The sequence below is a fragment of the Geotrypetes seraphini genome, chromosome 1, assembly GCF_902459505.1.
Source record: "Geotrypetes seraphini chromosome 1, aGeoSer1.1, whole genome shotgun sequence".
NCBI classification, from domain to species: Eukaryota; Metazoa; Chordata; class Amphibia; order Gymnophiona; family Dermophiidae; genus Geotrypetes; species Geotrypetes seraphini.
Genome location: NC_047084.1, coordinates 509,333,141 through 509,621,498, shown reverse-complemented (window position 1 = coordinate 509,621,498; position 288,358 = coordinate 509,333,141). Strand labels below are relative to the sequence as shown.

Here is a 288,358-nt window from a genome sequence, read left to right as displayed (position 1 = left end):
CTACCCACGCCCGATTGTTTTCCGACTCTTGCGCTTCAGTCAAATACCAGAAATCATGGCGCAGGCAAAAGCAAAATCTCCACTAAAGCTCGATGGTTATAATATCCTCTTTGTGCCTGATTTAAGCAAAAAACGACTCAAATACGCAAGCAGCTATTGGCTTACCGCCCAAAGCTGAAGGAGCTTAACGCCAAATTTGGCTTGATGTACCCTGCATGGATGAGGGTGACCCTTCACAATGCGACCAAAGACTTTACAGATCCTGCGGCACTAGCAGACTTCATTGAAGAAAAGAGCCCTTCTAACATAGATGTGGTGTGAAGTCTCCCAGTACAGATCTCTACTGATATACAAGTGCACTACAGTTTCCTGACAGTGTTCCTATTATCTGATCTACTGAGCTATAATGCTCTATTTCTATTTCATTCTCCTGATGTGTTGATCACTTGCTGGATCGATCCGCTGGCTTCTGTCTGCATTGAAGTTATCATACCTTCTAAGATGTGAATTTATAATTTCATTATGTGACTTATTCTACATCTTGATTAAACTCAGAGACTTCATACCTGCTAGACAATATGGCGCTTCTTTGTCTGTGTGAGGCCCCGCCACATGGCAGCTGGCGCGAACATCGTCCTGCTACTTGGAAACCGACTGCGCACTTCTGTGGATCCTCGGCGGCTTTCGGAAGCCCCTGAATTGTTCAAATATCCGGTCTTATACTTTGCGTTCCCCAACTCCTACACCTAGACTTGATTTTCTGGACTGCTGTTATAACTACGGACTGATCTAAATACTCCATTTTCTATATAGTTGTATGTTTGGCTTGTCCCGAAATCTCCCATTTTTCACTTTTACTTTTTTTATGTGATCCCTTATTTCTGTGTATCTTATGTGTTAAGTAATCTGTCTATATATATTGATAGATGTCATAGGTTTATTCTATCAATCATGTTGCCCTCCCGATGCTTTATTTGTTTAAGATGGTTGATTCCCGCTTCAGATAGACAGATGTCATAAATATATTCTGTTTATCTTAGAGTCGCTGATACCACATCCATCAAATAGTCCTATATGTTAATTCCTGTTTCTTCGGTGACGTCTATTCGACCGCACTATATTATTGTTCTGTCTTACTATTTTAGTATCTTTGTTGTTCTTATTATTAGACACACTGGGCATGCTGGTGTTATATATACCTGTAATAGATAGATGTCATTTGCTTATTCTGTCTATTTACTCTTTCGCTTTATGTCTAGATGTCCATGTTCTCCCTGCCACTATAGGTCTTCTTGTTTGTCCGTATGCTTTATGTTGGAAATCGTGTATATTTATAACTGACGGATGTCAAAGGTTTCATTTAACATTCATGTTTTATTTCCCTACAGCTTCTGTACTTCCACTAACTAATGCATATAGAAGTAGACATTTACTTAAACAGTTAGATGTTATATGTTTATTCTGGCTGTTTTAAGGCTATTGTATATTACTTACATATTTTTTACATTATGTACCATTTTTCATCCAACATTATTATTTCTAAGATGTTTCACTTACTATCTATATCTTTTCTTTACTGTTGACCTGTATTAGTATATTTCGGTCTGCAATACTAGCCTATTGTTGTCTCTTTCTCTAACATACACTGCTTATGGGGTGCATTGACTGTTCACAATAGATAGATGTTATATGTTTATTCTATCTATTTTATAATCTACATGTGTACGGCGTGCTATGCAATACTTCACCCTCACCTCATTTCCTTCTGATTGAATCAACTGCTTAATATGATTTGTTGGTGTATGTTTCTTCTATATGTCTCACTCATTCATATATATCACCCCATGTATGTCACTATGCTTTCAAAATGTTATATGTTATATGTATTACTAATCCTCTGATGCTTCCTTACTTGTTGATCTCCTCCAGTATATTGTATCCCACCGCTCCCCATTGCTTACTTGAATAGGCACTCATTTAGATAGATGGATGTCATATGTTTATTCCGGATATTTAATATTATAGCGCTGAGATGCCTCTTTATAACTTTCAACATACATGTAACCTGCTATAATGTTGCACGCTTTTTATAATTTATTTATTATTATTATACACCATCATCATATGTTTATTATATTCTTCTAAATATATTACCTTAACCCTTGAAACTAATATACTCATTACTCTGCTTAACACTAATCTCCTGACCTATAAGTGCTGACCTTAAAGATGCAATTTTTATATACCTTAATTGATATCTTGGGGTTACATTATCATATACCGCTCATGGTAATATCATAATCCCTTCTTATACGTATGACTTATAGGTAGGTGTCATATCTGTTTCTAATTGAGAGATGTCATTGATTTATTCTATTGCCATATATTCTTTTTCTATATTCCATAGTATATTGGATGCACATACTATATCAATTAGATAGATGTTATATGCTTATTTTATCTATTTGACAATCAACACTATATTCTGTATTTTATTGCGGCCATATATTACCACTCCCTCTCAGCTTTATATTACTTTGAATACCTGTTTGTAGTCCTCTACTTTTATGCACACAATATATCTTAGTAATATATAGACTTATATGCAATTGTTTTCCTTTTCATACCTATCCTTACGTCTGCACTTTCCTTTCTGTTGTTCTAGTGGATAACTTATATATATGCAAAAATGGAGACATTAGATCTACTCTATAGGTATTATTGCACAGTCATATTTCACTTGATGAATATATGCTCACTAAATTTGCTCTATATTAACGCCATGTAGGAGTTGATTCACTAACTTGTCACACTAGTGGAATGGTAGATTACATCTAATCCAGCAAGTGTTCTATATATCTGCTGTTTTCCTTATCAGTTTAGTATCATTTCTATGCTGATTAACTATCGTCAGATATAGGATACCTGTCATTCTTGTTCTGGTCATTTGGTGATTTTAATCTAACTATACAAGTTCACACAGCTGTGAGGTAGCTATGCTGCTTCTTACTTGCTCGTTTCCCATTGAGAAATTAATACCACATTTCCGTCCATTTAGTTCCAGAGGACGAGATGTGGTATATTGGTACAGATGTGTTTTCTTATCATATATTATTTTTAATGAGCAGAGTTACTGGTTGGATCGCAGAGGCAGCAGCAGATTAACTAACATATTCTTCTAAATCCATGGCATTGAAATTACTATCTTTAAATGTGAAAGGTTTCAATAACCCTATTAAAAGAAAAAAAATTCTTACATATATATCCCGCAAATCTCCAGATATTGCTTTATTTCAGGAGACACATCTCTCGGCTGCAGAAAGCCTTAAGCTTAAGACTAATTGGTCTGGTACAGTACTTTACTCACCGGCTAACAAAAGGAAAAATGGTACAGCCATCCTGATCAGAAATAATCCAGATATGAAACTTCTTGATCATAAAAATGATGCGGAAGGAAGGTGGAATATGATAACAATCCAATTGCAGGATAATACTATTTTCATATTCAATGTCTATGCACCTAATATAGATGATCCATCATTCTTTGATAATCTCATGTCATCAGCACTTGCTGAAAAATCTCAATACTATATAATAGCAGGAGATTTCAATTTGGTGCTTGAACCTTCTCTTGATAGGAAATCCTCTGTATCATATAGGATAACGAAGACATGGCACAGTTTACATAACATGCTCTCCCAATTAGATTTGTTGGATTCATGGAGATTTATGCATCGCACTGACTCTCAATTCTCCTTTTACTCACCTCCCCATAATTCATACTCTCGCCTAGATTATTTTCTTATTAGTAAAAAATTATCAAATAATATAATCTCTACCATAATCAATGAAATTTTGATCTCTGATCATGCTGCCATAGAACTACATCTAGATAATATTAGATTATCCTCCCCACAGCATTCTTGGAGATTTAACAATACACTATTAGAGGACTCCCAATTTGTCCTTCACATAGAAGCTGCGTTGCGTGAATACTTTTCCTTAAACTCCCCCGAATGTACAAATAAGGCTATTTTATGGGATGCGTCTAAGGCCTATATAAGAGGCTGTATAATAGCCTATCAGGCTAAATGTAATAAGAAAAATAAAAAAATTCTTACAGATTTGGAGGACAATATCAAGCAATTGGAGATTATGCATCAATTAAAACCTGACAACATGTGTACTTTAACCGAACTACATGAAAGCAGATTGCAGTATAACCTCCACTTAAGTACCCAAGCAGGTAATACGTTATTTATGCAATCTGCGTCCTACCATAGTACTAACAATAGGAGTGGCCATTTACTAGCTAACTATTTAAAAATGAAAGAGGAAAAATCATACATTCATGCTATTCTAGATGATAATGGAATTCAACATACCGAGTCATCAGAAATCATACATCATTTTAAAATGTTTTACGAATCACTATATACTACAGATTCTCTCTGTCATGATACTGAGAACTTCCTAGACCGTACAAGTAAAAGACCTCAATTATCCTTAGAAGATAATCTCTCTTTGGAAAAAGATATTACTCTGGACGATATTGTTTCCTCGATACATGGTATGGCAAAGAGAAAATCCCCAGGACCTGATGGGTTCACAGTTGAATTTTATGATACTTTTAAAGATATCTTAGCGCCCCATTTACTACAATTATACAATGTATTTAACACAACAGGAGAAGTCATGGGAACATTCACAAAAGCGTCCATTATTGTTCTACCTAAGCCGGGTAAAGACCAACTTAAAATCCAAAATTATAGACCCTTATCGCTTATCAATGTCGACGCAAAAATTTATGCAAAAATATTGGCAAATAGAATACAAACAGTCCTCCCAATGCTGATTGGAGAAGAACAAAACGGTTTCATGACAGGGAGACTTGCCAGTGATAACACCAGATTGTTTACATCTCTTATTCAAATCGCTCAACACTCATCCCATCCATATTTGGCTTTGGCCCTAGACGCAGAAAAGGCATTTGACAGAGTTGAATGGCACTTTCTATTTAATGTAATGTCGTGGTTTGGTTTTACACAACGCTTCATTTCAATGGTTAAGATATTATATATTAAACCCTTCACCTCAATTAAATTAAATGGGTTAATGTCTGCTACTTTCCACCCCTCCAGGGGAACAAGGCAGGGATGTCCACTATCCCCATTATTATTTAATTTGGCCTTAGAACCTCTCCTCCTTTTCATTAGGCAATCTCCAGATATTACAGGCATTAAGTATGGAAATGAAATTATCCGCATATGCAGATGATGTATTAATATATACTGACCCTTTTTCTTTACCACCTTTGTTGGAACTCATTAATACTTACTCATTATACTCTGGTTACAAACTCAACATGTCTAAAACAGAATTGATGCCTCTTAATCAACATGTTCTTCAACAATCCTTTTTAGATTATGAATTTAAATGGTCTAGAGAGAAATTAAAATACTTAGGTATTCATTTCGGACCAACGATAGAAGACACGATTAAATTTGTAGTTGACGACAAATGATCACTACACTTACAACCAGATGGAATCCATTGAAATTATCTTGGCGGGGGAGAATGGAATCTATCAAAATGGTAATAGCACCAAAGATCTTATATCCCTTGAGCATGATCCCTGTTTTGCTGTCTCCTTCATTTTATAAAAGGGTTGATCAACTCCTGACTAAATTTCTCTGGAATAACAAAGTACCCAGAATAGCATTACACAGATTGAAGTTACCTAGAAACGAGGGTGGAACTAACTTTCCAAATTTTTTGGACTATCATTATGCTTTCATGTTACGACAATCCTCTAGGTGGATACTACATAATACACATAATACTTCTACTTGTAGTTGGATTAAATTAGATGCAGAAATCTATAAATGGATGACACTTGACTTATTACCTTTTGTATCCTCTTCTGGCTTTCTCCTTCATAAGGATTATATTTTAGAGGCTTCTGTTACCACTATACAAGAAACCGATAAGACCTTTGCTAATCTCTGGTGTAATTCTCTTCATATTCCCATTTGGTGTAACCCAAACGTACAAATTCAACGTAATACAATTAATTGGAAAAAATGGAAAACCGCAGGTGTTTGGAAATTGATCCACTTATATGATGGCAATACTTGGATACCTTATGATATACTTAGCTCACGATACCGTCTACCGCCCTCGGCTTTCTTTCAGTGGCTCCAACTCAAACATGCATTCCGTGATCTTCTTAAACGCAATACAAGAGTATGGTCTGAACCTGATCTTTTACGTTACTGCCAAGTGTTTACTTATAAGAAGAAAGAAGCCTCAAACTGGTATAAATTACTTCAATCAACTAAGCAATCTAATATCAGTCCTACTCTGAGTAAATGGCAGGTTGATTTCGACATCAAAGTTGATGAAACTGCTTGGAGTCAAATGTGGGCTATGTTATATAAGATAACCAGTTCAGCTGCGCTTTACCAGACCTTTTTCTTTTTGGTTTATAGGGCTTATTGGACTCCTTGTAAACTATCCAAGATACAAAAAGATCGATCTAATGGCCACTGCTGGTCCTGTAAACTTTCCATAGGAACATTAAAACACATGATATATGAATGTCCTATTCTACATAATTACTGGAATAAGGTATAGGCACAAATTTGTTTCCTGTTAGATATTAATATTCCAATGTCTTATCCCCTACTCTTCACTAGTTTGACTAATCTCCACTGGTCTATCTCATTGGATAAGATTCCAATATTACAATTATTATTATTGATAGCAATCCGCGTTATACTTGCTAATTGGAAAGATTTTACCAATGTTTCACATAATGAATGGTGGAATACGGTATGTCTCTATGCCAAGTATGAAAGGATTGCAGCCGAGAGACGTGGATTCCTTACTAGATTTAAAGAAATGTGGGCGCCGATTCTCCCTCGATTGAATCCTTCCTAATGGGATGTGTTCTGCTGCTGCCTCATGGGATTTCGATCATGTTTTACCTCTAATACTATTTAGTTTTTAGTTTTATCACCTATGCTCTGCTACTGCTGATATGTTTCTGATGCGTATTATCTGCTCTATTTGTTCTCTCGAACTATTGACAAATTATTATGCTATATTATACACGTCTGACCTGTTCTATTTTATCTTTCCTTGGTTCTTGTTCGAGTAGGATGTTTCCTACTGTATTTCCATATGCGGTAATGATGACAGCTTGTACCAATGTTGATATTGTTGTTTTTGACTATTGGTCATTGTTACCTGCTCATTGTATATTTTAAAATACTAATAAAGATGATTGAACATAAATGGTCTGTTGAGTAAGGGTAGTAGTGCATTGGTTCTTCAGTTTGATCTGAGTAGTGCCTTTGACCTGGTGGATCACACCAGTTACTGGCCTGCAAGGTAATGTTCTCTTGTGGTTCAAAGGGTTCCTTGGATCGAGACTCTATCAGGTTAAGTCTAACAATCAGCTTTCCGTAGCTTGGAAAAACCCTTGCGGGGTCCCTCAGGATTCCCTACTCTCCCCATTATTTAATGTGTATCTGTCTTCTCTGGGATTTCATTTGAATAAACTGGGCTCTAGACTGTTTAGTTATGCCGATGACATTATGATCATCATTCCTTGTAATACAGCTATATCTCATATTACCCAAATAATTGAGTCTATATTGAAACTGATGGAATCATGGATGCAAGAATTTAAATTCAAATTAAATCATGATAAGACCAAATTCTTTGTTGCGTCTCCACCTAGAATTTTACATGAACCATCAATTACTATAGACTCAACACTCTATAAGATCAATCCAACGATTAAAATATTGGGAGTTGTTATAGATCAACACGACCATGAAAAAGCAAGGAGATGCTGTGGTGCAAAAGGGTTATTACACATTGTGGAAGCTTCGCACCATAAAATCATATTTTGAGTTTTCGGCCTTTAAACTGTTAGTTCAGTCTTCTCGACTATTGTAACAGTGTCTATTTGACATGTACCAAGAAAGAGATGGCTAGGCTTAGACTGATTAAAAATATGGAGGTCAAATTAATTTATGGTCTAAAGAAATATGATCATGTGACTCCTTTCTACCGTGAGTTGCATTGGCTTCCAGTGGAGGCATGTGTTTGTTTAAGCTGGGTTGTCTTTGTTACAAAGTTGCGTATGGTATTGCTCCAAACTATATGACCGATAGAGTTCTCATAGCATTCCATAAACATAGGAGAGAATCACATGCATTGTTAAATTTTCTGTCTGCTCAAGGTTGTAAGAACAAGAAATCCTTTGAACATACACTAGCATTTCAGGCTGCTTTCTATGACAGGGAATTTAGGCCACTGTTGCATAGTGCTTGCTCTTAGAAGCACTTTAGAACTCAATTGAAAACTCATCTTTTTTCAAAATATTTAGCGAACTAATTTAAATCATCCTTAGGTTATGTTATTTTTAATTTTTTGTTCACTGAATTGAACTTACGGTTATGCGGTTTATAAGTACAATGTTATGTTATGTTTGGAACTTTAATTCTGACCAAAGCAAGGGTGGGTCCAAGATGCACTAGATTTTTTGCGGGGGGGGGGGGGAATTCTTTTACTAAGCTTCACTAAAAAAGGGCATTAGTGCACCCTTACGTAGGTTTTTCCACATGCCAAGGCCATTTTTATCACAACAGTAAAAGAGACAATTTTCTTGAATTAATGGCCATGTGCTGTTACCACCAGTGCAAGGGCTATTTAAAAAATGACTGTTAGCTCTTATTTACACCTATTTTGTAGGTGATAAAGGCTCATGATAATCCTCCATGCAGCAATTTAAAAAAATAATAATAATACTTTTTTAGTTCAAATTTGATAAACTTGCCATTTAAGTTGGTACTAGCACTTACCATAGCCTAGTTAAAAGATCCTTTAGTACCTTCACTCCGGTTGTTATCTCAAATTCACTCATGTTATGATCACTTTTGTCATGTGTCCCTAACAGCATAATCTTTTGTATCAAATACTGCATTTCACTAAGGACTAAGGGCTAGATTCACTAAGCTCACCAATCATGTCCCGACCACTTAGTGACCCCTTTGCATCCCCAACCCGATTTACTAACTTTCCTCCAGAGCATATCTGCACCCGATCTGATCCGCGCGTCCAAATGAGGGGAAACGGCATGCAAAGTGGGAAGGGCCTCAATTCACTAAACAACTGACTGGGCTGACCGATCAAAAATAGAAGTGACTGCTCAGGACCAGTTGCTCACGTCCTTTCCTGCTCTCTGCTGCCCTTCCTGTCTCTCTCTTCAAGCATCACACAGCTCCAAACATATGGCAGGACAGTTTATGCAGGTGCTCTCGAAGCAAAAACAGAGGGAAGTGAGCACAACACCACTTGTAACAATACCTGGGACTCCTGCAGTAGAGGGCAGCGTTAACCTTTGTGCGAGCCTGTGGTTTTAACCTGCGGGTTTAAAGCTGGGCTGCACTACAGTCTGTTCCAGAATACGCTGCAGTGCAGCCCTGCCTTAAACCCTTGGGTTAAAACCACGGGCTCGCGAGTAATCAGAGGGTTTTTGAATGCCAGAATAACTAGAGACAGGGGAGAGGCGCTGGTCTGCTGCGCTGGGCTCGAGGAGGGAGAGCGCAGACGTCCTGCAGCCATGTTTGTTTTTTCCAGCTCGTCCTTGCATGGAGAGCATGCGCAGACCATCTATAGGCAAAGAAGATGGTCTGTGCATGAGTCAGGATTGCTCTGCAGCGATCCATGTCATTGGTGAGAGGCGTGCCTCTGATTGCTCCCATTTGCATGATGACGTGTCATGGATCACTCGGCCAGGAAGACTCGACCACAATCGGCCACACAAAAAGAGGTTAGTAAATCTAACCTTAAATCGTGGGAATATTAGGCATTTTTTTTACACCAGAAGGAGCAATGCTGGATTTTTCATCTACAGTCTTTAGGTTTAGTGCCTTTAGGTTTAAACCACGCCATCGAGTGACATGGTTTAAACCTGGATCTTGATGATGTCAGTTTTTGGCAGTTTTAAAAGGAGGACACCAATGCTATGTTTTCCAGCCACTGCAGCAATACAGAAGTGAGGAATCTTGGAATGCAACTCCTGACGACGTAAAGGCGAAACGGAGTACTCCCATTGGGATGTTTGCACAGGATGAAATTTAAATAGCATCAGTTATCGAATGGAGTGGGGTGGTCTTAAGATAAGTAGTGCATTGTTATTCCTGTGCCATTATCTGATTTAATCACAGCAATGAGTGTTATATATGTGCTGCTCATTTATGCAATTTATTTCCTATTGTAGGGTGGCGATGGTATATATGCCCTGCAAGAAAACAGAGAATGTTTTTGGTAGACCAATGATGAAGTACGAGCTTATTTACTTTCACCGTTGCTTTTATGTTAAGCTTGAAAATTATTATTGAGTTCTTTTTTTTTCTCTACCTAAAATATTGATGTTCAAAATCATCTAGGATGGGATTCCTTGGTATTTATCGCAAACTATGGCAATCTATCGACCACTTAGAACTCTGCGGTCTGAAGGTGCGATACGAATGTCATTGATGGACTTCTCAAAAGTGCATTAAGAACATAAGAACATAAGCAGTGCCTCTGCCGGGTCAGACCACAGGTCCATCCTGCCCAGCAGTCCGCTCCCGCGGTGGCCAAAAACAGGTCAAGGCCTGTCTGAATCATCAGAAGGGCTCCCCTGTCACCTTGGTTTCCCATTTAAGTTCTGCCCTCCTATCGAAGTCCTAGCCCTCCGGTCTTGCACATGCACGACCAGGTTGGTTTACTCAGTACCCCACGATCCCTCTATCCCTCAGGAATCCATCCAATCCCTGCTTGAATCCCTGTACCGTACTCTGCCTGATCACTTCCTCCGGAAGCACATTCCAAGTGTCCACTACCCTTTGGGTGAAAAAGAACTTCCTTGCATTTGTTTTGAACCTGTCTCCCTTCAGTTTCTCAGAATGCCCCCTCGTATTTGCTGTCCCCTTCAGTCTGAAGAATCTGTCCCTATCCACCCTCTCTATGCCCCTCATGATCTTGAAGGTCTCTATCATATCTCCCCTGAGTCTCCTTTTCTCCAGAGAGAAGAGCCCCAGCCTATCCAGCCTCTCGGCGTACGAGCAGTGTTCCAGCCCTTTTACCATTTTTGTTGCTCTCCTTTGGACTCTCTCAAGTACCGCCATGTCCTTCTTGAGGTGCGGTGACCAATACTGGACGCAGTATTCCAGATGCGGACGTACCATCGCTCGATACAATGGCATGATGAGAAAATGAAAGCTTCTGCTATTTCCATCATAGGAGTAATGCTGTAGAACAATTTAACTGGATTGCAAAGAGCTTTGTCTGATATTCAGAAGTTTAAGAAAATGCTCAAAACTACACTTTTTATAGAAGCATTCCAATGAAAGATGTTTTCTTCCTAATCGGGAAAGATTCTGGAATACTGGAAGGTGGTGAATGTTATGCCGATCTTCAAAAAAGGTTTGAGGGGAGATCCAGGAAACTACAGACTGGCGAGTCTGATCTCGGTACTGGGAAAGATGGTAGAGGCGCTGATAAAAGACCACATCATTGATCACCTTGACGGACACAGTCTGATGAGGGCCAGTCAGCACTGCTTCAGCAAAGGACGATCTTGCTTGACAAACTTGCTGCACTTCTTCGAGGGAGTCAACAGGCAGATAGACAAGGGTGACCTGGTCGACATTATATATCTGGATTTTCAGAAAGCGTTCGACAAGGATCCACATGAACGACTTCTTCGGAAAATTGAGAGCCATGGAATAGCGGATGAAATACTCACGTGGATTAAAAACTGGCTAGCGGATAGGAAACAGAGTGGGGGTAAATGGACAATACTCAGACTGGAAGAACGTCACCAGTGGGGTGCCACAGGGCTCGGTGCTTGGACCCGTGCTCTTCAACATATTCATAAATGATCTGGAAATGGGTACGATAAGTGAGGTGATTAAATTTGCGGATGATACGAACTTATTCAGAGTAGTGAAGACGCAGGGGGATTGTGAAGATCTGCAACGCGACATAACCATGCTCCTGTATTCGTGTATAAGATTTTTGTTACCGACATGAATCACCTTACACGTATCCACATTAAACCTCATTTGCCACGTCGCACCTCATTTCTCGAGCATGTGTATGTCCCGTTGAAGGTCTTCGCAATCCTCCTGTGTCTTCACTACTCTGAATAACTTCATATTATCTGCAAATTTAATCACCTCACTTTGTCGTACCAATTTCCATGTCATTTATATATATGTTGAAGAACACGGCCCAAGCACCAAACCCTGCGGCACTCTACTAGATGCTTTTCTAGTCTGAGTATTGTCCATTTACCCCCCCCCACCCACACACACACACACACTTTCTGTTTCCTATCCGTCAACCAGTTTTTAATCCATGTAAGTATTTCACCCTCGATTCCATGGCTCACAATTTTTCAAAGTAGTTGTTCATGTGAAACCTTGTCAAACGCCTTCTATAAATACAGATATATGATGTCAACTGGGTCAGCCTTGTCTATCTGCTTGTTTACTCCTTCGAAGAAGTGCAAAAACTTTGTCAAGCAAGTTCTTCCTTTGCTGAAGCCGTGCTGGCTGGTCCTCATCAGATTGTGTCCGTCAAGGTGATCAATGATGCGGTCCTGTATCAATGCCTCTACTATCTTTCCTGGTACCGAGGTCAGACTCACCAGTCTGTAGTTTCCTGGATCTCCCCTCGAACCTTTCTTGAAGATCGGCGTAACAGTCGCCACTTTCCAGTCTTCTGGAATCCTTCCCAATTTGATCGACAGATTGGCTATTAGTTGAAGCAGTTCAGCTATATCCCCTTTCAGTTCCTTGATTACACTCGGATTTATCTTTTTAAGCCTATAAATTTGCCTGCATACCTCTTGTAGACTGACTGTCAATCCTGTCAGTTTCCCATCTTCATTTCCTGCGTATAGCCTGTCTGCTTCCAGTATGTTGTGTATATCCTCTTCGGTAAATACAGACGCAAAAAATGTGTTCAGTTTGTCAGCGATGGCTTTGTCCTCCTTTTCATATAATTTGAGTATAGAATCTCTCTTCATACAAATTTAAGCATCAGTATAAACATCCATATAGTGGGAAACTGAGAAAGTATTCTTACCAATACAACAAGAGAATTGTAGCAACGGGAGTTCAGATTTTGACCTCAGAGTTTAAAGTACTCATCCGGTCTGTCATTCATCATTAATCCCTGCTGATATTCTCATATTTTCAACATTTTATATATTTTTTATCATTTCAATAGTGTAATGTTTAGACCACTTAGCTTCTTTTACGAATATGCATTCTGTGATCTACTGGTTCACCAGTGCTGTCCCAGCATTAGAGTAAATGTTCCCCCATGCCAACGCGTTTCGCTTAACTTTATCAAGGCTGAGGAGTCATAGTTTTAACTTTCATACTAACATAATATCGAAAGAACAGCTTGAAGTTTTTTGCCTCCTTGGCTATTTTTTCTTTGTAGTCTCTTTTGGCCCCTCTTACCGCCTTATGGCACCTACTTTGATGTTGTTTGTGCTTTTTTACATTATTCTAGACTATAGATTCAATTTTGTTCCTATTCCTTTTGGTTTTTTCCCTCTTCCCCTCTCTTTCTTTTTATATATATTGTATTTCTGCCCATTTCCATCCTGTATTGGTCTGTTAGTTGCTGTGCAAGGAGAGCAGATGTGCTCTCTCACCATGTTTGAACCTTTATATACCAATAACGGCTTAATGTATTTGAATCTTTGTAAACTGAAATCAACAGGCAAATGTCTTATATTTGGATATGTGCACAGATGTTCTGTCTGATCATATTTGAACCTTTGTATACTGATAACAATAGGCAAATGACTTGTGTTTGGACAGGTGCTAAACTGTGTGTTTGAAAGATAAACATTGCAGGTGAATGTCACTATAAAAGAAGCCATTCAATGTTGTTAAGCTCTTAGCTCCTCTGAGGAGTGAACACAAGCATTGCCCAGAAGCCCAACCCATGGAAATGGCTCCTAGTCTGACCGTTAAGGGGCTACCCGGTTTGTGAGAGACTAAAGGATGCAGTTTCTATCCACAGTAATGTATCTTTTCTTTACTAATAAATATTATATGTAGTTTTAATAGAACCTGGTATGCGATCTATTCTCTTTATAGAAATCTGTGGGTTGTCAAAAGTTTTGCACTGGCCTGTTGTAGGGTTCGGCTAGGCAGAACAGCATCTTGAAAAAAAAGGAGCAATGGCAGGTAGGTATATGAGGAAATAAATGGGAGCACCTTTGGAAATTCTTTGAATAAAGGAGAGGCATAGGAATGTGTGGAAGTGGGGGCCCTTAAGATTGTTTGCCCTGACTCTATCTCTTGGTGACCCTGAATTACACAAAGGAAAAGGGAAACTTGACTATAGTGCTGAATTTCATTGAAGTATCCTAGCCACATTCTCTGTGGTTCAGGAAACTCTTAAGGCTTAAGGATAACATAATTTGAAACCTCTAAAGTATTTTGAGGATCCAAACTGCCACTAAAAGGATCCTAATCAGTGACACAACAGCAGAGCTTCGACACCCTGGGGCTCACCACTATTTATGCAGAGCTGTAAATTAATCTAATCAGAAACATAATCCTCCTGTCTGCTCCTGCAGCAAAAGTGAAAATAAGGAAAATTGTGTTTAACCCCTGACACTCCCCCTGGAAACAGAGCACTACTGCTTAAGAGAAGTGTGATGCTTGAGAGATATTGTTAATACTTTGATATAGTGGTTATCATTTTTTTTGTTGCCTCTGTCATATTGGGCATTGTTTCATGCTTTTATTTTCATTAATGAATTAATTTTGTTAGATAGTTGTGGTATTTGATATATCAGTAATCTCATAAAAGTTTCAAGATGGCATACAATTTGATTTTCAAACAGAACTGTAACAACACAAGGCAAGACAATCAAAAATACAAAATGACATGATTGGGAGAAGAGTTTAATATCCAGAGATACAGACCTTATAAGGTCAACTGAAACAGTAGAACAGGTGCCGAAGCACAGAGAAAACAGGGGTGAGCCGGGGGAATGTTGCTAGGGATTTCATTACTAAAAAAAAAAAAAAAGGCCCAGTGTTGAAAAGACTTATGCTCCTAACTTTCAGATTTATGCTCATAAATTGACCTCTTGGAAAATTTACTAAGGGCCTGTTTTACAAAGCCGCACAGCAACAGCCCTGAAGCCCTTTAAATATCTATGGGCTTCGGGGCTGTTGCTGCGCGGCTTTGTAAAACAAGCCCTAAGACTGAGTACAAATGTTTTACTAAAAAATTTCACTAAACTTTTAAATATAGGAGGATAAAAAGTGGGTGGTAACAGGGGTAAATTTATGGGGAGGGATTAGGAGTTTAGCATTGATTTTTCAGCACCAGAATCACAAATTAGACTCATAAATATAGGCTGAGGTGAACAGAAATTTGATTGAAAACATTCACAATATAACTCTGAAAGGGGAAGCATTACTAATTTTAATATGCCAGACATTGGTTGAAGCACCCTATTGTGAGGTCATTTAAAATTAGGGATATCTTGTGTTCTGTACAGGAAGAATTATTCCAACAGTTGATAATGGAACCTGTTTTAGACTAGTTCATATCAGACCTAGTGCTCATGAATGGGGAGAGTGTTTCTGATATTTTAGTGGGTGATAAAATGACATCCAGTGATCACTGGATGGTGTGGTTCAAAACACATATGGAGAATAAAGATGGTTCATTCAAAATTGAAGGTTCTAGAATAAAAAAAATGAACTTTGCCAAGATGTGGGGAATACCTCAAGGAGGAGTTCGCTGGATAGAAATGTCTAGAGGAAGTTGAAAGGCAGTGATCAAAACTGAAAGAAGTTATTTTAGGGACAACAAACATTTTGTAAAGAAAGTAAGTAAAATTAAGAAAAAAGAAGGTCACTTTGGTTATCAAAATTAATAGCAGAAAACATAAGTCAAAAGAGGTTACTTAACAAATATTTCTGTTCTTTGTTCACAGATGAAGGGTTGGAAATAGGATTCCAGAAGGCAAACACAAATAGGAATGAAAGCATGATTGACTTTTAACAATTTTGAGAAGACTGTGAGGAGTTAGCTAAACTAATGAAACACAAAGTGATGGAGCTAGATGACATACAATCCAGAGCACTGAAGAAATTTAGGTGAGTTCTAGTTGTTCAGTGTTATTCTAGGTGGTTCTGAAAGACAGGAAAAGGGTGCAGAGGTAAGAAAAGGGTAGGGAACTACAGGATGCTTAGTCTGACCTCTGTGGTGAATAAATTAATAGAAATTCTTTTAAAATAGATGATGATAAGGTTTCTGGAATCAAATGGATCATAGGACCCAGTAGGTCTTGTCAGACAAATCTGATTTATCTCTTTGACTAGGTGACCTGGGGACTGGATTGTAAGATCGCACTTCTACATACAGTTCTACATACATTAGTTAAAAAGAAACTGAGTGCCTTTGGTATGGACCCTAAAGTCACTAAGAAAAAATGTCTAAAAAGTGCCATTAAGTGGTAGATGGACATTCTTCTTTCCACACTCTTCCAATTTTCTATTTTTAAAACCTGTATATTCTAAATGGATCTCTCTACTGTTGATCAGTTGTTCATCTAAATCTTAAGGAGGTATGTTAAGAGGCATGGTATGGACAAGACTAGGGTGGGCTTATGTTTCTCTAAAACAAAAAAAAATAGAAGAACCGAGGTTCTCCATGAATAAAATTCCAACAACAAACAAAAGAGAAGATGGCAACAGTAGGTATTGATGTGGAACAAACCACACTTTATTAGTGAAGGGGCATATATTCTTTCTAAGTTTTTCTATTCCTGCTTCTGTAACAGGAATTGCTGGATTTATCATTTTGCCAAGAAAAAAAACCACAAGGCCTTTTCTTTTTGTTTTCTGAGCTCTGTGTCCCCATTGTGTTCTGTAGTTAACTGTTTTAATAAGAAACATTTGTTGCTAAAGAAACATTGCTAGACCTTAGACAAGACAGTATTATATGCTATAATGGAAACTTCCCACTATTCCTTCCCCCCCCCGCTTATGTTTGTTACCTTTTTCTAGTTGCTTTTATGTATCCTGTTACCATATATGGTCTTTCCTACAGTCATATGCTAAAAAAACTGACTCATGTGAAATGCTATAAAAGGTGTATGCAGTACTCTGAATAAAGAAGAGGAAGAGAGAGAGATATCTTTTTGCCTATTTGCATGTGTGTTTGTGTGTGTGTGTTTTTCTTTCTAAAGAGGTGTCCCCGGATGCATCTGTAGCCGGGACAGCAGAACAAGTCTAATACAATTTGGGACCTGGTCATTTCAATTGGAACCACAGTGTCACAACAACTAGGTGACAAGAGTCATTTTTCAGCCAACTGGCCTACATCAGGAGTCAAAACTAGATAAAGCAAATAAATAATTTAAAGTAAAAAAGATGTAACAAAAGATATTAATTAAAAATACCTCATATAAATCAAAATCTTTTTTTAAAGTCTTTATTCATTTTTTCAATCCAATATATAGTGCAACAGACTAACAATCAAGTAATATAATATACTGTACATAGTCCAACAAATAATGTACAAATATTTTAATACTCCCCCCGCCCTAACCCTCCCCTCCCTCTGCCCCTCCTGGATGTGTACGACAATCTTTCATGAATCAAAGGACAATAATGTTTACAATTAGCATTTAAATCTTACAATATTTTGTTAACAGGCACCAAACTTCCTTGAATTTGCTATGATGTCTCAGCTGTAAATAATTAATATTTTCAAACTTATAAATCTGGCATTAGGATTCCCACCAAAACTATAATTTAAATTATCCCAACTTTTCCAATTTTTCATTATAAGCTGCATGGCCACTCCTGTCATGATGAGAAACAATTTATTCTGATTTGCATTGATTGGTCTCTTGGGGAATAATATCATTCCAAACAATATTATGTCATATGACAATGATAATCATTTACAATAAAAAGATGTAACAAAATATATTAATTAAAAATACCTCATATAATTCAGAATCTTAATAAAAGAATGAATGTTAAAAATACAATATAAATAACATATACCGTATAAAACCCATTATATATTTTTTTTAAATGTATAAAAATAAATACAATTATAAAGAAAAGAGAGCAACTACTATATATTGTGTTAAAGGACCCATAGTAATATAAAACAGAAATGAACATTAAAAATGCAATTATATTGTTTAATGTAGGAATGATAATGGAAGTAGAAAAGAAGAACAGGGGTGTTTATTTTGTTGTCAGCATTTGTAGTAGAGGTAAAAAAAGAACTGAATTCTTACTTTGCTGATAGCATATATATAGGGCCAAAAGTGAATATAACAGGGACTCTAAATTAAAGAAAACAAAAAAATAAATAAACTATACATCAGACCAGAAAAAACAATATGTACTGCTGCAGGGGAAAAGGTCAATGGGACAGGTGACAACAGACCACACATTAAAAAGTAATCCCTTTGAAACAAGGCTAGCTATCTATAGGTTCTTGCAGAAATTACAATTAAAGATATATATGTACTATATATTCAGTGTGTGTGTACATATATCCTATATAATAAAATGCTAAGCGTGCATGTGCACTCTTACTCCGTGTTCCTTGATCTGTCGGGCTATGGCAGGTAAGAGTATGCATGTGCGTGTCTATGGACCGGCAGCAGGTAACATGCCGCAAATCCTTCCCCCCCTCCCCGCCACCCTACCCGGTACAACACTAATACGCCGCGACTCCCCCCGATCTGACCCGGCACACCAGAAACCCCCGTTGACCCTCCCACCGTTAGACGGCCGACAAACCTCACAGCTCCAGCAGCGTCCCAGGCACAGTAAACACGCTGCTTCATGGTCTTCTACTGGCCTAATTTCCTCTGCCACGTCTCTGATGATGTCATTGAGAGAACGAGAGCCAGAAGGCCTTGAGCATGCGCAGATGCTCAAGGCTTGGCCCAGGCAAGAGGCGCGAGCTTGCTTTCACTCTCACAACCAGCAGAAGGGGTAAGGAGCGTGATTGAGAGGAAGGGCGGGCGGCTGCCGCTTTCAGCACGGGGGTGCAATGCAGTTCTCGCGGGGGGGCGTTCACGGGGGGGGGTGTTGCGATGCCGGTTCGGGGGGTGCGATGCCATTTAGAACGGGGGGGAGGTGCTTGCTTATCGGAACATGCTTGGTTTGCGAGGCAAAAGTTTGCTGAGTGTTTTGCTCGTCTTGCAAAACATTCGCAAACCGGGTTACTCGCAAACTGAGGTTCCACTGTATATATATATATATATATATATATATCTGAACACCAGAATACTTTGGATGCTTCCATTATTTCAAATAAATCTCAATGGATCCCTCTGGGACCTCTATACCCAAATTTAATCATCTATTGTCTTTAAACATGTGAGCAAAGAACACCACAGACAAGCAGAAGTAGCTTGTCTGCGGTGTTCTTTGCTCACATGTTTAAAGACAATAGACTGTTTTCAGCCCAATTCTTTATATGTGAGTTTGCAAACCATTGGACTCCTGAGGAAGGCGTGTTCACCGAAACATGGACCATATAGGGTCCAGTTGGATTTTTATCACTGTATTTTTATCACTGTACTTTTTAAATTGAATTTTCATGTTTTTATATGTCAATGTCTAATAAATTATCTCCAGAACATCTGTATCCACAGATTTTTGTTTTCGTCGGTGGATTGTTTTCACTGTGGATCATTGGGTCTCCCCATTTTTCTTTGTTGTGGAGTTAAATGAAGAACTTGAATGGATGATGATAGTATGATTTCATTGGTGCAGGACTACTGGTAGTTGATTGGATATTGGTAAGGAAGCGATCAGCTGATGAGTTTAAAGAGTCAGCGGTTTAAGAGTAGTAGCTAAAAGAGATGCTAGCAGCGACACCAAAGCCATATGGTTAGTACAGAATCCTTAGTAAGGAGTCTTGTGTATATATATGTGTGTATATATATGTATGTATATATATGTATGTATATATATATATATATATATATATTTTTTTATTTTTTTATTTTTTTTTAACTGCTTGTGCAAATTTATTTGAAATCTATTAGAAGCTTTGATGAATTTTAGGGAACTTTTTGAGTAAGGAATCAAGTTTTGAAACTGGCCTCTTATAAAAATTATTGTTATAGATAAATACATCAACCTTAAAAAAGTGTTGAAACATGAATTCATGTTGGGAGGGGTGAAGCATCAACTAAAGATAAGTCGTGAATCCCTATACAAAATAAAATAGAATTCATTCATATATGAAAGAAAATACAGAAGAACTCATATTTTTAGCATAGAATAAGAACGATGGATCGTTGAAGATAAGGGCTGAAATAGCAGGAGTTATATACCTTGATAGCAATCTGAAGATCCAATAAATTTCAATAGAAATATATGAATTTTTGATATTTGACTTAACTGACTGGTTTGGAAGTGTTAATGTATTAACTATAGCTGCACAAGTCTAAAAGCTAACCTTGTGATTTTTGTGGTCAACATTAAGGGAGTAGATAACCTTCCCGAAGACCCACATAGATATAATAGATCAATGAAGAAAGAAGTAGCACCTTAGGGGCCTCTACACTGCATATTTCTATAGGTTACATAATTAAAACAAACCCCCATGGCTGTCTATATTTCATCCTTCTTAAATTAAATGAGATACCTTTTCTTACAAGCATGTAGAAAAATACCTTACCAAGGGATGAGACTCATGGTGGGGAAGAAGATTAAGAAGAGGACAAGCACTGTAAAAACGCTAGAGCAAGCATTGTCCCTTTTCAAGGACATGATCACCGAGGAACAAAATCTATATATACCACGTATCACCAAGGGATTCAAGAAGAAAAAGAACAAGGAACCGGCATGGCTCACTGTAGTGGTGAAGGAAGCAATCAGAGACAAGAAGACTTCATTTAAGGAATGGAAAAGGTCAAAAATGGATGAAAACTGGAAAAACCACAAACATCAAAGCAGGTGCCACAAGGTGGTAAGAAGGTGTTCCGCCACTTATTTCTATCAAATGGGATGATCAGTGACACTCAGAAAAGCACACAGACAATATAAAAGCATAAACAATAACCCTTTATTATATATATATATAAATATGAATATAAGAATAAAAAAGCACCACCGTAATCCCAGGCAACGACCAGCCTTCACAATTGGGAATCCCTGCAATTGATAGGTAGGTGGAGACTATCCCTTTAGACGTCTTGGATTCTAATGTTAGGGGCAGAATTCCGTTCTTATATAAGATGAAAACTGCTGAGTTAAAACAGCTGGTCCTGCTATTACGATTCAGGCACACCCGGTCCTGGCTTTACTGTCCTTTTGATGTTATCAAGGAGGTGTTGCGGAAACCTTTGATGTTGTTTGGTTTTACTGTCCTTTTGATGCTGTTTGGGCAACCCCCAGGTCAAAAAGGTCAAGATAGCAGATACTTGTGGAAACCTTTGATGTTGTTTGGACAACATTCAGGTCAAGGAGGTGTGAAATCAGCTTCCCATCTGGTTTTTACTGTCCTTTTGATGTTGTCTTGGCAACACCCTGATCAGATAAGCAGACTTGAGGAGACATATTACGTAGTATGTTGAGTTTCAGTTACCCCCTGGCCATAGGCATAACAGTCCACCCCTGGATCCTCAAGTCTGCACCTCCCAATAAGAAATCATCCGAATAAAGGGAGAGAGTGTCCGTTTGTATACACAATAGGTAAACCCACAATTAAGAAATGTTAACATAAGGATAGTTAAACAAAAATATAGAGTAAGGAATGAAGACACACCTTTTGTGCCGTAGCCCTCCCTCTAGTAAAAGCATCCCACCAAGGGTGTGCAGTGGTAGCTTCAATGTGATCTGCCACAGAATGCAAGTTAGTATTGCAAAATTCAGTATCTATAGGATTGCTATATTTTGCATGGCTTTCTTTATAGATGGCAATCGGCAAAAGAAAAATTAATATTCACATTTGATACTGAAAAGGGAACTTGAATAGCATGAATCACAAGTTTAACAGTAGTGCTAGCAACACAAACATTTTTATGTGATATTTCTTGTATAAAGGTATAACCTAGCGGTGGAATGGTCCATTGGCACAAATTGTAGATATGTTGTAAATAACATGGTTCATAGATGACACGTTTGTTTTATTTTGTTCATCTATTAGTTGCCCATGATAAGTGGGAAACCCTAATTGGGGTCCCAATGTTAAAAGCATCACCGTAAAAGGACACATTGTTTCATTTCAAAATTCCACCATTTTCTATCTAAGGGTACAGAATGTGATGTGGTTTTAAATCAATGAGATAAAGTTAATTCTTTGTGGTAAAAAAACAAAACACAGTTATCATTGACGACATGTAACATTAACTGATCATATCGTAGAGTTAGTACATGATTATGTACAGTATTTGGCACCCATTCGCCTTCCCATCTAAATACATCTGCTACTCTGGAGCCAAAATATGCTTGTTTGCCAGCCAGTATTTCAGAAACAATAGTATTTACTATACCTCAGGTTCTACATTTAGGTAAAATGAAAAAATTAATTTTCCATTCATAAATTATTTCCTTATATTCTAAACCTGGTATTCTTGCATTCCCTAATATTTCTTGCTAATTAGGCATTTTACTTGAAAGTATCACGTATAGGGAATCATGGAAATTAATAATCTTATTAATATTATATTTGTGCTCTTACTCATGGCTTACATACATTTAGGGTAGCTTCATATTCACCATCGATCACTGCAGTTATCTGGTATCCAGTTTTTCTTAGCAGCTTTGGTTAGGGTCTGGCTATGCTCCAGTTTCAATAGGCTTGCTATGCCACTCACATGCCTTCACTCACATAAGAGTCAAGTGCACCACCCCCAGAGACCAGCCCTAATGTGAAGTGGCAGGATATAGGCTCACTTCTATTCCCAAGTCGGTGCCACATAATAGCGTCATAGCCCGGCACTGTATGGCTGGTTGCGTGTCATCATCTTCTCAATCTGGTGAAATTTTCTCTTAACCCAGCATGTTAGCCAAATCATAAGAATAAGAGAGCAGAGCTGACCAATTCTATCACAAAGGGATGAAAGTCTATATGGAATAACATTTCCCAGTACGTGATTTTCCAAGGAAAATATTTCATCATGACTGTTTAGCTTCAATGCTTTAGTTACAATAAACACCCCTAGTGGTAAAAGAGAAGATAAAAAAAAAGAAAAAGAAGAAAAACCACTTTATGTACAGAATGTGATAACATGTGACACAATACTGGTGTGTAAGGTAGTATTTGTTTGAGATAAGAGAAACAACACTAATGCACTTAAAGGTATTCTGTAGGACATTCAGAAAATACACCTTTTTATGTTCTGGACATAATTATTATGTCACTTAAGAGAGCCCATAAACACGTACTGATGGTAATATCAAAATAACTTATGTCAGAGATGTGCACTGCACTGTTTATACCTGATAAGTTAAATAAAGAGAGACCATTTTTTTTTTTATTTAGCAAATATCAAATACCAATGAGCACCATTTTACCAGGTATAAAGTTTTCTAATTTTTTTCTCTTCAGATATCCTCTTATAATATAACCCCTAACTAAATTATAATTGGGCTGTATGAACCATAGCATAAAATCATTGATGGTTTTCATAAGAAACTTTCTTGTATGTGGGGGAATCTTTTTTGAAAAGGGATATGGTACCATTTGGACTAATAGAAGGGGTGGAAAATCTCTGGAAATGGCCAATGTGCAATGTTTATTGGGGTACCCCATAAGCTAAAACAGACAACACATAACAGAAACAGACAAACACAGAGCTCTGGCATGCTTTCTTCCATCGGCAATGATTCAGGGTTGAATTTAATCTGTAAATAAGCACACTATTAATCCAAAGAGTCATAAACAAATTTGGTATCCATTGGATTCCCACTATCAGGTCACAGTGCTGGAAGTATTTTAAATATGGCACAGTGAAATTGGTTCTAATGACCATGTCTGGATGCTAAGCTTCTAAAAGAAAGAGAGATAGAAACTTAAGTTAATTGCTCTATAGTTTTGCTGGTCTCCTTTCTATCTTCTTCCATTTCCAAGCTCTGTCATACAATCATAAGAGAATGCAAGCAGGGACGTTTTAATCTATAAAACATACAAGAGAGGTTTACGTGCAGGTACAGTGGTTCACAATGTTAGTGTTTGAGGTAAAAGACACATTTGCAAAATCACTTGGAGTGCAACTTCCTTATACTATCTAACAAAACTTTATACATTATAAAGGTCACTTAGCAATATTTCTACTTTTTTATTGTCCCACCTACCCCATATGTCACCCCAGATGTGAAATATGTTATCTCCAGAATCCAAAAAGGCCCAAAAAGGCCTGAGTTTGTTTTTTACTTAGGGGAGAAGGGAAGTTTACAATCTTCTGTTTAACTTTCTCTATCACCTTTCGGCATCCTTTTGCCCACTTAGTCAATATAGTGTGATAGTTCTACTCCTGCATGTAAGGTCTAAATGTTTTGTTATAATCTTGTGATAGAAAGTGGGACTATAAGTATTCTTGTGGTAGTCTGATAAATATATATTGCCTCCCTTGCCAAGTGAATGCAAATTATTCCTGACATTGCTCCACTATAGGAATAGTAAAGAATGCCTTGGCTAAATCAGTACCTGCCTACCAAGTACCAATTTGTGATTAAATTTGTTCTACCAGTGTTATCACATCTGGAACGGCTACACTTAAAGGTGTCATGTGTTTTATTCAACTCTCAGTAATCTACTGTCATTCTCCAGCTTTTCTCTGTCTTGTGGACTGGCCATACTGGATTATTGAAGGCGGAGGTACCAAAACTATATATTTCATCAGAAAGCTGTAATGTTAACCCTTTTAGGATATCTAACCCTATTATATTTTAAGGAATCTCATTGATCAATATAGTATATTCCCAAATTGGTAATTGTCCAATTTTAAAATTGGTAATTTTTTTTTCTTCCCGCTTGTATAATTTTCCCCCAATCCTGATATTTATATTCCTCCACCCCAGTGTCCACTACAGCTTGTACCTTTTGCTCCCCAGATTTCCACTAAATATTTATCTCTACATGCGGACGCTGTTCTAATTTGGTCCAGGCAAACACTAAGGCTTGGCATTCACATCATTGATCCTCCCAACACTTTCCCCCTTTTTAAATCAGGATAAAGAATGGAAGCAGTTTCCTCAGGAGGAGCCGTTGGCACCAAAATATCCTCCCTCTCTCCTTTGTTCACTTGTGCTTGAGACATAGATTTCTTTCCCAGTCCTCTACTTTTGTACATTTCCCATAATGACCCTGTATCTTTCCCATCTATTTCTTCCCTCTTTACACCATCTTTTATTAATGCCAAAAACATATTCCTCCGAGACACCCGATTAGCCTTGTTTGAATTGGATTGTCCTTTTCCCTTTTTATTAAACGTATTTTGAGGTCCCCAGTCCCCCCGATCTCCTAATTGTCGGACCGCTTCTAAGGCTTCCAAAATAGTCCTGTCTATTTGATTGATCAACAAAGTTATCATTACTTGTTTGTATGCCGGTGCAGCATACTTGATAATTTTATTTCTCATGGACACTGTAAAAGGTAATGACATATATGTGTCAGCGTGACCTATTACTAAGGCTACCTTCATAGCCTCCTCCTTAATTCTCATTTGAGCATCTTTTAATGTATACCAAATTTTATCAAATGCCAATCAGATTCAAGTGGATATCGCCTCGTGACACCCCTACTAATTATCTCTAATAAAGACCATTGGGCATTTTTTTTTGCAGGATAAGGATCCTCCCATAACGCATTTTGTACTGCTACTTCTTGACTAATTTGAACAAATTTAGGGGCATCTGTGGCATCCAACATAATCCCTGCTGCGCCCAGCTCCTGCACCCGAATTACCCATTGTATTAGTGGTTCCCCAGGCTGCTGTGTAAAGCGTGCCATCGTATCCATGACTTCCTGTGGAGTAATATCCTCCATAACATTATTTCTAGTCAGATTTTCTCCTGTCTGCAGTTTTCCCTGTAATCTTTGTCTCCTCACAGGCTTGGCTTCTAAACTTTCTGCCTGTTCTCCTTCAACACATATATCCTCCTTACTGTTATTAGAATTTGAATCCCAAATATTCCCATCCCGTTTGTTTGGATTCCAATCATCCAGCAGATGATAAATTAAGATTTTAACTTTTCTGTAACTCGCTTTCCGCCTCCGTTTCTTGTATTTATATCGTGCACACCGCGCAGCTGCCTTTTCTGTTACATTTTGATAGGTGTCTACCTTATCCATTAACAACTTATTCTGACATTGTAGCATTTTAATGGCATGCTGTTGATTACACCTTTTCTTTTCCAGCTCTCCTAATTTCAATTGTAATTCATGTTTAGCTTCATGCAAATTTCTCCAGTCTGACAAAATCATCCTTCCTTGTCTAGAAATTCCTTCTTGCTCTTCTCCTTTTGAAATTTTCACCTTTTGTAAGGAGGCACATAATTCATGTGGATCCCCACTTCCAGAAGTACAGGATTCACATAATCCTGCTTCCACAGACCACTCAGTGGCCATTAATTTACCTATACTGTCATTCCAATTCGGAATGGAGGGATTGGGAGCCTGCTCCTCAACCCCTTGTTTTCTGGGTAGCTTTTCTGACCACATCGATCACCCCACTTCTGGTACCAATATGTTCCGCCACTTATTTCTGTCAAATGGGATGATCAGTGACACTCAGAAAAGAACACAGACAATATAAAAGCATAAACAATAACCCTTTATTATACATATATAAATATGAATATAAGAATAAAAAAGCATCACTGTAATCCCAGGCAACGACCAGCCTCGACCAGCCTTCACAATTGGGAATCCCTGCAGTTGATAGGTAGGTGGACACGGGAGACTATCCCTTTAGACGTCTTGGATTCTAATGTTAGGGGCAGAATTCTGTTCTTATATAAGATGAAAACTGCTGAGTTAAAACAGCTGGTCCTGCTATTACAATTCAGGCACACCCGGTCCTGGCTTTACTGTCCTTTTGATGTTATCAAGGAGGTGTTGCAGAGCCCGTTTTCCCATCTGGCTTTATTGTCCTTTTGATGTTATCAAGGAGGTGTTGCGGAAACCTTTGATGTTGTTTGGTTTTACTGTCCTTTTGATGCTGTTTGGGCAACCCCCAGGTCAAAAAGGTCAAGATAGCAGATACTTGTTGTGGAAACCTTTGATGTTGTTTGGACAACATTCAGGTCAAGGAGGTGTGAAATCAGCTTCCCATCTGGTTTTTACTGTCCTTTTGATGTTGTCTTGGCAACACCTTGATCAGATAAGCAGACTTGAGGAGACATATTACGTAGTATGTTGAGTTTCAGTTACCCCCTGGCCATAGGCATAACAGAAGGGCCAAAAAAGACTATGAGGAAAAAATAGCCAAGAGGCAAAAAACTTTAAGCCATTCTTTTGATATATTAAGGGGAAACGACCAGCGAAGGAAACAGTGGGGCCGTTGGATGACCATGGAATAAAGGGAGTGCTAAAGGAGGACAAAGCCATCGCCGACAAACTGAACACATTTTTTTGCGTCTGTATTTACCGAAGAGGATATACACAACATACCGGAAGCCGACAGGCTATACACAAGAAACAAGGATGGGAAACTGACAGGGTTGATGGTCAGCCTAGAAGAAGTATGCAGGCAGATTGATAGGCTTAAAAATGATAAATCCTCAGGACCGGATGGCATCCATCCGAGTGTAATCAAGTAACTGAAAGGGGCTATAGCTGAACTTCTTCAACTAATGGCCAATCTGTCGATCAAATCGAGAAGGATTCCGGAAGACTGGAAAATGGCAAATGTCATGCCGATCTTCAAGAAAGGTTCAAGGTGAGATCCTGGAAACTATAAACTGGTGAGTCTGACCTCGGTACCAGGAAAGATGGTAGAGGCGCTGATAAAGGACCGCATCATTGATCACCTTGATGGACATGATCTGATGAGGACAAGCCAGCACGGCTTCATCAAGGGAAGATCTTGCTTGACGAACTTGCTGCACTTCTTTAAGGGAGTAAACAGGCAGATAGACAAGGGCAAGCCGGTCAACATTGTATACCTGGATTTTCAGAAGGTGTTCAACAAGGTCCCGCAAGAACAACTACTTTGAAAAATTTTGAGCCATGGAATCGAGGGTGAAATACTCATGTGGATTAAAAACTTGTTGGCGGAGAGGAAACAGAGAGTGGGGGTAAATGGACAAAACTCAGACTGGAAAAGCATCACGAGTGGAGTGCTGCAGGGTTCGGTGCTTGGACCTGTGCTCTTCAACATATTTATAAATGACCTGGAAATTGGAACGATCAGCGAAGTGATTAAATTTGCTGACAATACAAAGTTATTCAGAGTGGTAAAAACGCAGAAGGATTGCGAAGACCTGCAACACAACATAAACACGCTTGAGAAATGGGCCGCAACATGGCAAATGAGGTTTAATGTGGATAAATGTAAGGTGATGCATGGTAACCAAAATCTTATTCATGAATACAGGATGTCAGGTGCGGTACTCGGAGAGAGCCCCCAGGAAAGAGACTTGGGAGTACTGGTCGACAAGTCGATGAAGCCATCCATGCAATACACGGCGGCTGCGAAAAGGGCAAACAGAATGTTAGGAATGATTAAGAAGGGGATCACGAGCAGATCGGAGAAGGTTATCATGCTGCTGTAAGCCCCCACCTGGAATCTGCATCCAACACTGGTCGCCATACATGAAGAAGGACACATTGCTATTCAAAAGGGTCCAGAGAAGAGCGACTAAAATGGTTAAAGAGCTGGAGGAGTTGCCGTACAGTGAGAGATTAGAGAAACTGAGCCTCTTCTCCCTTGATTTTATTTTATTTTTATGCATTTTAATACAAAAACACAAGAATCCTCTTGTTACAGAAATTCAGAGAAATATAAAATGAAAGATGAAAAAATTACATGTTGTACTGAAAAAATTAATAGGTAATAGAGTGCATATACACCCCTACTCGATGAGAAAATTTTTCAATATGTAATATACAAATTTTTTAATATCTTTAAACTCTTCCTTAGACCACTATTAATTACTCATGGTAAACAAGATATTAAAGAAATAAGGAAATCTCAAACAATATTAAATAAATACTGAAAGTAAAAGGCATAACGTGAGTTAATCTGGTCTAAATTTTTCATGCAGATCTATTCATGGCTGAGTTAACTTTTTTGTGTCCAGAAAACTATGGAGCTGATCCGGAACAAAAAAAATGTACTTCATTCCTGTATATTTAATTAAATATTTACACGGATAGCTTAGTAAAAAGATAGCTCCCAATTTTTTTGACTCCTCCCTCATACTCAGGAATAATTTCCTCCGTTCCTGAGTGAATTTTGTTACATCAGGAAACATCCATAATTTTTCTTCTAGGAACAAAGTTTGAGAGAAACGAAAATAAGTTTTCAATATAACATTGAAGTTTTGTTCAAAGATTAATGAAACAATCAATGCACTACGGTATTGGATCTCTTCCTGGGAGTTTTCAAGTAATCCAGTTAAATTGTTTAAATCCAACTCTTGAAAAAAGGAGGCTGAGAGGGGACATGATCGAAACATTCAAGATAATGAAGGGAATAGACTTAGTAGATAGAGACAGGTTGTTCACCCTCTCCAAAGTAGAGAGAACGAGAGGGCACTCTCAAGTTAAAAGGGGATAGATTCCGTACAAACGTAAGGAAGTTCTTCTTCACCCAGAGAGTGGTGGAAAACTGGAAAGCTCTTCCGGAGGCAGTTACAGGGGAAAACACCCTCCAGGGATTCAAGATAAAGTTAGACAAGTTCCTGCTGAACTGGAACGTACGCAATTAAAGCTAGTCTCAGTTAGGGCACTGGTCTTTGACCTAAGGCACAATGGACCATTGGTCTGACCTAGCAGCGGCAATTCTTATGTATGTTCTTATGATACTGCTTGATCTACAAGGTCAAGAGAACTGGAGAGATCCAGGAGTATAATTAAGGCAGATTTCCCTCAGTCATAATGAATCACCCAGCAAGGTCTCTGACAGTTAAAGAATTGACAACGGAAAATGACTAGTTTAAGTTGTTTTCAACTTTATCAATCCTCCTGTCAAAAAGTCCTTTCTTGGCCTTCAGCACTGCATTGTTATATTGATTATTTGCTTTATGCCAAGTTAACTAATCTATGGGGTTATGTTAGTCTAAGTACTCTAAGATTTTTGTACTCTTATAGCTCCTTAAGAAATTGCAGGACAGAATGCATCATTTTTATTTGTATGCAGATAGAATAATGGTCCATTGTTTCCAATATTTCTGTCTGCCATTGACCTAACAATTGATCAGCTGGGGGCATTAAAGGTCTCAGAATACATTCTCTAATAGATAAAGACAATAAATCCACATTTTTATTCCTCTTGCATAGCTGCAGCTTTTCAAAAGTACAGGGAAAATAGCAGCAGCTAGAAAATCAAAAGAAAAGGATAATACCAAATGGTATGATTAAGAGTCTGTGAGTTATTTAACTCACAGAGCTTCCAGAGAGACAATAATATCTAAGGTATGTGTGGGAGCACCTACTATCTGAGACAATGTTTCAATAACATAGGTTTTAAAAAGTATAGTATTTCAACATATTTAAAAAGCCTATTTACATATAAATTAAAACCCATTATTAATAATAATAATTTTAACACAAAAAAAGAAAATAAATTTCAAAAGATTGCACCATTGATGTGTGCTACTTTTTTGATGGCTTTCCCCATGTCAATCAGGGGGCAGGGATATGTTGATTTTACAATAGCTGCAGCTATTTTGGCAAAAAAAAAGTCTATATATTTCCAACTTTCATGTCCTTTCTAAAATGGCACCATACTGGAGCCTCAATGCATGAATGAGGCAATAGTGCAGGGAGGAGGGTTTTAGATTTGTTGGAAACTAGACAACATTCTGGGGAAGGGGGAGCCTATTCTGCAATTATAAGCTGCACCTTAAACAGGGTTGAACCAGGCTACTGGCATCAACATTTGAAAAGGAGCTAGAGCAGCTTTTAAACTAGAAACTGGGGGAAGGCTGACAGTCATTCAAAAGAGCATGGTTCAGAACAAGGTATCTTTAAAAGATATCGCCACGGGCATCCCTTTAGTGAGGCTGCATAAGAGATAATAAGTAGGCCAGATGTCCTTAAATACAGAGCAAACAGATTTTAAAGATTATAAATTATCAATGTCAGCTGCTGAGCAAGTTGTAAATAATAAGATTGAAGAACATTGTTTGAAATGTCTGTATGCAAATGCCAGAAGCCTAAGAAACAAGATGGAAGAGTAAGGATACAGTATATTGTACTAAATGACAAGATAAATATAATAGGCGTCTCTGAGACCTGGTGGTAGGAAGATATGAGGAAAGGCTAAAATGATTAGGGCTCTTTAGCTTGGAAAAGAGATGGCTGAGGGGAGATATGATTGAAGTCTACAAAATCCTGAGTGGAGTAGAATGGGTACAGGTGGATCGATTTTTCGCTCCGTCAAAAATTACAAAGACTAGGAGACACTCAATGAAGTTACACAGAAATACTTTTAAAACCAATAGGAGGATTTTTTTTTTTTCACTCAGAGAATAGTTAAGCTCTGGAATGGTAAGAGTGCATAACTTATCTGGTTTTAAGAAAGGTTTGGACAGTTCCTGGAGGAAAAGTCCATAGTCTGTTATTGAGAAAGACATGGGGGAAGCCACTGCTCGCCCTGTATTGGTAGCATGGAATATTGATACACCTTGGGTTTTGGCCAGGTACTAGTGACCTGGATTGGCCACTGTGAGAACGGGCTACTGGGCTTGATGGACCATTGGTCTAACCCAGTAAGGCTATTCTTATGTTCTTATGGTATACTACCTGTACTTGTAACTATACGATTGAAATTATTTTGTTTGCACATCCACATTCTATCTCTTTCTTGTATTATGATATTTCATTCCTGTTTTTATATGCCATCTTTAAAACAATAAAACTTATTGAACTTAAAAAATATATATATGGCAATATGGCTCTCATTTACTAAGTCACGGTATAGGTTTCTACCGTGGCCCAGGGCGCTAAATGCTCTGACGCTGCTCCAATGCTTAGGAATTCTATAAGCATTGGAGCATTTAGCACTCTGGGCCACGGTAGAAACATTTATATGGCTTAGCAAAAGGGAGGGTATATCACAGTAATCAAATTGGGTAAGGAGTAACATTATATGATAAGAAGGGCCTATAGCCTAAAAATTGTACAGGAACAGAAGCATACCTTGGATTCCCTATGGGTAGAAATTCCAGGTAAAAAGAGGAACAGGATAGTGATAGGAGAGTACTACTGTCTGCCTGGCCAGATGCAGAAATATTATCAGAAATTAGGGAGGCTGACAAATAATAATAATGGGTGATTTCAATTACCCCGAAATTGACTGGGTAAATGTAACTACACAAACAAACAAAATAGAGGACTAATAATAACAAGAATTCTTGCTATTCTATACCGCTCTCAGAAACCTGTAATGTTCAAAACACATAAGTGTCTAGACACCACTCGTACAGGTCAATGGTATCTTTCATTGAGCCGGTATTATACCGGCTCAATGAAAGATACCATTGACCTGTACGAGTGGTGTCTAGACACTTATGTGTTTTGAACATTACAGGTTTCTGAGAGCGGTATAGAATAGCAAGAATTCTTGTTATTATTAGTCCTCTATTTTGTTTGTTTGTGTATTTGGATTTCACTAAGAGGACTTAGTCCATTTTCGTGGGTAAATGTAACATCAGGGCATGCTAGGGAAGTAAAATTCTTTGATAAAATCAAGGATCACTTTATGGATCAGCAGGTTCAGGAACCCACAAGAGGCATGGTAATTCTAGACCTTGTCCTTAGTGGAATGCATGATTTGCTAGAGGAGGTAAGGGTGTTGGGGCTACTTGATAACAGTGCTCATAACATGATCAGATTTGATATTATCTCTGGAGTACGTACACACAGAAAATAGCATTTAACTTTAAAAAATAGCATTTAACCATAAAAAAAGGAGACTATGATAATATGAGGAGAATGTTAAAAAAGAAATTTAAAGGAACAGCTGCAAAAGTAAAAAAAATTACATTATATGTGGAAGTTATTCAGAAATATCATCCTGAAAGACCAGACCAGATATATTCCATTCATTAAAAAAGAGGAAGGAAGACCAAGCAGCAGCCGATGTGGTTAACAAGTAAGGTGAAGGAAGCTAGTTCAGCAAAAAGAAAATCTTTCAGAGAGTAGAAGAAGGCAGTGGCGTGCCTAGCATATGTGACACCCGGGGCCCATCATTTTTTGACACCCCCCCCCCCCCATCTGTATGAAAAACATGATTTTTAGTAACAATTCACACATCACACATGAATACCTAGGAAAAGGCAGCATCTTACATACTGCAGTGAGCAGTACATCAATAAACCTAAACAAGCCAGACTAGTATAGATCAATCCTACACAGTCAATCCTAACAGAAAACCATGTCTTTTTGAACACACAGAACACAGAAAACACCTTTGCCTAGTATGTAATCACAAACTAACCCCTCCCCCTTTTACAAAACTTTAGTGTGGTTTTTAGCCACGGTGGTAACAGCTCAGATGCCAACGCTAAAAAATGCCCTGCAGTTTTGTAAATGGGGAAATAGAATAAAAATACATAAGAACATAAGAAGTTGCCTCCGCCCTGCCCAGCAGTCTGCTCCCGCGGCGGCCCATCAGGCCCACTGCCTGAACAGTGGTCTCAGACTAATTTGTAATTTACCTCTAATCCTGTCCCTATAACCTTACCTCTACTCCTATCTGTACCCCTCAATCTCTTTGTCCTCCAGGTACCTGTCCAGACCTTCTTTGAAGCCCTGTAGCATACTTCTGCCTATCACATCTTCCGGCAGCGCGTTCCATGTATCCACCACCCTCTGGGTGAAAAAGAACTTCCTGGCGTTTGTTCTAAACCTTTCCCCTTTCAATTTCTCCGAGTGCCCCCTTGTACCTGTGGTTCCCCTTAGTTTGAAAAATCTGTCCCTATCCACTTTTTCTATGCCCTTCATGATCTTGAAGGTTTCTATCATGTCTCCCCTGAGTCGTCGCTTTTCCAGGGAGAAAAGCCCCAGCTTTTTCAGTATAGCTTAGTTGCTCTTCTCTGGACTCTCTCAAGTACCGCCATGTCTTTCTTGAGGTACGGGACCAATACTGGACACAGTACTCCAGGTGCGGGCGCACCATTGCACGATACAGTGGCAGGATGACTTCCTTCATCCTGGTTGTGATACTTTTCTTAATGATACCCAACATTTTGTTCGCTTTCCTTGAGGCTGTGGCCCACTGCGCCGATGCCTTCAATGTTGTGTCCACCATCACTCCCAGGTCTCTTTCAAGGTTGCTCACCCCTAGCGGTGATCCCCCCATCTTGTAAGTGAACATCGGGTTCTTTTTCCCAATATGCATGACCTTGCATTTCCCTATGTTGAAGCTCATTTGCCACTTTTTGGCCCACTCTTCCAGCGTTGTCAGATCTTTTTGGAGGTCTTCGCAGTCCTCCATAGTTATGACCCTGCTGTATAATTTAGTGTCATCCGCAAGTTTAATAACCTCACATTTTGTTCCCGCCTCCAGGTCGTTAATAAATATATTGAACAGGAGCGGTCCCAGCACCAACCCCTGTGGAACTCCGCTTGTGACCCTTTGCCAATCTGAGTAATGGCCCTTTACTCCAACCCTCTGTTTCCTGTCCGCCAGCCAGTTTTTGATCCATCGGTGGATCTCCCCTTGCACACTGTGGTTCCATAGCTTCCTTAGCAGTCTTTCGTGTGGTACCTTGTCGAAGGCTTTTTGGAAGTCAAGGTAAATGATGTCTATGGATTCCCTTCTATCCACCTGGCTGTTCACCCCCTCAAAGAAGTATAATAAGTTCGTGAGGCATGACCTGCCCTTGCAGAAGCCATGTTGGCTCGACTTTAGTTGCCCATTGTTTTCGATGTGTTCCCAAATGCTGTCTTTAATCAGCGCTTCCATCATCTTTCCAGGGACCGATGTGAAGCTCACCGGCCTGTAGTTTCCTGGGTCTCCCCTTGAGCCTTTCTTGAAGATGGGCGTGACATTTGCTATTTTCCAGTCCTCTGGGATCTCTCCAGTTTTTAGGGATAGGTTGCATATTTGTCGAAGTGGCTCAGCTATTTCGTTTCTTAGTTCCTTGAGTACCCTTGGGTGAATGCCGTCCGAACCTGGCGATTTGTCGCACTTTAGCCTGTCTATCTGCCTGAGGACATCCATCTTGCTCACCTCTAGTTGGACCAGATTTTTCATCCTGATCTCCTTTTCCGATCTCCTCGGGTTCTAGAATGTTGGTTGTGTCCTCCATTGTGAAAACTGACATGAAGAACTCATTTAACCTGTCCGCTATCTCCTTTTCCTCTTTTACCACTCCCTTTCTGTCTCCATCATCCACGGGTCCTACTTCCTCCCTAGCTGGTTGCTTCCCCTTGACATACCTGAAGAATGATTTGAAGTTTGTTGCTTCCCCTGCCAGTCTTTCTTCATATTCTCTTTTTGCTTTCCTAACCACTCGGTGACACTCCTTTTGGTTAAACTGAAGCACCAAGAAAATGGACTCTGCATACAATGCAACATTACAGAAACAGCGATGCATCTCACCTAAAGCAGAAAATAAATAAATATAATTTTTTTTCTACCTTGTCTTCTCTGGTTTCTGCTTTCCTCATCTTTTTGTCACTCTCTTCCTTTCATCAACTGTCTACCCTCTCTCTGCCCCTTCTATATGGCATCTTCTCTCTTTCTATTCCCCTTCCAGAAACTTTATGCCTTCCCCTTCCATCTCTCCCATCACCCCCTTTGGTCTGGCATCCATCTTCTTCCCTTCCCTCCTTCAGTGGTCTGGCATTTCACTCTCTCCTCTCCCATTTCTCCACTTCCATCAGCATCTGCCCCCTTTCTCTCCCTCCAACCCAATTCCATGCAGTATCCTTCCCCCATATGTCTCTTTCCCCACAATTCCATCAGCATCAGCCCCTTTCTCTCCTTCCACACCACCCTGACTCCCTTTCTCACCCTCTACACCCTTCCAAACCACCCTGACCCACTTTCTCACCCTTCACCATGATTCCAGACCACCCTGACTCCCCTTTCTCACCCTCCACCATGTTTCCATACCACCCTGACCCCCTTTCTCACCCTCCACCATGTTTCCATACCACCCTGACCCCCTTTCTCACCCTTCACCATGATTCCATATCACCCTGATCACCCTTTCCCACACTCCACACCCTTCCATAACACTCTAACCCCCTTTCTCACCCTTCACCATGATTCCAGACCACCCTGACCCCCCTTTCTCTCACTTCACCACCCTACTATGCTCCTTTTTTTCTCCATCACAAATCAGCAAGGTCCAACGATGACTGCTTCTACTCCAGATGGAAGAGGTAAATGACGTCGAAGGGGGCTGGGCCGGCAGACGCATGGAGTTGTGGCAAGATTCCATGATGACTGCGGTTGCCGGCTTCCCCCCCGACGTCACTTACCTCTACCAGAACAGAGGCGGTAGATGGCGCAGTCATCGCAGGACCTTCGTTCACTTCAGCGCGGCTGCCAACTCTGCTCTGTTATAAGTATGACAGCCGTGCTGAGGTGCCGTTTGGAGCAGCACGGGAGGTTCCGGATAGAGAATGACACTGGGAAAAAAATCTGTCCCCGTCACTGCACTGTCCCCGGTCCACTGGCCCCTTCACTGCCCCATCACTGTCACCGCCATCCCATTCACCACCCCATCACTGCCATCCCATTCACCGCCCTGTCACCGTTCCCGCAGCATCCATACAAACCTCAGTACTGCAATATTTAGCTTATTCCTTCCTTATAAATCAAAGTTTTGGTTGCTGAACTGGAGAAAGAGATATTCAGCTGGCAGGGCTTTGTTTATAAATTTTTATCAACCAACTAATATATTACTTTATCCTGAAGCAAAAGAAAAAGAAATAGAATTTTTTTTCTACCTTTGTTGTCTAGTTTCTGCTTTCCTCATCTTCTCATTCAATTCCTTTCATCCACTGTCTCTCTTCTCTCTGCATCTTCCATTTCTGTTACTGTGCCTCTCCTTTCTCCCCTCTTTCAAATTGGTCTGGCACCCATCTTCCCTCCGCTCCCCCCATAGTCTGGCATCTCTGTCTTCTTCCCTGCCAGCATCTTCTACCCACTCTCTCTTCCCCATTTCCAATCAGTGTCTTCTCCCACTATGTCTTCCCCATGTCCTTTCAGCGTCCTTCTTCCCACTCTGTCTTCCCCATGTCCTTTCAGTGTCCTTCTCCCTGCAGCATCTTCTCCCTACTCTCTGTTCCTCATTTCCCTGCAGCATCTTCTCCCCACTCTCTGTTCCCCATTTCCATTCAGCATCTTCTCCCCACTCTGTCTTCCCCATCTGCTTTCAGCGTCCTTCTCCCCCCTCTGTCTTCCCCATGTCCTTTCAGCGTCTTACTCCCCCCTATCATCCTCATGTGCTTACAACGTCCTTCTCCCCCTTTGTCTTCCCCATGTGCTTTCAGCGTCCTTCTCCCCACTCTGTTTTACCCATTTCTCTTCAGCGTCTTTTCCTTTCCACCCCACATTTCCTCCTCCCTGCCCCTTACTTTCGTGGTGCTTTCACCGCCACCCCCAACCTGGGACAACAGGCCCGGTGCAACAAAATTCCTTGCCCCTGATCTGTGGCCGGGATATCTAAACTGGCTTCTTACAGCAGCCGGAGCATTGTAGTTGCATATGGCTGCTGTAAAGGTCGTCTCTGATGCAACTTCCAGTTTAGAAGGCAGTTTAGAAATCGCGGCCATGAAGGTAAGAGGCAGGGAGGAAGTAGGGAGCTGTTTAAACTCGGTGGTGGCAGTAAGGAGAGAGGGAGTGCGATAGGTGACCACGCGCGTTCCCCCCCTTAACTGCGTGGTCAAGGCCATTCACCGCTCCACGGGGTGGTGAATGGCCTTGTCCCCGTAGCCATGTAGCCACGATGGACACATTCTTTAGTTCCGGATCCAGCCGGCTGTGCACCCCCTTGGAGCGTGCACCCGGGGCGGACCACCTCCAACGCCCCCCCTTGATACGCCATTGGAAGAAGGATCTAACTGAAAAATAGAAGGAAACAGTATAAGGAATGGCAAGTCAAATGCAAGGCGCTGATAAGGAAGGCAAAGAGAGACCTTGAAAATAAGATTACATCAGAGGCAAAAAAACATAGTAAAATCTTTTTAGGTATATTAAAAGCAAGAAGTTGAGAAAATAATAAGTTGGATCACTAGATGAATGAGGGGTAAAAGGGATGTTCAGGGAAGTCAAAGCCATAGTGGAGAGATTAAATGAATTCTTTGCTTCGGTGTTCACTGAGGAAGATGTGAGAGAGATACTGGTGCCAAAAATGGTATTCAATGCAGATGAGTCAGAGAAACTGAAACAAATATCTATAACACTGGAAGATGTAATGGTGCAATTTGACAAATTGAAGAGTAGCAAATCACTTGGACCAGATGGTATGCATCCCAGAGTACTGATAGAACTGAAAAATGAACTTGTAGAGCTATTGTTAGTTATTTCTCATTTTTCTTTAAAATTCAGCATGGTACCGGAAGTCTGGAGGGTGGCCAATGCAACACTAATTTTTAAAAAGGGTTCCAGAGGTGATCTTGGAAATTATAGACCAGCAAGTTTTTATCTCAGTGCTGGGCAAAATGATAAGAGACTATAATAACAAAAGCATACACCTAAGTATGGATTGATTAAACAAAGTAGCATGGATTTAGTCAAGGGAAATCTAGCCTCACCAATCTACTGTATTTTCACGCAGATAACGCGCACCCGTGTATAACGCGCAGAAACCACGATATTATGTATAAAAACTTTTGTATACCGCGTTCACGGGTATAACGCGCATGCTGCCCGACTGTCCTTTCACTCGCCCCGACTCTCCTCTGGCCACCCCGACTCTCCTTTCGCCCGCCCCGACTCTCCTCTGGCCACCCCGACTCTCCTTTCGCCCTCCCCGACTCTCCGTGCGCTGTCCCGACTCTCCGTTTACCCACCCTGCCCTGCCCCCCCCCCGGCAGGACCACTCGCACCCCCACCCCGAAGGACCGCTGACTCCCCGACAATATCGGGCCAGAAGGGAGCCCAAACCCTCCTGGCCACGGCGACCCCCTACCCCCACCCCGCACTACATTACGGGCAGGAGGGATCCCAGGCCCTCCTGCCCTCGACGCAAACCCCCCTCCCTCCAACGACCGCCCCCCCCAAGAACCTCCGACCGCCCCCTCATAAATGCTTTTATTAGAAGCTTATGGCTTGCCCACTAAATATCCTCCCTTCTGGAAGATACAGCATAGAGTCTAATAAGAGCCCACGAGATACAAAAGTTTTTCTACATAGTTCCCACCCCGCCCGACGCCCGATTCACCCCCCCCCCCCAGCAGGACCGCTCGCACCCCCACCCCGAACGACCGCTCGCACGCGCTCCCACCCGCACCCGCGATCGGAGCAAGAGGGAGCCCAAGCCCTCTTGCCCGGCCGACTCCCCGACAATATCGGGCCAGGAGGGAGCCCAAACCCTCCTGGCCACGGCGACCCCCTACTCCCACCCCGCACTACATTACGGGCAGGAGGGATCCCAGGCCCTCCTGCCCTCGACGCAAACCCCCCTCCCTCCAACGACCGCCCCCCCCAAGAACCTCCAACCGCCCCCCCAGCCGACCCACGACCCCCCTGGCCAACCCCCACGACACCCCCACCCCCCTTCCCCGTACCTTTGGTAGTTGGCCGGACAGACGGGAGCCAAACCCGCCTGTCCGGCAGGCAGCCAACGATGGAATGAGGCCGGATTGGCCCATCCGTCCCAAAGCTCCGCCTACTGGTGGGGCCTAAGGTGCGTGGGCCAATCAAAATAGGCCCTGGAGCCTTAGGTCCCACCTGGGGGCGTGGCCTGAGGCACATGGTCGGGTTGGGCCCATGTGCCTCAGGCCGCGCCCCCAGGTGGGACCTAAGGCTCCAGGGCCTATTTTTGAGAATTTTAGCTCTAACTCCAAAGTACAGGATACAGAAAAATTTTCTCTTCAAAACAAATTTCTTTTACTAAGAATTTTTCAACCTTACTTGCATTTACTCCCAGAATAAACTGTTTGATCTTATACCTGATTATCCCCCCTCCCCCCCACCTTTTACTAAACCACAATAGCAGTTATTAGCATGGAGAGCCACACTGAATGCTCCATGCTGCTCCCGACGCTCATAGGATTTGTAGCCAGGAGGATGCTATGCTGTATAGAAAGAGGCATAACCAGCAGAAGAAAGGAGGTGTTGATGCCCCACTTACAGTATTATGTTCAGTTTTGGAGGCCATATCTGGTCAAGGATATAAAAAGACTTGAAGTGGACCAGAGGAAAGTGACAAAAATGGTAGGGGGTTTGCGCCAAAAGAAGTACAAAAGAGACTAGAAGATCTTAACATGTATACTCTCGAGGAGAGAAGGGACAGGAGTGATTTCATACAGACATTTAAATATTTGAAAGGTATTAATATAGGATCAAATCTTTTCTAGAGAAGGGAAATTTGTAAAACTAGAGGACATAAATTGAGGCTGAAGGATGGAAGACTTAGGAGTAATGTTAGGAAATTATTTTTCATGGAGAGTGTGGTGAATGCCTGGAATGCCCTCCCAAGGGAGGTGGTGGAAAGGAAAACTGTGATGAAATTCAAAAAAACATGGGATGAACACAGAGGATCGCTAATTAGAATATGAATGGGCTAACTTTCATGGTCTAAATCCTACAAATCAGATGGTTTGGATAGCCTGGAGTGAGCTTCAACAGCAACTCCAGTAGTTGGAAACTAAAGTCAATACCGGGTAGACTTCTAAGGTCTAGGGCCCAGATGTAACAAAGAAAAAAGGCATTTTAATTTAATCATGAAATTGCGATTACAAGGCAGACTGGATGGACAATTCAGGTCTTTATCTGCTGTCATTTACTATGTTACTATGTGAAGAAGTGCACCTGGAAGGAAGAGCCTGGAGTAGGCCTACACAGACCAGAGGTACACACATGTGGATGGGCCCTCCCCCCCACTCCCCCTCCCCACTCCCCCCACACATGTGGATGATGCCTCTGATGTTGCTCTGATAATTGGTAGATGTAGGACAATTGGGTATGTATCTGTGGAAGGGGGCCCCCTTCCCATTCCAATGCCTTTGACACCATAATGACAACTGGTAGATGACCAACAACTCTACAACCTATTGAACACGACCACAGACTACAAAACCTTCATGAAAGAAATAAAAACCCTTCTATTCAAAAAAAACACATAAAACCGAACTAACACAATCAAGAATGTCCCAAGCATCACCTGCAACTACTACATATGTACCTTCAATATCATGAAAACTCAGATGTAATCCTTAGCAACTCAAAGAAATGTACAAACTACTCCCTAAATACTTCTAATCTCTGGACTATCCATTTGTAATCCGCCTTGAACCGCAAGGTAATGGTGGAATAGAAATCCCTAATGTAATGTAATGTACAACAATTGGTAGGAAGATTCTCCCAATTGTTATATCCTACCAATTGTCACCCTACCTATTGTTGTTCTATCAATTATCTTCCTACCAGTTGTCAGGATCCCCATTTTTTTGGTTTAATTGAAGTCTATTCAAAACCATTCATTCCTTTATTATGATCAAACAATTCTATAATTTCTCAAGGTGTCTTTTTGTGGATTCCGGAATCTTGAGGGCTCTGCAATGGATGTGTGATATGTAGGCTCCCCCATCTCAGGCCTATTTTTTTAAATTAATCTATGATAGTTATTTGATCATTTTCCTTTAAAACAATTATTTCATCTAAAGAAAGCAATATGGATTTGCTGGGATGTAAACCAAAAAGACAAAAGCAAGAACAGACAACTCCAACAAAGTGTCCTCTGCCTAAGGAAATCCAGACAACGCTGAGCTAATGGAAGAACTGAAAAGAATTGGATTATTATTAAAAAGGAATTCGGAGAAATTAGCAGAACTAAGAGAGGAAGTTTACAATTTGACAAGGCAAAATGAAATTGTAAATGCCAGAATGGAAAACGTAGGTGTAATATAGAAGTTGCTCAGGTTCAAATTCAAACAGATCAAAAGAAAATATCTGTTTAGGAAAAGCATTTGGAGGATCTGGAGAATCGTTCTCATAGGAATAATGTGAGACTTTTAGGGTTAGAGGAAGGGGCAGAAGAGAAAGATGCTATAGCTTTTCTGGAATCTTTTCTTCCAAAAATGTTGAAGATAAAATCAAAATTTCCGTTGGAAATAGAACGTGCTCACAGAATACCGACTAAAAGGGCTACTAATCAAATGTATCCTAGACCTTTTATTTTTCGTATGTTGCGTTATCAGCATACTATAGAAATACTAAAATTAGCTAAAGAAAGTAAGAATTTGGAATACAAAGGGAAGAAAATTTTCTTTGTTCCAGACTTTGCCAGTTCAACGGCTAATTTAACGAAGCAGCTATTAGCTCTCAGACCGCAATTAAAGCAGCTTGGAGCAAGATTTGGCCTTTTCTATCCGGCTGTTATGAAAATTACATATAAAAATAAAACATCTCAATTCGATAATCCAGAGAAGCTAAAATAATTTATTTCCCAACAGGAGGAACCTATGAACCAGTGATTTAAAGTCTACAAAATGAGTGATCGCATTGGCATAAAAGAGGAAAAGGAGGAAAAGGAGAACAGTTTTGATGGGATATGTGGATCACTATCATTTATTTAGCTTGGATAATTTGAACTTGGAAAAGGAAAATTCATTTCATTTTAAAAGTGAGTTAACTTTGGGGGGGTGCCCAATGGCGGTGGGGGGGTTGCTGGATCGCAGGGGGGAGGGTGCCGGTTCACGGGGGGGCCTTCGGGGGAGCAATGCCGGTTCTCGGGGGGGGGGGGGGAAGCAGCGCTGCTGGCCTCGGGGGATGGAGGGTGGGAACCTATCAAAGCGAGTTTCCATTATTTCCTATGGGGAAACTCGCTTTGATAAACGAGCATTCTGGATTACAAGCATGCTCCTGGAACGGATTATGCTCGTAATCCAAGGTACCACTGTATATAAATGCTTTTAAATATTTTCTCATTAAATGTCAATGGATTAAACCATCCTATTAAGAGAAAAAGAACAATAAATTTTCTAAAACAGCAAGCAGCAGATATATATTGTATACAAGAGATGCATCTATCGAATATAGAATCAAAAAAGCTAGAAACAGGATGGATAAAACATTGCTTTTATGCTCCTGCGGTAGGGAAAAAAGCAGGTGTGGCTATTCTGATTCATAAAAAATGTGCTGTGACGTTTACTTTAAAAAAAAATAGTGATCCTTCAGGAAGATGGGTGCATATAGAAATGAAGTTAGGGGGAAATTCTTTGGTGCTTTTAAATATTTATGCCCTGATTTCTAATCAATCTGAATTTTTTATTTCTCTTCAAAAATTGCTGTTACCACTAGCTACTTCTAAATTTGTTGTGGCTTGGGACTTTAATTCTGTTATGGATCCTTTGATTGACAAAAATCCTAGTAGGATAATTAAATCAATGGGACTCTCTGAAACATGGTGGAATGAGGAAAGCAAATGGGATACAGCACTACCGGGAAACAAGCTCTATCGCCAGGACAGAACAGGACAAAAAGGAGGTGGAATAGCCCTATACATAAAAGAAGGCATACAATCCACACAAATGGACACAGCAGAGACGGCCAGCAAGCCGGAATCTCTATGGGTTAAAATACCAGGAAGGAAAGGGCCTGAAATAAAGATGGGCCTATTTTATTGCCCACCGGGGCAAACCAGAGATATCGATGAGGAAATGGAAGCCGAGATGAAGCGTGAATGCAAAAGCGGCAACACGGTTATTATGGGAGACTTCAACTACCCTGGGATAGACTGGAGGCTTGGAAGCTCGAAATGCGCTAGGGAGACAAAATTCCTGGAAGCTACACAGGATTGTTTCATGGAACAGCTTGTTAGAGAACCGACGAGAGGAAATGCCACTCTGGATCTAATCCTAAATGGGTTAAGGGGACCTGCAAAGGAAGTAGAAGTAGTGGGACCGTTGGGAAACAGCGATCATAATATGATCAAGTTCAAGGTTGAGGTAGGAGTGTCAAAAGGCAAGAGATCCATTGCGACAACTTTTAACTTCAGGAAAGGAAACTACGAAGCAATGAGGGAATTGGTAAGGAAGAAACTTAGGAACACTTCCAAAACATGGCTAACGGTAAATCATGCCTGGTCCTTCTTCAGGGACATGGTGAGCGAGGCGCAAAATCTGTATATCCCCAGATTCAGGAAGGGGTGTAAAAAGAATCGAACAAAAGACCCGGTGTGGATAACCAAAACAGTGAAGGAAGCGATAGGCAATAAGAAAAAATCATTCAAGAAATGGAAAAAGGACAAAACTGAGGGGAACTGGAAAGAGCACAAGAAGCATCAAAAAGAATGTCACCGTGAGGTTCGGAAAGCCAAAAGAGAGTATGAAGAGAGGCTAGCCAGGGAAGCAAGAAATTTCAAACCATTCTTCAGATATGTTAAAGGGAAGCAGCCGGCTAGAGAGGAAGTGGGACCGCTGGACGACGGAGACAGGAAGGGAGTGGTGAAGGAGGAGAAGGTAGTGGCAGAAAGGCTTAACATGTTCTTCTCGTCTGTATTTACAAACGAAAACACGTCCAACATACCGGAACCTGAACAATTCTTCAACGGAAGTCAGGCAGAAAAATTAACATCCATAGAAGTGAGCCTTGAGGACGTTCGTAGGCAGATAGATAAACTAAAAACTGACAAATCCCCGGGTCCGGATGGCATACATCCAAGGGTTCTGAAGGAATTAAAGGAGGAGATAGCGGAACTACTGCAGCAAATTTGCAACTTATCCCTGAAAACAGGCGAGATCCCGGAAGATTGGAAGATAGCCAACGTTACGCCCATCTTTAAAAAGGGATCAAGAGGTGACCCGGGAAACTACAGGCCGGTGAGCCTGACTTCGGTTCCGGGGAAAATGGCAGAAGCACTGATAAAAGAAAACATCGATCAACATTTTGAAAAAAATGAACTTCTGATAACCAGCCAGCATGGTTTCTGCAAGGGAAGATCGTGCCTAACGAACTTATTGCACTTCTTCGAAGGGATCAACAAACGGATGGACAAAGGAGACCCCATAGACATCATATATCTAGATTTCCAAAAAGCCTTTGACAAGGTGCCCCATGAACGTCTACTCCGGAAACTGAAGAACCATGGGGTGGAAGGAGACATACATAGATGGATCAGAAACTGGTTGGAGGGTAGAAAACAAAGGGTAGGAGTGAAGGGTCACTACTCCGACTGGAGGAGGGTCACGAGTGGTGTCCCGCAGGGCTCGGTGCTTGGGCCGCTGCTATTTAATATCTTCATAAATGATCTAGAAACAGGAACGAAGTGCGAGATAATAAAATTTGCGGACGACACCAAACTATTTAATGGAGCTCGGACTACAGAGGACTGCGAAAAGTTGCAAAGGGACTTGAACAAATTAGAAGAATGGGCGGCGAAATGGCAGATGAAGTTCAACATTGAAAAATGTAAAGTATTACATGTGGGGAGCAGAAACTCGAGGTACAACTATACAATGGGAGGGATGTTATTGAATAAGAGTACCCAGGAAAGGGACTTGGGGGTAATGGTGGACATGACAATGAAGCCGTCGGCACAGTGTGCAGCGGCCGCTAAGAGAGCGAATAGAATGCTTGGTATAATCAAAAAGGGTATTACAGCCAGAACGAAAGAAGTTATCCTGCCGTTGTATCGGGCGATGGTGCGCCCGCATTTGGAGTACTGCGTCCAATATTGGTCGCCGTATCTTAAGAAGGATATGGCGTTAGTTGAGAGGGTTCAAAGGAGAGCAACACGTCTGATAATAGGTATGGAAAACCTGTCATATTCTGAGAGACTGGAGAAGCTGGGTCTCTTTTCCCTGGAGAAGAGGAGACTTAGAGGGGATATGATAGAGACTTACAAGATCATGAAGGGCATAGAGAGAGTAGAGAGGGACAGATTCTTCGAACTTTCGAAAAATAAGAGAACAAGAGGGCATTCGGAAAAGTTGAAAGGGGACAGATTCAAAACAAATGCTAGGAAGTTCTTCTTTACCCAACGTGTGGTGGACACCTGGAATGCGCTTCCAGAGGACGTTATAAGGCAGAGTACGGTACTGGGGTTCAAGAAAGGATTGGACAAATTCCTACTGGAAATGGGGATAGAGGGGTATAGATAGAAGATTACTGCACAGGTCCTGGACCTGTTGGGCCGCCGCGTGAGCGGACTGCTGGGCACGATGGACCCCGGGTCTGACCCAGCAGAGGCATTTCTTATGTTCTTATGTTCTTATGTACTTGATAATATGATACATTCTTGTAATCTAAAAGATATTTGGAGGATTTTACAATTTAATGCTCAGGAATTTTCGTTTTGGTCTCATGTTCACAATTTGTTTTCAAAGATAGACGGTTCACGGAAGTTTCGCCCCCCACATTTCGCCCCCAGCAATTCGCCCCTCACATTTCGCCCCCGCACATTTCGCCCCCCGGATGTTTCGCCCCCACACATTTCGCCCCCACACATTTCGCCCCCCGGATGTTTCACCCCCACACATTTCGCCCCCACACATTTCGCCCCCACATTTCGCCCCCCCACATTTTGCCCCCACATTTCGCCCCCACACATTTCGCCCCCGTCTCGGAGCGCAAATCCTTACCTCGGAGCGCAAATCAGTCCAGCTACTGTTGTGAGCGCGAGAGAAGCCAAGGGGGATCGAGGCTTCTGGAGAGATGCAATCAACTGCAGCATTAGACAGCTGTATTAGAGAAGGGTGGGATGTGTGTGCTGAACACGGCTACTTTCCCCTCCCCCCATACACGCCAGTGATTATCCAAGCAGGAGCACCTGGCCAAAGCGAGACAGCGTCCCGCGAGAGCTGTGCGCGAGCGAAGCCTAGGGGGTTAGGTCAGTCCAGCTACTGTTGTGAGCGCGAGAGAAGCCAAGGGGGGGGGGGGTAGGGAGACGAAGTCTGGGGATGAAGGGGGATCGGGGCTTGGGCCGAATGGGAACATGAGCTGTGCGCGAGCGAAGCCAAGGGGGGGTAGGTCAGTCCAGCTACTGTTGTGAGCGCGAGAGAAGCCAAGGGGGGGTAGGGAGTCGAAGTTTGGGGATGAAGGGGGATCGGGGCTTGGGCCAGAGCTCCGTGCTATGTGTGTCATGCACACATGGAACGTTAAACATTGTGTGGCAAGCATGGCATGAGGGATTGTAGCAAGGCAGGAAACTAACTGCAACAACTCCAAATCTAGCCTCAAAACCTTTCTCTTTAAAGATCTATACCTAGGTTTAATTGCTCATGAGACTCAGGCAATGGCCACATATCAGACATTCCATTTCTCCCTCTTCTTTTCCCCATGCCCCTTTCTTTTTATGCAATGTGTCCCAACCATTTTCCCCTTTTAGCGTGTTTTGTCTTTAATACCATGCAGTCTGTCTTTTTACTACCCCATTTTTACTTATATTTTAAATTTTGTACAATGTAAACCTCTTTGGTAATTAACGCAGTATATCAAAGCTAAATAAACTTGAAATTTGTATACATTTTGGCTTCTTTTATGCACCATGAAGAATATGCGCTCCCTGTGAAGAGTGCACACCATTTGCAGAGAGCATATATTGGGCATGACCTGGATTGGCCACTGTTGGAAACAAGAGGCTGGGCTAAAACAGGATTTATTTTTTTAATTTTTTACTGTGCTAAACAAAACAGTCAAATAACATTCAAATAACAAGTAAAATGAAATACAGTGATAAAGTGAACAAAAACTAACCTGTCAAATGAAATAACAGTCCAAACACAACACAGTCAAATAACAAGTAAAATGAAATACAGTGAACGTCAATCAAAATTCAAAATTGTATGCTATTCCTCTGAGATAGTCGATCAAATTTCGATTGTCCAAGTCCTCCACAATACGCCGAATTCTTGCAGAAATAGCCGCGTATTTCTTGTTTCGCGCATTGACAGGATTGCCTGCTATAATCTGCGTGATTTCAAAATTGTGAAGGCCTTGCTGTCTTTTCAAGCAGTTGATGAAGCGGTATATATTGGGGAAAAGTGAGCCGCAGGTTTCTTGAAAGCTGCGATGCCAGCCCTCGACGTCATTGTTCGTCCGATGTTGGCCTTTCAACGTTCGTTGATGAACATTCCAAAACACAACTGGAAACAATGGATTCTGGCGTCCTCTTCGGTTCATTCGACCAATGTAGGTGTCCTCGAAATAGTTGGCAATGGGTAGTGCTTCTTCTGGAAATTTGGGATCTTCCAGCAGCTCTTCAAATGATTGCACAACAATGGCCGGAGGCAGAAAAGCAAGAGCTGGTATCATGCGGATCCACTGTGCAAATTCGTGGTCATTTTGGTAGCGCACTTTCAATCCTTCATTCTGAACTCTTCGCCATATTGACTGCGACAAGTGGAAGAAGCAGCCTGTTTTCTCCATGTTAGGAAACTCGATTTCAAACGCTTGAATTGCAGCTTGTTCAAAATCGGTCATCAACTGCTTCGGTTGGAGACCTGGCTGCATATTCTTAAGCTGCTGCAGCATCTGTCGATAGGTTGTTCGGGTCTTGTTCGGCAACAGCGCGTACAATGCTGGAATGATGACACCACCGTGAACTGCATGAATCGTATAAAGCTGCTCGAACAAAGCTGGTGCAGTAGAAAACGTGCCATCAGCGAACCATTCACTGCTCTGTGCCAACGAGTGGAGATTATCCCTCGTTCCAAATATCAATATTCGGCTGGTTCCAGTCCCTGAATAAAAATAAAAATAATTTAGGCATAAATTTAGGCGGTGGATGGAGGAAACCCCTCAGTTGGGACGGGACATACATGGGCTTTTCAAAGTCCAAAAAAGGGTCAGAAATAGTCAGGGGTGCAGAAAAAACACCATTTTTCGACGAGCTCTATTCGCTGGCATCAAAAAATTCCGAAAGACAAAAAAAATATTTTTTCTTCATTTTTTTGAGCTATTACGTTAATGGAATGTTTCACAAATTCTACTAAAATTGTACCAAGTAATTTAGTAAAATTAAATGTGGAAGATTATATAGCAACAATAATTCAAGATAACGCTTAAAACGGCTTAGAAAACTAAGACATACTTGTTTGACCAATTCTAATAAATTAAGAAATTTTGGGCCATTTTATGTGCCACAAAGTGATATAAAATGCGAGCAAATAACGCCTACATGTACGAGTACATAATGCTAATAGCTTGAAAAGAAAAGTTTACCCGAGTCCCACAAAAGAAATTGCTGTTGGACGCCATTGATAATGATCTCCTGAAATTCTGGCGGGATGACGAGTTGATCAATGGTTTGAGGCAGCCGCGGCATACCCTCGACTTGTCTTGACGATCGAATTGATCTCTTTAGCGAATCTTTTCTAGGCAGAAGCGCTCCAACGTTTGCATGGCTGCCTGAAATGACCTCACTAAGAATCTGCTGTGGCGTCTCCTGTGTCGACCTTGCCCTGGAAGTAACTTCATTGATTAATCGAACTACTTCAGGCCTTGCTGCCTGTGCTGCATGATTATGTATATTTACGATTTTCACAACTTCGCCATCAATTCCTTCAGTCCAAACGCGTCCTTTACACCTTGACCGCTTTTCGCATACCCAAATAGCATGTCTGTCATCTGCTGTTCGTTTAGAGAATACATAAATATGATTTTCGTAAACTAGCTTCTTCTTGCCACGCTTTGAAAGAACTGATTCCATAACTAAATAAATCACTACACAGATCAGTTAATCAGGAAATCGAAAGGACTAAATGACCAAGAGGCAAGAACATGTCATATTTATAGAAGCTCTGGTGAATTTTGCAAAGTCATTGGCGCCAGATTGGCCGAATTTAGCACTGGCGACTATACATACATTTCGCCCACGCACCTTTCGCCCCTGAGCGTTTTCCCCTACTTCAGGCCTTGCTGCACTTATCAGCGCGCTCCAGCGGGATAAGCTCATGTTCCCTTTCGGCGGACCTGCGGCTCGTCGGAGGCGCGCGGCGTACGCTCGCGGGACGCTGTCTCGCTCTGGCCTTGGGCCCGATCCCCCTTCATCCCCAGGCTTCGACTCCCTACCCCCCCTTGGCTTCGCTCGCGCACAGCTCATGTTCCCTTTCGGCCCAAGCCCCGATCCCCCTTCATCCCTTTCCGCTGTCTCGCTCTGGCCTTGGGCCCGATCCCCCTTCATCCCCAGACTTCGACTCCCTACCCCCCCTTGGCTTCGCTCGCGCACAGCTCATGTTCCCTTTCGGCCCAAGCCCCGATCCCCCTTCATCCCTTTCCGCTGTCTCGCTCTGGCCTTGGGCCCGATCCCCCTTCATCCCCAGACTTCGACTCCCTACCCCCCCTTGGCTTCGCTCGCGTACAGCTCATGTTCCCTTTCGGCCCAAGCCCCGATCCCCCTTCATCCCTTTCCGCTGTCTCGCTCTGGCCTTGGGCCCGATCCCCCTTCATCCCCAGGCTTCGACTCCCTACCCCCCCTTGGCTTCGCTCGCGCACAGCTCATGTTCCCTTTCGGCCCAAGCCCCGATCCCCCTTCATCCCTTTCCGCTGTCTCGCCCAAGCCCCGATCCCCCTTCATCCCTTTCCCCTGTCTCGCTCTGGCCTTGGGCCCGATCCCCCTTCATACCCAGGCTTCGACTCCCTACCCCCCCTTGGCTTCGCTCAGCTCATGTTCCCTTTCGGCCCAAGCCCCGATCCCCCTTCATCCCTTTCCGCTGTCTCGCTCTGGCCTTGGGCCCGATCCCCCTTCATCCCCAGGCTTCGACTCCCTACCCCCCCTTGGCTTCGCTCGCGCACAGCTCATGTTCCCTTTCGGCCCAAGCCCCGATCCCCCTTCATCCCTTTCCGCTGTCTCGCTCTGGCCTTGGGCCCGATCCCCCTTCATCCCCAGACTTCGACTCCCTACCCCCCCTTGGCTTCGCTCGCGCACAGCTCATGTTCCCTTTCGGCCCAAGCCCCGATCCCCCTTCATCCCTTTCCGCTGTCTCGCTCTGGCCTTGGGCCCGATCCCCCTTCATCCCCAGACTTCGACTCCCTACCCCCCCTTGGCTTCGCTCGCGCACAGCTCATGTTCCCTTTCGGCCCAAGCCCCGATCCCCCTTCATCCCTTTCCGCTGTCTCGCCCAAGCCCCGATCCCCCTTCATCCCTTTCCGCTGTCTCGCTCTGGCCTTGGGCCCGATCCCCCTTCATCCCCAGGCTTCGACTCCCTACCCCCCCTTGGCTTCGCTCAGCTCATGTTCCCTTTCGGCCCAAGCCCCGATCCCCCTTCATCCCTTTCTGCTGTCTCGCTCTGGCCTTGGGCCCGATCCCCCTTCATCCCCAGGCTTCGACTCCCTACCCCCCCTTGGCTTCGCTCGCGCACAGCTCATGTTCCCTTTCGGCCCAAGCCCCGCTCCCCCTTCATCCCTTTCCGCTGTCTCGCCCAAGCCCCGATCCCCCTTCATCCCTTTCCGCTGTCTCGCTCTGGCCTTGGGCCCGATCCCCCTTCATCCCCAGGCTTCGACTCCCTACCCCCCCTTGGCTTCGCTCAGCTCATGTTCCCTTTCGGCCCAAGCCCCGATCCCCCTTCATCCCTTTCCGCTGTCTCGCTCTGGCCTTGGGCCCGATCCCCCTTCATCCCCAGGCTTCGACTCCCTACCCCCCCTTGGCTTCGCTCGCGCACAGCTCATGTTCCCTTTCGGCCCAAGCCCCGATCCCCCTTCATCCCTTTCCGCTGTCTCGCCCAAGCCCCGATCCCCCTTCATCCCTTTCCGCTGTCTCGCTCTGGCCTTGGGCCCGATCCCCCTTCATCCCCAGGCTTCGACTCCCTACCCCCCCTTGGCTTCGCTCGCGCACAGCTCATGTTCCCTTTCGGCCCAAGCCCCGATCCCCCTTCATCCCTTTCCGCTGTCTCGCTCTAGCCTTGGGCCCGATCCCCCTTCATCCCCAGGCTTCGATCCCCCTTGGCTTCTCTCGCGCTCACAACTCCCTCCCCCCCTTGGCTTCGCTCGCGCACAGCTCTCGCGGGACGCGGGACGCTGTCTCGCTTTGGCCAAGCCTCGATCTTGGCCAAGCCTCGATCCCCCTTGGCTTCTCTCGCGCTCACAACAGTAGCTGGACTGATTTGCGCTCCGAGGTAAGGATTTGCGCTCCGAGACGGGGGCGAAATGTGTGGGGGCGAAATGTGGGGGCGAAATGTGTGGGGGCGAAATGTGTGGGGGCGAAACATCCGGGGGGCGAAATGTGTGGGGGCGAAATGTGTGGGGGCGAAATGTGTCTGGGGGCGAAATGTGGGGGGCGAATTGCTGGGGGCGAAATGTGGGGGGCGAACCTTCCGGATCCCAAGATAGACTACATATTTGTTTCAGACTCATTAGTGCACAATGTGACAAAGGCAACCATAGATCCAATCATCTTGTCAGATCATGGAAATGTTTGGATTGAAATAAAGATGGAGGATGAAAACTCAGGTAGACCTGTTTGGAAATTTAATAATGCATGGCTTGCAGATTCAAAGTTTCTTGAAGAAATCTAGCTAAAGATTGAGGAATATTTTCAAACTAATATTTCAGAAGAAATTTTGGAAGAAATATTATGGGATGCGTTTAAAGAAACCATTAGGGGAAGAATCATTTCTTTTGCACAATATATCAAGAAAAAACGTCATCTAGAATTTACTAAATTGGAAAAAGAGATTAAAGATTTAGAAATAAAGTTAGCAGCAAATTGGGAAAAAGATACTTTGCAAGCCTTATTAAAGATTAAATATAAATACAATGAAATTTCCTCACAACTAGTAAGGAAAGATTTGTTTTCACAACAAGCCTTGCATTATGGAAACTTGAATAAAACAAGAAGGTTACTAGCTAATTATCTCAAAGCAAAAAAAGGAAAGTAAAAATTGTTGCGATTAAAGATGAAAAAGGTGATACCCATTTGCAAATTACAAATATTCTAAAACAGTTTTTGAATTTTTACAAGTCTTTGTATTCTGGGAACTTATCAGTGTTTTTTAGAATGGGAACAAAAATGGAAGAGAATTAATGTGTGTGGAATGGGGGGGGGGGTTTACTAATTTCTTCAGCTAAATAATTCAATCCACCTCAACCAGACATAGGAGAACTCACGCACCATTCACACACCCTCCAACCAAAATCATCAAAAGAAAAAAACTGTTCGACAACCTCCTAACACTCGACCCCCAACTCTACAACCTATTGGCCTCGACCACAAACTACAAAACCTTCAAAAAAGAAATAAAAACCTTTCTATTCAAAAAACACATAAAACCGAACTAACACAATCAGAACTGTCCCAAGCATCACCTGCAACTACTCCATATGTACTTCTGATGTCATGACAATTCAGACATAATTTATGTTATGTTGGATTAATGGTTACATATGAGGTTCAATAAAAGAAAATTTTCAGTGCTTGTTTCTATTATGACCATTTATTTTTCATGGTTATTACAAAAATATTTTTTACATGGAGGGGTGTGTCAAAAAATGATGGGCCCCAGATGCCGCATTAGGTACGCCACTGCGGTGGAATTTTATAAATCATTTCAAAATACCCTGTTACCGTATTTACTAAATTTATATCAGCCTCAACTAACTAAAGGTTGCATATTAGGTACTATGGCAGAATCTTTGACTATTGTTTTGCCTAAGCCAAATAAAGATCCTACTTTGGTCTCAAACTACTGGCCTATTTCCTTGATAAATGTAGATGGTAAATTTTGGCTAAGTTATTGGCGTTATGCTTGGCTAAGGCTCTCCCATATGTCATCAGAATACATCAAACGGGCTTCGTAGCTAAAAGGCATTCTTCTAGTAACACTAAACTAGCATTACATATATTACATTTATCAAAAAACATTAATGATCCAGCTTTCTCTGTTTCTTTGGATGCAGAGAAGGCCTTTGATCGTGTAGAATGGATCTTTATGTATCAAGCAATGGATTGGTTTGGAATTGGGTCTGAATTTATTCAAATGATTCAAACCTTGTATAGCTTCCCTTCTGCCAGATTATATATTAATAATACTTTCTCAGAAAAATTTTGTCTGGGGAGGGGAGTTAGGCAAGGATGTCCATTATCTCCTTTGCTGTTTGATATTGTTTTGGAACCCTTGTTATTGGCTATTCAGCAGGCAGAGGAGATTCTCATGCAGGTCGGGAATATAAAGTCTCTGCTTATGCAAATGACATTTTGCTTCACTTGAGGAATCCAGAAACAACAATTCCACATTTACTTGAATTGACTGATAGATTTGGGAAATTTTCAGGATATAAGACTAATTGGAGTAAATCAGAGGTCCTTCCGTTAAATGTTCCAAGGGATTATTTGAAAAGTTCTCTTTTTTGTGGAAGGAAGGAGGTATTAAATATTTGGGTATTTGGATACATAAAACTCTAGAAGAAACAATACAGGTAAATGAAAAATCCATATTGCTAAAGGTCTCAGAGTTGTGAGCAATGGAACCTGCTTCATTTGTCTTGTTGGGGGAGAGTTCAGACTGTAAAAATGATGATTTTGCCTGTAATTTGTTACCAATTAGCAGGGCCGGATTTTCCTATAGGCTAACTAGGCTTCAGCCTAGGGCCTCAAGATCCGTGTCACATTTTTTATAAAGGTTAGTACCAATAACAACAGTATAGGTGGCCTGCCTGTGGAGCATTTTTTAAAAAAACGTGCATCCCGATTGGCTGATTAGACAGCTGTAGGACGCCTACAGATGCCTAAAATCGGGACGCACTTTGTAGAATCAGGGCCTAAGTGTAGATACACCTTTTTGTCTAGTTTGTTTGTCATAATTAGATTGTAAGCTCTTTCAAGCAGGGACTAGCTGTTACATGTTTGAGTGTTCAGCACTGTGCATAGAAATGAAAAGTAGTAGAGTGGAGGCGTGGCCCAATGGTTAGGGCTATAGCCTAGGCCAGGGGTGCCCACACTTTTTGGGCTTGCGAGCTACTTTTAAAATGACCAAGTCAAAATGATCTACCAACAATAAAATTTTAAAAAAACACAACGCACACTGTACGCATAGAAAATGTTAATTATCATTCCTATTCCAGGGTTTTTCAAAGAGGTCAAAGCAGATGACTCTATGCACTATCACCTCAGTAACAACCATACAAAAATAGACAAATATACCCCCCTCCCTTTTTACTAAACCACGATAGCAGTTTTTAGAGCGCAGGGAGCTGCGCTGAATGCCCAGCGCTGCTCTTGACGCTCATAGGCTCCCTGCGCTAAAAAACTCTATTGCGGTTTAGTAAAAGGGGACCTTAGTGTAAAATATAGACAGCAGATATAAATTCAGACACATTTTGATCACTAAATTTAAAATAAAATCATTTTTCCTACCTTGTCTGGTGATTTCATGAGTCTCTGGTTGCACTTTATTCTTCTGACTGTGCATCCAATCTTTCTTCCCTTCTTTTAGCCTGTATGCTTCCTCTCCTCCAGACCTCGTTCCCTCCCCCAACTTTTCCTTCCTCTCTCCCTGCCCTTTCTTTCTCTCTGCCTCCCTTTCTTTTTTTTCTGTTTCTCTTCTTTCCTTCTGTCTCCCTGCATGCCCTTTTTCTTTCTTTCTCCCTGCCCTCCCCCAAGCCACTGCCATCGTGGACCAGGACCCAAACCGCCACCAATAACAGGCCCCAAACCGCCACCAATAACAGGCCCGAAAGCCGACGCCGCCCCAAGCTCTCCCTGCTTCGGCCGACCAGCATTCCTCTCCCCGACGTCAATTCTGCCGTCGGGGAGAGGAAGGCTGATTGGCCCAAGATCGCGATCGACCTATTGGGGGAAATGCTGCCGGGTCCTGCCTTCGCGGAAACAGAAAGTAGGCAGGACCCGGCAGCAAGAAGAGCAAATGCTTCACTAACCTGTCTCCTGCCTTAGCCCATAGTGAACGCTTGCTTCAGTGCCAGCTTCCCTTCTTCCCCCCCCCCCCAGACATAACTTCCGGTTTCGGAGGGAAGAGAAGGGAAGCCGGCACGCACACGTTAGAGCCACGGAGCATAAGTTCGCTTCTGGCTGAAATCTTCAAGCCGTTTTTTTTTGGTTTTATTTTATGTTCAGCAGTGGCGGCGGCAGCAGATGATAGCTGGGCGGACCGCCCAGCTAAAAGGCCATAGAGAGAACACTGGAGAGGAAGGCTGATCGGCCCGGTAAATAAGGACGGCAACACGAGTCTATCACGCGATCGACTCGCGTTGTCTTTCTGAGCTACTGGTCGATCGCGATCGATGTGTTGGGCACCCCTGGCCTAGGCACTCTAAGGTTGCAGGTTCAAACTCAGCGCTGCTTCTTATGAACCTGGGCAAGTCACTCAACAATCCATTGCCCCAAGTGACTTAGTCAGATTGTGGTCCCACTGGGACAGGGAGAAATACTTGAGTACCTGAATGCAAACCACTTAGGCTATAAGTGGTGTATAAATAATAAAATAAATAAAATAGTAGGAGATTGGATAAACTTTGGTCAGTTATTCAAGCATCAGTCTGAACATTGGCCAGCATCCAGATAACTTTCAGTGGCCAGGCAAGAAACATAGAAACATAGAAAGATGACGGCAGAAAAGGGCCAAGGCCCATCAAGTCTGCCCACTCTATAGACCCTCCCCTTAAGATTAGCCAATGTTTTACCCTGACCCACGTAGGGATCCCACATGGGCGTCCCATTTATTCTTAAAATCTGGCATGCTGCTGGCCTCGATTACCTGTACTGGAAGCTTGTTCCATTGATCAATCACTCGCTCCGTGAAGAAATACTTCCTGGTGTCGCCGTGAAATTTTCCGCCCTTGAGTTTGAGCAGGTGCCCCCTTGTGGTTGAGGGGCCTCTGAGAAGGAAAATGTTATCTTACACTTCTATATGTCCGGTGACGTATTTAAACATCTCAATCATGTCTCCCCTCTCTCTGCGTTCCTCGAGAGTGTAGAGCTGCAAATTGTTTAGTCTTGCTTCGTATGAGAGACCTGGTCCTGGATGAGGCTCGGCATAGAATATTCAAATCAAATTCTGCCTGAGGCAGTCAGTCCCTTTAAAATCATTGTAAACTATAGGCTGAAAAACAGGCTGATTATCCTTAAATGAATGGATCCCATGGTCCAAACTCGTACATTCAAAATTTAATTAAGGAGAGTTAAATGAGAGCTGTAGTATATCTTGTTCACATCCTTGGTTTGAATCCCACTATCTTCTAGAGCAGTGTTCTGCAACCTTTTTACATCCGTGGACCGGCAGAAATAAAATAATTATTTTGTGGACCGGCAAACTACTAAGACCGAAATTTAAAAAACACATTTTCGCCCCATCTCCGCAAGCTCGGTCCCCACAAACCATCTGATCCCATCTGCACAAGCCTCAGTTATGATTTTATATTGAACGTATTTTATTAAAGTATAAAAAGAAACAATATTCTGTACAATTGTCATTTTATAAATATTCAGATCAAGGACCAACAAAACCCCTGTCTCCCCTCCCCTTCACATATATCCCCTCTACTATCAAGAAAACGGAACAAGACAAATTATTACAGAATGCTACACAGAAATATCATGCTAACAGAATACTGCAGTCACACATGATAGGAATAGTGTTAGGCTTTGCAGTCCCCAGTTATGTCTCTAGCAGGATATATATTTCAAATCTGATATATTGTAATGACAGAATAGAAATAAAATGTTTTTTTCTACATTTTGTGGTCTCTGCTTTCATCTTCTTTCCACTCTTCCTTCCAGCGTCTGCCCGTTCCATCCACTGTCTGGCCTCTCCCCCTTCCATATGTATCTGACTTCTTTCTATGCCCCTCTCTCCTTTCCATCCAGCCTGTGCCTCCTCTCTCCTTTTTACATCATTCATTCCAGCTTCACTGCTTTCTTCATTTTTATCTCTCCTACACCAGATCTAGCATCTTTATCCCTCTCTCATTTCTCTGCTGACCCCCTTTCCAGCATCAATCTCTCTCTACTTTCTCATTCCTCTGTCTCTCCCCTTTCCCTCATCTGATCTCCATTCCACCCTGACCCCCTTCCCCTCCTGTAATCTCCCTGCCAGCTGTTTCTTTCCTTTTTCCCTTCTCCCTTCCCTCCTTCCCCCTATCCAACATTAACTCTCTTCCTATCCCTTTCCCTCCTCCCCTCCCAGTAGCATCTCTCCTTCTACCTCCCTCCAGGTCCAGTAGTAGCTCTCCCTTTATCCAGCAGCTTCCTAGCTTCCAACAGTGGCTTCCTCTCCTTCCAGCAGCTCTCAGTACTTGCCTGCAGCAGTGATTTACTTAGGCAGCCTTGGGTCCGTTGCCGCCTCTGAGGAAACAGGAAGTTGCCAAAGTGAATCACTGCCCTGGTAAGTACAGAGCTGCTAGGAGAGGAGACAGCCACTGTTGAAGGCTCCCTGCACATTCGCGACCCCCCCAAGCCGGCAAAAACAGCTTTGCACTGCAGGCCCTGCTGCCCAAGACGAGCCGGAGGCCCCTACCTGCCGCATCCTGCACGTGGACAGACTCTCAGCACAAACGCTGCTGATGGCCCCAATCGAAACGCTGACCTCCCCGCGCACGCTGACCATCTCCTCTCTGCCTGCACTTTCCCCGTGGCCCTCTTCGGCGACTCGGCAGGGGCAGCGATCAAGACTGGCTGCCGATATCGGGATTTTTCCTTTCTGAGTCCCGCCTATTTTGTTTCAACTTCCTGTTTCCGCATAGGCGAGACTCACAGAGGGAATGCCCGACGTCGGCAGCCTGTCTTGATCGCCCGAGGCTGGGAGGAACAGAAGATTTCCGCGAACACCACCAGGGCAGGAAATTTAACAGTGTCCATCTCGCCGGTCCTGCGTGGACTGGCAGGAATTTTCTGCGGACCGGCACCGGTCCGCGGACCGGCGGTTGAAGAACTGTGTTCTAGAGAATGAATAGCATACACGATCTATTCTTATGATTTTTAGTTAGTATACTGCAGAGCATTCAGTCTGTCTCATTCCTTTCTTCTTGTTCCACAGGCAATGTCTGAAACTGACTACATTAGATTTTTCCTTTGGCATTAATTCTGATCCTGCATTGGCCTAGAGGTTTATTCCTTCCATCTCACGAAAAATGCCTGTACAATCATTTTACCATCTGTTCACTCAAACACCTCTATGTGCTTCCCCCATCAGGAACTTCTACCTGTTCAAAAGCACCTACCATACCATTGGGGTGGAAATGGGAATATCATTCTTATAATGACTACCACATATAACTGACAGAGATATATTCTTTTATAATTTCTTCATTAGCAGTCTGTACAAATTATTTTCTTGACATTTATTCTACAATATTTGTTATTTTTATTTCATTCACTGTTTCTTTTCTTATGACATTTGTGTCTTTGAGACATTGAAGTTTAGGGCTCATTTTACTAAGGTGTGTTAGGGCATTAACGCGTGGATCCATTTTGTGAATGGTGGTGTATTCTTTTACAGCGTTTTCAACTACTAGAGCAAGATTGCATGGATTATCTCATGTGAACTCTTTTATTCCAATACAAGACTTGTGAGGCTCCTGAGGCAGGCCCTTTTGGGCCGAAACATGTATATGTCGAGTCGTTGAATGTTTTATTGAAGAAATAAAGTGAGTTCACCAGTCTTCTTTGGACCTGTCCACTCCTTTGCCTTTGCTTTTTGTGATCGTGGATTTGACTATCCTGTGCTATACTAACTACTTGTGTCTTTGAGACATTGAAGTTTAGGGCTCATTTTACTAAGGTGCGTTAGGGCATTAACACGCGGTAATATCCTGTGTGCGCTAAAAATGCTAGCGCACCTTAGTAAAAGGAGCCCTTAATTAAATTTACAGGAAGGCAACAGCATTAGTCAACAGCTTGGCAAGGCAGAAAACACTGGGTAAAGCATAAATATCCTGTGGCATGGCACTGAACTGGAGGCACAATGACTTAAGATGGACCCGATCACCTCAAAGTCTATCAGAAAGACAAAGCACAAAAGTGTCATTGACAGACCAAGGCACAAAGAATGATGTAAACACTCCAAGACATCGGGAGGACAAAGGAGCACTAATTCCAAGATGTCATAAGAGCAAAAGAATGACATTAACAACAGTGGCCCTTAATATCCCAACACATCACAAGAGTGGCAAAGCAGTACAAACAGTGATATGAACTTATTCAAAGTACGAGAAGGCCAAAGTGACACAAACAATGGCATGAACACTGCAGGCTATAAAGTGAAGTATTTCCACAGGTTATTTCTAGGGATGTCATTTAGAGGATGGCACCCAGAGTGATCAAGAGTAATCAGGTATCACTCCTGTTTGAAAAGCATCCCAGGAGGGGGTGACCCAGACTGCAGGCTGGGAGCATCAGGCCATAGCTTTGTGACCTGATGCCGAGGTTATTTTATTGTACTTTGAAGGCCAAAGATTACTAGGCCATATGAATAATTCCGCTTGTGAGGTGGCTCACAAACAGCATTATTCTTCTAAGACAGGATTCAGCAACCTGCAGTACAAGGATCCTGCAGGTTGCTGAATCCCAAGAAGAATCAAGGTGCGATAAAAGGTAGTCTTTTACCGCAACTTGATGAATCCCTCCCTTAGTGATTTAACCCATCTAATTTTATCCAGATAACTATGGGCTAAATTCACTAACTTCCTTTCCGTGTCCAATCCGTTCCCGATTGCATGCAGGCCGACAAATTCACAAAAGGCCTGCATGCAAATGGGGACGATCGTTGGCATGCCCCCCACCCAGATCACTAGAGAGCGATCCTTGAGCATGCATAGAACATCTTCCTTGCCTGTAGATGGTCTGCGTAAACTCTCAGTAGGAAACTTTTTTTTTGCAAGTCTGTGGTTTTAACCCGCTTTAAGCCTGCAGGTTAAACCACGGGCTTGCACTGCGGGGAAGCGCTGTACATCAAAACACAGAAGAGACAATCCCTGCTCAGAAGAGCTTACAATTTAGTCAAGACAAACTAGCCAAGAAGGTGCATCAGTACACTGTGCTCAGGTGGAGAAATTACAGTGGGAATGATAAAACAGATATTGATGCTTAGCAGGTGCGCTGGAGTTTGGAACTGAAAGCATCTTCAAAGAAGTGGGCTTTGAATCTGGATTTGAATACTGCCAAAGACGAGGCTTGGCATATCGAGTCAGGTAGATGGAACAATATGTGAACAACAATGTTGTACTATTGATAGAGGGGGAAAAAAAAATGAAGGGCCTGATATTTGAGTATTTAATTGGATCCTTTTGGCGCTCTTTAGGCCCGAAACTCCCTTAAATTGTTGCACCCCATCTGGTTCATTCTTCTCAAGACATGCAAGATTTTGGACCCCTGAGGAAGAAGTGTTTTTCGAAATACGGACCGTGTCGAATCCAGGTTTTCAACGTGTACCACTTTATGGGCAACAACGGTTTATTGACCTCAATAAAGTTTCAACATCTTGTACATCATTTCTGCAGTCTCTTTTGGTTTCTCGCTGTTCGACAAATACTGCAGACCAATGTTCCTTCTAAGAATTGATGAGGTGTGTGCAAAAAAAAATATGCATGAGCGACAAGTTACATACTCCACAAATTTATGAGCAGGCGCGGAGGACAAGTGCCCGTGAGATTGTGGGAGGGTTAAATACTCAAAACTTAGAAGAATAACAATTTACTTAAAGTTTTTGCTTCGCCAGCTTTCTGGTAAATTTAGATACAGTGGCGTACCTAGCATATGTGATACCTGGGGCCCATCATTTTTTGGCAACCCGCCCCCCCCCCCATCTATACGAAAAACATGATTTTTAGTAACAAGCCACACATCACACATGAGTACCTAAGAAAAGGCAGCATCTTACATATTGCAGTGAGCAGTACATCAATACACCCATTGTAAAACTAAACAAGCCAGACCAGCACAGATCAATCCTACACCGTCAATCCTAACAGAAAACCATGTCTTTCGAACACAGAAAACACCTTTGCCTAGTATGGAATATGTCATCACAAACTAACCCCTCCCCCTTTTACAAAACTGTAGTGTGGATTTTAGCCACGGTGGTAACAGCTCTGACGCTCATAGAATTCTGAGCATCAGAGCTGCTACCACCACGGCTGGTGCTAAAAAACGCTTCACAGTTTTGTAAAAGGGGGGATAAAATAGAAATACACAGCTTCAATGCTCTAGCTCAGGGGTGCCCAAACTTTTTGGGCTTGCGAGCTACTTTAAAATGACCAAGTCAAAATGATCTACCAACAATAAAATTTAAAAACACAAAGCATACTATACGCTGAGAAAATGTTAATTATCATTCCTATTCTGGGTGTTTTTCAAAGAGGTCAAGGCAGATGACTCTATGCATTGTCACCTCAGTAACAACCATACAAAAATAGACAAATAAACCCCCTTCCTTTTTATTAAACCACAATAGCAGTTTTTAGCGCAGGGAACTGCGCTAAATGCCCAGCACTGCTCTCGACGCTCATAGATTCCGTGCGCTAAAAAACACTATTGCGGTTTAGTAAAAGGGGGCCATAGTGCAAAATATAGACAGCATATATAAATTCAGACACATTTTGATCACTAAATTTAAAATAAAATCATTTTTCCTACCTTGTCTGGTGATTTCATGAGTCTCTGGTTGCACTTCCATCTTCTGACTGTGCATCCAATCTTTCTTCCCTTCTTTCAGCATGTATGCTTCCTCTCCTCCAGACCTCATTACCTCCCCTAACTTTTTCTTCCTCTCTCCCTGCCCTTTCTTTCTTTTTTCTCTCTTGATGCCCCCTTTCTTTTTTTCTTTTTCCCTTCTGTCTCCCTGCCTGCCCCCTTTCTTTCTTTCTTTCTTTCTCCCTACCCTCCACAAAGCCACTGCTGCTACCATAGGGGGAAACAGGCCCCAAAGCCACCGCCACGGCTGCCCCAAGCTCTGCTTCCCACCGTCGGGCCGACCAGCATTCCCCCGACGTCAATTCTGCCGTCGGAAAGGAAGTTCCGCCCAGCCAGGCAGCGATTGGCTGGCCCAAACTTCCTCTCTGATGGCTGCCTTAGGGGGGTGCACAGCTGGCCAGATCCGGACCTGGCTGGCTGCGCACCCCCCCCCCCCCAAGGCTAAATTCACTAACTTCCTTTCCGTGTCCAATCCGTTCCCGATTGCATGCAGGCCGACAAATTCACAAAAGGCTTGCATGCAAATGGGGACGATCGTTGGCATGCCCCCCCACCCAGATCACTAAGGTGGATCTCCCCCCCTGCCCCCTCTTGGTACACCACTGAAGACATGGCAGCGGCTCCTCTCACGATCCCCACCTGCATCGGAAGTGAAGACCCATTGGACTTTTCTTTGTGTTGCCTTGTGGGCCTGATATTCAGCCAGTAGTGATCATTGTTTTGCTGACTGCCGCTGGTATTATCCCCACAAATGTAATGGTGAGCTATCTCTGTGCTTCAGCATTGAATTTCCAGGTGTATGGGTGTGACAACAATATAGCTAGTTAATTTAATATTCAGCACTTAACAGGTTATGGTACACTGTGGTGAAAGATAGGACTGACTTTTATGCAGTCTTATTCTTAGCTGGTTTATTACTGAAAATATCTGATTAGTGGTTCCTTTCATTATAGGTAGTTACTCCCAGAGGTGTTTATATACTCCTGAGTAACAGACAGTCTCTCTCGTACCCGACAGTGCAGTAACACAAATAAAAAGTAAAGGCAGTAGAGTGAGATCAAGTACTAAGATGCTTTTCTACTTTTTTCTATAGAATGAAATATTACATTGACTGTACAGTAAATTCACTGCTTGAGTATATTGTAAAAATATGAGTCATGGGCACATTTGTTCCGACATACATAAGGATAAAAAGATATCTTTATTTAATAGTCTTTTTTGCCGAGTTGATTTATTTGAAATATTAATCGTGAATATTTCATAAACTTTAATTTCTAAACCATTGCTCATGACTGAAACACCAAGCTTTTTGCAGCTTTTCTAATAGAAGTAAATTGCTGTCTCTAAAAAGAAATAATGTGACTCACGTGGGCAGAAGCATGGCTTAGTAGATTGGCTCATGAATGCAGAGATCTTTATCTGTGAAACCCATTTTTTATTGGTCATATACAGTAGAAAAGGGCTTGAAGCTTTTTCTAGAATAGGTATAAAGTTGTTGGTACTACCATTTTATGAACAAAGTGGGGGTGGGGGGGGGGGAAGTAAAGAGAGAGCAGTTTCGCTCAGGGATCTGTATGAGTAAATTCTAGCACTTAGGCCTGTAGGGGGTAGATTTTGCAACCTGCATCTGTAAGGGTATGCATTTACATGTGTAAATTGTAGATGTTACAAAACCACTTCTCCAGTTAAAGAGCCAAGTTCTGAAATTCACGTTAATGGATAGTTGAGGTACAGTAAAACCTTGGTTTACGAGCATAATTTGTTCCTAAAACATACTTGTAATCCAAAATACTCGTATATCAAAGCAAATTTCCCCATAACAAATAATGGAAACTCAGATGATTCGTTCCCACATCCAAAAACTTTAATACAAAATACTATACGTACTCATATTTTAAGACCTCGCTTGTTTAGAACAGTCACTACACTCTTGCAGCGTCAGAGAGAGAAGAACCATCAGCTCAGTTGTGATGTGTGCATAAAGTATTGACTTGTATTGCAAGACATTGCTTGTATATCAAGTTATAATTTAATCAAATGTTTTGCTTGTCTTGCAAAACACTTGCAAACCAAGTTACTTGCAATCCAAGGTTTTACTGTATTTTTTAAATGTCAGAGAAATAAGCACATATGTATCCACTACCACTCCAAACGTCAGGTTCAAGTAACCAGTTAGCTAACATGTAAGAATGTTAAGGTTAATGGGAACATTTTGTGGTATATGTACCGTATTTTCACGCATATAACGCGCGCGTTATACGCTTTTTTACCTACCGCGCATACCCCTCGCGCGTTATATGCGTGAGCGCGGTATACAAAAGTTTTAAAACATAGTTCCCACCCCGCCCGACTCACCCCCCCCAGCAGGACCACTCGCACCCCCACCCCGAACGACCGCTCGCACGCGCTCCCACCCGCACCCGCATCCACGATCGGAGCAAGAGGGAGCCCAAGCCCTCTTGCCCGGCCGACTCCCCGACGTCCGATACATCCCCCCCCCCGGCAGGACCACTCGCACCCCCACCCTGAAGGACCGCCGACTTCCCGACAATATCGGGCCAGAAGGGAGCCCACACCCTCCTGGCCACGGCGACCCCCTAACCCCACCCCGCACTACATTACGGGCAGGAGGGATCCCAGGCCCTCCTGCCCTCGACGCAAACCCCCCTCCCCCCCCAACGACCGTCCCCCCCAAGAACCTCCGACCGCCCCCCAGCCGACCCGCGATCCCCCTGGCGACCCCCACGACCCCCCCACCCCCCTTCCCCGTACCTTTGGTAGTTGGCCGGACAGACGGGAGCCAAACCCGCCTGTCCGGCAGGCAGCCAACGAAGGAATGAGGCCGGATTGGCCCATCCATCCTAAAGCTCCGCCTACTGGTGGGGCCTAAGGCGCGTGGGCCAATCAGAATAGGCCCTGGAGCCTTAGGTCCCACCTGGGGGCGCGGCCTGAGGCACATGGGCCCAACCCGACCATGTGCCTCAGGCTGCGCCTCCAGGTGGGACCTAAGGCTCCAGGGCCTATTCTGATTGGCCCACGCGCCTTAGGCCCCACCAGTAGGCGGAGCTTTAGGATGGATGGGCCAATCCGGCCTCATTCCTTCGTTGGCTGCCTGCCGGACAGGCGGGTTTGGCTCCCATCTGTCCGGCCAACTACCAAAGGTACGGGGAAGGGGGGTGGGGGGGTCGTGGGGGTCGCCAGGGGGATCGCGGGTCGGCTGGGGGGCGGTCGGAGGTTCTTGGGGGGGGTGGTCGTTGGGGGGGGAGGGGGGTTTGCGTCGAGGGCAGGAGGGCCTGGGATCCCTCCTGCCCGTAATGTAGTGCGGGGTGGGGTTAGGGGGTCGCCGTGGCCAGGAGGGTTTGGGCTCCCTTCTGGCCCAACTACCAAAGGTACGGGGAAGGGGGGTGGGGCGGTCGTGGGGGTCGCCAGGGGGGTCGCGGGTCGGCTGGGGGGGCGGTCGGAGGTTCTTGGGGGGGGGGGCGTTGGGGGGAGGGGGGGTTTGCGTCAAGGGCAGGAGGGCCTGGGATCCCTCCTGCCCGTAATGTAGTGCGGGGTGGGGTTAGGGGGTCGCCGTGGCCAGGAGGATTTGGGCTCCCTCCTGGCCCGATATTGTTGGGGAGTCGGCGGTCCTTCGGGGGGAGGGATGTATCGGACGTCGGGGGGGGGCATCAGGCTTTCAGGATGGGGACAGACCTTCAAGGGGGGACAGTGCACGGAAGTCAGGGGGGGTGAACGGAGAGTCGGGACAGCGCACGGAAAGTCAGGGCGGGCGAAAGGAGCGTCGGGCAGCATGCGCGGTATACCCGTGAGCGCGGTATACCAAAGTTTTTGTACATATCATCGTGATTTCTGCGCGCTATACCCGTGTGCGCGTTTTATACGGGTGCGCGTTATTTGCGTGAAAATACGGTATATTTCTACTGCAAATGCAAAACAGAAAGTAAACATATACGTACTATTCCAAACCATGCCCAAAACACATCCTAGGGATTTACACTTGTAGCGGCTTTTCTAAACCTGCTACTGTGGGGAGCAGTTTTATAACAGCTACCTAGGTTGAAAGTGCAAGTAGCCATCTAAGCATGTAGAATCATTCTAAGAACTCCTCTATTCATCAAACGCTGAATCGAGCAAATCTGATGCAATAAAAAAAACCAAAACCCACTTCTGAACAACTGTGGTGATATGGACTCAAAAAGTCAATCTAGAATCCAACTGGATCCCCAGGATCCAAAGCTCAGAACTAAAGTGAAGTTGCATTCCACATAAAGTCAATGACATTGGGGTAACAAATTTTTGGTTTCTACAGAAGAACAGTAGCTTTGCTTTGAACATATTAATGTGTATTCCATTTGTCTGCAACCACCAGTCAATTTTCAAGAAATCAGAATTCAAACGCGACCATACCTCATTATCAAAGATGGCTAACATCTGATAATTGTCCACATACATGTAATGGAATTAGTCCTAATGATTGAATCAAATTTGCCAATGGCGCCATAAATATATTAAATAGTGAGGTACTCCACTTGGAAAAATAAAGTCAGAGGACTTGGTATCCCCTACCAGACAAGCATAAAGCAAACCACTGGAATACTTATATTACCAGTGATCACAATCAATCAAGAAGCAAACAATGGTGCAGTGCTTAAAGCTACAGCCTCAGCACCCAGAGGTTGTGGGTTCAAACCCATGCTGTTCTATGTGACCCCAGGCAAGTTACATAATGCCCCATTGTCCCATGTACATTAGATAGATTGCGAGTCCAACAGGATAGACAGGGGAAAATGCTTGAGTACCTAAATAAATCAACGTAAACTGTTCTGAGTTCCCTTGGGCAAACAGTATAGAAAATTGAATCAATCAATCAATAAAAGGCCACCAAAAGATCCAATGAAAGAAGCAGCACAACTTTATCTGTACACAGTGTTGCTTAAATATCAGTTACTAGCCCTAGTGGTGTAGTTTCAGTTTTGTGGGGCGACCAAAATCTTGCCTTATTAGGATGCAAACAGCAGTTTGTTCAATAAATTAATTGAGATGATCTGCTACCAATCTCATTGCTATTTTAGAGTTATATGGCAGATGTTCTATAGGTCTATAATTTTAAGTAACATATTTCTCCACCCTCAAGTCTTTCAAGTGTGGTCAAATGATCATTGTTTTCCAGCCCAAGGGAACATAGCCTTGTTGCAAACTGAACTGAATCACTGACAAAATAAATGGAAGAATCAATGTTTTGTACTTCTTAATTACAGTAGCCAGAGAAGGATCATGAAGTACTGTTGTTGCCTGAACTATTGCTAAGGTTTGGGAGATGTCTGCAGATAAAGGATGTGAAAATTCAGATAGTGTTGTATATCCCTAGGATTTCTAATACCTCCCTGTGGTCCAGTGTGTGACCATGGGATCTCAAGGTAGTGGACAATGGAACAACTATTGGTTGCTGATCTAATGCATATTTAAGAGATGTTATTTTCTCAGAAAAATAGTCTCTTAGCCCCTGTTCGCTTATGTTGAGACATCTTTGTCCGGCTGTGCAGGTGAAGTGAAGTTAAGCCCTTAATAAATGTATACAGTTTTTTGTTTTTTTTTTAGTACTGGGTGCTTTAGTAATAAGATCTGAGTAACAACTTTTTCTGGCAGGATAAATCTTTTATTTATAATACATAGTAAATCTCTAGAGCTGTTTTCCTCCACTTCCTTTCCCAATGATGCAGTTGTCATCTGAACAACAGGAGATGGGAAGAAAACCATGGTTCCTGGCTGAAGAACCCCCAGACCCCAGAGGACCCACCCAGACTCCCAGACTATTGACTCCTACCCATTGACTCCATGGACTTCCCAGACCACTAATGTTGATAACCCCCCCTAGTGACTCTCTGACTGTCAGTACATTGGGGGGAGGTTAGGTCAAAGGAGGACCCAACAACACAGGCCAATGCTCCCAGATGGTAAACTGACACCAGCAAAAAGCATTAAAGTGACTTGTGGTATATCACTGCAAGTTGTGTTAGGCTATTTGAAAAGTAATTAGTTAAAAAACATGCATTTGCATATTTTGTATCTCATTACTCCCTAACATGCAAAAACTTGAATATTGATGTGCTGTTTTTAGAAAATCAGTGTTAGGGCTGTTTAAGTCACATTAAGGGTCAATTTGACTTAAAGCTTTAAGACCACTTCATGAATTCTCCCCTAGATGAATTATTTGCTTTGGTTGTCACTGAAGAAAGTTGGAGAAGATACTCATTCCAGAAATTGATTTAATGTTGATGAACTAGAACAGGGGTGCCCAATATGTCGATCGCGATCAACCGGTAGATCTCAAAGGAAACGCGAGGCGATCGCGGAGCCCATCCCAGTCTCCGTGATAGACTCGCATTGCCTTTGCAATCTACCAGGCCAATCAGCCTTCCTCTCCCTGATGTTCCCCTCCTCCCCCGCCGTCCCAAGCTCTCCATGCAGAAGCGGTCTCCCCAACGTCAATTCTGAAGTCAGAGAGGAAGTTCCAGGCCAGCCAATCGCTGCCTGGCTGGCTCGGAACTTCCTCTACAATATCAGAATTGACGTTAGGGAGAAGGCTGCTGGCCTGTTGCAGCATCTGAAAATGAAGAACTCGGCAACGGTGGCGTCTGTGGTGGCTTGAGGCCCAGAAGTCGGCAGTGTTCCCAGAAGTCAGCGGTGGCTTGGGGGCCTGTTCCCAGATGACAGCCTCGGCAGTGGCTTGGGGAGAAAGAAAGGGGAGACAGAAAGACAGGGATACAGAATAGGGAGACAGACAGACAGACGGACGGAGACAGAAAGACAGGGAGGCAGAACAGGGAGACAGATAGGGAGACAGAAAAGACAAGGAGGCAGAAAGACAGGGAGGCAGAACAGGGAGACAGAAAAGACAGGAAGGCAGAAATAAAGAAAGGGGGCAGGGAGACAGAAAGAAAGACAGAGAGAGAAAGAAAGTAAGAAAAAGGCAAGGAGACAGAAAGAGGGAAAAAGAAAGAAAGGGGCAGGGAGACAGAAAGAAAAAAAGGGGAGGGGCAGGGAGAGAGGAAGAAAAAGTTGGACTCATGGAAGGAAAGAGATGTTGGTTGGGGAATGGAATGAGATCTGGAGGAGACAAAGCATGCAGGAAGCAGAAAGAAGGGAAGAAATATTGGATGCACAGTCAGAAGAAGAAAATGCAACCAGAGACATGAAATCACCGGACAGCAAAGGTAGGAAAAATGATTTTATTTTCAATTTAGTGATTAAAATGTGTCCTTTTTGAGAATTTTTATCTTCTGTCTATATTTTGCACTATTGCCCCCTTTTACTAAACTGCAGTAACAGATTTTAGCACAAGGAGCCTATGAGTGTCAAGACCAGTGCGGGGCATTCAGCGCAGCTCCCTGCACTAAAAACCGCCATTGCGATTTAGTAAAAAGGGAGGGGGTATATTTGTCTATTTTTGTACAGTTGTTACTGAAGTGACATTGCATATTTTAAAGTTATCTGCCTTGACCTATTTGAAAAAAACCCTTGAATATAAATGATAATTAACATTTTCTCTGCGTACAGTGTGCTTTTTTTTTATTATTTTATTATTGGTAGATCATTTTGACTTGGTCATTTTAAAAATAACTCGCAAGCCAAAAAAGTGTGGGCACCACTGAGCTAGAAGATGTAATAGAGCAATTTAACAAAGAATAGGAAATCACCTGGATTAGATGGTATACAACCCAGAGAAATGATAGAACTAAAATTTGAAATTGCGCTTATATTATTAGTCATTTGTAATTTATCTGTAAAATCAAAAGTTTGACATCTGCACGAATGGTATTAGCTGCATACTGGAAAAAATGAGATATATCATCAATTAATATATTACAATGCAAGCTAAAATTTGTCCATGTCTAGATTAACTGCAATGAGAAGAAATCAGATATCTTCTTTTCAAAAAGTATGGTCAAAATATAAAGCCTGGGAAGATTCTGCTATATTAGAATAAACCATGAGGGTTTGAAGCTATAATAGCTATGCTGTCTTCTGGCTTTTTGGGTGGGTGGTGGTCTGGGGGTTTGGGTGGAAGGGGGGGTGAGAGGGCAGGGAGGCTTGGATAATTATGCCAGGAATGAATGTGAATTTGATTAATTATATTCTTTGTGGGTTTTTCCATTTTGTTATCTTTATTGCTTGATTATTATAATAGTGTATTGGCTGAAAGGCTCGGAAAAAAGGAAATTGTTAATTATTGTTATTATAATAATGTATATGATGGTTTTGAAATAGGATTTTAAAGTTTTTGTATTTTAAAATACTTCAATAAAGAAATTAAAAAAAAAAAATCAAATCAAAAGTAGTGCAGGAAAATTGAAGGGCAGCCAATATAATACCAATTCTGTTAAAAAGTTCCAGATGTGACATGGGCAAAATGGTAGAAACTATTATAAAAAATAAAATTACTGAACATATACAGTACATAGGCATGGTTAATGGGGAAAAAAACAACATGGATTTAGCTAAGGGACATCTTGCCTCATCAATCTGCTACATATGGGTAAAGGTGAGTCAGTTGTTATTGTGTATCTGGATTTTCAGAAGCTATTTGATAATTTATCTCATGAAGAACTCCCAAGGAAATTAAAAAGTCATGGGATTAAAAACTGGTTAAAAGAAAACAGAGTCATGTGAAATGATCAATATTCTCACTAGAGAATATTCTCACTAGAGAGTTGATTCCTCAGGGATCTGTGTTGGGATTGCTGCTTTTCAACATATTTATAAATGACTTAGAAACAAGAATAATGAGCAAAGTGATTACATTTGCTGAAGACAAAGTTATTCCAAGTTGCTAAATAAGAACATGATTGTGAAAAATTGCAAGAGGACCTTATGATACTGGGTTTCCAAATGAGAGACTACATTTCTGGTCAACTTCATTTGAAAAATCTCATGTTTGCTACTTGGGATCTACCTAGGTACTTGGGACCTGGGTTGACAACTGCTAGAAACAGGACACTGGGCTTGATGGACTGTCCCAGTATGGCAATTCTTATGTTCTTATGTTAAAAAGGTATAGCAGAATTAGAAAATGTATACACTTAGAGAAGGGTGATGAAAATCTGATCTAATCTAATCTTCATTTTATATACCGAATCTACTCCCTAAAACATAGTAACATAGTAGATGACGGCAGATAAAGACCCGAATGGTCCATCCAGTCTGCCCAACCTGATTCAATTTAAATTTTTTTAATTTTTTTTTCTTAGCTATTTCTGGGCAAGAATCCAAAGCTCTACCCGGTATTGTGCTTGTCCTACTACCGAAACCTACTCCAGCCCATCTACACCCTTCCAGCCATTGAAGCCCTTCCCAGCCCATTCTCCACTAAATGGCCATATACAGACACAGACCATGCAAGTCTGCCCAGTACTGGCCTTAGTTCAATTTTTAATATTATTTTCTGATTCTAGATCCTCTGTGTTCATCCCACACTTCTTTGAACTCAGACACAGTTTTATTTTCCACCATTTCTCTCGGGAGCGCATTCCATACATCCACCACCCTCTCCGTAAAGTAGAATTTCCTAACATTGCCCCTGAATCTACCACCCCTCAACCTCAAATTATGTCCTCTGGTTTTACCATTTTCCTTTCTCTGGAAAAGATGTTGTTCTACGTTAATACCCTTCAAGTATTTGAACGTCTGAATCATATCTCCCCTGACTCTCCTTTCCTCTAGGGTATACATATTCAGGGCTTCCAGTCTCTCCTCATATGTCTAAGGAGCTCGACTCAGTTTACAGTTCTTAAAAAATGAAACATAACAAGTAAAAACTGTGGGATAAAAACAGAAATTGATTAGATTATATGGATGGAAAAAAGTATGTTGAATTAATTAAAATTACTATACGACAGCTAAAATCAAATTAAGTATTGTGAAAACAACCAGGTTTTTAAACTTTTTCGAAATTTAAATAATTGAACTACCAGTCTTAGAGAATCTGGAAGTCCATTCCAAATTCTCAACAATTTAAAAGTAAAAGATTTACTAAGTTTCCCAGTGCATTTAATACCTTTCAGAGAAGGAAATGCTAATTTGTGAACTGTTGTAATTCTTGAATGAGATGACTTCCCTAAGAAGAAAGGTTAAAGAGATTAAGAGTACTTCAGCTTGAAGAAAGATGACTGAGGGATTATATAACAGAGGTATATAGAATTCTGAGCGGAGTGGAATGGTAAATGTGAATCACTTGTTTACTCTTTCCAAAAGTGCAAGGACTAGAAAGCATGCAATGAAGCTACTAAGTAGAACTTAAAACACAACAGAGAAAATATTTCTTTAATTAGGGCTCTTTTACAAAGCCACAGTAAATGCACCAAAGCCCATAGGAATTGAATGCACTTTGGATCATTTTTCATGGCAGCATCACTACTGAAGCTTTGTAAAAGGTGTCCTTAGAGCCTGATTCTAAAAACGGCATCCTACTGCCATCTAACACACCAATCGGGATGCATGGGTTTTTTTTTGTAATTGATGCGGCAAATGGTGTCTACAATGTAGGTGTCATTTGTGCATGTGCAAAGGCCTATAGGCATGCCTATGGATGCCAAAGACCGCCGTAGACTTGGCTTACACCTAACGTGACCATTGATTTTTTTCATCAAAATGGGACATCTATTAATATTCATTCCTGCCCCCAATCCTGCCCTAGCCCCACCCCAATCCCGCCCTAGCCCCGCCCCCAATTTCTTCCATTTATCTTTCATGTACATGCAATATCTTATTATTTCATAATGGTAACCATAAAATTTTAAAAAACACAAAGCACCCTATACACAGAGAAAATATCATTTATATTTAGGGGGTTTTCAAAGATGTCACTTCAGTAACTATAGAAAAATAGACAAATATAGTGAAAAATATAGACAGCAGATATAAATTCTCAAAACTAACATTTTGATCACTAAATTGAAAATAAAATCTTTTTTCCTACCTTTGCTTTCTGGTTATTTCATGAGTCTCTGGTTTCATTTCCTTCTGAATGTGTATCATTTCTTTCTGCACTCAGGCCCAACATTTGTCCCTTTCTATTCCCTCCATCCTTCCTTCCTATGTCCTTAGTGTCCCAACCTATGTCCTTAGTGCCCTCAGTGCCTCCTTCCTATGTCCTTAGTGCCCCCAGTGCCTCCTTCCTATGTCCCCCTCACTGCCTTCCAGCCTTTGTCCCACCCCCTCCCCGAAGCCAGCCTGCCTGCCTACCGCCCTCCCTCCCTGCCGCGCCAAAACCAGCCTCTTTCCTTCCCTTCTTCCAGCACCAATTCAAACCTCCCCCCCAGTCCACCACCGCTGCCTGCCAGTCTCTCTCCCCACCTCCCTCCAGCACCAATTCAACACCCCCCTCCGGTCCGCCGCCACTGCTTGCCACCCAGAAACTTTCAGTGGAGCCCTCACCCCCCCTCTCATTCTCCCTCCTCTTCTAACTAGGATTATCAGACGTCCAGATTTAGCCAGACAAGTCCTCTTTTTAAAGGAGTGTCCAGATGTCTTTCTAAAATGTGAGAGTTTGTCCGGGTTTTCCTCTCCCCTGTTCCCCGCCTACCTCGGTTTCTTGGCTGCTACTCGTATTTTTGGGAGGCATTAACTATTCAACCAGTGCAGCTCTGGATCTCGCGTTGTAAAAATCAAGCCTCGTTCTGGATCTGCAATTTCTGCACTCATAGCAATCCAATCCTCATTTTGGGGCTCCAATGATTTCGTTCATTACTATCCAAGCCTCATTTTGAGGCTCCAATAGCTCCTCTCAGGATCCACCAAGCCTCACACTGGCCCTCACTGAAGGGAGGTAAGGAGAGAGGCTGGCAAGCAGCAGCGGCTGCAGACCCAGGGAGGAGGTTGAATCAGGTGCAGGACAAAGGGAAAGAGGGAGGATGGCTTTGGCGTGGCAGGGAGTGGAAGTGATCGCCTGTCCCGTTGTCCCCGCGCACAGCTTCGGGATGCTGTCCCTGAAAACAGGACATTTTGGCATCCCAAAGCTGTGTGTGGGGACAACAGGATGGGGGATTTAAAAAGGGGACTGTCCTGTTCAAAACTGGATGTATGGTCACCTTACTTACACCGGAATTGGCCTTAGGCATCCGTAGGCATACCTAGGTGCTTTCATTGGAGGGAGTCATATACCTTAAATGTAGGTCTGTAAAATGGCCTACATTTAAGGCGTCTGTACTAAAACTAGGCATGATTCTGGACGCAGCACCTACCAATGATTGACATGTGGTAGGCGCCTACTACAGCATGCACCATTTCCAGAATCAGGCCTTTATTGTGTAATTATGCTCTAAAATTTGTTACCAGAGAATATGTTAAAATCAATTTGGACAAGTTCCTAAAATAAAAATCCATAAACCATTATTGAGGTGGATTTGGGAAAATCCACTGCTTATTTCTAAAATAAGCAGCATAAAATATGTTTTATTCTTTTGGGATCTTGCCAGGTACTTATGACCTGGATTGGCTACTTTTGGAAATACAGTACTAGGCTTGATGGACCTTTGGTCTATCCCAAACAAAACAAAATTTTAGATTCTAGAGGCCCATATGTCATATGTTAAAAAAAATTACAGATAAAACAGGAAATAAAGGACAATGAGAGAAAGAAATGCATTGAGCTGAACAAAGTAGATCAATTCAGTTAGTGAGCAAAAAGGTATAGTGTAATCCAGAGGATGATAGTTAATACACTGTAATGCTGAGGAAAGCAGTTAGGTGTCAAGCTAGATAATAGATAAGGAAAAGAAAATATGATTCTAAGTGGTCTGATAAGCTGTAATATAGAGGGTAAGATGCAAATATAACAAGAAGCTGTCATCAGATTCCTACAATGTCTATGGGGAAATTCAGAAGGAGCACATGAATCAAGCATTTATCATAGTTTGGTTGAAAGAAGACCACTTAATTAAGTTCAATATTCTATATATTGCTCACATTAGGTGTTTCTAATACAGTGGCACATTCACATATTAGACTACATTAAAAGGAAATTCCATTGTGATCTAACAGGAAAAAAGTATTAAAAGTGCAAGAAATTGATTAGAGCAAATCCTTGGATTAGTATTTAAGACATAAAATATCAATTAATCTACTGATCAGTTATATTATGAACCCATTTACATGAAGCTTTGAATAAAGTAATCTACAGTTCTTAGGTACATCGAAATAAACGCCATCTAACAAGATGCAAGTGATACCATTTTGTAGATGTGGAGGGGTATTTTAAATAGGACGTCTAAGCGCAACTCAAGCCATCTAAATTAGATGTCCAAAAAATGGTCCATTATAGAAAAGAGTCCATGAAGACAGGACGTTTCAAAAATGAAGTAAATTTTTAGAAAATCGCCATATAAAACCTGTTCTGCTGGACATCCAAAACAGTTTCCATTATTCGAACCCCTACAACAGGGTTGTCCAACATTGGTACTCAAGGGCCACAATCCAGTTGGATTTTCAGAATTTCCCCAATGAATTTGCATGAGATCTATTTGCATTTATTGCTTCCATTGTATACAAATAGATCTCATGCATATTCATTGGGGGAAATCCTGAAAACCTGACCTGTTGAGGGTCAAGGTTGGACACTCCTGCTGTACAAATGTCTAACTTGAATGTCCTTTAAAAATCACAGGGATAATACTAGTTGAAAACTAGAGGAAGTCAGAAATTGCTTGAATCAAAAAATATGAACTGACCTCACATTCAAAATAGTAACCTAACTATGGACCGTGACCAGAAATTTTTAAGTTACTCAGAGACGTGAAACTCTACAAGGAAGGTATACATATACACCCTCCTAGAGATGATACAGAGTTTACCTTCCAGTCATTGCAACTGTTTCAATGCTGGTCACACTCCATAGCAGTTTACAAAAATAAATAAATAAAGGTTGTCACAGTCTTTCAAATGCTTAAAAATGTGTAGGAGTTCTTTCTTCATGTATTATATCAAACGAACATCACTTAAGATGGATAAGTTGTAATATGATGACTTAGCTTTATGAAGGGTTAGGGGTCCCAACGTGGCCCTGTTTCGTTTACTTCTTCAGGAGACCCAATCATAAATGTAGTAGAAGTCCTTTTAAAGCTTTCAATAATTGTTTTAAACTTCGTGATGTATGAGCATCGCTGAAGAACGCTGTCGCTCTGGCAGTTGAAATTTTTTGTACTTATTGTTGGGAGATCTAATGATTTCTTTTTTCAGATAAGCACAACCATTATGGTTTAGAAATATATTCTTCTGTTGTAAATGTTAGAACACATATGTTAAATAATGAAGGGGGGGAGGGGTTTGAGCCTATGATGGATGTCATGAAGCAGAGCAGTTGTATACAGATCACTTCATTTTATGCTCTTGGATACGTTCCTTATATCTGAGGCTTGGATATATCTGAGCCTTTTGTTTTCTTTATTTTTAAAATCTTTTTCTTATTTGAAAACAGGCAGAGCAAGAGTGTTATCACAGTGGAAAGGAAGGTTTGGGGGGGGGGCTATTTACAGGGGGTGTGGACCTCCAGTCTTTACATTATTGTAAAGTTTTGGTTTGCACAGTTTTTATACAGTTAACCCCAAATTCTGTATATGGCGCCTAAAATGTCAGTGCCAACCACAACAGCACTTAGCGTAATTCTATAAAATGCATTTGCCTATATATAGAATCATGCTTACCGTCTGCCTACATGGTATTAGTTTGTAGATATGATTTCTGTGGATTGTTTGTGTGTCTGTTTTATTATGTTTTTATAATATTATGTATGTAAATCATGTAAACCGTTTAGTTTTAAACGGTATAGAAAATTTTAAAATAAATAAATAACATTGGCCAATGGAAAACAGGTGCTTAGAAAGTTGTGCATACAACATCTAATTAGTGCCAATTATTATCAATTATTATGTTAATTGCCAATTATAGGGCTGATTAGCTTATTACACATTTGAGTTGCACACACAACTTGGGTCTTCTTATGTAGAATCTAGGCCTACCCATTTTTTCTACAGCTGCTATGGTAATTGCTTCCTTAAAGATAACTACCCACTTCATCTTTTTTTGTTCTGCTTCCAGCTACTTTCTACTAATATACCATTAACATTACGCACCCCTTTACAAAGCTGCAGTACTGAGTACTGGCATGGCAAATGTGTCATAGCCCATAGGAATTGAATGGGCTGCAATGGATTTGCTGCATGGGAATCACTACCACAGCTTTGTAAAAGAGGCCCTATATAACAGAAAACTGTACATACACAGTAGATTATAAACTCATTTATAAAACTTATCAAATAAATAAGTCTTCAACATCTTTCTAAAACCATGATAAGTTTCCAAGTTTCCAAGTTTATTATACAGTTTGATTAATCGCCTAATCTATATTCTAGGCGATATACAAAATCGTACGAATATTTAAAAACATAGGTAAATTATTACATAGACAAACAATATTTCAAAAACAAACAACTATGAAAAAAAAGAATTGTAACCTATCAGCTAACTGGAACGCTGCACCCAGGAAGCCACTTGATAAGCTAAGATTCTCTGGAAAAATTGCTTGTAAATATAATCTTTTCCTGTGAGAAATGTAAATATAGTAAGTTTTATGCAATGTTGGCTTTCTATCTGAAAATCTGAAATGAGCAACGAGATAAATTGGTACAAGACCATACAATGTCTTAAAGTAGAAACAACCCATTTTAAAAAGTATCCTTGCTTTGACTGGAAGCCAGTGTAGCATCAGATAATATTTTGTCACATGATCAGAATTTTTTCAAATTAAAGATCAAACTATTGTATTCTGAATGAGCTGTAGTATGTTAATATTCTTTTATAGGAAGCCAAGTAAATAATATTACAATAATCTAGGAGCCTTAGAATCAATGATTGTAAAAGAAAGCTGAACAATGAAAAATTAAAATAGGATTTAATTGTCCGAAGTTTCCATAGCATGAAAAAATATTATATATATACATACACAAAACTATGGCTCTTTAACAGATGTTTTAAACTTTTTATTATTATTATCACTTATCTAGAATTAGATCTTTCTCTATATTGACATTTGTACATTAACCCATAATGACTGTCAGAAGCAGAAGAATCTTGTAATCTTTACAACTCTTACCACTTCTATTACTGCAGGTGAAATGAATGAAGTCCTCTGTCCCCTAAAGGCCTTCTTTACACAATAGCTTTAGAGAGACAATTCCTCCAACAATCAACAAGATCAGATATACCAATGGCCTCTAGAGCATTTGGAAAGGACCTCTTTCATTAATGCTGAAGGATATGGATTTCCAAATACCGTTTAAAAAATAGCAGTCATGCTATATGTGACATATTTTCAGCTAATAAAACTTCAACGTGAGGTGGAAAGAAGAAACCAGCTCACTAGCACTAAATTAACTTATGTTTGTAGAAAATCAAGGCAGACAGCAGCCTAAATCAATTTATTAGTTAGCATACCAAATTAACTTGCAGGTTAAAAGTTAGGCTCAGAACAAATACCAAACTAATATATAATTCACTCAACAGAAAACCACAGACTTTAGATACTCAAAAGTACAGCTGGAGTGCTATAAAAAAAAAAAAAACAAGAGAGAGGCAAGTTACTTGGATGATTTCAGCTGTTTTTGCTAGTGCCAAGGTCATCCATTGTCATTTGTAATACACTACTGAAAAGCCTTTTTACCATCAAAGTTGTAAAGGCTTTGTGACAATAATACTTCCAGAATAATTGCTAGATGAAGGTTCCTGACTTTCAGTTCTCTAACCTTGCTCGCTGCCTGTCTTCCTACACTCCCAACACAAGTTACTTCCAAAAATGGGAAATTACAGAAGGTCAAATATCTGTGTCCTGCTGCAACACTACCTAAAACAGGATTTTCAATGGCATTTTTTTTGTCTTACCACAAACTTTCTACCAAGTTCATCATATTACCTGCACATTTTATAACCAATACATCATGCTCATATTCTGTTCAATGAACAAATGATGCAAACATGTTTTAACTTTCTAGATATTTATTATGCACCAGAAAAAAAAATATGGTACAGCTTTCAAGAAGATTTCAATATGATTTCAATTCTGCCCCTCACCTGGAAATATTAGGAGGAATAAGTATATAGCAGCTTGCTACTCTTGTCTTCTGAGTAGAGAATGACACAGGGACAAATTTGTCTCTGTCCCTGCAGTAACTCATGTTTAGTTGCTGTCCCCGTCTCATTCCTGTAAGCTCTGCCTTAACCGCACAAGCCTCAAACACATGATTTTAAAGTGTTTGAGGCTTGCACACATGAGGACCTCCCACCCCACTTCCTGTATGATTTCAGATGTTATGGTCAGTCCTAATGAAAGGTCACTTGGACACACAAAGTCAGAGGCGTGAAGATAGTACAAGAGATTTATTACGGTATACCGGACTCTAGTGCAGTTAATAGCCTGCCTACTAGAGTGTCAGAAACAGGAAATACATGGACTTTTATGCCCTTTTCGCAAACTAATATATGCAAAAACTACAATTTCCATTTGTTACTTCTATAACTTTTCTACAATTATTATTGGTCCTAAGCTCACACTAGCAGGTCACTTATCTAACTTACATTTCTAAATGTTAAATGTACAGAAGGGCAGGGTACATCATGTCTCAAACTCTTATCTATTTAGCTTACAATGTGGTAAGGTAGGGACATACATTTTAGGCAGATGAGGTCAATAGATTGTACACTGTTTTCAGCTATGTAGGCCAGAGCAATATTTTAAACAACGGTTAACCATTTTATGACCCTACACTAGTAGAGCAGCAAGCAGGTTCCTAGTGTAGCTAGTGTAGCCTACTAGCCTAAGGTTGACTACATTGTTAAATGGTACTCTTCTGTGCTCACAGTTCTATGGGCCTGAGACTCCATCCCTGTGGTTGACTACACCAGTGGTTCCCAACCCTGTCCTGGAGGACCATCAGGCCAATCGGGTTTTCAGGCTAGCCCTAATGAATATGCATGAGAGAGATTTGCATATAATGGAAGTGAGAGGCATGCAAATCTGCTCCATGCATATTCATTAGGGCTAGCCTGAAAACCCGATTGGCCTGATGGTCCTTCAGGACAGGGTTGGGAACCACTGGTGTAGTCAACCACAGGGATGGAGTCTCAGGCCCATAGAACTGTGAGCACAGAAGAGTACCATTTAACAATGTGGTCCTTTTACCCTAAAGCAGCAAATTAACAAAATGCTGGCCACCATCGATGGAAGCAGGGGGTTTTTGAGCTCTGCTGGTGCAAGATAAGTCTTCAGTTTAGTTTCTTAATATGAATATAAGATAAAGCAGAATTTCTGACAAATTTAACAATGTTCACAATAAAGATTATGCTTGAAAGGAGTTTTGTGGGTTTTTTTTGCCTATGAAGTAATTACCCTTTCTAGTCAAAGGACAAAGGTTTTACTCCTGATGGGATTCTGATACTTTTCCTCCTTTTTTTAATATTCTGAAAGAAAATTTTTCTTCCTATATTGAATGAGAAGTTTTCATAGGGAGTTTGACTCAGGCCATATCTCAATCTAGCTACTATACTTATGTGAGCCTTCTAAAACCCACTCTAATCTCTCTGTACCTACATATAGGTGACACTTGCAGGCATAAGGGCTATTGGAGTGGTGTACAGTTGGTTTCAGTATGTTTTAGGTGGGGTTTGGAGGATTCACCATACACTGTATGGTGAGATGTGTACCTGGACCTTTTTATGTAATGTTCACTGCAGTGCCTCCTAAGGTGTCCCCCCACCTTGCTGGGATGTGTGTGTTGTCAGTCTACTAAAAATGCTGGCCTCTCCTACATCCCAATGGCTTATTTTGTGAGTTTTTCTTTTGGATGTGTTTGGGGGGGGTGTTTCCCCCCCAAAATGGTTCAAAAATGTAGATGCACATCTAAGGAATGGCCATTTTCAAAACATGGGCAGACTAGATGGGCAATTTGGCCTTTATCTGCCGCCAAGTTTCAATGTTTCTAAAAAGGTAGGCATGTTTCTGTTTTTAAAATGACCATGTTCGCTATTGAATTTGTGTGTCTTTCGAAAATGCTCCTCCACATCATTTCTTACCCCTTTGCTGCTACTGATGCTTCCTAAGCAAGTCAATTCACTCTCTGTTGTCTCAGGTATAAAACTAGTCAATATACAAAGCTTCCACAATATTTTAATATATACAAAAGAAAGAAGAAGCTGACCCACTATAAATAATCACTTTATTCTTTCCTTTCCTTATTTCACAATAAGTGTGCTTTACCTAAACTAAATACACATAAAACAATCCATAGTATGATTTATTCCATGCGAGGGGGAGGAGAGGTTTTGTGCCTTTGCTGCGGTTGCTCCATGACAAACCAAAAGGATTAAAGATATATGTGGATTGAAAACCTGAAGCGGCTTCAGCTCCTGAGGATGCCCTCATGGCAAAACGCAAGATTGTGTGGGCGGGCTGAGTATTACTTTGCTTGAAGTCATCAGAAACAAATCAAGATTGCCAAGATGTTATAAATATCACAGGAGAAAAGTCTACAGGAATCATTGGTGGTTTGGATTTTAAAACGTGAATATTAAGGGACTGATGTTCCAGGTTTTCTACATAATATGGGGGTTAGCCCCATTCATGTTATAATGTGTTACTATGGATTGTCTTACTATGGATTGTTTTTTATGTATTAGATGTAGGTAAAGCACACATTGTGAATAAGGAAAGGAAAGAATAAAGTGATTATTTATAGTGGGTCAGCTTCTTCTCTCTTAGGTATAAAACTAGAATGTAAGGGCTGCCAGTTTATATAGAGCAGTACAGTAATATATTTTTCTCAGTGAATCCCCTGACATAGCAGGCTGTGAAATGGGTCCCGTCAGGATTATGGATGAAGCGAGATAAATGTTGTTTTCCTCTCTCTAACTATTCATACTTACATTTTTGATGATTAGTGTAATGATGGGAGGTTTTCTTGACCCATGAGTAGATTAACTATGGAAGTATTGTGAACCGCAGGATAAGCTGGCCACCTCAGTTTATGAGATTGGGGTGTCCGAGGTCTTTTTTCCTCCATTATTTAGAAGTAATGCAGGAACATTATCTAATAAATATAGACATGGTGAATTTTTCTTTATAAGTTTATGCATGAACAGTGCACAAATCCCATAAGCAGCATGTGAGGTTTCTGATATAAGATTCTTTAACATTTGGGATACTGATATAGTGACTTGCTATTTCCCCCACTCTTTAAATATTTGCACCATCATAAGTATGTATGCACTGTATCAACTTTGTTGTTCTTTTATCTTTACCCCCCTCCCCCCCAATCCAAATGGTGCTGTATCAAAGATTATATTACTTCCTTTTCTCAATTACAAATCTGTCTCTGTTCGTGTTTGTATGGGTAACTATTGATTAATATACATTTTATGCTTGATCAAGATTTTATTTTTAGAAATATTAAGCAATTTCTTGATTAGACTTCAAATGTATTAGTTTCCCATAGTTGAAAATGTATCTTAATGATAAAGCAACATGTTTGGAAAAAAACATTTTGCATATTTGGTTTCCAAAGCCTCCTGTACATTGTGTTTTGTTTTCAAATGCACAACACTGTGTTTTTTTGAAACATCTCTTGCTCCACCTAGTGGAAATCTGGCCGGGATATAATGATGAACACCAGTACTGGCTGCATGTAAACACAATAGGCAAGATGTACCAAAGGGTTTCTCCTAGCTTCTGCCTCTGTGGAACATTTGTTGATGTATCTGGTTGATTATGCATAAGAGGTATTTTTTTGTCCTTTGTATTATTTATCAACTATGGTAATAATTATTTTACTAAGAGTTACATATATCTTCTCCGTTTCATATAATCTCATAATTATCTCATTTATAGTATATTCTATTGCCTGTAATCAAGCTAGAAAACGTGAAATCCAAAAATGTATCTTCTGTTGAATCTCAATTCTTCCCTACATCTCTATATTTTGTTATTCATTTTGTGTTTTAGTGAGTTGTACCAGTGCCTGAGACATGGAAATTATGCATTTTCATTAAGAACTATTTATGTTGATTATGTGAAGCTGAATATCTCAAGGCAAGCCTTTCATTCAACATGTGCTTTGCAGTCATTTTATTTGAGTAACCCTCTCATTCCAGTTGGATAGAAGCACAAACGAGTGTGCCCATATAGTGAAGCTGAAATTAGCACTGCTTTCAGGGTCACAGGGTAAGGCTCGATAGCCCTTTTCATTGATTTACATGATGAATTCTGCCTCGTTTGGCCCAGAGTTGTCTGGTGACTAGCTATCTCATTAAGCATCTGCCAAGCACACCTGCAAATAATGTTTGACAGCTGAACACTATCAGCATCGACTAAAGAGTAAATGCATAGCACTGAACAACCATGATAAAAATGCATCGTCTATAATATATCAACTATATATCAGCTTGGCAGTGAAGACATTTTAGGAATACTTAAAACTATGGCTTTGTGTCTCCAGCTCTGTGGATGGATATAAGGATTATGGATTTTTTTTTTTTTTAATTTGCAGGTTATGAATTTAGGCTTCAGTCACTGGTTTAAATCTGGTAGAACTGGAATGTTATTACCAACTTAAAACTGATCACTGGCCCCCATAAGATGCTGTTGGCCTTAGCACATTTATGGCTAAAAATATAGCTGTAGCACTAAATTTAACACTGTGATTCGTTTGGTTTGTACACTTACAAAAGGTTGATTGAATAATAATTAATTTAAAGAAAAAGAATATCTCATTCATTAGCGTAGTTCACAATCCATTCCTGAAGAGACAAAAACCAGTCTGATTTTTTGAATCAACACAATGAATATAGTGTTCCCCCATGAATTTGCAGTTTACGAATCGCGGACTCACTCATTCACAGTCTGCTCTGACCCTCTTCCTATAGTAAAATCAGGCTACACCAATCAGGAGCTGCATGTCATAGATGCCATTCCATTATGCCAGCTTTTCACTCACTCAAATTGACTGCATCAATGGCAGATGCCTAAGGACACCTAAGTCAATCACACCTATTCTCCTCCCATAACCATGCCCACTTTTTAGCTTAGGTGTTGTTAGGCATACTTAGGCATGGGAGGATGCCTCCACTTAGGCATTGCTAGGCGTCCTTAGAGTTTGAAACCAAACTTTTAAATTAATTAATTTTTTTTGATAGTCTGAAAAATGGCATGGTCATTTACCACACTGATTAAGTCAATTAAAAATATAAATTAGACGTGGATCCTGAACTTAGGTGTCATTAGGCGGCTGCAATTAGGGCACCTAGCGGTGCCTAATATGGGTGCCATTTACAGAATTTGGCCCCAAGTGTCTTAGAAACTAGAAAATTCAAAACCAAAAGCAGATGGGGAATAATGATAGTCCACAAGAAATGCTGCCATTACTTCTGGACTTTTAGAAACAATTTTATTAAGTCTGAGATTGGCCTCTCCAGCTATAGGCATGGACTTCAAGCCATCATCTTCATAAATGTCCTTTTCAATTAAGTGTCTGGCATCTGTGCCATACTCTCTCTCTCCTTCTCGGGCTGTCCTAAGGCCATATGCTGCCACTGTAGGTGTCAAAAACATGAACTTTCATTCTGTATTCTACAATCGCCTCATTGAGGTCATGATTGTGATAGCACAGGAATCTCAAGAACATTTGCTGGATGTCTGCTGTTATGACAATAGAGTCCTGATTCCTCCATACACCTGTATCTTTTCCCTTCCAGCCATGTGCATCTCCTCTCTCTATTTCCTACCATTCCACTTTATCCATGTGCATCTTCTTCCTCTCTCTTCTTTTCTTCTTCATCCATGTGCTTATCTTCCCTTTTTTTTCAGTTCCCCTTCCCTCTCCTCCATCCATATGCATTTCCTCCTCTTTCTTCCCTTCCTCTCCAACACATAATAAGCATATCCCTTCGCCCCTTTTCCTCCATCCATGTCTAGCATTTCCCCATACCCATCCATCCATCTAACAAGCCAGCCTTACTCTCTCCATTTCCCCACATCCCTCAGTCCAACATCGTTCCCTCTCTCCTCCTCCCCCCCCCCCAGCATGTCAAGTGTTTCTTTTGCTCTAACCTTCCTCCTTCTGCCATCCTAAAACTGCCTGACCCAGAATCTAGATTCTACACAGGGCCCGGCACTGGTGCTAATGTCAATGAAGAGCCTTCATGTCCAAGCTCTCAGGAAGGCCCTTTCGGTTCAACCCCAGAAAGCAGAGAGAAGCCTTCCAGGGCAGGTGGGGTGGCCCCACAGTCCGGGCAACACCAAGCTAACTCCAGTGATAAAGAGCCCTCCGTCTTCTACCATCTTCCTGTCAGGGAGTCCGGGGTGGGGGGCATGTACTTTGTGTCTGAAGAGTATGTGGGGGCCTATACTTTGTCTCTGCAGTGGTTATTTGGTCTTTTTGGATTTCTTCTGGCCACTTTGACCTGTTTTTAGATTGCCTAAGTCACAGCATATAAGTTCCGTCCAGGCAGCCTCGTAAAACTTTTGATTATCCCTACAGTACCATTAAGGGCACCGTTTACGAAGTCGTGGTAGCGGCTTTAATGCGTTCGACGTTTAATCACGTGTTACCCCCGCATTAGCTGAAAAACTACCGCCTGCTCAAGAGGAGGCAGCCGGCGGTTTAGCAGGTGTTAAAACGCTACCGTGGCTTCGTAAAAGGAGTTCTAAGACTAGGACGGCCCACATCCCACTCTAACCACTCCTTCAAAAATGCCCCTTTCAGCTTTGGGTGTACAGCAAGATTCAGAGGCCTAAAAAGTCTCTGGATACGTCTAAAACCCCATTTTGATGATTTGCATTTGGACGACTTGTCTTTTAGGTCGTCCAAATGCCGAGTTGGATGGGTTTTTAGACGTATTTCTGTTTTGATTGAGCCCCGTATTTTTTTTACTTAATTTTATATATACAGTATACTGCCAAAAGAAGCGTGCTGAGTAATACTCTAAGGGGCTCATAATCGAAAGAGAAAAATGTCCAAAATCCGGCCTAAGTCGGCACTTAGACGAATATTTCTCAAAAACGTCCAAGCGCCGATAATCAAACCGGGTTTTGGACGTATTTCTAAACGACTTAGGCCCTCATAGTGCTGCTCAACGTCCAAAGCTAAATGGGGCATTTCGGGAGGCGTGTCGAGGGCGGGTGTTGGGCGGGACATGGGCGGGCTTAGACTTAGTTGTACAGCATGTATAACCAAAAGTGATACAGCTCACGATCGACAGAACTTGGACGTTGTGACTTAGACCATTTGAAACATGGTCTAAGTCACAAAAACCCACCTAAACACACCAGATATGCAATGAAAACACATAAAACAGACCCCCCACACACTACCCCAGTGGTCACCAACCCCCTCCCCCCAAAAAAATGTTAATCACAACTTTAAAATTCAGCCTCCAGACCATCATCACCTGGCCGCCTGGCATTGGAAAGCATAGTCGGCCAGCACAGAGGCAGCTTAAGTCATCTTGGGGGTGGGTTAGGGACCCATAGAGAGGAGGACCCATGTCCATAAGCCCCTGTAATCCACTGCATTGATACTTAAACATGTGCACTGCCCTATACATCCCCAAAACCCTTTTTTACTGGCATATAAGTGGCTCCTGAAGCCATAAGGGCTATTGGGGTGGTAGATAAGTGGGTCTAGGGGATTCTGGAGGTAGTTGGGGGACTCCTCATGACCTATAAGGGAGCTGTAGTGAGGAGAAGCCATGGCACCCTGTTTGTGAAGTTCACAGCAGTGCCCTGTATGGTACCCCACTATTTAGGTGCCCTGTCTGGGTGTTCTGTCCATCACTTTGCAGGCCCCTCCCACGTCCAACAGGGCTTGTTCTAGACGTTTTGGACTTGGACGGACAGTTGGACAAAAATGTGCTTTAGAGATCGACGTTTTAGCGGCTTGGACGATCAGATCTTCAGGACGTATAATTGGACGATTTTTGAAAGTCAAAAGACGTTGGATGTCTCTTTCTAAAATGGGACTTAGGCTCTTTTTGACTTTGGACGACTTGCGAAATGGACATAAATGGACTTAGACGTCCCTTTCGATTATGCCCCTCCACGTGTAAACCCTTTCCTTATTATAGTGGGCAAGGTGGCTGCCTAGTCCTTGCCACAATAGTGGAAGGAACTATTTGTTACACAGAAACATAGAAACACGATGGCTGATAAAGGCCAAATGGCCCATTCAGTCTGCCCATCCACAGCATTCATCTGCTCCTCTCCATAAGAGATCCCACGTGCCTGTTTTAGTCTTTGTCTACCACCTCTACTGGGAGGCTGTTCCACACATCTACAACCCTTTCTATACAAAAGTATTTGCTTAGATTACTCCTGAGCCTATCACCTCTTAACTTTATCCCATGTCTTCTCCACTGACAAGGACCTTCATAATGGAACAAACCTTTATTAATTTTCTTTAAATTGTACACCAAGCAGCATGCACAGAAAGATCCAGAAACATCTTCATAAACTTGAACAGCAGACAGCTACAATTACAATTAAAATAATTCTTTTCAGTTCCATAATACATCTATGATGTATTACTGCACTCAAGCATCATCAGACATTCTTTTTTATATATGTGTCTATTTAATCTAGGTTCAGTCATTTGCAAAACTACACCGAGCTCCACTTTTCTTGCAGTTGGTCACCATGGAGACACCAAACACCAGGAGTCTTATGAGGAAATTCCAGAGACTATTGTGCTCCATTTCCAGTTCAAAAGGCACAAACAAGAAGCGCATTCCGCTGGCTTGGCTTTGGGCAGCTCATTTATGACACTGTTTTCTCTTTTGGCAACACAAAAATCTAGTGCAACACAAACTACAGCTTTCAACATTTGATTAAAAAAAAAAAAAAAAAAAAAAGAACTGAAATGATTTCCCATTTCCACTCTTAAGAATATACAGTGATGGAGTAGTGTGGTGTATTTTATCGGTAATATTTTTCATACTTTTGTTGGTCTCCATTTTGAAGTTGCATTGCTATGCTTTTTGATTGTGACATTACAATAAGCATTGTGAGCTGTCACTTAAGTTATTCCCTGAAAGCCTTTTATTTTAAAGTTAATCGACTTTAAAAGACCCACATTCTTGTCAGTATACTCTCAAATGAAGACTTCTTTTCCTATTGAATACTGTAATTTATAATTGGGGCTTGCTGCACTTAGATGCAACCATTTATACCTACCACCAAGATGATATACGTAGGCATGCCAAAATATAAGTATGACAATCCTAATTTATTTATTTATTTAAAAGTATTTATAACCCACCTATCCACAAAACTAAGCAGGGAACAAAGCCACATATAAAATAACAATAAATAATACATACAGTTAAAATACGACAAAAGAAACATTGCAAAAAATCTAAAAAACCTCCCACAACCCCCCCCCCCAAAAAAAAAAACAACACTAAAATAAGCAGAGAAAGATAAAAAAACCTCCAAAAAACAAAATAACCATCATTCAAGCTGTCACAGAACTCACACACACACACAAAAAAACAACCCGCTCAAGCACTGTTTTCACCCTTTTCCTAAATTGCCAGAATATAGAAGCTCGGCGTAAAGACAATGGTAAGGCGTTCCAAAACAACGGGCCCTGCACAGAAAACATTGACTTACGATTCCCAGAAAGCTTAACAACCTGCAATGCCGGAACTTCCAAACATGAGCTATCTGATGAGAGTAATTCACGCGAGGGGCAATGCCACTGCAGCATGAAGTGCACACTCAGCGGACAATTGTGCTGTAACACTTTAAACATCACACACAGAACCTTAAATTCGACCCGCATGCCTATCAGCAGCCAATGAAGATCTCAAATTATCGGTGTGATGTGGTCGGATTTCGAGGCATGAGCAATAAGGTGTGCAGCAGCATTCTGTGCCAACTGCAATGCACGCAAAACACATCTAGGCAGTCCTAAATAAATAGAGTTGCAATAATCAATCAGTGGGGCTATCATTGTAATCTATATATATAAAATCGGATGGATGTATGTATGTGCCGCGATCACGCAAAAACGGCTTGACCGATTTGAACGAAACTTGGAATGCAGATCCCTCACTACCCGGGATGATATGTTCTGGGGGTCTCGCGGCCCACCTGCACACGTGGGCGGAGCTACAAACATAAAATCAGATTTCACCCATTCATGTCAATGGAAAAAATGTAAAGAGCTGCCAACGCAAAAACGGCTTGCCCGATTTGAACGAAACTTGGTATGCGGATCCCTCACTACCTGGGGTGATATGTTCTGGGGGTCTCACAGCCCACCTGCACATGTGGGCAGAGCTACAAACATAAAATCAGATTTCACCCATTCATGTCAATGGAAAAAATGTAAAACAGCTGCCAACGCAAAAACGGCTTGCCCGATTTGAACGAAACTTGGTATGCAGATCCCTCACTACCTAGGGTGATATGTTCTGGGGGTATCGCGGCCAACCTGCACACCTGGGCGGAGCTACAACAGAAAATCAGATTTCACCCATTCATGTCAATGGAAAAAATGTAAAAACTGCCTCCGCAAAACCGGCTTGCCCGATTTGAACGAAACTTGGTATGCGGATCCCTCACTACCCGGGATGATATGTTCTGGGGGTCTCGCAGCCCAACTGCACACGTGGGCGGAGCTACAAACATAACTTCAGATTTCACCCATTCAAGTCAATGGGAAAAATGTAAAAAGCTGTGGGACCGATTTGAACTAAACTTGGTATGCTGATCCCTCACTACCTGGGGTGATATGTTCTGGGGGTCTCGCAGCCCACCTGCACACATGGGCGGAGCTACAAACAGAACATCAGATTTCACCCATTCATGTCAATGGAAAAAATGTAAAAAGCTGCCATTCTCACTGTGACCAATTTGGACGAAACTTGGTATGCAGATCCCTCACTACCTGGGATGATATGTTCTGGGGGTCTCGCGGCCCACCTGCACACGTGGGCGGAGCTACAAACAGAAAACCACATTTCACCCATTCATGTCAATGGAAAAAATGTAAAAAGCTGCCATTCTCACAGTAATTCACAAACGGCTTGACCGATTTGAACGAAACTTGGTATACAGATCCCTCACTACCTGGGGTGATATGTTCTGGGGGTCTCGCGGCCCTCCTGCACACGTGGGCGGAGCTACAAACAGAAAATCACATTTCACCCATTATTGTCAATGGAAAAAATGTAAAAAGCTGCCATTCTCACAGTAATTCAAAAACGTCTTGACCAATTTGGACGAAACTTGGTATGCAGATCCCTCACTACCTGGGGTGATATGTTCTGGGGGTCTCGCGGCCCTCCTGCACACGTGGGCGGAGCTACAAACAGAAAATCGGATTTCACCCATTCATGTCAATGGAAAAAATGTAAAACGCTGTGGGACCGATTTGAACGAAAATTGGTATGCAGATCCCTCACTACCGGGGGTGATATGTTCTCAGGGACTTGCGGCCCACATGCACACGTGGGCGGAGCTACAAACAGAAAATCAGATTTCACCCATTCAAGTCAATGGAAAAAATGTAAGAAGCTGTGGGACCGATTTGAACGAAAATTGGTATGCAGATCCCTCACTACCGGTAGTGATATGTTCTGGGGGTCTCGCGACCCACCTGCACACGTGGGTGGAGCTACAAACAGAAAATCAGATTTCACCCATTCAAGTCAATGGAAAAAATGTAAGAAGCTGTGGGACCGATTTGAACGAAATTTGGTATGCAGATCCCTCACTACCTGAGGTGATATGTTCTGGGGGTCTCACGGCCCACCTGCACACGTGGGCGGAGCTACAAACAGAAAATCAGATTTCACCCATTCAAGTCATTGGAAAAAATGTACAAAGCTGTGTGACCGATTTGAACGAAACTTGGTATGCAGATCCCTCACTACCTGGGGTGATATGTTCTGGGGGTCTCGCGGCCCACCTGCACACGTGGGTGGAGCTACAAACAGAAAATCAGATTTCACCCATTCAAGTCAATGGAAAAAATGTAAGAAGCTGTGGGACCGATTTGAACGAAACTTGGTATGCAGATCCCTCACTACCTGGGGTGATATGTTCTGGGGGTCTCGCGGCCCACCTGCACACGTGGGAAGGGTGGATTCACCCAAGAATGTATATGTTCTTGCTCCTGGAGGTGAAACTAAAAATGTTGTTTATAATCAATTTTTGTGTTAGTTGAATTGTATTCATTTTGTCAAATATTTCACATTATACTTTGTGTAACAAAATTATTTCATTCACCACTATAAAGTATCTTTATTTAAATCCATTTACAGTGTTATTGCTATAATTAAATACCCGTGCAACGCCGGGGCATCAGCTAGTAACTTCTAAAATTATCATTTGAAAGAGTCATGCAGTTTCCACAATAAACGCAGCTTAAAGAACACACAGCCTTAATCTGGGGCCTAAAGGACAATGAAGAACCAAACACCACCCCCAGGTACAGGGCAGGATTAATTCATCGAGGGCCCCTAGGCACACAAGTACACTGGGCCCCCCTGCCCCGCCCCACCCCACCATGCGCCCAGGCAGAAACAGGAAGCTGCATCAGAGGGAAGCTTTGGGCAAGCAGCACCGCTTGCACAATTACAGTTCCCGTTGCCTTTCTTACCTGCATTGCTTGCTTGTCTTACTTTCCGTCGATGGAGGGGTGGCCGCGTTGCCGATCAGGATGGGGTCCGCTTTGCCGATCGGGGGGGGGGGGGGCCCGCTTTGCTGATCGATGCAGGAGGGGCCCATCGACGTTTGGAAAAAAAACAATGTTGATGCCCTCCTTCATCGGGCCCCCCTGACCATTTTGGGCCCTAGGCACGTGCCTACTTGGCCTATTGGTTAATCCTGCCCTGCCCAGGTACCTACATTGCTGGCGAACTGGTACAATCACACCCACAAGCGTGTATTCAGAGGGAAAACCCAAAAAGTTCTTTCCACGGCTGATGTACAGTACTTGTATTCTATAAGAGCAGTTTGGTGCCCAGATTCCATTATAAAATTATCGCTCAGTGCATAACACTAAGGTACCTACATTGTGATACCCAGTCATAGAATTGCTCCTGTAATGATTCAACAAACATGTGTTTTTGCTTTGATGTATTTGCCTCCTGCATTACTATTTTACATATAACTTGCCATTGTAATCCGCCTAGAACCGCAAGGTATTGGCGGAATAAAAGAAACTAATGTAATGTAATTGCTCGTGTTTTTATTTCCTTCAATAAAGATTTTTATATTTTTAGCTCTAAAGAAGCCCTTCACCTATGTGGGAGGTGAATAACATTGGCTGAGCTGCCCCTCAATGAGCCAAGTAATAAATATTAAGAATGAATATGAGCTAGGAAAGGGTGGGAGAGAGGGAAGGAGAGTCAGGAACAGAGAAGGTAGAAAGTAGTGCTGCCCAATTCAGGGAAAAGTTTTTTGATTTGCTTTGATTCGATTTGACCTATTGAATTGATTTTTTAATTCCATTTCATTTTCCAAATATCCTGGTGGATTTATTTTGTAGCCTCTTCACCCACCCCACCTCTCTTTTCCCTCTCCAACCCCACGCTGGTGCTGTTGTGTAAACAAAATAAACAAATAAGACTTCCTCTCATTAGGTCCTAGCTCACGCTCGCTGTCTAACACTAGCTCTGGCAGGATACACATTTCAAACCTGACATATTGTAATCACAAATTAGAAAATAAAATTATTTTTTCTACCTTTTGTTGTCTGGTCATTATTCAAATCATGTTGGTCCCAGGCTCTGGTGTCTGTTTGTCTTCTATTAACATGCTCACCAGGGTCTCCTGCCCATTTGCCATTTTCCTCTTTCTCCGTACTCACCATCAATCTTCCAACTCTGTACCTTCCCTTCCATTGCCATATCCAACATTTATTTTTCTTTCCCACTGCCTTGTGCCCTGGATTAAGCCTCTCTATTCCCCTCCATGCAGCATCACTCCCTTTCTCCCCTCCATTATCATGTGCAACATTTCTTTCTCTTTCCCCAAGCATCATCTCTCCCTGCCCTTCATCCTATATCCAGTATTTATCCCTATCTCTTCTTGCTGCATATCTCCCTCCCCTCCACCATATGCAGGATTTCTCTCATCCTTTTTTACCTCTTTTGCATCTCTCCCTTCCTCTCCTCCACCCAATTGTCCCCTGTGCAGCATCTCCCAACCTCCCCTCTCCCCCCCCAACCATGAGATCTGACATATCTTTAGGCCTATCAACCAGCAGCAGTGGTGGCTGGCCAGCAGAGGCAGTGCTGTAAACAGGCTGCATCTGGCCCTCCCCACCAGGGCTTCCCTCTGCTGCATCATCAGTGATGTCATAAATAACATGGCAGAGGGAAGGCCCCAGCGAGGCATGCCTCACCAGCTTGTTCAGAGTGCTGCCTCTGCCACCACCACCACCACCACCATTGTTCAGAGGGTTGGCCACCACCGCTGCTGCTGCTGCTTTAGGAGGCCTGGAGGCATGTCAGGTGTCACCGGGGGGAGGGGGTTGTTTATCACTGAATTGGCAAGTCTGATTTTATAGGAGGACAAATCAATTTGAATCGATTCACCAAAGTGAATTGGTGAATCAATTTGAATCGGCAAATCGGTTAGCACTAGTAGAATTGATAATTGGGGTAATGGGAATGGTAGAAAGTAAGATAAATGTATGGGGATTGGAGGGCTGGGGAAGCTGAAAGGATCAGGCTAAGGGATTGGTGAGTACTCAAGTAGGTAAGCAGGGAATACAATAGGAAGGCAAAAGTATATAGTTTGATTCAGAAGAGTGTGGTGCCCTACCCTGCTCCCCCCTCCCCCAGACACGCACACACTTTTTCTTGGGTTATAGGCAGAGGGTGATGCAGGAGTGTTACTGTGGGTCAGGGGGTTGGGGGTGGTAGGAAGGCAGCAGTCACAGCTGGAAGGGGAAGAGCAGAAGGAAAATCTGTCAAAATCTTTGGGTAATATGTGGTGATGCAGGCCTATTTAGTTGTGGTTTGTGTATGGGGGGGAGGGAAAACTAATACTTTGATGTACCATATAGCTCTGTGGGGGGTTGGGGTGGGGTGGAAGGACAGTTGAAATAATGTTGGTGTTGGTGTTGAAGTGTTCTTGTTTAAACTATGCTACACTAAATAAAGCTGTGGCCAATGTCTTGCCACTTGCAAAATAGTGTTGTTGTAATGTATGCCATTGAATGGGTTACAAAGGCAATGGGAAGTGTGAGTGTCAATGTTGTGGCCTCTTTCACAGTAGCTATGGTGACAATTTGAACTTAAAAAAAAACAACTTGATGGAATATACTTTACCTCAGCTTCCACTTAAGTAACATAAGAATATAAAAACATCCAAACTGGGTCAGACGAATGGTCCATCTAACCCAGTCTCCTGTTTCCAACAGTGGACAATCCAGGTCACAGGACCTGACAGAAACCCAAATAGGAATGGCATTCCATGCTACCAATCCAAGGCAAGCAGTTTCCCCCGTGTATGTTTCAATTGCAGACTATGGACTTTTCCTCCAGGAACTTGTCCAAATCTTTCTTAAACCTAGCTAAGCTAACCACTGTATCCACCTCCTCGCAATGAGCTCCAGAGCTCAACTATTCTTGACTAAAACAATATTTTCTTCTATTTGTTTTAAAAGAATTTCCATGTAATTTTATTGAATTTCCCCTTGGTTTTGTATTTTTGGAAAAGGGGGAAAAAATAGATTCACTTTTACCTGTTCTACACCACTTAGGATTTTGTAGACTTCAATCATATGTCCCCTCAACCATCTCTTTTCCAAGCTGAAAAGCCCCAACCTCTTTAGCTTTTCCTCATACAAGAGAAGATCCATCTCCTTCGCCATTCTGTTTGTTCTTCTTTGATCTAATCTAATCTAATCTAAACCTTAAGTTTATATACCGCCTCATCTCCATGAGAATGGAGCTCGACACGGTTTACAAGAACTTAAAATAGTGGGTAGCGAAGAAGAAAAAGGATTACATGAACTTATGTGTAGAAGGGGGGGAGAGAAAGGGGGGAAGGATAGAGCTACAATTTCTAATTCCACTATAACTTGTTTTGAAATGCGGGGACCAGAACTGTGTGCAATGCTTGAGGGGAGGGCACACCATGGAATAATAGAGAAGCATTATATTCTTGGTCTTATTTACCATCCATTTCCTAATAATTCCTAGCATCCTGTTTGGGTTTTTTTGCTGCAACCATACACTGTGCCATGCATTATGAAGACCTTTAACCTTATAACCTTCTTTTCCTTCCTATTTTTTTTTGTCATAACCCCCTTTTCAAAGCTAAATTCATTTTTCTCATTCTTCCTCTATTGATCACGTTATCTAACATATTCTTATAAATATTTTATTACTAATTAAATATAGCTTTGACATTAAATATTAAGGGCTCCTTTTACTAAGCTGCGTGAGGGCATTAACGCGCTGAATTGCCATGTGCGCTAGGCCTTAACCCCCAATCGATCTGGCGTTAGTTCTAGCCACGTAGCATGCGGTGTAGCGCGCGGTAATATCCTGTGTGCACTAAAACCGCTAGCGCACCTTAGTAAAAGGAGCCCTAAGTTTTTCAGTTTAAAGAATTGCATTCTGCCTCACAGTACATGTTCATCATTGTAGCAAAAAAAAAAAAAGAATTATTTTCACACAAGAGTAAGGCATTGTTCTAAACAGTCAAATGATAATGTTCCTCACAGAAATGCGTTTGACCATAAGGGAAAGGCTTATTCTATTTTATGGTTCCAGAGTCCAGGGATTCAGCTTCCTTCCATAAACTCATGCTTCTTACTTCTGGCTTGCATGTTACTCCCTCAACATCTGCCCGTTTGATCTCCCTTGATGCACTGCTCTGCCCTACTTCTTGAAAAGTGGCTTAAATTTCTCTGGTGACGGTTCTATTATGATACTGGGACTAGAGTTCTACTTTAATAAAGTTTGTGACCATTGTTTGCTTATTTTTTCTTCTGTGTTCTGCTTGTTTCTCTTGTTGTCTCACAATAAAAATGATTTTCCAAAAAAAAAAAATTTGTAAAAATGGGTCTATGGGCTAACTATCTTTTTCTTTTATATAAAATTTTATATTTTATCTCATCATAAAGCCATTCATTTTATCCTGATGAGGGGTATATCAAATGTTTAATAAACTGTAAACTAATATACCTATGAGGGCAATGATCTTAAATTCAAACTCTTTAGTCCTGGGACAACTGTCCAGCTCAGTTTTCATTTGTGGTTTAAATTTTGCAGCGGTGTTACACCAATGACCGACAATCAAAATTAAATTTCAAATCTACTTATTTAACAAAGGGTTTACTAACTATTTAGCCGCATCTAGACTCACTGAGCGGCACTGAGCACGATTCTATAATGCATAGACATACTATAGAGAATCGTGCTCAGTGAGTCTAGACGCTTTAAATATATAAGCATCTTAATAGGTGCTTATTCAGTCTAAACTCGGATGACTTATCTTTTCCTGAAACACTTCATCTCCTTCAGAGAATCTCTCTTTAGTGGAAAGGATAATACCCATTATAATCCTTTTCTGCTCTCATCTTCTTTATTTGCCATTTTTTTTATTTTTTGTCTCTCTTCTTGAGTCTTTTTAAATAAGAATAGCTTTATTGGGTCCATCTAGCCTAGTAGCCCATCTTCACGGTGGCCAATCCAGGTCACTAGTACCTGGGAAAACCCCAAATAGTAGCATCATTCCATGTTACCGATCCAGGGCAAGCAGTGGCTTCCAATCAATCACTATGCAAGTCACTGTTCAAGGGAAAATCTTTCATCTATCCCACCACTAACCCTTGCTATGTTCCACTATTCATATGATTTTTAGTCATAGACTGCGCTTACCCGGACTGTTTAGACACAAGGGGGAAAAGCCTCTGATCCCCATACACCACCAGAGCAAATCTTGTGGTCGTGCTTGAGAGGGAAGTTGCTTCACCGGCTTAAATAACCCCTTGGTTGGATTCCCGCCCTTTCATTTCAATTTTTCTATCCAAGCAACATTATTGCTTAATTTAATAACTTACAGCACATTGCTTTCAAAATTTTCAGTGGGGAAACACTTATCCTTTATCTTTTGCAGTTTTACTTGCGCTGCTACTGCTGTTTTCAGCCGCCGTGCCCAGTGCCGGGTTAATGCTGCTTGATTTCGATGTTTTAACTCCTTGCCAGTCTTAATGCATCCTCTAGCTCGGCACATACACTCTGTGCTCACACCACGGCTATTATAGGCACGGCGCAGAGGCGTGCTAGTAAGAGAGACAGCGGCTTCCCCCATGTCTGTCTCAATTACAGACTCCAGGAAATTGTCTCTATTTTACCCTTGGGCAAGAGGGATGAGTACCAGAGGACTTTTTTTTATCAGCAGCATTATTAAACCAAATCTGCACTGTGCTTTGAGTTATATTTTTATTCAATAAAAGCTGTTGATCACCCTAGGAAATACAAATATGCTAACTCAAGACAACATAGTGGTATATGAGGTAGAGCAGGAATGGAGAAGGTAAATTAATACTGTATAATTTAGAAAAATATTATCTATATCCTATATAATAAAGAGCTAGCCGCGCATGCGCACTCCTATTTGCGTGTTCTGTGCGGTGTAGGTCTGTGGCCGCAGGAGTGCGCATGCGCGAGTCCCCAGCCTTGGCCGCGGCTTGAGGCGTATGCGCCAGTTAGCTGCATCGGGCGACAGGAGCGGCTCTGGCAGCGGATGGCGGGAGGAGGGCTCATGGTCCTGCCACCACTGCCGCTCCTGTTCACAGCGGCATGCACATCGCCGACTCACCCCCTCCCGCAACAACCGCTACCGCTCCTGTTCTTCCCCTCCCTTCAGTCACCGCTGCCATTACGACTCACCCCCTCCCGCAACAACCGCTACCGCTCCTGTTCTTCCCCTCTCTCCAGTCACCGCTGCCATTCCGACTCACCCCCTCCCGCAACAACCGCTACCGCTCCTGTTCTTCCCCTCCCTCCAGTCACCACTGCCATTCCGACTCACCCCCTCCCGCAACAACCGCTACCACTCCTGTTCTTCCCCTCCCTCCAGTCACCGCTGCCATTCCTATTTAAAATGGCCTGCTGAGGTTCGCGGCCGCCTGTAGCAAACCTCACAGGCCGCACTCCACATGGTAGCACGTTCCCTCTGACGCGATCGCATCAGAGGGAACATGCTACTGAGGTGAACAGCGGCCTGTGAGGTTCGCTACAGCCGGCCGCGAACCTCAGCAGGCCGTTTTAAATAGGAATGGCAGCGGTGACTGGAGGGAGGGGAAGAGGAAAAAGAAAGGCCATGGAGCAGGCAGAAAAGGGGGCTGTTCTGGTGGGAGGGTTGTGCTGAGTGCAGATAGCGGAGAGTTGGGCCAACCTCTCCTTCCTCACCGACGCCAAAGAAGCTGCAGGCCCCGCTCCCTGTCGCGCTCTGAGCACTCACGATTGGCTGAAGAGTGTCATGCCAGTGCTGCAGGTACAGGGGGATGCTTTTGTTGGAGAGGTGTGCTGGGGGGTAGACAGCTTTGCTCGGGGGGGGGAGGGGGAAGACACAAGGGGGTCAGGGAGAGGGAAAGGGGGCTGCTTTGGGGGAAGGGGTATGCTGGAAGCAGACAGCTTAGCTCTGGGGGGGCGGGGGAATGACACAAGGACACAGACACAAATAATGACACACAGGGGGCCATTGAGACAGACAGAAAGGAAGACATTCAGGCAGCGTCCAAGGAGAGACAGCCAGTGTCCAAGGAGAGAAAAACAAATAAACATAGACAGACAGACAGTGGCCAAGGGGAGAGAGAGAAAGAAAGAAAGACAGACACACACATCTATTCTAGCACCCGTTAATGTAACGGGCTTAAAGACTAGTTTATTTATAATACACTAAAAGCATATGAATTTGATTTTAAATGTGTGATCTGGTGCATATTTTTGGCATGCAAAAAAGGAAAACTACCAGATATTCATAGTACACAATAAGGTAAAAGCAGATTAGTCATGCAGCTGGGGTTAAGGCAAAGAGATTATATTTAAGATACAAGCTCTTTGTGACCCGATTCAAGATATGATATGCAAAGTTTTTGGAGCTTGTGGGAATACAATAGCCAATTCCATTCCATAGGAAGGATCACAATGAATCTTCATAAGAAGAATCTATACATGTCTCCAGCTACAACAACTGATTTGCATACTTAGTTATCCTGTTTGCATCCCCTGAGAACAGAATTAGTTACCCCTTAAACTTTTAATTAATTTATTTAATTTTCTATACCGTTCTCCCGGGAAACTCAGAATGGTTTACATTAATTTATTCAGGTACTCTAGCATTTTTTTTCCATCTGTCCTGGTGGGCTCACAGTCTAATGTAGCTGAGGCAATAGGGGAATTAGGTGACTTGTCCAGGGTCACAAGGAGCAGCATGGGTTTGAACCCACAACCTCAGGGTGGTGAGGCTGTAGCTTTATCCACTGCACCACACTCTCACCTTAAGACGAGTACTATCACAGCTCATGGATAGCACATGTGTACACATTAAAATGGCTGTAAATTAATATTCCAAAAATGATTTTTATAAGATGAAACCATTTACTCTATTCATTCAATTTTATTCTTTATAGATGGTAATTATAAGCAATAATATACAAACCAGGCTGCATACCGTTTCTCTTAAGAAAAAATTAATTTTTATTGCTGAAAAGTTAACGCCGTGCTATCAAATAACCAAATAATCAAGGAAAAAGGGACAGAGAATAGCCTAAATTGTGTCTTCATTCTGGTTGCACAGACGTACTGTATAGTCTACACTCTTAGTACAATGAGAAAACAGAAAATATCACTGAGCTACTAGCTATGTTTCCCACACAAAATTTTTCCTACTCTCAAGGAAACATACTAGAACCAATACAGATAAGCTCTTTTCCATCAGCAGTCAGTTACAATTCTCTGGTGCCCAGCGACACTAACCCTATCTCAGTAGACAGACCATGGACAGCCTTTGATCTTGTATCCAAAGCCCAGGTTTCTAAATTGTGCCACAAATTAAGATCTTGCAAATGTGCCCTGGACCCATTTCCTTCTTACCTATATGAGAAAATTCCTGCGCAGTCTATTTCATCTCTCACCAGACTTATAAACTCTGCCTTACTATCAGGCCTATTTTCTGTAGAAATGGGACACATTGCCCTGACCCCATTACTGAAAAAAGCTGATCTAGACTCATCTTCACCATCTAGCTATTGTCATAGAGTGAATATTCCTCTCCTGACCATAATGCTAGAGACTATCATATCTACTCAGTTCTCATCTTATTTAGAGAGATTCTCCATTCTCTTACCTTGCCAATATGGCTTCAGACCCAATTTCAGCACTGAATCCCTACTAGCCTCATTAACTTCAAAGGTTCAACAACTACACTCTTGTAATAAGTTTGGAATCCTATTACAATTCGATCTATCTGCGGCCTTTGATGTTATCCATCACGATAGTCTAATTTACCAACTTTCTGAGATAGGCATTGATTCCACAGTCTTAGACTGGTTCTCAAAATTCTTACACTGTTAATATGAATGGCACCATGTCATCTCCTTGGAAACTGTTATGTGGAATCCATCAGGGATCACCTCTGTCCCCTTTTCTTTTCAACATCTATATGTCTATTTTGAAACTTTTCCATCTGTCTCCCTTTGAAACATTATATACATATGCAGATGACATCCTTGCCCTTCTTGCGATAGATTCGAACCTTACTAACCTCACTGAGAATATAAAAGCATGTATAACGAAACTCCAATCCTGAGCCCTCACTGTACAAATGAAGCTGAATGAGTCCAAAACAAAGCTACTTTGGCTTGGCCCAAAATTAAATCAGCTACCCATGCTCATTTCATTACCTTCTGGTCCCACACTGCAGATTGAATTCTCAAGCAAAGTTTTGGGCATCATTATTGACTCTACACTTTCATTTAATGACCATCTGAACTCTCTGGTAAAAAAATGTTTTTTTTCAGTCTTCACATGTTGAGAAAAGTGAGATCCTGCATCCACAAACAACATTTTGATGTCCTTATATAATCAATCATTCTTTCCAGGCTGGACTATTGTAACTCCATCTATCTAAGTCTAACCAAGAAAAGTCTTCAAAGACTTCAGTGGATCCAGAATACTGCGGCTAGGTTGATCTTCGCAAAAAGTAAATTTGATCATGTTTCCCCGCTTCTGTCAAAACTTCACTGGCTGCAAAACAAAGGAAAACTACAAAAACCCATACAATGATGGGGCTAAGTTTATTATATCAAACATGCCTTCATCAGGGGTACCAAATAAAATGGAAGTCAGTTGAAACCGCCAATAAACTGTAGCCTGTAAAGAAAACAAATGCCAAATTTCGGTCTGTGTGTAGGTTGCTGCGTAGCGGAAAAAAAAACTTCACTGGCTTCCATTAATTTCTAGGGTTCACTTTAAATGTGCCTGCCTAACATTCAAGATTCTGCATGGCATTCTTCCTCCCCTAATTCCACTTTCTTGGAATTCTACGAGACCTGACACTACCAGATCCACCCAAAAGCTTAAACTATCTTGCCCCTCGTTAAAAGGCATTATGTATGCTGGAAAATTAGGGAAATCTCTTTTCTTCAAAATCACTGAGCTTTGGAATAACCTTCCTGCCCTGCTGCAGAATCTGGGCTCCTTCCAATTATTCCGAAAGCATCTGAAAACTTGGAAACCTCGCTACCCTCTTTATAATCACTAATTCTCATTTGTTTTTCCTTCCTTATATTAAAGTAACCGTGCTGAGCTATATCTTTATGGAGTGGATGCGGTATATAAATTTAAGGTTTAGTTTAGTTCAAAGGTAATATAGTACTTTTTACATAAAAGTGGTACACTTCAGTAAATAGAGATAAATGGAGAGAGAAAACTTCTGCAGCCACCTGGGACTATCCTGAAGCCATGGCATGAGACTATCAGCACCCAATGATATTTAAAGCTCCAATTCTAACCTCCCCCTCCCCTTTATTAAGCCGTGTTAGGCTTTTTTATCGCAGTCTGGAAATAAAAAAAAAAAGCCTAACATGGTTTCCTAAAAGGGGACCTAAATTTCTCAGATGTAGGCTTGCAGAGTCCAAAGCACATTAGAACTGATGAAAAGTGAAGAACAGTACATAACATGAATTACTCTATTGTACATTGACTGAGCACATAAATCAATGCTTCTGTTATCAGGGGGAAACTGTATTTGTTTAAAGAAAGGAAAAAAGTTAGCACATCACTTTGGTTTTTCTTATGGAGGCACCTAATGAAGATTCATGAAGGCAGAAAAAAAGAACCCCTACAATTTCCTCAACTTGTAGAGCTAATTAATCTTACAGTTAATTTTGTAGCTACTCTGTATGTATTTTTGTAGGTATAAAACATGATAAAGTTAAGGTTGTGCTAATTATTTAGATGAAGTTCTGGGCTTTTACATGCCTTTTTACTAACTTACTACCCACTCAGCTTCTGCTGTGGGATGTGCATGTGCTTTAAAGGAATCCATAACTGTCTTGCCTGCAGTGTTTAATGAATTCTGTAACTTATGTAAGGCATTCACAGAAGCATTTTAAGTACGCGCTAAACAAACAAACAAAAAAAGAATACGTCTCCCTCGACACACGTAAACTGCATTGTGAGGGTCAGCAAGACACAGACTAAGTTTTAAAAATAAAGTCTCTCAAAGCACAAGGGAAGACATGATACACATAAAACAGAGGGTTTTCTGGAATAGAGAATCGGTGTTATGATCACCATAATAGAAATGATAAAAATGATAATCCATACCCAGACTAATGTGCATTCAGCACCTGTTCACTATTATTCTCTTTTCTTTTTATCAATAGGCTGTACCCATTAGAACAACCTCAAAAAATGAAGCAGCTCAGGTTACAAAATAAAAAGGTTGGATATCTTTTCTTCTGGCACCAATTCTGGAGTTCAACTTTTTTTTTTTTTTAAGTGTGTCCTTTTATTATTAATGAACAGGCAACACAAAGTCTTCAGTAGTAGCAGAACTGGATTCTACATGAAAGAGGTATGTAATGAAAAGTATGAAGGAGAACGTTTTAATCCTCTTCCCCTCCAAAATTTCTTTATCTTCAAGGCAGTCCAAAGCATTAAAAAAAATATGATCCCGTTTAAGGTTGCTGACACAATACTGCTGCCAAATTGAACAGTCTCGGTGATATCTGATATCCTTTTGAGAAGGTACAGGAGCAAGCTGGGACTGAGGGAGAGTCTAGTCTTACATCTGCTTTGTTAGGACTCGCCAATGATAGCATAATAGCAAGCAGTCTCCAGCGATGATGTAAGGCAGAGTGGAGAATGTACAATTCTATGAAACACCATTTCTGCTGAATGACGTAGGATAATAGCTCCAGCAAGGGAAGGGAAATAGGATATAAACTACGGGTCACAACCCAGTTGGGATTTCTCGATTTTCCCAATTAATATGTCTATCCTTTCAAGTTTTTCAAAAAATCCTGAAACTACTCTGTTTTAGCGTTTTGTAGAAGATACGTTTCCATGAGATCAATTCTCTCTATTAATTGCAACTACTGTTAACCGAGTCGAGCCTTATTTCTCGGTATATAAGTCCAAGATTAAGTTTAGAAATCTAGTTGCATATACTGCCTCCTTTGTAAGGAAATAGATCTCGTACATGTTTAGTAGGGAAATCCTGAAAATCCAACTAGGTTTCAGCCCTCAAGGTCTAACTCTGGCATAGACCATCCCATTGCCAATTTCACGCTAGTGGTTTTAGCGCTTGCTTAGCGCACGCTAAAATGCCCCACGCGCTCGCTGCTACCGCCTCCTTTTAAGCAGACGGTAGTTTTTCGGCTAGCGTGCGCTAATCGTGTGCGCGCACTAAAAACGCTAGCGCACCTTCGTAAAAGGAGCCCCTAGTTTTCCCCGTTCATAATTGATTTCAGCTGATATATGTATACACTGCCTTTTTAGTTACACGCAAGATCCGTTGTGATAATAGTAGATGTCATGTGATTTGCAAAATGCAATTGTCTCCAAACTGAGAACAGTCAATCCCAAACAAACTTCAGTTAAGTATAGCTTGTATTAAAAAAAATAAATAAACCTTATGTGAACAAATGCCTTTTATACCGGCATAATAAATATACAGTATAGTATCTTCACTGAAATGTAACAGTACTCATGATGTGAACTGCCCAGAACTATTGGTTGGGCGGTATACAAAAGAATAAATTATTATTATAATACACAATCTGAAATATCCCTATTTCCTTTTAGAAGCACTTGTTGATTTAAAAAACAATCACATCCAAACATTTTAATAAGAAAGGTGACTGGTACATAAAGCTTACACCACACACTATTTTTAAAATAGATAACATAAGAAATCTTTTTTGCTTACAAGAATTACAATATTTGCAATATTTTAATACGTGTTTTGAGCTTATATTCAATTACTAGTGACTAAATTAAAAATGTGCAATAAGCAGTAAGAACTTGTGTGCATCGTAGAAAATGTTGAAGTTATAGACAAAGGTTTCCTTTAGAGTGATGCAGTATTTTGGCAGTTTTGAGGAACACCAAAATTTTAAAAGGTTCAGTCGCATAAAATACCTCTATTCAAAACCAAAGGTTCAGTTTTTTGCAATTATTTCCATTGTTGTGTTTTAAGATGCAGGAAGTCTCGGCTGCTGTCCTGGAAAGTAGGCCGACACTACTGATGAACTTCCTTGCCTAACTAACGTAGGTCTTGGTGCCGCTGAAAGAAAAATTCAATATTGTGTTAAATAGAAATGATGTGATCCAGTTTCTGTAAATCACAGCCTGAGATTTGGGATGAGGGAATGCAGGGTTGAGGTAAGATGCTTTCTTGGAATCCTGTCGTTCTGCTTATGATTTTCATTGAGAAGACAGGTTTTTATGTCTCACCTGGACTTGATTCCAGGTCTAACAACAGGAAGATGGAGTTCCTTAAAGTTTATCATGAAAAACTAACATTAGTTAACTTGGTAGACAGATTACATGACAGGCTAGACCAAAATCAGCAAGGAAGAGTATAGATAGAAGAAAAAGGGGGATTACAGGGATAAGTCAAGGAACACCTGACAGGTCATGGACCTGATGGGCCGCCTCGGGTGCGGGCTGCTGGGCGCGATGGACCTCTGGTCTGACCCAGCGGAGGCAACTTCATATGTTCTTAATGGTTGGTTATATCATTAGATTTGCATGCAACATTTGATATAGAGGATCATTGGATTTGATAGACTCCAGTAGCTTTGTTTTGTCTTTTCCTGACTGTTAAGACAGTAAGATTCTCAGTTGTCATTACTTTGACCTATCAATTATGGCATTCCCCATGGTTCTAGCTTGTCCCCATTTCTCTTCAATATTTTATTACAGCTTTTAATATAATTAATTTCTGCTCTTGCTCTTTCATATTATATGCATGCAAATGACATACAGATTCATTGTATGTGGTTCACAGATTAAATGGAAGTAGTAGATAGGATTAACAATAGGTTCAGGTGGGTGAAAAAGTAAGAACCCTTAACCAAGAATGGCGAGTTCTCTTTCCCATGACAGCCACCTTGCAGGGTTCCTCAGGGATCTCCTATCTCACCTTTCGTTTAATATTTATATGAGTTCTCTGGGCTCTTTAACTTTAGGAGGAGAATTCCTGAACTCCTATGCAAATGATATTTTTGTTTTATTATTGATCCTCTCAGACCTGCAGTATTCTTATCTTAGGATAAAAACGTGTATTAATAAAATAAGAGAATGGCCATTGTCTAGTCTTTTAAAGCTAAACACAGATAAAACCACAATTATTTGATTTAGCTCCTACTTTAGTCAAAGATTTCAAATTTTATTCCAGTAATTAATGATTCTCCCCCTGAAGTGGAAAATATTTTCAGAGTTCTGGGAGTAATAATGGATTCCTCTATGACTATGGAACACCAAGTTAATAATTTTGCAAACATCTTTCTAAAGCTCAAGACAACTTAGACCGATTTGTTCGTGTATATATTTTTATTTATTTATTTTTTGAGAGACGCCATTTTGCTCTGGTAGTGCCATTTCTGATTTTGACCTACATGGGCTACCGCAAAACTTTAAATGCAGGGATCCCTTTAAAAAAAACCTGGAAAAAACATCAGCTGTTGCAAAATACTGTTGCACAAATGATTTTTAAAATGAAAAATTGGGATCATGCCACACCATTATAGATTCAACTTCATTGGTTGTCTATAGAAATCTAGATTATTTTTTAAAACACCCTGTTTAGTTTACAAAATATTATTAGTGCAGTCTTGCAATTACTTAAATCTTTCTTTTGGGATACCTTTGTTATGTCGAACATGTCGCACTATAGAATGAGAACTTCTGTGTTTTCCATCTATTACAAACAGTATTACAAGCAAAATGATTTCTAGAAAGCTTTTTCTATTTCCAATCTGTCAATATTTGGAATTTTCTTCCTTAGGCAATTTGTCTAGTATCTTCTTACTTGTTTCATAGACAAAGGTCTATCTTTTTCATGTGAACCTAATTCAAATATTGTAACTATCATTTATTTATTTTTTTATTACATGTTCCTGGTATTATTCACTAGGAGCTCCTTTTATAAAGACATTGTAACAATTCCCCTTCCCCACCCCTAGCAAATGCACCAAAGCCCATTCAGTTCCTTCAGGCTTCAGTGCATTTGCCACAGAAGAATCATCAATGTGGCCCTAGATTCCTAGATTCTTTGTTTTATGACTCCACTTTGAAACTTAATGAGAAAAGGTAAGCAATAGGGCCCAGATTCTATAAAAGATGGCTAAAGTTACGGTAGGTGCTTAGATCAGCGTACCTAGCCGATCTACATACTAACAATTTTAAAAGCTTAATCAGTGCCTTTAACAAGCAACTAGTATTTCATAATTAACTTAAATTAAACTTAGACGGTAGGGCTACTAGGTGGCGGATCATAGATGTGTTTGACATAAATAGGGTGCACCTAAGCTTAGGATGCTTACTGACAACTAAGTCCACTTTAGGTGCAATGCTATAAATGGCACCTAAGGACAAACTGGGACAGACCAATGGTCCATCTGGCCCAGAATCCCTTCCTCACGGTGGCTAATCCAGGTCACACATACCTGGCAAAAACCCAAATAGTAGCAACATTCTGTGCTACTGATCCAAGGCAAGTAATGGTTTCCTCATGATTATCTCAATAACAGACTATGGATTAAAAAAAAAAAAAAGTTTGGACACATTCTGGAGGAAACCAGCTACGCTAACTACATCCTCTGGCAATGTGTTCCAGAGCTTAACTATACTCTGAGTGGAAAAAAAATGTCTTCCTATTGGTTTTTAAACATATTTCCCCTATAACTTTGAATGTTTGCTAATCTTTGCAATTTTTGATGGATTAAAAAAATATTGATCCACTTGTACCAATTCTACACCACTCAGGATTTTGTAGGCTTCAATCATATCTTCCCTCAGCTGTCTTTTTCCAAGCTGAAGAGCCCTAACCTCTTTAGTATTTCCTCATGCAAGAGGATTTCCATTCCTTTTATCATCTTGAATTCACTTCTTTGAACCTTTTATAGTTCAGCTATATCTTTTTCGAGATAAGGCGACCAGAACTGAATGCAATATTCAAGGCGAGGTCACAACATAGAGTAATACAAAGGCATTATAACATTCTTAGTCTTATTTTTACTTTTCTAATAATTCCTAGCATTGTTTGCTTTTTTGACTGTCGCCACACATTGGGTGAAAGGTTCCAGCGTATTGTCTATGACGACACCCAGCTCTTTTTTCTTGGGCACTAACCCCCAAGGTGGACCCTAGCATCTGGTAACTATGATTTGGATTATTCTTCCCAACATGCACCGCTTTGCATCTGTCCACATTAAATTTCATTTGAGATTTGGATGCCCAGTCTTCCAATTTCCTAAGGACTGCCTGGAATTTTTCACAATCTGCACTAAACTTTGAACAGTTTAGTGTTATCTGCAAATTTATTCACCTCACTAATCATTCCAATTTTCAGATTATTTTAAAATAAGTTAAATAGCACTGGTCCCAGTACAGATCCCTGTGATACTCCACTATTCACCTTCCTCCATTGAGATAAATGGCCATTTAACCCGTTTTCTAGCCGATAAATTCATAATCCACAACTGAACACTGCCTCTTATCCCTTGACTACTTAATTTTCTCAGGAACCTCTTATGAGGATCTTTGTCAAAAGATTTCTGAAAATCTAGATACACTACATCAACTGACTCACTTTTATCCACATGTTTAATCACACCTTCAATGTAGTTAAACAAATTGATGAGGTAAGACCTCCCTTAGCTGAACGAATGCTGACTCCATCTCATTAAATCATGTTTGTCTATGTGTTACACAATTTTATTTTTTATAATTGTGTGATACGAATGTGAAACGTATGATATGAAAGGATTATTAATATTGAATGACACTGCCTAGGATCCATGATAGCTGTTACAGGGAAACACAAGTATTATGAGAACGAGCAAGGCCAGAAATTTTTCAGCACCTACTGATAATTATGAGAGCAGGTCATTGTCAGCTCAGGCAGGCTAGGAGTTTCTAACACATACTGATTGGTAGGCAGGCTAGGAGTTTCTAGCTCAATCCACAAGCATTCAGTTAACTCAATCCATAAAGGGGGGATGTGTAATCAGATTGGTAAATATCCTCCACAAGGAAGGGGATGGGAAATTAACACATACTGATTGGTAAACATCCTCCCGACATTGGGATGGGAAATTAGCTCACGAGGCAGGCTAGGAGTATATTGATTGGTAAACATCCTCCCGGCATTCAGTTACAAGGAGGGGATATGTATAAATATTGCCTTCCCAGAAAGGAAAGTTACCTGTAAGGGGGGGGACATTTCCACCACTGATACGCTGTGTGATGACATTCTGAATAAGCCTCCTGTTCGTGGTCCCCCGACAGAGTGATGACGTAATAACCGTGATGATGTAATAACCGGTAACGTATTGATTCAAACTCTGTACTTAATCAATGATTATGGCTAGAAATATTGTATATATGTAATAAAACTTAATATGTATACTATTTTGATTTCCTGGCATTCTGTCCAGTGCGGAAAGTGACTGAAGGTATTTGGTAAGCCTTTTTAAATAGTAATACAAATTGCTTCCACTGAAGTTAGGCTTACTGCTCTATAATTTCTCAGATCTTCCCTGGAACCCTTTTTTAAAAAATCAGTATAACATTGGCCCCCCTGCAATCTTCAGGTACTACAGATGACAGGTACTACAGACGACAGGTTACAGATCACTAACAACAGTACCCTGGAATGTATACCATCTAATCCAGGTGATTTATCATTCTTTAACTTGTCGATTTGTTTTAGTACATCTTCCAGATTCACCAAGATTTCTTTCAGTTCCTCTGCATCATCACCCTTGAAAACCATTTCCAGTTCAGATAGATCTCTTCCATAAAGACTGAAGCAAATAATTCATTCAGTTTCTCTGAGATTCAGTGCCCAGACTCTGTTCCACCAGGAAGTGAATAAGGAATCAGTGTGTTCTTGGATGCTAGGCTCACATTTTGATAAACAGGAAGGAGCAGTAGTAAATAAATGTCAGTTCTATTTGTGGAATATTTAATATTTGTATCCTTAATTTGAATTGTCAAATTTGATTATCTTGGTTATGTATAGATTATATCTATATTAGATTAAATAAAATCCTGAAAGCAATTTAAATTAAAGTGAATAGACTTCAACAGACACTTAGGAGAAAATTCTGTATAGGACGCCGGTTTCTGCAGCCACCTAAGAAGCGGTTGAGAATCGCACACCGGTGTCCTATACAAAATCATGTCTGCCCTAAAGAACAGATGCCCAATTCTACCTAATCGGCCCAAATCTCTAACCAGCGCCCATTTCACAGGCGCCAGTTAGAGAATCATGCCTGATCACTTGCCATCAGCTGATCACAGCAAGGGAATCCCACTGCCACTATAAACTGAGCAGCTGTGGAAGGGAACCCCCACCCCTCACCCCATGAACTCGGCCGGCAGGAGAGATGCTCACTCCATCCCACCAGAACCATATGGGAAAGGGGTTGGAGGTAGAGTTAGGAGTATGTGGTGAGGGGCCTGAGCCTTGGAGGGGACGATTCAGAGGGAGTGGGCATCTCTCCTTCCCAGTTTGCCTTGGGAGGGGGGCACATTAGCTCCGGGACAGGAGAGAATGGGCATCCCTCCTGCCCGGCTTACTTCACGGGTGGGGGTTTTGGTAGGAGAGAGTGGACATCCCTCCATGCCAGCCAACTTCACAGGGGGTATCCTGCTACAGCCACTCAGCTGTTTGCAGCAGGGAGATTTCCTTGCCATGATCAGCACAGCAGCCACGTCTATTCCGTGCGTTAAGGCCCTAATGTGCCTTCGTAAAAGGAGCCCATAGTGTCTTATTAGGTGATGTTAATTTACATTTAGAAGATGTGGACTATCCAGGAGTTAAAGATGTATTGTCACATTTATCAACTTTTGGGTTTAATTTACCACATTTTACTAGATTCACCAGAAAGGCCACCATTTAGATTTGATTTCTATGATGAGTAGCGAGGCTGGTCAAGAGCAGATTTTTTTTAACTGACCTCATTTGGAGTGGAAGTCTTTGCTCAGTTGTGCCAGTTTAAGTTGCATTGCACAACTTAGCTGCAGACTAAAAAGTAGTAAAGTTATAAAAAGAAAGGTTACAAGAGGGTTTGTTAATGCAACTGAATTTTGGGCAAACTATGATTTGTGCTCTTCTCCAACAGATGCAATGGACTTTTATTCAAACAGAGAATTTCAAAGTATTAAAAATTAAAACACTATCATACTACAAAAGAGTGATTAAAGAGAGCATAAATCTGATATGTGGTATGATCATGAATTTATTAGTATGAAATTGCTTATTTGTCAGTTAGAATGGAAATGGCGGAAAACAGTGAGCAATGGAGAAGGGAAGTGAAGGCATATACAAGTTTGTTAAAACTAAAACATAAAAAAATATTATTCAGATTTAATAAAGGATCCTGCAATTAACATTAAGAAACTGTTTATAATAATATACAGTATTCCCCCAATATTCACAGGGGTTCCGTTCCAGGAACCCCTGCGAATCTTGTAAAACCGCGAATATGGTTTTTCATGAGGGAGACTGGAGAGGGCAGTGGGAGAGGCAGGAAAGAGCAGCCAGAGCATCAGCGAGTGCAGGAAATCACTCACTGTATGCTCCGACCGCCTCTTCCTGCATTAAGTCAGGCCTTACCAATCAGGAACTGCGTGTCAAAACAGCTCCCGATTGAATAAGGCCCGACTTAGTGCAGGAAGAGGCGGTTGGAGCATACAGCAAGTGATTTCCTGCACTCGCCAGCGCTCCGGCTGCTCTCTTCTGCCTCTCCCGCTGCCCTCTCCTTGGCGGTTCATAGTCGGAAAATACCACGAATGACCGGGACTGCGAACCGCTGACCACAAATGACTGGGGGAACACTGTATTGGATGTAAAGGAGTAAAAAAAACCTTTTCACATCAAATTAGGGCTACATAGATAAATTGGCTCACTATTTTCAATCAAAAATTGAAGAATTGAAAGCATCTAGAATATGTACTAAACATCCAGTTTGTGATTTACTTTATATTCTTGATTTTTTATTTCTGATCTAAATTGGAGTACATGCAAGAAAATTGACTGGTTTCAGTCTAAAAAGCTTTATGAAAAGTACTTTTGATCCTACTGCTGCTAGGATAGTTGTCATCCAGCAGTTTTTAGGGTGAGATCAGCCAAATGTAAAGGTTCATTTAATTGCAAGCTATGCTATTATCAGGAGAATTCTCATCTGATAAAGAGCATATTATCATTACAACTATTAAGAAAGACCAAAAGAGTTCTGCCGAGGAGATTACAAACTATAGACTAATAGCCTCCATTCCTTTTTTTGTCAAATTTATGGATTATCTTGATCATTTTAACCTTTTACATCCTTCACAATCTGGATTCAGATCACTTTATAGTACTGAAACATTGCTTCCATCATTGTTGAATCATTTATATAAGCTTTTTAGTAGGGGTAAAAGTGCATTGATTTTTCAATTTAATTTAAGTTGTGCCTTTGATTTGGTTGATCATAAGTGTCTGCTAAATTGTTTAGAAGCTTTAAGAAAAACTGGTGATGTATTTCAATGGTTTTCTGATTTTCTGTCCTCTTGATCATATCAAGTATTGTTTCAGTCTGAATTTTCTTATACCTGGAGGAATCCTTGTCTTCCACAAGGTTCACCATTGGCTGTCATTATTTAACATCTATATGTCATCTTTGGGTTACAGATTAACAAATTTAGGAATGTATTTGCATATATATGCCGATGATATTATAATTCTAGTACATATTGACAAATAACCATCTGATCAAGTTATGTTAACTACCACAGTTTATGTCTAGAGTTGAAAACTGGACAATGGAATTTAAATTGGTTCTTAATCCTAAGAAAACCAATATTTTTAATGCCACCCTTACTAAGTTTGAGAAGGACCACTTGTTTTGCTTTCACCTCAGTAAAAAGTAGTGCACACACAAAAAATTTTTGAGTTGTATGGCTCTCTCATCAAATAGCTCAATGGCAGTCTCTCTAGTAAACAATGCATCTTCTTATTTAAATTTTAGGTGCATGTTAAAATTATTTACTAAATTTCTGGGGAAACAGTGTATATTGATGAAGTACTATACATAATGATGTCAGATTTATATTTTTGCTCTTTTTGAACAGCTTGACTCTTTTGTAAGCCACTGTGTATTAAGATTACAAGGCTCAGCGGGCTATAAATAAAGTTTTATGGTATGTATGTTATATCTACTCTTTCCACTCCACACAGTATTTTACAGAAGTGTTCTTCAATCTTTTTATACCTATGGACTGGCAGAAATAAAATAATTATTTTGTGGGCCAGCAACCTACTAAGACTGAAATTTTTTTTAAAATCCCAACGCCGCCCTGTCCCCGCAAGCTCGGTCCTGCAAACCATCTGATCCCATCTGCACAAGCCTCAAATAGTTATGATTTTATATTGAACATATTTTATTAAAGTATAAAAAGAAACAATATTCTATACAATTGTCATTTTATAAATACAAATAATACAGGGCAAGGATCAACAAAACCCCCCGTCTCCCCTCCCCTTCACATATATCCCCTCTACTATCAAGAAAACTGAATAAGCCAAATTATTACAGAATGCTACACAAATATCATGCTATCAGAATACCGCAGTCACACATGACAGGAATGGTGTTAGGGGGAGTGCAACTAGGGCAACTGCCCCTGGTCAGAGAGAGCCCTAAGCCAGCTGGAAGCTAAAGTAGCACTGCCTGGGCTTTGCACTCCCCAGTTATGTCTAACATCAGCTCTAGCAGGATACAAATTTCAAATCTGATATATTCTAATCACATGATAGAAATAAAATTATTTTTTCTACCTTTTGTCGTCTCTGGTTTCTGCTTCCATCGTCTTTTCACTCTCATCCATCCACTGTCTGCCCTCTCCCCCTTCCATATGGTATCTGCCTTCTTTCTATGCCCCGCTCCCCTTTTATCCAGCCTGTGCCCCCTCTCTCCTTTTTACATGATTCATTCTGCTCTCTTCATTTTTATCTCTCCTACACCAGATCTAGCATCTTTGTCCCTCTCCCCTTATTTCACATCTGACTCCCCTTCCCAGCATCAATCTCTCTCTACTTTCTTATTCCTCTGTCTCTCCCCTTTCCCTCATCTGATCTCTCCATTCCATCCTGACTCTTTCCCCTCCTCTAATCTCCCTGCCAGCTGTTTCCTTCCTATTTTCCTCCTCCCCTGTCCAGCAGTACCCCTTCTCCCTTTCCTCCTCCCCTTATTCAACAGTAACTCTCTTTCCTTCCCTTTCCCTTCTTCCCTGTCCAGCAGTACCCCCTTCCCCTCCCTTGTCCAGGAGTACCTCTTCTCCCTTCCCTCCTTCCCTCTCCAGCAATGTTTCCTCTATTTAAGCTAGCGGCAGCTCTGTGTGCTTTTAACTTCGGCACACAGTTGCCCCTAAGCAGTAGTTTAGCCACGGTTTCATGAGGCAGCCTCGGGGCCTTTGGTAGGTCAGCCCACATCGCATCATCGAAGCGGGCTGGCCTAGCAAAGGCCCCAAGGCTGTCTCATGAAACCGCAGCTAGACTACTGCTTAGGGGCAACTGTGTGCCGAAATTAAAAGCACACAGAGCTGCCGCTGCAGGTCTGGGGGTGTGGAGGCATGCGCGGCAGGGGTCCCGGCATATGCAGTGGAAGGCAGGAGTCCCGGCGAAGACAGGAGTCCCAGCATAGCGATGGAAATAGGAAGTTGCAAGTCAGTTGATGCCGACACCTTTTGTTGCGGCGGGGACCCGAATCCTTCACAGACCGGCAAGTTTTTTTTGCGGACCGACACTGGTCCGCGGACTGGCGGTTGAAGAACACTGTTTTACAGGGCTTTACTATATCTCCCATTAGACATCTCTTCTCCAAGCTGAAGAGCCCTAGCTGCTTTAGCCTTTCCTCATAGGGAAGTCATCCCATCCCTTTTATCATTTTTGTTACCCTTCTCTGTACCTTTTTTAATTCCGCTATATCTTTTTTGAGATACGGCGACTAGCATTTTTGAAGCAGGAATTTGAAATATGATCATGTTGAACTTTTAAAAAACATGGAGAAAACAAAAATGTACAGTTATGATCATAAGTTTACACACCCCTGGTAGACTTTGTCTAAAATATGTACCATTAATGGAAAATATTAGTGATCATGCAAACACATTTTTTTTTAATGTGTTTCAAATTATTTTTCTATTATTAACGTTTATTAAAGTATTGTACAATACACAAAACTGAAAATATATGTTATATAGTCTTAGACATCTATATGTTATATCTGATTTAAAACCACTATCACATGATATCAATCCCTCCTCCCTTCTCCCCTCCTCCCAAAACAGGATTCAAACAGATGCAGCCTATACATATGCCTAAATAATCTTGTCCAGATAGTTTCTCATTGACTAACAATCACTGGAAGCTTTGTTGTGCATAGTTTTGGTCACCGTATCTTTGGACAGACACCTAATCTGAAACAACCTAGTGAAAAGCAAACTTCCAACAGAGCTCAAAAAGAAGAGAACGGTACACATCCCTGCACCATGCCAAGCTGCAAACTGTGCCAACACATTTAACAGGATAGCACAATCGCTCACATGGGGGAAAAAAAGACATCCAGCATAAGGGTTTCCTACACATGCTCATCTTCAAATGTGGTATATATCATTCAATGCAAAAATTGAACAGAAGGATGCTTCACTAAATTGCCAGATGCTAAAGACTAGAATCGATTTACACAGACGCCACATTAAACATTGCAATGCCAACCAGGGTATCACCTCTGTCGGACAACACTTCAGGAAACCGGAACACTGCTTCAATGATTTTGTATTGAGAATACTAAAAGAAAATTTTAAGACAATCCAGGAACAAAAGACTTTTGTAATCAAAATGACAAAATAATTTGACACCCATCAATCAGGGCTCAAAGGTCTGGGTTTTCTAACACATTACAAACAATAAAATTATACTGCTTTGTCACCCTCCATCTCTCTGTGTCTCTCACCCACCCAGCATTCCCGTTCCTTACTTTACCCACCCCTACCCTCTTCCCGTGGGACTACCATTGCAATGCTTTTATGTTTCACATATATATTTTGATATTTGTCAGCATTTGCTCATTTCTGATCTAAAAATGAGAGGTTGCCTTCAAAACCTAATCAAAAAATGCATTAGGTTAGTCCAATAAGAAAAGGTATCACTTCTTTTCTTTTCTGTTTTGCTTTATTTCTATATATTACCTTTAAAAGAGAACTAACACAGCTACCACATCATTTTACTATTTAAAATAGAAACATAGGAAATGACAAGAGTCTGTCCCATCCACACCAACTACTAAGCTTTACAAACCATTCTTCGAGAGAATGGCACTCATTCCATAAAGGAATAGCAAAAGGACAAAGTAGAAAAATCACAATAAAGTAAACAAAAATCTATTCTCTTCCAAGGAATGACAGGTAAAAATCACACTCAATATCAACAAATATCTCAAACAGGTAGAGAAAAAGGGTTTACTTACTCATTCCATAAGAACTTAAGAATAGCCTTACTGAGTCAGACCAATGGTCCATCAAACCCAGTAGCCCATTCCATGCTACCGATCCAGGGCAAGCAGAGGCTTCCCCCATGTCTTAATAACTGATTATGGACTTTTCCTCCAGGAATTTGTCCAAACCGTTCTTAAAACCATCTATTCTATCCGCTTTTACTACAACCTCTGGCAATGCGTTCCAGAGCCTATCTATTCTCTGAGTGAAAAAATATTTCCTCCTGCTGGTTTTAAAAGTAGACTTCAATCATATCTCCCCTCAGCCTTCTCTTTTCCATGCTTTCTTGAACTCAGAAGTTATCCACATCTTCTATGATGTTGACTGGGTGGCTGTTCCATGAATGTATTGAATGGTGGTGGTTCTGTACCTTTGCAGCGTTCATCATGTTAAAAAGCTGTATTATGTCACCCCCCCCCCCTCTTGAGTGACAAGTCTCACAGCTTTCACCCTTGTAGTCGGCCTGAATTTGGATACCTTTATGAGAAATGTCCCTCAAGAGGAGAAGAAATCACATAAAATATAATACCTCACTCTAACTTAAATTTACCAGGTGAAAACAACACTGAATAAACAAAATGATGATTAAATAATATAGGTTAATTTATTAAAACAAATTTAAATCTTACAAAATTGTGTTTACAAATTTCACAATAAACCTAAGCACCAATTCTAAACTTTCTTTTTCTTTACATAAATTTATCTAAACACTTTCTCACTAATCTTCAATAACATCAGATAAGTAAAAGTTTTAATATTCCTTCAATATATCTAGTGATTCAGGAAAATAGCAGATTTTGTGTGCGTTTTGTTCTTACAGAAATCCTGTAGAAGATATCTTCAAAGACTGTACTGGACTTCTTTGGACCCCGGGACAGATAAGATAGGTAAGCATGCAGTACTTTTATTTCTGTTCTTTCCCTTCTATAGCAGACTTTCGTTGGGTATCAGCACTCTTCTTGGTGATGGTGAAAGTGATGGTATAACTACTTCATAACTGAAACAACTTAAAAAGGCAAAACCCTGACCCTAAGAGTATTAATTGTTCAAAAATATAATATTGTACTGGATACTAGATACTAACAAATCAAATGATAATTAAGTTCACCCTAAACTTTATCCCACCCAAACCTGAGTAAATTATCTCAAATATTTCAATAAATCTTTTATATCACACAAAAAGATCAGGTGAATGTTACCAATTAAAATTAATTCAAGAAATCAAGTGACTATTCCCTTCAAGCAAGAATAACCAAAGAAACAAAATCTGCTATTTGCAAAACCCCAAGGGGCTCATAATCGAAACTGAAAAAATCTAAAAAAAAAAATGGCCTAAATCGGCACTTGGATGATCTAAAAGACAAGTCATCCAAGTGCTGATATCCAAACCGGGTTTTAGACGTATTTAAGTAGTCTTGGGGGTGGGTTAGTGAACCATGGAGAGGAGGACCCAGGCCCATAAGCCACTCTAATCACTGCATTCATGGAGAAACATGTGTACTTCCCCCCCAAAAAAACAAACCCTTTTGTACTGCCATATAAGAGGCTCCTGCAGCCATAAGGGCTATTGGGGTGGTAGATAGGTGGGTCTAGTAAATTCTGGGGGCCTTTTGGGGGGGCTCACCATGACCTATAAGGAAGCTGTAGTGAGATGTTTATGTGGCACCTGATCTTTTTGTGAAGTTCACAGCAGTGCCCTGTAAGGTGCCCCACTACTCTGTTGCTATGTTTGGGTGTCCAGTCCCTTACTTTTCTGGCCCCTCCCACACCCAAAAGGTCTCTAAGCGTTTTTGAGTTGGACAAATTTTTGGTCAAAAATGGGGTATAAAGATGGACGACTTAGCGGTCTGGACGATCAGATGGCTGGACGTGCAGTTGGACGATTTAAAAAAAAAAAAAAATGCTGGATGTATTTTTTGAAAATGGACCTTTTCCCATGTCAGACTTTGGACGACTTATGACTTAGGCCAAAATGGACTTAGACGTTTCTTTTGATTATGCCCCTCCAAGCCACTTACCGCTTTCTCTCAAAATTATTACCTTTAACCCCCCCCCCAAAAAAAAAAAAAGATCATCATCATCATCACTTCCACTTTAAACCAAACAGAAGAATCCAATAAAATTACTCAGCTTAATCAGAACCAATTTAGTTTCTTTTCTCAAGAAAAATCTTAAAATTCCCTCAGACAGGAAGACAACTTTCTTCACACAGCTGTCTTCCTAACAAACCAACCCCAAACAGTCACACTGGCAGTTTAGAACATCCAGAAGCACTGCTGACGTCTGCACGTGGAATTCCAACCTGATGCAAAAGTCAGCAGGCTAGAATTCCAAAAGTGACCAAGTAAAAATAATCAAATAATAATAACTTTAACCCCTGGTTACAATTATACTAGCCTTCTCGATCACTAGTAGTGCTAAAAAAAAAACCTAAAGAAACTACCCCTAGTGTCAGAACTCAAGTATTTTTTTTTCTGCCCTCTGCTGACCAGCATTCAGTTGATAGCTTAGCTGGCTGTTTAGTTTCAAAGATAAAGGATAAGTGGAAATTGTTTAGAGATTTATTCCCATATTCTTTAAATATCAGATCTGATCATCCTGATCCTCTTGGAATCAGAAACAGGAGTACTCCCTCCTCTTTACAGTCCATCTGTGATTTCCCTAACTCTGCACCAATTGCCCAGTTCAGTGGTTTGTTGCATTCCTTCATAACCCAACTCATCAGTGTAGGTTTTCTTGGTTAATCATTTAATTTTGTTTCTCGGGTCTATATTACAGGAGCGTCATCTGCTTTCTGTCCTATAATTTGCCTATTTTCTTCATAGTGACTTATAGAACCACATCTGGGATTGTTGCCTGATTTAGTTTCCTTAGGTAATCAAAGTTTGCCTTACAAGTTATGTTCTAGGTCTGCTGAACTGAGATATTTGAAATCCATTTTTAAGAAACAAGGATTAACACTTCTGGAACTCTATCGCTCAGGCCCAGATTCTGTAACTGGTGCCGTTGTCAGCGGCCATCTTAAAAGCGGCCGCCGATCGCATGTCAAACACGCAATGGTGACAGCTAGAAAATCACGCCTCTGGCAAACATAGGCACTGAAAATGTAGGTCAGGGTTTCCCAGACCTGCATTTAAGGTGCCTATCTTTAAAGTGAATCGAGTCTCTGGAGACACCTACTGATGCCTAATGTCACTTTCAGCATTAGCCACACCTATAGTGGTGTTAGGTGCCAGTAGGCACCTCCGGAGATGTGATTCCGGTGCCTTTTGTTTAAGCAACGGTAGCTACTTTAAATTTCTACCCCAATTCCTTCTGTATCTTGTTAGTTCTCGTTAATTGTCCTTTTTTTGTAACGCCATTTACTGAATTTATTTTATTCTTTTTAATTGTACCATCACAGGCAGGTTTCTATTTTATTGTAGTTTTGTTTCCCCGTTTTTATCTGTAAATCACTTAGAAATTGTATAAGCGATAGCATCAAATTTTAATAAAAACTTGAAACTTGAAATGGTGCCGGTTAGAGAATTTCCCTTTCGTTGTCTAATTTGCCCTTTTTACCCAACCTGAAAAACTCTTCTTTCATATTATTTTGTCATTAATTCTAATGTTCTCCATCCATGGCAATTAAACCTCCAAATCAGGTACAGTACTGACAGCATGATTATAATATTAATGAGTTAGTATCTCAAAATAACAAGGGAAATGACCCTGTTTCCTCCACAAAAGACACAAACAAGAAAACAAAAAAACTTCTGGAGAGTTGATGTCCAAGATGATGGCTTTATTAAAACAAATAAGTAATCCACATAAAAACATATAGGGCCTGAACCTCTGTAAACATTTGGACCCAACACGGTCCATGTTTTGACACAATTGTCTTCTTCAGGGGTCCCTACTGGTCCTATAAATAAACTTGTGGATTAAAATGATAATCTCTGAGCAAAATCAACACGCTCAAAGTGAAAGAAAACCACGCTCCAAGCTTGACAGGCCATCATCTTGGACATCAACTATCCATAATTGTTTTGTTTTCTTATTAATGAGTTAGTTAGATAGTAATTTTGAGGTAGAATAGGCTGCACTAATGGTTTCTCTTGATCTTCTTGCTGCCTTTCATGTGGTAGACCATTCCTTTAATTGTAGATGAAAGTGGACAGGATACTATAGTCTCAGCAAAGATCTTCAGTAGCTCAATAGGCTTCTATATTTCTATGGCTTCTATATTTCTATGTTATGCATCACATAATCATTTTCAAAACATTTGAATCACATGAAATTAATTTACCTGTACTTGGCTTACTCGCAGACTGTTGGTTCTTCACAGGCACCCTGCCGTTCTTTTTCAAGTATTTCATGCCCAAGCCAGGTTGGTCACTGCAAAACCAAGCATTTGCTTGCTATTATATTAATTCTGTAGCATTTGCTTGCTATTGTATTGCATTGATTCTGTAAACTCCCTTGGATGAGCTCATGCTTGGAAAAGCTGTCTACGAATATTTAAAGAATCCTCTGCAGATACAAAATAGTTATTAGTTGCTAGATATATAGATGGTAATTTTATAAATGGACACATAGGTCAATAAAGCATGAAGGTGCCTACTTCTAGCCTATTCTATAAAGAGACAGTACCTGTGTTTTTTATATGACTGGCACAAATCCTGCAAAAATTGCACCTGGATTTAAAGTATGAACATTATACTTGCTCTCATACAGGTGTAAATGTCATTGCGTATTTTATGAAGTATGCATGTAAAATTGCAACTCTGCCCGTGCTCTGTCCAAACTTGCTCCTGAACATGCCTACTGGACAAGAACACCCTAACTTGCACTGCATATACTTTTAGGTGTAACCTAATTTTATAACTACTCATTTACACATGTAAATCAGCATTATGTGTATGTGTATCTAAAATTGACTACTGCAATACAGTCTATGCAGATCTTTCTCTACAACAAATCAAAAAACTTCAGACTTCAAAATTGTACTGCTTGTTTTCTTTTCAAATCCAATAAATATAAGCATCATATTACTCCGTTGCTTTACCATCTACATTATGGGGTAAAGATCTAGAACAATTACTTATGCTTGCTAATACTTATGGGGAATTCAGGAGACACCTAAAAACATATCTGTTCCTGAAGTACTTAGGTAGCTGATTTGCACAATCTTTCCCACAATAACTGATCTCTAGAGCTGTTAGACACCAGTTTTTGTAGCAATTTGTAGCATTTTTTAAATAATTGTAAACCACATAGAACAGGGATGTCCAACCTGCGGCCCCATGAAGTATTTCGTGTGGCCCCGGTCGAGGGCAATGCAGTGTTTTCCTCTGCTGCCCATGGGTGTTTACCGTCTTGCCGGCTCCCTCCTCTGTCTTGCTGCAGCGTTTGCGTGTTTGTGCGGCCCCAGAAACATTTTTTTCGGCCAATGCGGCCCAGGGAAGCCAAAAGGTTGGACACCCCTGGCATAGAACTTCACGGTCCTGTGATATATAAACTGCTATTATTATTATTACATTGGTTACCCATTATATTCAGGATCAAATTCAAGATTCTTATTTTGGCATTTCAAGCATACTCCAATTTCACTTAAACTCTTAGGTACGCCTGTGACAATCTTTACAGAGGTACAGTACCTGGGAGTTCTTGTGGATTCTAGTTTAACCTTCAGGGGGTATGTTCAGGCAATGGTTAGGAAGGTGTTTTTTTAATTGTATATGATGAACAATTTAAGACCATACCTGTCAGGTACTATCTTCACTCATAGGAGTGATTATTAGTGAAGACATGAAGGCTGCCAATTAAGTGGAGAAAGCTTCATCCAAGGCTAGACAAATCATGGGTTGTATCCGTAGAAGTTTCGTCAGCCGAAAGCCCAAAGTCATAATGCCGTTGTACAGATCCATGGTGAGACCTCATCTGGAATATTGTGTACAATTCTGGAGGTCACATTACCAAAAAGATGTGCTGAGAGTTGAGTCGGTTTAGTGAATGGCCAGCAGGATGGTCTCAGGACTCAAGGATCTTCCGTATGAGGAACGACTGGGTAAGTTGCAGCTATACTCACTCGAGGAACGCAGAGAGAGGGGAGACATGATTGAGACGTTCAAATATGTCACAGGCCGTATCGAGGTGGAAGAAGATATCTTTTCTCTTATAGGACCCACGGCAACAAGAGGGCATCCGTTGAAAATCAGGGGTGGGAAATTTCATGGCAACACCAGGAAGTACTTCTTCACCAAAAGGGTGGTTGATCACTGGAATGATCTTCCACTACAGGTAATTGAGGTCAGGAGCGTGCCAGATTTTAAGAAAAAATGGGATAGACATGTGGGATCTCTTCATGGAGGAAGTTAGGGGGTGGGTCATTAGAGTGGGCAGACTTGATGGGCCGTGGCCTTTTTCTGCCATCATTTTCTATGTTTCTATGTTTCTATATTGCAGACAGTAGTTTTATTAAGTTTTGATTATTGTAATCTGGTTCATTTAGGCATACCTGCCTTGGCTTTATGGGCTTTACGTGTTGCACAGAACTCAATAGTTAGAACATTTTTCAGATTGAGGAAGCGTGATCATGTATCGGAATGCTATATCACGCTTACTAGCTCAAGTTGGAGTACAGGATACACTATAAATTGCTGTTAATGTTTTATTTTTGTGTGCATAATTTAGCACCAAAGCATTCTGCCACATATTCCACTTCAGCAGCTGTGCTCTGCGGACCGTGTAGATCAGGGGTGCCCACACTTTATGGGCTTGCAAACTACTTTTATAATGACTAAGTCAAAATGATCTACCAACAATAAAATTTAAAAAAAAAACACAAAGCACACTGAAAGGCAGAGAAAATGTTAATTATTCATATTCCGGGTTTTTTTCAAAGAGGCAGATGACTCTATGCAATGTCACCTCAGTAACAAAATACAAAAATAGACAAATACACCCCCTCCCTTTTTACTAAACCACAATAGTAGGTTTTAGCACAGGGAGTTACGCTGAACGCCTCGTGCTGCTCTCAATGCTCATAGGCTCCCTGCGCTAAAAAACGCTATTGCGGTTTAGTAAAAGGGAGCCATAGTGCAAAATATAGACAGCAGATATAAATTCTCAAAACAGACACATTTTGATCACTAAATTGAAAATAAAATCATTTTTCCTACCTTTGCTGTTTGGTGATTTCATGAGTCTCTGGTTCCACTTTCTTCTTCTGACTGTGCATCCAATCTTTCTTCCTTTCTTTCAGCCTCCTGTATGTTTCCTCTCCTCCAGACCTAATTCTCTCCCCCAACTTTTTCTTTCTGTCTCCCTGTTCCCCCTTCTTTCTGTCTCCCTGTCTGCCCCCTTTCTTTCTTTCTCTGTGCCCTCCCCCAAGCCACTCGGTTTGCTGCCACCGTCATCGGGGAACAGCCCCCAAGCCACCGCCGTCCCAAGCTTTCCCTGCAGAAGCGTCGCGCTGACCAGCATTCCGCTCCCTGACATCAATTCTGACGTAGGAGAGAAAGTTCTGGGAAAACAAGGCATTTCTCCTCATTCCATCCAGCCTGAGCCCCATCTCTCCTTGATCCAGCATTTCCCTTCTGTGTCTGTCAGAATTACCATTCCACCTATTTTCCAGCATCACCCTCCTTTGCATCCATCTCACCTATATCCCTATCTCACCACTTTTTCAGAATCTTCATTTGTCTCTGTCCTTGTCTTTACCCCATGTTCACCATTTGCCCTTTCAATGTCTTTATCTCCCCCCCACACACTTTTTCAGCATTACTTCTATGTCTCTATTTCACCTCCTCTTCATGTCCCCTCTGTATCTCTATCCTTATTCAGTAGGTCCTGCTTACCCTTTCTCTTCTTTGTGTCACTATCTCCATTTTCAGCTTTCCCCCCTTTTCCTTTGTTACTGCACCCTGTAGCCTGAATCTCTCCACCCTCCCTCCACTCCGGCCCAGCCCAGTATGAAATATTTCCTTTTGTTTCCCTCCCCTCTCTCTTTCTCTCTCTCTTCTGCCCCCCTCACCCACGAGTCCTGCATCTGGCCCTCTCCCTTCTACCTGCACCTGGCAACACCCCCTGCTCCGCGGCTCTCTTCAGCAACTCGTCAGCAGCAGTGATCAAGACAAACTGCCGACATCGAGGCCTTTCCTCTACGAGTCCCGCCTTTGTGGAAAAAGGAAGTTGAAACAAGCGGGACTCGCAGAGGGTAGGCCCCGACGTCAGAAGCTTGTGTCGATCGCTGCTGCTGAGTTGCCGAAGAGAGCCATGGAGCAGGGGTGTGGCTGGAAGCAGGTAGAAGGGAGAGGGAGATAGAAAGGCTGTAGAAGCTCTGGAGCATGACACCGACCCCGGCCAGGATGATTTCTTTTTCAGGCTGCTGCTGCTGCCACGCTTCCCCCCCCCCCCCGAAATGACAAAAAAACAGCCTGATGCCCGGCGTCGGCGTCTTTGACGTCGGGGAGAGGAAGGCTGATAGGCCCAGTAGATCGGGACAGCAACACGAGTCTATCACGGAGCCCGGGATGAGCTCTGCGATCGACTCACGTTGCCTTCCTGAGCTACCGGTCGATCACGATCGACGTGTTGGGCACCCCTGGTGTAGATCTACATATTCCAACAGCCAAGAAGTTATGACTAAAGGTGTCTAGGACCAATGTGTTTTCCCGTATAGGTCCCCATGAGTGGAATAAGATCTCTCTGTATAAATGATAGCAGGAAAAGTTTTACAATTTTAAAAGATTATTGAAGATACCTTTTTTGTCAAATGAAGTATGGGACCTCAATATTATGTTGTATTATTGAGCACTGGTTCGCTTTTTCGCATCTTATTGTTTGTGATTGTCCAGCCAGGATCTGATCACAGCCTGAGATGGAACACCCTCACCCTTCTAAACCACTCCCACCCCACTCTGCACTGGCTCCAATCCCATCTCTGTTCTTCCTTCCTCACTCAACGCCTGGCTTTCCTCCTCTCTCAAACCCTCCTCCCTCATCCTTGGTGAGTTCAACATCAATACTGATAATATAATTAATTAATTTTATACTGCAATTCCTCACGGTTCAGTGCGGTTTACAATTTACACTACAAAATACACCTCTAGATTTCTCACACTAACATCCTCGTTCAATCTTCAACTGTGCTCCATGCCCCCCACACACCAGAATGGTCACTGCAAAACCTTGCCTCCTCCACCAACTGCTTTATCAACTTCAGCATCTCATGTCTTCCCCTCTCTGATAATCATGTGATAATGTTCATGACTCATCATCCTACCCCCAAGACCTGACCAATCTCTCCATTGCAATCTTTCCACCAAGTTTCAAGTTTCAAGTTTATTAGGGGACTTGATAAATCGCTTAATCGGATATTCTAAGCGATGTACATTTAAAATTTACAATATAAAAACGAAAAACAATAACAATGCAATACATTACAATACATACAATTTTTAAATAATGGCTAAAATACTCTAAATTTGAACATTGTTAAACAAGGGGAAAGGAGGGATGAAATACAATTTTAAAGTAAAGAAGAAACATTGAGGGAAAATACAAAAGGGATATAGTTAAAACAGGTTTAACCAAATAAATATAATTCATGAAGTATAAAATTATGTAGAAAAGGCATCTTTAAAAAGGAAAGTTTTTAACTCAGTTTTAAATTTTCCAAGGTCTTTCTCCTCTCGTAAAGTAATAGGGAGGGCGTTCCATGTTTGCGGTGCCGTACAAGAAAAAATAAATTGTCTCCTTGTATTAATAATTTTTAATGATGGAATCGTTAGCAGATTTTGTTCGCTAGATCGTAAAATTCTCTTTGCAGAATATGGAATAAGTGACCTATATAAAAAAGCAGGGGTCTTGTTAATCAAAGTTTTAAAGATAATTATACATAACTTATAAGTGATTCTGTAACTAACAGGAAGCCAATGTGCCTCTTTGAGAAGTGGTGTTACATGATCAAATTTTTTAGAATTATTTATTAATTTTATTGCTGTATTCTGTATAATTTGTAATCGTTTTATTTCATATAGTGCAATTCCTTTGAATAAAGAGTTGCAGTAATCAAGTTTAGACATCACCAAAGAGTGAATCAGTATAGTGAGTGATTTAACACAAAGAAATTTCGAGATGGAACGAATTTTACGTAATCTATAAAAGGTGATTTTCACAATGTTACTGATATGATCATGGAAATTTAGTTTATTATCAAAAATTACACCTAAAATTTTTATATTTTTAACAAATTGTAGGGGAACATTATGAATTGAAATCGGATGAACAAGAGAAAAATTCTCTTTCCAGGGAAATAGCATAACATTGGTTTTTTTGATATTGAGAGCCAATCTGTTTTTGTCTAGCCAATGATATACATGATCAAGTTTCTCATTAATAGATGAAATTTCAATTATATTATTATTATTTAAAGGGTGTAATAATTGTATATCATCGGCATATGCAAAAACATGAAATCCTACTGATTGGCATAATGTCATCAATGGAGCTAGAAAAATATTGAAAAGTAAGGGTGAAAGAATAGATCCTTGTGGAACCCCATGAGAAATCTGAGATGGAAGGGATGAAGAATTATTGAAATTAACTATTGAAGTACGCTCACTAAAGTAAGATGTGAACCAAGCTAGAACTTCATCTGTAACCCCAATAGATTGAAGTCTAGCAAGGAGTAATTGGTGATCAATTGTATCAAATGCTGCTGACAGATCAAGAGAAACTAACAGCACCGATTGATGATGATCTAGGAAATATTGAATTGAAGTTGTCATTCCGAGAAGAGAGTGCTCCGTGTTATGGTGTTTTCTAAAACCGGTTTGATTCGGATGTAACACATTAGTTTGTTCTATAAACTCAGATATCTGGTTGAAAACAATTTTTTCTGTTAATTTAGCCAAGAATGGAATAGTAGATATTGGTCTATAATTAGAGAGTTCGTCTTGACCTACATTTTTATCCTTAATAATTGGACGGATATATGATTTTTTCCAATTTAGGGGAACCGTATGTTGATTTAAACTCTCTGTAACTAATATATGAATCAGAGGTCCAAAGATTTTAAAATATTGTTTAAGAAGTAATGGTGGTATTAGGTCAGCTTTTGAACTTTTGATATTCAGAGTTTTTAGAACAATTTCTATCTCATTTAAACTAGGCATTTTGAATTTCGAACATTTAGAGAATAACAAATCTGAATTAGTCTGTTCAGAATCACTTATAAGTGAAAGATTTATAAATGACTTCCTAATATTAATAATTTTCTCTGTAAGATAGTCAGCGATTTCCTGGGCTGTAGGGACTATGCCATTAGAATCATTTTGTATTTTTTTATGCGATGTTATTTTGTTAAGAATGTTATAAAGAATTGAAGAATTTTTAGCTTTGAAAATCTTTTCAGAATAGTATTTCATTTTAGTTTGATTAATTTTTGTTTTATAGAATTTCATATGATCCCTGTATGTCGAAAGATTTTCCTGGGATTTATCCTTCCTCCATCTCCGTTCAAGAGATCTTAATTGTTTCTTAAGGAGTAAAAGATCTGCGGTAAACCAAGGGTTACTAAATTTACGAGCAGAAATGACCTTTTTTTGTATTGGAACAAGTTTATTTAAAGTAGTTTGAATGGCATTATTCCATAAGTTGGTTAAATCATCTATTGAGGTAGTAGTTGATTTTGAAAAATCTAGTTTAAACGTAGATTGTATTGTATCATATGAGAGTTCCTTAAAATTCCTGTATGAAATTGTTTGTCATGTAGAATTAGGTCTGGTATAAGGGCTAACATATGTTAGTGAAATCAAAAAGTGATCAGACCAGGGAACTGAATGACAACAATTTAAGGAAAAATTGTTCTTTGCCGAAGTTGGTATTAACACTGTGTCGATGGTATGACCTGCTTGATGTGTCGGTTGGGTTATTAATGAATACAGGTCTAATTGATTAATATAGGAAAGAACTGTTTTAGTGAAATTGTTATTTTGATCATCGAAATGGATGTTGAAATCCCCTAAAATTACTGGATTTGAGGAAGAACTGCCAAATTCAAACAGTAAGGACATCAGAAAAGCCATATTATCAGAGTTTATCGGGGGAGGGAGGTAAATTAGCAATATATCTGTTTTGGGTTTTGTTTGTATGGTTAAATGTAAAAATTCAATGGGCACAGTGCCTGTAGATTTATCTACCTGAGTCAATAAGAATTCTCTAAATATTACAGCTAAACCTCCACCTTTTTTATTGTACCGATGATTATAAAAAAAAGAAAAACCGTCTGGACAGGCAAATGTAAGATAGGCTTCATCACCTTCTGATAACCAAGTTTCAGTTAGGAATAATATATCTAACGATTGATCTATGACAAGATCTTTAATGAGATGAAATTTTGTTTTAATTGAACGAGTATTAACTAAACCTATATTTAATGATTGGGGCTTAAGATTTAGAGGTAATTTAGAGCTGGAAGAAAATGTATTATCTGTAAGGAGTGATTTTAAATTTGATGGCAAAACAGTATGAGAATTAATATGAATAGATTTATTTTGAATGGGTCTGCGACCCCAAAAAACCGGAATAGAAGACGAATTATTTTCCATATCTGCAAAGTCAAAAATAGGGATATAAGGACTATTTTTTTCTGTTTCGAATAGAATGGCACCAAAAAGAGGAGCTATTAAGCAAAGATATGAAATTTTATTAATTTTTTGTGTAAATTTTTTGTTTTTTAAAAGGAAATTTAGAAAACTCCTTAGTACGCATTGCAGTATCGCATAAAGGAGCGCATTAAGGAGCAGTACCTGCTCCTTAAGCGCGCTCCTTTGGCGTGCGCCGCAAAGTGACTGGTTTTAAGAGTCATGTACCGGAAGTTGAGGGGTGGAATCAGGAACGCGCCGCCGCTGTGCGGCAGCAGAGAGATCACAGAGGTAACAACTGAAGAAATAAAAACACAATAAAGCCTTAACACAGTTAAAATAACAACGAAATTTTAAACCATAAAAACAAATAAGATAAATTTTAAAATAGATTCAAAAATCATGCAGTAGCTATCAGTGCTTGCTGAGAGTGCTCCACTGTCTCATCCCTCCCTTCAACCACTATGTTACATATTTCAGTCAACAAAGTTGTCTTCCTCCTACAACACCATCCTCTCCTCTGCTCTAGATACCCTCACTTCTCCAACTCTGCATTCAGTAAGACATGCCATACCCCAGCCCTGGCTAACCTCCAAAATCTGCTCACTACGCTGCTGTGCCTGGTCCACTGAATGCCTATAGTTTAAATCCTGCACACACTCTAATTTCATGCACTTCAAATTCCTGCTGACCTCTTTCCAGTCTGCTCTCAAACAAGATTACACCCACTTAAATCAACTCTCTTGGCTTCAACCCAAAGTCATTATGCCCAAATCACACCTCTCTTCAAATCACTTCACTGGCTCCCCATCCATTTTCAAATAAAAAATTAAACTCCTCTTGCTAACTTAGAAGTACATCCACTCCACAGCCCCCCCCCCAACACCCCCCAGTATCTTTCCTCATTTATCTCCCCCTATGTTCCTTCCCAATAACTCCATTCATCAGGTAAGTCTCTCCTATCTGCACCCTTCTCCTCCACTGCCAACTCCAGACTGTGCCCCTTCTACCTTGCTGCACTGTATATCTGGAGCAGACTGCCTGAATCAATGCGTCAAGTTCCATCTCAGGCTGTGATCAAACCCAGGCTAAAAACCCACTTCTTTGATGCTGCCTTCAACTCCTAACACACACCATAGTTTTAACCTCCTCCACTTCTATTGTCTGTATGTTTTTGCTTAGCTTGTAAGTTTGTCAAGCAGGGATCATCTCATATGTACTAATGACTATTGTACAGCACTGTGTATGACCTGTAGTATTCTATAAATGCTTAGTAGTAGTAGTAGAGCCCTAGAATGTACAGTCACTCAATAGGAAACTGGAGTCTCAGATCTGACACCATGAAGGAGTGCTAGGTCTAGAGCTCTTCAGCTTGGAGAAGAAATGGTTTGGGGACATTATGATAGAGGTCTATAAAATACTGAGTAGAGTAGAAATGGTAGATATGAATCATTTAACTCTTTCCAAAAATACTAGGGCTGGGGGGTGGGGCATGCAATGAAGCTACTAAGTAGTAGATTTAAAACAAACCAGAGAAAATATTCATCACTCAATTTGTAGTTAAACTCTCAAATTCATTGCTGGAGAATGTGGTGAAATCAGTTAGCTTAGCAGGGTTTTAAAAAGTTTTAGATAATTTCCTTTTTAAAAAAAAAAAAAAAAAATTTTTTATTAAGTTTTCAAAGCTAACAAAAAGTGCAAAACAATATACATACAGATATTAATAATCATAATAAGCACTTATAATCAATCAGTATCAATACAAAAAAATAAAAAACCCTCTCTCATCCAACATTTTCCATCAGGGAATAATACCAAACAAAAGATAAACCCCCCCCCCCCCCACACACACACACACACACCAAAGTTTTCTTTGTGCTGATATGGGAATTGTTCAATTTTTTTTTTTTTCTTATTGAGATAATTTCCTAAAACAAAAGTCCATAAACCATTATTAAGATGGCTTGAGAAAATCTACTGCTTATTCCTAGAATAAGCATAATAATATTTCTTTTAATCCTTGGGAGCTTGCCAGGTATTTGTGACCTGGATTGGCCATTTTTGGAAACAGGATACTGGGCTTGATGGACCTTTGGTCTGTCCCAGTATGGCAGTTCTTATGTGTTACTCCCAGGGGTTTTCCCTTGATTTCAGTGGCATTGTCTGGATAATGCTACTGAAAATGACAGTAGACTGCCCTGGAAGTACGTGAATAGTAGTAGTGTTTGAATATTGTCACTTCCTGGTCAACAGTAGTGCTGCCTGCACTACACCTGAAAGAGGACAGGGACTTTGGTGTGATAGTATGTGATGATCTTAAGATGGCCAAACAGGCGAAAGCTAGGAGGATGCTAAGGTGCATAGGGAGAGGTATGGCCAGTAGGAAAAAAGAAGTATTGATGTCTCTGTATAAGACTCTGGTGAGACCTCATTTAGAAATATTGTATACAATTTTAGAGACTGCACCTTCAAAACGATATAAACAGGATGGAGTCAGCCCAGAGGAAGGCTACTAAAATGGTTGGTGGTCATCATAAGGAGTATGGGGAAAGACTTAAAATATGTATATTTTGGAGGCAAGATGATAGAGAGGAGATATGATAGAGAGGTTTAAATATCTACGTGGCATAAATGATCATTAGGCGATTCTCTTTCATTTGAAAGAAAGTTCTGGAATGAGAGGGCATAGGATGAAGTTAAGAGGTGATAGGCTCAGGAGTCATCCAATCAAATAATGCTTTACAGAAAGGGTGGTAGATGCGTGGAATAGTCTCGCGCCCTTATCCTTGGTGAGTTCTACACCCAAGATGATGATCCCTCTGACTCTTACACCTCTAGATTTCTCACATTATTATTCTTGTTCAATCTTCAACTGTGTAGAGGTAGTGGAGACAAAGACCGTCTTAATTCAAGAAAGCATGGATTGGGCACATGAAATCTCTTAAGGAAAGGAGGAGATGATGGATGCTGCAGATGGGCCATTTGGCCTTTATCTGCCATCTTGTTTCTATATTCAGCAGCTCTATCAGGATAGCATTATATATCCTGAAATAACTTCAACTGCCACCGTTAGCATTTAAATTAAACAACTGCAGAATCTAAATACTGAGCCATGTGTTACCAACAAGTCAAAAAATGATTTAAAATTATTAAAATAAGTACATACCTCTGGCCCGAGGGTTGTAGTGCTGGAGGAATGGACATTGGAGGGCTAAGTTTTGACTCAGGTACTGGTGTACTGGTGGCATTTGTTGGCAATTTGAAATGCACCTATAATCATAGAAGACATTTTAAAAATTATATTTATTTTAGCATTTATATACCACCTATAGCCTAAGTGGTTTACATTCAGGTACTCAAGCAATTTCCCTATCTGTCCCAGCAGGGTCCCAGTCCATCTAATGTACCTGGGGCAGTGGAGGATTAAGTGACTTGCCCAGGGTCACAAGGAGTAGTGTGGGGTTTGAACCCACTACCTCAGGGCACCAAGGCTGTAGCTCTATCCTCTGTACTACACGCCTCCTAATTAGTTTAAACATGCATTTGGGCTCCATGCCCAAACCCAAGTGATCTATATAACATATAGTTAGCCATGATGAGAAAGGGAGAAGCCACCAAAACCAAAAGGCTCAAACGCATTGTGGCACTGATATTAGACAAGGTTATTGCTCCAAACATTCAACTTTATGAAAAAACTATGCGCTAAGACAAACTACATTAGATTAAAAAAAAACAAAAAACAACAACCAGGTAGAGTAGATGTTTCCTAGGAATTAGTGTGTGTGGGGGGGAAGCAAAATTACAACAGAAATGAACTGAAATAGCATTACAAGTATCTCAATAACGTCAGAAGAAAGATTGAAAAAAAAATAAAAAGTATGCATGCCTGCAAGCCAGATCTTCGAGTGCTGCTGCCTGCAGATGACATGCTTCTTCTCAGGAACGGGGTTACAGCCGTAGCGCAACTATCGAAAGCAAAAGCAGAGCTGACTGGTGGACACAATGCAGAAACAGAGTAAGGATTGTTGCAAAATGGAAATAAAGGCTGAAAAAAAAAAAGGGGGGTGGGGGGAAAACGGATTTACTTGAAAAGGATACGAGGCAGAAATTCTATGAATAGACGTGATATATATATCTGTTAGTGCAGTGTATAACATTTCAAATACCATTCACCTTCTTAATTTTGGAACACAGCATATTTACTCAAGCTTGAAAAAAGTATTTTTATATTAGAAATAAAACATATTTCTACTGATAAGCCTTCAGGGTCCATCCGATAGAGAGCTGGACATGTTTAACAGTAGCAATACAATTTAAGAAAAATTTTAGCATTGTTTAAACTGAAAGATGAAATTGCCTATTATGTTCAACTATTAACAGCATCAATATGCTTAAGGAAGGCAACGTGCTTTCTTCATTAATTCTATAAATATTTATAATTTACCAAGTAAAAATTGGTTTTATTTGTTTTCAAGCCCACCCCCTCTCACACACACACCAAAATAGGTACTTTGTGGAATACCTGTTTTAATTTTTTTTTTTTGTAATTGCTTTTCTGTACTGCTTCTTTCAAACAATTACTCATTTGGTAGGAAACAAATTGTTACTTTAGTAAGTTTGTTAGCTCTTCTAAAGAAGTGTGGAAAGCTGGCAGAGCCCAACTCATGGAATTGTTTCCATCCCCCAAGCTGTGTGCGTCGTCTCTGATCTGTGGGGAAGTTTGGGGTATAGTTTTGTGAGGTGGGGAAGTTGAGCGGTAGGTAGTGGCGATATGTTTATGGGCAGGGTTGCCAGATTTTACGATTGTAAATTCTGGACACCCTAGACCCAGCCCCCAGGCTCGCCCATCTCCATCCCGCCCTAGCTCCACCCCCGATGCCTGCTTTGGTCAAGCAGGAAGCAATCCGCACATGCCCGTGAGTGAGAGGAGGCTTTTCAAAACCCGGAGACAAAGTGCCGTGTTTTGAAAAGTTGTCCGGACTCCGGACATGTCCGGGGAAATCTGGACATCTGATAACCCTATGCATGGGGGGGAGGGGTCAGAGTATGACCAGGAGAGAGAGTTTGAAGGAAGCAATTCCTCAACTGCTATATTTTACTATAAGTTTCTTTGTTGCAGGAGCTGAACTTCTCTCATAGGAATACACTGCTACTACTTATCACTTATATAGTGCTGAAAGGTGTACGAAGTGCTGTACATTTTGACATTTAATAGATAGTGTCTGCTCAGAAGAGTTACAATCTAACTTGGACAGACAGACATGACGTATAGGGTTGGGGATGCAGAACCCAAGGTGAGAGAAGTTAGGATTTGAAAGCACTCTCGAAGAGGTGGGATTTTAACTGGGCTTTCAACACTGCCAGAGTTGGAGCCTGCTGTAGGGATTCAGGCAGCTTGTTCCAAGCATACTGCATAGCAAGGTAGAAGAAACAGAGTATGGATTTGGCAGTTGAAGAGAAGGGCACAGATAAGAGGGACTTACCAGCTGAGCGGAGGGGGGGGGAGGAGAAACACAGGGGGATATAAGTGAAGAGAGATAGTGAGGGGCAGCAGAGGGAGTGCTTTTGTAGGCCTGTAAGAGGAGTTTGAATTGTATTCAGGCCACTGGCTGGAGTGATTATATCTCTGGAACCCCAAATCCCATCCAGCACATTTTTCAAACTCAGATATTCAGTCAGTCATGATCAGCCCCAGATACTCAATGCCGAGCCATGTCTGGGCACCAGCACTCAATATTGGGTGCTAATTTGGCCAATACTGGTCACTGGTACCCCATAAGCTTTTTTTTTTTTTTCTTTATAAGGCTCCCCTCCCCCAAATATTCTTCTCAACCTCTTGACAATGCCACCCCTCCTTCCCTCTCCCTGCTACCATGAAGAAGTTACCCACCTCCGGAATACCCCTCCACCATCGAGGTATTCCCCTCCCCCTTCAGACCTACCTGATGTCCTTGATGGTCTATAGGGTCTCATTGGGGGGCAGAAGTATGGTCCCCTTGTCCCTACTCCTTGTGGCTGCCCTAAGAAAATGACTGCTATGATCTCTCAGAGCAGCTCATGGTACTGCACAAAGTATCATGAGTTTGTAGGGATAGGGTGAGGATGGAGTCAAAGATTGTGGGGACTGGGTGATGATAGGAACATGTGGCACTCTCTAGTATGTATTCTTATTTGCAGACCATTGGAGGAGAGGGGATTCTAAAGGGCTTATTCCACGGATAAAATGTTTCTTTTGAAAGCTGCCCACTGAATGTCCTCATAATGCTCTAAGCTCTTAACTCTACTAGCCTTCATGTCCCTGTAACTCTGCATTACCACAGTGTAAATGCAGGCTCCCGTCGATTATATTCAAATTGGTAAACTTGATGGAATACTGAACATTGTTTTCACATGGAAAAACAAAGCATTAGCCTGGTTTATGAAAAATGGTATAAAAGCAGGATTGTTTTTTTACACATGTTCCACATCAAACAGCAAAATGTTCCATGCAAAACCTACTAGAAGCTCCTATGCCAGGAGGGAAAGAAAGAACAGTGGAAAAGCTTGATCTCTCTGTGAAAAGATAACACTGCAGAAAAATTGCTTTTGGCATTTTTTTTTTCCTCCTTTTGGTTTGAAATTATACATGTATACCCTTGAAAAGAGGTTTTCAAAATTAAAATTGTAAAGAGAATAAGCTGCAGGTTGTTTTCCAAATGAAACCAGTAGGCAATTTTTGTCTGGGAGATCATTAGGAGAATGGCAGCTTAGGCCCCCTGCTCCTGCATCTCCTCTGCTGGGACTTTTAAGGGTAATACATGATTGTTTGCCACAAATCAAACAACGGAATGGTGTTGAATGTGATTTTTAAAGAGCAGTCCAGGCAAACAGAAAAAAAAATACAAGCAGAAAGACCAATATGGATTAAAAGAAAGTCTTGTAAAACAAACAACGTACTGGAGCAATACGTTTTTCTAACAATATACTGTAACACTATTTCGAAAATTACTTAAGGCACATTTTTTCGTCTTAACTTTTAGCCGTCTCTCTTGCATCCATTAAAATGTTAGAAGATGGAATGCAATTTTTTTTTAAACAATATAATCAAGGCTGATTGATGGGGTTTTTTTTTTTTACCATTTTACTACGTAAGTTTTGTAAATGTATTGTAAACTTTGTCCTTTACTGCGTATGTTTACTTGTAAGCTGCTTAGGAGATAAGCGGATAATAAGTTCTTTAAATTAATTAATTAATTAATAAGAAAATTGAAGATGAACAAGTTACCTTTGAAAAAATACAATTGTGCAACAGTTCTACGTAAACTACAGTACATTCATGAAGCAGCTGTTTAAGGCACCAGCTCTCTTTTTTTTTTTTTTCTTTTCTAAAATAGCCTACATCTTAAATAATAGTTAGATTGTGAGCTTGTCAGACAGATAGGGAGAAATACCTCAATGTAAACCATTCCAAATAGAAGCAGTATACTGTATAAGAAATGTAAATAAATTACAAATGTTAGATAGCCTTACTTACTCATAAAATACTCATAAATAAAGCCCCGACATTTCAGGAAAGATATTTAATACCTTACTCCCCATTTAAATCGTTAAAATCAGAGGATAAAGCCCTATTAATAGTTCCCTCTTTAAAAGTGATCTACTCTAGGAGAGACATGATTTTTTCTGTTGCGGCCCCCCAAATCTGGAACTTACTTCCAATTAACCTAAGAGAGGAAAAATTACTGAATAAATTTAAAAGCCTTCTAAAGGGCTGGCTTTTTAAAGATGCTTTTCAATAAACCAGCTTTATTATACTTGAGGGCAGGATGTGGAGGTTCACTGAAATAGGTGGATTCTGTTCTTTGAAATATGTGGGTACTTGTTTCCCATCCTGTGTATATTAAACCTATACCTGATTTTATTTACTGTTTTATTTTTTAATATTGTATTTTATACTGCCCTCTTCCCTAATGTATTAATGTCTAGTAGTATTTTATGTGATGTATGTGGATTTTATTACTTTTATTCGATTTATTTGCTGTAAATCGCATCAAAATATGATTTTGCGATCAAATCAAAGAATTTATGAAACTTGAAACTTGAATAGTCAAAAAAGTTCAACAAATGCTTCTTTTTTTGTGGCCTTTTGTAGTTATGGTTGTAAAAAATGAATTAGACTTTCTTAACCTGTAAACCGCTCTGAACTGTTTGTGGTATTGCGGTATACAAAAATAAAGTTATTATTATTATTATTAATCATATAAAAACATAGGGCTATAGCTAATATATCACTGGCAACCACACATCTCAGCAGCCGAATGCACTGCCTTCTTTAACCGGCAGCGCTGAGATATAGTGCATTTAAAATAATTACATACCCATAAGAAATAACTGTGCATTGGGGCATATTAAAGTTCTGTGCCCATGCTATGGAGTTCCAGCAGAAAACAATACCCCATTTCAAGCTAATGCATGCAAATCATTGCCACACTGCTATCAGAATTAAACGGGGCTTCTAAAACCTGCTCCATATATAAAACCTAACAATACCATGCCTGACAGGATCACAATTATGTTCCACTTGAGAAAATTACATTATGCCAACTGCTAGCTAATTCCAAGTTTTTACCTTTATTAAAGAAAATCAGTTCAATGGAATTACAACAACTCTTATTTCATTTCTTTGTTGATTTTTATTTATTAGGATTTATTCACAGCCTTTTCTTGATGAGAGTCACCCAAAGCAGTTTACAGTAGATTAAATAGTAATCATGCACTCTTAAGTATTTTCACAATCTGTCCCAGCAGACTCACACTCTACTAGATGTTTGATAAGAAAATGTTGAGTGTACGTCATGATAAATGGTGATTTAGCAGCATCAATAACACCAACCTGCTTCATTTGGGTCAAATCTGAGCAAGATGCTGCACTATTTTCAAAGGTGATTTCCAACTGAATGATTACATTACCAGTCATTAATCTCCCTCCTTTACCTTCACCATCTCTGTGGCACTCTGTCTTTTGTAGTTGTTTCATCAAGACAGAAGTGCGTGAAAAGTGAAGGATGTTGAAAAATTTAACAGTTATGTGAGAAAAGCAGCATTTTATAGCTTTCACAATAGAATCTAATGCCAAATTTGTTTCTGCACGCACCCAATACCCAGTGACACTTCTACATTAAAACAAGACATTCTTGCCAATCAGAAATGCTTGCCATGACCTTTAAGAAAAACAAGTGTAAAATTTAGTGTTTAACCATTGATATCTTTCTATGATCTTTGTGTCAGAAATGAACACAAACATTTTGTAAGGTGAATGCATAAGTTCTCTTACTAAAATGAAAAGCAGTTACTGATGAGATTCTCAGCCTCTTGTTCACAGCCATGCTAACAGTTAGCAAAACAGCCTAAAACTTAAGAGTAATTTCACTATGAAACTGCCTAGTTTCGGGCACAGGAACTCATGTAAATGGTGGTATTCTAACCACTTACAAGCATAAATGAGCTCATAATGGCTAGAAGAAAAGTATGTACTGGGTTTTGATAGCATGTGCATGGGTGTACGTATCTTGTGAACCGCTTAGGTTTAAGCGGGGTACAGGTTTTTAAACAAAATAAATAAATATTTGCATAAATTCAGATTTTAATTTATGTGCTGAGGGGAGATAAGATTGAAGTCTACAAAATCCTGAGTGGAGTAGAACGGGTACAAGTGGATCAATTTTTCACTCCGTCAAAAATTACAAAGACTAAGGGACACTCAAAGTTACAGGGAAATACTTTTAAAACCAATAGGAGGAATTTGTTTTCACTCAGAGAATAGTTAAGCTTTGGAACGTGTTGGCAGAAGATATGGTAAGACCGGATAGGGTAGCTGGTTTTAAGAAAGGTTTGGACAAGTTCCTGGAGGAAAAGTCCATAGTCTGTTATTGAGAAAGACATGAGGGAAGCCACTGCTTGCCCTGTATTGGTAGCATGGAACATTGCTACACCTTGGGTTTTGGCCAGGTACTGGTGATTGGCCACCGTGAGAACGTGCTATTGGGCTTGATGGACCATTAGTCTGACCCAGTAAGGCTATTCTTATGTTCTTATGCATTCTTGATTACATCTGCTGTAGGTATAGATATTTACCCCAGCTGTAGGCCTGGTGTACTGTGGCTAGATAGTTTTAGCTGAAAAAAAATGATGTAAGCCCCCTTGTTAATTGGGTGCAGAGGCAAATGTCTAGACCTTGCCAGGATGATGGCAGAAGGGGGTCCTTGAAGAATTTATTAGTCGGGACGAGGGCCAGGACCAACTATGAAGCTGAGGGGCCAGGCAAGCCAGCATCAGACTGTCCCATCACTCCAATAATCTAGACCAGTGTTCTTCAACTGCCGGTCCGCAGAAACTTTCTGCGGGTCTGCAGGGCCGGCACCTCCATCATGCCCAAGAGTTTGTTCTGTAGCCACCGGTCTTCGGTACAATCAATGTGGCACCTTCAGGTCGGCTCCCTGAGTACTGCAGTGCACAAAGCCGTGGGAAAAGGCTCCTACCCGCAGCCTGCGCCTGACCTGGAAGCCTTTTTTTTTTCAAGTTTTTTCAAGTTTATTTAAATTTGATAAATCGCTTATTACATACTAAGCGAGTAACAGTAAAATATAAGATAGATCTAGAGTATGTTGTACATCTTTAAAAGGGGACAAAAACAGACTGACAAAACAGACAAACTCAGATACATAAGGGACATCGCAACTTCAGAGGGAAGGCTTGAGGCATGAGGAGCCGCTTCCCACAGCTTTGTGCAATGCAGCATTCAGGGAGCCGCCCGAAGACTCTGCGTTGATCGCATCATGGGCCGGCCACAAGGCAAGGCACATAGAGGGGGGCACAAGGCAAGGCACCTGGGGGGCAGGCCATAAGGCAAGGCACATAGAGGGAGAGAGGAAACAACGGTAGGGGAAATGCTTTTTTTTTTTTTAATTTAGTGATTTTACATTTGCCCTAATTGTTTTCCTAACTTTCTGTTGATGAAGAAATGCATTTGTTTGTTTTTCTCTGGAGGTTGTACTGCTTGCAGAGTCTTTCATCTTAGGTTTTGTTTGTGAATTTTAATACTTTTAGTTTTTGATCCTGCATTTGCATGGGGTTATCTGTTTTCTAGTAGGAATTAATGTTGAGCAGCATACTGTGTGCTTTGTGTATTTTAATTTGTGGTTAACCATTATGTGTTGTAAATACGATTATATTGTATGTGTGTATATATGAAAAATGGATGGAAAAAATGGTGTTACAATTATGGAGGTGGGGTCTGGGACAGAGATTGGGTGGAGATGGGCACGACTTTGCCCAGTGTTCTTCAACTGACAGTCCGCAGTGCCAGTCCACATAATAATTATTTTATTTCCGCCGGTCCATAAGTGTCATAAGGTTGATGAACACTGATCTAGACCACACCAGAATTGTAAATTCCTGTCTTTGTTGATGAAAAATGCAGTTCAACAGTAACAACTTTTCCTCTCCAATAATGTTTCACAAGAAAAATACTTTAAACACTACATAGGGTTAGGTTGATGGAATTCAGATTTAAAAGAAATGTAGCACAGTTCATATCAGATATCAAATGTTGTTCATGCAGATTAGAGAATGACACGGTGACAAAATTCATCACCGTCCCCGTGGATAACCGCGGGAAACTATCTTCATGTCATTCTTTAAGGAGAGAGGGAAGAATCAGAGTATGAATGGCCACAACCACTGACCCACAAGCTTTGCTTTGAAGAATGCTGGTGTAGAAGGATTGAGGTTGAAATAGACACTAGAAAATGACATGGGATTATTTCCCACGGTTATCCGCGGGGACGGGAACAGTGATGAATTTTGTCACCGTGTCATTCTCTAATGCAGATGTACTTTGAAAATTTAATACCTTAACTGTAGTAGTCTAGTACCAGTAACCTTTTTTCTGTGCCAACTCTTACTATTTGCTCCCCTCTGCCTCAGATGTAGGCTCCCACAGATTTGGTATATGGGCTACCTGGATGGTAGTACTGCCCAACCTGAGGCTCCCTTCTTTCCTTCCAAATAAGACTCCACAGGACGAGAAGGGTCCCCATAACTTTCCACTACAGCAAATCAGAACTGGGTTTTGGGCCTAGAACTTGTCCCAATCTAAGATTCCTTGTTTTTGCAAATGCCTTTAATGTTTAACCTGGGTGGTATAGACAGGCTGGATCTCTCTCCCTCAGGTGTCAGCTTCAGACATAGGCAGTTAGAAGACTATCCCTTAGATGAATGGTCAGTGCTAGGAGAGGCTCCAAAGACAATTTTTGTGCCAAAATTCTCTTTGGGGGGTGTACCTTCTGCTGCCAGGAACACCTCTTCAGAAAATCCAAGAACCAATTTGACTTCTAATTAGGTCTAAATCCTGAAGTTACCAGAAGCCCGACATGAGCATCTGGCAGAATGTCTGCGAGTCCCTGTGAATCCCCCTGCACAAAGCTCAAACAGAGAAAAACAAAACATGAAGTCAAAAGTGCAGCCTAGAATTACTAGGGCTTTGGGTAGCTGAAAGGAAAACCCACACCACTAATGATATACTCTTGCAAGCTGTCAGCTACCAACTGCAAACTAAACTGATGATCTTATGAACAGCTAGTGGAAAAATACACACACAACATATACTGTATGTTTTTCCCTGCGGCTACAATGAAGCAAGGTGAATGATGTAAGAGCTTCTTCACTCACACTTCAGTCTTCCGCCACTATAGCATTCAGACGGGAGTAGGATTTGTCCCAAATAACATGTGTTGGAATTTCAACAGGCATGCCTATCCTATGATAGCCTGTTATTTCAAATATGGGGTACGGTTCCTCATTCCACTTCCAAGTGCCAACAGCAGGAGCTATGGGGCATGTAAATATTTACCACAGTCACCAGCATCTACCCATGCTAAATGGCAAAACATGAAGCATTGGAGAACCTGACAAAGAAAGAAAATGTGTGAACCACTTTGATTTTGATTGATAAGGCAGTATATCAAATGAAATAAGCTATAAACTCTTCATTTTACTGGCACTGACTGACTCCTGCTTTCCTTCTTTCTTGAACCAGTTTTCCCTCATTCATGGGGACTTTAACATTCATTCTAATTACTTCTCTGACTCATGAGTCTACGTTTCTCGCTTTATCCTTCTCATTCCATCTCCAGCTATGCTCCATGACCCCTGATCTCCAGTATGGTCATTGCATCAATCTTGCTGGCTTCTCCAATTGCTTGGTCTCTAATTTAATCCCCCTCTCTATCATCTGATAAAGCATGAAAGCTATCTCAGTCCCTCAGTTTTGTCCAATCACCACATACACATTTAAGAATCTTCAGGCCATTGACCCTTGCCCAGTCTCCACCATTCTTTCACCTCTCTCCTCATCCATTATGTTATCCAAGTCTGTCAATGAGACTGTTTCTTCTTATGCTACTATTTTTTCCTCAGCTTTATACACATTTGTTCTTTCCATACCTCATTCTCTAAGGCATACCAGACCCCAGCCTTGGCTGACTTCCAGCATCTGCAACCCATGTTCCTGTTCTGAATGCCAAGCTATGACTACAATTCCATGCGCATATGTTTCAAATTCTTACTGACCTTCCTCCAAAGTGCCCTTGCCAAACAAGACTATTATATCAATATGACAAACTGTCTTACCTCCAACCATCACATCTCTTTGCCACACTAAACTCCCTCCTCAAAGTGCCTCTACTTCCAATTCCTGCGCCTTCATTTTAGATCAATCTTGAGTTCTCCACCAGGTCACCTCCTCCTCCCCTTTAGAAACATAGAGTATGATGGCAGAAAAGGGCCAATGGCCCAACAAGTCTGCCCACTCAAGAACCCTCCCTCCCTTGAGAAACCATCTTTTTATTTATTTATTTATTTATTTATTTATGAACTTCAAATAACAAATCAAGATAAAGCTTGTACAGAAAGTGATTACAGCAAAAGAAACAAAAGAAATCTCATAATTTTACATAAGAACAAAATATTGCATAATCTCTCAAGTCCACCATAAGATCCATGATGTAATATGAACGGAATAACAGGAAAATATTAACTACAGATACGTGGTACGTGGTTAACTGATGTTCAGGCGTCTAATATCTTAAAGCCCTCATTTCTTTCCCTTCTCCAGGTGGGACAAGGAGAGAAGGGCCATCAGCTGGTTTGGCTCAAAGAAAACATATTTCTGAGAATTATATTGTACTATACATTTGCAGGGATGACTAAGATAAAAAGTTCCCCCAAGAGCCAAAACTCCAGGTTTTAATAATAGAAACTCCTTTCTACGTCTTTGTGTATCTTTTGCCAAATCTGGGAACATTTGTATCTTAAAGTCAAGAAACTTTTTCTCTTTATTTTTGAAGAATAATCTCAAAAGCTAATTTTTATCCAATGTGATAGCCAAGGTCACAATCAATGTAGAAGGTATTGCATTTTCTTTATCAGACAATTCAAGTAAGGCAGATACATCAATTGGTCCTTGATTTCTTTCCTGAAAATCCTGATTTTTGTTGGGTAAATAATAGACCTGAGTGAAAGGAGGCAATGAATCTTCCGGTACTTCCAATATCTCCAACAAATAACGTTTTAACATTTCTCTTGGAGTCACTGTTGAAATTCAGGGGAGAAACCATCTTTTAAGCATAACTCTGTAGCAACCCCACCTGCCTGTCCTATCGACTCTTGAAGTCGAGCATACTTCTGGCCTCGACCAACTGTGTGGAAGACCATTCCATTGATCAATCACCCATTTCAATTTTACAAATCTTCCTTCAGTCCTGCCCACCCTGTCTTCCATTTCTAAAATCACACAATAAACTGCATATCTTCACTTCTCTAAACTCACTGTCCCTCTAATCCTATTCTCACCCATCTACTCGGTTCTATCTGTCATATCTCCAATATATCACTTTCCACTGCAACTGTTTCTGATGCCTTCAAACATTCTGTGGTTACATCATTCCTCAAAGACCTTCACCAGTACTTACCTACCCTTTTACCACATTGGCTGGTGATTTAAAAAAACAAAACAAAACACCTTAATATGGCTTGATAAAAGGGGGCCTAAGTTAGGTGCTTACATCGGTAGGCAATTCGATATAGGTGACTACTGGTAGACACCATTTATAGAATTGGGGTTATGAACAGCTCTTTCAAGCATCTAAGTTAAGTGCAAATTTAAATCTGAGGAATGAGAATATAAATTTCATGCATGCTTACGGACCACAAAAAATTCTCCTCAAGTGAGAGCCTTGTTTATGGTCTTTATAAAACAGGCTCAATATGCTATCTTTATGACAAGTACCCTCTTATGTCTTTCAAAGTGTGCTGCAGTTTCCATGGAAGCTTTTTCCAGTGATGGCTGTGCAGATCTCTTTCCAGATTGGTTAGTGATTCACGATTTTAGAGTCAATTGAATAGTGAAGTTTCTTAGGAATCCCAGGACTCCTGATGCAGGATCTGTAGCCGAAACGCGGTCAGTGTCGGGTCCTGTTTCTGGTTGCACTTCTTATGTGTGTCTTATATAGTGAGTTATCCAGTCTGATGTCGTGATCTTCTCTGCTATTTTTTCCTTCACTGCAGTGTTTTTATATTTACACCATAATTCACACATAATGCACCCTCAGAATAGCCTCCACCCAATCACATTACGAACATTGGCTAACACAGATTAACGTAGATATATATCAACAGTCTTAAATGGCTCCTATCACATTCATTTCACTCCATTCATTATTTTTTGCCTCTCACATTTGTCATCCAGATGGTTTTAAAATAAGTTTTAATGCCAGTTCTGCAGAATGTTTTTATGATATTCTGCTGGTGCCATTTCCATACTTTTTCTTTTTTTATTCATGCTTTCTCATGGAGCCTCTGGGATGAATTTTTACCTCCATACCACCTGTCATTATCTTAAGAATATTTTTACATTATGTATCAGCAGCAGCTTTAGAACCATCTGTTACATATCCTCAGGACTTACATAAAACTTACCATTCCTTCTTGTGGGCTCTCATTTACCACTACATATTCCATTCTTTGTTTTCATAATTCACAAGCACTTGGGCAGTTGCAGACCTTACTATTCATATAACACCTGCGTTATATCCTTCATTGTTTGTGTTACAAGTCAAGTGATATGAATGAAGCAAGGGATTCTTCTTTGTATATCTATAGGAATATGCCTAGTATATTTATTGTTATTTTATTTCTCTATCGAGTTACTATATTTTCATTTTTTAAAAGAAATATATTTTCCCATCTCTATGAATATTTACTATAATTGCAGTAGCCCAGGGATTAGCAACATAAAGCTTCGGTATCACCTAGCATATAATATCAACAATTAAATGCAAGAATGATATTGACCCATATTCTATAAACGACACTTTAATCTGACCTGTATTGTCCACGGGCTACTGGGCTTGATGGACCATTGAGCTGACCCAGTAAGGCTATTCTTATGTTCTAACTTCCCTCCCCCTTGTGTTGGCTGCTCACTGTAGTTTTGACCACTGTTACTAGCCCTCAACTGAATGCTGAGTGCCCTATTATTGATGTTAGTTGGATTTTTAATCAGTTGGTTTGTGCACGCATTTTGGGATCATGCCCAAATTTGGGCATGGATAACTGGGCACTCTTGATGGAATCTGGGGACTTGTCTCTTCAACCAGTTGCTCACAGTCCTCTATATGTATTCATTCAAATTGAACAGATGGCCCTGAAGGCTAGACAGCGGAATGCTTTTTTGTTGGGGGGGGCTGAAAGCTCCGCCCCAGACCCCGCCCAATCTCCACCCCAGTCCCCGCCCCTATAATAATACTAATTACAATACCATTTTTTCCATTCATTTTTTATATATACATACAATATAATCTTATTAACAACACATAATGGTTAACCACAAAATTAAACTACACAAAGCACACTGTACGCTTCTAAACATTCATTCCTATCAGAACACAGATAACCCCTAAGCAAATATGGGACCACAAACTAAAAGTACTAATATATAAAAATGAAATCCTAAGATGCAAGACTCTGCATACAATGCAACACCACAGAAACAGCGACACATGTCCCCTAATACTGTGCAAACTATGAAGACAGTAGATATAAATAGTGACCAAAACCCAAAATGCCTGACTAGTACCAAGCCATGCCCTTCTGCTACCTTGAACCTGACCTAGAAAGTGAGGGGCTCGTCTGGGAATTGAACCCAGGATCTCTCGCACTCAAAGCGAGATTCATACCCTAGACCAATGAGCCATTGGGATGCTAATGAGATCTGAGGTAGGAAGTTGATTAAGTGGGAGATGTGAGTAAGTGGATGATGGGGGCCTTGTTACTTGGCAGTGTTTGGTGTTGGGCAGGGAGGTGATTGGTGAAAAGGATGTGTGGAAGAAATGTGAGATGCTGTGGAGTTAGGGGAATTTAGGCAGAAAGCTGTTATTTTTGTGGTGGGTGAGTAGGGGAAGGAAGGGAATGTGGTATGTGTGATGGTGAAGTTTTTCCCACTCTCATGCCTCCCTTGGGTATTTTGCAGGGTTGGGTACGGGTTTTAGATGATTTTAGGATACCAAGGTGGTGGGGCTTTGCGGAATGCCTGGGTGAGAGCAGTGATAGCTTTTGGGCATTTTGGTGGCTACGGAGAGTGTAGAACTAGTAAGGTGTTTGTTTAATGGTTAATTTTGGTATGGGTCAATAAAGGGGCTTCTGATCCATGCTTGTGGGCATCACCGCCACAAGTGTTGTCATGGCTTGGCAGTCCCATGGGCTACAAGGGGGGGAATGTTTCCTTAGAAGTGGGATTTATGCGAAATTAAAGTTGTAGCCCAGTGGTACTGCTAGCATGATTAAAAACTAAAAAAAAAAATGAAGAGAAACTATGGATGCTGACAATCCTTTTTGACATCTATATAGTTACATGGTAGTCACATGGTCTTAGCAGAATTCTTAAAATGAGATTATTCTTACCAGAGGATTCGGGATTGCCCCTAGGTTAGGAGAAACAGGGGTAGATTTCACAGAAGGTGGCATGCCACATTGGCCAGCAGTCTCTTGCAAGCATGCCATTTTCTTTTCATTCAATTGCTTATTTAACCAGGAAATTACTAAAAGAAATGTTAATACAGGTGTTAAAATTCATGGAATTCACACTCTCTTCCCCACACATCCTGATTATATTTTTAACGTCTCTTACATGTGTAAAGCTAGAAAGTATCATAAGAGATTCAGTATTACATTCAGAGTTAAAAATGTTATATCGTGGTAATATAGGCAGAAAACATCTTGGTATGATCATAAAAGGAGAACTTATAATAAGTGCATACAGCTCAATTTTTATTTTTTAAGAAAACAGTCACTTTGCACCAGGCATTTACAGATCAGTATTATGTTTTCAAGAACTGAACAAATGCTGTATCCACAAACCACCACACATTTATATATATATATATATATATATATATATATATATATATATATATATATATATATATATATATATATATCTCAATCCTATTGGGCCCCACACGCACCCCTTCCCCCCCGACCCCCCCCCCCCCCTTCTTCCATGGGCAGAATACACACATACTTTTCTTCTAATGCTCCACCTAAGCCAGTCCCTTAAAATCTTCTCACGTCCATTGGGTGATTTGGCATAGAGGAGATATTCATAAAAAGAACATCCGTCAAGATCTTTACTCATAGACTGTGCCATTTGCTTTAAATCATCTTCCATCATTAATCCAAATTGCACAATTCTTTCTCTGTCTTTGTCCTGAATGACATCTGGCCACATTGCTGGATCCTTCCAGTCAACAAATTTATGAGCAGGCGCGGAGAACGCATTTTTAAACAAATGTAGTTTATCCTTGTACTCCTTATGTAATTTTAATCATCTATGGATATGTTTGTATGTTTATTGTTCAAATGGTTTTATTTATTTCCCCAAATTTATTTTTGTTATACGCATTGAAAATATTTGATATTGCGTTTAAATCAAAATCTCAATAAACTTGAAACGAGTGCCCGTGAGGTTGTGGGAGGGTTAAATACTCAAAACTTAGAAGAATAACAATTTACTTAAAGTTTTTGCTACGCCAGCTTTCTGGTATCTTTACATACAGTGGTGTACGTAGCATATGTAACACCCCGGGCCCATCATTTTTTGGCACCCCCCCATCTGTAAGAAAAACATGATTTTTAGTAACAAACCACACGTCACACATGAGTACCTAGGAAAAGGCAGCATCTTACATATTGCAGTGAGCAGTACATCAATACACCCATTGTAAAACTAAACAAGCCAGACCAGCACAGATCAATCCTACACCATCAATCCTAACAGAAAACCATGTCTTTCGAACACACAGAACACAGAAAACACCTTCGCCTAGTATGGAATATGTCATCACAAACTAACCCCTCACCCTTTTACAAAACTGTAGTGTGGATTTTAGCCACAGTGGTAACAGCCCTGACGCTCATAGAATTCTGAGCATCAGAGCTGCTACCACCACGGCTGGCGCTAAAAAACGCTCCACAGTTTTGTAAAAGGGGGGATAAAATAGAAATACACAATTTCAACGCTCTAGCTCAGAGGTGCCCAAACTTTTTGAGCTTGTGAGCTACTTTAAAATGACCAAGTCAAAATGATCTACCAACAATAAAATTAAAAAACACAAAGCACACTATACGCTGAGAAAATGTTAATTATCATTCCTATTCTGGGTTTTTTTTCAAAGAAGTCAAGGGAGATGACTCTATGCATTGTCACCTCAGTAACAACCATACAAAAATAGACAAATATACCCCCCATCCTTTTTATTAAACCACAATAGCAGTTTTTAGCGCAGGGAACTGAGCTAAATGCCCAGCGCTGCTCTTGATGCTCATAGGCTCCCTGCGCTAAAAACCACTATTGCGGTTTAGTAAAAGGGGACCATATTGTAAAATAGACAGCAGATATAAATTCAGAACTGTGTATAGTAAGTGAAGGGAAGTTTTCATCTCTGGGAATTTACCCAGTTAACTATTAAGTTATTTGGGCAAATTTGAAAACTGTGGTAATATTGCCTCCACTTTGCTAAATTTAAAATAAAATAATTTTTCCTACCTTTGGTGATTTCATGAGTCTCTGGTTGCACTTTCTTCTTCTGACTGTGCATCCAATCTTTCTTCCCTTCTTTCAGCCTGTATGCTTCCTCTCCTCCACACCTCATTCCCTCCCCCAACTTTTTCTTCCTCTCTTCATGCCCCCTTTCTTTTTTTCTGTTTCTTTTCTTTCCTTCTGTTTCCCTGCCTGCCCCCATTCTTTCTTTCTTTCTCCCTGCCGTTCCCCAAGCCACTGCCACTGCCATCGGGGAACAGGACCTACCAATGGATAACAGGCCCCAAACCGACGCCGATGCATGCTCTCCCTGCTTCGGGCCGATCAGTCTTCCTCTCCCCGACGTCAATTCTGCCGTTGGAGAGGAAGTTCCGCCCCGCCAGGCAGCGATTGGCTGGCCCGAACTTCCTCTCCGACTGCAGAATTGACGTCGGGGAGAGGAAGACTGATCGGCCTGATAGATTAGATCGCCAAGACAAAGTGAGTCCTGGGTGATCGACTCACTTTGCCTTGGCGAGCTACTGGCGCCCCTGCCTTAGAACACTGCCTAGGACCCTGGGGGAGCCCGGGCCCCCTGTCAGCTCCGGGCCCCTGAATGCAGGACCAGTAGCACTGCCCTGATGGCGGCCCTGTATATATATATATTTTTTTATTATTTTTTTTTTTTTAAAGGTCAGAATATTTGGCTATATAAATTTGTAGCTATAAAACTACACCGGAAATCAAATTCTAAGAATGTCAGTACAGTTTCAAAAATAAATCCTAAACACTGCGAACCTGCCAATTTTAACTGAAAAAGCCACTGGGTTTTTTTTTCAGATTATCCTTTACAGCAAAAAGTTCTGACTTGGGATGAGACTAGATATAGAGAGAGAGAGATCAGGAGAAGCCCAAGCAACTAGTAGACTGGACAGATCAGAAAAAAAAATTTGCAATTGTACCTGAATGTACATCATTCTTTCATTCAATGAAGTTAAGAGGTGATAGGCTCCGGAGTAATCTGAGGAAATATTTATTTACGGAAAGGGTGGTAGATGCATGGGACAGTCTCCTGGAAGAGGTGGTGGAAACAGAGACTGTGTCTGAATTCAAGAGGGCCTGGGATAGGCACGTGGGATCAGCAGATGGGCAGACTTGATGGGCCATTTGGCCTTTATCTGCATCATGTTTCTATGTAATTTTCTATATACCCAGGGGAGTTCAAAATGGTTTACATGGATTTATTCAGGTACTCAAGCATTTTTCCCCGTTTGTCCTAGCAGGCTCACAATCTATCTAATATACCTGGGCCAATGGAGGACCAAGTGACTTGTCCAGGGTCACAAGGAGCAGTGTGGTTTTGAACCTGAAATCTCAGGGTACCGAGGCTGTAGCTCTAAATCCTGCACATTTCAATCACTTTTCAGCTTGCAAGCATTTAAAAGAAAAGAAAAACCTTTTGGTAGTTATTGTACCTGCAATCATATTCTGTTTCCAACATTAGAAAGTTGGAAACAGTTGCCTGGTTCTCCTCTCAATCCTTTTTTGAAGATTGGGATGACATTCGCTATCTTCCAATCGTCTGGTATTAGAACTGGGCAAATACCAGATGACTGGAAGATAGCGAATGTCATCCCAATCTTCAAAAAAGGATCGAGAGGAGAACCGGGCAACTATAGACCTGTGAGTCTTACGTCGGTTCCTGGGAAGATGGTTGAAGCACTAATCAAGGATAGCATAGTGCAACACCTGGAAAATCACGTCCTGATGAGAGCTTATGAGGAAACTACTAAGCCACGGAATAGAAGGGGACGTACTCAGATGGATAGGCAAATGGCTAGAGAACAGATTGCAGAGGGTAAGCATAAATGGGAATTTCTCGGATTGGGAGAAGATGACAAGCGGCATGCCCCAGGCCTCGGTTCTTGGGCCCATCTTATTCAATATCTTCATAAATGACCTGGAAGAGGAAACAACAAGTAATATAATCAAGTTTGCAGATGACACAAAACTATGTCAAGCAGTTAGGTCACAAAAGGACAGCGAGAATCTCCAGAAGGATCTGAACCAGTTGGAGAAATGGGCGGAAAAGTGGCAGATGAAGTTTAACATAGAAAAATGCAAAGTGATGCACCTGGGTAGGAAAAACAAGGAACATGAATATAAAATGTTAGGTGTAACATTGGGCAAGAGCGAACAAGAAAGGGACCTGGGGGTACTGATAGACAGGAACCTGAATCCGTCGGCTCAATGCGCAGCGGCGGCAAAAAAAGCAAACAGGAAGTTGGGCATGATAAAGAAGGGGATCACGAGTAGATCAGCGGGCGTCATAATGCCGCTTTACAGAGCAATGGTCAGACCACACTTGGAATACTGTATCCAACACTGGTCTCCATACCTAAAGAAGGATATAACCCTGCTGGAGAGGGTGCAGAGGCGAGCCACGAAACTAGTAAAAGGTATGGAAAATTTGAGCTACAAAGAACGCCTCGGAAAAAAAGACTGTTCACCCTCGAAAAGAGGAGACTGCAAGGGGATATGATAGAGACTTTTAAAATACTAAAAGGATTCAACAAAATAGAGCAAGAAACATCGTTATTCACATTGTCAAATGTGACACAGACAAGAGGTCATGGACTGAAACTGAGGGGCAGCAGGCCCAGGACAAATGCCAGGAAGTTCTGTTTCACACAGCGAGTGGTGGACGCTTGGAATGCTCTCCCGGAGGAGGTTGTGACGGAGACTACCATTCTGGGATTCAAGCGCAAGTTGGATGCACACCTTCTTGCAAATCACATTGAGGGATACGGGTTAACAAGGTCTCCATCAAGGAACACCTAGCTTGGCCTCCACGTGTGCGGGTCGCTGGACTAGATGGACCTAAGGTCTGATCCAGTGAAGGCGTTTTTTATGTTCTTATGTAAATTATTTTCTAGTGAATTACCAGTATCACTGACCACCTCATAGCGTGTTATTCAAAGCTGCAATTTCTTTCATAACACAGTGCCTCTGCCCTTTCACTATTCAGAGTCTTTCAGGATGCTTAGATGTACAGTATTTTCAGCCCAACACTAGCTGTATTTCAATATCTATGGATTAAGTTATATATTTACCAGCTGAAAACTGACCCCTGTATATTTTGAAAGACCTCTCTTGTCTAAAATAGTGATAGCAAGCAAACCCTTACACAGGTTAATGGTGTCCTCCTTATTCCTCAGATGATGGAGTCACCTGTGGGCAGTTTTCAAACCAATTTAATAAGAAACTGCAGTACATTTTTCATTTTCATTCAGACAAGCAAGTGCAGGGAGCTGGATGGATAGTAGGTTTATTCCTTAATCAGCTCTGGATTAACCGTTAAGCAAAATATGCACATGCTTGGGGTATCTAAGGTGAAGGGCAGCACTTCAGAAAGGTGGGGGTTTTATTGAGGGGGTGCCGTTAACTCTTTCACTACCATCTGCCACACCCATTATCCAACGTGATTTTCAGTGTTTTTTAAATCATAATAAATACATATGATGTTTGTTTTGTAAAATAGTAATATTTCTCTACACTTATTGGGTCTTAATGTCTTTTCAGCTAAGCAATGGTAGGGGCCCAGGAGAATTATAGTTGGGCTGCATCTCTGCAGTTAGCTGATTTTCACTGGTTTCCTTTTGTTTGGAGGTGCTACATGAAGTTCTGCCTTCTGTGCTAGTTAATTCAATCGTACCTTTATGTGCCTTTGCGCTCTTTGTGCTCGCAATCTAAGCAGCTGTTAGAAATTCCTTCACTACGACAGTTAATCAAAGTTTCAATTTGTACATGGATATTCTGTGTAGTAGGTCCTCAACTATGGAATGCTCTTCCAAAATTAGTTCATCAAGCATCTTAATTTTTACTTATTTTTGAAAATGTTTTTAGACATTATTTTCAAGAAAGTTTTTTTGGCGGTTTTTTTTTTTTTTAAATTTATGCAGTGATGATGTTGATATTGGGAATGCAATTTTTTTATTGTGTTTGTATAATTTGAATGTATTTTATGAAACCTGCACAGATTTTGGGATGTGCGATATAACTTTTTAAATAAATAAATAAAGGGCCCCTTTTATCAAGCTGTACTAGAAGTTTTTAGCGTGAGCCGGTGCAGTAACTGCACCGATGCTCACAGAATTCCTATGAGCGTCAGAGCGCTTACCTCTCCAGCCTGCAATAAAAACCTCTAACACAGCTTGATAAAATGGGTGAGGGGGGAGGAGAGGGCAAATAAATAAATACAGCAGATTTTATGGACCAGATTTTATAAACTGCGCCTACATTGTATGTGCCTCTCAATGCAGTTGACAAGCAACCACTAAGCGCCATTTAAAGAATTTTGCCTAGCAGTGCCTACGCAGATTTAGGCATTGCTAGGTGTCCTAAATGAAGGCACAGCGGGTCGCCGGACTGGATGGACCTAGAGTCTGATCCGGCGAAGCCATTTCTTATGTTCTTATGTTCCATTAGGCCAGCTTTTCACTCGCTTTAGTTAGATGCCCATTTCGGACACCTAAAGATGTCTAAGTCAACCATAAGAACATAAGAATTGCCATCTCCGGATCAGACCCTGGATCCATCAAGTCCGGTGATCCACACACGCAGAGGCCCCCCCAGGTGTACCCTGGCATAGTTTTAGTCCCCATATCACTGTATGCTTCTCAACGGAGATGTGCATCTAATTTACCCTTACCCGTATCACTCTATGCCACTCTTAAGGAGATGTGCATCTAGTTTACCCTTAAATCCTAGAACGGTGGATTCTGCAATTACTTCCTCTGGGAGAGCATTCCAGGTGTCCACCACTCGCTGCATGAAACAGAACTTCCTGATATTCGTCCTGGACCTGTCCCCCCTCAGCTTCAGTCTATGTCCTCTTGTCCGTGTCACATTGGACATGGTAAATAACTGCTTTCCCTGCTCCATTTTGTCGAAACCATGCCTATTCTCTGCCCATAACCATATCTACTGTTTGAGATAGATGTTGTTAGGCATCCTTAGGCATGGGAGGGAGTCTCCACTTAAACGCCGCTAGGCACCCTAAGAGTTAGGCGCCAAACTCTTAAAACTGTTGAATCTTTTGTTTTGATTGGCAATTACCACATCAATTAAGCCAATTAAAAATAAAAGTTAAGTGCAGAGCCCGAACTTAGGTGTTGCTATGGGCTTCAATTAGAGTGCCTAGTGGCACCTAATGTAGGCACCATTTATAGATTCTGGCCCTAAGTGTTAGACGTTTTTTGTATATGAAATTGTTTTTCTAGATATTCTGGACAGATATATTCTCTTGTAGAATACATCCTAGTGTATAAGAATCACTGGAATATCAGTATAATTAAAATTATGGACCACAAAAATCTGAACCATTGGAGAAAAAAACAGATGAATACAAAGTATATTTAATATATAAGAAAAGTTAATAAAAAGATTTCATATTAGAATGGAATTTAATTTTTAATTATTTTTTTTTCAGAGGAGTGGGCTTTTTTTTTAGCCAGTGTTTGATAGTGAACAACAGAAGGACCATTTTGACTCAGTGAGGCTTTTTCCTTTCCTAATAAATGATTAAATACTGTGGCAGGGGGGGGGCGCTAGTGAGCGCGATCTATGGTGGAAGCTTAGCAACACAGCTCCTGCAGAATCACTCTGTGTATCGATCCCCCTGCATGATTTAAGTCTCCAAATTCGGCACACGCGGTGATAAATTGCGTCTCAAGCGCAATGGCTTCTACTAAGCCCGGAAAAAGAAGAAACACGGACCCTGTATCGCCGCAAAAAACGTCATCATCCAAAACGGAGGAGGCCTCAACCCAGACAATCCTGGATGAAATCAGAGCCATGCGGTCGGAAGTTAAGGCCGACAACGATGAAATAAAAGAGGAGATTGCCACCTTTAAAAAGGAACTTGCAAAGCTACAGCTCCAGGTACAGGCTACAGACGCTAGGCTGTCTGTAGCTGAAAATAATGTAAAAGAGCTGCTCAGATACACAAAACGTGTAGAGCAATTAGAAACGCTGATTGAGGATTATAGTAACCGCTCCAGGAGGAATAATTTTAGAATACTCGGGATCCCAGAATCCCGTGAGGGGCGCAATATGACTGAATTTCTACAAACCAATTTGCCCAAACTGCTTGATCTTAAATTTGATCTCCCATTCGAAATTGATAGGGCACACCAGGTCCCCTCTAACTCGCTACCTAATAGAGCAGGGCAATATCCCAGACCGACGGTAGTGCGCCTCTTGAGATATACACAAGTTATGGAGATCATGCAGCAAGCACGTGCTAAGGCGCCGATCAAATTTGAGGGTAACACACTCTTATTTGTACCAGACCTAGCAAAGCAAACAGCCAAACTAAGAAAGCAGCTTTTGGAATACCGCCCTAAGCTGAAACAACTGGGAGCGAGATTTGGCATGATGTACCCGGCTCGCCTGAGGGTTACATATAACAATCACACGAAAGACTTTACCAATCCGACAGAATTGGCTGAATACTTGGAAACTCTGAGCCCGAGTACAATTGATTGTACCTGACTTTTTCACTAATGGCTTAATCTCTGTCTTCATTACTACATGCTAACAGCTCTTTCCGACTATACAGGAAAATTACAACATATCAAACAGTTGGTCTTTTGTTATAATACTGTGCCTTTATATTGCAGGGGTTCAACATATTGAAGGATATTTGATTCTGCTGGGCAGTGCTGCTTTGGAGTTCCACCTGGCTCACTGACCCGTGGTAAATTGTCCAGTTTCTCACTTTACATGACTTTTCTTTTCTGTTTCCTTCTTTTATATTTTGACTGCTTGGCTATTCTATATAATATCATTGCTAGTACATGGTTTGTATGCTTATGGTTATACATGTGTGATATTACAGACTTACCTGATCCTATATATCTCTATAATATATGCCTATTACATGTGCTACTCTAAATGTAAAAGGATTAAATAATCCCATCAAATCCAGGAAAATTCTAAACTACATTTCCTCTCTGTCCGCAGATGTAATATTTCTCCAAGAAACACATTTAGACGCTGTTTCCTCTTCCAAACTATCTCTCCCCTGGGCACATCCGCCTTTATTCTCACCTGCCATTGACAAAAACAATGGTGTTCTTACTTTTATTAGAAATGAAAAATCACATAAAACTTCTCTCTCATACTACTGACAACCAGGGAAGATGGGTGTCCACAAAAATATGTATTAACGCCCACAATTTATATCTATTAAACTTATATGGTCCAAATACAGAAGACTGCTCTTTTTTCACTGCTTTAGCTGATCAGCTTAATGGCTATCAGGATACCCCCTTCGTGCTAGGAGGAGACTTTAACCTGATTATTGATCCCTCAAAGGATAGAAAATCCGTACATAAACACAAAAAATCAAAAACATGGTTATGTCTTCAAGATATCATTGCCCAATTTCGCCTATCTGATCCATGGCGCATAACTCACTTAGAAGACAGAGACTATACATTTTTCTCTGCACCTCATTCCTCGTATACTAGGATTGACTATTTTTTGATAGACCCTTCTTTAGTCAAATCAGTTATTCACTCTGAAATCAAATCAATCAGTGTGTCTGATCATGCGGCTGTCCTACTGTCACTGGACACTCTACCTGCTACTTCTCCACAAAGCACATGGAGATTAAATTCCTCCCTTCTACAGGATCAGAATTTCCGCACCCATGTAACGACTGCAATACGGGAATATTTCGCTTTCAACTCACCCCAAGACAGTAACTGGATATCAGTGTGGGATGCGTTTAAAGCGTACATAAGGGGAACCATTATTTCTTATAATGCTCACTTAAAGAAAGTTAACAAACAGGAATTAGACACTTATGAATCTAAACTTAAACACTTAGAGACACTACATCAAACGAATCTTACTGACATGCAAACTTTGAAGAAACTTCAACATCTTAGATTCCAATATAACACTTGCCTTAGTAAAACAGCTGCATCACAAGTATATATGACCTCTGCTAAATACTATTCTGATAGCAATAAATGTGGCCAACATCTTGCTTCCTATCTAAAAGGGAAGAGGAATAAGACTACAATTTCTGCCATTCTTACTGATACTGACACTTTAGTTACTGGGCCAGATGAGATCCTAACACAATTTCATAGCTTTTACTCAACCTTGTACACGTCCGAAATTCAACCAGACAGTACATCTATCCCTTTTCTTGAGGGCCTCACTCACAATATATTGCATGAAACAGATAATATTGGGTTAGATGCTGATTTTACTATAGAGGAAATCGATGAAGCTATGAATCTTATGTCCACTAAGAAAGCACCTGGTCCAGATGGCCTACCAACTGAATTTTATCAAGTGTTTCAAAAATGGCTCTCTCCCTACCTATTGGAGTTTTTCCGATATTTGCAAAACACTGGAGATATAGGGGCTCTTTCACTGAGGCCACTACTATTGTATTGGCCAAACCAAATAAAGATCCGCTTAAAGTAAACAACTACAGGCCTTTATCCCTGATTAACTCAGATGCTAAAATATATGCTAAAATCTTGGCCAATCGGCTGCAACTGATCTTACCTAAATTGATTAATCCGGATCAAACTGGCTTTATGGCCAATCGATTATCTAGTGATAACACAAGAACTTTTGCTCATGTAATTTCACTTGCCAAACTTATTGATTATCCTGTAGTTGCAGTCGGATTGGATGCAGAAAAAGCATTCGATCGGGTGGAATGGCCATATTTGTTTACTGTCCTATCTTGGTTTGGAATGTCCCCTATATTTATAAATATGGTAAAAGTACTGTACACATCACCGACTAACAAAATTTATGCTAATCAATATTTTCCCTTGCCCTTTAAACCTAGTAGAGGCACACGTCAGGGGTGTCCTCTATCTCCCTTACTCTTTAACTTAGCATTGAAACCCCTCCTGATTGCAATTCATACGTCACCCCACATCCAGGGAATCTCATATGCTGGTGTGGACATCAAACTCTCAGCGTACGCAGACGACGTCTTGCTGTACCTCACTCCTGATTCCATTTCTCCATTGCTCCAAATACTATCTTCACTCTGGATACAAATTGAACCTTTCTAAATCGGAGGTGATGCCTTTGAACTGTCCGGAAGTCTGCCAATCCATTAAAGAGCTTGGACTTTTATGGTCGCCCAATAAATTGAAGTACCTTGGACTTTACTTTGCACCGGATTTAGATGAGACCTCGGAACATAATACGGATCATGTTCTTGATTCAGTTCGACAGTTAACGTCATCTTGGTCCCCACTGAAATTATCCTGGTGGGGCAGACTGGATACAGTCAAAATGATGAACTCTCCTGTCATCAATTATACCCTCAGTATGTTACCGGTATTAATGAAACCTTCATTCTATGCCAAATTGGACAAAATTCTCACTACTTTCCTCTGGAATAACAAACCACCACGTATAAGCCTACAAAAGTTGAGGAATGACAAAGAATCAGGTGGTGTGAACTTTCCTAATTTTAAAAACTACCACATCGCCTTCTTGCTTCGACAAGGTTCTAGATGGCTCCATACCACTGATGATAGCTCTATGCCTCACTGGCTACTGCTGGAACGCTCTCTATCTACAACCATATCTTTAGAGGATCTACCTTTCATTGGACAGTCGGATCTCTTGCAAATGCAATCAATTCTTGCATCCACATGTACAGCTATTCGACACGTGGATGCTATGCTCTCACCAAAATGGAGTGAAACTATGCAAATACCTATCTGGTAAAATAATAAAATTTGCATTCAAAATGCACCGACCTATAATTCTGTATGGAAAACTGAAGGAATACACCGATTGTGTCATCTCTACTCAAACTCTACCTGGACCCCTTTTCAGAGGTTGACGGAGAATTGCAACTTGCCAAAATCACATTTCTTCAAATGGATACAACTAAAATCTGCCATTACAGCACACCTGAAGCAACAACCTGTTACAGATGAACTCCCTAACATTTTGATATTGTGCGATCAGATCTCTCATGCCAGACACGAATCATCGCAATGGTATAAAATTATGAGAAAACATGATACTTTCTCACTCACTACTCTTTATTCTCTCTGGAGTACAGACACAGGACTTGAACTTGACGTCAGAGACTGGAACGACATTTGGAAAATGTCCCACTCAGCACTTGCCTCATCGGCTATTACTCAATCTCTTTTTTTCCTTATACATAAGGCATTTTGGACCCCAATAAAACTTGCCAAGATTGCACACCAAGACAGCTCAATGGATGGTAAATGCTGGTCTTGTCGCTCTTCACCTGGAACTTTAGATCATATGATCTTTCAATGTGACATCATAAGACATTATTGGTCTCAAATTTGGCGTACTATCAGTGCCGTACTACACATTTCGGAACCCATCACACTGGCAATAGTGATGTATGGCCATCATGGACTTCAGACTCCTCTTGTTGAACCGCAAGCCAAATTGCTCAAAGCTTTACTGTCCATTGCTATTAAACAGATATTATCAAACTGGAAGTCTTCATCTACCTTATCCTATGCAGCGTGGTGGAATCAAGCATGTCTCACAGCTAAGTTTGAATTAGTGGCAGCTGAAAGGAAGGGATCTTTGCATAAAACAAACACTATCTGGCAACCGTTCCTGGACTATTGTATTGATTGATATGGATTTAATTCAAATTAAAGTATGCTTACGAATTGATGATGCACCATGCACATAATAGCCAAGCAGTCCCCTTATTTCTTATTTTTATTATTTTTCTCCTTCATTTTCTTCTTTAGTTACATGTTATGTTGCTATTACTATTATTAGGTTGCGCATTGCAATGTTTCATTTCAGAATACTTACTATGTATTAGTCTATACGGTTGCTTTGCCATTTTTGGATGATTGATCTTGTTGTTCACAGTTTATTCTACTTTTGTGAAATTTCAATAAAACTATTTGAACTTAAAAAAAAGTACTGTGGCAGGGAAGCAAAGTCTGCCAGCTAGTCAGGCCTTCTTGCCCCGACACAGGCACCAGGCCAAGCGAAGACTGGAGTGGCCAAGGAAAAGCTTACACTTATACTTTCAATAACTTGAGTCCAGTTCTTTGAATAGCATTTATTCTCCCGGTTGGTAGTTCACCAGGTGTTTAGTGCTTTTTTTTTTTTTTTTTCCTAAAAATAAACTATAATGTTCAACAAGCAAGTTTCTACTTGCATAATCCAGTGTCTCTTTACACAGTCCAGACATCAAGTTATAGTCACAGTTTCACTACCCTCTCTTGTAACTCGACTATAGGGTTAAACAGTAGACCAAACAAATGCTTCATGGACTGGGGCACTGGGACAGCCTAAGGGCCCCTTCCCCCAGATTCTCTTCCTTCAAATTCCGGTAGCCTTTATTTGCTTTTCTGCTTAGCAATTCTTTCTTCACAGACATTTTTTTTCCAATCCACTTAATAAACACCACTGAGCTATTTTTAAATGTCTATGCCCAGGGGGGAAGGGAACTATCTACCCAAATTAAAGATGGCGCAAAATCCTTCCCAAAGTGTTCCCCTTAATGTGCTGTAACTTGTCAGACTTCTCTATGACCTTAAACACTGGTTATGTGTTTAAACTTTCCCTTTTCTTTCCATAAACTGGGTTGGGGACATTTTGCTCTGCTTAGCCTACTTTGCAAGGCTTTGATTTAAAGCCATGTAGGTTGTCTGGCTTCTCCGAGCCAGCCTCTGCCTGAGCGGGTTCTTTAGGAAAACGTTTTGATCCCATCCCCCACCTCAAAAGATACTCAGTCCTGAGCTAGCAATATCATTTCACTTAAACTTACGCTCTGTGAACTCTGGCTTCCTATTCTGACATGTACTTTACAACTCTTCAGCCATCTATATTCTCAGATTAAAACATAGCTCTAGCATAGTCAGCACATTACCCATATTATCAGCTGCAAATCACATCACTTGGATCCCAAATCATATCTCCTTCTCCTTCTAAGCTCCCTGGATAATTACCCTCTAATTCCATGGGCTTTTCTCCCTCAAAAGCTCCATTATCCACCCCCAAACAGGAGAACATATCTTCTGAGGTTTCCTCAGGATAACTTATAGTAAGATTCAAGTAACTTTTGGATTCATCAAACCTCCAGAGTTGGCTTGCTCTGGGAATTGGGATTGGCTTCCTGCCTGCTTTCCTCTTCACCAAGTGTTCTGAGCAGCTCCCCTCCCTCAGCATCTCTACCAGTTTGATTGGTCTACCAGGTGTGGTTGATCTTCTAATTGGCTGAGATCATCTAGTGAACATAAGAACATAAGAATTGCCACTGCTGAGTCAGACCAGTGGTCCATCATGCCCAGCAGTCTGCTCACGCGGTGGCCCTCTGGTCCAAGACCAGCACCCTAACTGAGACTAGCCCCACCAGCGCACGTTCCTGTTCAGCAGAAACTTGTCTAACTTTGTCTTGAATTCTTGGAGGGTGTTTTCTCCTATAACAGCCTCTGGAAGAACGTTCCAGCTTTCTACCACTCTCTGGGTGAAGAAGAACTTCCTTATGTTTGTACGGAATCTATCCCCTTTCAACTTTAGAGAGTGCCCTCTTGTTCTCCCTACCTTGGAGAGGGTGAACAACCTGTCCTTATCTACTAAGTCTATCCCCTTCAGTACCTTGAATGTTTTGATCATGTCCCCTCTCAATCTCCTCTGTTCGAGGGAGAAGAGGCCCAGTTTCTCTAATCTTTCGCTGTACGGCAGCTCCTCCAGCCCCTTAACCATCTTAGTCGCTCTTCTCTGGACCCTTTTGAGTAGTACCATGTCCTTCTTCATGTACGTAGACCAGTGCTGGGTGTCTTGAAAGAAAAAGACTGCTGACTAGTACACTGAGGCATTTTCCTTACTCCACCCCCTTTCTGAGGGCTTTTTAATGCTGTAAATGATCCCCGAGGCTTTATCTGTGGACTACCGTGTTTCTCCGATAATAACACAGTGTATTATATTCATTTGGGGCCCAAAAAAGGCATTAGGTCTCATTTTTGGGTGGAGCTTATTTTTTTTATGTACATGATCATCTCTCCCTTCCTCTCCTTCACCCCAATTCTTCCTCTTTCCTTTCCCCCACATGTGCAACATCTTTCCTCCCCTCTCACCCATCCCCTTGTGCCTTCCCTCTGCAGCATCTTTCTTTCCCTCCATTCCTCCCATCCCCCTGTGCAGCAGAACCCTTGCCCAGCTTCCATCCTTCCCTCCCTCCCATCCCTCATGCAGCAGAACCCTAAAGCAACTGCCGAACCCCCGCTGACCCTCTATCCTTCCTTCCCAACCGATCCCTGACGATTACGACAATAAATACCTTCCGGCAGTGAAGTGTCAGGCCAGTAGCACTCACAGGCTGTTTGTGGCCTTCTCACTGGGGCTTTCTGTGTGCCGCGTTACTGATGTTATCAGTACACAGAAGGCCCCAGCGAGAAGGCCACGAAGCAGCCTCTGAGTGTTGCTGGCTCGACGCTCCTCTGCCGGAAGGTATTTATGGTCGCAATCGGCAAGGATCGGTTGGGAGGGAAGGATGGAGGGTCAGCGGGGGTTTGGCAGTTCGGCTACACTGCGGGACGGCTGCCTACCACTAGGGCATATTTTCGGGGATAGGGCTTATATTAAGACCTACCCTGAAAATCCTGCTAGGGCTTATTTCTAGGATAGGTCTTATTTTCGGGGAAACACGGTAGTAGCTTCTTTACGAATAGATAAATAGGTTTGAAGGGAAGAAATTGCTTTCTTCCTTGGCTGCTCTGCCTTGCATTATCCTGGGCTTGCCACCAGTTTGCTAACCCTAGATGTTTCTCCTGTAACAGGAACTATCTCCCTTACAATCTGCTTCATGTTACCATTTTTTCTATTTTTAGGATTTTCCCTGTCACAGTTCATTGAAAAAAATTTCATTAACAATATTATGGTGCGATTATTAATAACAACAGCAACTGGGTTACCATCAGAATTTTTGCTTTGGATTGATCTCAGATTCTTTGTGTGATATCTGACTACTCTCTTCCACTCGAAGCACGAAGTTAATCAGCGTAACAGAAACTTAGTCAGGTGTAATATGGCATTTCTTCATACATCTCGAAACAAACATTAGCGTTTTCATTTAACATTCTCACAAATGAGTTTGAAATAGCTCCGTTTGAGTTCAAACTACATCTAATGAAATACATTTGCAAATTAAATGAAATGCATCTTAAGACCATTTTGGGCAATTTCATTGAGGGCTGCCATGCAGTTATGTAAAATGAGATTGCTTCAATTCTAGTTTCTGCATTTATGGCTTTAAATTTTCATCAAATTCCACAACAGCATTTCCTTCAGACTTGTTCATTTCTCTACACACACTGTATCACATATTCAGATGCAAATCTGCTACTACTGCAAAAAGGAAGTATATGCTATTTAAAGAGAAAATGCAGGCAGATAAAGACCATGTGGCCTATCCAGTCTGCCCATCCATGCCATCTACTCCCAAGTTTTCTTAAATTCAGATACAGTTTTCATCTCTATGAATTCACCTTTGAAGTAGCATTTTCTCACGTTACTTCTCAGTCTGTCCCTTCACTATCATCCTATACCCCCTCATTCCAGAGCTTCTTTTCAATTGACTCACATCCTGCGCGTTTATGCCATATAGGTATTTTCAAGACGGTGTGATTCATACAGTGAAGCTATGAATTCCTAAATGGAAACTCATCATCTGGGAACAGTGTAATCTGGATTTCTTTGAACCTCAAAATGCCGTGCGGCAGCTTAACGCACACTGGCAGGCATCTTCACAGGTCATTTAAATTTTTTGTTGTTTGTTTTTGTGTGTATTTCAGAATTATCAATAGCATATTATTTTAGAAACAAAACAAGGAAAGAAGGACGTGGCAATGAAATTTACTGGAAGAATCACGGACTTTGATACATGAGCTGCTATTCTACAATTTCTTGTGACTCTTTTTGTTTTCCTTTTTTACCATGGACCCCTGACGAAGGTTTGTCCGAAACACGGACCGTGTCAGGTCCCTTGCTTGGTAAAAGGGTTTGCATATATTTATTTTGTCACATTAAATTTTGCCTACGTCTTGTACAGATCTGCAGTTTTGTTTTGTTTGATATTATTTTAGAAAGCCATCTTATTATGTTAATGCATTTTACTTATCTTTTCTGTTATTGTTGGTATGGAGTGGAGATTGCTTTTTAAAATAATATGCTATTGATAATTTTGAAATACACAAAAACAAAAATAAAAAAAAATTTAAAGGACCTGAAGATGCCTGACAGTGCATGTTAAGCTACCGCACGGCATTCTGAGGTTAAAAAAAAAATCCAGATTACACTGTTCCCAGATGATGAGTTTCCATTTAGGAATTCATAGCTTCACTGTATGAATCACAGCGTCTTGTAGAGCGTTAAACTTTCTGTGATATACAGTACATAAATAGTCGCCATATTGTACTTGACATAGGTATTTTAACATCTCCCTTCTCCCACCTTTCTTCCAAAGTATACATTGAGGTATTTCGGTCTGTCCCATATGTTTTATGGCGACAACTGATCATTTTAGTAGCCAACTCCACCCTGTTTATATCATTTTGAAGGTGTGGTCTCCACCTCCTTTTTCCTACTGGTCATTCTTCTTCCTAAGGACCCAAGCATGCTTTCATATTTCACCATTGCCTTTTCTACCTATTTGACCTCCTTAAGATCACCACATATGATCACACTCAAGGCCTGCTTCTTTCTCATACACAAAGGGTTTTCATCCCCTAAAGACTACTATACTGTTCCTATGCATTTTTGCAGCCCAAATGCACAACCCTACAGACTAAACTCTGAGAACTTTCTTAAGAGATCAGACTCCACAGGTGACCCTTGAGGGGAGGAATGCTGGCCTAGTGCCTAACCCCCCTCAGTAAGCCTGGTTCTAAGAGAGAGGTTGTAGAGGCTCGGCATTAAAGATAGTTTTCACAGCAACCTGTGAACTATTGTCTGGGAAAGGTAAACTTGGGTTTCAGTAGGTTATATCATTGTAGTTCTCTTTTTTAGCTCAGCAAAATCAGTTAGGCAATAGAGTAGCCTTTAGAGTCTCTGTTAGGGTTTAATACAAAACAGTGTTTTAGCCTAGATTACTGTTTTAGGTTGCATTTCAGGGCATAATATCAGATTAGGGCACAAATAGCTGTTGAGGAAAAGGTCTGGTGTTAATTTAATTCCCTCTCGCCGACCACAAGGCAGAGTTTTTTGATTTATAGGCTCTTCAGCTAACCAGGAACAGGGCATTACTTTGGTAGGAATTTTCTGCCCTTTCTTTATTCGTCCAGGTGTAATTACTTGTGCACCACAGCATAGCAGAGAAACACTGCATCACCAAAGCTGCTGCTCAGATTACAACTTTTGTCTCTGTGTAGACCAGGGATCTCAAAGTCCCTCCTCGAGGGCCGCAATCCAGTCGGGTTTTCAGGATTTCCCCAATGAATATGCATGAGATCTATGTGCATGCACTGCTTTCAATGCATATTCATTGAAGAAATCCTGAAAACCCGACTGGATTGCGGCCCTCAAGGAGGGACTTTGAGATCCCTGGTGTAGACAGAAAGTGTTACCCAGGCAGAGGGAGTGGTTCCATGTGCAAGTTGTCTTCAATTTGAATCTCTCATGAAGGAAGTAAAGGAACTGAGAGGAGGTGACAAGACTGAGAAGAATCCGTGAAAATGAAAGGTACATCGATGAAATGGTTCATGATGCGTCAAAGATTTCCAGTAGTGGGGAAGAAGAGGCTGTGTTAAGGGAAGACAGCTGGACTCAGATTATGGAACACTGCAAGATTGGTACTGTGACTCCCCCTGCCCTTGAACTGAAGAGCCGGTATGCTGTCCTGGAAGTGGAGGAGATGAGAGCATCCTAAGGAGAGGAAGGACCAAAGCTTGAAATTCCCCAAATTACTGGATACGTGACCACTAGGAGGCGTAAGGTAGTAGTAATTGGCGATTCCCTTCTAAGGGGTAGAGAAGCATCCACATGCAGACCAGACATGATGTCACGAGAGGTATGCTGTCTGCCTGGTGCCAAAATCCAAGATGTTACGGAGAACTTGCGGAGACTCATCAAGCCTGATGACTATTATCTGATGCTGCTCATCCATGTTGGCACTAAAGATACTGCTAGGTTCCCCGGCGAAGTGTCAGAAGTGACTTTGTGGCTCTGGGAGAGAAGGTGAAGCAGTCAGGTGCACAGGTGATATTCTCGTCCATCCTCACTGTCGAGGGTAAAGGCCAGGCCAGGGCAGAGAAGTTCACATCCTGGAGATGAATGCGTGGCTAGGTGGATGGTGTCATCGAAAGTGTTTTGGATTCCTGGACCATGGGATGATCTTTCAAAGGCTGCTGAGCAGTGATGGTGTGCATCTATCAAATAAGGAAAGAAATGTCTTCGACAGCAAGCTGGCTAATCTACTGAAGAGTGCTTTATACTAGAAGTAATGGGGTGGGGTGTTCAAAGCCCTCAGGTGAGTACAAGCCCTCGCTGAATACCTCTACACAGATGGGAAAAGGGGGCAATGTCTGGAAAGCAGTATATACTAATGTTTGAAGTATGGGAAACAAGATTCTGGATCTAGAAGCTGTAATAGAAGATGAGTTGTATATAGTGGCGATCACGGAGTTGTGGTTCAAGGAGAGCCATGACTGGGATGTAGTTATACTGGGCTATAATCTGTCCAGGAAAGACAGGGTAGGAAGAAATCATTTTAAAGCCAGACAGGATAGGAAGAAATCATATTAAAGCCATACAATTGCAGAATCTGCAGGGCAAGGAAGAGGCACTGTGGATCACTTTGGAAAGAGGGATTGGTGAATATATTTACACTGATGTGATATACAGGCCCTCCTTTACAGACGGAAGAAGTGGGCAGAGATTAAATAGTAGACATTCAGAATATATCTAAAAAAAGGGAAGTTTTAGTAATAAGTGATTTTAATATGCCGGATTTTGATTGGGGTATCCCTATTGCAGGGTCTTCTAGAAGTAGGGAGATCCTAGATTGTCTATAAGGAGAACTGTTCCAACAGTTGGTAGTGGAACCCACGTGAGGATGGGGGAACAGCCAGTAGGAAAAAGGAAGATGATAATGTCATTGTATAAGTCTCTGGTGAGGCCCCATTTGGAATATTGTGTGCAGTTTTAGAGACTGCACCTTGAAAAAGATATAAAGAGGATGGAGTCGGTCCAGGGAGCTGCTATAAAATTGGTTAGTGGTCTATGGGGACAGACTTAGAGACTTTAATATTTATATTCTGGAAGAAAGATGGGAGAAAAGGGATATATATGATAAAGACATTTAAATATTTCTGTGGCATTAGTGTACAGGCGGTGAGTCTTTCAAAGGAAGGTAAACTCTGGAAGGAGTAATGTAAGAAAACATTTATTAACAGAAATGGTAGTAGATGCGTGGAATAGTCTCCCATTAGAGGTGATGGAGATGAAGACTGTATATGAATTCAAGATAGCATGGGACAGGCATGTGGGATCTCATAGGGAGAGGAGAATATAGTGGATGTTATGATGGCAGATAAAGGTCAAATGACTCATCCAGACCGCCCATCCACGTTTCTATCCTGGTAATCTACGAGACCATTATAGGGAGTCCAGAGGACACAGAAAAGAGAAAGTCTTTTTGCTTCTATAATCTATGCCAGCAAAATATAGAAAGCTGCAATAAGGCAGGAGAAACAGTGGTTCCAGAAATGACAGTAGCGGCAGCAGTAGAAGATATGGGGAGGAGGTAATGGCAGCTGTTTTATTGGAGGTGGCTGCATAGGCCAGAGGTATTACCAAACATGAGAGCAGAATAAGAGATAGCTGAACCGACAGGAAGCCCAAGCGGTCAAGGGGTTGGGGTCAGCAGTGGTAGGGTGTATATGAACTGTGGACACAGGAAGTAGTAGTTCTGAGACCAACATCAACCTGCAGGGCCTGGAAATAGCAGTGCAGAATCAGTAAGTGAGGAGAGGGAGAGATACTATTGGTGGGAACTAGAAGGAAGGGAAAAGAAGGAGAAAGACTGACTGGTAGGGACAGGCTGGTAGGGACAGGAGATGAGAGATGGGATATACAAATGAATAGAGTGGACAGGTTTCCCACTGAGGGGTTGGGGCTTGGGAAAAGTAGAGAGAATGAACTGAAGGCTGCTTAGCTGTTTGGAGGTTAGGAGAATAAGAGGTACAAGAGACATACATATTAAGACTTGAGCAGAAACATTGGCAAGATCTATCTAAGAGGGCATAAATACCACAGGAAGGAATCAGTCAAGTGTGCCGCTGGTTCAGAAGAAAGAGGGAATATTCAGGTATACTAAGCAACAATTTTGTTAGCATGAAAATAAATGTCTCTTTTCTGGTGAGAATGGTGAGGAAAGACATGCAAAGCAAGATAATTAAAAGGGTTCAGATACTATTTTCAGAGAAGTCTAGGATATAAGGAAGGTCTGTCTGCCTTATTTTTTATGAATTCTATATGGGTTCTGATGACTGTGGGAGTGAAAAGGTTAATGGTTATTTGGCAAGTTTCAGCTCTCTAAGAGGACATGACATAAATGCTCTCTACTCCATTCTCTCTGCTGAAGGTGCATAAAACTCTTTAAAAACTTCCTGCTATTAATTGTCCTGGTCTCAATTAAGTCTTCAGTTATTTGCAGGTCTTCCATGTCACAGCTGCAAACTTGCCAGGTAAAAAAATAGTTCTTATTCATAAAAAGGGCAATAATAAAGGGAAAGATCATTCCTACCAGCCACCGCTCTCCCCTTTTTTGTTTAATTAACGTTGACATTAAAATATTAATGAAACCATTGCAGATGAGACTGAAGACTTTTTTATATATATAGTTATTAAACCCAAACAAAACTAATTTCATGAAAGGTCATTCCTACACACATGAGACAGTTATTAGTGTTCATACTATAAGGCAAGAGAGAGAGAGAGAGAAAAAAAAAAGCTATTCATGGGCTGAAATGACCCTTTTGCCATGACTAGTTCTTTACTTTATGTTAACAATGGCAGATATGGTGAAGCAGTTAGTAATATCTCTTGAAGTGGTGCTCAAATGTCTCTTCTCATGCAACTCATTTCTGGCTCCACTGGCAGAAATTTTGGGAGAATAAATTTCTCCGAGAGCCTAGCGGATGCCAAATTTATCAAATCCAACACTCACAAATTCTTCTCCCCGTGGTTCACAGAACACTTCAGAACAAAAAAGAAAGAACTAAGGAAAGCAGAAAGAAGGTGGCGCAAAAAATTAAAGATAAAGATGATAAATCCCACTGGAAATCACTACTAGATGGCCATCCAGGATTCCAAAAAGACCTATTTACAAGTACTACTAAAACCCACCAATATATCAAAAGGCATCTTCGACCTTACTAAAAACCTTTTCACATCTTTTCAAGGAAACCAGCATCACTTGCAAATAGATCTGAACCATGAAATCTTTGTTTGACTGAATAGGTTCAAGAGATTTGATCTTGAATGGTCAGCTAGTTGTTGGCTATGTGGATTTCTCGTAACATGCGTTTGCTAATAATCCATCTTTGAACCTACGAAACAATGATACTTTTCAGTATCCAGTCATTAGGAACATTAGATAAATATAACTTTAAACTACACATGGGCATATCAAGCAGCAATATTAACCAGAAATCTAATTTTAAATGGACCTAGAGACATATCTATTTCACAAATTTGTTACTAATAATTCCTAAATATTGTAACACTAGTTTTTAATTTGTAAACCGCTGTGAAACTCATGGATGTATTGCAGTATACAAATAAAAATTGTATTGTATTGTATTAAGGGTACGAAGATCCATGATAGATCACTTCCATTGTTAAATGATATAGTAACCTTAGATTTTCAATGGGATGATGCTATGAGTATGAAGTTCAATTTACAGATTGGAAATGTAAAGTCCTGGTTTTTTTTTCCTTCTGAAAATGATATGCCAGTTGAAACCTGTATTAACTAAGGGGTCCTTTAACTAAGGCACACTAGTATGTCTTAGCGCACGCTAAATATTAATGTGCACTAAATGCTAATGCATGCGAACACGTCCATTATATCCTATGGATGTGTTGCCACACTAGCATTTAGTGCGCGGTAAGACACGCTAGTGTGCCTTAATAAAAGGACCCCTAAATGTAATCTGTTGAAGGTTGTTCATGCTTAGAGAATGACATGGTGGCTGTTACCGGCGGGTAGCTGCGGGTAACACGCCAAAATGGGGGGGAAGCGAAGTGATCACTGCGGGTACGGGGATAAGGCCATCCACCACCCCGTGGAGAAGTGAATGGCCTTGTTCCTGCAGTTAAGGGAGGGAATGTGCACGGTCACCAATCGCGCACAGTCCCCTCCCTCCCTCCTTCCTACCTACCTACTGGCTGAATCTATCTATATATCTATCTCCCTCCCTCCCCTTACCTTCGCAACGTGTTTTAAGTTTATAGAGCAACTTTCTCAAGCCGTCGGAGTCTGCCCACAGACGCATGTGACTGCAGGCAGACTCCGGCAGCGTGAGCAAGTTGCCCTGTAAACTTAAAATACGCTGTGAAGGTAAGGGGGAGGGAGGGAGATGCTCTGACCACGCGAGGGGTGCTGAAGGGCGGTGGAGTGGCAAGAGGGAAAAGTGGTGGTGGAAAGGAAAGAAACAGACACTGAAGGGTAATGGGGAAGAGAGAGTGGAGAGAAGACGCTGAAGGGAAATGGGGACAAGAGAGTGGGGAGAAGATGCTGAAGGGAAATGGGGGAACAAAGAGTGGGGAGAAGATGCTGGAAGGGAAATGGGGAACAGAGAGTGAGGAGAAGACACTGGAAGGAAAGAAGACAGAGATGCCAGACTATGGGGGGAGCGGAGGGAAGAAGATGGGTGCCAGAACAATGGGGGGGAGGGGTGAAGGGAGAGGCACAGTAACAGCAAATGGACGATGCAAAGAGAAGACAGACAGTGGATGGAAGTAATTGAATGAGAAGATGAGGAAAGCAAAAACCAGACAACAAAGGTAGAAAAAAAATTTTTTTATTTATTTATTTTTGCTTTAGGATAAAGTAGCATATTAGTTGTGTTGATAAAAATTTATAAACAAAGCCCTGCCAGCTGAACATCTCTTTCTCTAGTTCAGCAGCTAGAACTTTGATTTATAAGGATAAGCTACATATTGCAGTACTGAGGCTTGTATGGATCCTGCAGGGATAGTAGTCACAGGGACAGTGGTTGCAGGGACGGGGTGGGGACAGTGGTTGCAGGGATGGGGCAGGGACAGTGGTGGTGACAGGGATAAATTTTTTTCCCCATGTCACTCTCTATTCATGCTCTCGATAACAAGCAGGCTTTTATTGTATTCCTTTTTCAAGGACTTAGTAAATCTGGATTGTATAGATTACAATTGGTGAAAAACCAGTGGCTATACTTCTGACTTAGAGAAGATAGGTATGATTTTGCCTTAAAGAAGTTTGCAGCGGTGGTCCCTGAACTTGAAACTGGGGTGTACAGAAAGGTACAGGAGGATAACTGTGTTTACTGTATAACTCTGAATAAATCTTTTTAAGCAATGGGAGCAGTGTCTTTGCAAGAAAAACCAGAAGACATGCAGAAAACCAGAATCAGAAAAGGGTGGAGGAGAAACTCAGCTTATCAGTGAAAGGCACCTGGACTTGGTAAAGGGACTAGCTAACCATCTGTAACTGAAATCTTTTGAGCTTGGACAAAGCTTGTTTGTTGAAAAAAAATCTCCAAATTAAGGGCTGTGTATGTGCGTGGTCGTGAGTATTGTTGAAGATTCCCCAAATTGGATGGGTCAAGGGCAATAAACAAGTAATTCCAAGAAAGTGAGTCTAGATCAGTGTTTCCCAAACCTGTCCTGGGGGACCCCCAGCCAGTCAGATTTTCAAGATATCCCTAATGAATATGCATGAGAGAGATTTACATATAATGGAAGTGACAGGTATGGAAATCTCTCTCATGCATATTCATTAGGGATATCTTGAAAACCTGACTGGCTGGGGGTCCCCCAGGACAGGTTTGGGAACCACTGGTCTAGATATATAAAGCAGGGGTTGTGTGTAATGTTATAGAAATCAGTATAACAGTGAAAAGATCTGGCAAAGGTTTTATTCTTACACTCTTGTAACGCAAGACAATTTTTCCCCCTTTTCCATACTGATTGATTTGTATGCTGCATGTGTTGCTTATACAAGATTTAAATAAACTTCCATTTGATTGCAGAACAAAGTATTGAGTCTTCCTTATTTTTGTGAGCTCTTGGAGACCTCTCCAGCAGCGGGGGTCTTCAGACTGAAGTAGGAAATATGATCTTATTATGGCTGCCTTGCAGCAGTTGCATTGACTTGTTCAGGGATCTTGCAGTGTATCTTTCTTAGAAGTTAAAGAAACATGTCTCTTAATTAATACATTGATCATATAGTAAATGACGACAGATAAAGACCTGAACGGTCCATCCACTCTTCCCATTAGTTATACTCATTAAAAATACAGGATTAAATTAACTTGTCTCTTCTTTGATATTTCTGGGTCATAAACTGTAAAGTCCACCTGGTATTGTCCTAGGTTCCAAATGCTAAAGTTACTGTCCAAGCTCACTCCAGTCTATCCAGCCATCCTGTGTGCAGGATATCTACCATAAAGTCTGGCCAGTAACATCCTCATGTTCCAAGTTAGTGGAATTCCCATCGATGCCCTCGCCAGCCCAATCCTACACCAAATCATCACATAAGGGATACAAACTGTGCAAGTCTGTCCAGTACCAGCCTTAGCTCTTCAATTTACATTCTTTTGTTTTCAAATTAGAGATCCTCTATGTTGATCCCACACTTTTTTGAATTCTATCACCGTTTTCCTCTCCACCACTTCCCTCGGGAGGGCATTCCAGGTATCTACCACCCTCTCCGTGAATAAGAATTTCCTAACATTGCTCCCGAGTCTTCCTCCTTGCAACCTCAAATTATGCCCTCTTGTTTTACCATTTTCTCTTCTCTGGAAAAGTTTTGGTTCTATATTAATACCTTTCAAGTATTTAAATGTCTTTATCATATCTCCCCTGTCCCTCCTCTCCTCCAGAATATATATATTTAGGTCTTCCATTCTCTTCTCATACTTCTTGTGGTTCAAACCCCTTACCATTTTTGTCACCTTCCTCTGGATCGCTTCAAGTCTTTTTACATCCTTCACTAGATATGGCCTCCAAAACTGAACACAATACTCCAAGTGCAGCCTCACCAACGACCTATACAGGGGCATCACCTCCCTTCTTCTGCTGGTTATTCCTCTTTCTATACAGCCTAGCATCCTTCTGGCTACAGCCACCGCTTTATCAACATACATAGAAATGTCTTCTTCAGCTTCCATATTTGAATTAAATAAAACTACTTTTTAAAAAAAGGATTCAATATTTAGCTGGCAGCAAGTAGCATTTTGCTCACCACTGACAGTTATTCAAAGCCAGGTCTCCTGTCTGGGCTTCAGCTTTGAATATTCAGTTATTTTGAGCCAGCGAACATACAACTTCTTAAGATGATATTCAGCATTTAAGCAGCCATGGGCTAGTGTATAAAAATAGGACAGACTTTTATATGGTCCTATTTATATGCTAAACCTGATGTTTAAGGGCTGAATATCAGCATGTTAGCATCCAAGTGCTGATTCCATAGGTAGGAGCAAGTAGGTCCTAGGAATTTTTTTTTTCATGAAGTTGGGTTGGGAGGTATGGGATGGAAGATCACCACTTGACATCAGGGATGGGATGGGTAAGGTGAAGTTGGGGGTGGGAGGGTGGTGCTGATAGACACCAGGGATATATTTTTGAGGGTCGAGTCAGGACAGATGAGGGGCTGTTGGTCATTTGGGGGATTTTGCTGCTAGACAACAGAGATATTTTTCAGTGGTTGGATTAGGATAGGAGCTAGCTGGGGCAGGGTGGTTAGGTTGGGGATGCCACTAGACACCCACTTCTCTCAACCAACCCTTCTCACTGCTCCAAACCTGGTACAAAGTTTCCAGCATTGTGGCTGCATTTAAAATGAGGGGAAGGGGTGTCCTGAATTACCATTAAATTAGTAATGATCAAATTACCATTTATTTTAACACAATATGTTATGGTTTCTGTGAAGGTTTAACATCTGTTCTGAAATCCCTTCTACATTGCTCAGCCAGTAATTTTTACTTTAACCTGCAATAACCATATGATTTGCCTCATGGTAGCTTCTGCTTCATTGCCACAATCTTTCCTTACCAGGCCTCAGGTCCCTAATCTTATTTTTTTTTAAACAACAATTTGCCCCAAAGCTCTGATTTTCTCAAATACTGTCCTCAAAGACTTGCCCCCCCCCCTTTTTTTTTTTTCTTTCTAACACTACCAATACCGAATGTCTCCACTCTCAAGATTCTTGGGGTCATCTTTGACAGTCAACTCACTTTCTCAATCACAGATCTCCTCAGTTGTGCAGCGTTGTTTCTTCAATCTTCAGATAATCTGCTCACTTAAGTCACTTCTTTTTCCATTCCTTGGTGATAAACTGGACTACTGCAATAGTCTGTACCAAGGCATTAGATGTAACGACTTTCAGGATCTTCAACTCATTCAAAACACCTCAATATAACAATGAGGGCCATTTTAAAAGTATCGTTGTTAACATACACAAATGATTCTAAGTCGGCGTTTTGGACTGGAACATTGTTAGAAACATGTCTAGACTTGTCTATAACCATGTCTATCAGTGCCAAGCTTTTCAGTGCATCAGAAGTAATTTTGCAGAATCATTTCTTTAACCAATTCTATCATCAAGCCCTCCAATTGTGAGGTACGATTGGTGATTTGTTTTTTTAAATGCAAAGAACATTTGCCCTGCTGATATTCATTGACAGCTTATTGACAGTGCCTTCATGATATCTTCCATGCAATTTCTCTATAATATCTATGTCTCTGTAACAATTCTAATATTCTAATATTGTGAAGCCGCAATGATTCCTAGCTGACATTTGGGGGATAAAAGAGTTGGTATGTTATGCATTTTCATTAGAGATATCTTGAAAACCCAATTGGCTGGGGGTACCACAGGACAGGTTAAGAACCACTGATCTAGTATATATACATAAGATAGGCAAACCACTTTACCACTTTCCTTGAGATGTATAAACTTCTCAGAATAACTCCCTGGGATTATTTTCTTTTCTGGCAAAAGTGACAGTACAAAATCCCCCCCCCCCCCCCCCACACACACACACACACAATCCCCCTTGCCTCTTCTACTCCCACCCCAACCTTAGATGTTTGTGCTTTTCCCTCTTCTCATGATCACTATACCCTTTAATTTGCTTCCATCTCCAGTATTCAAAGACAATATACTGTATTTGCCTTGGAATTTGCTACAATATTATGCATAATTTCTCTCACATACCCAAAGCAATCTGCCTAGAACTATCACATTCAGAATCTGTGCAAATTCTACATACCATTGTTCCATCATTTATTTTATTGTTATTCCTCTTTTATTAAAAATAACATCTTACAATTGTTCACAAATCTGTGCTATCTAGAAATACTTCCTAATTATATATGATAAAAATTCAGAAGCTCTTTCCTCTTATTTCATTATTCTAACCACAAATACTACATAATGATTAGGCGAAGGGAACCTCTCAAAGATCCTCTTCTAACAAAATAAAATCATATTCTGGTGGGGTCTCCAGTTTCAAATAGAGCGCTGAGGATTCACACTTGTGAGCCTTCTAAACAAAATCACTACCACATCAGAGAGCTTAATACAACCAACAGCCAATATCCAAACATCTAACTAAGCAAGCAAGGGATGTAATATGAGGCATGCCCCTTTGATGGGACTTGCCACTGGGACTGCCTTTTAATGAGGTGACACCACCAATGCTGGGGGGCAAGATCAGACACCATGGCTATACTTTGAAGCAATCAGGAATGGCAGTACAGATGTCAGGTATTTCTGGTCGATGGCGCTCACTTGTTGACATTTTCTTCCATTCAAATTTGGTCACTCTGATCCAAATTTTTGATTTGGTCATAGTTGGACAAACACACATGACAGAAAATGCAAATGTCCACTCATCACAAATATAATCAAGATATGATTTCTGTATAACCATTTAATTCTTTCCCCATATAAACCTTGGAGTTTGTGCATGTGTAGCAGCAGAATTAATATTCCAATCATAGAGATTAGTCTACAATCTCCAATTCTCTTCAAGAAATGGTGCTTCATAAATATATTGAGGATATAAAAAGTTGCAGTTGCCATCTTGGCACCGTTTGAAAAGCTGTGATCGAATGCACTGATGTGAGTGTTGTATTATTTAACTTTTTAAAAATTTTTCTGAGTACGAATGTAGTTTAATTTTCTGATTTTTTTGTAGTGTGGATGTATGTGTTAATGTCCCGGTGGCCCTGACGCAGCGGATGTACATAATTCCCGCGAAACGCTGGCCGCGTTGGCAAATTGGACATGCATTGAAATTTTATTATAAAGACTCCGCCAGTGAAGATTAAACAAAGCAGTTAAGTTTTTGTGATCTAGTTTTTCAAATCCGAATAATGCACACAGTATTTGAAAAAGATTTTTTTGAAAGAATATCACAATTGTAGTGTACTGTTTTAAGTTAAGCATTTAATAAATTAAGCAAAATAGCACTTTAAGCACTTTAAATAGGTATATAGTGGCCAATGATTGGAGCAGGAGCATTTTAACTACGTGGATTGTCTCAGCTTGTGATTACAGTGCTGTGCGTAGGCTCCATTTCTGAGGCCCTTTAGTAGCTTCTAGATGACAATACTGATGTGTATTGTTCTATATAAGCAGTAGTTTATACTATATTTTGTGATTGTGATATATACTGCTGGGTTGTATACCTTTTGCTTCATAAATATACCCATAAACCTCTTCCCTCTCCACTTTAAAGTTAATCAAATAACAAAAGAGTTGTAATATTTTAATCTAGAGTTCTTTAGGACAATTTTATTTTTTAAATCGCCTTTGTTTTTCCCAAATGTGTGTTTCTCTTTCAAAACAGAATAAAAGGCAACTTTTAGTAAAGTTGACTATTCGGCTCAAACAAATTGAGATACAAATACTTATGCTTTATTATCACTGAAAAAAATATGTAATACAGTAATCAGATCTATTAACAATTTTTAAATATGTTATTTAGACATTACTGGTTTGGTACTCAATATACCTACTGTGACTTAGTTTTAACCTTGAAACTGGGAGACTTTGCAATTCCTTAAAAGACTGAGCAGTTAGCAAAATGAAACACACCAAGGGAAAAATATGCCTTAAGAGCTAAAATGATCATCTCATTGCACAGTCAATATTTTCACCATGAAGCATGCCTGAACTCTGCTTACCATTCTCATTGGTTTTCAACAGCTGTTTGCTTTCCTCCAATTTCTGAACAGTGGCATTCAGCTGCTCCTGTAACTTTAAGGCCTGGGGAAAGTCATTTTTTTACGTTAAATCATTCATGAATCATCCTAGAAAACCTGAAATATTATATTTTGAATCTGACAGACATATAACCTATTGCCACGAAGGGAATGTATATAGGATAACTGGAAACATAAAAACACCATTATGCTACCTCAGGTTTTTATAGCAGACTTTTACCAGGCAAGTACTAAAACAACAAGAGAAGACTTAAGCATAAATGGCATTGTGTAAGTGTTTGCAAGCTGCTTGCAATCAATTTTTTTTATAAAGCTGGTGTGTGTAAAAATGTTTGGCTTTAATATAAATGAAACCCAAACTAAATAATTTAAAACAAAATCATTGGCAGTATTTTATGGAGGACAAGATCTATCCATCACTACTTTCAATGGTTGCTGGACCTTTACACCTATCCTGTACAAAGTAAGACCAAGACATGCATAAAAAGACCTGGCAGTGATGCTGAGGAAAATTTTCAAAGTGATTTACCCAGATAAAGGGTTTGTTGGAAAACTGCACCCCTATCCATACCCAGGAATACATGCAAGGCTTCCCAGTGCACTTTCTTTGGGTTGGGTTGAAAAGTAGTGTTGCTTTGGGCATGTTTCATCATAATAATAGTACACATACCTGACATTCTGTGACGTATATATGCTATTTTCCCAAGTTCTGCCATCCACAGAAGTAATGAATGCAAAATACACTATCACTTTTAGTGAATCATACTTTGTGGCTACTAATTTTCAAAGGGAAACTTGCATCCCTACCCTTTTCTCCCTTTGTTTCACTTTTTTTGTCTCAATAGTTGCAATTAGTTTGCCCATTCCCCCGATTTTTAATTAATTTAACACTGTAAAGATGTAAACTGTTTTGGTATGTAAAGCAGTATATCATCCAAAATTCACAAAAACACCCTCCAAAACACAGGGCTACGCATCGGAATTTATAGCAAAAAAAGAAGAAAAGTCCTCAGTGTCCAATAGGGGCTCTAAAAAGCTTCCCACATAGATAAGCCGGAAACCCTGGTTTTGATTACTTTTTTTGATTATTTTTCTGTTTTCGTGGGTATATTCTTACTGCAGGAGTGGATGTGGAAAAAGTATGATGTCACCACGTGTGCGTGATGATGAGTGGATTTGCATATTAGTTAGAATGCTGAGGGGCCATTTTGTGACAGGAGTGGAAGCGGGTGAATGGACGCTGTGGGTTAACTAGCAGTTTGATTTTTTGTTTTTTTGCCTTTTTGAAGTTCTTTGCAATCAATTTGTTCTTTTTTTACAGCAAATCCCTGACGAAGCATTGTAGCGAAACAGGGAGCCCTGTTGGATTGATGTGGAAGTGTTACAATGGACATGCTTGAATAAGCTTTCAATTTACTTCCCACGGAGCAATTTTGTTCCTGCTTTCTAACCCCAGGACTACGTTCAAACAGCAATTTGTTCAGATAAGTGATTCTAATGAAAATACTAATGAAAATTCTTTAAAAATATATTTATAAAACTAGATTTGTGAGACTCTGAATTTGCTAAGAGAGCTTTAAGGAGTTTTTTGACCAAGGATGTGTCTGCTGGTCTCAAACTCTGTCTGAAACTGGCTTGTCTATGTGGGAAGCTTTTTAGAGCCCCTATTGGACACTGAGGTCTTTTCTCCTTTTTTTGCTATAAATTCTGATGCGTAGCCCTGTGTTTTGGAGGGTGTTTTTGTGAATTTTGGATTTTTTGGACATCCTTTCTTGTGTGTTTGTATTTAAGCAGTATATCATGACATACTAAACTTGAAACTTGGGGCTCCTTTTATGAAGGTGTGCTAGCGGTTTTAGCGCATGCGCTAGATGCTAACGCCTCCATAGAGCTGGCATTAGTATTTTCCATGTAGCGCGGGGTTAAGGCGTGTGGCATTGTAGCACGCGCTAAAAATGCTAATGCACCTTCGTAAAAGGAGTCCTTGGTTTCATTTCTAAAATCTGAATGCAGTGTATGTGGACTAAATTGCAAAGCTACACTGCAAGCAATGCATATTATTCAGAATTGCCCCTTTATTTGCAGAATTCTGGATCATCATATTTTAGCCCAAGATTTTAATTTATTATAATTTCTGGAAGCGAAATAGTCCACAAAGTCACAGCTAAAGATGGAAAATACTATTTTGAGCATTCCTTTCTTCAGCATTCCTTTCTTCATGGACAAACTCAGAGAAATTAGCAACCAAACAGATATCAAAATGGAGAATATCACCTTCAGTGATGGTTTTCTAGGACTCTTACTCTTATATCCCAACCTCTATCACTTTTCAGCGTTCTTTCCCATTCTCCCGCTCTATTAAAACAGAGAAAAGTGACATTTCTGGTGTCCTGTGGCTTACAGAACCCAAAGCAACATGGATTCACTAGAGGCAGGTCTTGTCAGACAATCTAATCAATTTCTTTGACTAGATGACCAGAGAACTGGATAGAGGGAGTACGCTAGTTGTGGGATATTTAGATTTTAGCAAAGCCTTTGACAGTGTTCCACACAGGCATCTAATAAACTGAGTGCCCTTGGAATGGGCTCCAAAATGACGGACTGGGTCAAGAACCGGTTGAGTGGAAGGTGACAGAGATTAATAGTCAGTGGAAATTGCTCTGAGGAAAGGGATGTTACCAATGGTGTGCAGCGAGGTTCAGTTCTTGGGTCTGTTCTTGTAACATTTTTATAAGCGATATTGCTGAAGGGCTGTATGGTAAGATTTGCCTCTTTGCAGATGATACCAAAATCTGCAATAATGTAGATACCACTAATGGTGTAGATAACATGAGGAAAGATCTAGTGAAGCTTGAAGAATGGTCTCAAATTTGGCAGCTAAGATTTAATGCTAATGAATGCAAAGTCATGCATTTGAGCTACAAAAACCCAAGGGAATGGTACGGTTTATGGGGTGAAGATCTTTTGTACACGAAAGAGAAGCAGGACTTCGGTGTGATAGTTTGTGATTACTTAATGATGGTTAAACAGGTTGAAAAGGTGACAGCAAAAGTTAAAAAGATGCTAGGGTGCATACATAGGGAGAGGTATAACCAGTAGGAAAAAGGAGGTATTGAAGCCCCTGTATAAGACGCTGGTGAGAGCTCATTTAGAATATTGTGTACAATTCCGGAGACCAAACCTTCAAAAAGATATAAACAGGATGGAGTCTAGCCAGAGGAAGGCTACTAAAATGCCTGATGGTCTTCATCATAAGACATATGGGAACAGACTTAAAAATTTCAATTGAAGGAAAGGAGGGAGAGGAGAAATATGATAAGAGACATTTAAATACCTATGTGGTAGAAATGTGTATGAGGCAAATCTCTTTCATTTGAAAGGAAACTCCAGAATGAGAGAGCAAAGGATGAAGATAAGAAGGGTTAGGCTCAGGAGTAATCTAAGGAAATACTTTTTTACAGAAAGGGTGGTAGAAATGTGGAATAGTCTCCCGGTAGAGGTGGTGAAGACAGACTGTGACTGAGTTCAGGAAAGCATGGGACAGACGAACGGGATCTCTTAGGGTGAGGAGGAGATAGTGGATGCTGTAGATAGGCAGACTGGATAGGCCATTTGGCCTTCATGTGCAGTGGCGTACTTTAGCATATGTGACACCTGGGGCCCTTCATTTTCTAACACCCCCCTCCTCTATATGAAAAACATGGATTTTTAGTAAAAATCCACACGTTGCACAGCAAGAGTGTACTTAGGAAAAGGCAGCATCTCACATACTGCAGTGAGCAGTAGAACATCAGTACACCCATTGCAAAACTAAATAAGTCAGACTAGGTCCAAAATATTTCACAAGTTTAAGGAAAAAAAAAAAAAGAAGAATCAGTAAACAATAAGTTCAAATATAAGAACATAAAAATATCCATGATGAGTGACCAAGGTACATCAAACCCATCTCCTTGTCTGAGAGTGATCAGTCTGGGTCATAAATACCCAATGGATCCTACAGCTTAATTATGCCCAGCATGAAATAAAACAACAACACTTTCTACAACTTATTTTTAATTTGCTGGTCATTAATTTCATGGAATGTCTTCCTGTTTTAGTGTTGTTTCTTATTTAACTGTTCCACCCCACTCATGACTTTATAAACTTGGATGATTAATAATTTCCTCAAGCTGAACAAATCTAATACGAAAATATCATGGTTCGGAGATTATAATTCATTACTGAGTACAGAACTCAAGCTATCCACAGGTGAGAGAGGCTAAAGACAGAAAATTCCTCCAAAGTACTGGGAGTCATACTTGACTCAAACTTAACCTACAACATTCTAGTGAAAAAATTATTCCGTTTGTTACCTCTGTGGCAGATGTTTGCCAACAAATCTTAAACATTTGATTAAAAGAGACAGAAAATGTCACTCTTATGACTGCAAAATCCTTTCTGCGTTGACTTTAATGGACTTGAATGATCCCATGTCCTACAACAAAAACTGAACCATGTTGAACAAAATTGAAAAGTATTCCCTGCACATTACTATTATGTAATGCAGAATAAAAGATATAACATAAAGATGACAGGCCCAACAACTTACAACTTACGTAGAAATACCAGCTTCTCCAAGACTGAAATCTCAACACAAAGATGTGCTTCTATCATATTATCTGTATACTAGAACATTCTCTCACTGACTTCCATTTTAACCCTGAAATAGGTTCCTATGAAGACATAAATTTAAGAGGACACTAACAGCAAACAAAACAAGATAGTATCTTTTAGAATTATACTGTATGGTCACCGATATCATATCCTTATCTATGGATTCTTTTTTTTCCTCCCTATCTTCAGGATCAGCCCGAATCTCACAAAACATCACTGATAATCCTCCTCTTATTAAACGGAACTAGGTACAAACATATTTTCAATGCTTTGCTTATCTAGGGTTGCCATATAGCTCCAGAAAAAGGAGGATGGATTGAGATATCTGGGTTTTACTTCCATTGAAAGCAATGGAAGTAAAACCCAGATGTCTCAGCCCGTCCTCCTTTATCTGGAGCCATATGGTAACCCTATGTTTACCTATGTCACTATCAAAACATGGAACAGCCTACAGTACCTCTAAACACTAGAAAATAATTATACTACCTAACATTCTGAAGAAAACTGTTCTATATGATAATCTGTTAGGTTGGATATCATAACAGCAGCCTTAAAGCTGTACATCTGTCCACTAGGAACAATAACCACACTCTTAGCCTTGGTATCTCTGAGTTACCAACTATTATGTACATTATACAACAGTTTTCACAAACCAGCATGCAATTATCAGCAAATGTAGGATTTAACTAAGTTCTTAGTATAGAGTTGCTTTTGTTCTTCTCTTACCAGTGTTCTCTGTACTATCCCCATGATCCTCATGAGTTTTTAATATTGTAAATCACCTTGATCCTCTTTAGATATAGAGCAATCAAAAAATTGCAGATTCAATTCGATTCTGTATCTTTTCTTCTTTTATCATCCTAACTGGCATTTCACACCCCATCCATCTCATACCCAAAAAAGGAAAGCAACCTTAAATAATAATGGCAAAACTTCTGACCACAACTTTATTGAAGCACATATAGAACACAACTCCTTCAAAATAATTAACAAGTTCAAATCCTTTCACAACTCACCCATTCCCAGAGATACCTTTCTTCCCACTCCCTGTAGCTGGCTAGTAATAAACTAGTCTTATCTGATAAAGAGACGTAGCATTAACAAAATCAACCTCCAGCAAAGCCCATGGTGATGCAGAGCCTTATTTCCACTTGCAGAAGTGTCTCACACTTCAAATCTCCCCTTTCATCAGACACATCCAGGTCCCACCAACCCCCTTCTTTCCTGAAATTTAAAGCTACGATCTTGACTCTACCAAAAATCCACCCATGATCCCTACCAAAAACAACCCACTGAGGAATATTAAAGAACATAAAAGGGAGGAAGGGGAAAATTCTTCCCACACACTTGCAACCCATTCCTACCCTGCTTCACCATCTTCCTATGGCAAAGCCCACCAAACCACTATCGCTAAAGCTCCTGTGCCTTAACCGTTCCCATCTATATTCCCCTTTCCAATCCAACAGTTTCCATTCCAGCCACTTATTTTCTTCATCACCCCAACAACCCCTACTCCCTACCCCTGCCTTCTCCCATCCAGATTGGCTCAGCCGACATTATGAGCCCCCAGCTTAAGGCTGATGATCCCTTTCTTCTGAGTGATCCTCAGGATCATATGAATCTTATTGTGGCTTATAGTCACTCCCAACCCATGAGACATCCATCTAATCCTGTTCATCATCCTTTTCATCTGGAGTCAGAGTATTCAGCAGGCTGATTTCTAAGCAATAAAAAAGCAAAAAGACTCTGTGTGCACTGTACAGTGTGCTTTTTAAATCTCTCAGAAAGCACTCTGCTCACCTCACAACTTTGTATATACACTGAGGGCTGGATTCACAAAAAAGCCGCCATAAGCTAGGCACCAGCAGGCCTCTGCTGGCATCTAATTTAATTGTTTTAAGTGGCATGATTATTGATTGTACCATTAAAAGCCGATTAAAAAAAACAAATTTAAAAAAAAAAACAAAAAAAATCCTAGGCATAAAACCTAGGCACCTCCTGGGACTGGCGGCTAACACCCAGGCACTTAGGACTAGGGGACATGAAATGAAGCTACTAAGCAGTAGACCTAAAACAAACCAAAGAAAATATTTCTTCAGACAATGTGTAATTAAACTCTGGAATTCGTTGCCAGAGAATGTGGTGAAATCATTTAGCTTAGCGGGGTTTTAAAAGGCTTAGATAATTTCCTAAAAGAGAAGCCCATAGTCTATTATTGAGATGACTTGGGGAAATCCATTGCTTATTCCTAGGATAAGCAGCATAGAATCTGTTTTGCTACTTGGGATCTAGCTAGGTACTTGGGACCTGGGGTTAGCCACTGTTGGAAACAGGATACTGGGCTTGATGGACCTTTGGTCTGTCCCAGTATGAGAATTCTTATGTAGAGGTGGAGATGGTTTAGGTGTCACTAAGCGCCGCTAGGCGCGATTCTACAATGAACGTAGGCACAGGAAATGCAGCCCTTTAAAACCTTGACCTTCATTACCAGCACCTAGTTTTGTCACTAGGCGCCGGCAGGAGAAAGCCGCGAAGCAGCCTGTTTAGCGCTGCGGTGGCTGACTCTACAGGAGGGGGGTTTGCTGCTCTCACTGGGAGTGTCGGAAGGGTTCACTTGTGGGGGAGAGATAGGAGGGTCAGCGGAGGTTCGGCTGGGAGGGGAGAGCAGTGGTCTGCAGGCCTGGCGCCATTATTTTTTCGGGCAGCAGCAGGGTTTACAGTTCGCTGCTGTTACCGGCTTCAGGCCTTACTCTCTGCCGGGTCCTGCCTACTTCCTGTTTTCATGAAGACAGGATCCAACAGAGAGGAAGGCCTGAAGCCGGCAACAGCAGTGAATTGTGAATGCTGCTGCTGCTGCCCGATGAAGTTCAGGACACCAGGCCTTGGGTGACAGAAGGAGGAAAGGTAGCAGAGGGGGAGAGTGTTGCTGTACCCAACTGGAGGGAATGAAAGGAAATGCCAGGGCTTCGAGGGAAGAAGAGATGCCAGGGCATGGAGGGAAGGAAGAAGATATGCCAGATCAAGGGAAAAGGAAGGGGGAAAGGAAGGAGGAGATGTCAGAGCATGGAGGGGGAGGGAGAGATGGAAGAAAAGGAAAGGAGGGAGATGCCGGGAATCAGGGAAGGGATGATGCCAGACCATGAGGTGGGAAGGAAAGAAAGGAGAAGAGAGATGCCAGAGCATAGGGGAGGGAGTGGTGACCAATGTTCCCTCTAAGGATTGATGAGGTGCGTGTAAAAAAAAATATGCATGAGCGACAAATTACATACTCCACAAATTTATGAGCAGGTGCGGAGGACGCATTTTTAAACAAATGTAGTTTATCCTCGTATTCCTTATGTATTTTTAATCATCTATGGATATGTTTGTATGTTTATTGTTCAAATGGTTTTATTTATTTCACCAAATTTATTTTTGTTATACGCATTGAAAATATTTGATATTGCGTTTAAATCAAAATCTCAATAAACTTGAAATGAGTGCCCGTGAGATTATGGGAGGGTTAAATACTCAAAACTTAGAAGAATAACAATTTACTTAAAGGTTTTTGCTTCGCCAGCTTTCTGGTATCTTTACATACAGTGGCATACCTAGCATATGTAACACCCGGGGCCCATCATTTTTTGGCACCCCCCCCCCATCTGTACGAAAAACATGATTTTTAGTAAGAAGCCACACATCACACATGAGTACCTAGGAAAAAGCAGCATATTACATATTGCAGTGAGCAGTACATCAATACACCCATTGTAAAACTAAACAAGCCAGACCAGCACAGATCAATCCTACACCATCAATCCTAACAGAAAACCATGTCTTTCGAACACACAGAACACAGAAAACACCTTCGCGTAGTATGGAATATGTCATCACAAACTAACCCCTCCCCCTTTTACAAAACTGTAGTGTGGATTTTAGCCACGGTGATAACAGCTCTGACGCTCATAGAATTCTGAGCATCAGAGCTGCTACCACCACGGCTGGCGCTAAAAAACGCTCCACAGTTTTGTAAAAGGGGGGATAAAATAGAAATACACAGCTTCAACGCTCTAGCTCAGAGGTGCCCAAACTTTTTGGGCTTGCAAGCTACTTTAAAATGACCAAGTCAAAATGATCTACCAACAATAAAATTAAAAAACACAAAGCACACTATACGCTGAGAAAATGTTAATTATCATTTCTATTCTGGGTTTTTTTTCAAAGAGGTCAAAGCAGATGACTCTATGCATTGTCACCTCAGTAACAACCATGCAAAAATAGACAAATATACCCCCCTTCCTTTTTATTAAACCACAACAGCAGTTTTTAGCGCAGGGAACTGCGCTAAATGCCCAGCGCTGCTCTCGACGCTCATAGGCTCCCTGCGCTAAAAAACACTATTGCGGTTTAGTAAAAGGGGGCCATAGTGCAAAATATAGACAGCAGATATAAATTCAGACACATTTTGATCACTAAATTTAAAATAAAATCATTTTTCCTACCTTGTCTGGTGATTTCATGAGTCTCTGGTTGCACTTTCATCTTCTGACTGTGCAATCTTTCTTCCCTTCTTTCAGCCTGTATGCTTCCTCTCCTCCAGACCTCATTCCCTCCCCCAACTTTTTCTTCCTCTCTCCTTGCCCTTTCTTTCTTTTTTTTCCTCTTGATGCCCCCTTTCTTTTTTTCTGTTTCCCTTCTGTCTCTCTGCCTGCCTCCTTTCTTGCTCCCTACCCTCCACAAAGCCACTGCTGCCACCATCAGGGGAAACAGGCCCCAAAGTCACCGCCGCAACCATTGGGGGAAACAGGCCCCAAAGCCACCACCGCGGCTGCCCAAAGCTCTCTCTGCTTCCCCCAACGTCAATTCTGCCATCGGAGAGAAAGTTCCGCCCAGCAAGGCAGCGATTGGCTGGTCCGAACTTCCTCTCCGACTGCAGCCTTAGAGGATGTGCACAGCCGGAGCGGACCGCCTCCCCCCCTCTCTTGGTAGCCACTGAAGACGTGGCAGCGGCTCCTCTCACTAAGTCCAATGCAGTCGGGGACCTTGAGAGGAGCCGCCGCTGCCGCTGCTTCCTCTCACCTCCCTCGAGTGAGCGGCAGGGGAAAGCGTATGAGCGACGCCACTGGAAATAGTGAGCGATCGCTCATGCGCTCACCTTAGAGGGAACACTGGCACTGGTGACAGAGAGAGAAAAACGGAGAGGTGACAGAGTTGAAATCAATCATGTACAAAGGAGAGAAGGGGCACGGGATAGATAGTTTATAGAAGGAGCATAGACAGAGGGAAGATGCCATATGGAAGAGAGAGTGAGAGAGAGGGTAGACACTGGATGGAAAGAGCACAGAGGGCAGTGAATGGAAGGGGCGAGATAGAGGGTGAACAGTAGATGGAAGGGGTAGAGAGAGGGAAGCAGACACTGAATGGAATTGTGGGGGAGAGGAGGGACAGCTGCTGAATGGAAGTGTGAGGGAAAGGGGGAGCAGATGCTGGAAGGAAGTGGGGAGGAGAAAGAAAAAAGGGCACATGCAGGATTGAGGGAAGAGGATAGAGTTAGTTACTGGAAGGGGTGAGGGAAAGAGGTGGCAGGCTATAGGTAGACACAGTGAAAGAGGGAAATTGAGGATTGAATAGTAAAAAAATTTAGACAGAGGCAGAAAATAAATTGAGAAGGAAGACCAGGGAAGGACAGGAAGGGAGCAGAGAGAGATATGCTAGAGCAGGGGGGAAGGAGAGGAGACAGATACCAGACCAATGGGGGTGAAAGGAGAGATGGAAGGGGGAGGCATACAGTTTCTGGAAGGGGCATAGAAGGAGAGAAGATGCCTTATAAGGGGCAGACAGTGGATGGAAGGAAGAGAATAACAAGAAGATAAGGAAAGCAGAAACCAGAGAAGGCAAAGGTAGAACAAAAATTTTCTATTTATTTATTGCTTTAGGAGACATGTGTCACTGTTTCTGTGGTGTTGCATTGTATGCAGAGTCCAGCTTCTTGCTGGTTCAATTTAACCTTTGTCTATATATTTCTAGTTTATCCTCCCTTTTACAAGACTGTGGAGCGTTTTTTAGTGCCAGCTGTGGTGGTAGCAGCTCTGATGCTTAGAATTTTATGAGCGTCAGAGCTGTTACCATCGTGGCTAAAATCCACATTACAGTTTTGTAAAAGGGGGAGGGGTTAGTTTGTGATGACATTCCATACTAGGCGAAGGTGTTTTCTGTGTTCTGTGTGTTCGAAATACTTGATTTTCTGTTAGGATTGACTGCAGGATTGATCTGTACTAGTCTGGCTTGTTTAGTTTTACAATGGGCATATTGCTGTTGTACTTCTCACTGCAGTATGTAAGATGCTGCCTTTTCCTAGGTACTCATGTGTGACTTGTTACTAAAAATCATGTTTTTCGTACAGATGGGGGGGGGGGTCAAAAAATGATGGGCCCCGGGTGTCACACATGCTAGGTACGCCACTGCATATTTTACAGTTGGTTTGGCCTAGAACCAGTACCTGTTGTATAAGGAAAGATGTGAAGAGGGATATGAAAGATTATATGAAAAAGATAGAGGTGGTCTTATACGAAGCATGTGTGTAAAAAGTTCTGATGGTCTTTTCCCAATTGTTACACCTAAGGATGCTTTCTCTATAAGCTTTTGTTTAAACAAAACTGTGTGGAAATTTGTCAGTCTCAGAACATGCAAAAATTAAATCCTTGAGCAAAAGATGTATTCATTCAGTGCTGTTCAAAGAAAATGAATGTGCAGATTCTTTGTATATTTTTGCCGGCCCTGAAACCAAACCCATGTGGCGTACCTCTGCTTCTTTTTGCTGAAGTGCCTGTTGTACATTAGTAAGTTCTAATGTCTCCTTTTGCAATGCTTGTTCCTTTTCCCCCAACAGTTTCTCTTGTTGCATGGTCACTGTATTTTTTAGCTTTATTTTCTCTATTAATTTCTTCAGGTCTATTTGCAGCTTTTTGATAATCTCATTAGCCTATGAAAAACAGGATATTTATTTAAAACTTTTTATACCATTTACAAAAAAATTAAATAGTTTACATCAATTAAAACATACCATATCATAAAATCTACATAATAAACAATTTCTTCTCTTTGAGTGTCAACTAATAAATCACAAATGTACAATAACAAACATGGTTAAGCAGATTCTAGATAACATGATATTTATTTTTATTTTTTTAAAGTTAGAGGGAGAGTTAATGGGTGGGGGTGCCCTAGACACTAGGAATTTTAAAAAAAGGATTAGAGAAAGGGTTGGATGGGTACCAGGGAATGTAAGCTGAGTCCGATAGGGACACGGGAAAGGATGCCAGGGCAAAAAGCTAATTAGGCAGGAAGATAAGCCCAGGCTACGCCTGTTTTCTAGACTTAGTGAAAAAATGTGTGATAACCACATGTCAGAAGCCATGTTTGTCTTCTGTGTATCAATGCCTCACATGAATTCATTTGAATGCAACATACAGTTATGTATGCCACATTGAGAAACCCATGTCCAGTCCCCTTCTTCATGGTATCTGCATGGCTGAGCTTATGGTAGCTTTTGCTTTGACCCCTAAGTTTGCTTCACCAGTTCATACTTTTTTCTCACTGTTTCCTGCCAAAGCATTTATCTTTCTCTGTTTTCTAAACTCTTCTCCAGGTTGTAACTATCTACCTTTGTCTGCTATCTAGCTTCTATATCTTTTATAAATTCTGTCGATGTGTTTATGAAAGACAACATATCAAAAAATTAAAATAAACTAATGGTTAGCCTCAGTTCTCTCCACTCACCACAGCAAGCTCTGAAGGAGCCACCTCATCCACACAACCAGACTTTTTTGACCTCAGCACTTGTAACAGTAATGAAAATCTAGTCCAGGGGAAGAAGTTAGCAGTGCCAAAATGAGTGAGTTTGACTAAATGGTGCCAAACCATTACCCAGGGTTGCTGCAGAATCTGAATCATCAGTACGACCCAGTGTTCCTATCACTACTATTGCTGTCACCACTATGAAAAACAAAATAGTCAAGGTGCAGTTAATACTGGGTCAACCACAAAGTAAGAGGACTTCTTACCTTTCCCTAGAAGACCAATCACAAAGTGGAATAAAGATCAAATCTGCTTCTAAAACTTTGCAAACACTCAAATGGCTCACAGCCATGCCTGGCTTTACCATCTGTATTTGTTATTAATATTCAATTACTTGCTGAAATGACTTACTTTCAGAAGCTCTTCAGAAAGGGACTTCACAGTGGTCTCTAGCTTTCCAATTTGAATCTGTTTTCGCTCTAAAGATTCTTCCAATGTTCTCTAAAAGACACATTGGCACACATTATATTTGCAGGTATCATTGAATATAGTTTACAATTAATTTAACATAGTGAATGTTAAAATAGCATTTCCGCTGAAACCGAAGCATTTATAAGGGAAATATATGCACTTCTGTGCATTTATAAAATTATCCTGAGGCAGGAGTAATTGCAGGGTATTTGCTGGCATGAATAGGCACATATGTATTTTCTGTAATAAAAACAGAGTAAATGCCCACATAAAATGGGGTCCTAACACGCCCCACCTGGTATCAGAAGATGGTATGAATGTTGTAAAGCATTATTGGTGTCATAGCCCTAAGTAGGAAGATATTTGCCAGCAGTTTGTGTGGGTTTTAGAAGGCCCCGAGCTCAAGGCCACATTCGGAGGGCCCCTGCACATGTACAGATGTCGGCGTGATAGCACGGTTATAAGCATGATGTCATCATGATGTCCATGCATGCGCAGAGGCCCTCTAGATACGGGCCAGAGCTCAGGGAAGGAGACATGAGGATTGTGTGGGGGCGGGGTGTAATGGGGTAGGAAATAGTTAACCCTAGCTGAACAAAAGTTATTGCCATGCAAACTGGGAGTCTGCTCTCAACCAAGCTCTCTCTCCCCCATGCAAGAGAGGCTGGGAGCTTCAGCTCTTTATACTTTATTGATGAAATTTTGATAGAATCACAGTGGACTTGCAGTGTTCATGAAACCCTAATATAAATTGGCAGTTTGCTCTTACAGACCTGATGTACAGAGAAGGGAAGCTAGTTGCCTAGCATGCTTAAAGAACAAGCAAGCAAATAGTCCCATAAGACATAGGAAGCTGAACATGTGCTCTGAAAGAGTCTATTGCAGGGCATTACTAGATTGCAGGAATTTGTAGTCCTATTCCATTAACCAATCACCTGCCTCCATGCAAATAGGGGCAGAACATTGAGACTTAAAAACCAATTGTAAAAACAGCCTAACATGTTTTGGCATCATCAATGCCTGCACTGGGGATGAATATTACTTTAATAGCAAGTCAGATAATATATCCACCTTTTTAGAAAAGTTCCACTTGGCATTAAAAAAAAGAGCCCTTAACAGATACTGCAATAAAACTGCAGAGTGCCCAAGTGGTGCTTTCTAAAAAGAAGGGGGTATAGCTGATAAAAGGTGTGTGCAATGTTTCTATGCATGATCCACTTTGCATGCATGCATGCAAACTCCCAGTCAATTTTATAAGAGGGAAAGGAGAAAGGACTTGTATACTGCCTTTTTGTAGGTTATGCAACCACACTCAAAGCAGATTATACACAGGTGCTTCAAATATTTTTCCCCATCTGTCCCGATGGGCTCACAATCTTGAATATGCCAAACACTGTTCTATGTGCTCAAATTCTTTATAAAGTCTCATAGAAATACTGTATGTTACTTTGCACTTTAAAGAAAAAATTTGTAATTTTCTCTCCTGTGGCTGAATGTGCAGCCATCGTTCTGTAATGCAAAAAACAGCATTATCTGAAATAGAGCAAGGCTGAAATTCAAATTCAGTGAGCAGAAGTTTCCCAGAATTTTTTATTTTGAATTCAAACAAACCTGGTCCATATCAATATACAAAGAAAACAAGACAAGGAGCAGATTCTGTATAGGACACTGGTCTCAGCAGCTGCCTAAGAAGCGTCTTAGAATCGCACACACCGGTGTCCTATACAGAACTGTGTCTGCCCTAATGGACAGACACCTAACCCCGCTTAACCTTCTCCCTCGCCCCCCCCCCCCGATTCGCTAACCAGTATCCATGTCACAGGTGCCAGTTACAGAATTGCACCTTACAACTAGATGCGGCCAGCCAAACTCATCATGGCTCCGCTGATTGTATGAAAATATCTCTGCCACAATCAGCTGAGTGGCCGTGGCAGGAGACCACCCCCCCCCCCGCACAAAGTCCCCCAGCAAATGGTGAGCCTTCCCCTTCCCAGTGTATCCTGGGATGTACTGGGGAGGAGCCTAAGGCTCTGATTGGGATGGGCCTTAGGCATCCGAGTCAATCATGGCCTTAGGCCTTCTTCCCAGTGCATCCTGGGATGCAATGAGCATAGCCTAAGACTCCAACTGGGCCAATCAGGAAGGGAAGGTCTGCCATTTTGAAGAGGCGGGCCTGCTGGCCAGAGGAAGGAAGCATCCTTCCGGCTGGACTTTCTCCTACAAAGGTATGGGGGTGGGGTATGTAAGGGGGCTTGGGGATATAGAGACTTGGGGGGAGTGTTGGAAGGAGATCTGGAGGGGGTGTCACTGGTTAGGAGGGTTTAGAAGTTCGGGGGGGGGAGGTCCGGCAGGAAGGAGTGGGCATCCTTCTTCCTGGGGGACTTTGCAGTGGGGGGGACTTGCTGTGGTCACTCAGCTGAACGCGGCAGGGATATTTTCACACAATCAGCTGAGCCAGCAGTAATCACCCCTAACTGTTGCAACAGGACTTGGAGCTGTCCATATGGCCCAAGGTACTAACAGTACTGGATCTTGATTTACTGCACCTTTATGTTTTCCCATATTATTTTCCAAGATTTAATCAAACAAACTGTGCTCTCGTTATAGCCCTGAAGTTAACATAGAAGCAATATTTATTTAGATATTAATTTCACTTCTGGTTTACTGGAGTTTGCTTTGTTTGTTTTTTTACACTTTGATGGTTTTTGCATGTCATTCTCTTATTACATCTTAAATTGTTTAAACACAGTGCAAAAGTAGAAGAAAGAGAGAGAAAAGCTGTACCAACCTAATCCAAATTTAACACAGTAATTACATTGGCATGAAAATTTGAGACTGAGCTCCCTGAGAAATAGTACAAACATACCTTACGTTCTTGAGCACTTCCACAAACATCAGCTGTTTGTAGTAAAACAAGCTCCTTATCTTTCACTTCCTGTTCCAGGACAGCCATCTGCATTTTTAACTTATTCAGCAGCTTCTCTTTTTCATGGCATTCTGTGTCCAGAACTGAATTCTCTTTTTGGAGTGAAATCACTTCTTGTTTAATCTTCTGGCACTCCTGAGACATGTATAGTTAAAAAGGACAGTGATCAAAATGAAGAAAGGACCCTTAAACTTACCACACTCTACAATACTTATTTGCCAATAATACATATTGCCACAGTGTAAGCCCTCGCCAGCTCATCTGCAATATTACAACAGCTGTTTCCACACTGGACTCCTCTCTCTCTCTCTCATCTAGCAGCGTTGTTGGATGTGCACAGTCAAAAGATCCATTTTGAATTTTTCCTCTATTTTTTTCAATTTTTAAGTATATTTTTATGTCACACATTATCTTCATTAATTGACATGACAAAATTTGAATATTAGTGGATTAAACACTCTCCATTGTGGCTAAAATTAAATTGAGTGTAAGCATGTTTCTAATTTGGAAAGACCACAAAGAATGCAATGACTGCATTCAAGTCTCTATTAAATCAAAGTCTCCTTGTTCTTATAGAAAGACTAGGAACTGTAGGGTTGTTGTTTCTTTTGGGGGGGGGGTTGTTTTGTTTTGGGGGGGTGTTTTGTTTTTTGAAGTTTTTGAGGTTCAAAGGGATTTGTTCAACATCAGATGAATACAGAATTCAAGCAAAGTTTTTGGAGGCAATATTCAGCCAGCATAGGTCAGTGTTTGACCACCACAATTACGCCTGGATACGTATTATTAAAATTAAATATCCAGGTATGTGTAGCATTTAGGTCCCCTTTTATGAAGCTGTGTTTGTTTGTTTTGGGAGGGGTTTATCACCAACCGCTGAGGTAAAAGCTCTGATGCTCATAGAATTCCTATGAAAACAATAGAACCCGAAACTTACTAGAACAGCACAAAAATGGTAACAAAGGTTCTAGAATCCACTGCTTTGTGGCTGTGCAGCATAAGCTGTAAATAAATAATTGAATAATTTGGAGAGAAGACTTCAGTGTTGATTGGATAAGTCAAGTGAATGGAAAACGTTCAATCCTACAACCCGTGGGCAGGTAGTCACCCAGCGCACCACACGTGTGCAGTGAAAATCAAATAACTAGTGCAAATACACTTAGTGATTAAATATCATATGAAAATATTTTACAGTAAAACACTAACACAGTCAGCAAAGAAGAATAACCGCACAGTCTTTAAAAAAAAAAAAAAAATCAATGAAAAAGACTTAACTCAATAGGAACTCCAGCATGAACAAGGACTCCCAGAGACACTTTCAACGAAAAGATCCAGTTCACAGGAGCTGCACTCAAGAAATCACAGTCACAATCGGTTTAACTGAACTTCAGTTTCGGAAAAATCATCCTTCTTCAGGAACCTTTCATTAGTAAGAATTCATAGTGAAAACAGAGGCGTGAAAGCTCAAATAAATCCAATGAAACGCCCGACTTGGCATTAGCAGTTAGAGAGGTAAAACAAAGTGCATCCCATTTGAACAAGAGGGCGGCATGATGTCACCTTTCGATCACAGGCAAGAAATCATAAAATGGTATTCCACTCGATATTCTCATTGAGACCCGAAGGAAAAACTGAATTTAATTCAAATTCTAGAATAAGCTCTGTTTTTGCCTACTGTAACCTATTTGTTGTCATGACTAGTCTGTTTTCAAACGATTGTGAATGTCTACTTGTAACCCGTTCTGAGCTTCTGGGAGAACAGGATAGAAATCAAAATAATAAATAAATATCCAGTATTGTTCTCAATACTAGATGTAACGTTTCTTGTTACCTGCAAAATTAGCTAGTAAGGAATCAATTATGAACCATCTAAGTTGTCTTGTTCATGCTGGACTTCCTGAGTTCATGCTGGACATGCTGAGTTAAGTCTTTTTCGTTGATTTTTTTTTTTTTGAAAAGATTGTGCAGTTATTCTGCTTTGTTAACTGTGTTAGTGTTTTACTGTAAAAAATTTTCATATAATATTTAATCACTAAGGGCTCCTTTTATCAAGCCGCGCTAGAGATTTAACGTGCGTAATAGTGCGCGCCAAACCGCCAGCCGCACTAGCCGCTACTGCCTCCTCTTGAGCAGGTGGTATTTTTTGGCCAGTGCAGGGGTTAATGCGTGATGAAAAGTTGCACGCATTAACCCCACTAGCGAAGCTTGATAAAAGGAGCCCTAAGTGTGTTTGAACTATTTATTTGATTTTCACTGCACACGTGAACACTATGATGGTGTGGTGCGCTGGGTGGCTACCCGTGCATGGGTTGTAGGATTGAACGTTTTACGTTCACTTGACTTATCAATCCACACTGAAGTCTTCTCTCCAAATTATTAAATTATTTATTTATAGCTTATGCTACACAGCCACAAAGCAGTGGATTCTAGAACCATAGAATTCCTATGAGCATCAGTGGCTGGCGATTTAAAACCTTAATGCAGTTTGATAAAAGGGGACCTTGATCAGAGAACTGTTATTTATGCAGTTTTATTCAGTTGCTTAACCAGTTAAGAGATTAATATTAGCGTTTATCCAGTTAAGTGATGACTCTACCCCCAGGCCATCCACAGAGTTGCTGGTTTCAGATTTAGCAGTTATAAGGGGATACTCAGCAGTACTATCCAAGAAAGTGTTGCTGAATATTTCTTGGGGAGCCCACAAAGCATTAGTTAACCAGGAAAGAGGGGGTTATGGAACAGTTTATGAAAAGGCCAATTGAATTAATTAGAAGGGGGGGGGGTGCGTCCTATGGTCCGGTACGTCCTATAGAATGAAAAATACGGTACTTGTTAGGTTCTATATAATATTCTACGTACTACAAGTTCTTCATTTTTATGATTTTTTTTATATCAGTTTATCGCTTCTCAAGTGCTATTTGACAGCCACTGCACTGAAGTATTGCTAATTAAAATAAATATTTGCTTATGTTAACTCGGTGATATCTAATGGGATGCAACTTTGATGCTATGAATAGAGGGTTTGAACATGCCCGCCATTTTTTTTTTGTTGTTTCAACGATTTTGTGTTAGAGTGTTAACTAATTGACATTAAATTATCAATCATATCTATATTCTCTCTTACTTATATTACTGATTTGGGTTTGATTCAGTCACTTTTTATTTTTACCACTACGGTCGGCATATCATGTATTGTTATTTATCATTGTAGAACAAGTGTTACTGGCTTTGCCCAGTGACAGTTATTCTGCTTTGACAGAGTTCTCATCGTTTTTGTCTTTTTAGTACAAGTTACAACAGTTAAGAGTCTAAAGCAATGGTTCTCAAACCCTGTCCTGGGGGACCCCCAGCCAGTCGGGTTTTCAAGATATCCCTAATGAATATGCATGAGAGAGATTTGCATATAATGGAAGCGACAGGTATGCAAATCTCTCTCATGCATATTCATTAGGAATATCTTGAAAACCCGACTGGCTGGGGGTCCCCCAGGACAGGGTTTGGGAACCACTGGTCTAAAGAAATGATAGTGTGTTTGACATTTCCTGAAGTTGTAGTACATAGGGCCTGATTCTATAAGTAGTGACTAGATCGCAAGCACTAGCCGAATTGCACATGGATTCCAAAATGTTTTAATTGGCTTAATTGGTGGGATAACTGACCAAGCCAGTTTTCAGTCAATCAAAACACAAGTTTAAATTACCAGTTAAGAGTTCCACTCAGAACTCAGCGCGGTGCCTACCTGAAAAGTAGGTGTGGTATGACTTAGGTGCTGGTAAAGTAGGCCAGGAAAACCCTGGCCTACGTTTCCTGTGTCTAACACTAGAATGCCTACTGTCATTAGGTGCCAGTAGATGTGGTTCAATAAACGGTGCCTAGCAGTTGATTTGACAACTGTGCCTAACGGTGCCTACAAGTTAGACCCGGTTACACGCCATTTATAGAATCAGGCCCATATTGCTGATTTCTGTTAATTATGTTTGTTTTATAATGATATTATTGGAACTTGGGGGGGGGGGTATCTATGATTCCATCAGGATGCCCCATGTTTGCTGCTCTACAAACATGTGTTTTAAGGGAGTGCATTTTTTTTTTTTTTTTTTTTTTTTTTGGTATTTGGCCACTATAAATTTAATTGGCCAGCACTCAATATTATTTAGCTAATAAGTTATAGCCACTACAAAAAAAATTATATTCAAATGCTGGTCACCAGAAATGGCCTGGCTTTGAATATGTTGTCTCAGCATTGACCGTGGGAGTTAGCTGGCCTGCCTCCCGCATTCTGAATATCGGCCCCATTATGTTTAGAAAAATTGATTCTTTTCATTTCTATAATACCAGGTTCAAGGATATGATTAGGGTACAATGTTAACCATATAGTTAACTAATACTATTATTTTTCAGGCATCAAAGGAGTTTTGTGAATGGACTTGCAATTGATATAATAGGTAGATAATGAATGCTTGTTAGACAAATTAAAAATTTGTAATCTATGATCTTTGTTGCAACCTCCATCAAATGTTATTGAGAAAAGTGAGGGCTATAAGTCATATTTAAATTAAATTAAAAGATGCCTGTAATGGCAAAAGCTGCAGTTGGTTGCTTAAAATGAGAACAATACCACCCTAGTAATTGTGAGTAAAAGCTCATGTGTAAAATCTAGCTCTAGTTTATATGCATTATGCATGCATGCACACATGTATTTAAATAGGCATAGGACACCAGGGGGCTAATTGTACACCAGGGGGCTAATTCTATAAAGGGTGCCTAACTTACCCCCCCCCCCCACACACACACACACACTTTTACAAAGCCACACTAGCGGCTGCTGCTGCAGTAACTGCCCTGAAGCCCATAGGGCTTTGGAGCTTATGTTGTGCTGCAGCCGCTAGATGGGCTTTGTAAAAGAGGAGGGGTTAATTGGCAAAATACCCTTAATGGCCTCAATAATTGGTTAAAAAAAAAAATTGGACGATAAGTGCCTATCCGATTCTATAAAAGATAAGCGCCTATTGCATGGTGCTCAGCGGAGCCCAATGCCTAAGTGCGCATTTCTATGGGCAGAGCATGACTTCGGCACCATTAAGCGCAATTCTCTATAAACATAGGCCTTTAAAATCCTGTCCTACATTTCAGGCGTCTTAAGTTTTTACATAGGTACCATTAGCTGCAATTCTGTAAATGGCGCCTAAGTGTAATTAGAAACATAGAACATGACAGCAGAAAAGGGCCACAGCCCATCTAGTCTGCCCACACTAATGGCCCACCCTAACTACCTCCATGAAGAGATCCCACATGCCAATCCCATCTTTTCTTAAAATCTGGCACGCTGCTGGCCTCAATTACCTGTTGTTGAAAATTATTCCAGCGATCAACCACCCTTTCGGTAAAGAAATATTTTCTGATGTCGCCATGAAATTTCCCAAGAGGCTAGTGTAATTTTTCTAGGCACTGGCCAATTTAAGCACCGTTCATAGAATGAGCCCCAAGATACTCATTTTCTTACCTCTTCAAGTCCTGCAAGTTTTGTTTTCAGCTCTCGAATACAAGATTCCGACTTGTATTTTCTCTCTGTGAGATCTTTATTGGCAGTTTCCAGCTCAGACGCTCTGCTTTCTAGATGATGCACTTTTCTAGTACTAGCCGTTTCCATCTCCTTCCTTTGCTGATCACATTGAATTTGATACTGTGTTTGAATCTAAGACAAAGATAGATGCAAAGCGCATTCATGATGCAAAACTATTGGGCAAAAAAAATCAGAATTTTTTAATGAGACTTTTTCTTGTTTTAGAAATTCTGTTGCTTCGTTTCTTAGGGCTTACTGGTAGTGGGTATTCCTTATGTTCATTAGAATACTTGCCCATGATGAAAGATGGAGTTGGATTTAGATGTTTACCTTAATACTTCAAACTCACAGAGAACAAATTAGTATAGTGTCTTAACTAGTTTCATCACAAGACCTGAAACAACCAAGGCGCTACTTCAACTTTTTTTGTGCCCTTACAGGGGTGATGTGTTCATCGGTCTTTTTTTAGGCAAGTACACAAAATGATGTTAGTTTGCAATAAATAGTTTAAGTGTGGCACGGTAACATTTCTTTATAGACAAGGGTTCATTGTTAAATTAAATATTACGATAAGTAAACATTTGAATTCTATATTAAAAATTTGTTATATTTTTTTAAAAATTTTTTTTAATGAAATTTGCTATGATTTTCACATACAATGCAGTAATAAAGTTGTGTTTCATTTTAGGCCAGTAAGAATTGGGCTGATGGGTGTATATCTGAGGAGGCACAGCCCCTGAGGAAGCTGTAAAGCAAAATGGTTGGGCAGCAGTCGGGCATAAGGTAAGTGCTCTTTTTTTATAAATTATAAACACACTATTAATATTGAGCCTCTTATTAAAGACTAACATCATTTTGTGTACTTACCTTAAAAAAGACAGATGATGAACACATCACCCCTGTAAGGACACAAAAAAAGTTGAAGTAGTGCCTTGGGTGTCTCAGGTCTTGTGGTGAAACTAGTTAAGACACTATACTAGTCTGTTCTCCGTGAGTTTGAATTGTTTTTTGAACAAACTTGGAAGTAATCCAATCCATAAAAAGGAAAAATCTAACATATATACATATACATGGTGCCCACAAAAACACTCCTTGATTTTAAATGGTTACAAAATCAAAACTTATTGAAATATGTTTATAAATATGATGATAGCAAATACAAGTCCCAAAAAGCATGGTTAACAAGATCTTACACAATCTCTTGCACTTTTACCCTTATAAGCTGCAATTGTTGCATTTGGTGCAGAAGTTACAACCTTTTGACAATGCAACGTGACAAAATGACCAGGTATTCCTCAAGTGGCCCCCGAGATCACCATACATTACTATTTGTGAATTTTTCCTTTGGGAGTACATGAAAGACAGAGTGTACCTACCTCTACTATGCACAACTATGGATGATCTACAGGAATGCATCACTGAAGCTATAAATGCGATCAAGCCAGAGAGTCTGATCCAAGCTCAATTATCGCATTGATGATTGCCGAGTAGCAGGTGGGATGCACATCGAGTGTATGTAAGATACCATGTGAAACTTTATGAGTTGATGAAATTGTAGCCTCAAAGGTGAAAGAATATTCCAATAAATTTTGGTTTTGTAACCATTTAAAATCAAGGAGTGTTTTTGTGGGCACTCTGTATAGTGAATGCAATCTGTTGATAAGTAAGGCTGGAGGCCTATGGTAGTACTTCTGTTTATAATCAATTTCTGTAAGGCCCATTCCTCGTTTGGTTCTAATAATAGACAATCTACAAATCCAAAGTGTATATAAGTGTATGGTAGTTGCAAGCCAATTGATATAATTTTATCACAATTTCATGATAAGTATATCAAAAACCTTAAAACAGAAATCAAAGTTGCCAATAATAGTTACAAATTTTTAAATAAATAAAAAAAAAATATTGACAGCTTAACTCAAGCACAGAATTAGTTAAGATCCAAGAGAACAATATTTAGAAATAAAAACAAAAGAAAGTCCTCATCACCTGAAAATCCACAGATGAGGTAGAAGATATATATTAAAATGGACAATTAGCCCTTACAGGTCAGAAGAGCCTACAACTTCCTGAGATGGATATCTTTGGGCTCCTTTTACCAAGGTGCATTAGGGCTTTAACACGCGGAATAGCGTGCACTGAATTGCCACGCGCACTAGACCTTAACACCAGCATTGAACATAAGAACATAAGAAATGCCGCTGCTGGGTCAGACCAGTGGTCCATCATGCCAAGCAGTCCGCTCATGTGGCGGCCCTCTAACTGAGATCAGCACTCTAACTGAGACTAGCCCTACCAGTGCACGTTTTTGTTCAGCAGGAACTTGTCTAACTTTGTCTTGAATCCCTGGAGGGTGTTTTTCCCTAAAACAGCCTCCGGAAGAGCATTTCAGCTTTCTACCACTCTCTGGGTGAAGAAGAACTTCCTTACATTATGTCGCAATGCAGGCTCCTGATCACCGCAGCGAGCCGGGTTCACAGCGACCATTACTGCTCACAGCGTGTTCCCTCCAACTAGGGAATCCTTCAGGCCCCCTAGACAACAGCCTAGGGTAAAACAGCAGGTAAAATGTCCACAGTGCAAGCAAGAAAGGAATCCACACACACTCAAAGAGGTTCAAAAATAAAGTTAGACTTTTATTCCTGACCCCGAGTCAGGTTGCTCTGAGGTTCTTAGAAGACTGTAATATTTCCCAATACAGTAGTGCAAAAACCAAAACTTGCAAAATTGGGCCAACCTGGCCTCACTGGTTTCACAACAGACAGAATGATCCTTATTTCCAAAATCAAAAAGGGAAAAAGAACACAAAAAATCAAAACTATGGCTGGATTTCAATTTCTACAGCTCAGTCCTCTTCACCAGCCTAAATAGGTAAAGGTAAGTTCAGCAATAAGGAAACATACACACAGTTCTTGTTGCATGACAATAAACTTTTCATAAGCCAAAAGTAAACAGTTAAAGCTGGAGGGCTCTGACACTGGCTGACTGCAGTCAAGGAACTTATTCAAATGGAGTTCCTCCGTGGCTGACGTTCCTTGCAGTAGCTTATCAGCAGCAATTAGTCTCCAGCTGTGTGGAGAGGAGGTAAGCAAAAAGCTCTGTAGTGAATTGTTCAAGCAGTTTAAAGTTAAATAATGTAACAGCATTCTTCACAATCTAGCTTTGAAAAGTGAGACAATTCTGCTGTTCACCAAAAATAACTCAATCTCAGGATTTCACCAAAAGAAACAGGTAAGAAAAAATATCACACACTTCCCACCTTTTCAACTTGTGTCCATGACTTCTAGCCTCTCATTAGGCTCACTGGACAAACCAATATCCATAGGTTCACATCTTTCAAACTGCTTCTCAACGGTGAGTTCAGACTCTTCAGAAAGGTCCACCATCTCCCACTCTTCCCCCAGCTCATCAGCATTCAGCCGGGCAGAGAAATCATGCTGCCTCTCTGGATCATTTTCCTAGTTCCTCTGCTCCTCCCCCTCTCTGGGTCTCAGCTGCCTCGTTTTAACAGGCTCCAAATCACCCCTCCCTACTCTAAAGAGGGGGAAGGGAGAAAGCTCCCTCTGCAGCTGTGACTGGTCATATGACAGCTTCCTACTAGGTCTCTGCCTTTCTGGAAGATGTAGTTTCCTGTTCCCTGAGGTCTTATGAGCTCTAACAGCTGGCTTGGAAGAGTAACCTGCAACTGGTCTGTACTCTCCCTGGCAGTCACTGTCTGACTCATCAATCTCGATGCAAGGGAAGTCAGCGCTCTCATACTCAGCAGAGCCAACCTGGTCAGCTCTCCTGCATAGGGGCTTCCTGCTCTTCCTAGTTAGACCTCAGACAAAGCTAGGAGGAGAGCTAGATTTGTCACAGTTTGTACGGAATCTATCCTCTTTCAACTTTAGAGAGTGCCCTCTCATTCTCCCTACATTGGAGAGGGTGAACAACCTGTCCTTATCTACTAGTCTATCACCTTCAGTACCTTAAATGTTTCGATCATGTCCCCTCTCAATCTCCTCTGTTCAAGGGAGAAGAGGCCTAGTTTCTCTAATCTTTCGTTGTACGGCAGCTCCCCCAACCCCTGGTGTTGGTTCTAGAAGCATAGCATGGGTTTAGCACGTGCTAAAATCCTGCGTGCGCTAAAAACGCTATCGCACTTTAGTAAAAGGAGCCCTTTGTCTCTCAGCTGTCATCTTATTACTCATAACTGGAAGATTTGTACTGAATATTTCATTTTTGTTTTTTGTAGAAAAACTTTCAATAAAAACTTTTTGAACAGAAAAAAAAAAACATAAGCAGAATTCTAATATTTGATAGCACTTTTCTAAAATATCTTTTTATTGGAATTTTTAAGTGGAATTTGCAATATTTAAGAATTTACAAAATACAAACCAGGATGGTAAATTTTGTTAAAAACATAGTCAAGAAACTGGTATTATACTATGCAACCAGTTTCAATAGAATAATGCTAAAATGTAAACAAAATGCACAAGAAACTTCATTGGGTACCTGTAAATTACCTGTAATAAAACTAGTACATCAGGGACTATCCCCCTCTTTTACTACAATGCGCTAACCGCTAATCAAATTTGCATGCGCTAAACGCTAACGTGTCCATAGACTAACATGCACGCGTTAGTGCAAACATGGGCAATTCCAGTCCTCGAGGGCCGGAATCCAATCAGGTTAGCATTTAGCATGCGCTAAATCGATTAGCGTGTGCTAATCTGTTAGTGCACCTTAGTAAAAGAGGGCCTATATGATAACTTGCCTTATTATTTTAAGAAAATTTTTGAAAGTATATCAACCAAGAAGGACATTAAGATCTGAAAATTGTATGCAGCTGGAGGTGAAAAGTAGAAGAGAGATTCATTATGGTGATACAGAAAAATCCTCCTTTGTAATTGCTGGTTCAGTGATGTGGAACGATGTGTCTGGGAACCTGTGGCTTTGTAGAAATGTATTGCAGTTTAGGAAACTGTTGAAAACTTATTTTTTCCCCAAAGCATTTAACTGAGAATAACCCATTTCAGCTTTTGTCTAGATAGGAGGAGAAACATGCTTGTATTTTGCCTGATTTGATAACGTAGGGAGGTACAGTATCTAATATGTATTTATGAAAAAGATCTATGAACATGATGTGGTTTATATTAGAATGTGGGAGGTTGCAGGTGACTTTGGGAGTGTGTTTATTAAAATGATTATGAATGTCCTTTTTTGTAAACCGCCAAGGTTTTTTAGATGAGTAATAAATAGTTTTAAATACATACATACTTGGGGGAAGTTTAGGATTTATTACATTACATTAGTGATTTCTATTCCGCCTTTACCTTGTGGTTAGAGGCGGATTACATAAGAATTGTTATGATATTAAGAAGTACATATTGTTAAGATATTAAGAAGTACTTAGGGAATAATTTGAACATTTTCTGACTTGCTATGGAGTAGTTGGTATTGCAGGAGGAGTTCGGAACATGTTTGGATGTGTTATATTGGTTTTATGTATTTTTTTTTTAAGAGTAGGGTTTTTGTTTGTTTTTTGAAGGTTTTGTAGTTTGTGGTCGAAGTTAGCAGCTTGTTAAGTTGACGGTCTAGTTTCGCTGCTCTGGTGGCCAGTAGGTTGTCATACATTTTTCTTCGTTTGACATTTTTGGTTGGCGGGTGTGTGAATATTGTGTGGGCTCTCCTGTGTCTTGTTGAGGTGGATTGAGTTAGTCGATTGTTCCAGCAGGTAGGGCTGTCTCCGTTTATAGCTTTGAATAGTAGGCAGTGGAATTTGAAGTGCACTCTGGCTTGTATTGGGAGCCAGTGTGAGTTATGGTTTGCCTCTATGATGTGGTCGTATTATATTTAGGGCTGGAACTTTCATGGCCTGTTTTAACTGTGTTTCACAATAAAAACGAATAATGTTTCAGTTACAACAAATATACAGACCATGCTTGGTCAGGGTGGCAAATATGTTTTGGGTTATTTTTCTTAAATAAAATGATGAAATGGGATTTTCAGGCTCACATAAGAAGGCTGTGCATGGAAAGAAAAAAGGAACCTCAGCCGGACAACTAGAGTGAAACCAAAAGAGGAGCGGCTCAGAGTAGAGAATGACAAGGTGACAAATTTTTCCCCATTCCTGCAGGAGCTCAATTTGCCTGTCCTGTCCCCACGAGTTTTGTCGCTGTCCTTGTCCCTACCCCATTCCTGTAAGCTCTGCTTTAACCGCACAAGCCTTGAACACCTATGATTTTAAAGTGTTTGAGGCTTGTGCAGATGTGGACAGAGCTTGCAGGAATGGGACAGGAAAATAACTCATCGGGACAGGAAAATGAGTTCAAGTGGGGATGGGGAAAAATCTGTCCTTGTGTCATTCTCTAGCTCAAAGCCACATGAGATGAGGCTAGTAGGTTGTGAAGGTCCATGGATCTTAAAGATGCAGGATGAAAGAAAGCTGTGAGCCAAAGATCAGGAAAGATTCCGGAAGACTGGAAGGTGGCAAATGTTACGGCGATCTTCAAGAAAGGTTCAAGGGGAGATCCGGGAAACTACAGACCGGTGAGTCTGACCTCGGTACCAGGAAAGATGGTTGACTCGCTGATAAAGGACCACATCATTGATAACCTTGATGGACACGGGCTGATGATGACCAGTCAGCATGGTTTTAGCAAAGGCAGATTGTGTTTGATGAACTTGCTGCACTTCTTTGAGGGAGTAAACAGACAGACAGATAGACAAGGACGAATTTCAGAAGGCGTTTGACAAGGTTCCGCATGAACTACTACTTTGGAAAATTGCAAGCCATGGAATCGAGGGTGAAATACTCACATGGATTAAAAACTGGCTGAAGCATAGGAAACAGAGAGTGGGAGTAAATGGACAATACTTGGACTGGAAGAGCATCACCAGTGGGGTGCCGCAGGACTCGGTGCTTGGACCCGTGCTCTTAGATATCTTTATAAATGATCTAGACATTGCTACGACGAGTGAGGTGATTAAATTTGCAGACGATACAAAGTTATTCAGAGTAGTGAAGACACAGGGGGATTGCGAAGATCTGCAACGTGACATAATCAGGCTCGAGGAATGGGCATCAACATGGCAGGTAAGGTTCAATGTGGATGAGTGTAAAATGATGCATGTAGGTAACAAAAATCTCATGCATGAATACAGGATGTCCGGGGTGGTACTTAGAGAGACCTCCAAGGAAAGAGACTTGGTAGTTATGATCGACAAGTCGATGAAGCCATCCATGCAATGTGCGGCGGCGGCAAAACAGGCGAACAGAATGCTAGGAATGATAAAGAAGAGGGATCACGAACAGATCGGAGAAGGTTATCATGCCGCTGTACTATGCCATGGTGCGTCCTCACCTGGAGTACTGCGTCCAGCATTGGTCGTCGTACATGAAGGACACGGTACTACTCGAAAGGGTCCAGAGAAGAGTGACTAAGATGGTTAAGGGGCTGGAGGCTAGCTGTACAGCGAAAGATTAAAGAAACTGGGCCTCTTCTCCCTCGAGCAGAGGAGATTGAGAGGGGACATGATTGAAACATTCAAGGTACTGAAGGGAATAGACTTAGTAGATAAGGATAGGTTGTTCATCCTCTCTCCAAGGTAGGGAGAATGAGAGGGCACTCTCTAAAATTGAAAGGGGATAGATTCTGTACGAACGTAAGGAAGTTCTTCTTCACTCAGAGTGGTAGAAAACTGGAATGCTCTTCCGGAGTCTGTCGTAGGGGAAAACACCCTCCAGGAATTCAAGACAAAGTTAGACAAGTTCCTGTGAGCCAGAACGTACGCAGGTAGGGCTAGTCTCAGTTAGAGCGCCAGTCTTTGACCAAGGGCCGCCGCGTGAGTGGACTGCTGGGCACAATGGACCACTGGTCTGACCCAACAGTGGCAATTCTTATGTTCTTATTTCAGCACTGTGATGTCAGGTTTCAAGTTTATTTAAAATTTCTTATATCGCCCAATCAACCTTCTAGGTGGTATACAAATTCATAAAAACATAAGACATACTTTAGCTAAAATACAAGTTTAAGCTGATATTACATCACCAAACAGTAACAATAACTTTCGAAGACTTTTAAAAATAAAGACAAACAGGAACAAAAGGTAAAAAGGCAAGAACTACCATAGTCAAAGTAAAAGAGTACAATTAAGGAAAAAACAATAGGAGGGGCTGCTATAAATAATGTTGAACTCAATAATATTGAACTCAATTGCCCTTAAAAGGGCAGTTAGGTCTCGAAGGCATCAAGAAAGAGAAATGTCTTTAGCTTCATCCTAAAATTATTAAGAATTGATTCTTCGCGCAAGTAATTTGGGATACTATTCCAGAGAGAAGGGGCGATGACAGAGAAGACAGTAGACCTCATTGTATTTATATACTTCAGTGACAGAATAGAGAAAAGGTTATTCGATCTTAGAGTCTTAGAAGGATTATAAGCGGTAAGAAGATTATTAATAAATTTGGGTTGATTGTTTTGTCTGGTCTTAAATGTTAACAGAAGAATTTTGTAAGTGATTCTGTGTTCCACTGGCAACCAGAGCAAAGAAGAACAGACAGACAATGTTGGCAAAATCCTGAGAGGGAAGTGAGGGGTCACTGCTGGTAACAGTTAATGGATCACAAAAAAAGTAGTAAGAGAAAGCTAGTGAAGCCACATAAATTCTTGAATAAATTATATTGGTGTCACAGGCAGGTCTAGGAGATAAACAAGATTTGTTGGAAAGTTCACTGCATTTTGCTGCACCATAAGCCATCCAAATAAACAAGTCTGTATATTCCCCTTCCCCCTCCCTCCCATCCAATAGTTGTTGAAGGAAAAGAGAATTGATACGGAGGTAGTAATCTATGGATGTATTAGCATCAGTGTTTACATTCATTTGTGATCTTCCAAAAATAACAACAAAAAAGGATAAGGTGATCAGATTTTCAAATAAAAAAATTAGTTAAAGCAGCTAATAAATCAATGAATTGCATGGAACTGCAGGAGAATCTTTTGAGAACAATGAATTGGCAGGTACATTACATCGCCTGCCACTTTCCTAGTGAGAATAGGGGAAGGTGGTAAATACTTATTTGGGATGCTTTAGACAGGGGGAAAATGGCAGCAAATAAAAATCAATAGAAAAGACTGGAAAGAAGGTGCTGGTAGTACTTCTGGACTAGGTCAAAGTGAAATAAGACTAGGGAAGTGTGTGCCATGTTTGAATCAAAATCAAAGTGAAAACCTAATGTGCCACTCTAACAATTGATCCACACGAAAAGCAAATTCATGAAGGTAATTAATCAATATGAAGGAATGTGTCTCAGAACACCACTTTAGGGATTACATGAGTTTTCACCCCAATTTTTAGTGGTAATGGTTATCTTTCATTGACCAGACCTTCTTTTATACTCTCTATTCTTACATATTCAATTTAATGATTCATTCATAATTAATCTAGTTTCTTTTTGAACTTTTCAAAATCAACTAACTTGTTATTAATTTAGCTATAAATATTTTTTATGAATTATGTTTTTCTGTTAATAAAAGGTTTTTAAACTAACCTCAAATCGATTTTTATTTTATATTCTGCATGTTCTACTTTATGGCGACAACATTAAAGAAGGGGCTGGGATACAGGAAATCACTACCAAGACTGCAAATGTTAGAGAAAGGCGGAGCAGAAATTCAAAGAGAATTAGATATTGACTGAGGAAGGGGAGTCACAAGCAATGGGAAGTACAAATACCATCCTTGGAGATAAGACACACATCCCCTGCCTAGAATACAGAGCCTTGAACCTTTCTATCCTCCACATCATACTCAGGAAGTATTTTCTCCCCCACTGCTCTTGTCTCTGAGTTGGTGAATTTTTTTCTGCCCATAACAGCTTAGCGAATGAGACCCCAAGGGCTCCTTTTACTAAAGTGCGCTAGCGTTTTTAGCGCACGCAGGAAATTACCGCATGCTACATTCCTAGAAATAACGCCAGCTCAATGCTGGTGTTACGGTCTAGCGTACGCGGCAATGTAGCGTGCGCTATTCCACACGTTAATGCCCTAACGCGGCTTAGAAAAAGGAGCCCTAAATCTAGGCACAGAATTAGGAAAAAAAAAAACCCAACACAAACCTTAATGAATCTGAACCAATTCACCTATCCTCATACAAAACCGTAGAAACAAGGTAACGGGGCACTTTGATGATTTGGGACATGGTCTGAAGAAAGAATTTTTAAAAATGTGCCTTGTTACTCTTTATTCCGCATGGGGCAGTTATATATGAACTCACCTGCAGTGCTTTTGCTCTCTCAGTGGCTATTTCTTGAGTATGTCTGCTGGTCAATGATGAGGTCTGAGATGTCCACTCATTTCGCAGTTTATCCAGTTCTTTACTTTTTTCAGCTAGTGCCTAAGTTATTAAACAAACATTGGGTATTATATTTTATGAAGGAATAAAAATGATTAGGGCTATGTATTTGTTAAGATGCCTTGGGGAAAAAAAAAAAAAAAGAGTGCACGCAAAATCTATTTTGCTCATTAACCAATAAATCTTAAATATAATCGATTTCCACACAATAAAACATTCTGAAATGAGTTTAAAAACAGTGCTTTTCCATCTTTTTCTGGCTGTGACACCATGACAATGACTAAATAAAACTGTGACATGCCCAGGAGGTGAAGAATAATGATGCACCTGTAGAGAGCCCATCCAGGTTGCGACTCTATTTGGGGACCCAACCAACAGTTTAGAATGCTCTGGTTTGAACATTTAACATGAATATGTGAAATGAGCCCAAACACACACATATACACAATTAAGGAATCCCCCCAAAATGAAATAGTTTTGTCATGCATTGCATTCCTAGAGCAGCAAGCCACTATACAGATTAAGCTCCCTAACAGCTAGTTTTCAGGAGTGGAATCTTGATATTGCCAGTGAACAGACTAGCACTCTCTTTCTAGCACCAGGGCAATGCTGGAGTGGAGTGTGGATATTCAGTCTATCTCTATGACTAAAGTGAATTCAGGGATATAAAGTCGATAGACACAAAGCCAGAAAAACTATGATAAACACCGAAGAGAACTAGCCTGTATAGGTAACTAACCTATGAAGGGTGATCAAACAAATTTATAAAAAACGTTTCAGCAGCGAATCTTCAGCTGTATGTCACGACAGAAACCTTTTTCCAGCATGAATTTGTTACAGGAACCTGTTTAGAGTATCTATAATCGGGTCCCCTGAAGCAGGGATCGAAACGGGGCCGCGTTGGGACCCCCTCAATCCTGCCTACAAGCTAAGTAAATTTTCTAAATTTGCCACAGGTGCAGTGACATTTGCAATTTTAAAGGCAGTATCTTGTTTGGACATTTTTTTGAAGTTTTTAGAGATGAATCTTTCATATATACCTTTGAAGGAAGTGATCAAAGATTTTTCATAAAAGGACTATGACTGGAAGGTAAACTCTTTCTCCAAGGGAGGTCTCATAACCTTCCCTTCAGAGTTTCGTATCTCTGAGCTTTTTTATAAATTTGTTTGATCACCCTTCATAGGTTAGTTATCTATACAGGCCAGTTCTCTTCGGTGTTTATCTCTATGACTAGCCAGATAAGACAGTCTTTTGCTGGCCTATATTTAATGTAAACATAGATATATAAATAGTGGCTGAAAATCATTAATACCCAAATAGATAGCAGCAGCACTTTATGTATGCTAGAGTCAATTATCAGACATAAATGGGACCAACTTGTTGTCACGTAAATAAAATAGTCAGAAAATCTGAGACTATATGTACTTTCCTCTGCCTTTCACGCACTAAGGGCTCCTTTTAAGGTGCGCTAGCGTTTTTAGTGCATGCAGCAGATTAGTGCGCGCTAAGCCCGTGCTACATGAATAGAACTAACGCCAGCTCAATGCTGGCATTAGCGTCTAGCGCATGGGACAAAGTAGTATGCACTATTCCGTGCGTTAATGCACAAATGCAACTTAGTAAAAGGAGCCCTAAGTGCAACCTCCTACCCCAGCCACCCTCCCAAAACAGAAGCAACCAGTGGCACAGTAAGGGGGGTAGGGTCATCAGAGCACCCCAGGCACTGACTTGGCAAGGTGCCTTCACCTCTCCACCCTCCCTAAGATGGGAAGGATGTCTAAAAAGCACTCCTGTCAAACCCTACCTCCTCAAATCTTCGCTGGCAGTGAACAGGCTTCCTTATACTTATATATATAACTAGTCTTTAAGCCCGTTACATTAACGGGTGCTAGAATAGATGTATCTGTCTGTCTGTGTTTCTTTATCTCTCTCTCCTTGGCCGCTGTCTGTGTCCTTCTGTCTCCCCCCCTCCACCCCGAGCAGAGCTGTCTGCCCCCAGCACACACCTCCCCCCAAAGAAGCCCCCTTTCCCTCTCTCCTAACTGTCTCTCCATGGCTCTCTTCTGTCTTCCCCCCCCCCCCAGAGCAAAGCTGTCTGTCCCCAGCACACCTCCCCCCAAAGCATCCCCCTTTCCCTCTCCCTGTCTCTCCATGGCCCCTTCTGTCTTCCCCCCCCCCCAGAGCAAAGTTGTTTGTCCCAAGCACACCCCTCCCCCAAAGCAGCCCCCTCTCCCTATCTCTCCATGCAGTCAATGTTCTGTCTCCCCCAGCACACCCCTCCCCCAAAGCAGCCCCCTTTCCCTCTCCCCTTCTTATCCTCCCTCCATCCCGGCGTCTTCTGGCCTGCTCCTCTTCAAAGCAGCCTGCAATCGTGGTGGCTGGCTTTAGCAAACCTCGCAAGCCGCTCTCTAACTCGGTAGCACGTTCCCTCTGACGCGATCCCGTGCGTCAGAGGGAATATACTACTGAGGCTGGAGAGCAGCCTGCGAGGTTCTTTAAAGCTAGCCACGATCGCAGGCTGCTCTGAAGAGGAGGATCATCAGCGGCAGCGGCTGTGGCAGCAACGGCGGCAGCGGTGAGCGAGGGCGGGAGGTGTGTTCCCTGCCGAGGATGCGGGCAGGGAGAGAGCTTGCCTGTGCTTCCGGTTGGTGAGTGAGGGCGGGAGGAGGGGAGTGGCCAGAATGTTCCCTGCCGCCGGGTTCTAAAATGGAACACGGCCATAGATCACACACCACAGCGGCAGGGATCACACTGTTTTAATAGCGAATGCGCCGGTAAGCTTTTATTATGTAGGATAATTTTCCTATTCAACTGCACAATCTGGGCTCTTCCCAACCATTTTGAAAACATTTGAAAACTTGGCTATTTTCAAAGTTGTAAATTCCGCTCCTCTCCATACTATTCCAAATCCATATTGTCGGCCCAACAAGTCTGCCCACTCGAAGAACCCTCCCTCAACAAGAACCCTCCTTCTAAGCATTTCCCCGGAGCGAACCCACATGTTTATCCCATCGTCTCTTAAAGTCGAGCGTGTTACTGGCCTCAACTACCTGACGTGGAAGACCATTCCATCGATCAACCACCCTTTCGGTGAAGAAGTATTTCCTGATGTCACCATGAAATCTCCCACCCTTGAGTTTGAGCGGATGCCCTCTTGTTGCCGTGGGACCCGTAAGGAAAAAGATATCTTACTCCACCTCAATATGGCCCGTGAGATATTTGAATGTCTCTATCATGTCTCCCCTCTCTCTGCGTTCTTCATATGGGAGATCCTTAAGTCCTGAGACCATCTTAGTGGCCATTCGCTGAACCGACTCCATTCTCTTCACATCCTTTTGCTAATGTGGCCTTCAAAACTGAACACAGTACTCCAGATGAGGTCTCACCATGGACCTGTACAATAGCATTATAACTTCAGGCTTTCGGCTGATAAAACTTCTTCGGATACAGCTCAGCATTTGTCTAGCCTTGGCTGAAGCTTTCTCCACCTGATTGGCAGTTTTTATATCTTCACTAATGATTACACCCAGGTCCCGTTCTGCGACTGTTCTTGTTAAGTTTTCACCATTCAGGGTGTATGTTCTGAAGGGGTTACCGCTACCAAGGTGCATAACCTTATACTTTTTGGCATTAAAATTCAGTTGCCAAGTATTAGACCATTGTTCCAGTAAACATAGGTCCTGCCTCATAGTGTCGGGCTCGGTTGCGCTGCCCACAAAGTTGCATAGCTTAGCATCATCAGCAAATAATGTAATTTTACCTCAAAGTCCCTGAGGCAGATCCCTTACAAAGATATTAAATAGTAACGGACCCAAGACCAAGCCCTGCGGCACTCCACTGGTCACTTCTGATGTTTCTGAGGGAGTACCATGTACCACCACCCTTTGAAGTCTACCACTAAGCCAGTCTTTAACCCATGCAGTCAATGTTTCTCCTAGTCCCATCATATTCATCTTGTTTAATAACCTCCGGTGTGGGACACTATCAAAAGCCTTGCTGAAGTCCAAAAACACGATATCCAGGGACTCTCCTCCCCATCCGGTTGTTTCGTTACCCAGTCAAAGAAGCTTATCAGATTGGATTGACAAGACCTTCCCTTCGTAAATCCATGCTGGTGGAGATCCCTCAGTCTTTTATCATCCAGAATCGTATCCAATCTGTTTTTAATCAACGTTTCCATAAGTTTACACACTATTGATGTGAGACTCACCGGTCTGTAATTTTCAGCCTCTGACCTGCATCCCTTTTTGTGGAGCAGATTGATGTTAGCAGTTTTCCAGTCCAAGGGGACTTTTCCCTTGCTTAAGGAAAGATTGAAAAGCGCAGCTAACGGCTCTGCCAGGACATCTCTCAATTCTTGAAGTACTCTGGGGTGTAGATTATCCGGTCCCATGGCTTTGTTCACTTTTAGCTCATGGTAGATGTTGCTCGTGGTAAATTCAAAATCCCAGAACTGGTCCTCCGAGCACCCCCTTGTCTGTAGCTGCGGTCCAGATCCTGGCGCCTCACAGGTAAAGACTGAGCAGAAGTAGCTATTGAGTAGTTCAGCTTTATCTGAGTCCGAGTCTACAAAGTTACCGTCAGGTTTCCTTAGGTGCACAATCCCATCTGTGTTCTTTCTTCTGTCGCTAACATACTTGAAAAATTATTTATCCCCTTTTTTAACCTGCCTAGCTATATCTTCTTCCATCCGGAGTTTGACATCCCTGACTGCTGTTTAATAGTTCTAGATTTTACCAGATAGGTTTCTTTAGCTTCCGGTCGTTGTGATTGTTTGTAGGATACAAATGCTTTTTTCTTTTGCTTTACTAGTTCTGAGATCTCCACGGAGAACCACTGGGGTCTATTATTTCTCAGTCGTGTACTCACGGTTTTTATGTAGAGGTTGGTTGCTTCTTGCAGGGAAGATTTCAGAGTCGACCACAGTACCTCCACACTGTCCGTCATGCCCTGATTTTGTAGTGCCTCATAGACAAAATCTCCCATGCTCTGGAAGTTAGCTCCCTTAAAATTAAGGACCTTTGTCGATGTATTTGACCTTGTGACTCCTTTCCTGAGGTGAAATCACACCATGTTGTGGTCACTAGAGGCTAAAGCATCTCCTACCGAAACTTCTGTGACACTGTCTCCATTGGTGAGTAACAGGTCCAGAATCGCCTGATCCCTGGTGGGTTCCAATACCATCTGTTTGAGGTGTGCTCCCCGTATGGAGGCTAGTAGCCTCCTGCTGCCACTGGTCGTAGTGGCAAGTTTGTTCCAGTCTACATCAGGCATATTGAAGTCCCCCAACAGCACTGTGTCTCCACGCAGAGTGATGATCTCGATGTGTTCGATTAATTCCTTGTCTATGTTGTCCTGTTGTCTTGAAGGTCTGTATATAACACCAAGATACAGGCATTTGTTATTGCCCCTGGCAAGGTTCACCCAGAGGGATTCTCCCATATACTTGACGTCTGTGATCCTAGTAACTTTAATGTCCTCTCTAATGTATAGTGCTACTCCTCCTCCTGTTTTGCCTTCTCTTTGTCTCGATGGAGCAAGTTATATCCTGGTATAGCCATTTCCCATCCATGGGACGCCGATAACCAGGTTTCTGTTATCGCCACCACATCTAGGTCGTCACTTCTCATTTCTGTTTCCAGTTCCAGAATTTTATTGCCCAAACTACGTGCATTAACATACATGGCCTTCCAATCTTTATGTTTGTCCGGTTTCCATGGAGATTTTCCCGTTCGAGTAAGTTTGCCCCCCTCAGTCTTGCCTTTGACACAAATACTTACCTCAGACTCAAAGATGGAGTTATTTACCCTACTAGGATGAGAATGGGTTCCCTCCCCCAGCTCACCTAGTTTAAAGCCTCCCGGAGCAGGCAAGACAGATATCATCCAAAGACATTCTTCTGGTCAGGTGTACCCCGTCTGATCCCTGCAATCCTTGAAGTGCCTCACCGTGGTCGAGGAAGCTGAAGTTCATCCGCGTAGCCACTCGTTTGGATACGTTCTTCCCTAGCTCTCCCCTTGCCTCTTACTGGAAGGATGGAGGAGAAGACCACCTGCGCTTCCATCTGCTTCAGCTTCTCACCCAGGGCACTAAAGTCTTCAGGTATCTTCTCCGGGGAGTTCCTGGTGGTGTCGTACATCCCAACGTAGATGAGGAGCATCGGGTAGTCTTGGGGCTTGATCAGTCTTCCTAAGCAGGCGGTCACATCCCGGATCCTGGCTCCTGGCAGACAGCAAACTTCTCTTGATTGTAGAGCTGGTCTACATACTGGTCCCTCAGTACCCCACAGCAGGGAGTCCCCAATAACAACCACTCTGCGCTTCTTGGGGGGGTTATGATCCGTTGCTTCTGGAGCTGGGGTCTTTGTTGCTTCTGGAGCTGGGGTCTTCCACTGGTCCTCAAGATCACACTCCTGGATATCCTCCTGAATTCTGCTGGCAGATCTTTCCTGTAGAAGCTGGAATCTGTTCCTCAAGGTGATCTGTAAGGTCGCTGTAAGGCTGCTGTGCTTGCATGAAGAAGAAGAGGACTGCCTTCTGTGTTTGCTTGCAGAGGTAACTAGCTGCCAGGTGTCAACGTCTCTAGTCTTTTCTTGTACCCCAACCGTTACTTCCAATGCTGTATGTCTGGTCGGTTTGGGCATCTCGAAGATGGTCCTGTCTTCATGTGCTTGCTCGGAGACTTGGGACAGCTCTTGGAGGACTTCATCGATGAACGCCTCATCTTCCCAGATACTTCTCAGGCGCAGCACTTCTTCCCTCAGATTCATCAGCTCTTGCATGATATCTCTGTCAGGCTGTTGCTGGATGACTTCTTCTGTCTGCACAGAAACCGAAGTTTTCAGCTGGGGCACAGCTTCAGTCTTCACAGAGACCTCCGTCATCCGTCGGGGGTCCTCCTCAGTATGCACGGACTCTGTGGCCGTCCTCTGGATCTGTTCGGCAACCGGAACGCTGGTTTTGATTGCAATCTTGGTGCTTCTAGTCTTCCCTGCCATTCTTGATCTTATCTTATCACTTGTTGGGCATTTACTCTGGTCTGCCTGCTAGCTTGTTTAGCTGTGTTATTGTAAAGTTAGTTGTGTGGTCTGTTGGGTCTGCCTGGTTGTGTGACTACTACTGTGTTAACTGCTAATTTGGTTAGCTGTGTTGTCTGCTGGAACTGCCTATTTGTGTACAGTGGCTCGATGTCTAAGGTTACTAAGAGCTCCTTTTATTAAGCCGCACTAGCGGGGTTAACGCGCGTGACTTTTCATCATGCGCTAATCCCCGCTCGCCTAAAAACTATCGCTTGCTCAAGAGGAGGTGGTAGCGGCTAGCGCGGCTGGTAGTTTAGCGCACGCTATTACGCGCGTTAAACCGTTAGTGCGCCTTTGTAAAAGGAGCCCTAAAGGTAGATCTTCCATGTCACTGTCAAATTCTTCAAGGATAGTGATCGTGTGAGAGGAATAGCGTACATATGATTTAATCATAGAAATAAAAGGATGCAAGAAATGATCTACAAAGTCAGATAATGGTTCCAATAATGAACCATCTCCAGAAATGATTGGCTGCCAGGCGGATCTGTCAAAAATCTATGAATTTTGGAAATAATATATATTGTGGGCAGGGCAGGATTAATTCGTCGAGGGCCCTTAGGCACCCAAGTACACTGGTCCCCCCCTGTCCCGCCCCACCCCACGATGCACCCAGACGGAAACAGGAAGCTGTGTTAGAGGGAAACTTTGGGCAAGCAGCATCACTTGCACAATTACAGTTCCCGTTGCCTTTCTTACCCGCGTTGCTTGTTTGTCTTACTTTCTGTCGATGGGGGGGGGGGAGGGGGCCAGCATTGCCGATTGATGCTGGAGGGCCCCATCGCCATTTGGAAAAAACAATGTTGATGTCCTCCTTCATCGGGCCATTTCAGGCCCTAGGCACATGCCTACTTGGCCTATTGGATAATCCTGCCCTGATTGTGGGAATTACTGGATCTTTGTTGATCAAAAAATTGCTTCTCTTTCAGTATAAGTATTCTGGCTGCTTGTGACATCTCAACTAATTCTTTAATCTCATCTAGAAGTTTTGGGGTTGGATCTGTATCAAGAGGAGTATAAAATTCCTTATCCTCAATTTGTCTCTGTACTTTATTTTAAACTACTTTCCCCCCACATACCCAGAGTATCTCGGAAACGGATAAAATCAATTCTATATTATAGCATTTGAATGAATATTTGCTACCTGCTGTGTAATACTTAGTCTGTTGGAAAGCTCTTCCTCCACTTTGTGCAACCTTTCTTCTAATGTACTGTTTTCCACCTGGGGAACAAGTTTGGTTATTAAATCATCATCAGTTAATAAAGCAGTGTTAACAGTATTATAGTGCACATAAAAACTATTTGGCATGCAGTATGATCACTGCTGTTAATCTTAATATGTAATAAGGTCAATATTTTAAAAACAAAATTAGCCCCCCCATCTTAATGACAAAAATTGTCTCATTTTTCAACATTATTGATAATCACTCTAAATGCCATAAAATTAAGACAATAAAACATTAAGGGCTCCTTTTACTAAAGTACGCTAGCATTTTTAGCACGCTGAAGATTACCGCACGCAAAACCGCACGATAGATGAAAATACTAATGCAGGCTCTATGGAAGTGTTAGCAACTAGCGTGCGTGGCATTGTAGCTCATGCTACTCCACGCGTTAATGCCCTAACACACCTTAGTAAAAGGAGCCCTTGGTATGCGCTACACAGTAGCGCGCGCAAAATGCTAACACGTCCATTATATCCTATGGGCGTGTTAGCATTTAGCGCACGCTAAAATGGCTAGCGTGCCCTAGTAAATAATAATAATTTATTTCTTATATACCGCTATACCTTAAGTTCGAAGCTGTTTACAGTGAAATCGTGTCTAGAGGGAGTACAGGGTTAACAGAAGGATACAGGATATTACAAAGTGGGCAGGTACTGGGTGGTTACAATAAGGTACGAAATATTAACACGAAAAAACAGTTACAGTATGTTTACAATGAGGTACAGGGTACTTGGTTGTTTACAGAAAGGTTAACACGAAAAACAGTTACAGTGTGTTTACAATGAGGTACTGGGGTGTTTACAGAAAAGGTACAAGATATTAACAAGAGACCGGTTACAGGATGTTTACAATAAGATACAGGAAAGTATAAGGTGAGCGGGTGCTGGGGTGATTACAGTAAGGTTCAAGATATTGACAAGAGAACAGTTATAGGATGTTTACAATCAGATACAGGATGTTATACTAAGTTATAGGATGATACAATATGAACAGTTACTAAGGATCAGAGCTGTTTACAGCTAGATATATATGATAAGCGTAAGAGAGGTAAAGCATAAGACGTTGGGGGAGGGGAAAAGGACTTTCGATGTGGTTTATAATTGGTAGGGGGAGGGTTTAGGTGGTGTTGAAGAGGCGGGTCTTCAGAGATTTTCTGAAGTCCACGTATGATGTGGCTTCAAGTATTGGTTTTGCTAGCCATGTGTTCAGTTGAGCTGCCTGGAAGGAAAGCATTCTGTTTAAGTACTTCTTGTAGTAGCATGATTTCAGGGATGGGTAGGTAAAGAGGTTTGTTCTGCGGGAGGTCTTTTTTGGGCAGTAGGTGAGGAATTGGGAGGCTAGGTAGGTTGGTAGCATTCCGAAGATCGCTTTGAAGCTGATGCAGGCAAACTTGAAGAGTATTCTGGATTCTACTGGTAGCCAGTGGAGTTTTTGGAGGTATGGAGAGTTATGTTCCCATTTCTTGAGTCCGAAGATGAGACGGACGGCAGTGTTTTGGATTAATCTTAGCTTTTGGAGGGACTTTTTGTATGCTCCCAAGAATATGATGTTGCAGTAGTCCAGAGTACTCAAGATGGAGGCTTGTACTAGTAGACGAAAGGATGATTCATCGAATAATTTTTTGATGGTGCGAAGTTTCCATAGGGTAGAGATACATTTTTTGAACATTAGGTCAGTGTGTTTTTCTAGTGTTAGGTGCCTGTCAAGGGTAACCCCTAGTATTTTAATAAATTGATCAATTTCGTAATCTTTGCCATTCATGTGGATCTTGTTATCTTTTATCTGCTCGTTGGGAGAGGCTAAGAAAAATTTGGTTTTTTCTGTGTTCAGTTTGAGTTTGTAGGCCTTCATCCAGAGCTCAATTTGGTTTAGGATATTGGATAGGTAAGTGATGAAACTCGGAGAAATATCGGATAATGGAAGTACGACGGTGATATCGTCAGCATAGATGTGGAAGGTGAGATTTAAGCTCTGTAATAGGTGTCCCAATGAGATGAGGTAGATATTAAAAAGGGTCGGTGAGAGCGGGGAGCCTTGGGGGAGTCCACAGTTGTTGTTCCAGCTGAAGGAGAGATTATCATCTTTGAGTACTTGATAAGACCTGAGCTCGAGAAATCCCCGGAACCAGGTAAGGGTGTTTCCTGAGATGCCTATTGACTCTAAACAGTGCAGCATGATGGAGTGGTCAACTAGGTCAAAGGCGCTGCTTAGATCCAGTTGGAGGATCAAAGCGTTGGAGCCTTGACTGAGAAGGAAGTGTAGGAAGTTTAGAAGGGAGGCCATTATAGTTTCAGTGCTGAAGCCAGGTCTGAAACCAGATTGGTTGGTATGTAGTAGATTGAATTTGTCTAAGTATTTGTTTAGGTCAGCATTTACCAGGCCTTCCATTAATTTGGCAGCTAGAGGTATATTTGCGACGGGTCTGTAGTTGGCGATGTTGTTGGTCGCTTCTTTTTTGTTCTTTTTTATAGGGTTAATAATAATTTGGCCTAGGTCTTCTGGGAATTTCCCAACGGATAGTTGTAGATTGATCCAGCCTAGAAGGTCGGTTTTGAAGCTAATGGGGGCAGATTTCATCACGTTGGGGGGGCAGGGGTCTAATTTGCAGTAAGATTTTGTATATTTGTTGTAGTACTTGATGAACGATAGCCAGTCAGTTTCCTTGAAGTTGGACCAGCTCATGTCGGCTTTAGAAGAGGAGTCAGGGTCCTGGAGGATGGTGTATTTCCAGTGGGAGTCTTGTGAGTTTGGGAGGGCAAGTCTTGATTTAGCTATTTTTGAGTTGAAGAAATCGGCCAGGTCGTGTGCTGTGATCGTGGAATCTTCTACTGGGTTTGTGTAGGGGTGGGTGTCTTGACAGGTCGTTGACAAGTTTGAATAATTTGCTACTGTTTAAGGAGGTGTTGCCTATAATGTTGGCGTAGAAGGTTTTTTTTCTTTTTTTGGCGATGGTGTTTTTGTAGTTAGCTAGCATTTGGCGCCAGGTGTCTCTGGATTCTGGTGTTCCTAACTTTGTCCATTTCCTTTCTAATCTTCTTAATTCTCTCTTTATCCCAAGGAGTTCTGAGTCAAACCAGCCTGATAGGTTTCTAGGTCTGAACCTTCTTTTCTTCAGTGGGGCCATTTCGTTTAGGATTTGGGTGCTGGTGGAGATCCAGGAGTTCATGAAGAGGTTGGGATCCTCATCGTGGTTGTGGATAATGTCATAGTGAGACCAGAATTCTACGGGGTTGAGTTTGCCTCTGCTTGTTTTGAATAGGGTGGGTTTGTGTTTAACTTTCCTCGTGTTTGGTGTCTGTTGCCATTCCAATTCGAAGTTGCATATTTTGTGGTCGGACCAAAGTGAGTCTGACCAGGTTTCTGATATCAATCGGATCGTAGGGTTTGTTGAATGTGAATTGGTCAGTGATACAATGTCCAGTTGGTGGCCTTTTGTGTGGGTTGATATTGGGGGGGAATGAGGGAAGCTTAGGGAGGTTAGAAAGGACCAGCATTCGGTGGATTCTGGTAGATCTGGATTTTCTAAATGTAGGTTAAGGTCACCGCATAAGAGATTGTAAGGGCCCGAAAGTGAGTTGGATAACAGGAATTCCTGAAATTCCTCTTTGGCTACTGACCATTGTTTGGGTGGAATATATGTCAGAATGATTGTAAGGGAGTCGACTAGCAGTTCTGATTGAAGCTTTAGAGAGAGGATTTCCAAGGTGGGGGAGGATTTAGAGCTGAGCATGGAGCCGTTTAAGTTGTCTTTGAGGATTACGGCCAGACCCCCACCCCTGCCTCTTTCTCTTGCTAAGGAGAGAATTTTGAAGTTAGGGGGGAGGCAATCTTGGATGATGATGTCTTCATCTGAGAGTAGCCAGGTCTCTGTTAGTACGACGAAGTCAGGGTTGGTGTCGGTAAGTCAGTCGTGGATTAGTTGGGATTTGTTCCTCATAGATCTTATGTTTAGATAGGAACCTCTGAGGCTGGCATAGGTTAGAGGGGCGGAGGGGGGGATGGGAGGGAGCTATGTTTTTTAGTACTCTGGTTTTTTTGTTATAGGGTCTGGGAGGTCTGTGGAAAGTAGTTAGGATTGGGATCTCTTGGATATCAAAGGAAGCTTCGGTAAGGGTAGGGGGGGTTTGGGCTTGAAGGCGCGGATAGAGTAGGGGGTGGTGGGAGGGAGAAGGAAGGGTGGGGAGGTTGCCTTGCTTCTTGAGCTGAGTAAGTGTAAGATAATAAGAAGTAACCAGGGACTTCCGGCGGAAGCATGGGGCTGTGAGGTCGAGTGCTTCGCGGCTCCGATACGCCCGCCACAGCTTCTTTGTTAACTAATCGGCGCTTTTCGCCGGACACTGCTCCCCCGGGCTGTGGGATCGCCGCGCTTGATCCGCGCTCCATTTGCACTGCGGGTGCAGGTGGGATGGCCGCTAAGACGCCGGCAAAGAGCCGCGAGCGTGGGAAGCCGCAAGACAGCAAGATGGCGGCGCACGCGGCTCCTGCCTCGCCGGAGTCCCCTAGCTCGCTTTGGGTGGCGGAGGTGTCGGCGGAGGTGCAGGCCGCGCTGGAGGGCACGCTCGGTGCCAAACTGCAGAGGATCTTAGACAAGCTGGACTCGATGGACCAGCGTTTCGCTGCTCTCACCTCCGAGGTCCGGGACACCCAGCAGAGGGTCAGCAATGCGGAGGATTCGGTCCTCCGGCTGACTCAGGAACAGGGGGTGCAGGCTTCCTCTCTGGCGGCGTTGAAGGCCAAGGTGGAGGACCTTGAGAACCGGTCCCGCCGGAACAACTTGCGGTTTGTCGGCCTGCCGGAGACTATTGCGGAGAGCGACCTGGGGGACGTCTTGGAGCATTGGCTGACGGAGTCCCTGGCCCTACCGCAAAAATTGGGCCCCCTGCATATCGAGCGGGCCCATCGTTTGGGACGGCGCAGAGACGGCGCGGATCGTCCGCGGGTGGTGATCTGCAGGATTTTGAATTACCGGCATAAGATGGAGGTCCTTAGAGCTTTGCGGCAGGGGAAGAAACTGCAATATAACAACGTCTCCATCCTCTGCTTTCAAGACTATTCTGCGGAGGTTTCCCAGGCTCGTCGCAAGTTTTCTTCACTTTGCTCTGCGCTGGTTCGCCGCCATGTTCCTTTTTCTCTGCAGTACCCGGCACGTCTGCGGGTGATGTTCTCTGGCTCGGCTCATCACTTTGACTCTCCTGAGGCCGCTCAGAAATTTGTGGATGAGCACTTTCCTGCTGCCTCCTCCTAGTTTTTGAAGACTTTGCTGTTGCACCGTTGGAGATCCTTTTGAGATCTGGCCTTTTGGGGCTGTGGATCTCGGGGGTGCCTCCGTGGACCGACTCCTCTGCCTCCCTCTGGTCTTCTGGTGGACGTGCTTTGGCTTCTGAACTCTTTAGGGGCATTAGCTCCATGCTGTAGGGGTGCTTTTGACGTCTCTTGGTGTGGAAGGATGGGAGTGTGAGAGTGGGTTTGGTTGATTGTTGTCTGGGGGTTCCTTTGTTTGCGGTGGGCTGGTGGGTATGTGTGGTTGGACCGGGGGTTGTGAGTCGGGGGGGGGAGTTTGGTGTCTGGATATCCTGCTGTTCCTGTGGTGGGCGTATCTTGCTTTCAGGAAGTGGCAACCGTTGGGTTGTGGTGTGGCTGGTGGGTAGGGGGGAAATGGGGGGGTTGGGGAAGGTGGGGAGTTTCTGGGACGGGGAGGGGGAGGTTTTTGGAGGGTTGGGGTAATCCTAGGTTTAGACTGGTGGGGGTCCGGAGGGCTTCTTGGTGGTTGATATGGCTGGGGGGGTGGTGGCTGGGACACTCCTCTGGTTCTGCTCAAAGGGTTTTATTGTACTTGCTATGTTATCTCTATCTTGTTTTTTTCTGGAACATAAACTGATTTCCTGGAATGTGGGGGGTATCCATTCCCCAATTAAACGCTTTAAAATATTACAGCAGCTTAATCGGAGACGAGCTTCCTTGGCGTTCCTGCAGGAAACTCGGCTAACCTCTGGGGAACATGCTAAGCTCTGTACATGGTGGGTGGGTGATCATCTGGAGGCTCCGGCTCTGGGGGGGAAGGGAGGTGTTGTGATTCTCTTTCGTAAGGGCCTTTCGCTACAGACTCACAGGGTTCTCAGGGATCCTGGGGGCCGGTATTTGATTGCTTCGGTTACTCTTAACAATAAACCTCTGCTTTTATGTAACCTCTACGCTCCTAATAATCCCTCCGCCAAATTTTTTAGAAAGCTGCGTTCTCTTTTGTTGCAATTTGGTGAGATCCCTTTGTTGATTGGGGGGGATTTTAATGAGGTTCCGGACCCGAGACTGGACCGCTCTTCCTCGGCGGGAAGGGAAGCCCACAAAACTTGTACGGGGGCTCAGCTTTTGGCGTCTTCACTTGATTTGTTGGATGTTTGGCGGGTTTTGCACCCGGTGGAACGGGATTATTCCCACCTTTCTAGGGCCCATGGGTCACTTTCTAGGATCGATCTGGTTCTCTTGTCCAGGGAGTTGCTTCCGGTGGTTCAGGATGCAGCGATTGGCCCCATTGAGATATCCGATCACGCGTGGGTGAGTCTGGTCTGGCAATGGGGGCCCTCTAGAGGGGGTGGCGCCCGGTGGGTGTTCCCTTGTCATTTATATCGGAATACTCGATTTCATGATTTTCTGTTGCGTAAGTGGGGGGATTTCCAGCATACCAATTTGGAGCATAGAGACGATCCTATCCTGTATTGGGAAGCTGCGAAAGCCGTATTGCGCGGGGAGATCTTGGCGTTTGTGGCCCACGAAACTAAACTGCGGCACCGGGCAGTATTGGCGCTGGAGCGTCGGGTTTTGCTTTTGCGGAGACAGTATGCTGGTGGTGGCTCCTTGGAGCTCCGGACGCAGCTTTTGGAGGCTCAGCAGGATTTGAATGAGCTCTTACATCGGGGAGCGCTGAGATCACGGGATCACTATAAATTCCAACTCTTTCGGTTTGCCAATAAGAGTAGCCGGCTGTTGGCTCGGTTGGCCCGTTCTCATCGGGGGGCGTCCGGTGTGGCGGCGTTGAGAGACTCGGGAGGGGTTCTACACCATAAGCCTGGAGATGTTAGTCGAATTTTACGTGATTTTTTTGCCGCTTTGTATGATTCGCCTGACCCGGACCTCCTTGATGGTAAGGTCTATTTGGATAGTTTGGATTTGCCCCGCCTCTCGACTTTTGACTCTGATATGTTGGACTGTCCTCTTACTGCTGAGGAGGTGGAGAGTGTGATTCATGCGTGCCCGTTGGGCAAGGCGCCGGGGCCCGATGGTTTTCGAGGGGAGTTTTATAAGTTGCTCGCTTCCGAGATTGCCCCGATTTTGTCGGAGATTTTTAATTTGAGCGTTGCTAAAGGTTTTTTGCCTCGTTATTTGAATCTTGCGCAGATTATCGTTCTTCCCAAGCCGGATCGGGATCCGGTTTTGCCGGAATCCTATAGACCCATTTCCTTGCTGAATTTTGAGACGAAATTGATGGCTAAAGTGCTGGCTAATCGTTTGGCCCGGGTGTTGCCTTCGTTGGTGTCTGACCAGCAGGTGGGCTTTGTACGTGCTCGACCGGTGTCTAAAAATATTCGTCGTATTCTGTTGGCTTTGGAGAAGGCTGGTGTGGAGGGCACCCCCGCCCTACTTGTTAGTTTTGATGCTGAAAAGGCCTTTGATCGAGTGGGGTGGGGGTTCCTCTTTGCTGTGCTTCGTGCGTACGGGTTTGGCCCTTTCTTTTTCAATGCTCTCCAAGCGCTATATAGTGATCCAGCGGCACAGATCTCGGTGAACGGGGACCTTTCGGCCTCCTTTCCGATTCGGAGGGGTACCCGCCAGGGCTGCCCTTTATCGCCCTTGCTTTTTGCTCTTTATTTGGATCCGTTGATTCGGGAGCTGCAAGCTAATGTGGACATCTGTGGCCTTCATTTGGGTGCCACTCATTTTAAGGTGGCAGCTTTTGCTGATGATCTTTTGGTTTTTTTGTCTGATCCACACCGCTCCTTGTCTACTCTCTTGGAGAGTGTTCGGGAATTTGGGGACTTTTCTGGGTTTGCATTGAATCTGACTAAATCTGAGGCATTGGCCTCTTCGGCGGGGCTCCGGGCGTCTTGGGGAGGGACTTTTCCTTTGAAATGGGCTGATTCTTCCTTCCGCTATTTGGGAATTCGGCTTTCTATGGATGTGCGGGAACTTTACCGGTTGAACGTTACGCGTCTCTTGTCTTCTATGGGATCGGTTCTGGCTGCTTGGCGGGAGTTGCCGCTCTCCTTGATGGGAAGAGTGCATCTCTTTCGGATGGTGCTCTTTCCTCGATGGTTGTACGTCCTGCAGACGCTTCCCTTGTGTCTTTTGCAGCGGGACATACGGACTTTTTACTCTTTGCTTTCGAGGTTCTGTTGGGGAGGCCGCAAGCCTAAGCTACGGTGGCGCTTTATGGTGGGTTCGTGGGACCGGGGTGGCTTTGGGGTGCCGAATCTTAGGTTGTATAACTGGGCTTGTCTATTGCGGCATATTCGAGATTGGACTTTGGGTACCGCTCTGTATACGGACATCTCCTTCGAGCGCGATTATTTTTATCCTACCCACCTTGTGTCTCTTTTGCACGCACGGTTGGTGGAGGTACCTGCTCCTGGTAGACGTAGTGTCTTGTTTCGCCCCCTTTGGGAGGTGTGGCGGCGGATTCTTCCCATGTGGCATCAGGACTCGCGGGTTAGTGTGTTGTTGCCCCTGGCCGGTAATCTTTCTTTCCCTCCGGGATTCGGGCCTTCAGTTTTCGGAAGATGGCGGGCTAAGGGCTGTGAATACCTCTTTCAGGTTCTGCGGGAAGACGGGGAGCTGCAATCCTGCGCAGACTTGCGACAGGGGGGTCTTCCTTCTCAAGGGCTTGATTTCGCGCATTGTCAGCTGCGTCACTATGTGCGCTCGCTTCCTAGAGATTCTCTCTCTTTGTCCTTTGGGCTACGGTTTAGAGCTTTTTTGGAGGGGGGGGAGGATCCGGAGCCTCAGATTTCGGTTTCTTTTTTTCACAGGCGGCTTGTAGCCCTGGAGCCTCCCCATGACTTTTCCTTGGTTTTGGAGGCTTGGCGGAGGGATGTGGGGCGGGAGCTTAAGGCAGATTGGTTGCTCCACGCTATACGCCGGATTCCGGCCCTAGTCTCAAATGCTGAGCTGCGAGAGTGCCATTACAGGACCTTGCTGCGGGCCTATACCTCCCAGAGCCGGGCCTTCTATATGGGCTGTGTGGATACCCAGGTTTGTCTCACCTGTAACACTGAAGTGAACTCTTATTTTCATGGCTTTTGGAGTTGTGAGAGTATACAGGGTTTCTGGGGGGCTCTGGCCTCCTTCCTGCAGGATCTCCTTCAGGTTCCTGTTCCTCTTTCTATTTTCCACATGTTGTTTGCTTACTTCCCTGCATTTTCTGCTTTTTCTTCCGCTGAAAAGTTGTTCTTGAGTAAATGTTATATTATAGGGAAGAAGTGTATCTTGAACCATTGGCTGGCCGATGTTCCTCCCTCCTTCTGGTATTGGAGGAACAAACTACATGAGCTGATGTGTTGGGAGGCCCGGCTGGCTCGTTCCTCCCGCCGAAAGAGTAGTGACTTTATTCGTACTTGGCTTCCATACTTGGACAGTTTGCCGCCAAGAAGTCGTAGTCGAATTGTAAATGGGTTGCAATTATACTCTGCTCCACCTGTCTGACCTGGGATTCTTTCTGTTGGGGCTGGGGGGTGGCGGGGTTTGGGGGGAAGGGGGGGGTATGGGTTTGAGGGGGGGTGTTTGGGTTTCTTTGTTCCCTGAGAGGACATCAGAGTCCAGTCCTCTTTGGGGGGGAGGTGACCTCCTTTGACTTTTCTTGTAACTGTTACAATCCTTTTCTGTATTCTGTGGTTGTGAGTTGTTATTCTATTTACCAATAAAAAAGAGTTTCATAATAATAATAAGAAGTAACCACATGCTGTGATAGGGGGGTCCCATGTTAATGCACTGATTTAACAGAGTAGCGAGTAAGTGGTAGTACAGAAAGTGGGGTACTAAGTCAGAAAATTATGTGCTGTAGAGACAGGTAAACCGTGGGGTAATGACTAAACAAGTTAAGACTAGGCTGTTAAATACAAGCTGTAGTAACAGAATAACAGTGATATGCAGTTGTGATATGAAGTTGTTACCTGACTTGGAGGTCGACAGGAGTTCAGGTGGTCTTGTCTATGGGGCGCAGGCGTTTCACACAGGCGCTCCACAAAGGCGCTCACTAAGGCGCAGGCGCATTTGTCGTGTGCTTTCGTCAGCGCGCCGAACGGCAGCGCGCCGTTGGCGCTGGGCCTTTTATCAGTGTGTCCTCCGGCTGGATCGGGGGGGGGGGGGGCGGAGCAGGGCTCCCACGCTGGTCCCGATCTGGCTGGTTTCAGTGAAGAGGTGCAGGCGCTGGGCCTTTTATCAGTGTGTCCTCCGGCTGGATCGGGGGGGGAAGGAGCAGGGCTCCCACGCTGGTCCCGATCTGGCTGGTTTCAGTGAAGAGGTGCAGGCGCTGGGCCTTTTATCAGTGTGTCCTCCGGCTGGATCGGGGGGGGGGGGGGCGGAGCAGGGCTCCCACCCTGGTCCCGATCTGGCTGGTTTCAGTGAAGAGGTGCAGGCGCTGGGCCTTTTATCAGTGTGGCCTCCGGCTGGATCGGGGGGGCGGAGCAGGGCTCCCACGCTGGTCCCGATCTGGCTGGTTTCAGTGAAGAGGTGCAGGCGCTGGGCCTTTTATCAGTGTGTCCTCCGGCTGGATCGGGGGGGGCGGAGCAGGGCTCCCACACTGGTCCCGATCTGGCTGGTTTCAGTGAAGAGGTGCAGGCGCTGGGCCTTTTATCAGTGTGTCCTCCGGCTGGATCGGGGGGGGGGCGGAGCAGGGCTCCCACGCTGGTCCCGATCTGGCTGGTTTCAGTGAAGAGGTGCAGGCGCTGGGCCTTTTATCAGTGTGTCCTCCGGCTGGATCGGGGGGGGGGGGGGGGTGGAGCAGGGCTCCCACGCTGGTCCCGATCTGGCTGGTTTCAGTGAAGAGGTGCAGGCGCTGGGCCTTTTATCAGTGTGTCCTCCGGCTGGATCGGGGGGGGGGGGGGGGGCGGAGCAGGGCTCCCACGCTGGTCCCAATCTGGCCTAAGTCACGTATGCAATATTTATTGAATATGAGGAACAATATAGAATGCAGTTTATTTAAATACATATCATCATCTTTTATACACTATCCTACAAATAGCACACAGTCATATCTTCCACAGTTTCTCTCACTTTTTATGCACTCTAGAAACAGTAAAGAAAAGAGAACAAGGTCAAACCTTTAAATTCTGAATGCACGCAGCGAGGTATTTCTTGATATCACCATCAGTGGCTGCCAAAAGCTTTAGCGAGAGGTGATTGAGGTGTTTGAAGGGATTTGTTTCAATTATGTTTAAGCTGGAAGGCATGTGGTCCAGGGCACTAGCCGAAGTTACAAGCTGAAGCAAAAATCTGTGAAATACCATAAAAGCAAATCAGATTATCTAGGCCTCAAGTGATGCCACTCTTGTGTTTTGTTTTGCTTTTCTCTGTAAAATGGCCATTCCCATTGTACATGTCAGTGACAAGTATTGCCCAAGAGGAAAAAAAAAAAATTCATGGTACCAGTCAGGGTTTTTTGTTGCGACGAAGTCAAGTTGAAGCCCTTTATTAGGTCTGCCAGATCAGTGAACCTATGAAACAGAAGGTTTTTGGGGCAACTCCCTATTTGTACAGCAATTTCCCAATTGACATATGACAGGTGGTGAATTATGGGATGTTTTAGAAAAGGCTTAAAATTTTGCTTTTCTCTGCCTTAGCAAGATATACTACTTATTTGATGCTGATGTTAAATTTAGCAAATGTTAGAATAGGTTACTTGTATGTCATTATTGATTTTATATACCACATATAAGTGGCAGTTCTAAATGTGTAAAACTTACTTTTGGGCATTGAAATGCAGGATGCTGAATGCAAATTCTCAAATGTCATATAGTGCCCAGATTCCATTAAAGAATAGAGGCATAAGTCGGAGCCAAAATGTTAGCATGCAAATGTTATCACTTATACCATGTAAACGACAGGTGTAAATGTTAGCATGTAAATGTTACAAGTTTCAAGTTTCAAGTTTAATAATAATTTGATTAATAGCTTAATCTAAATTCTAAGCGATGTACATACTGATAAAATTACAATGTAAGGGGGGTAATACAGTAAATAAGACTAACAAGACTATTGACAAATTTAACAAGACTAGGAACATAGGGAAGAGATGGGAAAAAGTTACAATTTGTGTAGGAATTGAAGAAACAAGTAAGGTAAACACGTAAGGAAAGGGGAGTAAAAAAAAAAAAAAATATTAAGATTATTTCAATAAAATTGTAAAAAGAAAAATAAATTAGTTCAAAGACTAAAAGGTTGGGGTGGAAGAGCCTCTTATGATTAGTTTATGAAGGCATCTTTAAAGAGAAAAGTCTTCAGTTTACTTTTAAATTTTTCTATATTAGTTTCTTCCCTTAGATGGCTAGGGAGGGAATTCCAGGTTTGGGGAGCTGTAACTGAAAAGATCAACTGTCGTCGAGTATTTATAATTTTAAGGGAGGGGATAGTTAGCAAATGCTGTTCAGCGGATCTTAAAGTTCTTTTGGTGGTGTAAGGGATTAGTAACTTGTAGATAAAAGCTGGGGTTTTAGAAAGAAGAGATTTAAATGTAAGTAAGCATATTTTATATATTATTCGATGTGCAACTGGAAGCCAGTGGGCTTCCTTAAGGAGGGGTGTAACGTGATCGAACTTCTTAGCTTTAAAAATGAGCTTAACGGATGTATTTTGGATGATCTGTAGACGTTTTATTTCTTTTTGCGCTATTCCGTTGAACAACGCATTACAATAGTCTATTACCCTTTAGTGTGTAACTTATAGCATGGCAGGTGGGTTGGAGTGGTTTTTTCCAGAATGGCCATAATACTTTAAGCTGTCATAGCCAGATTTTACTATAGTAAAATCCAGACCTCTAGACCTGCCCCCAGGCTCGCCCAGTTCCTACTTATCCCCATCCCATTATGCCCCAGTCCCACCCCCAACCCTGCCCTAGCCAAGCCCCTCCCCTACGCTGCTTGCTCTCATTGGGCAGGAGGAAATCCATGGGCAGATTTCCTCCTGCCCGATGCAATTTAGAGGCAGCATTTCAAAACCCGGACAAAGTGCCAAGTTTTGAAAAGCTGTCCGGACCCCTGGACATGGGCTAGGTTTCACAGCTGCTGCATCAGGGAGTCAGAGAACAAAACATTCAAACAGATATTACTATGCATTCATGAACAAGTTTTTCAAGTGTAAAGACTTGAGTTCATGAATGCATAGGAGTAGCAATAAGTAGGGTGTGTAACAGTTTTGGATTTTAATCCATTTAATTGTAAATTGTTTAAAACCATAGGTCAAAATGGTATATACAAATTCCATGTTATAAAGCAAAATACCATTTCTTTTAGAACCCTAGAATAAAATCACGGATGCAATTTTACCTGGAAAATAATGCAAAAAGCAAGTGCAAATTTGTGCACATAATCATTCCTAGAAAATTTTTAAAAGGAAAAAGTTCCTTTTGAAAAAATGTAAAGTATATGAGTAAACAATAACTGAAGACTCTATAAGCAGATGCACAATTAGAAAGTTGTCCGTAATAAACTAGATTAATTTGGCATTTTTTATGCATATGGATATCTATTTGCTGGTTGCTACCATCCTATATAATAAAAGGCTAACTCGCACATGCGCATTCCTATCTGCGTGCTTCTATGATCAGTAGTTCCGTGGCCGCAGGAATGCGCATGCGCGAGTCCCCAGCCTTACTTTCCAGCACCTACCACTCACCGCCAGAGCTGGACTTCATGCTCTCTGTGTGCGACACTCCCTGCTCTCCAGCAATGGCATGGCAGTTTCCCCTAATTAAAAAAGAGACTACGGCGGTGCAGATAATGGGGGAAGCCGAAGAAGTCAGCTGTTTGCAACGGCCCCGCACTCACGGACTCGCTGGCTCCCTTGCTGGGGTTTTTCGCGGTGGTGGCTCCTCTTGCATCCGGCCCTGTGTACTTACTAGACATGAAGCAGACATGTCAAACTCTGGTCCATGGGCCAAATGTGGCTCACAGGGTACAAAAATTTGGCCCGCCAAACAATTCCTGCCATTGCCGAAATTTGGCCCACCGTTCCTTCCCTTCCTCCATCAGGTACAGTTCAGCTCCGCCTATGTTAAAAGGAGCTGCTTTGAAATTGGAGCCCTGCCGCCACCGTAACACGTTCCCTCTGCCGCGGTCACATATGTCAGAGAAGGGGCGGGACCAAGGCAGAGGGGAAAGTGCTACGGCAGTGGCAGGGCTCCGATTTTGACGCGGCTCCTTTTAATATTGGTGGAGCTGCACTGCACCTGATGGAGGGAGGGAAGGAAAGGTGGTTGTGCGCTGTTGAGCCCCTCTTTTCCCTCAGACCCTCTCCTAACTCACTATCTGCATTGTGGATGCTCCCTCCTGTCTCAGACCACTGGGGGGGAGGTGCCTGTCTTCAGCTGCCGGGATGGAGGGAGGGAAGAAGAAAGAAGGGGCCCTGGCAAGCTAGTTATCAAAAGCCAACCATAGCCTGGGACCCCTACATGATATGAATAATGACCAGACAACAAAAGGTAAGAAAAATAATTTTATTTTCTGTTTTGTGATTACAATATGTCAGATTTGAAATGTGTCTTGAGGAAGGCTGCCGCCGCGGCTTTGGATAGAGGGGTACCATTTTTGTTGGAGCCGGCCTTCGGAGCGGCTTGGGATGCGGGGACGGATGCAGGAGGGGCTGCCGTTGCGAAGGGCTTTGGTGGGGGAGCCAGCCAGACCGCGAGTGTGGGGCCGTTGTAAGCGCGGATTGGTCAAGGAGCCACCGCTGCCAAGGCTTTGAAATTGCTCTCCCACCGTCACTCCCTCCCGCCCCGGCTCTGCCTCTGCCCCTGCCCAGGTTCAAAAGCAGGAGAGGCGGTCATCTAGCACTCATTAATCTAACGGGCTTAAACACTAGTGTTAACATATTACTGCATGCTAACTTAGCAGTTTCTAGCGCGGGAACTGCACTGAATGGCCTGCGCTGCTCCCAATGTTCATAGGAACTCAATGAGCATCAAGAGCAATGCAGGCCATTCAGCGTGGCTCTCCATGCTAGAAATTGCTATCGCAGTTTTGTAAAAGGAGGTCTTAGTTGCTAGGATTCCCTGTAACTGGCTGGTAAATAATTTTTTTTTTTTTAAATAAGCCTATACAAGACATAGCCTTGCAAATAAACTTGAATTTAGGACTTACAATTTTATTTTCCTTTGTTTAAATTTCTTTATTGATTTTGCAATATCAAATACACAAAACATTCCAAGCAAAGACAGAAACTAATAACCAATATCTGATATTTGGTACCTAATCATGCACATTGCATATGGTATAAAAATACTAAAACAAAGAAAATAATACAAGCAATCCCTGGATTATGAACTTCGGACTCATACAAACAGGGGTCCTGCTTCTCCCGTCAGTATCCCAACACACCCTTCTCCCTCCTTCCTATGTCCCAATACGCCCCCCTCTCCCTCTCTCCCTTCATTCTATGTCCCAAGTTCATGTCTCCCTCCCGCAGGTGTTTACCTTCTTCTGGCCTGCTCCCTCCTCCTCCTTCCAACTGCACTCTTTTCTCTTCACAAAACTGCGGGCAGCATCTCCTACACATAACCTGCAGCTGACGCAAAGCCTTCTCTCTGACATCAGAAGGAAGCTCCTTCCAATGTCAGAGGGAAGGCTTCTTGTTCAGCCGCATGTAGGAGCCGCTGTCCGTAACTTTGTGAAAAAAGACAAGTGCAGCTGGAAGGAGGAGGAGGGAACCAGTCAGAAAAAGGTAAACACCCATGGGAGGGAGGATGAACTTGGGACACAGAAAGGAGGGAGAGGGGCACTTTGGGATAAGAGAGACAGGAGGTGTGTATGAGAGACAGGAGGTGTGTATGAGAGACAGAAGGAAGGGAGGGAACACAAACTTTGTACAAGGATGGAGGGGGCTTGAACTTGGGATATAGGATGGAAAAATTGATGGAGTGAGGAAAAAAGATGCTAAGGTGGTAGAGGAAATAAAAAGGGAGAATTGTTGAGTATGGGTGTCTGAGAGGGAAAGAGATGGTGCACTTGGGGAAATGAAGAAAGAGGAGAATTGTTGGGCATAGGGAGGGAGAGAGAATTATTGGACATGATAGTGGGAGAGGAGTGAGGTAGAGATGAATGGGGAAGGGAGAGGTGAGAGGGAGAAATGTTGAATGTGGTGGTAGAGAGAGAAAGGTGAGACAGATGGAAAGGGATGCAAGAGAGGCCTCAAGGAGGTGGAGAAGATAGAAAGAATACTAGGATCAGACTTTGGGTGGGCAAAAGAAGATTTTCCACTATTCTATGCTCAGAGGGAAGGCTTCTGAGTCAGCCACAGGCAACATGTAGGAAATATTACATAGTTTTGTGAAGAGAAACAAGATCCGAGTTACATACAAATTCAACTTAAGAATTATTTTAAAAATGGAACTCTTTTTAACCCAGGGACTGCCTGTAAAAAAAATATATATAAATAAAGAGAGAGAGAGAGAGCATAAATTCAAGGATTAATAAAGGAATAAGGGATGGACTGAACCCTTTCCTTGGTACTATCACAAAAACTAATCAAGGGATTCCAAACTGGAAAAATCAAACATATTTCTTTTTAATTTTGTTGAGCATCTATTGTAATATCATTAAAAGGACCTTAAAAAGGACCTTGCTGAATGTAAATTATACTTTAGACAAGTTTAGGAGTTACAATTTAATAAACTGTAAAACAGAAAAAAAGAATCCAATACCTTGGCACTTGTTTCTCTTTTTCCAGAATGCATTGGTCTAACAGATCAATGAATCTCTGTGGGAAAGCAGAAAACTCCACTAGCAGCCCTTGCTGGTTCTTTAGACTGAAATCAAATGGAGATGTAGGTTAATACTACTCTAATAATATCATAACATTGGCATTCCCTCTTTTCCTTGGCCAGACAAGAGAAACAAAGCAAGGACTTTTCATGTTACTCTATTAAAGAAATGACCTCCATTGACCATGGCGCTGATCCAGGAAGCTGACTTTGGACCCAAGGTTCCAAAATGGCCAGAACCCCTGCAAGTCCTCTTTGGAAACCAACTTTGAAGCTACCAAGAAAGTCAGTTTGGAGGAATTGGGCCACCAAAATGGGGATATGTTCTCTAGGACATCATGCCAGACACACCTTGCATCCCATGATATTATCACAGACCCAGGAGAGGTTATCCAAGCAACGCCCATACTGAATGCCAAAAGCTCATCAGCAAGCTGTGGCAAGGGAGAGTGCTGAGATACTAGGACTAGGGATTATAAAGGAATCCACAAGCAAATGGCCGCCCCCTACTGTGCTGGAGTCTAAATCAGATGGCAGCATCTACAGTAGCTCTCCATAGATTTTTGGAAGGTAAATGCCATTTCCAACCTTGAAGCTTACTCAGTGCCCAGAGTTTATGAACTTACTGAACAGCTGGACCTGATCAAGTTGAAAATAGACTTTTCGATGCCTTAAGGCCTGTTCCAGTTTGTGGTGCTACTTTTTGGCCTTCATGAGGCTCCAGTGACATGTCAACACTTCTTCAACCATGTGCTAAAACCACAGATGCCAATCTATATGATATTGTCATTTAAAGTAAAGCACATTTAAAGTAAGTGATTGTAAAGATGAGATATTTTTAGAATATTATTTTTCTTACACTATATTAGTCTAATAAAATTAAGTGGGTGGGTAAAGTTATGGTTCTATATACTAATTGTATAAAATGTTGCAATCTCTGTAATTTTCTGTATTCAATCAAATGTACTATACTGTTGTAGTTTATAAAATAATAAAATTAAAAAAAAAAAAAAAAAAAAAGAATAGTAATTCCAGAAGAGGTTTTGACTAAGTGGATCTCTAGTCTTTCAACCTAGCCAAATATAGCTACCAAAATCCCTTAATCAGGTAGGTACATGTTTTCTTTTTATTTGGGTGCAAATGAGGTATGGAAACATTTAAACCTTATAAAATAAAATGACTCTTACAGGCAAATTTTACCTCTGAAAGTCTTCCTCTCCAACAGTCAGATTATAAAGAAAAAATGGATCTGCATCATTTGAAAGGCATAGAGCTAGGTCCTGTCAAAACAAAACTTGGTCACTTCAAGGACAATGTATTAAGTCAATGCTTAAAAACAATTTTGTGATATATATATATATATATATATATATATATATATATATAAGTGTGTGTATATATATATAAGTGTATGTATATATATATATAAGTGTGTGTATATATATATATATATATATACACATATACATATACACACACATACATACACACACATACATATATATACATACATGTACTTTTTTCACCTCCCAAAAGGGGGGTGCACCCCCTCCCTCCCGGTACCCTTTAATAACATGGCCCGCCCACCAGCGCTTCCTTTTAAAACACCCACACCCGCAGTACCTTTTTAAACACCTCCTGAAGCCTGGTGGTCCAGCGGTGTATGGGCAAGCAAGAGCGCGCTGTCTGCGCTGCTACCTGGCCCACCCCGCTTTCTGAATAGCTGTGTCAGTTCTCGCAGGACTCGTGAGAACTGACTGTAGCCATTCAGAACGTGGGGCGGGCACAGGTAGCGCGCTGCTACTGGCCAATATACTGCGTATACCGGGAAAATTAAAGGGCTTGTTTTATTGTGAATATGTGACACCCACCCTTTCTGGAAGACCGCGGCCGTTGGATGTTGGAAACAGAGCCCGGATGAGCATGCGGCATGGAGCACACTGTGATAAGTCGGCTGCGTGTGCATGCTCATGGTTGCTCCACTGTCTGGAGGGGGCGGGCTCAGCACAAAGATGAAAGGTGGGGGCACAAAAACAGGGCTAGGTCAGTTCAGTGATAGGGTGAAGATGGCATAGTAAGGAGATAGGATGCTTCTGTTGTGTAGAGGACGTAACGAGGAATAGGGTAGCACAAGGAGAGGATGGTGATGGAGGGATTCAGGAAGGCAGTGGGGTGATGGAGTTGAAAGTACACGTTGAAGATGAGATGAAAGAAGATTAGTGCAACTGCAAGGAAGATGGGGAGGAGGTGCAGGGCGGTGGGACAGGGTGCAGAGCCTGGCAGGGAGTGAGGGAAGCTGGGTGCACAATTTGGTTCAGAATGGTTTTTTTTCTTGTTTTCCTATTCTAAATCTAAGGTGCATCTTATGGAGCGAAAAATACGGTGTATATGTATATATATATATATATATATATATATATATATATATATATATATATATATATATATATATATATATATAATTAATCATGAAGGGCTAGTACAATGGTTAAGGAACTGATTGCTGAAAATCAAAGAAACTTTAATTTTCTTCCACCCCTTATAAGGGTGATTAAAACCATTTTTTTATATCCATGATCATATGTATATTCATGTATGCTCTTAAAGGGAGAAAGTAATTATGCAAGATTACATACCTTTTTATGAATAGGGTTGGACGTTGTATGCATTTTAACAGTTAATCTGACATCAGCTCTCCTGAAAATAAACATTAGTAGGTGTATTACATAAAACAAATCCTCACAGTGAACTTGCATTGTAGGAAACAATTAGACAGTTGTTCCCAAATAAGGCTCCCAGGCACAGAAACAGAGAATATAATAGTAGATTTGGAATACAAGATTTATCAGGTTTTCATAATCTTCCTAGAACAGGGGTGTCCAATGTCGGTCCTCGAGGGCCGCAGTCCAATCGGATTTTCAGGATTTCCCCAATGAATATACATGAGGTCTATTTGCATGCACTGCTTTCATTGTATGCTAATAGATCTCATGCATATTCATTGGGGAAATCCTGAAAACCCGACTGGATTGCGGCCCTCGAGGACTGACATTGGACACCCCTGTCCTAGAACATGGGTGGGCAACTCCAGTCCTCGAGGGCCGGAATCCAGTCGGGTGTTCAGGATTTCCCCAATGAATATGCCTGAGATCTATTTGCATGCACTGCTATCAATGCATATTCATTGGGGAAATCCTGAAAACCGGACTGGATTCCGGCCCTTGAGGACCCGGAATTGCCCACCCCTGTCCTGACAAAGCCTAACCAATCCTTCAGATACTACCAAGACACTTTCCACTGGGGGGCCATTTATTTTGATATTCCCTGATGTTTCCTCTCCTAAAATCTTATTTGTCCCTGTTTTATCACTAATGTACCTTCTTTTACTGGGCATATAACTAGTATTTTAACTTCTAGTAATTCTCTAATGCTACTCTGATTAGCCATGTGAATCTGTACAGCATATTACCTAGCAGAAACATCTATCAAAAGGTCAGAAAGTTGAAAGAATGCAAAATTCACAAGTGGTTCCAGAGTTTTGCAAAGCACTATATAGGACAGCTCAAAACACTTATTGTTTGCATATGCTGTTTTACTACTAAGGGATCCTTTTATCAAGCCGCACTAGCTGGATTAGCGCGTCGGACATTTCATCACACGCTAACCCCCGCGGCCGGCTAAAAAATCTAATGCCTGCTCAATGCAGGTGTTAGCGGCTAGCGCAGCAGGCGGTTTAACGTGCGGTATTACGCATGTTAAACCCCAACTGCAGCTTGATAAAAGGACCCCTAAGTTGTGCTATTTAAATCAAGGTCCTCTTTTATGCAATGGAACCTACAGTAGTTACTAATTATTCAGGTTAGTGGTACAACAACATATTACAATGGTAACCAGTGTTAGTAACAATGGCCTGTTTGTGTTCTCCATTGCAGCTTTTCCTCTTCTGATATAAACCAACTTACACTTATCAACTTCTTTGCTCTTATGACAGCTGAGGAAACCAGTCTCTTAATTGCCACTATATTTTTTACTTTTCCAATAACAGGGAGACTGCACCAGTCCCAGTTTGCTGCTTCTGTAGGCAGGTACATGTACAGGGTGGTTATTGGAGGCTATTGCCTCTGCTTCCAACCTCTGGACCTTAGAGCACATGGTTGGTACATGAAATTCAAATGGATACCTAGCAATGCTTAATAAGTGCTTGGGATTCAGAATGTCCTCCATATACTTTTTATTTGCACACCCTATGAAAATTCCAAGATTAGGTACATAAGAACATAAGAACATAAGCAGTGCCTCCGCCGGGTCAGACCATAGGTCCATCCTGCCCAGTAGTCCGCTCCCGCGGTGGCCCAAACAGGTCACGACCTGTCTGTATCACCAGAAGGGCTCCCTTGCCACCTTGGTTTCTCATTTAAGTCCTGTCTTCCTATCGAAGTCCTAACCCTCCGGTCTTACACATGCACGACCTGGTTTGGTTTCTATACTCATTACCTGGTTAGCTTTCTATACTTGTGTTACATCCCAGCTCCTCCCTCAGTATCCCATGATCCCTTTATCCTTCAGGAATCAGGTAAGCAAGAAAGAATCCCGGGAGCGATTAGCGGATGGCAGGCATAAGGTGGGGGGGCTCCGGGGGGACTGAGGCAGGATGGGACAAAAGGGCCAGGTAGCGATAGGCAGAGGGGAGGGGCAGAGGGAGGAGCAGGAAACTTTAAAAGGACTCTCCCGACGCAGCCATTCCTTTTGCAGTGCGCCGGGGAATTTCCTCCTTCATGCAATTTTGCACAGAGAACCGGCATGAGATATCCTTTTCATCCCCCGAGCTTTTGCTTCGATACTTACTCCATTGCAGAGAGAGTGGAGCATCGGTATCCAGCTTGCGATCCCGCTTAGTGGGAATCGGTTTTGTGGCCAAGGCAATAGGCGTCAGGAATCCTGCCAATCACTTCGCTATACGTCAAATATTGAAAGGTTGGGCAATATGTTACTCGCAGTTGGAGGCATCTTTATTTAAGGCTGCATTCACCCTGGCCTTCTTTGGAGCCCTCAGGCTGGGCGAGCTGGTCCCTCCCAATACGCGACAGAAGACAGGGCTAATGATGGGCGATCTTGAATAGTAGCACGATACCTTGCATATACATATACGTAGGTCCAAGACAGACCAGATAGCAAGAGGGTGCAGAATTACTCTATGGACAATTCCGGGCAACGGCATGTGCCCTGTTAGAGTTCGGCCAATAGGTGCACTCCATCTACTGTGCCATTCCAATGCACTCCCACTGACACGATACCAGTTCACAAGAGTACTCACTAGGGTTCTAGAGCACATAGGTCTGAGCAGTAACTAGTACAGCTCACATTCCTTTAGAATTGGGGCAGCCACCTCAGCCAGACTTGCTTACCATGCACCACATTTCAAGAACATAGGCAGATGGAGGTCTAACCGATACCAGCTTTATGTTAGACCCCATCTGGCATAATACAAATGTCTCAATTTTGTCTTGTCTTTTAGGAAGGAAAGTAGTCCAACAGGACCCGGGACACTTGGATGGCGGCTTGGGCCAAGTGGAAGTAGAGCATTCGCTTGAACGGCGGCTCCTACTTATATGCAGTGCTGATGGACCCCCTGTTTGGGCCCCGCTTGGTAGGTTGGTAGACCCCTCCCCCGAGGGCGAGGCTAGTAGAAGTTAGGTTGAATTCAAGTTCGGTATGTTTACAAGTTATGGTTATTCCAATGTCATCATATTAATCATGTTATTTATGAATATAAATGTGATTAAGGTCAGTGTTATTGTGTTATAACCATGCTGCGGCCATAAATAAATAAACTTCTTAGTGGAAAGTTAACCCTGGTGTCTGTCTCTGTTTTGGGAGAGAGAGGGGAGGGGAGGGTAGACAGGAGCCCCAAGTGAGGCCTCCGCAACCTTAAGAAGGCATTTTCTTATTTGTACTGTTTTATTTTTGGCGCTTTTAAAATTTGAATTGGTATCCCCATTTTTATTCTGGAAATCGCTTAGAAGTTATATAAACGATAACGTCAAATTTTAATAAAAAAACTTGAAACTTTCCAATTCAGCTGAACACCAACATGGCTTCTAATTCTATCTCTCATTTAAGCCCAACAGAGCTATAAATATCCTTTAGAAGCACAATGAAAAACAAATTTAATCAAAGTCTTAAAATCACAGAAGGTTCTGTTTTTCTGTTACAATGGACACGTCCATAGATCTAAGCTGCACAAGATGATGCACTTGAAACATTGTCAAGTATTTAAATGTGTATAACCTCTGCTTTTTTTTCACCTCAGATATACACTTGCCTCTAAAGCAGAAGGAATCAAATACCTGTTGAGTTTCTTATTAAAAAAAAAAAAAAATCTTAATTCTGTTGCCTATACTGTAGAATTTGTGCACCACGTGAGGGAAGGAAAGACGCTGGATCAAGAGAGTACCGTGCCCTACCACAGTGATCCAACAGACTTTGGAAAACAGCGTGCCTATCAGTGTTCTACAAAATCTTCATAAGAACATAAGCAATGCCTCTGCTGGGTCAGACCCGAGGTCCATCGTGCGGCGGCCCAACAGGTCCAGGACCTGTGCAGCAATCCTTTATCTATACCCCTCTATCCCCTTTTCCAGCAGGAAATTGTCCAATCTTTTCTTGAACCCCAGTACCATACTCTGCCCTATTACGCTCTCTGAAAGCGCATTCCAGGTGTCCACCACACGTTGGGTAAAGAAGAACTTCCTAGCATTCGTTCTGAATCTGTCCCCTTTCAACTTTTCTGAATGCCCTCTTTTTCTTTTATTATTCAAAAGTTTGAAGAATCTGTCCCTCTCTACTCTCTCTATGCCCTTCATGATCTTGTAAGTCTCTATCATATCCCCTCTAAGTCTCCTCTTCTCCAGGGAAAAGAGACCCAGTTTCTCCAATCTCTCAACATATGAAAGGTTTTCCATCCCCTTATCAGACACATCACTCTCCTCTGAACCCTCTCGAGTAACGCCATGTCCTTGTTATGGTACGGCGACCAATATTGGACGAAGTACTCCAGATGTGGACGCACCATCACCCGATACAATGGCAAGATAACTTTTTTCGTTCTGGTTGTAATACCCTTCTTGATTATGCCAAGCATTCTGTTTGCCTTCTTAGCGGCCACTGCACACTGTGCCGTCGGCTTCATTGTCATGTCCACCATTACCCCCAAGTCCCTTTCTTGGATACTCTCATTTAATAACATCCCTCCCATCATATTGATGTACCTTGGGTTTCCGTTTCCCACATGTAATACTTTACATTTCTCAACGTTGAACTTCATCTGCCATCTCGTCACCCATTCCCCTAGTTTGTTCAAGTCCCTTTGCAATTCTTTGCAGTCCTCTTTAGTCCGAGCTCCACTAAATAGTTTGGTGTCATCTGCAAATTTTATTATTTCACACTTTGTCCCAGGAAAAGAAGAATTCATCCTCCACTCTATCTCTACCAATAATGTCAAGGTCCTAATGCTTACCTTTCAATTGCTCATTCTCTTTGATCATCAGTTGATTATTTTGCTAGATGTTTCATGGCCTTCTAGCATTCCCACATGTTTCTTTCCTTCCAACATTTCCATCTTTATCAGATTCACACAGGAGTGCCGCAAGGGTCATCACTCTCAGGAGTGCTGTTTAACCTTTATCGTTTGCCGTTTTATAAGCTGTTGCAGCAGTTTGGAGTCTCCCATAGGCTCTACGCCAATGACATCCAGTTCTTTTTCTCCATTGAGGGACTATTTGGATAAGCAGAGGAACGACTAAAATGGGTCATGCAGGGGATAAAGGGCTGGATGGACTGCAACAGACTGAAGTTAAAACGTTCAAAAGACTAAAGTTTTGTGTTTTCAGCGAACACAGGGTTTGGCCATCCCTGAGACGGTTGAACTTTGGCATGACCTTACAGCTTTCAGGAGAGGTGAAGTATCTGGGGGTTATTCTTGATTCCTGTTTGACATTTCGGAGTCATGTGGTAGGAATGATTAGGAAAATATTCTTCAAATAGAGACTGATGACTGCTCTTTGGCCGTTCCTCTTAGGTAGTTTTTTTAAGACCATACTACAAACTGTAATTTTGTCTTGCTTTGATTACTGTAACCTTGTGTTTTTTGGAGCACCAATCTCGATGTTATCTGCATTGCAGGTTGATTAAAACTCAGTTGTATGGATGCTCTTTAGACTGAGTACGTGGGAACGTGTGTCAGAATACTATTTTAAATTATACCGGCTGAAATTAGATTATCGGATACGTTACAAGCTGCTGGTTGTGGTATACTTATATGTACATGGGCTAGCACCAAGGTATGTGGTTGATAGTTTTCCCATATGTTCCCCTTCCAAAACTCCGTTCTGTGGAACAAGGTAATTTGTTTGTTCTGCCTGTTAAACACTTGCGTCTGCAGGTGTCTAGGCAGGTATGTTTTCGTGCAGAAGCTTGCAGGCATGGAATGAGATCCCTCTATACATCCGGGAGCAGGGAAATTTGCACAATTTTAAAAAATTAATGAAAAGGTGTTTGTTTTGTAAGATGAAATATGAGAATTGAAGCTTTAACTATAATTGTATGCGCTGGTCGCTGAAATGTTTTATTTGATTTGTTTAATTGTATGTGATGTGATAATATTATGCAAGTACTTTTTGGAACCCGCTTTGTATAAAGTGGGATATAAGCCAAAAAACGACAGGATTTCTCAATTCAAACCTCAGGACAATGTCAGATTTTCAGGATGCAATACATCTCATGCATATTCATTGGAGTAACACCCACTCCCCTCCCATTTTTATAAAGTGGGCTATGTGACTACCTAGTCACTGCCTGGCAAGGTGGTATGAAGAAGACACACAGAATTTATTTTGTAATGACCAGAGCCAGGATTAGGATTGTTCTGAGAGAATGGGCAAGCTTAGCATCAGACTGGTAACTCCTGGAAATAAAGTAGATCCAGGAGCAAGAGACGGAGAGGAGAATGCGTGCCAGCACCCCCACCAAGATGGCACCTGGGATAGACCACCTCCCTGCTCCTTCCTGCTCCCTCCTGCCACGCATGTTCGCCCCTTCCCTCTTACCTCTTTCATTTTCCAGATGCTAGCAGTTATCACGAATTTGCTGCCCGCATTGGTTTCGGCTCTGTCCGACGTCACTTTTGGGTCCCGTGCCTAGGAAGTGACGTTGGAGGGAGAGCTGAAAGAGCAAGTTTGTAATGCTGCTCACACTGGGAAAATTAAAGAGATACAGGGGAAGGGAAGAGGGGGGCATGTGCACAGCAGGGGGAAGGGCAAAAAGGAGCAGGGGGAATGGGGAGGGTCATCATCACCCTTGGTGCCACTCATCCTCGTTACCCCACCAAGTAGTCCACACCAGGTTTTATCTTGAACCAAACATAATTTTTACTAATGCTTTCTACAGATAAAGGACATATAATAAATCACTCCAGTAATTAAAAATAGGAAATAATCTGTTACCCTAACATCAATTCCATTCTTTGTTAAGCTACTAAAAGTTCTGGTACATTTGTAACTAATGGATTACTTGGACTGTTTCTCAATCTGGTTTACTCTCTTTGTTTGCAAAAGGCTCTAGTGCTCTTGTAATACAGTTAGATCTAAGTAGTGCTCCTCGATCTGATCGATTAGTCTATATTGTTGGATTGTCTTGAATGTGTGGGTATTTCTGGCAAGGTAATGAAAGAGTTTCAAGTCTTCTTAAAATCCCATGCCTACCAAGTTTATTTTGAAAACACTCATTCAGGTAACACAAGGATCCCCTCTTTCACTATATAGTTATGTTGATGATATAACCATAATTCCTTTAACCTCTCAATTGTCTGAAGTCATTCAGTTCATATCTTCAGTGATTCTAACAGTTGATAACCAGATGAGTGATTTCAAATTGAAGTTAAATCCAGACAAGACTAAACTTTTCCTTACCTCTCCACATAATTGTGAAGAAAATACTGTAATGTGATCTTAAATGGAATCATTTATACCAGTCTAACCACCAACAAAATATTAGGTGTCTACTTGGACAGAAATTCACTGGTAAAAAAAACAACAAAAAAAACCTCATGCTTCTTTATACTTTGGAAACTTAGGGCTCCTTTTGCGAAGGTGCGCTAGCGTTTTTAGCACGCGCTTCAATGCCGTGCACGCTAACCCCGTGCTATGCGGAAAAATACTAACGCCAGCTCTATGGAGGCATTAGCGTCTGTTGCCTGGCATTGTAGCGTGCTAGACGCTAACGCCTCCATAGAGCTGGCGCACCTTCGTAAAAGGAGCCGTTAGACTGATTAGGTCATATTTTGATGACAAATCATTTAGACCAGAGGTGTCCAACCTTTTGACTTCCCTGGACCGCATTGGCCGAAAAAAAATTTCTGGGGGCCGCACTAACACTAGCTGAGCAGGTCCCAAATTTGCAATCACTAATATAGAATATGTACTGTACGTATCTAATAATAAACCTTAATTATAGGGACACTGTGGGGAGGAACCCATAAAAGTAGTAATACTTATCACTGACAGTGGGAGCAGCCAAAGGCTTCCGCATCCCCACTCTGATGAGCAGGGATATGCACTCCTGGTTCTCCCATTCACTTCTATTGTAGCTACGGTGAGCCTCTTCAAAGCGGGGATGCTGAATCAGCTGTCAGCAGCGCACGTGGAAGATCGTCTAATCAGGGTAAATATTACTGCTTTTATGGGCCTTCCACTTTGAGCTTAGGCTCCTTCAAAATGAATATCTCCCCTGCTGCATAAAAATGGTCACACCTAACAGTATGCATCATGCAAGATGATGCACACGAGGGAGGAGTTAGGCCAGAATAGGAGGTGAGAAGTGATTTACAAAATAAACATGTAAAGTGCTCACTAATATTTATGCTTGCGCTCAAGCAGGATCAGTGCACGAGTCTTCTATCTAGGTGCTAATTCTGGTGAACCTGTGCAAATAATTTATAAAGACATATAGGCATCTGTGTATCTTTATGAAATGGGATACTTACTGCTGCCCTATTTACCCAGACACCCTATTATACAATTACTTGGCTAAAATATTAGACAGGCACAAACACATGGAGATACTGAACAGAAGACAAGGTAAGAGGATATGCTCTCACACACTCTCTGATCCCTGCTGCTAAGAAACAAGCCATGAATGGCTTAAAGGGCCACCACACTAGTGTGATGGGTTCAACAGCAGGCCCTAAGCAGGGTGAGGCTGTAAGCATAATCCCTGTAAAAGGATACCAGTTTCAATTATATTTGCTTCAAATCACCGAGGTATGTATTGGTTCTTATATGATGGCCATCTTAAAAGCTGCAGTTTCAAGCAAGGTCACAAGAAACTATGAAGTCGAAATACTTTATTGATATTTCCTGTAGCTTTTCTTTCATCCAACTACTAAAATTATGAACCCAGCTGGTATAATTAAAACAATGGCTAGAAGCGATTTCCAACTATACATGTTTTATGTTCTAGCAACTGCTAACATGACACACAATCTTCTGTGTGTTAAAACTAAAATGTCAAGAGACCTATGTTGAGATAACCAAAGCATGTCTTATTTGTGAGCAAGGGACTCAAATTTTGGATTTTACTATCTACTATTGCAAGATATCCAGAAGTTGTTTTTTTCCTGGCTTCTTGAAAGAGAACAAGGAGGACTTAATTTTTTCTTGTAGAATCTTAACTGATGCTTATTTCTCACAGGAACTTGCATTAAAATTTCATTTCAAGCCAATTTCAAAACTTATCACAAATGACATAAGCCAATTACATTTGCAATCAATTTGTAAAGGTCTCCCTGTTAACAAAATAAGTTTCAGCTGCAGATAAATGTCAGATGTCATGCATTCTCGCAAACTGTAAGTCAAATGCTCCAGATTCATTGATTCTACTACTACTGCTGCTTTGAATGCAAGCAAAATATCTACCGTATTTTCACGCATATAACGCGCATACGTGTATAACACGCATACGCGTATAGCGCGCGGGTCCAAACCATTTGTGTAAAAAAATTTTTATATAGCACGCACACGCGTATACCGCCCATGCTGCTATAACCTCCTCCCACCACTCTCGCTTACTCCCTCTTCTGGCCTGCGAACTGGCATCCTCCCCCCCGCTCACGTCACCTCCCCCTCCCCCGCGATCCTACATCCCCCCCAGCACCGCAAAGACATCGGTCTCTTACCCGATTGGGCACCGGCACCAGCACCAATGCACAGGACGTGCCAGTGCCAGTGCCCGAAGATCCTCCCTCGTTGGGCTGAGCTGGACTGGGCGGTGCGAGGGAGATCCTCCCTCTTCCCTGTGCCGGGTTGGACTGGGCTTTGAGCATTTGCGCATGCTCAAAGCCTTCTGGTCTCGCTCTCTCCGAGATTCTGAATCTGAGAATCTCGCAGAGAGCGAGACCAGAAGGCTTTGAGCATGCGCAAATGCTCAAAGCCCAGTCCAGCCCAGCCCAGCCCAATGAGGGAGGATCTTCGGGCACTGGCACTGGCACGTCCTGTGCATTGGTGCTGGTGCCGGTGCCCAATCGGGTAAGCGACCGATGTCTTTGCGGTGCTGGGGGGGATGTAGAATCGCGGGGGAGGGCGGGTGATGCGAGCCAGGGGGGGAGGATGCCGGTTCGCAAGAGGGATGCCGGATCACACTGAAAAAAAAAATTTATATAACGCGCTCACACATATAACGTGCATGGTTATACTCGGTTTGTAAAATCGTGTATAACACGCGTGTTATATGCGTGAAAATACGGTATCTCGAAAGTCCAATGCAAGCACGGCCACAGAGGTGACAATTCTATTAAAAACAACAACAAAAAAAAACTTAGGCACCATTCATGTGCATAAAATGAACATCAGACTGCCAAAAAGCAGGGGATCTGCTCAGTAGTATTCTATAATGTGAAAAGAGGTAATAATAATAATAATAATAATTTTATTTCTTATATACCGCTGTACCGTGAAGTTCTAAGCGGTTTACAGTAGAAACAGAAGAAATGCAATAAGTAAGATTAATTAAGATGAAGAGAGAGTACAGAGTTCCCTGACTGTCCCAAAGGCTCACATTCTTGCTAAAGTACTTGAGAAAAATAAATTAGTTAGGTTATAAACATAGAGTAGAAGAAGGTAGGAAAACAGTTCATAGGAAAATTAATTTTGAATACATTATAAATTATATATTGTTCAAGGCGGAATACAAATTGAGAAACATACTGAATACATGTATGCACACTGAAAGGGATCATGTTTGAAGCAGAGAATAGGCATGTGCTCAGTGAAGAATGCATTTCAATAAATATCAGGCATCTGGATGGCATGTAAAAAGGCATCCAACCGTGCACTTAGATCACAGATGATGCCTTGACCTAGAGAGCGTTCAGTGGGTTGTGTTCTTGTCTCAGTGTATGGCCTGGCCTCACTTATCCAACTCAGGTACAGGCAACTTAAAACTATACAGACTAATACCCCTGCATTCATAGATAGATCACTGATTCCTTATGACCCTCCCATAACTTTTAAGATCAACCTCTCAACATTCCCTTAATGTCTCATCCTTAAAAATAATTGGTACTCGTCGTACTCTCATTTTCTCAGTCACTGCCCCATTAATCTGAAACTCCCTCCCTCTATATCTCAGAGCCCAAAACTTGCAGAAATTTAAAAGTAGCCTAAAATGCTTTCTCTTTAAAGATGCCTATAATTGATTTCTTACATAAGTATTTACTTCTGCATTATTTAATTTGTCTCCCTTCCCTATTGTATTTTCCTTTTATGTATTCTTTTGTAATAAATTGTAGTTCTTCCCTTTTCTCCCAATGTTTTCAAGTCATAAGTATGTTTGTTTTGTTGGTCTACATTTAATGATTTAATGTTTGTCTTCTATCTATTTTAAATTACTATGTACAATGCTTTGTACCCCTGGAGAAGTGTTTAATCAAATTCAAATAAATTATGAAACTATGAGAATTAATTTTTTTTAGGAGTAATGTTTGCAACGCTTTTCCTTTGATCATTATTTTGTATTCTTTAGCCTTTAGTCGCCAAGTAAGTCCATCCTCATCTTTCCCTGATTTGCACCATATTCTTTCCAATTTGCGTAATTCTCACTTTAAGATCGTTAAGTTGGTATCATACCAGCTGTCTGATAAACGTTGCCTTCTTTTACATTTTTTCAGAGGGGCTATGTCGTTTAAGACCTGATCACTAAAGTTTTTCCATTCTAAAATGAAGTTTGGGTCAAAAGCTGAGTTGGAAATTAAGTTATAGTGCATCCAAAATTCTACTGGGTTCAGTAGTCCTCTTGTGCAAATAGTTTTCTCTTGGTTTCATTTTAAGTTGTCTTTTAATCCAGCATAATTCAAAATTACATAAGAGATGGTCTGACCAGGAAGTATTGGACCAGGTTTCACCTTTGAGACTTATACTGGGGGTCATTGGGGCATTAGAAAGGAATGTAATCAGATCTAAATGGTGACCTTCCTGATGGGTTTTAGCTGGGGATGGTTTTGAAAAACCCAGTGATGTAAGGAAAGAAAGTAGGTCAGTTACATTGGAATTGTCTGCCTGTTCGAGGTGTAAATTAACATCCCCGGCTATAAAATTGTAGGCACCGGCTACCAAGTTTGCAAGGAGGAATTCATAGAATTCCTCTTTTGTTAGATGCCATTTGTTTGGGGGGGGGATGTAAAATATTGCGACAATCAAGTTGTCTTTGCAAACCTCTTTAGATATTTTACAGGTGAGAATTTCCAGGTCAGTAGTCAGTTTAGAGTCTAACACTTAGAAATCAAAGTGGTCTCAGAGAATTATTGCTAAACTACCTCCTCCTTTGAGTTTCTTGATAAAGGGATAATTTTGTAGTCTAAAGGTAGTATACCGCCTATGATGATATCCTGATCAGAAATTAACCTTGTGTCAGTTAGAAGTAGTATATCCAGATTGGTTTCTTCCAGCCAGTATTTGACCAATTGTGCCTTATTCCTGACTGAACGAATGTTCAGGTATGCTCCAGATAGCTTGTAATGATCTAGAGGAGCCAAAGGCTCTGAGCGTCATAGGTATTTTAGGAGTCGTCTTTTGTGCATTGGTCTTAAGGGATGGTGGGAAGAGTTAACCATAGGGATTGGAAAGGGGCCTGTTTCCATGCAGTCATGAAGGTGGCGAGAGGGGCATAAAGATTTTTCAGACCTAGTGATTCTGTCCCATGTAAAGTGAGTTTGAATTGATTCAAATGCTAAAGCTCTTGATATCAGACTTCTCGTACCTAGTAAGTAGAGGACCAGAAAGACTAAGATCTTTCCTGTAACATCGGCCTTGATAGCCCGGATGACTATACAACCTAAGACAGGTCTGAACTCATAATGGGAAATGTTTATCTCCATAGCTTGGAGACGGAGCAGAACAAGGGGACTTGCTGATGGAATGTTGGAGGTGAGAGAAGCATCTTCGAAGGGCAAACTGGCTGTTTACAAAACAGTTGCAGAAGTGCATGCCATATAGAAGGCTACCGCAGGCAGGACCGGTTAAAGGATAGGCCCAGTAGGAATATGCCTAGTGCTTTAGGGCCATTTGGGCATCTCCCTCACCCTCACTGGATTTGCAGCAGAGTCATCACCCTGGAGCCCGCCCCCCCCCAGCGTCATTGACCGAGGCCCTCCCCACCGCGAGAAAACCGACAAATTTCCCTCCAGCACTTGTCGGAAGCCGCAGCACTATAATCAGGCCGCTTCGCAGTTTGTGGCCTCTTCCATGTCACTGATGATGTCATCAGTGATACGGCAGAGTGAATCACCAGCAGAAGGCCGCAGTTGGGGGCCCCTCTGAAAAAGAACATTTTGGCTACAAGTAGAGAAGCGGTCTGCCCTGGGTGCTTCAAGGCCTGGCATCTTTAACTTCTTTGAGCAGCATCAGCATTTACAATTAACTGCTGTTGCCAGCTTCAGACCTTCCTCTCTGCCGAATCCTGCCTACTTTCTGTTTCCATGAAGGCAGGACCCAACAGAGAAGGCCCGAAGCCCGCAACAGCAACAAACTGTGAATGATGCTGCTGCCCAAAGAAGTTCATGATGACAGGCTTTGGAGCACCCGCTTCGGGGCTGCACTGCAGACCGGGGACGGGGTGACAGAAGGAGGAAAGGGATCTGAGGGGAGAGAATTGCTGCACCCAACTGGAGGGAAAGAAAGGAATGAAAGGAGATGCCAGGGCTTGGAGGGAAGGGAGGGAGGAAGAGATGCCAGGGCATGGAGGGAGGAAGAGATGCCAGGGCATGGAGAAAAGAGAGGGAAGGAGGAAGAGATTTCAGGGCATGGAGGGAAGGAGGAAGGTATGCCAGACCAAGGAAAAGAGCATGGAGGGGGAGGGAGAGATGGAAGAAAAGGAAAGGAGAAAGATGTCAAGGAATTAGAGAAGGGAAGGAGACAGAGATGCCAGACTGTGGGGTAGGAAGGAAAGAAAGGAGAATAGAGAGATGCCAGAGCAGAGGGGAGGGGGTGGTGACAGAGAGAGAAAAATGGAGAGGTGGCAGAGCTGAAATCAATCATGTACAAAGGAGAGACGGAGCACAGGATAGACAGTTTATGGAAGGAGCATAGAAAGAGGGAAGATGCCATATTAAATGGGGAGAGGGCGGACAATGGATGGAAGGGGCTGATGCTGCCTGGAAGACAGAGAGAAGACAGATGCTAGCTAGAAAGAAGAGAGTGAAGACAAGATGATTAAAGCAGAAACAAGAAAAGGTAGATAAGATTTTTTTGTTGCTTTAGAATAAAATAACATTGTAGTTGTATTGATAAAACTTTTATTAACAGAAAATAAGGTAATCTTTTTATTGGACTAATTTTAATACTTTTTTTTACTAACTTTTAGCGACAAAATCCCCTTTCTCAGGTCAGGACAGTATAATGTAAAAGTGGTGTACTATATTAAAGAAGGAGGCTATGGCCTCTGAAAAATTGATTAGTCCAATGAAATGTTATATTCTTATTTTCAATTTTTGTTTTATTTCTATCTATTAATTTGTAAAGTGGTGATTGTTTGTCAGTTTGGCTTCTTGGCAGTTCAGTTTAACCTTTATCTACATATTTCTATTTTTAGTTTGTGATTACTTATTCCATACTCGGTGTATCTGTGTTCTGTATGAATGAAAGACATTGTTTTCTGTTAGTGTGGGTAAGGCAGGGGGTGGAGCAGTGTACTTGTGTGCCTAGGGGCCTTCGAAGAATTAATCCTGCCCTGACCGTAGGCCAGTGGCGTATCAAGGGGATGCGGGGGGACAGACCACCTCGGGTGCCCACTCCAAGGGGGTGCATAGCCGGCCAGATCCGAAACCTCCTGCGCTGCTGCAAATGGCACCTAAGCATGGCTGCCATACTTAGAGCAGAGTCGGCAGCTGCGCTGAAGTGAACAAAAGTCCCGCGATGACTGCGCCGTCCCGCCTCTGTTCCAGAAGAGATAAGTGACGTTGGGGGGGGGGGGTGGACCAGCAGCCACAGTCATCGTGGATCTTGCTGCAACTAACTGCGTCTGCCGGCCCGGCCCCCCTCCGACGTCACTTACCTCTTCCATCCGGAGCAGAAGCAGTCATCGCGGGACCTTTGGGATGGAGAAAGAAAGGAGCATAGTAGGGTGGTGAAAGGACGTCAGGATGGCATGGAAGGGTGTGGACGGTGAATAAGGGAGTCAGGGTGTTATGGAATCATGGTGAAGGGTGACAAAGGGGGGTCAGGGTGGTATGGAATCATGGTGAAGAGTGACAAAGGGGGGTTAGGGTGGTATGGAAGGGTGTTGAGGGTGAGAAAGGTGGTCAGGGTGGTATGGAAGCGTGGTGGATGGAGAGAAAGGGGCAGATGATGGTGGAATTGCAAGGAAAGAGACATAACGGGGAAGGATACTGCATGGAATTGGCTTGGAAGGAGAGAAAGGGGGCAGATGCTGATGGAAGTGGGGGGAAGGGAGAGGAGAGAGTGAAATGCCAGACCATGTGGGTGTGGGAGAGGGAAGGGAAGAAGAGGAAAGGAGAGATGCCAGACCATTGGAGGAGGGATTGGCATCTGAGCTGTTACCACCGTGGCTAAAAACCACACTACAGTTTTGTATAAGGGGGAGGAGTTAGTTTGTGATTACATACTAGGCAAAGGTGTTTTCTGTGTTCTGTGTGTTCGAAAAGACATGGTTTTCTGTTAGGATTGATCTGTACTAGTCTGGCTTCTTTAGTTTTACAATGGGTTTATTGATGTACTGCTCACTGCAGTATGTAAGATGCTGCCTTTTCCTAGATATTCATGTGTGACGTGTGGATTGTTACTAAAAGTCATGTTTTTCATACAGATGGGGGGTGTCAAAAAATAATGGGCCCCAGGTGTCACATATGCTAGGTATCTATGAACAACTCAGATGTATTGAAAACCAATGTTTGTGAAACCGACTCTTTCAATTGGAGACTAATGTGGTCATAAGATGTTATAGTAATAAAATTTTTGCAGAGGCAATGAGAAACCAGTAACAGCTCTAAATTTGCTCAAAAAGAAGGAAAAAAACCTCAGAAAAGGCCCTCCCACCGCCACAAAGGTGGATATAAAGGTGGTTAAGCGATAACCTCACAGGCAAAACCTTCATTTAAAAGTGAGCATTTGAGCAAAAAACTGTGCTTCACTTATACAAAATCACTGATAGAGGAAAAAACCACTTATCTTGAGGCTGATCGGCACACCGACGGAGGCCAGCGTTTCACCGACAGGCTACATCAGGGTGTGACCCGACCAATCAGTCTTGTAGAGAGCAAAAACAAACGCTTCAAAAAAATCCAGAAAATGGGCATTTCTTCCTCCCTCCCTTCCCTCCAAGCCCTGGCATCTCCTTTCATTCATTCTTTTTCCTCCAGTTGGGTGCAGAAATTCTCTCCCCCTCAGCTCCCTTTCCTCCTTCTATCACCCTATCCCCGGTCGGCAGTGCAGCCCCTAAGCGGGTGCTCCAAGGCCTGGCATCATGAACTTCTTCAGGCAGCAGCAGTATTTACAATTTGCTGCTTTTGCCAACTTCAGGCCTTCTTCTCTGTTGGGTCCTGCCTTCATGGAAACAGGAAGTAGGCAGGACTCAGCAGAGAGGAAGGCCCGAAGCTGGCAACAGCAGCTAATTGTAAACACTGTTGCTGCCCAAAGAAGTTAAAGATGCCTGGCCTTGGAGCACCCAGGGCAGACCGCTTCTCTCCCTGTAGCCGGGGCCCCTCTGAAAAGAACATTTAGCTCTCCCTCCCATGCGAACCCTGCCGACCTACCGCGAGACGACCGATAAAAACGCCCTCCAGCACTCGTTGGCAGCCACAGCAGTCTAAACAGGCTGCTTTGCAGTTCGCGGCCTTCTGCAAGTGATTCCTTCTGCCGCATCACTGATGATGTCATCAGTGACGTGGCAGAGGGAATCACTGCCCCTTCTGTAAAGAAATATTTAGGGTTACCATATGGCTCCAGAAAAAGGATTGGTCACCGTGAGAACAGGCTATTAGGCTTGATGGACTATTGGTCTGACCCAGTAAGGCTATTCTTATGTTCCTATGAGGACGGATCGAGACATCCGGGTTTTACATTTCGATCTGTCTTCCTTTTTCTGGAGCCATATGGTAGCCCTAGAATTATTTCTTTAGATTATGCCCAAGTCTACCCCCTTCCCTCCACAGAAAATGTTTATGTCGTTTCACATACAGTATAGTAGAAAAATATGGCTTAAACAAGTCAAATTGTTTTCCTCTATTATAAATGTTTTAACTATATTTTGTGGGTTTGGAAGGTTAAGCATTTGCATGTCTTGCTTCTATCAAACACACCATCCCTCAGCTATTGTCATTCTTATCACCCGAAGGCATGCATCATAACTTCTGTAAATCCCTTTATGCATCACCTGGTACAGCAGATGTGTCAGACACAAGACATTCATTTGTTTACCCAGGTAAATGAAAGAAACAAAATTCTCTGAAATTGGAATAAAGTGTTCACTATTTATACTAACTATAATACACATTAATGCTGCAATTATGGAGCCTATAGGGTCATGCGTGGCTATTTCAAAGTTATCCGAGTTTTTGTGCATGTGAATCTTCGCATACTCCCTTTTCCTGCAGAAAACAAAAGGATATACCAATGTTGAAGTCTTTCTAATCGATGATGAAATATAGGGCTCCTTTTACAAAGGTGCGCGTATTTAGCGCATGCACCAGGTTAGCACACGCTACCTGAAAAACTACCGCCTGCTCAAGAGGAGGCGGTAGCGGCTAGCACACGCTATTCCGTGCGTTAAGGCCCTAACGCACCTTTGTAAAAAGGAGCCCATAGTTCCTCATTGCAAAAGTGAGCACAAAGCTACATCAAAATACCACTTGAGTGCCAAATTTAATGGGCACATATCAACTTGGCCTTGAGATGGAATCATATAGTACCCTCTCATTCACAACTATTCTGTATAAAGACAAAGCAAGGAGTCCCTTGCTTTTCTTCCTATTGGAAAAACTGACCACTGCACCAATGATATTATGGCGAGAATGCTAAAAGAAAACTTTAAGACAATCCAAGAACATAAAACCATTGAAATCAAAATGATAAGGTATTTTGACACCTATCAGACAGAACATAAGAAGTTGCCTCCACTGGGTCAGACCAGAGGTCCATCGCACCCAGCGGTCCGCTCCCGCGGCGGCCCATCAGGCCTATGACCTGTGAAGTGGTCCCTGACTATTCCTATAACCTACCTCTACTTCTATCTGTACCCCTCAATCCCCTTATCCTTTATGAACCTATCTAAACCTTCCTTGAACCCCTGTAGCGTGCTCTGGCCTATCACAACCTCCGGAAGCACGTTCCATGTGTCCACCACTCTCTGGGTAAAAAAGAACTTTCTAGCGTTTGTTCTAAACCTCTCCTTTCAATTTCTCCGAGTGCCCCCTTGTACTTGTGGTTCCCCACAGTCTGAAGAATCTGTCCCTGTCTACCTTCTCTATGCCCTTCATGATTTTGAAGGTTTCTATCATGTCTCCTCTAAGTCTCCGCTTTTCCAGGGAGAATAGCCCCAGTATTTCCAAACTGTCAGCATATGAAAAGTTTTCCATACCTTTTATCAGTTTAGTCGCTCTTCTCTGAAATCCCTCAAGTACCGCCATATCCTTCTTGAGGTACGGCGACCAGTACTGGACACAGTACTCCAGATGTGGGCGCACCATTGCACGATACAGCGGCATGATGACTTCCTTCGTCCTGGTCGTGATACCCTTTTTAATGATACCCAACATTCTGTTTGCTTTCTTTGAGGCTGTCGCACACTGTGCTGATGCTTTCAATGTTGTGTCCACCATCACCCCCAGGTCTCTTTCAAGGTTGCTTACCCCTAGCAATGATCCCCCCATTTTGTAGCTGAACATCGGGTTCTTTTTCCCTACATGCATGACTTTGCATTTCTCTATATTAAAGCTCATTTGCCACTTTTTTGCCCACTCTTCCAGCCTCGTTAGGTCCCTTTGCAGATCTTCGCAGTCTTCCGCGGTTCTAACCCTGCTGCAGAGTTTGGTGTCATCCGCAAATTTAATAACCTCACATTTTGTTCCCGCCTCCAGGTCGTTAATAAATATATTGAACAGGAGCGGGCCCAGCACCGACCCCTGTGGAACTCCGCTTGTGACCCATGCGAAAAAATATGATCATGTTACCCCCTCTGTTGATTAAATCCTATTGGCTTCCGGTAAGCCACCGCATTACTTTTAAATTACTGTTTTTAGTTTTTAAAGCCTTGAGTTATAATGAACCACAATTTATTAACAGGTGGTTAATCCCATACAGCACTTCACAATCTCTCCGCTCGACTTCTCACGATCTTCTTTCCGTTCCCTCAATGAAAGTTATAGGAATTAGACGGCACGACATGTTTTCAGTAATGGCCCCTCAATCATGGAATCTTCTACCTCAATACATTAGAGAATTAAAAGATTTAACCTTATTTAAAAAAACCTTAAAAACATATCTTTTTAAAGATGCATACGATTCCTAGCATTCTAATTAACGATTTTTATTTAAGTAGCTAAAATTACCCCCCCCCCCTTTTTGTTCATTCCTTTTATGTTCTTCTTTCTCTCCTATCAAAACATTGTAACTTTCTCCCCACTTACCCACACAATTCTTGTAAGTTTTAACCCACAATATAAAAGTCATTTTGTATGTCAACACCAATATTTTATCTGTACATTTTATTATGTTGTACATCGCTAAGCAATTTAAATAAGCGATTCATTAAGAACAAATAAACTTGAAACTTGAACTTGATTGCCAGTCTTAGTAATGGCCCTTTACTCCAACCCTCTGTTTCCTGCCTGCCAGCCAGTGTTTGATCCATCGGTGGACATCCCCTTGCACCCCGTGGTTCCACAGCTTCTTAAGCAGCCGTTCGTGGGGTACCTTGTCGAAGGCTTTTTGGAAGTCAAGGTAAATGATGTGTATGGATTCCCCTTTATCCATCTGGCTGTTTATTCCCTCAAAGAAGTACAGTAAGTTCGTGAGGCACAACCTTCCCTTGCAGAAGCTGTGCTGGCTCGCCTTCAGCTGTCCATTGTTTTCTATGTGCTTGCAGATGCTGTCCTTAACCAGTGCTTCTATCAGCTTTCCCGGAACTGAGGTCAAGCTCACCGGCCTGTAGTTTCCAGGGTCACCCCTTGATCCCTTCTTAAAGATGGGTGTGACATTTGCTATTTTCCAGTTCTCCGAGATCTCCCCAGTTTTTAAGGATAGGTTACATATTTGGTGAAGTGTATCTGCTATTTCGTTTGTCAGTTCTTTTAGTACCCAGGACTTAGAGATCTGGGCTTTCTTTCCCACTATAAAGACAGTTCAAACTGCTCTGCCACATTTCTGTCTCCTGCCCCACCCCCCATCCCCACCTCCATCCCTCCCTCTTCCTATCCCTGAAATGCTTTCATACTGATATTTGTCAATGTTGCTTATTTCTGATCTGAAGAAGGGTTACCTCTGAAAGCTCATCATAAAATGCATTGAGTTACCGATGACCAATGGATAGATTTTTTTCAAATATACACAGCGTCCTCTGCTATCTACTAGTTTAATGCAATCATTATGGGCCTCTTTTACAAAGCCGCGCAGCAACAGCCCCGAAGCCCTTTAAATCTCTATGGGCTTTGGGGCCGCTAACGCGGCTTTGTAAAAGAGGCCGTATATTTTTTTTTAATAAACCATATTGAACTCCTAGCAGACTGCATAAGGCTCATCTAACGGATTCTAATGTATGTTGGCATTGCAATAGTTGGTTAGGTGACCTTAAACATATGATCTATGATTGTTCAACCATGTGTACCATATTTCCTATTTCCTCTCAACTATCTTTTGATGTTATTCTCTTTCGATCTCTTGCTTTACCTGATACTCTAGATAAATGGCATTCTAAGCTATTTGATGCTCTAATAGCTATTACTTTACAAATGATTCTATCACACTGGAAATCTGCCCAACTATTAAATACTTCTTTTTGGTGGGCTACGGTCCTGATGATTCATAGTTATAAATGTAAAGCTAATTCCCGTAATTTTTTGGTCTCCATAGGAATTACTTTCATATGGCTTCATATTTATATTAAAGTAGATTCCATGGATGCTTGTTAGTCCTTTATGCATCTGTGGTTAACATGTATGTATCATTTGTACTATAAAATTTCCTTTTGGTATTTTTTATTTAATTAATGTTACATTTCATATGTCAAAATTCCCCCCCAAAAAATGTTATAAATGAAAAATGAGTTACCATTTTTATTGGACTTTCACCATATTTCCTTTGTTTTCTGTTTTATTTCTTTATACTTCCTATTTAACGTAACCAAGCAAAGGTTCAAGTTTCAGATTTTGTCAAATTGTAATGGTAAGGCTGCTATTTTATTTCTGTGCAAAACTTGACTGGTATGTTCCCCTATATCACTATCTTTTCTCAGAAAGCATAATCATATCCACCAACTAGAGATGCGTGTTAAGTTTGAAATATTTCCCTTGTTTCACTTTTTTTTTTAACCTAAAACAGGAAAATAAACTCTGAAGTTTCCTGGTCTTTATCTATAGTGAACCCTATTGTTCCTTACAACTTATTCAAAATGCCATTACTAACCCCCCACCCCCCTTCCCCCTTTTACAAAGCCGTAGCATGTTTTTTTAGTTCCGCCCGCAGTGGTAACAGCTGCAATGCTCACAGAATTCCTATGAATGTCAGAGCTGTTACCACCGCAGCCGGCGCTAAAAAGTGTATTGAGTATTTGACATAGCACATTGGCAAATGCTTCCATGTGGTTTACATTTAATATAAAGATTAAAATAGAATGAGAAGTGAAAGTTACATTATAAACAAATAAAATAAAGTATGATAAAATTTAAATTTAATTTAAGGCTCCTTTTACTAAGGTGCGCTAACGTTTTTAGCTCACGCAGGAAATTACTGAATGCTACACCGTGCGCTACGCTTCTAGAACTAATGCCAGCTCAATGCTGGCATTAAGGTCTAGCGCGTGCTATTCTGCGCGTTAAAGCCCTAGCGCACCTTAGTAAAAGGAGCCCTTAATTTTAAATCTGCACTTCTAATTCCATACTGATGGTCACCGAATCCTGTCTGAAATATAAATATATGCTGATTGAATAGAAGCTATTAGTTAAATGCACCTGAAAATAGAAGAGCGTAAAAGAGATATGAAATGTTCTAAATTATTTTTGGACCTAATCTGGTCAGGAAGGGCATCCCAGAGTTGTGGACCATTAACCGAAAAAATACGCTCTCTGGTAGAAGCGTATGCGACATATACCTTACAGATGGAACAGTAAGAAGGTTTACAGAGTACAAATAAATGCAAACATCGCAAAGCAAAATCTTAAAAACAACTACTCTTAGGGGTCCTTTTATCAAAGTGCGGTAGGGGTTTAACGTGTGGAATACTGCGAATTAAACCGCCTGCCGCACTAGCCGCTAACGCCTCCACTGACAAGGCGTTAGTATTTTGGCTTGCCGCGGGGGGGTTAGCGCGTGATGAAATGTCCGATGCGCTAACCCCCATAGCGCACTTTGTTAAAAGGAGCCCTTAAAATAACCTACTGTGCCACTGAAAACCTTGGACATTTCACAAAAATGCTGTAAACAATTGTGTTTTCAATAATTTTTTTAAAATCTTAACCAGTCAGAACACAGTCTTAACTCTCCCATCAATGTGTTCCATAGCTTAGGGGTCCTTTTAATAAGGCGCACTAGTGCGCACGCTAAATGCTAACGCGTCCATTATATCCTATGAACACGTTCGCACACATTAGCATTTAGCATGCGCTAAGACGCACTAGCGCACCTTAGTAAAATGACCCCTTAATACCTGCAAATTCAAAAAGCAGCAGCTCTGGTTTCAGCATATCTTCTTTGCATTATCGGTTCCAACTTTTATTTTCAGATCTCAACGCTCTATTAGGCTGATAAGGTACCACCACACTGGTAAAGTACCATGGTGCTTGGTAGACAGTTTGATGAATTGCAGAAATCACTTTGGGCTCCTTTTACGAAGGTGCGCTATGGGTTTTACCGCACGCACGCGCTCGCCAAAAATCTACTGCCTGCTCAAAAGGAGGCAGTAGCTGCTAGCGCACGCGGCATTTTAGCGCACGCTATTCCGCGTGTTAAGGCCCTGGCGTGCCTTTGTAAAAGGAGTCTTTTATGTTGGACTTGAAATGCAATCGGCAGCCAATGAAATCTCTTCAAAACAGGTGTACTAGGGCTGTTTCAACACCCACAACCAACCTTGCTGCTGTATTTTGTACTAAATTAAAACCTGGTATACAGAACAAATGCAATTTATACATGCAACTCATGTGGGAAAGCACAAAGGACTTAAGAGGTAGGGGAGTAAAGAGGGAATGACGACAGATATGGGTGTTTAGGGTCGGATATAAATACAGTTTAAAAAAAAAAAAAAAAAAAAGTGGGTTTTAAGTCTGGATTTGAACACCACCAGAGATGGGGCGTGATGCACAGAGTCAGGTAGAATGCTCCAAAACTGTGGCGCAGTGAGGCAGAAGGGACGGAGTCAGGCGTTTGTAGTGGAGATGGGCATCAACAAGAGACTCACCCGATGAGCGGAGCAGAGTATAGGGAGAGAGGAGAAAAACTAAGGAGCCACAGAATGAATACACTAGTACTGTTCTGGCCTACTCGTCGGTAGTACCACTGGCTCCTTCGAAGGATAGAACATAAGAATTGCCGCTGCTGGGTCAGACCAGTGGTCCATGTTGCCCAGCAGTCCGCTCCCACGGTAGCCCCTAGGTCAAAGACCAGTGCCCTAACTGAGACCAGCCCTACCTGCATATGTTCCAGTTCAGCAGGAACTCGTCTAACTTTGTCTTGAATCCCTTTCTCCTGTCTCCCTCTCTATTTCTTTCTTTTTATGAGAAAAGAACAATTGAATAGTCCACAGTACTCTGGCTAATGTTCATTAGCTGGGCTCTACCCAGGAACTGAGCTACAAGAAAAGAAAATAGACGCCACAGTGCTCAGATCAATGTTATCGCAGTCTAGTTGTGCCATTTTCACAGCATGGGCCACTGCGACCAGAATCACCTTTCTATAGAGAGAGAGTTTTTTTAGCTACTTGCACTTTTCAAAGGTCACCCGGACCTGCAGGCTCAGAGTAAGCGATGAGTACAGCAGTATACAGTGGTCCTCACACAACGAACTTAATTCGTTCCAGGAGCAAGTTTGTTATGCGAAAAGTTCGTTATGTGAAACGCGTTTTCCCATAGCAATACATGTTAAAAAAAATAATTCGTTCTGCAGCATAAAATATGCTAAGATGACATAAAAAAAGATAAATTTGTCAAAATGGTGAAAATGGTGGTCTTGCTGAGGCCAAACTCTTTGACGAGGTCACACTGTTTTACCCCACATTCACTCCTTCTAATTATTTCCCGTTTCATTTCAACAGAAATCACCTTCCTGCTTTTTTTAGAAGCCATGATATATAAAAAATATTGAGTTTATCTTAAAAGGACGACTGTATACAGTGAGAGAGGGCAGTTAAGCGCAGTGACTAACGACTGCCTGCAGTGCCTGCGCGGAAGGATGCAATACATCGGCAGCTCGGGCGACTTCGTTGTGTGAAACGAAGTTCGTTGTGTGAAACGAAGTTTGTTGTGTGAAGTTCGTTGTGTGAAACGAAGTTCGTTGTGTGAATCAAGACATGAAGTTCGTTGTGCGAGGCGTTCGTTATGCGAGGCACCACTGTACTAAGATTCCTGACCTGTGATTTTAAGCTGCATTCATAATTCACAAAAGGGAATGTGAAGTTGGATGCCTAGCTGCTTGTATTAGCAAATCACACACACACACAATAATTTTACTTGGGCTTAGACAGAGTTTGATGGGTTTTGGCCCGGTTGCCGTTAGAGAGGCAGTCAAAATATATCCAAATAGCAGGAACTTTGATTTAGAAAAAAAAAAGTTGGCAGTGTTATCAAAACAAATTGATTTTGGATACTATCACAACATAACATAATCAAGTATGTGATTATGAAGGCTCAAAGATCACATGCCTCGATCTTTATTAAGATTGCCAATGCGATCCAGATTTACCCAAAAGGGTTTTACCCAGGCCTAGGTTTACCCATTGATAACTTTTCTTTAGGGAATACAATGGGGAAATGAACTACAAAACCTTAAGAGAATGACACCGGGCCAAATTTGTCCCCATCCCCCACAGCGTCTTCGCCATCCCCATTGTTCTGTCTCTGCCAGCTCTGTCCTAATCTGTACAAGCTAAGTGTTCAAGGCCTGTGCAGATAAGGACAGAATTTCCAGCAGGGGTGTCAAAGTCCCTCCTCGAGGGCCGCAATCCAGTCGGATTTTCAGGATTTCCCCAATGCATATGCATGAGATCTATTAGCATACAATGAAAGCAGTGCATGCAAATAGATCTCATGCATATTCATTGGGGAAATCCTGAAAACCCGACTGGATTGTGGCCCTCGAGGAGGGACTTTGACACCCCTGATTTACAGGGATGGGTTAGGACAGGGGTAGGAAACTCTGGTCCTCGAGAGCCGTATTCCAATTGGGTTTTCAGGATTTCCCCAATGAATATTCATGAGATCTATTTGCATACACTGCTTTCAATGCATATTCATTGGGAAACTCCTGAAAACCCGACTGGAATACGGCTCTCAAGGACCGGAGTTCCCTACCCCTGGGTTAGGAGATAGATCCTGTGGGGCCAGGGACAAATTTGTTACCTTTCCCTACAAGTCTCAACATGCAGTGGATAAATCCAGGACTGGAGTGAGGCAAATATGAATCCACTTTGAAATTATTTCAGAGTTGGTATATAGTCTTGTTAAAAGGTATACACTCCTTAGGCGAAAAATCATATCTACAAGCAATGCAAAACAACAAAAATGATTTGAACCCTAACAATAGCACAAATGGAGAGAGTAGCAAAGGAGAACAGTACAAGGCACTACACACCCTGGGCAAATTTCAGCCTTGGTCCTCTCAACATTCACAGGCCCCTCCTGATATTTTGACAATTAGACTCAACATAATTATTATCCCAATGCCACCTCACTCAAGATAAATCCTGTAAGACAAGTTGGTAAACAGTTTTAACTAAACTTTGTTTTTGCTTGTGCATTCTCTCTATATATACAGTATAGTTACCATATTGGCTCCAGAAAAGAAAAAAAAGAGGAGGGATTGATATATCTGGGTTTTACTTCCATTGAAAGCAATGGAAGTAAAACCCGGATGGCTCAATCCGTCCTCCTTTTTCTGGAACCATATGGTAAACATATATAGAGAGAGAGGGAGAGAGAACAATTTCCTAGTAAATTGATTATTTCAAAGTTTTCCCTCCTCTCTGCAGGTTAAAATACACACCGATGTGTTTTTCCAGGGCTACAGCTACTTTTCAACAGCCCCGCGGCAATTGCAGGAGTTGATGAATGATAAAGAAAAATAGCCACTAGCCAGAGCTGCCACCGAAAGGTCACTTCGCTGTTTCTAGTCACTACTTCAAAGAAACAGATTAGTTCACTGGGATAATTACTCACCTGTCTTCACCGCCAATGCATTTGATTAGGATGGGCACAACTTTGCAAAACAGCTCCTCTGCCATAACTGTTAAAACGTGCTTTGGGGGTTTGTTTTCCTTTCCTGTGGCTTACGTTGTTCTAAAGAAAGAGACCATGATGGTGGCTGTGTATATTAAGACAATTTCTAGTTAGTAATTTCCAGAAGTGCAGAGATCACATGAGCAAACAAAGTCAACAGTCTGGTAGAAACTCTTCTAAGAAAGGTAAGAGTAGCCGGTTAACCACACAGGTCCCATCAGTCCCCCTCCCCCCCCCCACCTCTTATTTGTCTCCCCTTTCCTTAATTCTACTACCATAGGTGTGCCTCTGATGCTACACGTTGCTGCTTTTGTCTGCAACTAGTTGAATACCTTTTGCAGAGCTTCAGGGTGTGTCTCCCACAGCCATGCTGCTCCAAATCAGTGCCAATGCTTCGGCTTTATTTAGAAGGGAGGGGGGAGTAGCAGTCGTTATTTTTCTTGAACTAAAGCCAAGGCTTTTACTATCAAGGCATAAAATAAAAAAGGCTGAGTCCATTTTTATGTTGGCAGGGCTTCTCAGACCTGCCTGGATCAGGTGTTCAGGAAATCTGCATTGAGAGCATATAAGATTAAATTTGCCTATACTCCAATTATAAGCAGATTTATCTCATGGAGGTCAGAATAGCTGAGGGGGGGGGTGTCTATGACAGGTTTATGATGTGCTGCCTTATAATATGCAGGAGGAAAGAGCACTCCTTTATTTTGGGAAGGGGGTTACCTCTAGCTCCTGTTATTTCATTTATGCAGCATTCATTTTGCTTCATCTTATAATTTTTATACAATTCATTTCTTTTTGTGCTGAGGCAATAATCTTTAGTTTGGACTTATTCTTCAATTTGAGTTGTTAGGGAGGACAGTGTTTTTCTTCCCTGGGCTGTAAGGAAATTTAGAAAGGCTGGTCTTATATCAAACATTTACCTCTCACTTTCAGTCTTCTATTCACCTCTATACTTTCATATTCTGCCTTCAGTGTACTCGGAGGTCCAGAACTGCCAAGTCACCTGTTCCAGGAGAGAGACTTTTTGGCAGGTCTTGGTTTTAAACTTATTTCCCAATAATTATATCCAATGAAATCTATGCTGCATGTCCCATAAAGCATCAGGATGAGGTTGAAAGAAATTCAGGATCAATCAACTAGTCTCCTTCATGAAATGGGTAATTTGGGAGCTCTGAAGATCTCAAACACATTTTTTTGAAGAATATCATTAAAAACCTGCCTGGTTTGCACAGGACTACTACTACTACTATTTATTTATTTAAGTTTTTTTAAAAAAATTTTAAGTATTTATATACCTCTTATAAGTGGTTTACATTCAGGTACTCAAGTATTTTTCCCAATCTGTCCTGGTGGACTCACACTCTATCTAATGTACCTGGGGAAAAGGGGGATTAAGTGACTTGGGCAATGGACAGTGAATCACATTGAACATTCAGCGTTTTTTTGTACAAGTACTTTTGATAAATTATTTAAATTAAATAACTGATACATGTGATCAGGAAAGTTAACAATAAGAGAATTTTGAATCAACAGATAGGAGGTTGGAGGTTTTTTTAACCAATGAGGATTTTTCCTTTCAAATTTGCTGGCAAAGTCTAACAACTGGCAGCAAATGGGGATCTAAGGTTTGCAGTTGATGATTGCTGACCTTGGTATAAGAAGGTGAGCATGTTTTTTCACTTGCATTAAGATCATATTAAAAGCAAAAAGAAAAGTGAATAAAGAGAGATCATTTGAGTAATTAGAGTAGATTTTGTTTTTCTTGCAATGCCTGTATAGATTGTGTGCTTGGATTAAGTGACTTGCCCTGGGTCGCAAGGAGCAGCATGGGATTTGAACCCATATCTTCAGGCTGCTGAGGTTGTAGCTCTAACCAAGGGGTCTCAAAGTCCCTCCTTGAGGGCCGCAATCCAGTCGGGTTTTCAGGATTTCCCCAATGAATATGCATGAGATATATGTGCATGCACTGCTTTCAATGCATATTCCTTGGGGAAATCCTGAAAACCCGACTGGATTGCGTCCCTCAAGGAGGGACTTTGAGATCCCTGCTCTAACCTCTATGCCACACACTCCCCTGAAAGGCATAAACATTTAACATACAATAGACAGTCCCTGCTCAGAAGAGTTTACAATCTAATTTTGACAGACAGGACATCACAGGGTTGGGGAGATTATGATAGAGGAAATGATACAGTGGGTATAGGTATCTGACAGCAGTGAGTGAGTGGGAGTTAAGAGCCAGAAGCAGTTTGAAAAACGTGGGCTTTTAGCTTGGATTTGAATACTGCTTGGGATGGAGCATGACGTATTGATTCAGACAGCATGTTCCAGGCATACGGTGCGGCAAGAAAGAAGGGTCGGAGTCTGGAATTGGCAATGGAGGAGAAGGGTATAGATAAGAGGGGCTTGCCAATGAACAGAGTTCACAGGGAAAAGCAAAGGGAGAGATAAGTGAAGAGAGATAATGGGGGGGGGGGGCTTCAGAGTGAATGCACTTGTAAGTCAGTAAGAGAAGTTTGAACTGTATTCAGAAATGGATGGGGAGCCAATGAAGTGATTTGAGGAGAGGGGTAATGTGAGAATAGCGGCTCTCACGGAATATAAGTCGTGCAGCAGCATTTTGAATGGATTGAAGAGGTGAGAGAATGGTGCGAGGGAGGCCTGAGAAAAGTACATTGTAGTAGTCTAAGCGTGAGGCAATGAATAATGTTCACTCCCATTTTTTTTGTTTTTTTGCAAAACCAAACAAAGGAATAAACAACAACCCTAGCAATGATCTCTGAGGGTTTTATTAATTAATTGCATTTAAATGAATTCAAAATGCAAATAGCATGTTGTACTCCCAAAATTCCTAACTATATCAAACAGTGCACAAGAAATATATGTCACCCCTTGTGCTTTGACTCTCTGACTACTTCAGAGAAGGGGGAACACTTTTTATCAAGGTGGTCCCGGAATACTTCCTAGCCAGTTTGCTTTTCAGGATCTTCATGAGATATGCAATGTAGACAGTGCATGCAAATGCAGCTCACATATATACATTGTTGCACAGATGACAAGTTACCCAGGTCAAATCTTTTTGGGACAGTCCTAGTTTTGAGTTTACTTCTAAGGCAGTGTGGGATTTACAGTGCCCTGATCCTGCCCATTGAAATCAATGCTGCAAGTCCCATAATGCACCTGGATGGGGTGATTAGAAATCCAGAACTCTCCAGCCTGGAACTCGATAACTTGTCATCTCTGTTGTGGTTATTTTGAAACCCAGAGGTTCTCTATTACCACTTTCAGAAAGGCTGGTTTGTACGGTGAGTGAATGTATAGCTGTATCAGCTGGAGGAGCTCTTCACCCATGGTCCTGGGAGTCGGCAAAAGAAAAAGAAACCCCTTAGCTTGCTATCACTTCAATCAATCTCCCTCCTCAGTGCCACTTTCCAATATAACTAATGTCCAGTGCCATTGCAAAGATATTAAGCACTTAGCAGATCTTCATCCTTTCATCCCCTTAAGTGTTTATAATTAACAGTTATACTGAGCTTCGGTCTTAAATCATTTTGAATACTGGGCAGCCTCACCCCAAACTGATAGTTCCAAGTGATTGTGAGATTTATAACTAATTGGAAAAACAGACATATAGGTTTCTAAAATGACAGAAATACATATCTAGGCATTGTCCTCTTACATATATTCTGAAATACTGTATACTGTATATGCATGAACTGATACTTAGGGCCATAGGAGCCAACTTTACAAAATGATTGGGGGTGCTCAAAAGCCCTGCCCCAAACCCCATCCAAGCTCCACCCCTGACCACACCTCCATTTTAATACTACTAATTGTAATGCCCTTTTTTAATTTCATTTTTCTTATATACTCACAATATAATCTTATTAATAATACATAATGGTTAACCACAAAATGAAACTACACTGTAACCTTATTTTTTTCACAAATATTATAAATATATTAAATATACCACCCTCTGACTTATAACAAACACCTATTTCCTTCCAGAGGGGAGACGTGAAAACCTGAGGTGGCTTCAGCTCCTGAGGATGCCTGTGTGGTGAAACACAAGATTGTGTTGGGCTGGCTTGAACATTCTGTCAGTTGTTATTCAAGAGAGAACAAGATCTTATCATGAAAGCAGGAGTTTAATCCATGAAACACCAGTTTGGCAAGGACATTTTTAATAAAACACTGGACAATGTGGAACTGATTATCCAGGTTTTCGGGACAACAAGGGCATTTGCCTGGGTTGTCTATTTGTTATAAGTCAGAGGGTTTGCCTGGGTTGGCTGTTTGTTATAAGTCAGAGGGTTTCATATTTAATATATTTATAATATTTGTGAAAAAAGTAAGGTTGATTAATAAATTATTAATGTTGTGTGCATATATGTATTAGTTTTTCTCTTCTTCTAAATGTGTTATGTGGTTAAACAAAAAATAGGGGAAGATTTGTATTTGAATACATCCGTTAGCAGTATTGATTGGGATTACAATGAATATGCATGAGATCTATTTGCATGCACTGCTTTCAATGCATATTCATTGGGGAAATCCCAAAAACCTGACTGGATTCGGCCCTCGAGGACCGGAGTTGTGCAAGCCTGCCTAATCTTTATCTCTTTTCTGCTTTTTCCACCCCCCACACACCTTCTAGACCTGTCCATCTCCTGCTCTGTCCCCCCACCAGACCCATCTATCTTCCTCTCTGTTCCCCGGTCCTTGAGCACCATTCATCTTCTGCTCATTTGTTATTTTTCTCTCTCCACATTCACCATCATACCCTAAGTTTCCTTTGCAGCCTCTCCCCTGTGACCTTGTTTCTGTCCCTTTTACCTACCAATGTTCCTCATACCCCCTCTCCCGTCTTGCTTCTTCCCCTGTCCCTATCTGTATACAGATTCTAATCCTCTCTTTTCTTTCACCTGCATTCTGAAGTTCTTACACTCTCACCTCCAACCCAAGGGCCAGTATCTCTCTCCACTACTCCCTCCCTCCCTCTGGGGTACCCCTCATCTGAGCTCCCCACCCCCATGTTCTCTCTCTTTCTATGTCACCTCCCAAAAACATACATTTTATTGTGGATAGCATTTACTCGCTGCTCTTGCTTGCTTTGGGCCTACTGCTCTACTAGGCCTGCCTACTTCCTGCAAGGACTGAAAGAGCGGAAGGCCCAACATCGGCAGAGCAGCGAATTGTGAATACTGCCTGAAGAAGTTCCCAGATGATGCAGGCCCTGGGAACACCCCCTTATGGGCTGCACCTGAGGTGGACTGACTCATCTCCCCCCCCCCCACACCTCCTTGGTATGCCATTGCGGGAAGGTGAGGGAGATGGACAGAAGGGGAAGAGATGCTCAGATCACATGCTGGCCCTGGTCACGTGAGGTCTCAAAAATATTGGGGTTGCTCAGGCATCCACAGCACCCACAAAGTGGGAGCCAATGCTTAGGGCCCCAGTTACAAAACTGCAGTAGTGATGCCGCCGCTGTAAATACACCAAATCCCATTCAATTCCTATTATCTTCAGTGCATTTACTGTTGCAGCATCGCTACCATGGCTTTAAAAGGGGTTCTTAAATGGTGGCTTTGTAAAAGGGGCCATTAGATGTGTATGTTGCTGAGTTGCCTATATTAATAATGTAGACCTTGACAGTTGCAAAATGGGTGCTACCACTGCATTACATACCTGGCATCTACATATCCATTCCTATATGTATTTTAGAAAAAGTTCTATGTCAGGAGATCTTTTTCTAAAAGACTAGCAGAACTGTACACATCTGGACCTGGATGTCTCAATTCCAATTTGTATGGTCAAGGTTCAATTTTATTCAGTATACAAGTACTGCCTATATCATAAACACATCACTTTTAAAAAGAACTTTAAAAATGAGGGAAGGGGGCAGCAAAGACAAAGCAAGACAGCACTAAGAATAGAGACAAAGGAGTGGATAATGGAGAATGGGCTCATTTTCAAAAAAGAAAAACATTCAAAAAGTGTCATAAAGGGCCAGATGGATATTTTTCTTTCCAAACCCAGCTTGCTATTTAAGAAACCTATTTTCTAGAGAGCTTGCTATACTGTTCATCTGCAGTTCATCTAAATCTCAATGAGGCATGGTGTGGATGGGATTAAGGTGGACTTATGGTCTGAACGTTTTTCTGCCATAATTGAACATTTTAGAATATGTCCAGGGCACAATTTGGACATCTGGGGCTAGATCTGTTTTAATAATGAATAATTGCCAAAAAGTACCCAAACTGATCAGATCACTACTAGAGTGATGCAAGCATGACCCTCCTCCCACACAGCTACAGATATTATGGGAAGTCCTATTAGAGCAGCAAGCAGATCTCTAGAGTATCCTAGTGGTCAGTGCCTACAGTATACTACAGAAGAGATTCAGGTCAATATCTCACTTTAACTACTACACTTCTGGTGGAGTGTGTGAGCCCACCAAAAGCCATCCAAAACCTAAAGTACCATCATATATGTGCCATGCCAAGGGAATCCCCCTGCCGCAATCAGCTCAGTGGCTGTGGCAGGGAAACTCTACCACCATGAACATCTCCTGCAGGAGGGATGCCCACTCCCTCCTGCAAGCACATCCCCCTCAACATCCCCAGCAGGAGGGATGCCCACTCCTTCCTGCCAGCACCCCCCGAACACATGACAACCCCAAACCCCTAAAACTCTACCCAGACCCCCATGTACCTTTTTTCGCAAGGCCGGCCAGAGAGATGCCTACTCCCTCTGGCCGGCAGATCCGCCTCTTCAGAATGGCGGGTCTTCTCCTTCCTCGTGCAACCTGGGATGCACCGGGGAGGGGCCTAAGGCCCTGACTGGCCCATGCCAATATGCTAGTTTTTGGAATCTAAATCTGCTAGGGCAGTGTATCTCAAACTGTGTGCCGAGGCACACTAGTGTGCCTCCTGAGATTCCAAGTGTGCCGCGGCACACTGAGGAGGAAGAGAGGTGCCTGCCAGCTAACTTCCTATGCAGTACAGCGCAAGCGCTGCCCGATTCACCGAAGGCCTGCATGTTTCCCCTTTCTCTCTAGGGTCCTCCAGCTTAACCCCCCTCCCCCCCTAGCCTCCCGGTCTCACCTTTAAAGCTAATTACAGGTTAAATGATTTTATTTTCAATATAATGATTGAAATGTGTCAGTTTTGAGAATATATGTCTGCTGTGTATATTGTGTGTATATGAAAAATGAATGGAAAAAATTGCATTACAATTAGTAAAGGGGATGGGATCTGGGGCAGAGCTTGAGTAGGCCTAGGGAGGTCTGTGGTTGCGGTACTCAGTTGATATTTGTAAGATTTAGGGGGTACTTAGCTTGCAGTAGTTGAGAAACACTGCTGTAGGCAATCAGCTGGCGCCAGTGTCTCTCCTCTCCGGCCTTATTCCCTGCTGGCACCCCCTACTGGCATCTTGGGACCCCTCTGGAGGGCCTCTGGACATGCCCGGATGTCAACTTGATGATGTCATGCATATGCGTGATGTCATCACGGCGACATCCGTGCCCTTCTGGGTGCCTCAAGCCGTGGCCATTGCCTTTAGTGTGCCCCGACTCAAGAAAGTTTGAGAGACATTGTGCTAGGAGTTCATCTTACATATGGCTGGAGCCCATGAGAAGAACCTCATGTGTTGGTCTTCAGTCTCACTCATAGTGTGGTTAATCTTGCGCTTTTGTATAGGCCACCCTTGGTGTCTGCTTCTGCTTTATAGCAGCCATTCTTAAGGGCAACAATATCCACAGCAATGGCGTAGTAAGGGGAGTGTTAGGGGGGGCAGTTTGCCCCAGGCGCAGTGTGACATTTCCGCTCCCCGAGACGGTCATGTCAGAGTGAAAACCCGGTCTCAGTCTCTTACTCGAGACCAGACTCTCACTGAGAAGGATCAGGAAGAAGATCCTGAAAGCCTAGCTGCCTATCCTGAGTCTTCTAGCCTAGAGCAGTGCTAGGCACACGATCACCCAGTGTAGGGCGTGGCCCTAAGCCTGTTAAGCAGCTCTCCAGAGCATTAAAGGAGGCTGCCCAAGAGAGTCTGGGAGAGAGAGTTCTCCGGGCCAGGAGAAGGCCAGACCTCACTCCAGAGCCAATGGAGTGTGAGGCTCCAATGCCTCAGGAACCAGCAGAGCAGCTGGATACACCAGAAAGCATGGACCTGGATGGAGGGTGTATGCTGGAGACCGTTATGGAAGAAGCCATGGATGTGGGCTTGGCAACTTTCCACTAAATACTACAGGTACAAGGCTGTACAGGACTAATAGTGGAGAGGAGTTTTTGGCAGAACTGTTTTGATTGTTTGTGCTGTAAAAACAAGCTTAGAGCAGTGCTGCACCAGCTTGATTGGATTGCTACATTGCAGCTGTGCAGGAGCTCAAGAGAAGCCCAAAGGACTGCGAGCTAATCAGGGCTGGAAATTTAGGAGCCTGCAGTAAGGCTTCAGTTTTTGTCTTTTGTTTTTGCTTAAAGTTTACTTTATAGTCAAGACTGAAAATACCTGGTGAAGAAACTGGACTGTGTTGGTTAGTAAGCCCAGGACTCCAGCTCAAGGCTGGATAAGTGTTTAAGAGACTAATTGTGCAGTGTTTTTCAGAGACTGTGTGATCAGGTAGAGCAAGCCCTAAAACCTGGACTGGAAGCATACCTGATAGAAAGCTTGCTGTGCTTTCACTGGACTGGGGTGAAAGTTAAAAGTCTTTTTGTTTTCTGTTTTCTTTCTTTTGGCCCTTGTTTGGGAAGAAAGGAAACTTGGACTATAATAATAGCTGATATGATTTATGTGGCAAGTGACTAATTAAACTTTTCACATTATTTTTGTTCAACTTGACTCACGGTGCTTTATTTTTAGCAAAGCCCAAGATAGTGAGACACCAGTGAGGTCTCCCCCTTTGGGAGCCACGTCAGGAGTGTGCTACCCTCTACCGGAGGTCTTCTTAACCTTACCAAGGTGACAGCAGCCTTCCACAGGGTGCTGGCACCGCTCCTCCTCTCCTCTCCTCCCCCTTTTCCACTCCTCCCCCTGCCACACGCATACACCCACGCCCTTCCCCCATGCCTTTTTAACCAGTGCTTGCTGCCTGTGTCAGCTTGGACTCCTCCCGGAAGTGACATCATAAGAACATAAGAACATAAGAACTGCCTTCTCCGGATCAGACCTTCGGTCCATCAAGTCCGGCGATCCGCACACGCGGAGGCCCTGCCAGGTGTACACCTGGCGTAATTTATATTCCACCATATCCTTATATGCCTCTCTTAAGGAGATATGCATCTAGTTTGCTCTTGAAGCCTAGGACGGTAGATTCCGCAATAATCTCCTCTGGGAGAGCATTCCAGGTGTCAACCACTCTCTGAGTGAAGCAGAACTTCCTGACATTAGTCCTGAACCTGTCCCCCCTTAGCTTCATTACATGTCCTCTAGTCCGTGTCAAATTGGACAATGTAAATAATCTTCTCTGCTCTATTTTGTCGATTCCTTTCAGTATTTTGAAGGTCTCGATCATATCCCCACGCAGTCTCCTTTTCTCAAGGGAGAACAATCCTAGTGTTATAAGTCTGTCCTCGTATTCCAGTTTCTCCATACCCTTCACCAGTTTTGTTGCTCGTCTCTGCACCCTCTCCAGCAGTTTTATATCCTTCTTTAGGTAGGGAGACCAATGTTGGACGCAGTATTCCAAGTGTGGTCTGACCATTGCCCTATAAAGCGGCATTATAACTTTCTCCGATCTACTCGAGATTCCTTTCTTTATCATGCCCAACATTCTATTTGCCTTCTTTGCCGCTGCCGCGCATTGTGCCGACGGCTTCAGGGTTCTGTCTATCAGCACACCCAGGTCCTTTTCTTGTTCACTCTTCCCCAGAGTTGCACCTGACATTGTATACTCGTATTCCTTATTTTTATTGCCTAAATGCATTACCTTGCATTTCTCCACATTGAATTTCATCTGCCATTTCTCCGCCCATGTTTCTAACTGACACAAGTCGCTCTGGAGTTTCTCTCTATCATCCTGCGATCTGATTGCCCGGCATAGTTTTGTATCGTCTGCAAACTTGATGATCTCACTGGATGTTCCTTCCTCTAGGTCATTGATATAAATATTAAAAAGGATCGGCCCAAGTACCGAGCCCTGGGGCACACCACTAGTCACTTTCTCCCAGTCGGAGAACTTCCCATTTATGCCCACTCTCTGCTTTCGGTTTTCCAGCCATTTGCCTATCCATCTTTGTATATCCCCCTCTATGCCATGGCTATGTAGTTTCCTGAGAAGTCTTTCGTGTGGAACTTTGTCAAACGCTTTCTGGAAGTCCAAATATATTATGTCCACCGGCTTCCCACTATCGATTTGCTCGTTCACGGTCTCAAAAAATTGGAGTAAATTAGTCAAACATGATTTCCCTTTCCTGAATCCATGTTGACTGGGTTTCATTAAGTCATATGCGTCCAAGTGCCGGACTATGCTATCCTTGATCAGTGCTTCAACCATCTTGCCAGGGACAGACGTAAGACTCACAGGTCTATAGTTGCCCGGTTCCCCTCTCGATCCTTTTTTGAAAATTGGGGTGACGTTCGCTATCCTCCAGTCGTCCGGTATCTGTCCAGTTCTGATTGTCAGGTTTGCAAGTTTTTGCAATAACTCTCCGATTTCAACCTTCAATTCCTTTAAGACTCTCGGATGAATCCCATCCGGTCCAGGGGATTTGTCGCTTTTAAGTTTGTCGATCTGATAGTATATCTGGTCTAAGTCCACTTCAACTGTGGTGAGGCTGTCTTCTATTTCTCCTGCAAACACTTTCTCCGCTTCAGGTATTGTTGAGGTGTCCTCCTTCGTAAAGACGGACGCAAAGAAGGAATTTAGTTTGTCTGCGATTTGTTTATCTTCCTTGACGTACCCTTTTCTTCCCTGGTCGTCCAGGGGTCCCACTGCCTCTTTTGCAGGTTTTTTCCCTTTCACGTATCTAAAGAAGGGCTTGAAGTTTTTGGCCTCCTGGGCTATTTTTTCCTCATATTCCTGTTTTGCATTCCTCACCGCCTTGTGACATTTCTTCTGATCATCTTTATGTTTGTTCCAGGCTTCGGTTGTCTTTATGCATTTCCATTTTTTGAAAGAGTCCTTCTTTTCTTTTATGGCTTCCTTCACCTGTATGGTAAGCCATGCCGGTTCTCTTTTGCTCTTTGTTCTCCGATCTTTGGAAATCTTCGGAATGTAGAGATCTTGTGCTTCTGTGATAGTATTTTTCAGTAGTGTCCATGCCTGATCAACCGTTTCAAGTTTGTCCATCATCTTCTCGAGTCGTTTTTCTACCATGGCTCTCATGCTATCGTATTTACCCTTTTTAAAGTTCAAGGTGGTGGTTAAGGTTTTGGCATGTTTCCCTTTCCTGATGTGTAGTTTAAAGTTGATTACATTATGATCACTCGTTCCCAGTGGAACTATGACTTCCACTTCTGTTATCGGTCCCGTGAGGCCATTTAGGACCAAGTCCAAGGTGGCGTTGCCTCTTGTCGGCTCTTTTACCATTTGTTCCAGGAAGCAATCCCCTAGCACCTCCAGGAACTTGGCTTCCTTGCCGCAGTTGGAGGTTGCTAGTTTCCAGTCTATCCCTGGGAAATTGAAGTCTCCCAATATAATTACATTGCCTGTCTTGCATTCTTGTTTGATTTCCTCCATCATTTCTGCGTCAGTTTCCTCCGCCTGTCCTGGTGGACGATAGTAAAGGCCAATTTTCGTATCTGCGCCATATTGACCAGGAATTTTGATCCAGAGTGACTCAAGCTTCTCTTTCCTTTCTGTTTTAACCATTTCAACAGAATCTATCCCCTCCTTAACATATAGAGCAATACCTCCACCTTTCTGCCCTATTCGATCTCTTCTATACAGTTTGTATCCCTGTAGTACTGTGTCCCATTTGTTTTCTTCATTCCACCATGTTTCTGTTATGCCAATGATATCCAATATGTCACGTCTTGCTATTGTCTCTAGTTCCCCCATTTTGTTACCCAGACTTCTAGCATTTGTATACATACATCTAAGTTCTCTTCGTGTTACCTTTTTGGACCTTCTACTCTTGGCCGTCCCTGTAGCTTCAATTTTGGTATCCTTTACTGCTCCTGTGTTATCACCCTTTTTTGCTGTGTGGTCGTCCCTTCCTGCTTTTTCTCCCTTATTGGCTGTGAGGTCGTCTTCTCTTGTGTAGGTGTAGTTGTCCTTGGCTTCTTCGTCGGGGCATCCTGCTATCCGTACCATCGACCGGTGGTCGACTGTCGGCTTTCCCCTATCTTTCAGTTTAAAGCCTTCTCGATTGCCTTCTTCATGTTGCCTGCCATCAGAGAGACCGTCAAAGCTGGTGCAGGCAGCGAGTCCTGGAGGAAGTGACAGAGAGAGCGCAGAAGCCTACGTGGGCAGCAAGTTCTTTGCTGCTCGCGATGAAGTTAAAAAGGTACGGGGAAGGGGCGCAGGTGGGGAAGAGGGCTGGAGAGGGGCACCACCGCTCTGGGTGCTGGTCACCTTTGCTATGCCCAAGTAGCAAAACAGATTCTATGCTGCTTATCCTAGGAATAAGCAGTGGATCTCCCCAAGCCATCTCAATAATGGACTATGGACTTCTCTTTTAGAAAATTATCCAAGCTTTTTAAAACCCCGCTAAGCTAAATGATTTCACCACATTCTCTGGCAACGAATTCCAGAGTTTAATTACACATTGTCTGAAGAAATATTTTCTGTGGTTTGTTTTAGATCTACTGCTTAGTAGCTTCATTCCATGTCCCCTAGTCCTAGTATTTTTGGAAATGGTAAACAATTGATTCACATCTACTCAGGCATACGATATCACTAAGCACTGCTAGGTGCCTGGGTGTTAGCCGCCAGTCCCAGGAGGTGCCTAGGATTTATGCCTAGAGTTTTTTTTTTTTTTGCGGGGGGGGGGGGTTATCGGCTTTTAATGGTACGATCAATAATCATGCCACTTAAAGCAATTAAATTAGATGCCAGCAGATGCCTGCCGGTGCCTAGCTTAAGGCGGCTTTTTTGTGAATCCTGGCCTCAGTGTATATACAAAGTTGCGAGGTGAGCATACTGTACAGCGCATACAGAGTCTTTTTGCTTTTTTTTTTTTTTTGCTTAGAAAAACAGCCTGCTGAATACTCGGACTCCAGAAGAAAAGGATGATGAACAGGATTAGATGGATGTCTCACTGGTTGGGAGTGACTATAAGCCACAATAAGATTCATATGATCCTGAGAATCACTCAGAAGAAAGCCTTAAGCTGGGGATTCATAATGTCGGCTGAGCCAATCTGGATGGGAGAAGGTAGGGGTAGGGAGTAGGGGTCGTTGGGGTGATAAAGAAAATAAGTGACTGGAATGGGAACTGTGGGATTGGAAAGGGAATATAGATGGGAAGGGTTATGGCACATGAGCTTTAGTGATAGTGGTTTGGTGGGCTTTGCCATAGGAAGATCGTGAAGCAGGGTAGGAATGGGTTGCAAGTATATGGGAGGAATTTTCCCCTTCCTCCCTTTTCTGTTCTTTAATATTCCTAAGTGGATTGTTTTTGGTAGGGATCATGGGTGGATTTTTGGTAGAGTGGAGATCGTAGCTTTAAACACATCCAGGAAGGGTGGGTGGGAGGGGGGTGTTATGTACTTATATCATTTGATTGTAATGAGTGCTGTTTATTGTATTAATTGTTTGTTATCCTGTTGCACTGTATGTTAGCTTTAAAAATGAATATTTATAAAAAAATAATAATGGCAAGAAAGGGTCATATTTTTTCAGTTTGAATATCAGTCTTATTGCCATGTTTTGTATCAATTCTAGTTTGTGTATGAGAGTAGCGTTTATGCCAGCACAGAGAGTTGCAGTAGTCTAATTGGGATAACACAAGCATTTGTGTTAGTATGGCAAAGTGATAGTCATGGAAAAAAGATCTGATTAGTCTTTGTTGTCTCATGCTATAGAAGGTTTTTTCCCATACTTTGGAGATTTGGGGTTTGTAAAATAGGTCAGACTTAAATATAACTCGGAGTACTTTTAGAGGTCATGTCTATATTTAGGGAGGCTCCTGAGGATAGTGTGACAGCTGTGGGGACTGTGTGGAGCCATGACACCATAGGACCTTGGTTTTTGTTGTATTTAACTTGAGCTTATTGAGCGTAGCCCAAGTATGTATTTTGTTTATGTCAATGGATATTCTTTTAGAAACATTCATTGTATTGTGTTTGATTGGGATAAACAGGAGGATGACATCTGCATAAGATAGTAGGCATTCGTTGTTGAAACTGATGTGACCCAGGGAACTCATGAATAGGTTGTACAGTATTAGGGACTGGTGAACATTGAGGAATGCTTCAGAATGCCTGCCAGCATCTGGAAAGAGTGCCGTCTTTCCAGACAAGGTAGTTCCTATTTTGTGAGAAGTTCTCGAACTAGCTTAGATCTGTGCCATGGACACCTATTTTGTTTAGTATGGTTAGAAGTAGGTAGTGGCTGAATCAAGGGCAGCTGATATGTCAAATTGGAATGGAATTGCCTGGTGTCCTATGCTTAAGGTTTGCTTGATTTTGGTGGTTAATGTTAACAGAAGAAGTTCTGTGCTATGTTGTGAACAAAATCCAAACTGTATGGGATGGAGGCAGGATAATTTTTCAATATAGGATGTTCCAGTTCAGTAACTCTTCCTTAATACTCAAGGTGTTCTGTAATTTTACTGTCCAAGGATCCCACCGCTACATCTTTGATTTGTTATATCTGAATCTCATTGGCTTCCACTCCTTTATCTCCCAATGTCACCATCTTAAAGTCTTTTGGCACTGCAGTCTATGGCTTTTCCTTCTCCCACTTACCAGACTTTCTTCCTCTTCTACAAAGCCGCACGGTAATGGCCCAGAAGCCCATAGAGATTTAAAGAGCTTCGGGGCTGTTGCCGTGCAGCTTTGTAGAAGAGGGGGTTTGTTGCTACATGCAATAATATATTGTAAAGATATTTGTTTCTAAAGCAATAGCAAGCCTGGGATGGGAGCTATAAGAGCAAAACGGAGCACAATTATATTCCTTTGGGTTTGACATTAAATGGATGGACCAGGAGCTGAGAAGAAATGCTGCTCCTCACCTCATTGCATCACGTGCCCCTCCCTCCTCCCATTTTTAAAATACAGAGACATCAGTCCAAGAAAGCTCAACTCGGTTTACAATAGTTAACTTAATAAATAAAAACCACGAGGAGTAAGACTAAGTTTCAGAAGATTAATTTGGTTTTTAAAGATTTACAAAAAAGTTGAAATGAACTGGAACTCCTTAAAAGGAGTGGGAGATCATTCCAAAGTTGAGAAAGCTTAGAAATCAAAGATTGAATGAAAATCTTGACTCCTTTTATCCCTTTCTTGGAAGAAAGAGGTCATTTAAATTGTTGATTACCTCTTGCAAAGGAAAATCTGTAAACGTTCCAAGATAAAGGAAGGAATGAAATAAGTTTTCCTTCTCTTTTTTTTTCTGCTGAGAATTTGGCAGTGTAGTACCAAGGGACAAGTGAAACCATTCCTGACACTGAATTGAACTCTGAGTACCTGTTATATCAGCTTGGGAGGAGGGCAATGATGAGCTCACAACTTTTCATGAGTAAACACAGATTTACCACTAAATGACTCTTCTTATTGTTTCCAACAGCATATACAAGTCATTTCAGAGAAAGAAAAAAAATAAATGTTTCTTTTTCTGGATGCTAACCTCACTGATACTGCAAACAAGATGTCTGCTTAGAATACAAATAGTAAATTATTGAACCAGACACCAGCTGAGGTGCATGGAAATTACCAGCCTAAAAGTATAAACCTGAAGTATAAGGTCATAACGGTTTATAATCTGACTTCCATGCAGCAGGTGGAATAATATAGCTTAATGAAAAGCAAGCCTTTATGTGCCAGTAGCAAAGCTAAAGCAATGAGAAGGAAACCTGCAGGATGTATTTCAGAGTGGAATAACTCATGAAAGCTGAAATATTGTCTGGGCAGTGCAGATAGCCGACATTAATATGGCTCTGAGGGCCTTGGCATGTGCCACCAAAGATTGGCATGGTGGGTTAAGAATGGGAGCAGGAAGCCCAGAGTGGATGGTTTGAATGCTGCCGCAAAATCACAGCTGCACATCGGTTTGAGTGGGATGGGGCTATGGAGCATGTAAAATGTAAGAATTATAATGCTGTGTTCCCATGCTACTGTGCCTTTCCCCCCCACCCCACATATGAACTTTCATTCTCACTTTTGGATTGGGATTTTCAAAAAAGGGGAGGGGAAAAGAGGGACAGAGTTTCAAGTTGTTTTTTATTTGATATACTGCTTATACAGCCTAAGCAGGTTTCATATAATTAATTTAAAAAACAACACTCATGTACTGTAAAAACTTAGTATGGGGAGCTTACATTGTATTTTGAAACAACTATGAAGAACAAAGGACAAACAAGCATAGCACATGGGACATGACACAGTAGGAGAGGAGGGTATGGCGCAGTGGTTAGAGCTAGAGCCTTAGCACCCTGATGTTGTAAGTTCAAATCCCTCACTGCTCCTTGTGACCCTGGGCAAGTCACGTAGTCCCCTCATTGCCCCAGGTACACTAGATAGAGTTTGAGCCCACCGGGACAGATAGGGAAATATGATAAAGTACCTGAATGTAAACCACTTAGGATATAAGTGGTATATAAAAAAAACAATAAATCAAATATTAAAAAATAAAGAAGGAAGGGAAAAGGTGCAAACATAGTAACATAGTAGATGACGGCAGATAAAGACCCGAATGGTCCATCCAGTCTGCCCAATCTGATTCAATTTAAATTATTATTTTTTATTTTTTATTTTTTTCTTCTTAGCTATTTCTGGGCGAGAATCCAAAGCTTTACCCGGTACTGTGCTTGGGTTCCAACTGCCGAAATCTCTGTTAAGACTTACTCCAGCCCATCTACACCCTCCCAGCCATTGAAGCCCTCCCCTGCCCATCCTCCTCCAAACGGCCATACACAGACCGTACAAGTCTGCCCAGTAACTGGCCTAGTTCAATCTTTAATATTATTTTCTGATTCTAAATTTTCTGTGTTCATCCCACGCTTCTTTGAACTCATTCACAGTTTTACTCTCCACCACCTCTCTCGGGAGCGCATTCCAGGCATCCACCACCCTCTCCGTAAAGTAGAATTTCCTAACATTGCCCCTGAATCTACCACCCCTCAACCTCAAATTATGTCCTCTGGTTTTACCATTTTCCTTTCTCTGGAAAAGATTTTGTTCTACGTTAATACCCTTTAAGTATTTGAACGTCTGAATCATATCTCCCCTGTCTCTCCTTTCCTCTAGGGTATACATATTCAGGGCTTCCAGTCTCTCCTCATACGTCTTCTGGCGCAAGCCTCCTATCATTTTCGTCGCCCTCCTCTGGACCGCCTCAAGTCTTCTTACGTCTTTCGCCAGATACGGTCTCCAAAACTGAACACAATACTCCAAGTGGGGCCTCACCAATGACCTGTACAGGGGCATCAACACCTTCTTCCTTCTACTGACTACGCCTCTCTTTATACAGCCCAGAATCCTTCTGGCAGCAGCCACTGCCTTGTCACACTGTTTTTTCGCCTTTAGATCTTCGGACACTATCACCCCAAGGTCCCTCTCCCCATCCGTGCATATCAGCTTCTCTCCTCCCAGCATATACGGTTCCTTCCTATTATTAATCCCCAAATGCATTACTCTGCATTTCTTTGCATTGAATTTTAGTTGCCAGGCATTAGACCATTCCTCTAACTTTTGCAGTGTGGTAGGGAATGGAATGTGAAAAGATACAAAGAAAGAAAAGATCATTGTTCTTTGAGGTTCAGGACATTTGTGCAACTTGTAGTATTGTAGTATTATGGAGGGTGGGACCCGAGCCAGTTGGTAATGAAAAGGGATGGGCCAATATACTTGGGGGCACCATTGGCAGGGTTGGCCAATATTTACCAAGGCAGGGAGTAATTCTCGCTCAACAGACCATCGCTGGGAAGGTGAAAAGGATCGAGAAGCACAAGGCCAGTTTAAGGCCCCGTTGGAATGGCCACGGAGTGGCTATGCCCTGCCTTCTCCCCACCTCCAGAGTTGGGGCTATGGCTATGGCTCACCAGGCTACATGCATGGTGCCGCTGCAAGTGGGACTAGCACTGTAGCCTGGCCGTGGGCCACCACATGCTCACGCTATGAGAGAGACTATGTAGGCCTGAGCTGAGATTGAGCAGGCAAGGCCCACCCAGGCACTTCTCATAGCTACATCCCTAGTGGACAGATGTGGACTGGGCTAGCAGCTCCTTTTCAATTTCTGGTTTCAATTTCTCAGTACATAAGAACATAAGAAGTGCCTTCGCTGGGTCAGACCTGAGGTCCGTCTTGCCCAGCAGTCTGCTCACGCGGCGGCCCAACAGGTCCAAGCCCTGTGCAGTAATATTCTATCTATACCCCTCTATCCCTTTTTCCAACAGAAACTTGTCCAATCCCTTCTTGAACCCCAATACCGTACTCTGTCCTATCACGTTGGACATCTGGAAAAACTTCCTAGCATTTGTTTTGAAGCTGCCCCCTTTCAACTTTTCCGAATGCCCTCTCGTTCTTGTATTTTTCAAAAGTTTGAAGAATCTGTCCCTCTCCACTTTCTCTATGCCCTTCATGATCTTGTAGGTCTCTATCATATCCCCTCTAAGTCTCCTCTTTTCCAGGGAAAAGAGCCCGAGTTTCTCTAATCTCTCAGCGTATGAAAGGTTTTCCATACCTTTTATCAGATGTGTCACTCTCCTTTGCACCCTCTCATGTATCACCATATCCTTCTTAAGGTATGGTGACCAATATTGTACGCAGTACTCCAGATGCGGACGCACCATCGCCCGATACAACGGCAGGATAACTTCTTTTGTTCTGGTTGTAATACCCTTCTTAATTATACCTAGCATTCTATTCGCTTTCTTAGCGGCCGCTGTGCACTGTGCCGCCAGCTTCATTGACTTGTCCACCATTACCCCCAAGTCCCTTTCTTGGGTACTCTCATTCAATAACATCCCTGCCATCGTATAGCTGTACCTTGGGTTTCTGCTTCCTACATGTACTACTTTACATTTCTCTACGTTGAACTTCATCTGCCATCTTGTTGCCCATTCCTCTAGTTTGTTCAAGTCCCTTTGCAATTCTTCGCAGTCCTCTTTAGTCTGAGCACCACTAAATAGTTTGGTGTCGTCTGCGAATTTTATTATTTCGCACTTTGTCCCTGTTTCTAGATCATTTATAAATATATTAAATAGCAGCGGTCTGAGCACCGACCCCTGCGGAACACCACTCGTGACCTTCCTCCAGCCCGAGTAGTGGCCCTTCACTCCTACCCTCTGTTTCCTACCCACCAACCAATTTTTGATCCATCTGTGTACGTCTCCTTCCACCCCATGGTTCTTCAGTTTCCGAAGTAGGTGTTCATGGGGTACTTTGTCAAAGGCTATTGGAAATCTAGATATACAATGTCTATGGGGTATCCTTTGTCCATCCGTTTGTTAATTCCTTCGAATAGGTGTAATAAGTTCGTTAGGCACGAACTCCTCTTGTAGAATCCATGTTGGCTGGTTATCAGAAGTTTATTTCTTTCAAAATGCTCATCGATGTTGTCTTTTATCAGTGCTTCCGCCATCTTCCCCGGAACCGAGGTCAGACTCACCGGTCTGTAGTTTCCCGGATCACCTCTTGACCCCTTTTTAAAGATGGACGTAACGTTGACTATCTTCCAATCCTCCAGGATCATGCCTGTTTTCAGGGATAGATTGCAAATTTGCTGCAGTATTTCCGCTATTTCCTCCTTTAGTTCTTTCAGAACCCTTGGGTGAATTCCATCCGGACCTGAGGATTTGTCAGTTTTTAGTGTTTCTATCTGCCTATGTATGTCTTCAAGGCTTACTTCCATGGATGTTAACTTTTCTGCTTGGTCTCCTTTGAAGATTTGCTCAGGTTCCGGTATGTTGGATGTGTCCTCTTTTGTAAATACAGATGAAAAGAATATGTTTAAGTCTTTCTGCCACTTCTTTCTCCTCCTTCACCACTCCCTTCCTGTCTCCGTTGTCCAGCGGTCCCACCTTCTCCCTAGTCGGCTGCTTTCCTTTAACATATTTGAAGAACGGTTTGAAATTTCATGCTTCCCTGGCTAGTCTCTCTTCATATTTTCTTTTGACTTTTATAACCACAAGATGACATTCTTTTTGATACTTCCTGTGGTCTTTCCAGTTCTCCTCAGTTTTGTCCTTTTACCATTTCTTGAATGAAGTCTTCTTATCGCCTATCGCTTCCTTCACTTCTTTAGTTTGTCGTCCGCACCCTTAGGGCAAGGGGCCCCAGGAGGCAGGGACGATAATTATGCCTTTGTGACCTAAGGTAGGATACACAAGGAATGTCAGGATATACACTTAGTGGTTCAGGATTTTCACCAACACAAAAACCAGAGGAGTCAAGGCGAAAATCCGGACTGGATTTATTCAATTCCACCATAGGAAGGGGCCAATACCCTTGGTCCCGAATCCTTCAAATAAATCAAGGAGCTTTTCCAAACAAGAAAGAAAACAGCATAATGTTCTTAGTCACATATTGCCAAAATCATAAATCCAAACAGCTCCAAAAGAAAGGCAAAGGAAAGACTCTGTACTCTGGAGTCCTAACTTTAAAGTACTTGGCTGCACTACGCAGGAAAATACAAACAGTCTTCTTGGTTTTTTCAGAACACAAAATTTGTCCAAAAAAAGGAGCAGTGTCCCAGCACTGCTCTATGTCAGCCGGTAGTAAGGCTGGCCAGGTGGTGTGCTCCACGTGCTGATATATGCCACATTAAAGAGCCCTCAATCCCACCTCAAACGTGGGGCAAAATTCCCCCCACCACACTGGCCAAACAAACACAAAGCCAGAAAGATTCAAAACAATTCAGTATCCCAAAGTTCACTGAAATAGCTGTACCTCTTAGTTAGGTCGACCGGGCACTGCTTTGGCAACGGTTATGTCCATCGGTTGTCCTTCCAGGACTGGTTCCACCCCCAATTCCATATCCTGGGGATCCTCAGAGCAACTGGGAGACAGCACTGCATCGGCTTCTCCAAGCTCCATGCCTTCCGGCCATTCGGGGTTCTGCAGAGCTCTTAGTCCTGAGCTAGCCAGAGGGAACTGTTCCTGGGACTGGTTTCCTCTCCTACAACCCTCCCTCTCCCTTACTAACTGCTCAGACTTTAGGTTCAGGAGTTTACAGCCCCGCCCAATCTCCCCAGCTGGAACACATTTCCGGTTGGAAGCCTTGGGCAGGAGAGGGGGAGGGGAAGCCTGTAATTCTACTCCCCGGCTCCCTCTGGTGGAATGGGAAAAAATGTCAGGAAAAGAACCACCTTGAGGTTTAAACTGCTGAGACAGAGGGTCATATGTTCCAGCCCCTGGCTTAGGGCTAGGATCAACCCTAGCTGGCATAGCCTGCATATCACAAGTTATCCAGGCAGTGTCTTTTTGCTCGACTCTTTTTGCACCCCTTACTGAATCTGGGGATATACAGATTTTGTGCCTTGTTCACCATGTCCTTGAAAAAAAACCAGGCTTGCTCTACCGTCTGCCATTTCTTGGAAGTGTTCCTAAGTTTATTCCTTACCATTCTTCTCATCGTTTCGTAGTTTCCTTTCTTAAAGTTGAAAGTTGTTGCTATGGTTTTCTTTCCCTTCGGTATTCCTACTTCAACCTTGAACTTTATCATATTATGATCGCTGTTTCCCAACAGTCCCACTACTTTCACTTCCTTTGCAGGTCCTCCTAACCCACTTAGGATTAGATCCAGAGTGGCATTCCCTGTCATCAGTTCTCTGACAAGCTGCTCCATGAAGCAATCCTGCATATCCTTCAGGAATCCTGTCTCCCTAGCGCATTTTGAGCTTCCAAGACTCCAGTCTATCCCGGGATAGTTGAAGTCTCCCATAATATCTGTTTTACTGCTTTTGCATTCTCTCTTCATCTCGGCTTTCATTTCTTCATCGACATCTTCGGTTTGTCCAGGTGGACGATAGAATAGGCCCATCTTTATCTCAGGCCCTTTACTTCCAGGTATTTTAACCCATAGTGATTCCAGTTTGTTGGTCGTCTCTGCTGTGTCCTCTCTGGTCGAGTGTATGTTTTCTTTTATGTAAAGGGCTATTCCACCTCCTTTCTGTCCTGACCTATCCTGGCGATAGTGCTTGTACCCCGACAGTACTGTATCCCATTTGTTATCTTCATTCCACCATGTTTCGGAGACCCAAATGATGTCTGTCCTCTGCTTTGACCATGACTTCTAGTTCCCCCATTTTGTTCCTTAGGCTCCTTGCATTGGTATATATGCAATTTAGATCCTGGTATTTTCTTGTCTTTATTTCCTTTCCCTGTGCTTCGATCTTTAGTTTCTTCTCATGTGCTACAATCTTCCTAAACTCCTCTTCTGGGTTAATCGACTCCTGTAATTTGCCCTTTGTTTCTTCCCAGCCTTTTTCCCCCTTAGTATCTTCGCGGGATATTCTCTTCTGAATCATCGACGCTTGGTCGACTGTCAGTTTCCATCTTCTTAGTTTAAAGCCTTCTCTATTCCTCTCCTGATGTTGTTTGCTAATAGTCTAGTTTCCGCCACGCTCAGGTGCAGTCTATCTCTCCTGTAAAGCTTGCTCTTGCCCCAGAATGTGGTCCAGTTCCTCACGAATTGGAACCCCTCTTCCTCACATCATCTCCTCATCCATGCATTTATTGATTGGAGTTCCTCCTGCCTTTTTACATCTGCCTTCGGTACCGGTAGAATCTCTGAGATTGCTATCTTCTGAGTTCTCATCTTCAACTTCCTTCCCAGAATCTTGAACTGTTCTGTCAGCGAACTTCTTCTGTAGTCTCTCCTGCTGACATCATTTGTCCCGATGTGGATCATTACTGTAGTCTCTTCCGTCTCCGCTCCTTCCAGGATCTTTCCAATTTTGTCAACGATGTCCTTTGTTCTTGCTCCTGGGAGGCAGGTCACTAGTCGATCCTCTCTCCCTCCTGCTATGTGGCTGTCCACATGCCTCAGGATTGACTTTCCCCTCCTCAATTTTCGCTTCGGTCTCAGGTCAATGTCTTTGGAGTGCTTTGCTGCTTCTTCTTTGTCCTCGGTGTGCTTCGCTGCTTCTTCTTCTGGGCATCGACTAGCCATTTCCTCGCCCTCCTGTGGTGTTCCTCTGTGGGCGTCTTCTTCAGGGTCTTCTGTTTCTTGTTCTCCCTTCCATGTTGATGTTGGTGTAACTTCATCTTTCACCTGAAGTTTGTTCTCTTCCACCCTCCTCCTGTAGGCTTCCTCAATTAATTTCTCGGGTTCCCTGACTTCCTCCTCAATGTGTCTCTCACTCATGAGGTCCTCAGCAGTCTTGATTGGGTCCTCTGTGGTGTAACGTCCTTCTAGCTCCTGTATCCTGTTCTCTAGTTGCTTGACTTCCTTCTTCTTGACACCGACCGCATACATATGACTGTCTCCTCGAGGGGAGGTAGTCATACATATGACAGTCTGTGCAGAACACTGGAAAACTCATCTTCTGGATTCCTTCTGC

The 288,358-nt window shown here is 41.8% G+C and overlaps 1 protein-coding gene and 1 non-coding gene across 10 annotated transcripts; both read right to left on the bottom strand.

The window, feature by feature from the left end:
- Positions 1–105,192: 105,192 nt before the first annotated feature.
- Positions 105,193–285,962, bottom strand: LOC117352220 (spindle assembly abnormal protein 6 homolog). 9 transcript variants are annotated; one of them, XM_033928535.1, is made up of 18 exons: positions 285,744–285,962; positions 264,691–264,835; positions 238,190–238,250; positions 236,754–236,833; positions 235,494–235,598; positions 229,903–230,074; positions 218,512–218,589; positions 210,214–210,333; positions 199,901–200,092; positions 194,341–194,535; positions 191,415–191,504; positions 190,009–190,188; positions 178,536–178,617; positions 147,953–148,089; positions 133,842–134,000; positions 133,122–133,225; positions 121,612–121,700; positions 105,193–105,840 (listed from the first exon to the last, which is right to left on the bottom strand). In XM_033928535.1, exons 2-18 carry the CDS (start codon positions 264,753–264,755, stop codon positions 105,749–105,751), a joined length of 2,001 nt encoding a protein of 666 aa, XP_033784426.1. In that variant the 5' UTR covers positions 264,756–264,835; positions 285,744–285,962; the 3' UTR covers positions 105,193–105,748. The 9 variants fall into 9 exon arrangements, 8 of the variants coding, with proteins under 8 accessions (XP_033784426.1, XP_033784410.1, XP_033784400.1 ...); XM_033928519.1 differs by lacking the exon at positions 285,744–285,962 and adding an exon at positions 265,671–265,819; XM_033928509.1 differs by lacking the exon at positions 285,744–285,962 and adding an exon at positions 265,083–265,299.
- On the bottom strand, positions 147,174–147,244 carry TRNAS-UGA. The gene has a single exon. It is a non-coding gene; the product is annotated as a tRNA-Ser (tRNA).
- Positions 285,963–288,358: the final 2,396 nt, after the last annotated feature.

Coding starts and splice junctions, on each gene's coding strand:
- LOC117352220 (XM_033928535.1), bottom strand. CDS start 264,755: ATGGCAGAGGAGCTGTTTTGCAAAGTTGTGCCCATCCTAATCAAATGC. Junction 133,226..133,841: donor CTCGAAGATCTGGCTTGCAG/GCATGCATACTT, acceptor CTATGATTATAG/GTGCATTTCAAATTGCCAAC. Junction 105,841..121,611: donor TGCGAGTAAGCCAAGTACAG/GTAAATTAATTT, acceptor TTTTTCTTTCAG/CGGCACCAAGACCTACGTTA.